General features: G+C 49.4%; 8 protein-coding genes, 1 long non-coding RNA gene and 1 pseudogene across 15 annotated transcripts; 4 read left to right on the top strand and 6 right to left on the bottom strand.

Annotated features, from left to right (window-relative positions):
* The first annotated feature begins 5,128 nt into the window (after nucleotides 1–5,128).
* On the top strand, nucleotides 5,129–38,864 carry Cfap65 (cilia and flagella associated protein 65). 2 transcript variants are annotated; one of them, XM_048459311.2, is made up of 33 exons: nucleotides 5,129–5,218; nucleotides 7,831–7,996; nucleotides 9,733–9,914; nucleotides 12,485–12,587; nucleotides 13,365–13,531; nucleotides 13,653–13,852; nucleotides 14,082–14,227; nucleotides 14,696–14,918; nucleotides 15,296–15,561; nucleotides 16,411–16,611; nucleotides 16,800–17,174; nucleotides 18,757–18,894; nucleotides 20,199–20,444; nucleotides 21,052–21,276; nucleotides 22,154–22,312; nucleotides 22,471–22,621; nucleotides 22,922–23,050; nucleotides 24,220–24,433; nucleotides 24,743–24,871; nucleotides 30,530–30,706; nucleotides 30,943–31,009; nucleotides 31,174–31,284; nucleotides 32,333–32,524; nucleotides 32,630–32,788; nucleotides 33,684–33,827; nucleotides 34,064–34,177; nucleotides 34,353–34,460; nucleotides 35,736–35,780; nucleotides 35,979–36,181; nucleotides 36,709–36,837; nucleotides 37,344–37,835; nucleotides 38,440–38,577; nucleotides 38,689–38,864. In XM_048459311.2, exons 2-33 carry the CDS (start codon nucleotides 7,877–7,879, stop codon nucleotides 38,801–38,803), a joined length of 5,568 nt encoding a protein of 1,855 aa, XP_048315268.1. In that variant the 5' UTR covers nucleotides 5,129–5,218; nucleotides 7,831–7,876; the 3' UTR covers nucleotides 38,804–38,864. The 2 variants fall into 2 exon arrangements, with proteins under 2 accessions (XP_048315268.1, XP_048315269.1); XM_048459312.2 differs by lacking the exon at nucleotides 38,440–38,577.
* A 241-nt stretch (nucleotides 38,865–39,105) lies between these two features.
* On the bottom strand, nucleotides 39,106–47,337 carry LOC146896165 (uncharacterized; annotated as a pseudogene).
* Nucleotides 44,136–50,739, top strand: Cryba2 (crystallin beta A2). Its single transcript, XM_085698102.2, has 5 exons — nucleotides 44,136–47,533; nucleotides 47,721–47,888; nucleotides 48,525–48,666; nucleotides 50,004–50,146; nucleotides 50,532–50,739. Exons 2-5 carry the CDS (start codon nucleotides 47,728–47,730, stop codon nucleotides 50,677–50,679), a joined length of 594 nt encoding a protein of 197 aa, XP_085554228.2. The 5' UTR covers nucleotides 44,136–47,533; nucleotides 47,721–47,727; the 3' UTR covers nucleotides 50,680–50,739.
* A 3,846-nt stretch (nucleotides 50,740–54,585) lies between these two features.
* Nucleotides 54,586–58,490, top strand: Fev (FEV transcription factor, ETS family member). Its single transcript, XM_087904475.1, has 3 exons — nucleotides 54,586–54,858; nucleotides 55,509–55,583; nucleotides 57,362–58,490. Exons 1-3 carry the CDS (start codon nucleotides 54,807–54,809, stop codon nucleotides 57,937–57,939), a joined length of 705 nt encoding a protein of 234 aa, XP_087760601.1. The 5' UTR covers nucleotides 54,586–54,806; the 3' UTR covers nucleotides 57,940–58,490.
* A 20,897-nt stretch (nucleotides 58,491–79,387) lies between these two features.
* Nucleotides 79,388–80,799, bottom strand: Cdk5r2 (cyclin dependent kinase 5 regulatory subunit 2). The gene has a single exon (XM_085698106.2). The coding sequence runs from the start codon at nucleotides 80,643–80,645 to the stop codon at nucleotides 79,539–79,541; it is 1,107 nt and encodes a 368-aa protein (XP_085554232.1). The 5' UTR covers nucleotides 80,646–80,799; the 3' UTR covers nucleotides 79,388–79,538.
* A 10,109-nt stretch (nucleotides 80,800–90,908) lies between these two features.
* LOC125416308 (uncharacterized) lies at nucleotides 90,909–117,239 on the bottom strand. Of its 3 annotated transcripts, none has more exons than XR_015737475.1 (5): nucleotides 116,937–117,239; nucleotides 109,154–109,243; nucleotides 107,067–107,239; nucleotides 106,257–106,351; nucleotides 90,909–91,547 (listed from the first exon to the last, which is right to left on the bottom strand). It is a non-coding gene; the product is annotated as an uncharacterized LOC125416308 (long non-coding RNA). The 3 variants fall into 3 exon arrangements; XR_015737474.1 differs by lacking the exon at nucleotides 90,909–91,547 and adding an exon at nucleotides 95,844–105,103 and having other exon boundaries at nucleotides 116,937–117,238; XR_007236843.3 differs by lacking the exons at nucleotides 90,909–91,547; nucleotides 109,154–109,243 and adding an exon at nucleotides 95,844–105,103 and having other exon boundaries at nucleotides 116,937–117,237.
* Nucleotides 117,240–130,238: 12,999 nt separating this feature from the next.
* Nucleotides 130,239–142,166, bottom strand: Wnt10a (Wnt family member 10A). The gene is made up of 4 exons (XM_048459317.3): nucleotides 141,682–142,166; nucleotides 140,477–140,739; nucleotides 133,334–133,713; nucleotides 130,239–131,286 (listed from the first exon to the last, which is right to left on the bottom strand). The coding sequence occupies exons 1-4, from the start codon at nucleotides 141,792–141,794 to the stop codon at nucleotides 130,789–130,791; spliced, it is 1,254 nt and encodes a 417-aa protein (XP_048315274.1). The 5' UTR covers nucleotides 141,795–142,166; the 3' UTR covers nucleotides 130,239–130,788.
* A 7,117-nt stretch (nucleotides 142,167–149,283) lies between these two features.
* Nucleotides 149,284–162,169, bottom strand: Wnt6 (Wnt family member 6). 2 transcript variants are annotated; one of them, XM_048459323.3, is made up of 4 exons: nucleotides 161,806–162,169; nucleotides 151,870–152,090; nucleotides 151,308–151,642; nucleotides 149,284–150,043 (listed from the first exon to the last, which is right to left on the bottom strand). In XM_048459323.3, the coding sequence occupies exons 1-4, from the start codon at nucleotides 161,883–161,885 to the stop codon at nucleotides 149,582–149,584; spliced, it is 1,098 nt and encodes a 365-aa protein (XP_048315280.1). In that variant the 5' UTR covers nucleotides 161,886–162,169; the 3' UTR covers nucleotides 149,284–149,581. The 2 variants fall into 2 exon arrangements, with proteins under 2 accessions (XP_048315280.1, XP_085554244.1); XM_085698118.2 differs by lacking the exon at nucleotides 161,806–162,169 and adding an exon at nucleotides 155,000–155,128.
* A 20,784-nt stretch (nucleotides 162,170–182,953) lies between these two features.
* Prkag3 (protein kinase AMP-activated non-catalytic subunit gamma 3) lies at nucleotides 182,954–193,763 on the top strand. Of its 2 annotated transcripts, XM_087904455.1 has the most exons (14): nucleotides 182,954–183,506; nucleotides 183,827–183,866; nucleotides 184,301–184,453; nucleotides 184,770–185,149; nucleotides 186,325–186,406; nucleotides 186,537–186,595; nucleotides 186,696–186,741; nucleotides 186,890–186,944; nucleotides 187,364–187,490; nucleotides 187,636–187,801; nucleotides 190,771–190,808; nucleotides 190,929–191,075; nucleotides 191,389–191,621; nucleotides 192,120–192,253. In XM_087904455.1, the coding sequence occupies exons 1-13, from the start codon at nucleotides 183,474–183,476 to the stop codon at nucleotides 191,503–191,505; spliced, it is 1,443 nt and encodes a 480-aa protein (XP_087760581.1). In that variant the 5' UTR covers nucleotides 182,954–183,473; the 3' UTR covers nucleotides 191,506–191,621; nucleotides 192,120–192,253. The 2 variants fall into 2 exon arrangements, with proteins under 2 accessions (XP_087760581.1, XP_085554258.2); XM_085698132.2 differs by lacking the exon at nucleotides 191,389–191,621 and having other exon boundaries at nucleotides 192,120–193,763.
* Nucleotides 193,764–194,187: 424 nt separating this feature from the next.
* Nucleotides 194,188–223,599, bottom strand: Cyp27a1 (cytochrome P450 family 27 subfamily A member 1). Of its 2 annotated transcripts, none has more exons than XM_085698151.2 (9): nucleotides 222,897–223,599; nucleotides 200,599–200,789; nucleotides 196,723–196,922; nucleotides 196,421–196,618; nucleotides 196,132–196,304; nucleotides 195,379–195,545; nucleotides 195,120–195,201; nucleotides 194,826–195,038; nucleotides 194,188–194,565 (listed from the first exon to the last, which is right to left on the bottom strand). In XM_085698151.2, the coding sequence occupies exons 1-9, from the start codon at nucleotides 223,152–223,154 to the stop codon at nucleotides 194,506–194,508; spliced, it is 1,542 nt and encodes a 513-aa protein (XP_085554277.2). In that variant the 5' UTR covers nucleotides 223,155–223,599; the 3' UTR covers nucleotides 194,188–194,505. The 2 variants fall into 2 exon arrangements, with proteins under 2 accessions (XP_085554277.2, XP_048314893.2); XM_048458936.3 differs by having other exon boundaries at nucleotides 194,188–194,540; nucleotides 222,897–223,597.
* Between the last annotated feature and the right edge of the window lie 4,420 nt (nucleotides 223,600–228,019).

The following is a 228,019-nucleotide window of genomic DNA, read 5'->3' as shown; positions in this document are numbered from 1 at the left end:
TATAATCCTGACTGTCCTAAAACTCAGTCTGTAGACCAGGATGGCCTCAAACTCACAGAGATCCACCTGCCTCTGCCTCTACATCCCAAGTGCTGGGATGAAAGGCATGCACCATCACCACATAGATAAAATCACAACTTTATACTGGAAAATTCTGGCAAACACCACTTCAACAAAGAGATCAAGGTTAACAGCACCAAACTGGCATGGTTAAACAAAAATCTAATGAAGGCAGAATCTTGTGGACCAATCACAAGTGAGCTCTTTCCCCATCTTGGCCCAAGAGGACCTTCACGTTCAAAGGAAGTCAACTGTCATGTCTTTATTGCAGCATGAAGTCCCTCAAATCTAAGGTCTCCACTTATTGATCCTCATCATTGGCAGAGGACCTGTCACATTTAACTTCTCCCCTTTCCGCCCACAGGGTCTTCTCCTGGCCCTCCGGTTCCATGCTTACTTGAGGCACCAGCACCACGGACAGCTCCGGTAGTCCTGGCTAACCCCCTTCCTCTTTCCTTCTGCTTCCTAGCTTCGCTTTCCTAACTCCAAGTCCCCAAAGCATAAAAGAAACTGAAGAAGGGTATCCTTAAGAGGATGGTGAGTGTAGTGTTTAGGAAGGAGCCTGGGCTCATCAAACTAAATATGAACTCAATCCCATCACTTACATCTGAGGAACTTCATGTTGAAATAAAGTCCTAGGTGTACAGTTGCTGGTAAGGTAAGAATTTGTGCCCAAGACTGAGTTGAACTAGTATAGTATAGCTTTACTGGCCATTGACTGAACTCCCCACCAAGCTTGGTCTCCCTGTCTTCCTCCCACATGCCCAGACTCTCTTCCATGGCCCAAAAAGTAAAGGGTCAAGACCTGGCACAATGTGGGCTCGAGGACACTGTTCTAGCTAAAGACGATGCTTCTTCTGCAAAATCCAGTGTCTACACCTTGCCGTGTGTTAAGCATTTTGAATACAACTCCCACTTGTTCCAGTTTTACAGGCGAGCAAAGAGAGGCTTTACAATCTGTCTGACGTTGTTCAGCTGTTGAAAGATGGAGCCAGCCACGCAGCGGCGATGCGTGCCTTTATTCCCAGTACTTAGATAACAGAGGCAAGTGCATCTCTGTGTTCAAGGTCAACTTGGTCTACAGAGTGATCTCCTGGACAACCAGGAGAAACCCTGTTTCAAAAACAAACAAACAGGCAAAAACCAACCAAACAAGAAAGCCCCCAAAAATCAAAGAGAAAGATGTAACCAAGACTTGAGCTTAATTTTTTTCTTTTTCTTTTCTTTGGGGGTAGGGATTCATGATAGGGTTTCTCTGTAGATTCGGAGCCTGTCCTGGAACTCGCTCTGTAGACCAGGCTGGCCTTGAACTCACAGAGATCTGCCAGCATCTGCCTGCCAAGTACTGGGATTAAAGGCATGTGCCACCACCACCTGGAGAGTTTAAAGATGAAGGATTAGAGAGATGGCTCAGCATTTAAGAGCACTGGCTGCTCTTTCAGATATTCTGAGTTCAATTCCCAGTAACCACATGGTAACTTATAACCATCTGTAATGAGATCTGGCACCTCTTCTGGCTTGTAGGATACATGCAGATAGAACACTGTACACATATAACTAAATAAATCTTTTTTAAAAAATTAAATATGATGGGATTGATTTTTTTGCCCCTGTTCCCTTACTCTTGGCTATGTAACTTTCTACTCTGTGGCAGTTTAAAGGATAGGTGTGGGGACAAAGCTGTCTAGGAGGCAATGAGGTCTGCCTAGAAAAGCCAGAAACCCCCAAGTTAGTCCTAAACAGATTGAAACTCTTTCTTTTAAATTCTCATATCATATGACAGCTGTAATGGTTAATCCTCATTGTCAGCTTGACTGATTCCTCTAGGAGACACACCTCTGGGCATGTCTATGAGGGTGTTTACAGCGAGATTAACTGAGTAAGAAAGGTTCACTCTGAATGTGGGCGATATCGTCCCATGAGCTGGAGGTCCAGCCTGAATAAAAGGGGGAAAAGAAGAAGGCCAGAGAGTGTAGTGCTAGCACGACTTCTTCTTTGCTTCCTGACGTGTCAAGTTGTGAGGCGTCCCAAACACATGCCCTCCTGCCATGAACTCTGCCCTGCCTTCCCAGCCATGCTGGACTACACCCTCTCAAATATTGAGCCCAAACAAATTCTTCCTCCTTTAAATCCTATCTATTAGGTGTTTTGTCACAACAGTGAGAAATGTAACTAATACCTTAGCCTCCACCCCCCTCGGCTTTGGAAGGGCAGCCCTTTCATCTCTAAGGGCTGAGTGGACTTGTCCATTGGTCAGCAGCGCATCTCCTGGCACTTAGGTACCCGTGTTTGGCTTTGCCTACCTCAGCACAGCAAAACAGCCCAAGTCCTAAAGAAACAGAGGAGGGGGATGCGGAAAGGAGAAAACACACTACAGAGAAGCCGAGGCTGGTAGAGAGGAAAGGTGAGGCCAGGCATGGTGGTACACGCCTTTAATTCCAGCACCCAGGAGGCAGAGGTAGGCGGATCTCTGTGGGTTCAAGGCCAGCCTGGTCTACAAAGTGAATTCCAGGACAGCCAGGACTGTTATATAGAGAAACCTTGTCTCGAAAAAAAAATGAAACTATAAAAAAGAAAGAAAGAAAGAAAGAAAGAAAGAAAGAAAGAAAGAGAAAAGAAAGGGAAAGGAAAGAAGGAGGAAGCAAGGAAGAAAGGAAGGAAGGAAGGAAAAAGAAAGAAAAGAGAAAGAGAGAGAGAGCTTGAAGGTGTGCAGAAAGCTGGGTGGCTTATTTATGGAGATCAGAGGGGTGGGGAGAAAGTGTTCATCCATTGTTTTCACATACTTAATCAATCTTCACACTCTGCTTTGAAAGTTAATCAACAAAGTCTTTGTGTCAAATGCCTAGAACCCTGGAGGCTGATGCAGAGGTAGGCCTGGTCTACAAAACAAGAACCTGTTTCTACAAACGAAAGAGAAAAAAAAAAATTATCCACAACAAATAGATAAGGAAATCGAGGCTCCGAGAGACCATGTGACTTTTTCAAAGCTTTACAACCAGAAAATAATAAAGGTTAATCCCAGGCCTGTCTGATTCCCCAGTCCAGAATCTTCTCTAGTCCCGGGGGAGGTGGTGAGAAGACACTTGGGAAGCAAGCTTAGTATATGAATATTGTGTACGCAGTGAAGTCTAACTTGCTAAATGTGCTTTGTCCCCCAACCTCAGGTTTCAGACAAAGATTTTAAGTCTCCCACACATTCTTTTTCCAACATTTTGGTCCTTATCAGTTTCCTGAATCATCATTCACTTTCATCCACAGCCTTGAAACAAACAGAAGCCATGTCTGCGGGCCTGGGGAGCGCATGACCCCTGGGACCCCACACCTGTTATCTTCCGGAGACTCTGAGCTCCAAGAAGGGGACTTCCAACACAACTCCAGCTTCCGCTTCCCTCCACTCACGCCCAGAGCCTGACCATACCTTTCCAGGTTATTCACCTTGCTGAGCAAAGTCCAGTAGGCGGGGACCTCTCCTTGGGAGTCCCCACACCAGTTGAGGTCACTCTGCAGAGCTCCCAGGAGCCAGTTAAAATTCCACAGAAACAGGGCCTGCTGACAAGAGACTCTGTATCCTTTCTTCATCCCAGCTCAGACTTCACCAAGTTATAAACAGACGGGATTCTGGGAAAAAGTTTCTCATGAGTGAAGACTGAAGGACACATGGCTCGGAAGAAGTCTGACTTCGTCACCAGCTTTTTCTTATTGGGGTCCCTAAGGTCCCCACCAAATCCTGCTTCAAGGGTCAGTGCTCTGGATTTCTTTCTGGCTTAAGTATGAAAAGGCTCCTCTTTTTTTTTTTTTTTAAATCCATAAAGTCCAGCTGAGTCAGGTTGATTAAAAAAGAACTTGAGGAAAAACAAAAAAGAAATCATTATAGGAACTCCAAACAGCATCAAGGTCACCATGTCCAAAGTACAGGCTTTTTATTCTGAGAATCCCGTTAAAGCCAGTAAAACACTCACTGAGTTCCCCATTCCTTAATCCCAAGAAAACTCCAGGTTTCCTCGGACTGGCTCCTGGCCCGCCCTTTCAGCACTCCACTCTCCTCTGGTCATGTGATCTCCCAGCCAACTCAGGTCACTATGCCACTTCAGTCCGGCTTCCACCTTACGTAACTGAAGCCCCATCCTCCAAACTGCAAGTTTATTTTCTGGGTTTGCCCCCAGCTGTCTAGGCTCTCCCTCTATAACTATATCACACCCTTTTCATTCTGAGAAGTGGGTTCATTGTTCAGGCAGTAAAACATGTTTAATTGCCAAAGAATGAACTTTGAGATTCTCAGCTTTGTCTATGGAGTCTTCACCCAGTGAGACCTTTCTCCCAGCGTGCACACCAATGCACAGTCGATCTTCCAAAAATCCCTACTCTAGGTGAGAATGTCTTCATACACTAACTTTTGTCTCTCTTCAAACGAGCTAATTCTCCTTGATCGTGGACCAGAAGATACCCTGGAAAAAAATGCCAAAGACATTCTCTTTCCCAGCAGAAGGAACGCATTTACAAATCACTCCGCAGTAAGAAATAACCAGGGGCTGTTTTCAACCAAACAGTTGTGGTCATAGGAAATGATGCTCCCTATGAGAAACAATGTCTACCCCAAGAGATTAGGAAAGACTCCCATTCAGGTACTGAGTGAGTCCAACAACAACATATGAATATGGATGTCAACTGAAGTAGTGATTGCCAGGACGTCTTGAAAATTAGGAGAATCACTTTTACTTTGTCGGGACTGGAAGATCACAGTAGCTACTGCAGAGGGGAATGTCTGAGGGTCAAGACTGAACATTAGCGAGACTTAACTTGGGCAGCAATAAGTCAGGGTGTAGCTTAGTGATACTCAAAGATTTAATTGATACCCATCACCGAAAAAGAAGAAAAAGGAGAAGGAGAAGGAAAAGAAGGAGAATGGAAAAAAGAAAAAGAAAAGAAAAAAGAAAAAGATGAAAAGGAGGAAGAAAAGCAAAGAAAAAAAGGGAAAATAAAGAAAAGAAATGAAAAGGAAAAAAGTGTGCTCGTTTGCTTTCTCTGAATCTTGACTCTTTTGGGTTGCCGTCGTTGCCCTGGGATACCAGGAGACGCTGTGTCCCTTGCGTCCCGTATCTATGGAGATGTCAGCATGGCGGCAGCGTGAGTTCTGAACGTTGGAGCTCAGCCGAGAAAAGTAAGTGTAAAGGAATGTATGTGTACCGAGACCCCCTTCTCCGGGAAATCTCGGCGGGTCTTTAGAAAACCTTTTCGTCATGGGCGAGATTAATTAGACGCGGGATCAGGGAAACGTGGAGAAACCCTCTAAGTATATTTTGTTTCCTTTGTTTTGCCCAGTTCTTACCAAACTATACTTGGCAACACCCACCCTTCCATCCCCGTTTTTCTGCCTGTCATTTTGAAAAATTTTAAGATCGGAAATTAAGAAAATAAAAGAAGCTGATAATATCTTTTCCCCCACTTTGAAACTAGACATTTGGTTTAAAACAAAAGCAAAAATGCAAAGCAGCAAGATTCCCACAACTGCACCGTCTTTTCACTGCGAAATGTTGGGAATGACCCCATTTGTCTTCAATAGGCTCCGTGCTCACTCCCTGAAGTCCCGGCTGGACCACTTTTCTGGTCCAGATGAATTTCCGTTCATCTTTTCTCTAGCCTTTCAGAGACAGATTGGTGTGATGTTGCGCAGGGACTTTCAGAGAGTTGAGGCAGGAACTGTCTGTTGACTCTCCTGATGCTTGAGAGATCAGGGAATAGAACGACAGAAAAGTAACAACTCTGCTCCCCACACCCAGGGTGCATTTCTTGGATCCTGACTGAATGAACACCCACTTTATAGTTGGAAATAGGAACTTCCTTGTTTTGTCCCATATCTAGCAGAATGCAGGCTGTGTAGTAAGTGTTCAGTAAATGCTCTGTGAATGAATGGATGGGATGAAGGCAGGGACAGAGATTGTTCCCCCAACTGCTGGGGAATCCTCTATGAACATACGAGACAATAGAGACTTTCCCGTGTGTCTGCAGGAAGTGTGTAAACTGTAAAGGTGATCATGAGATTGTTGAATCTGAATACATTATAGCGCGAGGCACTTAACCACCAACTTGAAGAGGGAGATTTTTAGGTTAAATAAGAGGCAAGTCACAGTCAGTCAGTGATACACTCCTTTAATCCCAGAACTCAGGAGTCAGAGGCAGGCAGATCTCTGAGTCTGAGGCCAGCCAGCCTGGTCTACAGAGCAAGTGCCAGGGTTATACAGAGAAACCTTGCCACAAAAAATCAAAAAAGGGAGGGGGGAGCAAGTGATGTGTAATCATAAATCATAAACAGTTTTAAGGATTAAAATACCTGTTCCAACTCTTGCAATCAATACTGCCTTACCCATTAGCTCTCCGTAGATGGCCACCCCAAATTGATACTATTTTAGATATTGAGATTGTTCTTTAAAGAAGTGAAAAGGGTACTGAGCAGTGTAAAATATACAGATACGTTCACAATAAGTACTCCAGCTTTGCTGTCCAGTGTGGTAGCCACTAGCCAACTGTAACTACTGAGCATTTTGAAATTTACATGGTCTGAATTGAGAAACTGAACATAAAATACCCTGGGCTGGAGAGATGGTTCAGTGGTAAGAATTCAGTTCCCAACACACACACATATTAGGTGACTCACAACTGCCTGTAACACCAGATCCAGGAGATGGATACCCATCCCCGACTTCCACCAGTACCCGTATGCACATGACACACACACACACACACACATACACACACACACACACACACACACATACACACACACACACAAAAATAAAAATCTTTTTTTTTTTTTTGAGACAGGGTCTCTTTGTGTAGCCTTGGTTGTCCTAGAACTAGCTTTGTAGACCAGGCTGGTCTCAGACTCACAAAGATCTGCCTGTCTCTGCTTCTCGAGTGCTGGAATTAAGGGTGTGCACCACCACCACCCAGCCAAAAATAAAAATCTTAAAAATAAGATATACTGTTTAGTATGAAAGCCCACTCTTTTAATCTGTGAGGAGGCAGAGGCAGGCAGATCTCTGAGAGCTCAAGTCCAGCCTGGTCTTCAAAGCAATTTTCTAGCCAGTCAGAGCTTAAACTAACTAACTAACTAACTAACTAACTGACCAACTAACCAGCAAGGTGAGTAAACCATGGAGAGCAAGCCAGTAGTGTTCCTCTATTGTTCCTGCTTCAGTTCCTGCCTCCAGATTCCTGCCTTAACTTCCTGCCCTGACTTTCCTGGGAGTTGTAAGATAAAATGAACCCTTTCCTTTCTAAGTTGCTCTTTGGTCATGGTGTCTATCGCAGCAGTAGAAGGCAAGCTAAAACACTGGGTCATGTCACGTGTGGCCATGGAAGAACATGGCCCCGAACCCTTGCGTGTGGTCTCTTTTTTTAAAAAAAATATTTATTCATTTATTATGCATACAATATCTGCCTACATGTGTGCCTGCAGGCCAGAGAGGGCACCAGATCTCATTACAGATGGTTGTGAGCCACCATATGGTTGCTGGGAATTGAACTCAGGACCTTTAGGAAGAGCAGGCAATGCTCTTAACCACTGAGCCATCTCTCCAGCCCCTTGTGTGTGGTCTCTTGAGCGGCACTTCAGGTCACTGAGCAAAGCTCTGGACCTTGTGTTCAGCCTCACTTATGGTGCCACCTGCGAGCTCTGTTCAGAATAAAGATCACACCTGTCCTCCTTCTCGACTCTGGTGAGTCTCCTCCATCAACCCTCTTCTTCACGTTCTTCCTCTGCTGCCCTCCCAGCTCCGGACTCGTATGTGGATCTGGTGGAAATTTCTGGCTTGGCTAGATGCTCATCCAGGCAAACTCCAGCCCAACCATGAGGCCCAGAGACAGCGGAGACTACACTGTGAACGATGGGTCATTCCTGAGTGCTAGCACCCTGGCAAGCAGCAGTGTCACTACCCAGGTGAGCATCTGCTCAGGATGGTGGCTCAAGCATAGCAAGACCTTGTGGGGCATTGTGACAGGACGGCAGGGTGAGTCTCTGAGGGACTGACTATCCCATACATGCTCCGGCACCCACCCTCCCGAGATGGAGCCCTGGGACGACTAGAGTACAGGTGGGCACTCGGTCCTCTGCTGGAGCTCAAGGGCGTTAACTTCTGAGCTCTCTCTCCAGTCCTGCTGAGCATTTACTGATGTTGATAACCTGAGGTTTCTTTCACTGTCCTTGACTATGTATTGTATTAGTAGTGCGTGCATGTGTTTTTGGGTTTTTTGTTTGTTTGTTTTTTGGTGTGTGTGTATGTGTGTGTGTGTGTGTGTGTGTGTGTGTGTGTGTGTGTGTGTGTGTACTTGTCTATGTGGGCTTGTGTGGAAGCCAGAAGTTACTATCAGGTGTCATCCCCTCTCACTCTCCACCTTACATTTTGAGAAGTTCTCTCACTGAACCTGGGGCCTGTCAGTTTGGCTAGATGGTCTAGCCAGCCCCTGAGATCTGCCTGTCTCCAAATCCCCAGCCCTCACCCCTCCCCAGTACTAGGGATAAAAGCACATGCCACTGCAATCAACTTTTACATGCGTGCTGGGGATCTGAACCCAGTTCCTCGTGTTTGCCCAGTAAGCAAACTCAGTTCCCCAGTTTGTCCCTTGAGCCTGAGCCCCCTGATTGAGCACTAGAGCGGCTCCTTACTTCTGGTCGAATCCTGTCTGATGCACTAATTGATTTTGATAAGGGATTGCTCTTCCTCTCCTGTGCCTCCTTCCTCCATAGGCAATCAGGGAAAGGAAGTATATTCGCCATCTCATGTTCTTAGTAATCTCCAGAGAGAAGGGATTTGTACGTCTTGTTCACCATCCTAGCCCAAGCACCTCGCACAGTGCCTGGCAATCAAATATTTGCTAAATGAATGACTCCATCTTGTGTTATGCAACAACAAATAAATAATAACTGGTCAAAGATAAAAAGGCAGTAAGTGAGTTGAGTGTTCATGGCAATGACCGTGGCAGGAAGAGGTATCCAGTTTACCCGTCCTCCACTTTACTGCCTAAGGGGTTCAGCCCCACTCTCTCCTCAGCTAGATAAGTGATAGGGATCAATGAAAAAAGTGATGTGTTAGGTTTTTTTTCTGTTACAGTCAGGGAAACACTGGCACACTGAGTCTTAAGCAGCACTTAAGCTGTCCCAGAAGGTCTTGGTGGGAGTTGGTCACAGGCCACTTGGCTCCTTTCTCTGCTCCGGTAGCCAGTTGGAGGTCTGGTGATGGAGCTGTGGAATGTCCTGCCTTCTGGGGAAGTGCCTGGGGTGGACGATTCAGGCTAGGAAAGGCTTCTGGGAAGCAGGGCAGGTTAAGAAAGAGAAGAAAGTGAAGGCCCCTGAGGAAGAGGTGCCTGAGGATGCCCAAGGGACAGGACCCAGCAGCCAAGACCTCCCTCTGCAAACCTGATGGAGTAGTTAGACAGGGCAGCTCAGGTAAGGCCTCATGCTGGGACTTCTGTGACTAAACAGTTGCAGTAACTTTGGATGTGATGAGGCTGAACTCCATTTTCTCCCTAGTCCACACCCCAGAGTAAGGGATGACATCATCCCTTAGGTGCTAAAGGCGGGATGGAAATGGGGCATCTTCGTCTGTTTTCTGAGTCTTAGCCTCCTATTCCCACTGATTGGCTTTGCCTCTTCTCCTTTTCTTGCTGCCTGGACAGCTCACAAGTCCCCTGGCCAGGAAAATATTCATCAAGAAACAAAATGACGTGAAGAAGAGGGTGGTGTGGGGCATCGAGGTGGCCGAGGAGCTGCAGTGGAAAGGCTGGGAGCTGGGCAAGGAGACCACGAGGAACCTGGTTCTGAAAAATCTCTCTTTGAAAATACAGAAGATAAAGTACAGGTACCAGAATGAGGGACCCAGAACCTGAACCCTCAAGCCCCCAAAATGGGTTTTCTTTAAAAAGAAAACAAAACAACCTCTAAAAACTCACTAGTTCTGAAGAATGTCCAAGACACATGCAGTGTGAAGGATCCCGGAAACAATGCCTAGCGGGAGCCCACATTATGGGACCTCCCTTCCCCCAGGAACCATCCTGCCTCCTGTTGTAATACTTTCTTGCTGTTGCCAGACGGGTTTGCCATGCATGTTGGCATCCTTAAATGATACAGCTTAGTTTGCCTTATGAACTTTAAATCAAAGTGTACGTTATGCTTTTGAAACCCTTCTTTTAAAACCTTGATTTGCCTTTCTGTGCACACCTCCAGGTCATGAAGCTATTCCCCTGGAGTATTTTTCTAAAGAGACTTTCTAATTGTTCTTTTACCTATAAGGAATTGCTTTTTGTGAATGGTTTGATGATATATTTCCTCGACTGAGTGTCCGATTTTCTCAGCACCATTTATGGAAGCCGATGCACCTTCAATGGCCTCCTTGCCACTGACATATACTGACTGTTGATGTGTTGATGTATAGCTGGGGTCTGCTCTATGTGCCTGATCTACTAGTGTAATCCTGGGCTTAATTGTTGCAGCCTGAATTAATTAGTTGAATTTACAGTAAACTTGATATCTGGCCGTGTAAATCCTCCACCTTCTCTAGATTGACTGTTGTTCTTATCCCTTTGAATGTTCTTAAAAACTTAAAATCAGCTCAGCACACACGCACACCTATATTTTATGTGTAATAATGGGATTTGACTGATTATAAAAATCAATGTGGGGGGCTGGAGAGATGGCTCAGAGGTTAAGAGCATTGCCTGCTCTTCCAAAGGTCCTGAGTTCAATTCCTAGCAACCACATGGTGGCTCACAACCATCTGTAATGAGGTCTGGTGCCCTCTTCTGGCCTACAGACAGAATATTGTATACATAATAAATAAATAAATATTTTTTAAAAAATCAATTTAGGGTATTACATGCTACAGTACTGAGTCCTCTTACATCTGGTTCTCGCGTTCTGGGATTATAAGCTTGTGTCGCTATGCCCAGCTATATGTGATGTGCTTAAAGTTGTTTTTATTTTTTGTTTGTTGATAGTTTTTTGAAGAATATCGATTTCTTGTTTGCTTTGAGCTAGGTTCTTACTATATATCCGTGCCTGACAACGAACTCCCTACATAGACCAGGCTGGCCTAGAACTCGTGGCAGTCCTCCCTTACAAAGATGAAGCACCAGCCGGCTAGGCTTTCTAACATTTTTAAAAGTTGTTTTTAAGATTTATTTTTATTTATGTGCATATATGTTTATGTCTGCATGTGTGTGCATGCATATGTGTATGGGTGACCCTGAGGCCAGAAGAGGGTGTTGAATCTGCTAGAACTGAAGTTAGATGCAGTTGTGAGCTACCATGTAGGTATTGGAAATCAAATTTGGGTCCTGTGAAGGAGCAGCAAGTGATCTTAACCGCTGAGCCATCTCTCCAACACCTAACATTTTTTAATTGGGATATCGTTTGTTTTGTCTTTTCCATATTTTTTATATATCAGTTATATCAACTGACTTTCTGTATTATTTCTGGATAATTTCAATATTATTATGCTTTTTTACTAATATTTTGTTTCTGAAATTAGTCTGTAGTTTTCTTTCTGCCTCTGTCAGGTTTTAGTAATAACATACGGTTGTTTCAGAGACTACATTGGGACTGTTTCTATATTATCTGAAAACAGTTAAAACTGAAACTGTTGGGCTGAAGAGATGAATCAGTCATTAGGAGCACTGGCTACCCTGAGAGGTTCTGAGTTCAATTCCCAGCAACCACATGGTGGCTCACAACCATCTATAGCTGGATCTAGATATCCTCTTCTGACCTGTAGGCATACATGCAGACAGAGCAATCATACATCAGAAACAAAAGAAAACTGGAATTGTCTTTCCTCTAATGCTAGGTGGGACTTGCTATGAATCCTTCTGCTCTGGTACTTTCTTTACAGGAACATTATGCCTGCCCCATGGTTGGTTTTGTAAGTTGCATTTTCCTTGCATGTGTTTGTCTCACCTACACTCACCCGACCAGGCGCAGTTGTTATCAACATCACGTTCTTTCTCACCTCACACTCTGAGAGTCTGCTGCTCCCGTACTACCCTGCTGGGTCCCTGTTAAGTCAGGACAGCCTATCCATACCGCTCTCCATGACTGTCATCTTCAGCAGGGACGCAGGTCTCGATATGAAGGCCTTAGGAGTAGTAGGAGCAGGGAGCCCGCTCTGGGGACACATACCCGCAGGGTCAGGAGTTCAAGGCTCCATGTAGTGAGTTTGAGGCCAGTCTGTGCTACACAAGAGCCTGTCTCAAAAAATAAAAGGAGTCTCCAGAGCGAGTTCCAGGACAGGCTCCAAAGCTACATAGAAACCCTGTCTTGAAAAACCAAAAATAAATAAATAAAATTAAAAGGAAGAGGAAGAGCTTAGGTCCCCTTGCAACCCGGCCCCCTATTGAGCTTCCTCGATCTTCCAACTCTGACTCTTCTCTGCAGGCCTCCCAAGACCAAGTTCTTCTTCACCATCATCCCTCAGCCCATCTTCCTGAGCCCAGGCATAACCCTCCCTCTCCCCATCATCTTCCGACCTCTGGAAGAGGTGAGGCCTGCCAGAGCAGCAGTGCAGTGTGGGAAGGGGCGAGAGACCTCAGGTGGGAGTGCTGTCCGAGCAGCAGGGATTTCCTCACACACCTGTACATCCCGCATCTGGGAAACAGAGGCAGGTGGTTTTCTCTGGGTGTAAGGCCATCCTGGTCTACATAACAAGTTCCAGCCAGTCAAAATGAGATCCTGTCTCAGAGAAAAAAAATCAACCAATCAACCAAACAAACAAACAAAATATACATCTTAGGAAGACTCCTAAAGGGTCTCAGATCTTGATCTCATTCAATAGAAGGGTGTTCCCCGTTGGGTGTGGGGTCATAAAGGCTGTAATCACCACCAGCAAGCTCTAGATTCCTTAGCCTCTTGATCCTGCAAAAACTTCCTCAGAATTTTTTTGTGAAACTTTTGTCTTTGAGGATCACTACATTGAGTGATAGTCTCACTATGTGGCCCAGATTACCCTGAAACCTCTAGGCTCACGTGATCCTCCTGTGGCCACGCCAAACAGTCACAATTACAGGGGTATGCCATTGTATCTGGCTTTTTGGGATTCCTTGATTCCCGCAAAAGTGAACCCTTTCTCTCAGAGGCCAAGGCAACACAAGAGTTCAGGAAGTTCTGACACGGCGGGCTACAGCCCAGTCCACTTGCCAGGGATTACTGAAGGAATGGCTTAGCGAGGGTGGGATGGATGATCCCGAGTTTTACCTGGGTACCACACACTCGCTCACTCAATGCTGACTGCCTCTGCCTCCTGCCTCCTGCCCTGCAGAAGGAATACACGGACCAGCTGTGGCTTGAGAAAGAAGAAGGGGTGTTCTGTGTGTCTCTGAAGGCCACCTTGCCCTGCTACAAGCTAGTCTGCCCAACATCTCTGCAACTGCCCATATGTGCTATTGGGGACACAGTCGAGACTTGGTTCTGTCTGAACAATGTGGGGTGAGGAGGAAGGACTCAGGGAAACAGCAGCCTCTGGGAGGAGAGCTGTAGGGAGCAGAGGAGACAAGCTTATGCCCGAGGGGGCAGAACCCCAGGACCTGACCTACCCCCTCACCCTTAGGGACCTGCCCACCTTCTTCACCTGGGAAGTCCCAAACCCATTCCAGATACTTCCCAGCACGGGGTTATTGGAGCCAGGCCTGAGTTGTAGAATCAAAGTGACCTTTGAGCCCCTCATAGCTGTCATCCATGAAGTCGAGGCACTGTGCTGGTATGGAAAGGGCACCAAGCAGAAGAACAGCATACAGATCCAGGCTGCAGGTAAGCCTGCCTTCCCAACTGTCCCCAGAGACACACAGCCCTCTCTGGGTTTTAGACCTCAGTGTGCCCCCACAAGTCCCCTCTAGCCTCTTGTCGCTCTGCCTGCCCTAGGCTTAGCCCTCTATCAAGTCACAGACAGTCCCTCCCGGTGGTGGGCTGGGGACTGTCCAGCTGGGGCTATAGAGGCCCCGAGGGGCTCCCCTCAAGCACCCCCCCATCTCTGCCCCAGCTAAATGTGCACAGCTGCTGGTGAGCATAAAGCACAAGCAGTCGAACGACCAGGATACCGAGGGCTTCCAGAAGGTGCTGCACTTCGGCTCTGTCTCCGTGGGCTGCACCGTGGAGCGGCAGATCAGGCTGTACAATCCCTCCGTGGTGTGCACTGGGAAGGGGTGGGCAAGCGGGAATGGGCAGGACTCAGGGACCCCGAGCCTTGGTATGCGTGTGACCTCTCCTCTCTCCTCTCTCCCTCAAGCCCAAAGCCTTGCACAGTTGTGTCTATTGATACAAACACAGGACACACACGTGCATGTCAACAGTCATCAGCCGGTGTTCCTCTCTCTCCTGTCAGCTGAGGCTGGGTTCAGGTGTCCTGACCCCTAAGGCTAGCCCTTATACTACCTTTGGGAGAAGAAAAAGATCCCCTCCCCCGCCACTTTGGGCAGCCTTGTGATGGGACACAGAGCTTGGCCCCTTTCTCCTGGTGTTACCTGATGCTCACACAGGCCAGACTGGATACCTGCTGTCCCTGTCCCTCGTGTGACTTCCTCCGTGTGACACACAGACTGCCCTGCCCAAACTTGTGACTAGAACCTTTCCTCCCCGCAACCCCTGACCCTACAGGTTAATGCCCCCTTCAAGATTGAAATGTCTGAAGACATGCTGACCAAAGACCATGCCTTCTCATGCTCCGTGGGCCAAGGTATCGTGCCCCCAGGAGAGAAGAAATGCCTGTCAGTGTTCTTCCACCCCAAAACCTCGGACAGCAGAGCCATAGACTACTTCTCCATTGTGCCTTCTGGTTGTGCCTCCCAAACTCTGCTCCAAGTCATTGGTCTCTGTAAAGGTAATGGCCATCCCAGGCAGCTGTACTCCCCCAGAACATGAGCTTCCCACGAGGGGTGTCAAGGGAGTCATTCCGTTGAGCTCTTTGTCTGCTCCAGAGAGACCTTTGCTTCCTGGTCCCTCTGCCTAGGTGTCTGCTGTCCCCTGGTGGCCATGTGGGGAAGCTTTATGGCTACCTGGTGATGCCATCTTTCCACACAGTGATGACAGAACTCAGGATTTTTCAGGGGCCCTGGGCCGTCTCCAGCCTGGCCGTCTGGCTCTAGGGAGCACCTCATCCCAGTAGTGGGACCGTTTACGAGAGCTCTGTTGAGGCTGTCACCCCAGCCCCCACAAGGCGACAGGGTCCTCTCACAAGGCCCGATCTCCTCCGCCTAGGTCCTGATGTATCTCTGCAGCACTACTGCATCAACTTCAGCTGGGTCCAGCTCGGGGAGCGCTCAGAGCAGACCCTGTGGATCGAGAACCAGTCAGACTGCTTGGCTCACTTCCAGTTTGACATTGACTGCCAGGAGAGTGTCTTCAGCATCAGGCCTGCCTTTGGAACCCTGGCAGGCAAGACCCGAATGACCCTGCACTGTGCCTACCAGCCCACACACCCTATCATCTGCTTCCGGAGGGTGGCCTGTCTCATCCACCATCAGGTGAGTGACGGGGAAGGGACCAGGATAGGGACAAGGGGGAGGCCAAAAAACGAAGGCAGCCCCCTCTTTTCAGAACATCTAAGGCTCTCTGCCGGGGCCATCTCCTCATTGAGACTCTCTGCCACAGCTTAGAGGCAGAGCATGGCCAGGGTGCGCAAAAGCTCACTAACCCAGGTGGGAACGTCCAACTTGCCTTAGGTTCCACTGGCTCTGTCGTTGCTGTCGACAGCTGGGAAGGGGAGCTTTGGACATCACCCTACACAGCGTGTGTGGGGTGGAGACTACAGCTAGAACCCAAAGCCAGCCCCTTGGGCATGTGATGTGCACAACCTGGACATGATGACAGCATTGAGACTGAGCCCATTCTCTTCAGCTGGGCCCTGGGCTGCACCCCACTACCTGGGGAGGGAGTTCTCTGCCCAAATCCCACAAATGCCGCACGAGCTCTGGGAGGCCTTGGAGTGAAAGCGTAGAACAGACCTGTTTTGTTTTGGTTTTTTTTGCCACCCCCATCATGGGCAGAGCTAAATGCTAGTCTGGTGGGCTCTTGATTGACACTGGCACACAGGGAGAATGCCCAGGAACCATGGGAAGTGGGGGGAAGGGCAAACAACAATCGAGCATCCTTTCTCCAGGATGGGATGCTCCTCTTGACTTGCTCTGGAGTCCCACTGTCTCCTCAACCAGCAGGCAGCTCTCAGGATGCTCTCCTGACCAACCGCCCTTCAGCCTCTGCTCCCGCCTTTCCTGTGTCTGCCCCCCCCCCACGTCCCCTTGCCTCACCACCTACCCCATGTTGTGTCTCACATGGACAAACGTCACCATGTGATGTGGACTTTGGTGTCATAGGATCCACTGTTTCTGGACCTGGTTGGGACCTGCCATTCAGACAACACCAAGCCAGCCATCCTGAGGCCTCAGCACCTCACCTGGTACCGAACACACCTGGCTCGGGGCTTGACGCTTTACCCTCCTGATATCCTGGCTGCCATGCTAAAAGAGAAAAAGCTGGAACGGGATGAGGATGGGGCCCTCATGCTGCCCCCTGAGGTATGTGGGGTGCAGACATTCCAGTCCCCGGGGAGGCGGGCTGCCCTCTCCAGGTCCCTGGTCCCTTCCCTATGTCCCACACCATTGTAGCTGGGGATGACTGGCATGGAGAGCCTGCAGTCTTTCTGGAAAGGGGGGAACAGCAGGAAGTCAGCAGCAAGAGGAATGATATTTGAACCCTGTCCCAGTCTCTCCCTGTGCAGGACCTGGAGGACTTGCCAGCCCCGAAGTACCCCCAAATTCCCCCCATGATGGAGTACTTTTTTGACGGCACCAGGGACCTGGCTGTCTTTCCCCCGGCTGTCAGTCTAGAGCCTTTTGATGTGGACTTTGGGGCCTGTCCTGGGCCTAAGGCCCCCAACCCTATCCCCTTGTGCCTGAGGAACCATACCAAGGGCAAGATCACTGTGGTCTGGACTCGCAGATCTGACTGCCCTTTTTGGGTGACCCCAGAAACTAGTGATGTGCCCCCACTCAAGTCCATAGCCCTGCGCCTGCACTTCCAGCCAGCCTCCCCCAACTGCCTCTACGCTGTGGAGCTGGAAGCCTTTGCTGTTTATAAGGTATGTGCACACAGATGAGCAAGTGGGGGGAACTAGGACCTCCTTGGAGCCTGAAGGGCGGAGTCTAGTCACAAGGATGACAGGGGGCCACAGGTACCATCCTCCCCAGGCAGGCTTCTCTTGTTCTTCCTTGGCTGGACAGTGCCCTCTACTGGTTCGATCCTTCCGGGCTTATGGCCTGACTCCGCCCTCCTGATTCCCACTTTTGCATTGTCTTCCTCCCTCCCCTCCCCCCGGGAAGAACTCAGCTAGGCTCAAGCACTTTGGAAAAGCTTAGTTAGTACCTAGACAGGAAATCCCTGGGGGGTCTTAGGGTTTCTAGTCCCTGGAGGAAGTATTCCAAAGGAAATTACTGTTTTTTTCATTCTTTCTGCCTCAGCCTCAAAACATGGTTGTGGCACTTTATTTTCTTTTTGTAGAGAAGATCTTGTCTAGTACAGGCTGGCATTGAATTTGCTGTATAACCAAGGATGACCTTGAACCCCTGGCCTTCTTGCTCCCATTTTCTGAGTACTGAAATTGCAGATATGAAACACCACATTCAGTCAATTGGGTGCTGGGGACCAAGCCCAAGGCTTGATGCATGATAGGCAAACACTCTGCCAACTAAACTATACCCTCAGTCCCTTTTCTTTTCTTTCCTTCCTTCCTTCCTTCCTTCCTCCCTTCCTTCCTTTCTTCCTCCTTCCCTTCCTTTCTTCCTCCCTCCCTCCCTTCTTCCTTCCCTTCCTTCCTTCCTTCCTTCCTTCTTTCTTCCTTCCTTCTTCCTTCCTTCCTTCCTTCCTTCCTTCCTTCCTTCCTTCCTTCCTTCCTTCCTTCCTTCCTTTATGAGACAGGGTCTCACTGTGTAGCCTCAGCTTGCCTGGAACTCCCTATGCAGACCAAGACCTGGTCCACTATGTACACCTGACCCTCAAAGCAGAGCCTTTAACTTCCCATTCTCATATATTAGCAGAGGGATGGCAGTCAGGTAGAAACAGCATGCTAACTTGTAGCTGGCCAATGCTGAGCATTCAGGTTCGAGGTTCCAGACTTCTGCTGTTCCGTAAGATAGAAAAGTCAGACATGACCAGTGAACACCTGAAATATGGTGGTCCAAGTAGAGATTACTGTGAGTATCAAATGTGCCCAGATTTCATAGATTTAATATGTAAATACCTTAGTAAAAGCTTTTATAATGATTGCATGACAACGTAATTGGAGTTTGGAGCTGTTAAGTTAAATAAAATATATTATTAAAATCAATTTCACATGTTGTTTTTTTTTAACATGGCCACCAAAACATTCAAAATTGCCCTTTTAGCCAGAATCTGTGGCTCATGTTATATTTCTATTGACCAGCACTGTTCTGGGCTCGTCCTAAAGAATGAATGCTATTTCCCATCTCAGCCTGCTTCCCTCCCACAGAGTGTACAGAGAGCCAGTTAGAGGCTCCAGCAGAAGGGGTGGGGCATGGCTGTCCTCCACAGCCTCCCTCCATCCTCCTCTCTCGTGCCCAATCCAGGATGCCTGCAGCACAGGGCAGGGAGGGCAAGGTGAGTCAGACTGAGGTCTGAATTTCCTCATGGCCTGGCCCCTGCAGGTCCTTCAGAGCTACAACAATATTGAGGAGGACTGCACAGTGGCCCCGTCCTGGTGTCTGAAGGCCCGAGCTCGGGGACACAGCTACGACGCTGCCTTAGAGCACCACATCCCCCAGTATTCCCTGGATGCACCCAAGGTGAGCACAGCCCCAACAACAGGGGGAGCAGGATGAGGGACCCCAGCCTGCTTCCCTTTCTAATGGCCTCAGTAATACATGTCTGTCCATGTCTGCCCATGTCTGTCCTGGCCATCTGAGGGATCTAGGCCAATGAATAGCTTGCTCTTGGACCTTGGTCTCAACATAAGAACAGTTTAGCGATTGGGCACCAGCTCTTCTCCACTCCATCTGGAACTTTCACCTGGTCCTCCACGCTTTCCAACTCCTCATTTGTCCTGCTCACTGGGCACCCACTGGCTCCCAAGCCCTACAGTAGACTGGACCCTTGGGGTAAACCAGTCTAAACCAGTCCAAAGCATGAGCACCATCACTCTTCTGAGAGTTGGAATTGCTAGACCGCATCCCAGATAGACCTTGGGGGCATTATCTGCCCTGGGAGGTGTGAACGACACAGGACTGGGGCCAAGTATCCAGAGCCCAGTTCTGCTGCCCCTTCCCAGGTTCTAGCTCTGTGTCAATTTCTCACTAGTTATTTTGTTTCTGGGAAGGGAACCACTTTAAAACAACGGCATGAGACCATTCTGCTTTCTCCATCAGTCATACTTCTGCTTGCCAATCCCAAACCTCCTTAACATCCATTTCGAGGCCACCCCTCCCTAAAACAAAGCTCTCCTTGATGCTCGAGGCTGTCTTCTCTGAGGCCTTTGGTCCCTGGCCAGCTGCTCACGGTGTGATTTGATGCCTTCCCACAGTGTAGCGGCAGCCCGCATGGCTTCTCTATTGACTCACGTGAACTCGCTGGCACAGTGGGATAGGAACTGGAACCAGGAATTATGGGCCTTGTGTTGTGTAGTCTGTTTAGCTTTCAGCCTACTTCTGGCCATATCCAAGCTGGCTAAGAAGTGGTTAGGAGCTGGGACTATTGGGGTTGATCCCTCTCTGACACCGGAGTGAGAATCATCTGGAAAGAGTACTCCGATCTTCTGAATGAGGATGGATGAAAGTAATTCTCCAAAGTTTAACTGGAAATCACAGTTAAAAGCAATTCCTCCTCTGACCTTGAAGACAGGTCTTACAGACCTGACTTTCCCTGGGACCTGGGACCACTATATCCCTGTGGAGGTCTTTGGAGGACACGAGTATTCTTTGGTGGCAGGCTGTAGCCTCCCTTAATTCCCAGGAATTCTTTGCTGGTTGGGCTGTGTGTAGAGATCTTAGGTTTCCTAGGAGACAGCATCATCCAAACCTGAGTGTCCCTGGATGTGTATCGAGGGGTGGAGACCTGAGGAAAGGTCCCTTTCCCTCTTCTCCCCAACTCCCAGATGTTCCCAGCAGTGTCTTCTGGGGAGCCTTCCTACAGAAGTCTGCTTTTGGTCAACAAAGGTCCCATGCTGTTGACCTTCAGCCTGGCTCCCAAAAGCAGCTCAGACATTACCCTGAGGCCCTCCTCGGGCCTTGTGGCTCCTGGGGCCCACCAGGTCTTCCTTATCAGCACGTACCCCAAGGGCACCTCGTGGAAGCAGCACATTTTCTACCTGCAATTCAACTTTTACCCCCAGTATCTCAAGGTAGGAGGTAGGGATGGGGAGGCTGGGTCCTTAGGCCATAATATTTTTAGGGTCCCTACCAAAGTAGTTTGTGGGTGGGGTTGAGGAACATTTCTCTACTAAAGAGGAATAGTAGGGAGGGAGCCCTGGGCTTCATCCGTGACAACTCTGCTGCTTCTTGGTGCGTTGGGGCCATGGAATCTGAGGTGGATGGGGAGCTGCAGAAACCCCAGACTTATACTGCAGGTAGTGGAATGCTGTTTGTAGCCAGCCAGTCCAGGGACAAAGCTGAAAAGCAGACCCATATCCGATCCCGTGAAAGCTAATACATCTTCTCTTGGTCCCTGAGAGTTCGATGTTTGTGTTTTAAAGACAGTATATCACTATATAGGCCAGACTGGTCTTGGACTCAAGGCAATCCTCCTACCTCACCTAGAGCTGGGATTTCAGGAGTGATTCAGCACCCCTCGCTCTCTTGAACATAGAGAATCTGCTATATTCAAGCTGGAAGGCAGCTTTGTCTGTCTCCGCCCAAGGGTTAAAATCTGCACAGCTATGCCTAAACCAACAAGTCAAAAAGTCATGGCACTATCCTTCCTTCCTAACTTCCTTCCTTCCCCTGGCTCAGGAAGTGAGCATACAGAGCAGAGAGGAGCCCCTGCAGCTGAAGCTGGACACCCGCAAAAGCATCTTCTTCAAGCCTACCTGGGTGGGCTGTTCCTCCACCAGCGACTTCACCTTTCACAACCCCTCACGACTGCCGCTGGAGTTCGAATGGAGAGTCTCTCAGCAGCACCAGAAGATGCTGGCGGTCCAGCCCTCCAAGGGCATCATCAGTCCTAATGAGAGCCTTGTGAGTGCCTGGACCCCAGTGCCAAGGGTAGATGAGAGGGTACCTGTTACCCTTACCGTTGCCATCTCTTGTGGTTCTCATGACTTGTAACGTATACCTACCTAAGCAATCTGCAGTCGCTTCCCCTACCCTGAGGTGTAGTAGGTTTTAATAACACCTTCCTCGCCCCCATCTTACAGGAAATTGAGACTCAAGGGAAGAGTATTTAATTAAGATCCAGATTAGGAGTGCGGAGTTGGGACTGAATGTCGCATTAGTGATGCCAGGGTCCCAGCATGTCTAAACTTCATCGTTCATGGTATCCAAGCAGTAAGATTCCTGACAGGTGATTTGGATCAGCTGTATGATAGCTGGGTATGGTCCAAATGGGTGACTCTCTCAACAAGGGGTGAAAAAGGAGACACCCAGAGATTCCAGATCAGTAAAAAAGGGGAACCCAAATTGTCACCAAAAACAACAAACTTTGTCCCTAGTCTGAGGTAGGTCGGACTCAGAGCAGTAACTACCAATACTTGATACCCATAAACACCCAGGAACAGGAAACGGGAGCCTAAGAGACTCCACAGATGTAGAAACTCACTTGAGCTCCTGCCCCAGCCCCGGTCACCAGGTATCTGACCCTGGTCCAGCTATTCCACTTTTCTGAGGCTCCAGTTTCTATCAAAATGAGTCTTCCCTGTCATGGAGATGTAGGATTGAGGGGCTTTCGGAGATGAGAGAATGTGTGTGCCAAGTACTCAGCACTCGGCTCGGATAACTGGGCAGATGGGACGTGGTGTCAAGCTTTGGTAATGGAACCTCCCGCAGCCAAGAGGCCGCCCGGGAGGGGGCGTCCTGGACACATGCATGCAAGAGTGAATCACCTCTGTGATCCCAGACGCTGACATGGATCTTCAGCCCTTTGGAGGAGACCAAGTACCTGTTCCGAGTGGGGATGTGGGTCTGGGAAGCCAGACAGTCCCAAAGGACCAATCCCCGAGCCACCACACACTACTGGATTCGGCTGGTGGGCATGGGCGTTACCGGATGCCTCTCTGTGAGTGAGACCCTGGTTGGGGTGGAGCCAGGGCCCGGGTGGGAAGGAAAGTCCCAGGTGCCCAGCCTTAAGAAGGGTGTGGATCTGTCTTTCCTTGGGGAATACTCTGAAGGCTTGGGCTTGGGGAGCCCCCGGCAGCTGACTGGCTGTGATCTCAGGCAAAGCCAAAGGAGCTGGACTTTGGGAACGTGCTGGTGAACAGCCGGGAGGTCAAGTCTTTGGTGCTTCTGAACGACGGCAACTGCACCCTCTATTACCGCCTGGTCATGGAGCAGCACAGGCCCAAGGGCCTCAACAATGACCCTTGTGGTACTGAGACCTGGGCTGGTCTGGGGTCAGAGAGGAGTGTGTCTGTGTGTCTGTGAGTTCTTAAGACAGATGACCCACATATGGAGTGGGTCGGGCAAGACAGCTGAAACCCTGGCATGTCTACTGTGTAACTGTGGCGGGTGCCAATGACATCGAGATGCATAGTTCTTTTCACCCCAGCCTGCTCTGCTCTCAGGGAGTGTTGTGGTGACCCCGGGAGGGTATCTGGAGAGGAGCATAGGAGGTCGGGACACCTCAGTCCAGTTGCCCACTGATGACCCCAGCACCTTCTCCCAACAGCTCTAGAACTCAACCGGTCGGAGGGGACCATGCCGCCTCATTCCCAGGACACCATCTACCTGACTGCCTGTCCTAAGAACCGTTCCCAGTATTCCTGGACCATTAGTTACTGTCTCCTGTCCCACAGAGGTACCCGGGTACTCAACAGAGATTCGGGTCGGGAAGGGGAGAAGGGAGGAGGTAAACTGTGAGATGTGGAGTTGGAAGCAGGCTGAGTTGAAGACGCACTGGCATGGTGAGTGGGGGCAGGATGGACTGTGCCTTCAGGATCTGATGTGCACACTGTGTCTGTCTGTGTGATATCTATACATGTGTCCCTGGGCTGTGCTGACACGAGAGCTAGCAAATGTGCTGTCTTCTGTGGAGACCACAGGCAAATAAATCCTCAGTCAAGCTTCGGCTCTCCCTCCATGAGATGGAGTTGCCGTCATCCCCTGTGCCGGCTGGAAGTTCCCGGAACAGGCACCAGAAGAAGATGTCCTCGGTGGGATGGGATTCTGACTCTCCCACACTTTCTGGCAGTGTGGTACTTCCTAAATATGCCTCAGTTTCCCCACTAATAAAAGAGAGATGATCATAGGCCACAAAAGAGAAAGAAGTGATAGCATGTCACTATATTGATGGACATTGGAAGCACAGTGCTAAGTGAAAGAAGCCAGTTAGAAAAACACCAAGCACTGAATAATTCCATGTTTGAAGCATCCAGAATAGATAAAATACACCGACAGAGTAGTGATCGTTGGTTGGGGGGGAGGGGGAGGTGGGGAAGTGTTGACTAGTTGGTATTGAGTTTTTCAAGAGGGACAGTAGAAACTTTCTAAAACTTGGTGGTGGTGGTTGTGTGCCTGTGAATCTATAAAACCTACTAAATTGTATATCTTTTTTGGGTTTTTTTTTTTGAGACAGGGTTTCTCTGTAGCTTTAGAACCTGTCCTGGAACTAGTTCTTGTAGACCAGGCTGACCTCAAACTCACAAAGATCTGCCTGCCTCTGCCTCCCCGCCTCCTAAGTGCTGGGATTAAAGGCGTGTGCCACCACCACCTAGTTTGAATTGTATATCTTAAAGGGTAGTTTTGCAATCTATGAATCAGGCTTTATTGCAATGAATTTGGAACTAAATAGTGGTACACGTTAAATGCCAGGATGTGTGTTAAAGTAAAGTGGTGCCCAGCACATAGGAAGTCTAGACAAGGGCTGGCTGCCATTAGAAATGTGGTCAAGACTGCTTCTGGCCAGGGCTCTATGCCTACTGCCAGGGGAGCTAAATCCTCTGCTCTCCCCCACACTTGTGCCCCCAGATAGCGTGGCTGGGGAAGCACAGGAGCTGTGCCATGTCTCCCTGGTAGCTGTGTATCCTTTACTTTCCATCCTGGACATCTGCTCCATGGGCAGTGCTGAGGGCATCACCCGGAAGCACCTGTGGCACCTCTTCTCCCTGGACACACTCAATAGTTTCTTGGCACGTGACCCAACCCTCACAGAGCTCACCTACAGGGTCCCTACCCGGCACAGGTAAGCTAGGCTTGAGGTCGGGCAGGAAAGACGAGATGTTCACGGACCATCGACCACCAACACTCGAACACCAGGCCTTTCCCGGGAAGCTGAGTGGTGGGGGGAGAGGTGGAAGAGGGATTTGGGGGAGCCGATTCTTACCTATTCCTAGGGGCCTGGAAGGGCAAGGGTTGACTTGAGGACTAAGGAGCTACCTCACTGACCCCGAATTCCAGACTGCTCACTTTGTACCTGGGGGTGGACACCCAAAGTTAGAGCCCTGGCTTGTCTCCATCTCCTTGCACTGAGCCATTTCTCTGCCGCACACAGCTTGAGCCATACGCCCCCCGTCTTCACTCCTCTGAAGCTGGACTTCAATTTCGGAGCAGCACCGCTAGATGCCCCACCATCAGTGGTACTCCTGGTACTGAAGAACAGCGGACTGGTGTCCCTGGACTGGTATGGCTGGGCGGAAGGGGGCTGCCACAAGGGTCCGAGGACAGAACTCTAGAGACCAGGAGCAGGGAATAGCCCCTGACTTTCTGGGGCTTCCTGGGAATCCTGGGGTGTGCCAGTGACTCTCCCACTGACAGGGTAAGGGGGGGGGGCTGGAGGAGAATGCCATTACCCACAGCACTTGGGGGACAGCACTGGCTACAACTAGGTTCTTGGCCGTGTGAAATTCCTGGAAAGTGGGCACAGCTGTATTGGTAACTGAATGACTGCTACAGGCTAGACACTGGGTTTTTCCAGCCTTCAATCCTGGATCTTTAAGTGGTCCTGTGAGAAAGAGGTCTCCAGATTAGTTCAAAAGACAGGGACTGAAGGTCAGTGGACTAAGACCTCAGTCAAAGACACCTGGCTACTAGAGGCAGACCCAGGTTCAAATCAGATGTGCCAACTCCAGAGCGCCTGCCCACACCAGTTAGTCAGCAAGAAGACTTCAAGTTCCTTCTCATAAATCAGGACTGTCTGGGCACCCGGCTGCCTGCCAGACCCTTCTGCTGCCACTGGAGGGCATGGCTGAGCAAAGTGGAAGCCGGCCACGAAACAGAGTCACCTGGCAGGTCACAGGAAGCCAGGCTTAACGACCTGAGCCTGCCAAGCTTGCCCATTCCCCTGTCCTTCTGCCTTCTCTTCAGAGCCCAGAACTCATGCCCAGCTAGCTTGCTGTTTCCATGCCAGGCTTGTTCATGTGTCCAGCAGGGATATGCTTAGATTTCTTAGTAAATGTCTGTTTTCAGGGCTTTAGTTCTGGTTGAGTAATAAGTGTAAAAGAAAGTCTTTGGATCAGGCTGAGAGAGATAGGACCCAGCCTGAGGGTGCTGGGAAGGTGAGTGAGTGACCATGGGAACAGGGGCATCTGGTCGGAACCTGCCGGCCTGAGCAGAGGGTGAAGGAAGGGGTGCTGTGCTGATAGGCATATAATGCTTACCCCTAAACTCTGACTGCCTATGCATGCCTTCATGGTGTTGAGATGGGGAAGTTGGCTCATTAGGTGGCAGCTGACGGGGAAAGGCAGGATTGTCAGTAACTAGAAAGTGTAACGGGGGTACTGGTCTGGCTGGGGAAGCCCATAGCCTGCCTTGAGCTTTAGATTGATACTGGCTGGGCCGCTAAGCAGGCCAAGAGCCAGTGTCTATAGGACTCCAGACGTTGACTTGTATCCTGGGATATTTTGGTAGACGTGGGCATGCATGTGCAGGAGCAACCCAGCTCACGGTCTGTGTGGAGAAGGTCTGGGAGGTTGGCAAGCAGGGCAGGAAAGGCCCTGGTATAGAACTGACTAGACTGGGTCCTCTCAGCAGGAGCTGTAAAGTAGTGGAAGCCAGCCAGGCTTCTTCCAGAGCTCAAGTGGTCCGGCTCTCCTGTGCATTCTGTGCTGTGGTTCATTTATTTATTTAAACAGTGTTCAGTATGCCTGCCAGCCAGAAGAGGGCGCCAGAACTCATCACAGGTGGTTGTGAGCCACCATGCGGTTGCTGGAAATCGAACTCAGGATCTCTGGAAGCGCTCTTAACTGCTGAGCCATCTCTCCAGCCCCCTCCACTCAATTTCCTAGAAGATGATTTTTGCAAACTCTAGCATTTCTCTGCTGAGCTCATAAAGAATAGATGGAGGCTTTTATTCCTCCCAGGACCTGCAGTACAAGGAGAGTGTGGAGTTGGTCTGGAGATGGTGGTAGGCAGGATAAAGAGAGTCCCCGAGTCAGGGAGGAGGATCAGAGAGCCATGAAGCTGCTTCCTCCCATCAATCCTTTTCGTCCTGATGCTTCTGCTGTGTTTGGTTCTGGGATATGGTTGCAAAGTACCTTGCATTTGAGTGGACAGCCTCAAAGATGCTAAACACGCTGCTTAACATCACTTGCTCACTAGTGTGCTTTTCATTTCGTTGGCTAAATTTGTCCCCTGTGCTTTTTAAAGCTAAGCTTTAGGTCGCTTCTGAGAATAGAAATATGGACCAGGCCAGTTCCTGCGCTCTCGGTGACACAGGAAGCGGGGCAGGACAGTCTTCCAAGATGGGGTGGTGTGCTGGGAAGGAGGGAGCTGTGACACCCACAGGGTCGTGACTCACATTTGGCAGGGTGGCAGTGAGATCAGAAAGACTTTCAGGAGGACTGAGTGTGTGGTAGCTCAGTAGGGTGGTGCTTGCCTAGTTTATACAGAGCCCTGGGTTCAACCCCTAGCATGCTGAGGAGGACAGGGGTGTTGAAGAAATTGAGAAAAGGAGGACCTTAAATGCAGCTGGAGTTACAGGCAGGGACAGGACATGAAGGGCCTGGAATCTTCTTCCAGAGAGTTTGAACTTGTTAAAAGACCAATGAGACGGGAGCTGCCGAGGGGGACAATGGCCTGATTAATGTTCTGTGGCCTGTCACTCTGATCTCCAGGGGATGACGGATTAGTAGGGTGTCGCTGTACTCCAGATTGTGGCAGGAAGCATGCATGCTAGAGCAAATCAGGGTGCAGGCGGTGGTGGCACATGCCTCTGTTCCCAGTACTCGGGAGGCCGATGCAGGCGGATCTCTGTGCGTTCAAGGCCGGGTGGTCTACAGAGCAAGTTCCAGAACAGCCAAGGCTACACAGAAAAATCCCATCTTGAAACCACACACACACACACACACACACACACACACACACACACACAATAAGTCAGGGAAGAGGCAGTGAAATCATTTCATCAGGAGACCAGCTGAGTGACCGTGTGTCAAGGAGATGCAGACACTTCCCAGAGGATCTTGAAATGATCAGAGTTCCTACTCTGCCGCTGGCAATGTCCCCCATACAAAACGACAGAAGCAGCGGACCAACCCATACAGCAGATGGGAGAAAAGTCAGAGCCCTCCCCCTCACGCTCATGCTCATGCTGGGGTGGCCCAGGCTTGCGGGTGCACTCCGCTCCCAGTGTTTGCACTCCACATAGATGGTGGATTCTTTGCAGAGTGGTTCTTTAGGGTTTTGTATAGTGAAGGCCAGCATTGAATCAGCCACATCCCCTCTAGAACGTGAGCTGTGAAGGAAGAACGGATGTAGTAGAGTTCAGATAGCTCTAGTACATTCTTTTTATCATTTATAAAATATTCTACAATATAAAGGGACTTAGGCCACCCCTGTATTGAAAGATTTTGTTCCCAATAAAAGGAACCAAAAATATTTTTACCTTTTTGACACCATAAAGAAAGTTTCATATATGGGGGTGTGTGTGTGTGTGTGTGTGTGTGTGTGTGTGTGTGTGTGTGTGTCTGCAGAGAAGGCTCAGCGGGTCCAAAGCTTGCTGCACAAGCACGAGGTCCTGAGCTTGGAATCCCCGAATCCATGTAAGGCCAGCCACAGGAGCACACGTCTGTGGCAGGATGGGAAGTGGGGGTGGAACCATCATCCCAGGAGCTTGTGGGCAGCTAATCTGACATCCACAGTGGTAAACAAAGCGTGTCTCAAACAGGATGGGAGACAAGGACTGATATCCAGAGTTTCCCTCTGACCAAATGCATGCTATGTCATATATGCTTCTACACTCACACACATGTACATTTATGACATACACACACACACAAAATACTTTTTAGATGTTCGGTATGTGTTGGTATATTTTAATGTCTGCATTTTAATCATACATGTGGATTCCTGAAAGTACGGCTTCTGGGTCAAAAGGGCACAAATGTGTTTGATCTTAGTAGATGCTGCCAGGTTATTTCCTAAAGCCAGCAGAATTTCCCTCTCGCTCCACCTATGTCTGAGGATGTCTGCTCCTTCTGAACTTTGCCAGCGCTGCCTGCAACTGTTTTCCAGTTTTCCCATGTGAGAGGAACTGGACAGACCCCCTGCGAGTTTGGAGTGTAGGTCCCTGACTCCTGTGAGGCTTACTGGCTCTTCTGCCTTCTATTTCTGGGCGCCCTCTGTTCAGGCCCTGGCCCAGTTTGCTCCTGGGCCCAATTCCCTACCCTTCCATTTCTCGGGCAGAGTTGTATCAGGCGGTGGCCTTGGGACCCTTCGTCACTAGCTTTTCCAGCTGATTGCATGACAATATCTACTTTGTTACAGTGTGGGGCCTTGGGATGGGTGGTTCTCCTCACACTGCTGTGTGCTTCAAGATCCCCAACCCTCTGGGAACCTGTTCTCTAGCCTCAACACCCTCCTCTTCAGGGCCCCTGGGTGGCACTGTCAGCGTTCTGAGGAGTTACAAATGCCCCCTTCCTGAGATGCAGACGGAAGCTGCTTGTTAGTTTCCCAGCCGCCCAGACCCAAAATAATTGCACAATAACTGTATTAATTAAAACACTGCTTGACCAATCACTTAGGTGTATTGCTATGTAGCTCTTATGTCTTAAATTAATCCATTTCTATTATTTTATATTTTACCACGAGGCTCATGGTTTACTGGAACCACATCTTTCTCCTCTGGCAGCTACATGGCATCTCTGTGACTCCACCAACTCTCTCCCTCTATCTCTCTATATATTCTGCACTGCTGTAGGCTGAAGCAGCTTCTTTATTAACCAATGGCAATAAAACATATTCATAGTTTACAGAGGGGAATCCCACATCACTGAGACCTTATGGAAGAAGGTCAGTGGCCCGCCCTAAGTGGCTCGCGTGTACAAGTGACACCCTTGGCTCCTGGTTTCCAAAAGGAGAGCCCCAGTCTTCACTTTCCTTTACTTGCTTTGGGTCTGCTTCTGTCTCTAGTTAGCTTTTGTTTGATTAAAGATGGTGTCTTATTCACTGTTCCATTGTTGTGATGAAACACCATGTCCAAAACAAATATTATAAAAATAAGTATTTAATTGGGTGCTTGCTTACAGTTTTAGAGAGTTAGTTCATGCCGATCATGGCAGGGAGCAGACAGGCATGGAACTAGAGAAGTAACTAAGAGCTCACACCATGACCTGCAGGCAGCAGGTTTGTGAAACCTTCCAAGCCCATCCCTCCAACATGGCCACACCTCCTCCAACGTGGCCACACCTCCTCCAGCGTGACCACACCTCCTCCAACATGGCCACACCTCCTCCAGCATGACCACACCTCCTCCAAGATGGCCACACCTCCTCCAACGTGGCCACACCTCCTCCAGCGTGACCACACCTCCTCCAACATGAACACACCTCCTCCAATGTGGACACACCTTCTCCAACGTGGACACACCTCCTCCAGCGTGACCACACCTCCTCCAACATGAGCACACCTCCTCCAATGTGGACATACCTCCAGCAACAAGACCATACCTCTTAATCCTTCCCAAACAGTTCCCCTAACAGGGGATCAAGCATTCAAACACATGAGAAGCCATTCTTCATCAAACACCACACCAGTTCTCATTCTTTAACCCCGGTTAGTCTGGAGCTCACCATGCAGCCTGAATTGACCTTGACTTTCAGGAGTCCTTCTGCCCATTCACCCAAGTGCTAGTGTTACAAGTGTGGGCCATCATGTTGGCTATTGCTAGGTCTGGGGACATTTGTGAAAGGAGAATCCACCTAGCTACACTTATTCACCAGAACTTGGGCCAACTTCTGAAGTGGGGTGTGAAATGCAGGAGGAATGTGGTACAAGCCCCTCTGCCTGTCTCTCTGACTGGCCCCCTTTACATGGCTTCACTCCTCTCCTTTGCCTTCTCCAGGGCCTTCCTCTTTCCAAGTGACCAGCAGCTGGACCTGGATCTGTGGGTAGAGCAAGCAGAGCTTAGCTGCTCTGAGCTCCACCAAATGCGCGCAGAAGATAACTGTCTCTTCTCCATCAACCCCAAGGCTGGGACCCTGAGCCCTGGGCAGGAGCAGATGGTGGAGTTCAAATACAGGTGCTCCTGCACCCCATGCCCCGTCCCTCCTTCCAGGAGATCCCTAGCTCTGACTTTTCTCTGTGTGACTCCAGGGGACCCTAGACAATCCCCCTGGGAAGCCCTCTCCTGCAGGGGAGGTCTGTGTCATCCCTGCCTCCTCCCAGCTCAGAGGTGGTGGTCTGGCTCAAAGCTACACTGTTTTCCCACTTAAAGAGGACTCAGAATTCACTGTCCACCGTGTCTCCTCCTTCCAGCCACTTGTTCATCGGCACCGATCGCCTCCCTGTGCTCTTCAAGGTGTCCCATGGCCGGGAGATCCTGGTGAGACCGCACATCTCATCCCGCTGGGGACCGGCTGCCGGGGCTCTTTGGGCATCCAAGAGAGGAGCAGGGAGTGGTGCCCCTGGAGACCCGGGGCCTGCATCTCTGCTGGGTGTGCCAGTTCTTGCAGGGCAGCATGCCATCCATGGGCTCTTTGTTTCCAGGTGCACTTCATAGGTGTGACAGTAAGGCTGGAGCAGAAGTACGTGCACTTCACCTCCACCAGCCACCAGTTCATCCCTGTCCCCATTGGGGACACCCTGCCCCCTCGCCAGGTCAGTGGTCAGTGGTCTGTGTCAAACCTGTCGCCAAGAGGTATAAGTATTGTTCTCTGTGCGTCTCTCAGTCCATACAGGATGGCAGACACTGCCCCACATGGGATGACTGGGGAGATCTAAGGCCAGAATCTTCTGGTGTTTAAGCCCTTTGCCAGGCTCCATTCCCACGCAAAAGTATTGTTCTCCTGTTAACAAGAGGGTCTTCCAACTTCTTTGATCATGGACCATGCTAGTATATTTTATACCATTTGTGTTTCAGTCCAGTGTTTCCCTCCACATACACAATGTTACTGCAAATCTGTTCTTATCTACAAAGTACACAAATAATATCTCCTGTATTTCTTTCTGTCCTGTTCTAAGTGCGAGCTATGTTCCCTCAGTTCATTCAGACCTGTTTGCTAAGAGGTCTCAGCTACAGTTTGGAAATCACTGCTCTCAGAAGCCCCTCTTTCCAGAGAGTTAAGGGTCAGAAAGTGAATTCAGAAGTTGCCAGCATTTTTCTTTTGTGCGTATGTGTGTACATGTTTGTGTGTGTGTGTCCATGTTTGTGTGTCTGTGTGTGTCTAAGTCAGAGCTCTTTTTTCAAAATCATTCTCTACCAGCCAAGCTAGCTCCAGGAAGAGAGTGATTGAGGAGAATGTCTATGTTAACCTCTAGCCTCCACATGTATATGCAAACATGTGTACATGCACCCACGGTGGTGTCTGGTGTAAGTGTCCCTTCTATCGGGATTTGAGGAAATGCGCACAGAGCCCACGCACCATCTAAGGATTTCTGGCTAGTCCACACTTACACCAGGCTCTTGTATAAGCTTGGCAAGTGTAAACTGAGGGCAAATGAAGTAAGTTGCTGATAACAAACAGAATTGCTGATATCCTAAAACGTTACAGACTGAATATTCAAGTATCGGAGGGGGAAATGACTGGGGGTGGGACTCTGAGACTTATCGTGAATAGAAGCTGCCCTCCCCGCATGGACAGAGTCCTAGGCTATCTGCTCTGCAGTCTTGAGCAGGTTCACTACCTTCCCACTCCTGCCCTTGCAGATTTATGAGCTGTATAATGGTGGCTCGGTACCTGTGACATACGAGGTCCAGGTCAGCGTTCTGTCACAAGTTCAAGAGAAAAACTTTGACCATCCTATTTTCTGCTGCCTGAACCCCAGAGGGGAGATCCAGCCAGGTACTACTGCTCGGATTCTGTGGATCTTCTCACCCATCGAGGCCAAGACCTACACAGTGAGCGGTGGCCTGGAGAGTACTGGGAAGGGTTGGTGTCGGAGCTGTGGCTTCCTCGCCGTACCTGATTTCACCGGGTCCTTCCCCGCCTCTGTAACTTCCCAGGTGGATGTACCCATACACATCCTTGGATGGAACTCAGCTGTCATCCGCTTCCAAGGAGTAGGATACGACCCCCACATCATGGGTGACACAGCTCCTTTCCACAACATCTCCTCATGGGACAACAGCTCCGTATACTCTAGACTGATGGTTCCTGGGCAGGTGGGAGGAAGGAAGCTTGAAGGGTCTTAGAGTCCAGGGTGGCCAGCATCAAGGGCTGGGAAGGCAAGAGAGAAAGGAGATAGGTTAGGGAGGGATAGAGGGTGAGGCTCCAGCCTCAGAGAGCACCAGTTGTGCAAGGGGCTTACCCTGCCAGCCAATGTCTGGTACCCTTGGTATACAAGACGTAGTATGTGTGTGTGACGTGTAGTATGGCATGCTTGGGACACTCCACCTTCTTCAGCACCCTTGGTCCCAGCCTTGTTTGTAAGCATAGGGCTAAGGATTATTATGAGTTATACAGAAATCTTCCTATTCTAGATACTGTCTTCATATAGAACAGTCCCTCTCTTGGGCTCAGGTAGATTTTGCTCAAGATATTAGTGGTCACTAATACTACCATTAGTCCACATGCTTCTTATTGTTGGGAAGCCTGGCACATTCACCTAGTTGCCCATTTATTCAGTTACCTATATATGTACTTTTTCATCTCCCATCGAACCTCGCACCACTTACAAATCTATGTATCCTTCTATACAGCCATGTATCTATGGATCCACCCATCTAATCACTACACATCTGCCCACTTTTCCATTAAGAGCCCCACTAGACCCCTAATTCAGGATGAACACTGGAAACCTTGGGAACACAGCAGGCTTCAGGGTGAGGCTTTTGGGAGTTATCCTAGCTGTGCCTGTGTGAGGAATCTGGGAAGCTGTCTGTGCCCCCGAACCTTCCCAGCTCACCCGACTCCAGAAAACAACTGTGCCTACAGCAGAGATGTGTGGGGAACTCCTAACGCCATAATTGCCCAGCTGGAAATGCATAGGAACTGGTAGTGTTCCTACGGTTTCTTCCGCATGCCCCCAGACTGACGCTGTGCTGTGCTCACCGACAGAACGTCTTCCTGTCCCAGTCTCACATCTCCCTGGGAAACATCCCCGTGCAGACCAAGTGCAGCCGCCTGCTCTTCCTCAACAACATCTCCAAAAGTGAGACAATTGTCTTCACCTGGCAGCCAAGGGCCCTAGACTTCGGAGAGGTGAGAGTCCTTTGCTCCCACCATCAGAACTTGTGGCCAGGTTCCAGACCCGTTCTGCATTGCCCCACCTCACCTCATCCCGTCCCGTTTCACCCCTGCTCTCCTACTCCATTCCATCCTGTCGTATTCCATCGCATGTCATCTCGTCCCATTCTGTCTCATCCCACCCCACCTTGTAAGAGCTCTACTCTGCCATCCTTCCGCCCAAACCCCCAAGACTGTCCCTAAACCAACAGGTGTCTGTGAGCCCCATGGAAGGAGAGGTGGCTCCTGAAGAGGCGACCCCAATCCTGGTGACCCTGAAGGCCTCAGTCCACGCCAGCTTCTACAGCATGGACCTGATATGCAAGGTGGGTGGGATGAGAAACACGTGGGGGCTGAGACACAGCTCCCAAATATGGGATAGAGGAGGGTTCCGAGTTCTCTAAACCCTCAGGGAAAGGCAGGAGCCAGCGTACCAAGCTAAGCTCTAGCAGAGAGCCTACAGATCAGATCTAGACCTCTCTCGCCTTGTGCTGGGCCCAGGTCTACCGGCAGGAGCTCATGTGTCAGTACCACAAGGACTTACAGGAGTGGAACAAGGAGAAGGCTCGGCAGGAGGTGGAGTTCACCATCACAGATATGAAAGCGAAGGTGAGGAGAACTGAGCGGGCCTCACCTTCCCCGATCCCACCAGCCTTCCCAGAAGAGATGGAGGTGATGGGCTGAGGTAGCCGCCCTCCGTGGGAAACTGGCCAATCTGCCCGCTAGACTTGCTAGACTCGGCACAGTAGCTCCACAGCTCTCCAGATCCACCAGGGTGAGGAAGGCTGGGTGGCAACCCCTGGCTTCACGAAGAAGGATTTCACGAGAGCCTGTTGTGTGCTGAGTGCCGAGAACACAAAGAAAGTGACACAGGGCTCACCTTCTGACAAAGGACATTGTGGCAGGCTCTGGAAAGAGCCTTAGGTTTGATTCTTGGTTTTAACCTTTGCTAATTGGGTGGCCCTGGTTAGACCCCTTAACCTCTTAGTCCCTTGACTATAAAATGAAAATAACATGAATTAGGGCTTTGCTTCAAGATATTCCACAGGTGAAAGCCAGGCAAGGCAAGACTGGCCCTGAGCTGTTTAGAGTGGAGTGACTGAGTGATGGGAATTCTTTGTAGCATTTGGTCCCCTTTTTCTGTACAAAATATGAGGATTTGACCATTCAATTTTTTTTTAAACAGGGAGCTCAGCTCTTCCTGTCACCGTCTCTTAAGTCCTGAGGTTACAGGCATGAGACACCACACTCAGTCAACAACAAATGTCTTAAACTGTCTTCTAATGCTAGTGACGTATCCACTGTGGAGCTACTGCTACAAGTGTGACTGTGCACAGTGTGCCAATAGTTGAGCACATATCAGCGACCGTTTCCAAAACACAGGCTGCTCTATCTCTGCACGGAGACCAATAGTAAACATAAAACATCCTGCCTCCTCCTAACTTCACCCCCTGCCTCCACTCACATTTTTATCCTCCTGTCTCTCTGTGACCACCACACAGAACTCTCAGGAAGGTTCTGCTGCCCTGAAGCCTGGGCCCCTCTGAATACAGATCATACAGGCAAGCACGACCGCTTTCCAATCGTCTTCAGAATGTAGGGCATTTCCTTGTCTCTCTGAGTCTCAAAGACGCAGGGGCCCAAGGATGAGCACCTTCAGGATCGGCCGCCTGCCATCTAATCAGTCTCCTTCTCCATTCTTCACTTGACTACACGGATTTTCCTTGTGTGTTCCTCGGCGGCACTTACCTAGGGAAGGTTCTAGAAAAGGGGTATCACGGGGAGGTTGGTAAAACCGAGAGGGAAGCAAGGTCTGGTTAAACAGAGGGATGGAAGTGGGCATGGCTGGAGCTGTCAAATCCTAAACTGGGGTCTCCCTTACAGAGGAGAGCACATTGTACAGCCTGTGAACCTGTGAAGAAGTACAAGGTGAGCCAAAAAGCTCCCACCTGGGCACTCTTGGGTAGCTGAAAAGGTCCTTGCTCATCCCCAAAGATACCCTCAAGCCCCGGGTCAGCCTACTAGAAGGGAGGGAGGCCAGTTCACCACCCTAGGGAGCGAGGCCAAAGGGCTCATTGGCACCCGGCCTAGAGCTCCCCTATCACCTATGCCTCCTTCTTCCTAAAGACCCTGCCTCCCATCACAAACCAACCATCTCTCAGCCAACCTGCCAGCTGGAACCTGAAGATAACAAAGGAGGAGACACCGTGGCCGTGCCCTCAACCACCTGTGCCAGGCCTGCTCTGTCTGGGCCTCACTGCGAGGGCCCACGCCATTGACTACTACCTGGCCAACTTCTTCTCCGAGTTTCCCTGTCACTTCCTGTACCGGTGAACTCTTGGGGAAGCGTGGGCCATCTTTCTGTAGTCTGAATCCTCTCCCCCACTGTAGGACAGCAAAAGCCCACACTCAGCGTTTAGGAAGGGCTGAAGCCAGAACTGGGGCAATGAGAATCATCATTACTGTTTCTCTCTTTCTGTCTCTCCCCCCCCACCCTTAGTTTTCTGAGATAGAGTTTCTCTGTGTAACAGCCCCGGCTGTCCTGGAGCTCACTTTGTAGACCAGGCTGGCCTCGATGCTTAGGTCCCTTTGAAGAGGATAGTAAAGAGGCCCCTGGGGAATCCACCAAGATGTCCCACCCTCCCCTTTTGCCGACTTGAAGCCTTTGGGTCCTGCTCTAACCTAAGGGTTGGGTGTGGCTCTCTGAGTACAGCAATCACATTTTGTTAAGACTGGGTGTGTGCCCACCATGTTTGTGTCCTCATGACTGGGGCAGCTACCGTCATGACTTGCGCTCCCCCCACTATAGCCTAGTAGCTTTCCAATTCCACTCAGAATATCCTGGTCTACCCCCCAGGGAGCTGCCAAAGAAGAAATTATTCAAAGAAGAATCAAAAGTTTTTGAGGAAGAAGTCCCGGATGCGGGGGATCCTGCCTGGAGGCAGAAGAAGCAGCTTCTGGTTGACTGTCTCACCGCCATCATCAGGTACCCGCTGCTCTGTGCACCTTCATCCTCCTCCTCCCATCCCTCCGGCTGCACTGGACAAAGCTTCAGAAGCTCCAGTGCTCCGCTCTCTGAGGAAAAGAGAATTCTTTTGCAAGATACCCCCTGCTGGAGGGCCCTTGGTACAGAATCACTGTACTAGAACTGGCTAGACAGACCTTCAGGGTAGAGTCCTGATTCTCCGCTTTTCAGTGGCTGGTCTGATGTTATCTAAAGCCAGTTCCCTATGGCCTCAGGCGCCCTGCCCTTTTCTGTGTCTTTCTGACTTTCTGGCTCTGCCTGCGCTACATCCTGTTCACCTCTAAGACTCTACAGGGCTCGAGGTTGCCATGTTCCAAGGGCTCTCCTTCCAGACCTGGCACTTGATAGCAAAATCAGTAGCCAGAACTGTCCCTTGGGAAGCAAGGAAGGCAACGCTGTCCTAGCTGAAAGCCCTTCCACTATATTCCATCTCTTCTTCTTCTTCTTTTTTTTTTTTTCCTGCCCAGAGGCCTGCTGGAAGACAAGAATTTCCATGAGGCTGTGGACCAAAGTCTGGTGGAGCAAGTTCCTTACTTCTGCCAGTTCTGGAACGAGCAGTCAGCCAGGTGCCTGGCCAACAAGAGCAGCTTGTTCTTGATGCCAATCCTGTCCCTGCCCTCCAGCTGCTATGAGAACGAGAAAGGGAAAGAGCAGGGGGAGGACAAATGCAGCTCAGGGAAGGATGCAGAAGAGGAAGAGGATGAAGATGAGGAGGAGGAAGAGGAGGAGGAGGAGTCAGAAGAAGAGGAAGAGGAAGAGGAGGAGCAAGAAGAGGAAGAACTGAGCAAGGAGGAAATGGAAGAGGAGACAGACAAAGGGGTAAAGCTGACCTGGTCAGAGATCAAGGCCACTGCACAGCCCACCGGGTCCCAGCAGTCCCTGCAGTGGCACTGGCAGCAGGATCTGAAAATGATGATAAAGGAGGAGCAAGAAAATGATGAGAAAGAAGCCATTGGAAGGTGAGCAGCCGGGGCCAGACGAGATCTGGGGCGTACCTTCCAGTGAGGCTGGCCTCGACTTGCATGTGACTCTCTTCCTGAGTCCCAGTGACAACCTCTTGGCATAGTGTAAAATTTCGGTGTGGGACTTTCAAAAGAGCAGAGCCTAGCTTTATGTAGTGTGCGGTACCTGACTGATAGCGTTTTCCAGCACAGCACTCCCAGGAGTGGGGTGGTAGTCTTCAGAGTCTCTCAATGGACAGGTAGGACCAGAGAAAAAGCTTTACTTTTCTGTTACCATGTTCTCCTGGGGCTTCTGGGGGGGGCAGTTTATTCTGTCCCTTTGGGATTCCTTGACCACACACAGCCACTTCTGCATCCTCTTATGACTACTGTCCTCCAAACCTGGCTCTGCGGTGACAACGGCCAGGTTTGAATATTAGCCACACACCTAGCATCTGTGACATTGTAACAGGATGCCCCACAGTGTTAGGGCTGGGGGTAGGACTTTCGATGGAAATCTGGGCAGAGCCCACTGCAGGCTGCACTTGCACACAGCTAAGTGGAGAAGCGGCTTGCAGATCTGTAACCTTGCTAACAAGAGCAACACCCTCCCTCCTCTCAGGCTACCAGCCTTCCTCAACCTGCAGGAGGCGATACTAGAGAACATGATCCAGAACATACTGGTGGAGGCAAGCCGTGGAGAGGTGGTGCTCACTTCGAGGCCCCGCATCATTGCCCTGCCACCAGTCAGCTTTCACAGGTCGAAGCCTGGGGTTATACTCATTACTTGAAGGGGAGCAAGACAGGAGAGGCACTCAGATGTGGTTGGAAGCCCCACCCCCATTCCTACTCTTGGCTTTCTGTTTTGCAGGCCAGACATCCTGTTGCCCATGCAACAAGGAGAAGTACTTTGCTCTGAGATGCAGCAACCTACCGCTGACTGTTTGCTGGGGTCAGCATCCAGTCCCTCTTACATTCCTGCCTAAATTCCCCCTGGTCCATGCTAGTATTATTGTCCTGCTAGTAAAACATTTAGTGCCCCCCTTATCTACTTGGATTTTATTTCCCTCTGCCTGAAGAAAGAAGTATATTGAGATGTGTGGAAGGTGAGAGCTGCCAGTGTGGACGGCAGAGACCCAGCGTACCTTTAGAAACCTGAGGATGAGTTTCCCATGGACTGGCAAGAGGGGTGCTGGACTTAGTCTGGCCAGTGCAGGGCGCTTCAGGAGGGGCGCAGTTGGCTTTGCTACAGTGTATCCTGGAAGAACCTAGTGCTAGGCCTGGTGGGCTAAGCAGGTGGCCATGGAGGCGGGATGGTCAATTCTTTCCACATCTGTTCCCCAGCACCTCCAGAGCCTGTCTGGTTCCCTGAATTCTGCTAAGAGGTTAAGAAACCGAGCCGTGGTGGCGCACACCTTTAATCTCAGCACTCCAGAGACAGAGGCAGGCGGGTCTCTGTGAGTTCGAGGCCAGCTTGGTCTATAGAGCCAGTCCCAGAACAGTCAGAGCTACACAAAGAAACCCTGTCTCTAAAGACCAAACCAACACCAAAACAAACAAACAAACAAAAGTTTAAGGAGGATACTGAGGTACGAAATAGTGGGCCAGAATTTGGATCTGGACACATTTGGAAGTCACGGTTCGAGGGACTAGAGACTCCACTCAGTGACCTCCATTACCAATCCTCAGACCCAGAGATGTTCTGTCTTCACTAGGACGTCCGCCTCTTTTTTTTTCCACCTAAGCCCCGCTGGGCAGCCTCTGTCCTCTGCTCCTCCCTGAGCTCAGAGCCAGGTGGGTGGAAAAGTGACATCTGGTGTTGTTCCAGAGGCACTCAGGTCCCCGGCACCCTCCCTTACACGCCGCCGCCCCCCCTCCACGCGCCCGGCCGGTGGTGCCGCTGCCGCCGCCAAGGCCTCTCTGCAGAAGCTTGGTCTCTGATCCTGGGCGGGGGGAGGGGGACGCTCCGCCTCCATGAGTCAATATTTGCCCCGAGCAAACGGGCGCCCGGACAGGTGTGCGTGCGTGCGTGTGTGTGTGTGTGTGTGGTGTGTGTGTAGGGGCGGGGACTGAACTGGCAGTAGTATAAGAGTGCTCTGAACCCTGGCTAGGGCACAAGCTCCGGGGCGTGTGCTGGGGACGAAGCCAAGCTTGGCTGGTTTGGGCGGAGGGGCAGAAAAGCTGTGGACGGTGGCCCGGGAGGGAGGGGCGAGCCAGGTGTGCACCTGTGGCGTCCGCCGCTGCAGCCGACGTGTCAGCCACAGCGGTGCGCAGGTGAGAGCGGGCGGCTAGCGGAGCGGTGGCGCTGCGCTCGAGGAAGATCACCGACGAGTCGTCGCCGAGGACCGCCGCCAGGCCCCGGGTCCTCCGCTCCGGCCCCGCGACGAGCCCCTCGCACAAACCGGACCTGAGCGTTTTGTTCGTTCGGCTCGCGTGAGGCAGGAGCGGCTTCTCAGCATCAGCCCCGGGGCCGGCCATATCGCCACGCAAGCACCTGCCAGCCGCCACCACCGCCACCATATGGGTCGCAGAGACTGTGCACCGTACCCGGGGGACATCCGGCTCCCATCAGGCTCCGCCTGCCATGCCCGCAGACTCTGAGCTGCCAGGGACAGCTCGCTGCCGGGTAATGCGGGCTGAGCCGGCTTCAGCGGGGTGTCCAGAATGGGCTGAAGTCCAGAATAGATCCCCTTCTGAAGGTGGAAACTGCTGTGGCAGGGCGAACTCCGTGGCCTTGGGCAAGTGTTTCCCAGGCCTCTTGGTTCTCGCGTTTGAGAAAAAAAAAATGAGGCAGCTTTGTTCCTCATAAGAGTGAGGGTCTCCGCCAACCTCTTTATCTTAGTTTCTGGGCTCCTACGCATTCTACTGAGTCCCTTTAACCTGGCCCTCTAAGAGTCGGTGCCCCAGCTGTGAGGTTGTAGAAAACCTGGGTGTGGTGAGCCAAGGCTTCTGTGCAGACTCAAACCTACCCCTCCATCTCTCTTTCATGCTCCCGCTGCCACCCCAAAATTTCACTTCTACCACCTCCCCGTCTACCTGTCAGTCCAATCATATCTGAGATCAGCAGACACCAAAGAGGACAAACACAGGATCTTCAGACACAGGACGGAACTCACCACCTTTCTCAAACCCCATAATCTTGTATTCTCTGCAGCCCAGTCAGACAGGCTGTAGCGCTCAGCTCAGCCAGAGTTCCGTCATGGATCATTAGCCACAACCCAGATCTGGGATGGGCCACCCCCTTTTCAGTTACTTAAAATGCCTGCAATGGCCTGCAAGAAGGGGATTGTCTTACACTCTGGCAGAGGAGCCCAAACTGAGAGTTCTACACAAGGCCTGGAGGAGAGGCTAGGCCAGAGAGGAGTAATTTCATTCCTCCATTCCTGCTTCTGAGGATGGGTGACAAAACCCAGCAGCAGGCTGAAGGCAGAAAAAGGCTCCTTGTACAGCAACAAAGGCCCCTGGCTGGTTTTCTATTAGGGTCAAGAAGCAATGGTGGAGAGTGGTGCCCGCACACCAAGACAGATGCCAGGAAGATGGAAAATAGGGTTATAATTCAGAAGTTTCTGGAAGCGTCGTCTTATCCCATCCACTACCCCTTTCCCTAGCCCTGAGAGGCCCCCACAGGATCTGCAGAGTTTGCTCCTAAGAAATGGTTTTAAAACCACTCTGATGAGGATGTGTTCTTGGCTGGGCTAGCCCCAAGGCCAGGCTGTATCCACATAGCCCCCTGTGATCCCCACCCTGGCCTCTTTGACCAGGGTCTTCCCTCCTTGCCCTCAGTGGTACTGAGTGATTCACCCTCAGCAGTCTGGATCACCTTTCCTGTGTCTTTGATAGCACCCCCCTCCCCATTATAGCATGGAACTAGCACTCCTTAGGGGGTTCCAGGTCTTGAGTCTGCACACAGAGGTCTGTCCTTGGAATGGTCTCCAGAACATATAAAAACAGCCCTAGGAAGCAGGGTGACAAAGAGAGACCAGGCAGTGGCCTGAGGATCTGGCCTGGGGATGGACATTAATTCCTGGCCCTTGCTAAAGCTTCCTTCCCACATCCCCACCCCCTACCCATTTCTAAGATTCACTTTTCCAGGCCATCGTGGGGCATCTGGCCTCTCTTCTGGGTCCCTCCCTGTCAGATCGAGGTGGAGTCTGACAGGCCTGCAGGTGCTGGGATAGAAGGGGGGTACCCAGCAGCTGGTGTGCGGGCTGCCCCTCCCCCTTCCTGCTTCAAGCCAGAGCCTGCTTCCTGTCTTCCCTGTCAGCACTCCGGGCTGGGGGAGGGAACAGGTAGGGGGAAGAGGAAAGGGACAGAGCAGTTGAAGCGCTGCCCTGGGGGAGGGGGTGATGGGGAGACTGGGAAACAGCAGGGGAGACGTGGCCAAGGGGACGATGGAGGAAGAAGAGACCCCAGGACAGGGCAAAGACAAAGAGTGTAGCGCAGAGCCGAGCGCTCAGTAGGGAAAGGAGCGCTTGAGAACTTTCAGACAGCGGAGGCTAGAGCTAGCGGGAAACCAGGGTCAGAGGCCGAGAGAAACCAGACACGTGCAGGCAGGCGTTCGTGCTGCGCACGCACACACGCGGGGGTGGGGGAGGTGGGGGGGTGGTGAAAGAACAGAAGATGGAGACCAGAGAGGAGTGGGATAAGAGAGAGGTCAAGTGGATGGATAAAAACCAGAGGTGTGGTGGAGGGAGAAGGAAGAGGGTGGCCTGTGGGAATGACCCCAGGGGAGGACACAGAGGTGGGCCGCAAACGGTAACTGCCAGGACTGGTAGGATGAACACCGCCTCATTAAAAGCCAGAAGTTGGAAAGGTACGAGGCTCACGCACGCAGTCCCTGAGCAGTGACGGGCGTGACTCCATCTTTCCCTGTCAGGTCACTGCGGAGCAACTGCCCTGCCCCCACCCACTCTGGTGCATCTGGCTCGGCCTTGGAACTTCTGGGCTCGGAGGCCTCTCAGGGTCCGTGTGAGAAGGGAGACTTAGGAGTGGGGGCTCACATCCAGGTGCTAATCCCTCTCCAGCCAGGTTAGCACCGGAGCTTTGGTGACCTTCTTGGAGATTAATCCCCATGGAGACGAGTCTCGCCCCCTCACTCTGGCTGGGCCGGGTGGGTAACTGGTGAGGCAGGTGGGGCAAGCCAGGGGCGGGATGGGAAGAGAAAAGAGCCTTCCTCAGACATGGCAGGATCAAGGTTGGCATGGCTGAGAGGACCCCTCCAGCAGCCAGCTTAATTTACAGGTAAAGCAAGGGGTGGGGTTGGAGGAGGGCTGGCCAAGAAAGCCAGAGGAAACCGAGGTCAGGTCTTCAGCTCCCTGTTCCCTTCCACCCTTGTTCCCTTGCCAGCATAGGCCTGAGCAATAACAGGGGAACCTGGAACACCTCCCTGACCTGTCAAACTTGAGTGAGCAGAGTGGCTTCTGGGAGAAGGAAAGTGAAAGAGAGGCCTCTTGTTGAGTGTTCTGCTGGCTTCCCTAGAACCAGGATCAGGTAGGGAAAGGTGCTTGCCGCCTTTACCCCTCCCAACCCAACCCCACCCCATCCCAGAGGAAGTGGGGAGAACCCCGAGACCAAGACCTTCATAACCTGGAAACACACCAACAGCAGCGACTACCAGTTGTTGAGTATAGACTGCAGGGTGGCTCTGTGTTTTCCATACATTTAAATCCCCCCCCCCCGCAGTAGTCAAGACAATGATTCCCATTTTGCGGAGGAGAAAATGGACTTTGAAACGGAAGAGCTGGGGTTTGATCTCAGGGAACAGCATGGCTCCAGGGCCCATCTAGCCTTCAGTGCCTTCAGTGCCTTCAGTGCCGTCAGTGTTTAGTGTTCACAGCTAAACAGTGAAGAAGATGCACGGGTGAAGAGGGGCACGGGTGCATGTCAAAGCGCGCGTGTGAGGGTGTGTTCCGGTGTCAGCCCTCCCCCATGCTTGGCACATGATATTCTAATTGACAGAACAGCTGTCTATTGAGTCCCAGGACAGGGCAATTCACACATCAAGTTGGTGGGATCGTTCCCATGTACCTGTTACTGAGGATGACTCTACTGACACCTGACTGTGAACCTGTGTGCGTGTGCCCTCTCCCTGCCTCCAGCCCATCCTAGAAGAGTCTCGTGGCCTCCTGTGGAAGTGGGTGAGTAGGGTGGAGGTGAGCTCTCCAGTCCTACTGAGGACAGATAAGACAGAGTGGGATAATGTGGGTGGGGCTCCCATCTGTCTGGTGAACTGGGTTTGTCTCACACTGACTTATCTCTGTCTCCTGGGAGACAAGGCTTGTACTGCCCCAGGGAAGGAACTCCTCTGCCTGTTCCAGACCTGAAGTGGGGCGGGGACCAGAGGAACCAGGCTGCCAAGGAAAGGCTGGGACTCAGGTGGATGAGGGCACCACTCACAGAATTTGCATTTTTCAGTCCCCAAGGCCCTGGATAATTTCCCTGTGAAATTAAGGGAAGGGGTGGGATCAGGCCACCTTGAGGAGAGGACATTAGCCACCAGTATCTCTAAACTGTCTAGCAGTACTGAAAAATAGGGCTCTTCATGGATTCAGACTCCACACACAGGCAGTGCCCCTTCCCTAGGCGTTTTCTGGACCTTTACTGAGAACTCAGGATTGGGTCTGGGCATTTATCTGCAGAGTCCACAAGTCCCCACATGGGATGGAGGATTTGGGTGGAGGGTTAGATCCTTGTGGAAACAAGCAAGTTCAAGCCTGAAGGTTCTCTGTGAATCTAAGGGTCAACATGGAATGGGTCGGGGTAGACAATCACAGTGGAGATGTGGATAAGGTCTTAGGACTTCTGGAGTGTGTGTGTCAACGGCCCCTATATGAGATGATCGCCTCAGTAGGCTCAGAGTGGAGATTTGGGGGCATAGATCTGAGGTTGCTGGGTTGTTTGTTTGTTTTCCCGACTGTTCCCTGGAGGTCAGATCTGTGGCTGTGGAGGAGGTAAAAGGGATAGCACTGAGCTGGCAAACAAAGCCACCTGGGCATCCATCCTTCAGGAAGCTCTAAGCTCAACTGACCTGGGAAAACAAACAGGAACAGCTGCCGGGGGTAGGAGGGGGCATGAGGGAGAGACCAGGGGCTGGAACTGGACCAGCCTGGTGGAAAAGGGAGGACAATGGAAGGAGTCTACAGCATGGAGACGGTTTGGTTCTGCCGCACCAGGGAGTGGGGGCTGCCTGAGAACCTCTAGGCCTCCATCCTTTTTAGAGGCACCTACCCATTCTTACTCGCTTGGGGGACACGGGACCTCAGTTGCTGTAGGCAGTGCGAGCAGGTGTGGTGGTGACAGACACGCCATTTAGCTAACTGCAGAGAGAACTAAAAGCCGTGGATGTGTGGTAAGACCGCATTTTCCTGATGAGGAAACCCAGGTGCAAGCAGAGTTGGGGAGGCTGGCTGCTGTCAGGAGAACTTCCAACTGGAAAGGGTAGGCTTCTCATATAGACCACCACCCCCAAAACCAGGATCTCACCTTCCCTCTATCTTTTTCCAAATCCTGAGGACTACTAACCAACATATGGACTGGAAGCTACCCGCACCCCAGGCCAGAGGTAACACACGAGCCCACAGTCACCAACAGCACAGTAGCCTACAGTCACCACCACAGCAATCACACACACACACACACACACACACACACACACATATGCACACGCACACACCCCTGGCTGCTTTTTTTGTCAGTGCAGACTCTGCCCCCTGGTGGCCACCTCTGGAATTGTCCAATGGAAGTAAAAAGATCTTTTATTATCTATCATTTTTTTTCAAGCCTTACTTCTTGATGCAGCTAGGACTTGTGAAACAGAGAAGAAGCAAGAATAGTAAACATCCAGGAGTAACTGATGCCATATATGGAGTCTGAACTTTTCCCCATAGTCTGGGGAAAAATTACAGGTCTGTTATGTGTGTCTAGCCCTCTCTAAGGAAGAGTCAAGCAGCCAAACAGTAATTCTGGCTCCACCCTCAAGCAAACCTAGTCAGATTTGTCCCATTTTACCCCCATGTTCTCCTGGCTTGGAGTGTAACCTCAACTCAAGTTCATGCATGTCAATCCCAACAGTAACTTCTTACTAGTGAACGGAGAGGCCAAAGGGAGGTGCTGCCTACCCCCTCCCCCTCCACACACACACAGAAGCCCAGAACTCCAGAAATGGAATTAGTAGGATGGGTAAACCATCACCCACTCCACTGGAGACTTCCTTGTACGTGCCTTCCCCGTAGACATTTGGCTCACAATTGGTCACCTTGTTAATTCACTCCATTTTAATTGGATTCCTGCTCAGTATCCAGCACCATGCTAGGCTGGAAGATGACAACTGGGAACAAGGCAGACATAGTTCCTCCCCGTTTGTGTCAGGCTTACAGTCAGTCTAGTGAAGGAGGCACTGGTGCCTCTGTGAACCGAGGAGGGCATCTTTAGACGGACTCACGCTAGATAGGAAATAGATGATGGGTGACTAGCATCGCCCACAAAGTGGCAGAGGGACTAGCCACGTCGAGAGCATGTGGTTAAAACACCCCAGGAACTGCAATGGGCAAATGTAAAGACTGGGCTGGGAATGGGCTTAGCACATTAGGTGAACTTCCAGAAGTTGGGGTAGGATGCAACAGAGAAGAAAGCCTGGATTTTCTTAACTCTGAAACTGGCCAATTAGGAGTTTGCACAAAGTTCCACACCAGACTGAGTTTCAATATCCACGTTTGTGTGTGCAAGTTGAACCCACCAGGCTGCTGTTGAGTATACAAGGAAGGAACTCGGCAAATAGTAACAAATTAGTTCACCCCCACCACGGACTTTCCTGCTGGGATAGCCTCTCACCACCAAGGAGTACTTGTTAAAGCAACTGTCTAGTTGACAGCTAACAGTGAGGCCCTTTCCTTCCTGCAACCACCTCTTTGGGTCTCTAAGCCTTTTCTCCTTTTCCCCGCCCCCAACCCCTTCCCAGCCGGCGGATTCTAGGGCTCTGGCGGCCTCGGCACTCTCTCGGGAAGGTTGAAATGCTCCTTCTACCTCGGACAGTCAGCCCCTCCCTTGGCACTGGTATTTCCAAAACCCAGGCAAACCTAAGCACTCCCAGATGCTTTTCTGAGTTTAGTGCCACCTGGCGGCGAGGCCTGGTCTCGACCTCGGGACGGGAGAAGACCAGTTGGTAAACCCCGCTCCGGAAGAAAAGGACAGCAATGGACAGATCTCCCAGCGAAAGGAGGCCTGGGGGCTTGACGCTAGAGAAGGGTCTTCTTCTTCTCCGGCCTAGCGACGCCCAAAACAGAAATCTTCTCTTAGGGAATTTTAACATTAGAAAGAACAGTGCTGTGCCAGGCTCACGTGGTCTTAGAAAAGGCTAAACCCTAAGCTTAGCCTTCATGCCTGAGGGTCTGTGCCAGGATGTGCGTGTTCTGCCCCCAGGCTTGGAGACTCTGCCAGGCTTAAGCCTCACTGAAAGAAAGCGCAGAGTCAGCCTGGGTTCCTGCGGACACGCGATGTGCGTCTCAGCACTTTCCGTTGTCATTCACGCGGGCTGGGACCAGATCGGTGGCTCCGCTGCCTATGCAGACCAGAGCTGACCAAAGCTGGCCAGCTGACTCAGCTTGCCCACCGCGCCCGGATCCCACAGGGAGAGGCAGCCAGACGGAGGTATAAAGCGGCGCACATCAGGCTCGCGCGCAACTTCTCCATTTTCCGTGCCTGCGGTGCTCAACCCTCCGGTGAGTACCTGGTGCAGGGGGAAAGGGGGGGGAGAAACGAGGGAAAAGCCCTGCCCTGGGCAGCTTGTTTCTAGAGCCAGGAGAGATCCAGTCCCGGGGACCCGAACTGCCTATCAAGGATGGGCAGGCTTAGGCTAGGTACAGGACTTGAGAGAGCTTAGCCGGTGATCCCGCTCTTCCTAAACAGCAGCGGCATGAGCAGCGCCCCTGTGCCGGGCGCAGTGCCCGCCTGTCTCACGCTCTGGGATGAGGAGGACTTTCAGGGTCGTCGCTGCCGTCTTCTGAGCGACTGTGCAAACGTCTGTGAGCGTGGAGCCCTGCGCAGGGTGCGCTCGGTCAAGGTGGAAAACGGCGCGTGAGTGATTCTGCTGCATCTGTTGAGCTAACTTAGAGGGTGTCCGGCTTCTCTCATTCCCACCCCAGCCAAAGTCAGAGCCTGGGACTTCATCCTACACTCCACTATGCCCTTAGACAGACTCATCAACAAGACAAACCTTTGTTCTCTCCAAAACTCACAACCCTCCCCAAGACAAAGACAAGAAACGAACTATGGGGCTCCGCCCTGAAACTCCAACGGTTTTCTTTGTGCGAAGTCAGGTAGCCTTGTGCAGACAGATCCTTTCTGCTGGCCCTCATCTTAGTATCCAAGAAGCCAGCTTGGGGGCCTGGAGAGAGCTGAGGTTCCTTTGCGGGCCGGAGACTCAGTTGCATCCCTAGGAAGGCACATAAATCCCTGCAGACAGTCCTTGGTCTGGTGATCTTTGTAACCCAAAACATTTCTTCTATCCTGTGGGCCATGAATGGGAGGCCTAGGCCCTTCCAAACCTAGAAAGCACTCGGTTTGGGGGTTTCATTCTCCAGAAGGACTCGGTGTGTCTGGGAAATGCTCTAGAGTTTGGGTCCCTGGGTTTTCGCTTTAACCACAGCAAGAAAGTGGTGACCCAGAGGGAAACTGCAAAGATACCTCCCAGTTCCCCTTCTCCTTTTTCAGATGGGTGGCCTTCGAGTACCCCGATTTCCAGGGGCAGCAGTTCATTCTAGAGAAGGGAGATTATCCTTGTTGGAGCGCCTGGAGCGGCAGCAGCAGCCACCACAGCAACCAACTGCTGTCTTTCAGGCCGGTGCTCTGTGCGGTGAGCAAGGCCCACTTCCTCTCCTCTCCTCTCACCTAGCTTCAGGCTCCAGCAAATGCGTAGGGCCTTGAAAAACCTATTCCACCCCGAATAGTGTATGTGAATAAAATCTTAACGGGAGGGTGGGGGGGGTGGTGGTAATGGCATTTCTCCAGAACCAAAACCAAAACGTCTGAAAATTGGGATTATGGAGACACAGGTGTGGATCAGCACCATGGACAGCATCAGAGAGCCGCTAGTTGTGAGCATGCCTGGGCCCTTAGGCTTTCAGTCCCCCACAGGTGTAAGGGAACCTGTCAGCACACAGTCCCGGGAGACTGAGGTGGCTGCTGTCAGCCCCATACACAGTCTTAGAAATGAGGTTCAGAGGCATAATATGACTTTACAGGATCAAACGTGTTAACATGCTGATGACACTCGAATTCAGTCCAGAGATCGGACTAGAACAGGCTCAGTGTCAAGATGTCTCTGAGTGTTGGAGGGGTGTGTGTGTGTGTGTGTGTGTGTGTGTGTGTGTGTGTGTGTGCGTGCGTGCGTGCGTGCACGTGCGTGCGTGCGTGTGTGTGTGTGTGTGTAATAATGAGCCAAACGTCCAAAAGAGGACTCTCTCTCCTGCTCACTTAGGTGAGTTCTGGGACTGGCGGTGAAGGTCAGAGGACCCAGTCCAGTCTTTCAAGAGGCTGTGAGTGACGATAACTGTGTAGGAGGAAGACCTCTGTGCTAGGCCAGATACAACCAACACCATGTCCACCTGTATGTTCTGACTGTTCCATCCAGTACCCCTTAGCTGGGTCCCGATCTGAGCGAGGCAGTGATGGGGAGCTGAGCAAGGAATTGAGTCAATGAGACAGTTAATGAAATATTCTGGTTAATGGGCCAGATTTTTTTCTCAGAGCCTGTAACTTCCTTCTGAAAAGGAGGGACACAGGGGGACAGTGGTACATGCCTATAATTCCGGCTACTTTGGAGGCTGAAGCAGAAGGATCACAAATTGAAGGCCGACCTAGTATACTCAACAGGGCTTGATCCCTATTACCACAAATATAACAGAGATGATGACAGCAAAAGGCCCTGTCACAGAAGACCTTTTAGCATTGAGCTCAAAGAATCTCTGGGAATTGTCTGGTCTTCGCACATAACTCAAAGTCTTGGTAGGGCCCAGGTGGAGCCCCTGAGCATCCCAGCTGGCCAGACCCACTAGGAGCTGATGGGGTGAACTCCTGAAATGCCTAAGAGGCTGCATGTTATGTGACAAGCAGGAACTGGGTGACTAGGGTTAAGGTTATATCCATGAACAGGGCCTGACATCTCTGTCACCCCCTATTTCTGTGCCTCAGAACCATGGCGACAGCCGCGTGACACTGTTTGAAGGGGAAAACTTCCAGGGCTGCAAGTTTGAACTCAGCGATGACTACCCATCACTGCCTTCCATGGGCTGGACCAGCAAAGATGTGGGTTCCATCAAAGTCAGCTCTGGAGCGTGAGTCCTGGGGCTGAACAGGGGAGGTAGGAAGAGTGGGAAGTCCATGAGAACAAAAGAGAAGATGGGAAGATGATGGAGGAGGCCTACAGAGATGTGGGGGAGGAGGGGAGAGGACCGGAAAGAGTAGCAAAAGGTAATACAGACCAGATCCAGGGGAGTGTGTGGGAATGTGGGGGGTTGAAAACTTGGGTAAAGAGGAAATGAAGGATGGGTGTAGGAGACAGGCTAAAACAGATCACAAGAAGACCCAGAGCAAAAGGCAGGGCTGAACTGTGGCTTTGGAGCTGGCTGGTGGCAGCTGGGATGGGACTGTTGAGGGGACCACACAGGTGGGAGCAATGCAGAACCTACTCACTACCTACTGTTTTCTTCACTCTCCTAGGTGGGTGGCCTACCAGTACCCAGGTTACCGAGGCTACCAGTACGTCTTAGAGCGGGACCGGCACAGTGGGGAGTTCCGTACCTACAGCGACTTTGGCACGCAGGCCCATACTGGACAGCTGCAGTCCATTCGAAGAGTCCAGCACTAGGCTCTACCCTCTCCGTCATTATCACCCCTAAGATTCTAATAATAAAAGTTCTTGACTCTACCTCCCCTCTTGCCTCTTTCCTTCTCTCTCTCTCTCTCTCTCTCTCTCTCTCTCTGTGTGTGTGTGTGTGTGTGTGTGAGAGAGAGAGAGAGAGAGAGAGAGAGAGGACTTTATACATTTGTGCAAATAAGAAGTAATCTCTCCTCCTCCTCCTCCTCCTCCTCCTCCTCCTCCTCCTCCTCCTCTTCTTCTTCTTCTTCTTCTTCTTCTTCTTCTTCTTCTTTTTAGACAAGATTTATTTGTGTAGCCTTGACTGTCCTGGAACTCTTTCTGTAGTACAGTCTACAGGTTGCCTTAAACTCAGAGATCCTATGGGCCTCTGTCTCTCAGATTTAAAGTGTGTGTCACCACTGCCCAGCAGGCAGGTAATCTCCATTCTTATATTTTTGAGGATTGTTTCTTCCAATAAGGCCCCAGAACCTTTACCCATCAAGTATGACCTAACTGCAAGGAGTATGGGTATGCTCTCGGGGAGCTAGAGGGAAACAGTCAGCAAGAGTTGTGGGATCCAATCAGATGCAGCCAGTTCCAGATCTTGACTTGGGGGGGGGCACACCCATGTAGGTCAAAGCATTGAAAGCCCAGATGGTACCTTTGCCATTCTCCAGATGGATCAACAATCCCATCATGAATTAGGGTCCAAAACTGAATTTCGACTACCACACACTCCTTGGGTCAGCAACCACCATGCAGGGCAAAATATCCTGGACCATATACAAAAGCTCTTCTTGATCCTGTACCCCCAACCCCAGGCCATCTTCAGTCTGCATCTTCACCCTGGTTTCCAGACAGCCAGGGTAACCTGCCAGTGTCTTTCAAAGGTCCCCTTTCTTTTGTTCCCAGGAGAAGCATTCATGGGAAGCCCCACCGACCACTATGCCCTTCTACAGGAGCTGCTTTATCCCTTTGAACCCAGGCCCAAGACTATAACATGTACCTCCCATGATATTAGACTTTTCTATCTACCCCAACATGGAAGCTATTGATTGATGCTTTGTGTATGTCCAGGGGTGGTTGTGAGGATTTAATAACAGCCCCCTAAGAATATGTGTTGGGCTGTGAAAAGCACTGAAGCAGTGGATGTAGGACCCTCCCCCCCCCGCCCTGTCATGGGTCTCAGAAGCAAGGGTCCGAGCTCTCAGTTCTGAATGGCCTCTAGAGTCCATGGCTCCTGTTGCATTTGACCCTCCAAATATCCTCCATTCTTCATCTATCTCATTAACAAAGAAACTGGGGTTAAAGAGAGCGCATGCCCAATCAGTGACTAAGCCAGGGTTTGAAAACAGGGCCCCAGGTGCCAAATTCAGGTTCAATGAATGCTAAGTTGAGCTGAGGCTAAAACTTCAGGTTTCTTCAGAGCCTGAAACATGTGGATTCCTGACTGGCCATCTCTTTGCAGGACAGTAGTATTAAGGAAACTAAATGCATACAACTTGGTCCTTACACACTTACCATGTGCTGTCTCATGAAAAGCTCACGATTTGCAGATGGTGCTTACACCATCAGTTTGAAGACGAAGTTCAATACTTCCTCGGCACCACACAATTAGGTCATAGGCAAGATTGCTGAACCAGAGCTGTTCCAAACCCCAGGACATCTTGGCTTTAGGCCCCATCTTCTCACTACCTGTTTCCAGAAATAGGCAATGTGTGAGAAAGGGAGAGAGTGCTCCCTGGTACCTTCTCTGGGACAAACAATTGGGCATCCTCCTCCTAGGAGTATCTGTGGTCACCTCTAGGACCTGGCAGAGGGACCCTGGATAGGTTGCTGCTGGTCTCAGGTTTGTTTGATCCAACTTTTGCCGGCATGGATCTTTTTAGGTTTTTCTGGATCCAGAAGTCACATTCTGAGTCCCACATCTATCAACCCCTGGCAGCTTATAAGGAGAGGCTGAAGTTGGCATAACTGAGGGTTTTAATCTCTGGTTCTCCCATTCCGGACAGGCTGGTGGTCTGCAGACTCAGGAGGAACCACGATACACAGCTTGGCAAGGAGACAATGGAGGGGAAGCTACCAAGGAATCTCACCCCTTCAGCACCTGAGTGCTCTGTCAGTCTGAGCACAAAGTCTGAGCTGTTGATGCTTGCCCAGCATACAGCTGTTGTGTAGGACACACACACACACACACACACACACACACACATATCTTCGCCCTTCTGCCTCAGCCTCCTGCTGATAGTATTAAGTGGGTAAACCTCCATGCCCTCCAGCTCTTCCTGTTCTTACCTTCTTGCTGTTGCCTTGTGTCAGTAGTTGTTGGAAGGAGCAATAAGAGGGCACAGGAGCAGGACTGAGAACTTGGCAGTACCTTAAGGCCCTTTCCTGCGGTGTCCTAAGCTTGTTTCCCCAAAACATCCCAACCCCTGCCTTTGCTTGACTAGATTCCATATCTGCATCCTGAAGTCTCCATCCCTGTCTTGATAGGATGCTGTTGACTGTCCCATCTTTCTTCCTCCTCATCTGCGTACCTTTGCCTAGCAAAGATGAACTCTCCCATGATTGACAGCAAGTGAGAGTGGACAGGGTCCCTGCAGAAGCCAAGTAGGATTTTTGCAGCAGGTCTTCATACAGGCACCCTGGGAACAAGAACCCTGCAGGAGGCTTGTCCTTTTCCAGCTCTCCTAGCTCCTGTGTTTAAGCAAGAGAGAGGAGGACACAGAAAAATTGCTGTCAGCAATTCTGACAGCAGCTACCCCCTGCCATATGTGTCAAGTATCACATACCCAAGTGTCACAGGGTTGTAGAAAAAGCATTGCTGACCCAGGGTACCAACTTCAGTCTCAGGGCTAGGAAGTCTCACAGGTACCCAGACACCCTGCTCTACCTGGAAGCCACATTAGGAAAGGCACAAGTACAGACCCTATTGGGATCCTTGTAACCCTGCAGCGTGGTTCATCCATAACCAGAATGGGAGTGTTTGTGAGAGTGGGAAAGGGAGGGAGAGAAACAGTCGTAGTGAGAACTGGGAAGAGGAATAGGAATCTACAGGGGGAAAATCAGCTTACATCTATTCTGTCTCGGGCTAGACAGAGAGGCTCCAACAGGCAACTGAACAGATGAAAAGAGGAGGAAGAGAGGAGGAAGAGAGGAGAAAAGAGGAGAAAAGGGGAGAAAAACAACAGTCATACGGCAGCAAGGAGACCTAAAAAGGAGGTGAGGAGAATAAGGAAACGACCAACTCAGAAGTTGCTAGGGGAAATGCCCCAGTGTCCTGCCTGAGGCTTGGGGCCAGGCGAAGACAGGAAACCAATGAAAGCGTAGGGGAGACCGAGAAGGAGATCGGGTCTCTAGGGACCAACAGAGAGTAGGAGAAAGGAGGGAGAAGGCACCGGGGTGGGCAAAGATAAAGGGAGCCACGGCAGCACGGCCGGGAGCGTAGCGACAGGCAAGAGGGAGGGAAGCGGAAATTTAAAAGTGAAGATGCAGATAACGCAGCCTGGAGACGGGGACCCGGGTAGGGGGGGGGGGAGAAAGGGGGTGGAGAGTAAGCAGTGAGGGAGGGGAGGGAGAGGTTGGAAAGAAGGCTCTGGGGAGAGGGCCTGGGAGGCTATGGTCCGAATTGGGGCCAGCATTCCCGCCCAACGATGTTTGCCCAAGAGTCGGGGTGACAGAAAAGAAGCGCACTCCAGGCCCCCATCTGAGCTCGAAGCCGGGGGCCCATCCCCCGCGTGTCTCCCGGGCTGCGGAGCGCAGGGGGCTGCCGGGTGCGCTTGGCTGAGGCGCTGCGCGTCGGAGACTTTATTGCGATGGGAAGATAAGAGGGGCGGGGGCGGGGTCTGTGGGGCCGAGGCGGCCGCACTTTAATTAAAACGGAAATTGCGGCCCCTGCCCGTGCGGGGCCGGAGGGTTGCAAGCCGCCCTGTAGCTAGGAGCACCGCTCCAGGACCCCCTCCCTTCTCGCCACACCCTGGCTGCCCGCTCCCGCCAGGCCTTGCCGGACCCGCTGGCGTCTACTCTTTCCTGTCACCCACAGTCGCCTCGGGCGGGGATCGGCACCCCAAGCGCAAAGCTGACGTGCCCCCCCCTACCGGTCCCCCCCATCTCCCACCGCCCAGTCCCCGGCAGCGATGAGACAGAGCGGCGCCTCCCAGCCCCTGCTGATCAACATGTACCTGCCAGGTACCAGGGACCAGCCGGGGGCTGGAGGCACCAAGACCCTGGGCGGGAAGTCTAGGTTGGGGCAAGGGCCAAGTTCGATGGGTCAAAGGAAGGGAATGATTCCAGAGAGTCGCTTTGTGGGTGTGTGAAAGGGACAGTCTGGGGCATTCAAGGTAGACAGCGAGCTCCGGGGTTTCATTGTGGGTCTAGATAGGACTCGCAGATTCCGGATTCTAGGAGGCTGAAAGCAGGGGTCTTTGGCGTGGTGGTCTCCGGGCTCCAGCTTTGCCCGAAAGCTGTTATCCGCTGGGCGTCGCCTCTGCGCTCACAAGGGTCCTCACCTTCGTCCTCCGAGCATTCACACCGGCCGAGCCTTCCAAGCGCCCCCTTCCTCTTTACGAGGGGCTCTGCTAGCTCAGACTCGGCTGGTGCGATCCCCTCTGGGTTTTATAACGCTCCAGCCGGCCCCTTCGGAAAGCGGATTTCCTTTTTCCTGGACGCGTTTCCTGACTTGGGCGCTATGGAGGGGCTCTGCGCCGCACGCGTCGCAGCCTAGCTTGGGAAGGAGGAGCTGGGTGGCCCGAACCCCAGAACACTGCAGCCCCGGGCCCTTTCGGTCAAATCCGCAACTTCCGCCTAGGTCTGCTTGACTGTTTTCTTCTGCGCCGCAGATCCCGTCGGAGATGGTCTTTTTAAGGAAGGGAAGAGCCCGAGCTGGGGGCCACTGAGCCCCGCGGTGCAGAAAGGTGAGCTGAATGATACACTGGGCTGATGGAGACACCATAGTAAATGGGGGGGGGGGCAGGGCTATGAACCCAATAGGACGGGTACCCCTGCCACTAGACAGAGGGTCAGAGAGGTGTGCATCCACATTATGGAAAATTATAAGGCCGTGGGTAGTTCGTGCAGAGGCCCTGGGAAAACACTGATTTGATCTTTGACTCGTGCATTTTTTGAGTCCTTGCTCTAGGTCTACAAGACAGGTCAGACGAAGGAAGGGGATGATCTTGGCTCCCAGATCCTTTTTGGTCAAGGGTGGGTGGTTTTTCAAGCTTTCAAGCGGTTGCCGTGGTGCTTAGCATCTTTTGGGGGAGGGCTCTTTTGGAGCAAAGTCGGAACACTTCCTGTCGGGGGTGAGTGTGGGGTCAATAACTACTTCCTAGCCATCCTAGGCTAGCAGAGGCCTAAGCCGCTAGCAGGCACTCCCTACTATCCCTGCCGAACTTTCTGACTTCGCCAGCCACGCCAGTCTTGGCGTTGTGTTTGATACCCAGGTTCGCTGCAGCAGACACAAGGCCTGTCAGTTAATCCTCTGGCTAGCATTTCTACTCTTTCCTGTAGCTCCTGCCCCAGCCAGTGACTTAATCTCACAAGAAGCCTCAAAAGATGAGACTGGCAGCTGCTTTTCTTTTCCCGAAGGAAGAGGATGTAACACCCAGCAGGGATGGGGGCCCAAGTCTCTGTTGTTCCTACTTGGTGCTGGGTGCACCTATTAGGCCAAAGCTTCCCATACTCTACTCTAAAACCAAACTCTGACTTCCGGGGAACCAGCCAGCTCTTCACCAGTCTGGTCTAGAGGAATTGGGGTTGAAACTCTGGAAGAAAGACCCTTTTTGGAGGGGTTCCCACCGAGTGACACGGAAGGGGGAGGAGAGACCCACCAGGCTCCACCTGAGGCAAATCCGTTTTATTCTAAAAAGGACTGGGGACAGTTTGCTAAGATTTTTGTCGCTTAAGACTTCAAAGCCGGAGAGTGTGCGTTCTGGGTCACTCACCACCACTGCCAGCAACCCTGAGATTTGTAGGAAGACCAGCCAGCATCCCGCATGATGCTTTTGCAATCCTACCTCTTTCCTCGGAGCTGCCCCCTTCCTTCTTCCCCAGCATCCCTGGGGTTAGGGCACCTGAAGGTGATGAGGATGGGGTCTCTCCAAGAATCAGCCTCTCTTCTCAGTACACAGGGCCTCTGTTCTTGTCTGTCGTGGTGTTACTTCAAGTCAGTCCTGTTTTACTGTATACCTTTGGGTGGTAGGGGCTGTCTGGTGCTCCTACGGGTAGTGGCACACTGCCCTTTGGGGCCTGAATCTCCGGACAGGACCTCACCTGGTTGAGCAGTTTAGCCTGCTGCACCGGGCTGTCTTGCACCTCTGTGCAGTCACAGTTCTAAATAAGGGAGAGTGGCCCAGAGGGGTGAGGGTCTGATGTCTGCCCCTTACCTAGGAAAGCCTAAAGCTATGCTTCACCACGGCTTCTCCACGGAGGAGACAATGAATGCCTCTCTTCACCCAACCAACCACAGAGCAATGTACCCTAGCTCTTCCGAAATGAAAGACGTTTCTATTGTGCTCGGCTGGTCTTCACGGGTTGACCAGCTGTCTCCTGCTGCTCACAGGGGTGCTGTCTGAAGTGCCCTTGTCTTCTTCAGCGGGGATTGGCGGTGGTTTGTGTTGTTTTCTTGCTTCACCTCTCTCCCCCCTGGTTTCAGCCTGCCCCGTCCGTGGCTGACCGCTCCCCTTCCCCACAGGCAGCGGGCAGATCCAGTTGTGGCAGTTTCTGCTGGAGCTACTGGCAGACCGCGCGAACGCCGGCTGCATCGCGTGGGAGGGCGGCCATGGCGAGTTCAAGCTCACCGACCCCGACGAGGTGGCCCGGCGCTGGGGCGAGCGCAAGAGCAAGCCCAACATGAACTACGACAAGCTAAGCCGCGCACTGCGCTACTACTACGATAAAAACATCATGAGCAAGGTGCACGGCAAGCGCTATGCCTATCGCTTTGACTTCCAGGGCCTGGCACAGGCTTGCCAGCCACCGCCCGCGCACGCCCACGCCGCCGCCGCCGCCGCAGCAGCTGCTGCCGCCGCCCAGGACGGCGCACTCTACAAGCTCCCTGCCGGCCTGGCCCCGCTGCCGTTCCCCGGCCTCTCCAAACTCAACCTTATGGCAGCCTCGGCCGGCGTCGCGCCCGCTGGCTTCTCCTACTGGCCCGGCCCGAACGCCACCGCCGCAGCCACCGCACTCTACCCCACCCCGGGCTTGCAGCCTCCACCCGGGCCATTCGGCGCGGTGGCAGCCGCCTCGCACTTAGGGGGTCATTATCACTAGACGGGGCGGCCTGGTGAGCCAGGGCCTCCCCCAGACGTCCAGTGGCCAGTCCCACCCTCATCCTGGGAGGAACCCCGAAGCTTTCCCCGACGTTCCTTCAACACAGATTTCATTGAAGCAGCCGCGCCCAGCCCAGGGAAGAAAAGGCTGGAAGCTTCTGAGGTCTTCCTAGAACACTAGGCTTCCAGCCCCCCATTATCTCCACCCACCCCAGGAAGAGCGATTTGCCCCCACTTTAATTTTTCTCTTTCAAGTCTCCAGATTCTAAAACTTCCGTGGTGCCCCTTCTCTTCTCACCTGCACCCCTGACTTTCTCTCTACGACTCCTATTTTTCTAGTTTCTTTCCTAATTTTTTTTTTCTCTCTCAGACTACCTGCTCCAAACTCCAAAACCTCGAGGCTTCTCATTCTCCTTCCCGGGATCTGAGAAGGCTTGGTAAACATCCCCAGCCCAACACTTGGGCTTCCTTCTCTTCCACCCCCACACTCTGGCTCAAAGACCCAGTGTGTACCTAACCTTTTCAGCCCCATTAAAGCTCCCAAGCTCTCTACTGCCTCTTTTCTGTTCATTGCTGTACCAGGGCCCTTTTCGGGGAGGCCAAAGAGGTAAAGGCTCAGTGTAGGCAGAGCAAAAGACCTCCAAAGAGTGACAGTAAGCAGGCCTGGGTGTCGGTGGCCGGAGGCCAGGGGTGAGGAAGAGCCGGTGGGTGGGATCCTAAGAGGGTGGTCTCTCACCCTCGCCCCATCCCATCCCAACTTTTACCCCTACGGCCACCCCCTCCTCCACCTTCCTCCATCTCACCCATCTTTCTGCTATCCCCTCACCTCATTTCAACAGGCAACCCATATCCTCTTCCTTCACTCTATAACAACCTTCCATCGGTCATTCCATTTTGTCCTAATTTAGTACCCTTCCCCGCCTCCACTCCCTACTCCGTCCAATTCTCTTAATACCTCTCTCACTTTTCTTCACAAAGATCCTGCTGCTCCCAGTAGCTTTGGCTCCCACCCTTCGCCTTAGATGTCTCTACTCTTAAAAAGGAGTTCTTCCCCTCTGGCTTGGCGACTCTTTTCCCGTTAGTGGTGCGCGCCCTCTGCTGGTCCGAGAGACGGTAGGCCGGGCTACTGCTAAATCTAGGAATATTCGGTGACCCATCTTCCCTACCAAGGACAAGAGGACCAGGTTGCCTCCACATTTCCTTTAGCTTTCAGCGTGAGGAGCAAAAGGAAGAATCCAGACCCTTCATCCTGAATCCAGCCTTGGGAAGTCTGGGAAATTGGTCTGGTGGCCCCACTCACTATGCAGAGGTCCTTGTGACTCTCTTATTTCTGTTCTCTCCTTTTCCAAACCTATTGTCTGGGAAGTGACTTTAGATGTTCTCCTCAGAAGAAAATAGCCCTAACCAGACTTCTAAGCCAAGATCCCTGTCCTCTCTTCCCCGTGGCCCAGGTATTACTTTCCACAAGGATAGCTGTATCTCTCCAGAACAAAGGGTGTTCCTCATTTGAATGGGAATGCCTCGGGCCGGTATCAGGCATGCGCACAGGCAGGCAGGCAGGGAGGCAGGCAGGAGATTTAAGAGGTGGAAGACTGGGCAGTTGGAGTGTGGGGTGAGTATGAGTGAGCATTCCTTCCCAGATGGACCATCCAGGCCCACTTCAGAAGGGAGCCATTAACCACTATGCTTCCCCCTCCATTTCCAAATAGCACATACTTACCCTAGGGGATCCAGTCAGGCTTGGCAGTACATGCCTGAGAGCCCAACACTGAGGACTAAGAAGCAGAAGGGGGCAGAGTTTGAGGTCAGTTTGGGCTTAAAGCAAGACCCTGTCTCAAGAAGCAAAACAATAAAAAACCTTGAAAAAAAACACACAAAAGGTCTCCATTAAATACCAGTTGAATAAAAAGTGTAAGGTGTGAGTCTGGGAGAGAAATCATCTGTATCATCATGCATAGGCCACTATGTTTGTTTGTTTGTTTGCTTTTGTTTTTGTTTTTTGAGACAGGGTTTCTCTGTAGCTTTGGGCCTGTCCTGGAACTAGTTCTTGTAGACCAGGCTGGCCTCGAACTCACAGAGATTCACCTGCCTCAGCCTCCCAAGTTCTGGGATTAAAGATGTGTGCCACCACCGCCCTGCTCCAGAGGCCACTCTATGCCTCTGTCTAAGGGTCTTCCCTTTTATTGTTTTTTGTTGTGGTGTTTGTTCATTTGTTTTGTTTTTCAGGACAGGGTTTCTCTGTGTATCCTGAGCTGTCTTAGAACTGACTCTGTAAGGCTGGAGAGGTGGCTCAGAGGTTAAGAGCATTGCCTGCTCTTCCAAAGATCCTGAGTTCAATTCCCAGCAACCACATGGTGGCTCACAACCATGTGAAATGAGGTCTGGTGCCCTCTTCTGGCCTTTAGGCACACATGTAGACAGAATTATGTACACATAATAAATAAATATTTAAAAAAAGAAAAGAACTGGCTCTGTAGACCAGGCTGGATCACAGAGATTCATCTGCCTCTGCCTCCCAAGTGCTGGAATTAAAGATGTGTGTCATTACCTCCTGGTTCTCTTAGCCATTTTAAAAGAGATTCATTCCTTTTACTTTATGTGCTTAAGTGCTTTACCTCCATGTGTGCATATGCACCAAACTAGTGCCTGGTGCCTGCCAAAGTCAGAAGAGGGTGCTGGGTTTCCCCATAGCTAGAGTTTCAAGTGGTTATGAATTACCATATGGGTGCTGGGAACTGAACACTGGTCCTCTTCAAGAGCAACAGGTGCCCTTAGCTGCTGAGCCACCTCTCCAACTCCTACCTATGGCATTTGAAATCTCAGGATACTCTGTTCTTGCCACTAACATTCCAGCAGGTACACTCCATGTCCTGTCCTATGGAGCTCCCGAGAAAGAGAATGGACTCATAATTCAGAAAGTGCGTGAGCCAGGGGAGGGCTGGCCTGCTAGGGCCTCAAGACTTGCAGGGGCACTTGGAGGACCAGTATGCTTACAGCCCCGTTTGCAGGGATGGAGCCCACCAGAGGAGACCAAGGCAGGGTCAAAATAGCTGAGCTGCCAAGAATTTCCTGGCAAGAGTTGAGAGCTCCTGTCTCTAGAGCTTTATGTGAAGCGACAGGAGACAGAATACAAGCCATGGCAAGGCTGGCGCTAGCAGGGGCTTTGTATGAAATAGTGTTATCATGGGAAACACGGTGAAATGTAGAAAAACTGGGATTTGGGCATTGATGAGGATGTGGCATTTAGGGTGAAGGAAGGTATCCCATCTTCTGGAGCAGCGACCCCACCACACCCCAGGAATGAAATGCTCAGTGTAAGCATTTTGGGAGCAAGACCAAAGGGAGCCACACAGTGTAGTAGACAAGGAAGTGAAGAGGAAAAATCTTGGAGAGACAACAGTAACACCACTATAGTCTGGGAGCTCAATTGGGGGAAGAGTGTGAGAGCTGTCCTCACTTATCCAGAGAACGGTCCTGGGGGAGAGGACCTGCATGAGGAAGATTGAGGGCAGTGCTGAGCGTGTGCTGGGTGTGTGCTGGGCGTGTGCTGAGCATGTGCTGGGTGTGTGCTGAGTGTGTACTTGGTGTGTGCTTGACATGTGCTAGAGTGTTGCTGGGTGTGTGCTGGGCATGCATTGGGTGTGTGCTGGGTGTGTGCTGGGCGTGTGCTGGGCGTGTGCTGGGTGTGTGCTGGGTGTGTGCTGGGTGTGTGCTGGGCATGTGCTGGGCATGTGCTGGGCGTGTGCTGGGCGTGTGCTGAGCGTGTGCTGAGCGTGTGCTGAACGTGTGCTTGGTGTTTGCTTGACATGTGCTAGAGCGTGTGCTGGGTGTGTGCTGGGCATGCACTGGGCGTGTGCTGGGTGTATGCTGGGCATGCGCTTGACATGTGGCTGGACATGCACTGGGTGTGCACTGGGCATGTGCTTGACATGTGCTGGGCGTGTGCTGGGCATATACTGGGCATGTGCTGAGCGTGTGCTTGTTTGCTGGGCGTGTACTGGGCATGTGTTGGGCGTGTACTGGGCATGCACTGGGCGTGTACTGGGCATGCGCTGGGCGTGTGCTGGGTGTGTGCTGGGAGTGTGCTGAGCACATGCTCAGAAGCTGAAGTAAGACCAATGGTACTTTGGGCTAAGAATCCCAGGCATGGCACATGTCAGATCTTGATGGGTGGGTTCCTACAACTAGTCCCTAACCTTGAGCTCCTTGAGGTTCCATGAGCAGATGAAGACGGGATTTCAGTCCCTGTGGAAGAGCTGGGAGATGTTCATAGTTGGTCATACTTAGGAAATCCCAGTCTTTCTTTTTTTCTTTTTCTTTTTTTTTGTGTTTTGTTTTATTTTTAGAGACAGAGTCTCTCTATGTAACATCCTGGCCATCTTGGAACTCACTCTGTAGACCAGGCTGGCCTTGAACTCACAGAGATCCACCAGTCTCTGCCTTCCGAGTCTTAGGATTAAAGGTCACACCACCTGGCCCGAAATCCCATTCTTATGCCCACCTAACTCTATTATTTTCTGTTCCTATAACTAGTCTGGGGGCTGATACAGGAGTGGGAGCAGACAACCCATGTTACCGTCATGGCTCATCAATGAATCTGCTATGTGATCTTCAGGTAAACGCATTTCTTTTCTGGATTTCCATTCTTGTGAAAACTGTGAGCTAAACCATGGATTGGCAAACTATTCTGTGGAATCCTAGGGGTCACATTGATTCTCTGTCCGAAGCATTTGTTCAGACGATCATAATGTCCGAGCTAGCCTTGGGACCTTAGAAGTGAGCACCATAATGTCCGAGCTAGCCTCAGGACCTTAGAAGTGAGCACCATAATGTCCGAGCTAGCCTCGGGACCTTAGAAGTGAGCACCATAATGTCCGAGCTAGCCTCGGGACCTTAGAAGTGAGCACCATAATGTCCGAGCTAGCCTCAGGACCTTAGAAGTGAGCACCATAATGTCCGAGCTAGCCTCAGGACCTTAGAAGTGAGCACCATAATGTCTGAGCTAGCCTCAGGACCACAGAAGTGAGCACCATAATGTCCGAGCTAGCCTCAGGACCACAGAAGTGAGCACCATAATGTCCGAGCTAGCCTCAGGACCACAGAAGTGAGCACCATAATGTCCGAGCTAGCTCAGGACCACAGAAGTGACCACCATTTCTCTAGCTCAGCTCAGCTCCAGCTGCTCGCTTGCTGCTGTGAACCGGCCGAGTCTTGGGGCCACTGTTCTCCTCCAGCCCCAAGGAAGACGTCTTGTGGTACTGGAAGTTTAATCCAGAGCTTCTAGAATGCTACCAGTTTCAGTCCCAAGAAGATATACCCTAAACCACATCCAACTTCCTGGTCCAGGAGAACAATAATAAACCAAGCCCCACTTTGTTAAATGACCTGGCCAAAGCCGAGGGGCTTCTCTGGCGCTTGTGCTATCTGGTTCCCCTGCCAGACCAATGCTCCTTCCTCTGATGACTTCTCCCTTAATCCTGGACACCCTACATGGCCTGGCTTTCGTGACTCGCATCTTCTCTGATGCCCTGTGTGATTTGAAGATGGAGTCAGAGCCCTGACAACACACGCGTGAAGCGCTCCTTGCTGGTTGAGACCTGAGTGACCTGCGCCACCTAGAGGACTTCGGCTGACATGGCGCTTGCCGATGAGATATGAATAAATTCTTCCTTCCTGGGATGCTCGTTCCTCAGAGTTCCTCAGAGCCTTCTGCGCGTCTGGTTTCATTTTTTTTCCCCACTGTGTCTTTAAGATTCATCCGATCCTCTCTAGCTTGTTTGTTTGAACTGCTCAGGATTCAGTCTGCTGACAACAGAAATACGCCTCGTTCCTCACTGAACCTGGCTGGGTGCCAGGCTCTGTTTGGTGCAAATGTTTTACAAGCAGTCTGCTCTCTGATTTGATGGCACCTCACCAAGTCACCTCAGGCTTCCAGGTGGGGAAACCGAGGCTTGGAGGAGTGAAGAGAATGGCCCGACTTGTGTCCCCAGCGCCGAGCTCCTCACGGTTCTCCAAGCTCCTCTCAAGATGGTCCTGTCTGGATTGTTTCTCCAAGTGAGTGTGACCTGCACTGCCCTTCGTGGGTGTAACTAACTGTCCCGCCACAGCCTGAGGCATTTGGTCAGAAAGGACACACCAGCAGCTCCTTCCCTGAGCATCCCTCCTTAGCCTTCCGACGGACAGGGAAGAATAGCTAGCCATTGGGTGGCTCGTTGCGTCCGCTCCTCTTCATTTCCACGCACCGCCCTCTGAGCTTGCAATGGATCACTAGGCTCTGGGACGAGGTGGGGTCTGACTCTGATTATGATGGCATGTTTTATCATGATGGCGTGTTTTGTTATGTTGGCGTGTTTGTTTTGTTTTGGTCAACATGGCTTCTCCTTGACTTTCCTCCATCCCAGGACGGTGCATCTCATATTTAGAGAAAAGCGGCTCAATGCTTTATTGATTGTGACCTTTTCTTTCGATGAGCATTTTCTCTGGCTAGAGCCAATTTTCCTGTCTTGCTATTCCTGTAATTAAAGAGTGGTGTAATAGTGCAGTGGAGAGCAAGGGCTGTGCGCTAGGCCTGCTTAGTTTGAGTGATGGTTCTCTCACAGCTTTGACTTTCAGCAACATATGCCTGTGTGTCTCAGTGACCTCATCTGTAAAGTGGGTATGAAGACAACAGTACTTACCTCATAGGTTACTATAAAGATTAAATGACCATGTAAGTACATCAGTATATCTATTAATGTTCTCCATTATTTATGCACACAAATATTGATGTGGGAAGTCCTTCTGTCTATGTGCTGCTTTTGTTGATTAATGAATAGAGAAGCTGCCTTGGCCTGTGATAGGGCAGAATAGAGCTAGGTGGGGGCTGGGGGACGACACTAAACTGAATGCTGGGAGAAAGAAGGCGGAGTCACAAGTCACCATGTAGTCACCTCTTGGGACAGATGCACTGGAACCTTGCCAGTAGGCCATGAGCCTCGTGGTAAAATATAGAATAATAGAAATGGGATGTAAGAGTGAGCTAGAGATATGCATAAGCTAATAGGCCAAACAGAGTTGCAAATAATATAGTTTCTGTGTGGTTATTTTGGGTCTGGGTAGCTGGGACCCGAGTGGGCATTCTCCCCCAACAACACAAGGGTCAGTGAGATGGCTCAGCAGGCAAAGGCACCCATTGCCAAGCCTGACCTGAATTCGGAGTAAACTCAGGAGAGCCACATGGTAGAAGGAGGGAACTGACTGTCTCAAGTTCTGTTCTCACCATCACACATGCATGATGGCAAGCATATGTCACTCACATATGTACATGCACACAAAATAAGTCAATAAGACTGTAATTAAAGCTAATGCTTGCCTCCTACCCTTCTAGTCTCAGCCAGATGTCCGGGGAGGAAACTCGAGCAGCCGCACTTACCTCCCTATGGCAGTCTAGACCTGGTAACTTGTCTCAGGATAAGAAAGGGCAATGTAGCATCCAAGGTCAGCAGCATCCAAGGTCAGTCTCACACTAGGGAGGGCTCTCCTAGCTAAGGAAAAGTGTTTCATACACTTAAGACCTAGAAGTGAGAACAAGGCCCGTACTGAAAACCTGTGTTCCAGGCATCGTTTAAGATGTTTCATTCTTTTCGCCATCAGAGCACTCTAGGGCTGGTTCTAGCACTGGTCTTAGTCTGTAGACAAAGAAAACCAAGGCCCAAAATGAGAGAGAACTCACTTGGAATCCCAGAGCCTTCCGGTGGTGGGGATGAGATTCAGTTACCCTAGCCCAGTGTTTACTCCATTCCTGGACCCTTGGTTATCATCACATTCACGGGGGAGTGAAGACTCAGAGCTTCTGAGAAGTCCAGGAAGCAACAAGGCCAAAATGCCCACCCGCCCATCCCCAGTGGAACCCTGAACAGGTTCCTGATGCCAGCATTCACCAAAAGTTCAGGACGAATGGTAAACAAGGGAGGCATTTTTGAAATCTTGTGACCATTGCGTTTCTCTCTGGTGGTATGGTCTAGTAGAAGTAGCCTCTATGGGTGCTACTCCAAACCTCCACACCCGTTCTTTGGGGAGTTAAGGCTGCTTATTTTTCTGAGCCTGAGTGACCTTGTTATAAAATAGAGGTGCTCCTGAATACTGAGGACAACCCGTGCCTGAACAGTTCCGTTCAGAGTACTGCTCCAAGCATGTGCCGATCATTGCAGAGCAGAGACCAGCTCTGAAAGTTAGGCCATTCCCTACTGTCTAATCCTCTAGTTCTACATCCTAGTTTCCCCATGAATCAGCTCGCTCGCTCTCTCTCTCTCTCTCTCTCTCTCTCTCTCTCTCTCTCTCTCCACTGTTTCTTTTTTAAATGTTTATTTTTATTCTATGTGTATGGGTGCTTTGTCTGCATACATGTCTACACACCACTTGTGTGCTCCATGCCTACAGGGTCACAAACAGTTGTATCATGGAGGCTGGGGATTGAACCCCATTCCTCTTGAAGAACAGCCAGTGCTCTTTAAAGGTCGAGTCACCTCTCCAGCACCCTCTGCTTTCTTGAGGCTGGAGGCAGAGGAAGTAGCTAAAAGAGGGTGGGAGGCCAGGTCCAGAGCACCAGGTTCCTCTTTCTGGGTGATCAGGATGCCAAGTTGCTTAGCAACACAGCAGTAATTGTCAAGGAGACTCTAGGCAGTGTTATCTTATTTTTTCTCACACTGCAGCATGGAGTGATCTGGCTGGTGCGGGATGGAGAGAGAATTGGAGAGAGTGTAAAAGGGTCTCAGGCTTGGATGGTAAGGTCTGAGATGCATCCTCATTCACCCCACTATTTCCCTGTGGTTTTCTGTGGTTGACATAGTCCCAGGGTCTGTCCTACGTACACCCTCTGTTCAATAACCACATTTTTGACTCTGGGTCTAGACCACCCTATGTGACTTACAACACATAAAGCACGTCCATGCACATGATTTCAAATGACATTTGCAACAGCACATTTTTATTTTTGTTGTATTGCATTTTACTTAGCTTGTGTATATGTGCATGTGTTCATATGTGAGTCTATGTGTGTGAGGACAGTCACATATGCATCCTACTGTATGTGGTGGTCAGAGGACACCCTCTGGTATCAGTTGTTACCTTCTGCGGTATTTGACACTGGTCTTTCTCCTTTGTTTTTAAATATGTATTCATTCTATTCATGTGTATGAGTGCTTTACTTTCATGTATGTATGAGCACCATGTCCTGAATACTGAGTGCCCGTGGATATATGAGGAGGGCATCAGATCCCCTGGAACTGGGTTTACAAATAGTTATGAAGCACTGTGTGGAAGCTGGGAATTGAACCCAGGTCCTCTGCACAGGCAACAAGTATTCTCAACCACCAAGCCATCTCTGCAGCATCTGACAGAGCTTCTAGTCCACTCCTATGTTCCTGCGGTTAGCTGGCCCTCAAGCTTCTAGAGATGATCATGTTCCCACTTCCCATCCCACTGCAGGAGCACTGGGACTGTAAGCACATACACCGCCATGTTCAGCTTTTCCTGGGCTCTGAGTCTGACCTTAGGTTTGAACACCCACACAGCAAACACTTCACTTACTAAGGCATCGCCCCAGCCCACAGCAGCCCTTTGGATATGATATAGCCCATGGAGTCTACACCTGCAGATTCTACTAATCAGGGATCAGAAATATTTGAGCGGGTGGGGAGGTGACTCAGTAGATAAAGTACTTGGCTGCATAAGCAAAAGGACCTGAGTTTGACCCCCCAGTATCCATGCACAAACAAAACAAAGCAAGTGTGGCACACACCTACAACCCTGGTGGGACAGGGAGACCAGTGGATCCTGGATGGAGGCTTGCTGGACGGCCAGTCTAGCCAAAATACAAGTTCCAGGTTTAGTGGTAGAACCTGTCTTAAAACTTGAAAAGAAGGAGGAGGAAAAGGAGAAGGAGGAGGAGGAGGAGGAGGAGGAGGAGGAGGAAAAGAAGGGAAGGGAAGGGAAGGGAAGGGAAGGGAAGGGAAGGGAAGGGAAGGGAAGGGAAGGGAAGGGAAGGGAAGGGTTCCAGGAAGATATCCCAGTGTCAACCTCTGGCCGCCACATGCACCTGCATGGGCAAGCAATCATACCTGCACACGCACGTACACATGTAAACATCACTTACACACAAAACTTGGGAAAATTATATCTGGACTGAGCATGCAAACTTTTTCCTTGTCAGTATTCCCTCCAAAATTAAGCACAGAAGCTTCTTACACAGTATTTACGCTGTATTAGGCACTGTAAGCAATCTAGAGATACTCTAAAGCCTACGAGGGAATGTGCACAGGTTCTGTGCACACACCACAGCATTTTACATGAGACTCAAGTATCTATATGCTTTGTTACGGAAGAAAGGCCATCCTTGGACACCTCCCTCTCAATACTGAACGATGCATCTTTTCCATAGATGATTGACAGTTTAGGTGTGGGGGAACCCCAGGGTCCCAAAGTGAGAAAATAGTAGAGCCGAGATTTCCTGCAAATTTCAGATTATCCCTACCACTCCTTAGCACAGACAATCATTTAAGCAATAGTACACAGGTGTGGATGCAGCCTTTAGGGTCTCAATTTTGCATCTTTTCACCCCTGCTCATAAAGTAGGTCAGTAGGCCAGGCCTTGGCGGACTCCTTTAATCCCAGAACTCAGGCGGGAGAGGTAGGAGGACTTCTATGAATTTGAGACCAGGCTGGTCTACCCAAGTTCCAGGCTAGCCAGGGCTACATAATGAGACCCTGTCCTTAAAAAAGTAGTTGGAAGTGGGGCTTGGCTCTCCATCCTTTTGTTCTCAAGCAACCTAGTGGATTCCGGATTCCCGGAGTGAGGAGACTCAGGAGAGGACCAGCCTGTGGCCCAGAGGCCTAGACTCAGAAATGTTGCTGTGCTGGCCTGACAGGAGTCCCTGCCCTACACAGCAGCAGCTGAAGCAAGTCCCCCGGTTGGCATTCCAGAGAGAGACACGCAGGTCCCAGTGGGCTTCAAGCTTGGCAGCAAGAAGTAAACACATGTTGCCCAGGTCACAGGAAAGCTCGTGGGAGGCCCAGTCTCCAGGGTCCCCGCTGCCTCAAGGGCCAGCAGAGTTGATGAGAGCGTCCTGGGGCACCGTTCTGAACTCTGTCTCTGTCCCTTAGGCCCCTGTCAATATTTATTAATAGCTCAACTGCTATAGCAATAGTTCCCACTTCAGCAACAACCATATTCCTATCACGGGCATTTGATTGAAACAGGAATTATGAGAGCCTGGTTTCTGCTTGGTGGGTTTAAACTAAAAATAAACAAACCTGAAATCCAAAAGTGTCAGGTATGGTCTGGGAGCAGCAGCCAGCGACAGAGGCTCAGCCTCTGCTTCTCGCCTTGCTCTGAATGTCACATTCTGCTATCTTTAAATATCTTGGGAGATAAAGGAATTGCGAGGACATCCTTCCAGCCCCTCTGATGTCGCCAGTGTGTACATCTCCAGGATGGTACTGTCAATTATGGTTCAGTTGGTGCTCGGCACAAAATGAGTAGCTTCCGTGATCACACTGATTACATTTCACCAACTTCTAAAACGTGACCCGAGATGATGTACCATCCACAAACCTGAATACTCAAATTTAAAGACAAATAAGAAGGCAGTTGTTGAAAGACACGAAACATTGTCCAAGGTGGGGGTAACGTGCTGAGTATAGTGACAGACACACGGTTTTGACCCCAGCACTTACAAGGCTGAGGCAGAAGAATAGGAGTTAGTTAGCCTGGGCTATAAAGCAAATTCTAGGCTACCTTGGAGCACATAGAAAGACTGTCTCAAAAAAAAAAAAAAAACCCCACAAACAAACAAACAGAAAACCCACAACAGGTCAGTAGTTAAGAGCATATGTTGCTAATGCTAAGGACCTTGATTCAGTTCCCAGCATCCACATGGCTACACACAGCCACCTGTAACTCCAGTTCCAGGGGATCTAAGCCTTCTTCTGGCTTCCGGAACCTCAGGCTCTGCATGAACATGCATGAACATGGACATGGTGCACATATGTGCCTGCACACATATACATAAAATTAAATAATTTTTTTTTTTTAGACAAGGTTTCTCTGTGTAGTCCTGGCTGCCTGGAACTCACTCTGTAGACCAGGCTGACCTCAAACTCAGATCCGCCTGCTTCTGCCTCTCAAGTGCTGGGACTAAAGGCGTGTGCCGTCACACCTGGTCGCTTGTTGTTTGTTCTGTTTTTTAATAAATATTTCTAAATGTCTCATTATAAAAAATATAAACAAAAAGTTTAGGGCAAAGAAAGATGTTTTCACGTCTTTTGACTTTGTTCTCACGGCTACCCCTGAGCACTGTATGGTCAATGCAGTCAGCGGGCAAAAGACAAGCCTGCAGAGATGGCTTAGCAGTGAGGAGCTTGCATCGCTCTTGTTCATGGTGAAGTAAACATCATTTGTGTGTGTAGTTGAGAGGGTTTTTTTTTATTAGTTCTTTGAAAATTTCATGAAATGTTTTGGCCACATTTACTGCTTCCCCAACTATTCCCAGATCCAGCCCTCTTGACTACCTATCCTTTTTAAAAGAAGTCCTTCAGGACCAATTTGTGCTGCCCAAATATTCTTGGCTGTGTGGCCTTCTGATAGAAGGTAGTCAACTTACCAGAGGCTATACTCTTAGAGAAAATTGTCTCCCCCTTTCCTACTAGCTAACAGCTGCCAGTAGCTCCAAGGCTAGGAGTGGGATTGTGTACCCATCTCCCATCTGCATCCTGTATTGATTTTGCAAAGGACCCAGCATTAATGTTTAGTACCCAAGCCTTCCTGTAACTCTAGCTTCCAGAAACAATATGAAACCTCTGTCACTTGTAAGTGCATATACACATGTACTTACACTCACATGCACACGCGCGCGCACACATACACACACACACACACACACACACACACACACTTAAAATAAATTTTCAAAAAAAAAAAGAAACCCAAAACGACCCCTTGTATTCAGGACAGTACTAGTGCACACATTGAATCCCATTACTCAGGAGGCAGAGGCAGACAGATCTCTGTGAGTTCAAGGCCTGCCCTATCTACAGGGCAAGTTCCAGGATAGGCAGGGCTACATAGTGAAACCCTGTCTTGCAAAACCTGAATAAAATAAAATAAAAAATGGCCTCATTTGTAGACAGTGGGCTGTCTGCCTAGAAATTTGAAGAAACTAAATTGGAAAACAAAACTAATGAAATTTCAGTAGGATACAAGATTAACATTAAATCTATGCTTTTCCTATAAGTTTGTATGAAGAAGAAAAAGAATTAGGAATCAGATTTATGATGGTAATAAAAATTATGCTTCTAAATCAACCTGATGGCCAGCATGGAAAACATCTACATGAAGTTGTAAATCTTCACCAAGGCACAGGAAAAAAAAAAACTCACAGGAAATGGAAACCCGTGTGTGTTTCTAGGCAGGATGACGAATACTGTAAAATTCTCAGATCTTCCCAAATTGATCTGTGAAAGCGATAAAATCCCAATGCAACTCTCAAAGAAATTGTATAGAACTTGACATGATTGGTTTCAAGGCTCTTTTACTAAGAGAATAATAAAAGCCAGGGAGATAGCTCAGGGGTGGGGCCTGAGGACAGGGGTTCTATCCCTGGGACCCAAAAGGTAGGAGGAGAGAATGGTTTCCCAAAGTTGTCTTCTGGTCTCCACATGTGCACCGGGACACTCATGCTCCCCCAGGCAAATAAATGTAAGAAGAACAGTAAGTATAATGCAGAACTAATTTGTCTTTTATTTTTCAGTGCCGGGGTCAAATCCAGGGCTTTGTACCTGTGAGGCAACCAGTAGCCGAGCAGGACACAGCCGAGCTTTGAAAGGGATATTTGTGTGAGAAGTTAATAAGTGATAAGAGTTGGTCATGGTGGCCAATCCCAGAATCCAGGAAACTGAGGAGGAGGCCAGCCTGGATAACATAGATAACTCTGTTTCAAATTAATCACAGTAGTAACAATAATTATAGTAATAAAACCATAAAGGCACTTATTAGGGAAAAAGACTTCAAAATTGGACAAAACATGCTCTCAATTTGAGAAAAAAGTTATACTTCAACTTCTCGCCATATAAACAATAAATTCCCTGGGGCTGGAGAGAAGACTCAGTGGTGGTTATGAGCACTGTCTGCTCTTCTAAAGGTCCTGAGTTCAGTTTCCAGAAACCACATGGTGGCTCACAGCCATCTATAATGAGATCTGGTGCCCTCTTCTGGCTTGCAGATGAACGTGAAGAGAGGGCACACAGATACATAAAATACATAAATAAATAAGTCTTTAAAAATTAAATTCCAGGAGCTGAGGAGACAGCAATTGTTGCTCTTGCAGAGGACCTGGATTCAGTGCTCAGTATCCACATGGTTCTTCAAACCGCCTGTAATTCCAATTTCAGGGGATTTGGTGCCCTCTTCTGGTCTTTGTGGGACCCAGCACACTCATAGTGAGTATTCATAACTGCCAACAAAACACTTATACACATAGAATAAAATATTTTAATAAAAATTCAGCATAATAAATCAATTAATAAAAAAATACATTATAAATGTACCAGAAAGAATTCTTAAAGTTAAATGCAAAATAATCAATGCTCAGTTGGGCAGTGGTGGCACAGGCCTTTAACCTCAGCACTTGGGAGGCCAGCCTGGTATACAGAATGAGTTCCATGGTTACACAGAGAAATCTTGTCCTGAAAAAAAAAAGTTCAGATATAGCATAAGAATAGGAGAAAAATCTGAATATCAAGGAATGGGTCCACAGTTGTATTCTGTTGTTTTTTTTTTTTTTAAGATTTATTTGTTTACTATGTATACAGTGTTCTGCCTGCATGTATGCCTGCAGGCCAGAAGAGGGCACCAGATCTCATTACAGATGGTTGTGAGCCACCATGTGGTTGCTGGGAATTGAACTCAGAACCTCTGGAACAACAGCCAGTGCTCTTAACCACTGAGCCATCTCTCCGGCATCCACAGTTATATTCTAAAGATGTATTTAGTCACATATTTACTGACAATGGAAGACAAACATAAAGACTGTCACTTTTTTTGTTTGCTTGGTTGTTTGAGATAGCGTTTCTCTATGTAGTCCTGGCTGTCCTGGAGCTCACTCTGTAGACCAGGCTGGTCTTGAACTCAGAGATCTGCCTGCTTCTGCCTCCCAAGCCCTGGGATTAAAGGCGTGCGCCACCACTACCCAGCAACTGTAATCCTTTTAAAGCTCATTTATAATTGCTCTAAGGAAGTAAATGAGAAGAGATGCTACAAGCTGGTGTTTACCACAGCAAGCCGGATGAAAGCTGCACATATCAGCTTTCGTTTGTTTAGAGACTAATAGGTGCTATGTCTCTGTCTGTTTGTTTGTTAGCTTGTTTTTTGCTTTTGTTTTTTAGATAGGATCTCACTGCATAGACCTGGCTGACCTGGAACTCACTATGTGGCATTCTGCCTCTGGAATGTTGACATTGAAAGCGTACGTCACCAAGCCCAGCCTACGTGCAAGTTTTCATTTTAATATTTACTATTACATATTAGTTATTGTTTTTTAACTGCAAAGAATACTAATATCATTTATTTTTGTTTGAATTGCATTATTTTATGCGTATGGGTGTTATGCCTGCAGGTATGTCTATGTGCATGCAGTGCCAGAAGCCAGAAGAGGGCATCAGATCTCCTGGGACTGGAGTTACAAGGCTTGTGAGCTGCCATGTAGGTGCTGAGGATCCAACTCCAGTCCTTTGGATGAGCAACCAGTGGTTTTTAACTCATGAGCTATTGGTACAGTCCTATTTATTTGTGGATGTTTGAGGCATGGTTTTGCTACAGCCTAGGCCCACCTTAAACTCATGATCCTTCTGTCCCAGCTTCAAGAAATCACAGTTGTGTAAGCCATGTCCACCTAACTCATTCTTTTTAACTGAATAGTGTAAACTTCATGAGATGTCAAAATCTACTTAGCTCTGACTAAGTACTGGTGGATATTTAAATCAAATCCAACTTTTCTCTTTCCAAGCCATAATAAAGTTTAAAAAAATCACTGTCTTATCTCTGCATCTCTTCAAGTATTTCTCTAGCACCAATTCTACAGGTTGGAACTTCTGGGTGTGAAGTCTGGATATTTACAATATTACTAGATATTCTTAAATTACCTCCTTATCTAAAGCTGTATGGCATTTTTTCTTTAACTTTTTGACCACATTCAGATGTACTTTGAGGGTAAAGAATGAGAAAGGATTGACTTCTTTCTCCCCTTCATCTTATTGATCACCCAGTTGTAAACAAATCATTCACTGACTCTCCTAGTTTCTCCCAATGAATTCTTTTTTTAAAAAAATATTTATTTATTTATTATGTATACATAATTCTGTGTCTGTGTGTATGCCTGCAGGCCAGAAGAGGGCTCCAGACCTCATTACAGATGGTTGTGAGGGAATTGAACTCAGGACCTTTGGAAGAGCAGGCAATGCTCTTAACCACTGAACCATCTCTCCAGCCTCTCCCAATGAATTCTAAATGTTGCTTTCGCCCTGCACTGGATCCCCAGCATGACATAATTTATCTTTGGACTATCTTTTTTCCTCTACTCTATTGTCTGTTCGTGTGCCAATACCTTATACTTTAGTAATCTCTCTGTACTCTCTTCCTCCCAGTGCCGTGTACTTTAGTAAGCCCTCTGTACTCTCTTCCTCCCGGTCCCTGATAGGCTGTCCTTGAACTGGTGGTGTTTCTGCTGTGGCCTCCAAGGTGCTGGGATCACAGGCACGCCATGGCTGATTTCATTCCCTCTTCTTAGGGTTTCCTTGATAACGTGTGGTTTCTCTGGGATAATATGTGAATGAGTTTGATTATTTTTTTAATATTTATTTATTATGTATACAATATTCCTGAAGGCCAGAAGAGGGCACCAGACCTCATTACAGATGGTTGTGAGCCACCACCATGTGGTTGCTGGGAATTGAACTCAGGACCTTTGGAAGAGCAGGCAATGCTCTTAACTGCTGAGCCATCTCTCCAGTCCCGAGTTTGATTATTTTTGAGTTGAGGGTCTCACTATGTTATGCAGGCTGAGCTGGTCCTCTAGGCTCAGAGAATCTTCCAACCTCGGCCTCCCAAATAACTGTAAACCTCCATACTGTTCTACCCTTCTCCCCCCGCCCCTTGGTGGAATATCAAGCAAGAAGTGTGCTTTGTAAGGAGAATTTATTTCTGTGTTTATATTTTCATCATTACTCTTCCTGACTTTTAGGTTGCCATACATAAAATATATAGAAAGACTAGTTTTAAAGTTTGTGGTCCTTAAGCTAAACATTAACCACAGACCACTAAGAGGCCTGAAGAAATGGCAATGGCACTTTAAGAGAAGTCAATAATTATTATGGGCAATATCTCCAAGCAGAAAGAGATCTTAAGGGCAGCAGACTGCCCAGGAGACAAGCTTGGGGTGGGGAGTGGAAAAGATGAGGCAGTGGTTAAGTGCTGTTCTAGAGGCCACTCACAGCAATTATCGACAGTTACATATAACGGAGTGAAGAACACTACTCAAAGCTAGGTATGGTGGTACCTGCCTGTAACTCAGGAGGCAAAGACAATCAGGAGTGCCTCAAGTTCAGGGCTAGCCTGGTCTACACAGAGTTCCCGGGTAGTCCTGGCTGCATAGTAAGACCCCAAACGGTAGGAAGAGAGAACGCCATTTTAAAAGGGGTGCTTAAAGAAGGGACCACTTTAAGGATCCCTATCCATCGCTTCTAGCTAGCCCTGATATTCTGTTGGTCTGACTGGGATGGGAACATTGTTTTGGGAAACTTCCTGGCAGAACTTTTCCAGAAGTACACATCTGAATGCCTGAGGCAGAGTACCAGCGTGCAGAGGCCATGGGATACCCTCCTGGATACTGCCAGGCACTCTGGTTGCTGGGCACCCTGGCTGGCAGGCAAAGGGGTTTCCATGACAACCACCCTCCCATATCTGAACGTTTATTTATTTATTTATATTTTTACATTTCTCTTCTTCCAATAAGTACTAAGGTATTCTGGGGACAGGCAAGCATGACTCTCAGGACAGAATGCCCTTTGCTTCAGCAAGGGCGGCACGGAAGGGGAGAGCACACGTATGTATATAATATAATTGAAGGAGCCTTCACCACTATAAATGCATTCATGTCTGCTTGAAGTAAAATATACGCCTTTGGCTGTGTACTGATGTATACGTGGTGCAAAGCGGTGCGTCTCTTGTTAGCCACCTATTTCATTTCTCAAGGCTCGCCACTCTTCCCAGGCCGCGTGCCTTGGTCCTTTGCAAGAGGAAGTGCTGAGTCATGGCTCCAGTTGGGTTTCCGTCTCCAAACCTCCATTTCCATTAGTCTGAGCTCTCCAGAGAGTTTTAGATCCTCTTCACCAACCTGGATGCGCCCCCCTCCCCCCAACTTCAATCTCTGGCAAGAAAGATAAGGCTCTTTGCTCTTCTCCTCCCTCATTTACAGTTCGCCTTTAGGCTTCTCAGAGACTACTGTGGGCGCTTCTTCCTATTGCCCTCCACCCAGAGAAAACAGGACTCTGAGCAAATGTAACCCGGAAGGCTCATTATTCCTTGCAGTCCAGCTGATCAACTCCCAGAACCCCACCCCCAGTTCTAATCGGATTATGGCAGTATCTCTGGCTTTGGGACCTAGCAAATTGACACTCCTCACTGACGATTTTTTTTTTCGCCTTCTCATCTGAGTTCTTCAGTGCTAGACCATAGGTTCCAAGAGGCACATGAGGGCGTGTATGTGTGAGCGCACGCGCGTGGTGCCGTTGCGAGTAGAAAGAACTCATGTATATGAGTTCGGGGCAGTATCTTAAGCCTCCCAAGGGCAAGATTTTTAAGGCTCTCCATCAGCTTTCGGGTCTCTTCCTCATCTCGTTTAGGCTACTCTAACTCTGAAATTCCAATCAAGTAGCTAGTCTCAGTAATTAGTTCCAAATTAGGAAAAGCAGGATGCTTTCCCTACCCAAAGGTAGGAGAGTGGAAAGGTGGCCCCGCCCGCTCAGTCTGGTTACCATAGCGACAGCCGCGAAGTGACCCTAGTGATCCTCCTTCCCTCCTCCCAAATCCGGAGAGATGACGGCACCGCGTTGACTGCGCCAAATTCCAACCAATAGGCGTCTGCTCCCGCCTTCTCTTCCGCTAGCTCCCCCCTCTCTTCTCCCCCCCCCCCCCCGCCCGCCCCGAGAACTCGATTCACAAATCTGGACCGAGGATTTCCGCCTCCAGGCCGGGTACTTGGGCTATGGGTACAGGCCAGGTGAAAGCCAAGTCCGGTCCTCTGAGGAGGGCAAGGGGGAGGCAACATTCCTGGGTTCTTGGGACAGACTTCTGTAACTTGCCGCCAGAATAGCTTACACCCCACTCTTAAATTATTCAGAAGATCTAGCTGAGGCTGAGTCCCTCTCTCTTGCGCATAGTGCAAGCCCCCACCCTGCACGAACGCACTCTTCAGCACCACGGACAGCGAGCCCGAGGCCCTTTTTTTTTTTTTTTTTTTTTTTTTTTCCGGTGGCCCCTCCCGGAACTCTTTATGGATCTCCAAGGCCTCAGTGGCGATCGCGTTCGTTCGCAACCGCAAACGTTCTGCCAGAAATCAGTCCTCCTAAAGCGGACGCAACACTGAATGTGCTGTTTCGCTGTGTAACTAAGAAGGCAATCGAGGAGACTAAGCAGGGATTTGTAGCCAAATGGCTTATTTCCTCCTTTCTTTCCATTCGGAATGGCTTTCGTCTTCCTTTTTGTTTCTGCCTATATGTGCACTGTTCTGGGGGTCAAGGGTCAAGGTCTGAGTCTCCAGCAAGGATGGGTCTCCAAAGACTACTCTGGCTAGGCGTGTGTCCAAAGCAGCCTCAGTGCAATTCCGTAGTGATTGGTTACATAGGGTTGGTATTCAGTTCCCAAATGAGAGAGGGAGGTACAGGCTTAGTCAGGCCTGCCTAGACTCCTGATCTAATATATGGTAGGAAGAATGAGGGAGGAAAAAATCAGTTATCGTGGCCAGCCACTTCTGTCTCAGGGGTCACCTCATAGAAGGGGAATGACTTCTGCTGTCCTTACCATTTGGTTTGTCCGTAAGTAGCCTGAGCATTAATAAGGAGCTACAGCAGACAAGATGGAGGTCAGGATGGGGAGGTGGATTCAGCCTCAACCCTTGGCTTAATACGTTTCACTCTAAAATGAAAGCCAGTGGGGGCATGTAGCAGGTTGCAGTTTTCAGGGACTTGACTTTCCCCTCTAGACCCCCATTTCTCACGCTCTTATCCTGCCCCTGAGTTTCACCCCTACTCCCGTTCATTTCCACCCTCCATGGACCCAAAGAAAGGCCGGCGCAAAACCATCTGTAGGCGCTTCCAGCGCTTTATAGTTCTCTCCAGGACAAACGGACAGACAGATAGTGCGGCCCGCGCCGTCGGCCCGCATCATTGGCACCTTGGACACGGCCCCAGGCCCAACCCAGTTCCTGGTACTCTCCCAGGAGGATTCCGGTCCCGCCCAGCTCAGCACCTCGGACAATTCCCGGCCCAGCCCCCTCCCCACCCACCCTCCCTCCTAAAACAGCGAAATAAATTAAAGTGTGGGGAGGGGATATAACAAGAAATCTAAGGTTAAGGAAGAGGGCGCCCCTCCCCCAGGGTAAGAAGAGGTTTCTTTCTCTTTCTATCCATCCACAGAGAAGACACCACCGCTGCAAGCGAGGTACTCTACCAGGTTAGATCTTGCCCTCAAATCTCAGCCTCCTGAGTGAAGGCATCAGCCTTTCCCCCCTTAACTCCCAGCATGCAACACGTTGGAAAGGTGGGGAGAGACTGTGGGGGTGAGGGAAAAGACCACCCTGATCTTTGCCTGGGCACCTGGGACTGCAGATTCTTGTCTCATTTCAGTCCATCCAAATAAAAAACTAAGGGTCTTTTTGATCTGGGGAGAGGAGTGCAGAATCTGGGGGCGGGGGTTGGGGGGATGCAGGATGACTCAAGTAGAGAGGCAAGACAAACAGGGGAGAAGGTGGTGACACATGACAGGAGGAAGGAATAAGAACAAGAAGGATACATGGCAACACAGGTGCAGGAGAAGCAAGGGCAGGCAACAGGGTACCATCGGGCTCGGGGGTAAGGTGGGGAAGGGGAAAGCCCAGGGAAATCAATGAAAAGGCAGGGAGAAGGAGGCAGCAGAGAGAAGGAAGGATGAAGTAACAGAAAGGTGAGGAACTGGCAAAACCCAGGGTGATGAACTTAGAGATGGCCACAGCAGGGAAGAGAGGAAGACCCGGGCAGAAATGGAAAGATGGAGGCGCAGACAGACTAAAAGGGTGAACGAAGTTGGGGGTGCCCTTCCCGCGATCATCCCCCACGCCCACCCCACGCCCAGCAAATCCAGACACCGCGGCCTCTGGCGTCCTAGCCTCCACCTTCCCCTGCGGGGCAGGGGTGGCTCCTCCTCGGCCCAGCCTGGGCATAGAGCGGCGATAATAGCGGCGGAGGCTTGATGGTCCCGGGGGTTCCGGGTGTGTGTGAGGGGCTGGGGCGGGGGGCGGGCGCGGCCCCTGGGAATCCCTAGCGGTCCAAGTTCATAGTCCAATGCTTGGTTCCGGCCGCGCAGCTGTCCCTGGCGGTCGAGGAAGAGGTGGTGGACGCGCCTCCGCTCGGTGGACCCCCGGTGCCTGCCGCGGCCTCGCCCTCGTTCTTGAGGTCTTGAAAGACTTGCGTGAAGAAGTGGGGGTCGGCGTTGAGCCTTAGCATCTGCGGGCTGAGCCGCTGGATGAGACGCAGGCAGCGCTGCCAGAAGCGCTCCTTGTCGGGCTCCACGAGGAAGGGCTTGAGCGGATAAGAGATCTCGTTGCCCATATAGGAGTAGGCGAGGTAGAGGCAGGTGAGGAAGGCGGCCTGCAGTTCGGCGGCCGACGCCAGCTCGTCCCCGCGCAGCGACTCGCGGCACAGCAGGTATACGAACACCAGGTTGGCGGGCGTAATGAAGGCCTGGTCTTGCCAGCCCTGCAGCAGCAGCGAGCGGTCCACGCCGCGGAACCAGCCCACCAGCTCGCCGGGGCTCAGCTCCTTGAGGCGGTAGCAGCGTCGGCACACGAAATCGCCGAGGCAGCGCAGCAGCTCGCCCGTGGACGCCTGCACGATGACCCGCCGCGGCGAGCCTCCGGGCGCCGGCGGAGCCGCCTGCGGGGCTGGAGGTGGCGGCGGCGGCGGCTTTCCCCCGCCTGAGCCTGGTGGCGGGGCGGCCGCGCTGCCCCCCGACGGGGGCTCGCAGGTGGCAGCGGCCGCGGGCACCGTAGGCACAGGCACGGCCAGGGGCTTGGCGGTTCCGCCACCGTCGGGGGCGTCGCGGCCCTTGCGGAGAAGGTTCTCGCGGTTGCGCTGCTGGACCAAAGGGTCGGGACCAGTGGACGCTGGCTTGGGCGTCACCTTTTTGCTGCCTTTCTTCTTCTTGGCCGAGGCTGCCACCAGGCGCTTCCAGGTGAGCGCCGAGATGAGCACGGACGGCCTTTTGAGCCGGCTCTCGCCTTTGCCACCCTTGCCCGCCGGTGGCGCGCCGTAGCCCCCCAGCGCCTCGTCCCCCGCGGGCGGCGCCTTCTTTTTCTCCTCCGGCAGCCCTCCCGGCCTCCGGCCCTTGGCCGAGGAAGCAGGGGAAAGCGACAGCACCGTGCCCATCCTGCAGAGCGGGGCCGGCGCCCGGGCCCCGGCGGGAACCGCGGGCGGCGCCGCTGCTGCTGCAGCCCCGGGGGACCCGGCGGTGGGGGGCCTAGCCCCGGCCCCGGCGCGCGGACGGGCGGGGGAAGGAGCCGCTCTGCTGCGCCGCGGCGGCTGCTCTGAGCCGAAGCTGCGCCAGCTGCAGAGTCAGCCCCACCCCTTGGGCCCCTTCTTTCGCCACGCCGCGCCCGCCTCACGCAGCCAATCCTCACTCAAGATGTTTTTGATCGGCAGTTTTTCTGACCAATGGAATACCGCATGTTAATCTAAAGTCCCGCCTTACCCACCACCCGGAGTCTTCGGTCCCTTACCTTTACCCAAAAGGGGAAAGGGGAAAATGAGGAAAGAGGAAAGGGGAGGGGGGGGTGTGATTCTGGGGTCTCTTTCTCTGCCTGAGCGGTGCGGGGGCGGCGGGGGGATTGAAATGAGATGGAAATAGCTGTTTCCATCTCTTCCTCCAGGTCCTAAGACCGTGGGTCTGAATGTGTTTTGATACACTGGGTCCAAGCCGCAGTACAGAAGCCATGGGAACAGCCTTCCATTTGCCCACCTTTGAGTTTGTTTATTAGGCAATATGGCTGTGAGTGCCCTCGTCGAGACACCCCAGCCGTACCTGCTGGCTTCTCCAATCTGGACGTCCAGTTACTTTCCTCTTCGTCGCCTCCCCATCCCCCAGCACATCCCTGCTCTGTGAGAGAATGCTAGTGGATGGGACTTTGAGCAATCCCACCCTTCCTCCTTTGCAAGAGAAGTCTTTGATTGGGGGGGGGGGGAGGCGGGAGCAGGGAGTCTCAAGATAAGTCCCTAATGCTTCTGTATGATTCCCTGCATCTGCTCCTGACCCCTGGATAGCTCCTTTTTGATTGGTTGTCCCACCAACATATTGATCTCACCCTGGGGTGGGTGATAGATGGTTGAACTCTAGGGACCTCTGGAAACTGGATCAGTTGATGACCGCAGGCTAGGACAGCAAATGGGGCCTTCTGTGTGGTAATAGGCCCAGGAGGGTTGGCTCAACTTCCAGCCAAGACCTGGGTCCAAGTTGAGGTGGATTTAATCATTAAACAGCGTTGTTCTGCTCAGGTCCCAGCTGAGCCCATTCCCAGATGCTAGCTAGCTGCTAGACCGGGTCCTGCCGATTTCTCCGGATCCTCCCATCCTCTCCACAGTGCCCATAGGCTTTTGTCCTAGACTTTGGACTCTTTCAGCCTTATCTGCAGGTTGTGAGCACCCCTTGTGGACCTGTTCAGTGTACCTTGTAGGACCCTTCTCTCCCAGCCATGCTGTGGATTCCACGCCAGGAGTCTCCCAGTTTCTTAGGTGTATCTTGGATACTGGCATGGGGATGGGTTTGGTGAACAAAGAAGTGCCTGCCTGTCGATTTCTCAGAATTGTTCTTGAATTTCTCTCTCTAAGGCGCATCAGGCCTGCCTCCATTTCCAGTAGGCCAGCACAGCACCAGAGACTCATTGCTGTCGGGATCAATGTGTATCCGCGGTCCTCTCTCTGTGCGTGTTTCCTTATAGAGAGGCTGTTGCAGAGTCCCCTTGGCTTCAGCTTTTCCCTGAAAAAGTGGTTCTCACAACCACTGCTCAGCACGCCACCGCCCCCCCAGAAGCTGAGGCTGGCTTCCTCAAATCTCCCTTCACTACAACCATGGTCACATACAGACTTGGCTTCTTCCTTCTTTCCTTCCTTCCTTCCTTCCTTCCTTCCTTCCTTCCTTTCTCTATTGTTCACTGTGGAGGAGGTCCACATGCTTGTCACAGCACGTTTGGAGGTCAAAAGACAACTTTGGGGAGTCAGTTTTTGCCTCCCACTGTACAGATTGTGGGGACCAAACTCAGACCCTTAGGCTTGGCTGTAGTGATTTTGCCCGGCTCAGCCATCTCACCAGTCCCAATGCGCTCTTTCTCAGTGGGGTCTTTCTGTGCCCTGGAATCTGATCTTTATTCTCTTGTGGCCTTCGTTGCTCTGCCCAACCTCTCATTCTCTCCATAGCTATGGGGAAATGTTCCCTCTTTGTGGCTCCTATAACGGGCCCCCCTTACTCCTGCAAGGCCTTCTGAGTCAGCCTTTATTTGACACCCAAGGAACAGTTGGCTCACTTAGTATTTAAGGACAGGCCCCACTGAGACTGAGCTGTGCTGGCTGAAACATAGCATGTGGATCTGAACGGCACGTGGGTCCTAGCTCCCAGCAGTCTCTCATTGACACGGGGACTGTTGCTGGTACCATTTAGGACAAGGGCTCTGCACCACGGATGTCACATGTTGGTATCCCTACTCCAGGTCCAGCTGTGGCCGTCTGTTATCCTGTTTGTCAGAATCAAGAACTCTTTCTTGTTTCAGGGTCACCAGATCATGTGCTTCTGAGACTCTCATATCCCTTACCCCATCTGAAACTCTCTTTCTGGCTTGCAGGCACTCCTCTTTCCTGCCCTGACTATCCTCCAGGGTCGCTGAGCACGTGATATGGTCCATAACACTCTCTCAGGATACCATATTGCCATCTATCAAGCTCTTGAACTCCCATCTCCTGCAGGAAGCTTTTCTGAACTGATTGAAAGAGTAAGCTAGAGGCAATAAGGCGTGAAAGAGAAGCACATTACACAGGGTGGAGGTCCAGCGGGAGAAAGATAGTGGAACCAGAGAGACTTCATAGAGGAGGGAGATTTTAGAGAAGGTCAATGACTTTCTTGCCACATCTGTAACTGTTGTCCTGGTTGGATTATGCTTAGAGCCTATGTAGGATTCATTAATTGTGTTAGTTTCTGGATGTTGTTTCTCATCTGACCATTTCCTGTATGGCCTCTGGAACCATGCTGAGAGCAGGCTCCCTGGTTGGCTCTAACACTCTTCAGATGCCAAGGCTATGGCAGCGGGTCCAGACCAGACCAGGAGTTACGAGGTCCAGGACTTATTGATGAAGGTCCCCACCAATTTACCTTAGAAAAGCCCCTCACTCCCCTCCCTGGGCAGGTGAGCTAGGAATGTCTCCAAGCCATGCAATGCAAACTCCTTATCCATTTAGCTAACCTTCCCTTCTCCCTCTCTCAGGATTTAGTCTAAAAGACAGGAGCTGGGAGGTACAGCCCAGAGCGTGCTATTTACATGACCTTGGAGAAGTCATTCTGTCTCTCTGAGCCTCTGATTCTTCATGATAAAATTCGGGGATTCGGCATGTTTTACTTTTATTATCAGATAAGAAATCGCTATTAGAAGAATAAGATAGTATTTTAGGAATCGCACAGAAAGAGTTCCGACAGCTTCTTCAATCCTACAGCTCTGATTCCGAATCAAATGCAGCCTAAGAATCTGCTTGTCTCTCTAGCTCCAGCTTCCCCCTAATCTGTTTCTGTCTGCTGGGCTCAGGCTTTGTGTGCACAGCATCCATGTGAGGCCTGTGTGTCTGCAGTTCAGCCTGGGAGACAAGGCAAGAGGAGCTGGAGCTATTAGCAATGCAAATTATCCCTCTGTCCCTAGGAGCTCTACCGGAGACCCTGGAAGGGAGGCTAGCACAGGAAAGGAGGCCCAAGCCGCGGGAGATTCAGGGTCTCCCCAGTAAACATCAAACCCGGAGATCCCAGACCCCACGTGTTGTGCCCACACATCTTTGAAGGTCTCTTACAAGGAGGCTTGCACAGGTTCTTAAAACAGGCAGGGTGGAGATGCAGCCTAGGCATCTGAATGCTTGGAGCCTGCTGCCCCCAGCTCCCATAAGATCCTTCAGCTCCACTCAGGCTCTCTGATCCTGAGGTGTGCTGAGAGAAGGTGAACCAGCCTAGTCCTCCCTCCTCCTGCCCTCCCTCTCTCCCTCCCTCTCTTAAGGGCTTACCTCAGGAGACCTGAGTTGTCAAGGTTCAAAGCCGTAGGGAGGTGAACCCCTCCTAAACTAACAAAGCAGAGTGAGAGGGGGCATGCCTGGGGAGGACAGGAAATGACAGGAGAGGGGTGCTAGCTGCCAGGAGCTCCCCATTCTCACCTCTGTCCTTCATAGAAGGCTGGTAGAAGGACTTGATTAAGGAGCCCACACAAAGGTCTCTTAACATGGGGAATAGAATTGAGAACATGGAAAAGGAATGCAGTGCTCTGGGGTAGAGAAAGGACCAATGCTGAGCTAGTGGAGGATGCAGAGAGGGAACAGAAAAGAGTGCAGGTAAGTGTAAGCTCCATTGCCCTGCCATGAACTCCGGTCTTTCCGTGATGGAAGAGGGAGTCACGTCCTCCTCCTTATTACCTACGCTGGCCTCTCTCATTCTCATCCCCATTGCTAACCCCCACCGCCTGGTTCCTGTCTTGACCTTCCCTCGGCTTCCTAGTCTTCAAAGCTCTACCCAGCAATTTTCTCTTAGTTCACCTCCTGCCTCCAACCAAGCCCCTTCTTAGCCTTCCCTCCTTTGCCTTGCACCCCAAGCATCCCCCCCCCCACTCAATCTCCTCGCTGCTCCCAGGATAGCACTACAGATGCATGAGCAGATCAAGAAGGGCGGGGGTGGTGGCTGTTGCTCGGCTGAGAGGCTGAGATATTCTTAGCCTGTCTGGGGGCTGGAGCTGGAATCGGCGTTTCCATCTCAACCAGGCAGGTGGCTGCTAGAAGCTGCCTCTGCGGCTGGATCTTCCTCCAGGGCAGCGCCCCTTACCTTCCCCCTATTCCACTCACCGAGAGCAGCCCCTCAGAGAAGCCTACCTTCCCATCCCTGTGTCCTCAGCCAGGAGGCTCCCAGCGAGATGCACAAGTCCCACTTCTAAGGACTCTTAGGGGGAAATGAGGGACCTTGAGAATGGTCCAGATGCATCCCAGAGCCGCACACAGATTTCTTAGTGCTCTCAAGTCCACTTCTGCTCCACAACAGTCCCTGGAGGGAGTTTGGTCTCTTTCTTACCTTGGTTTACAGGTATCCCTCCTGACATGGACTGACCTCTGGGGTCCAGGGTACTTATGATACCGAATAAGAGACACACTGGTCAGACTTCTCCTTTAGGAAAGTGAGCAGCGAAGAAGAAACCTAACTGATTCCTTCACAAATAGCTCAGAAATTGTCCTCTTAAAGGAGGCAGAGACTCCTATGAGTTTCAGACTCACTTGGGTCTGCGTTCTAATCCAGCCCTCCACTTAGGCGCTACAACCTCCAGAAATTGTCTTAATTCCTTTGAGATTTATAAAATATCATCAAGGGCTATTGTAAATTTTCATCCTTTTTGTTTGATTTTTTTTTTTTTTTTTTTTTTTTTTTTAGACAGGGTCTCACTTTGCAGCCCTGGCTGGCCTGGAACTTAAAAGTACATAGACCAAGTGGGCCTCAAACTCACAGAGAGCCACCTGCCTCTGCCTCCTGCGCGCTTGGGTTAGAAGTGTGCCCCCACACACCCAGCCATGCTATCTTGTAAAGCTCTACAATGCATGTGAATTACATGTGCTTGGTGTTCAAAAGTGTTATATATGTTATATGACCTCTATTTCATAGACCAGAAAAAGTCTGCCTAGCTCACATATGAGCACGTGTTTCTTCACTGTCATTTTTCTCTTATTTCCTTCTCTGTTAAAATGGTAGAGAGGACTGCACTATTGTTCTTATTTTTTGTTTGTTTCTGAAGCCAGATTATATGGCTGTAATTTCCTCTTAGCTAGTGCACTGACCGGCACCACATCTCAGACTTTTCTTGAGAGGTTGTTTGATTTGACTTGTGGGGTCATCGACTGTTGACAATTTGTCTGACCCTAGTAGCCTCGTCTGGTCCCACTGCGGCCCTTTAGCCCTATGAACCAGCTCTGTGCCGGGTACCACACTCGCCCTGTCTTCTATTTAGAAGTTGTTCTTCACATCCTACAGCCTCTCCAAAGATCTCCACACGCAGTCGAGAACCTGTTCTGCTTTCCAAGGGCTTGGAGCAAGATGTTCTGCAAACTTAAGAAAATTCGTGTGGATAGCAGACTACTTGAAACACTTGAGTCTATAAAGTATTGGGTACGTAACACAAACACACACACAAATAGGGTCCAGGCTACGGAAGAGGTACAACACGGACCACGGAGATTGAAAACATGGCAATAAATAGCCATGCACTGACCAGCACCCTGGGATCATTTGCAGAGGCCAGGCTTTAAAGACCGGCTAATCCTGCCCATCCCCCTCTTCCCTCAACTTTATAGCTAATCTAACTCCTGCGTGCCCTACATTCTCATATGCAGGAGTTCCAGCAGACTTTTAAGGAATCTCTAGTTCCCCCACTTGATGCTGGGCCCCCTTCAGGCCATAGTTTTCTTGTCTAATCTTAAGCAGGATGGGGATTTCTAAAAGTCAAGTCAGAGCTGAGCAACCCCCTGCCCACAGTAACAAAGGGCCTACTCCCTGAAGAAGGCATCAGTGAGTAGCTCACGTGGAGGGCCCTAATGGGCCTGCTAATTGCTTCAATACCTTGTCTGCATAAAAGTCATCTGTATTTGCCTCTTAATTTGTTCAGCATTAAAGGCAAGTGGGGAATGGGCTTTGAAGTAAGTTGTTAGTTTCCACTTTCCTCTTCCAAGTTCCAAAATAGGAAAATTCTTTCCCCACTTCCACCCAAGATAAGGTCTTATCATAAGCCCAAGATAATAGGGTTACTACCACTGTGACCAAAAGCAACTCGGGAGGAAAGGATTTATTTGGCTAACACTTCTACATTACAGTTCATTATCAAAGGAAGTCAGGACAGGAACTCAAACAAGGCAGGAACCTGCACCACAGAGGGGTGCTGCTTACTGGTTTGGTCCCCATGGCTTGCTCAGCTGGGTTTCTTATAGAACCCAGGACTCCCAGCCCACAGTTGGCACCACCCACATTGGCCTGGGCCCTCCCCCATCAAAGACTGATTAAGAAAGTGCCGTACAGGCTCAACTACTGCCTTATCTTATGGAGGCGTTTCCTCAGTTGAGGTTCCCGCCTCGCCGATGACACAAGTCTACCTGAAGTTGAGATAAAGCTAGCCAACTCGCTACCTCACTTTGCTAAGGACGATTTATTACTTATTTATTATTATTTTGAGATATGAGGATCAATTCCAGGATCTGGAAACACTCTACAACTGAGTTCATGACCCCGACTCGCAAGACAATCTTTCATGCTGACCTCCTTTGCTTGAAAGCACTCCTAACTTTATAAACTGGATATTTTCATTTACTTGTTTGCTTGCTTGCTTGCTTGCTTTCAAAAGAGGGTTCCTCTGTGTAGCTCTGGCTATCCTGGAACTCACTCTGTAGACCAGGCTGGCCTCGAACTCTGTCTCTGGGATCAAAGGCATGCACCACCACCTGGCTGAATTAAGGTTTTTAACGATACTGCCCAACAAAACGCCCTGAGGGAGGTGTGCAAAAATACGACTTTTCAGCTCCTCCTCCAGACTAGAGAAACATCATTTATCTAGGCTAGATCAAATATGGAAGCACTGAAGGAAAAGGCCGGGAGAGAGATGACTGTATTCCACCCATCTCTCTGGAGGGTACCATTACCGCCCCTGCTGACCATCAGGGTCAGCATATCCTAGCCTAAGATATGTGCCTTCAGGAAGTCACTTCTTCCAGATTCTCAACCCATGTGATTTACTGGAGATTAAACCCACCGAAACCCCAAAGGTTGAGTCCCGTCAAGTACCAAGCCACCTCCTATGCCCATCTTAATGGTTCCGGGTCCTGTCCAGTATCATATCTGTTTGGAATCTTCACTGGGTCCCAGTGACCCTTCCTCACACTAAAAGCTTTGGCACAGAAAAGCCATGTACAATATCCATCTTCCTTCTGGGCCATTGCCAAGTTGCACGCCAGAGGTGTCAGCTTCCCGTTCAAGTAAGTAATTTGATGCTTCCCCCGGCATAACACTTCTGAATCCCATGTACCTGCCAGCCAGCACCGGTTGTGGTCACAGAGAACCATTTGTTGTCCTTAGGGCTATTAGCACAGAGCCTCTGGGGGCAGGCTATGGGGGGTGGACTTGGGCTTGAAGCCACCCCAGAGTCCTCACCCAAGATTGCTCATCTGGTTTGCATCTGGGAAGTATCTGAGGGTTTCCATCAACACACAGCTACCTAGTTTCAACATGGGCCATATCTGTTTTTGTTTTATTTTAAACCTCACTCCACAGTTATTTACTTTGATGTGGTTTGTGGACTAGCCTACCATAGGTCAATAATTTCCTATCCAATCTCTGGAAGTCTATGGGTGGTTAGTTATGGTTGTAGTTTGAATCTTGGTTTTGTTGTTGAGAGGTTTTTATTTTTGTTTGTTTTTTTGTTTTTTCTTTTCTTTTTTTTTCTTTTTTTCTTTCTTTCTTTTTTTTTTTTTTTGAGACAGGCTTTCTCTGTGTAACAGTCCTGGTTGTCCTGGAACTTACTCTGTAGACCAGGCTACTTTGAACTCAGAGATCCACCTGGCTCTGCCTCCCAAGTGCTAGGTTTAAAGATGTGTGCCACGACCGCCAGGGTTAGATTGTATCTTAAATGTTCTCCTAAATCTGATGAGTTAAAAGCTTGGTTCACAGAATAGTGGTGTTAGAAAGTGGTGGAAGCATTAATTAGCAGGAACTAGTGAGATATCTTAACTCCCTGGAGACATTCTCGAAGACCATAAGGGACTACAGTCTTTCCATTTCTTTTGCTTTTCCACAGGGTGAGGTGATTGATTTTGCTGCAGCCATGATGTGTCACCACACATGAAACAAAACAAACAACCCAAAACCAGGCCAAACCTATCATGTATGAAAGCCTTAAAACTCTGATCCAAATAAATATTTTATAGTTTATCAGTTGACTATCTCAAGTCTTTGTTGCATTAACAGCAATTTGGTTAACACAAGCATCCATTCATATTTTTTTCCATTTTTCTACTCAGTCAATAAAATTTGAGTTTTAAGAAATGTTCATTTAGTAAATTAAAATTGGTTTATAAACTGATCCTATTGGTATGAAGGAGCTCTTTCTCTCTCTGTCTCTGTCTTTCTGTCTGTCTGTATCTCTCTCTCTGTGTATGTGTATATTGTCTTAGTAGATATCCTAAGCAAGAGCTCTACCACTAAACTATATCCTGAGTCCCCAATTTGTTATTATTTTTCCATGCATGTGCATGTGTGTAGTATATGTGCAAGGGTGTGTGTGTGTGTGTGTGTGTGTGTGTGTGTGTATGGTGTGTGCCTGTGGAAGCCAGAAGTCAATGTCAGGTGTTAGACTTCTGGCCAGAGAGCTCTGAGGATCTGTCTAGCTCCATGTGGTTTCCTCAGCACTTGGATTACAGGTGTGTACTATTTCCACACTCAGCCTTTTTAAGCTGGGGATCTGAGCAGCTACCTGCACTTGCATGGCAAGCACTTTACGACTGACCTTCAGTATTACTTCCTGTGAGGCTTCTGTACCTTTTCCAGGTTCTGGAAATAGCACATCATCTTCCCTCGACCCTACTTCTTCGGTCTCTACTTCCACACTGCTCTCTCCCTGCTATTTTTCATTTTCTGTTTTTTTTCTCCTTGGAACACTCTTTGAGTTGGGGCTTGGGTCTACTTTGCTGTCTTTTTCAAGTTTCGGTAAAAAGTCACAGTGCATGCATGTGTACGTGTACGCGTGTGGGCATGGGTGCACACGCACATTAGACCCGAACTCAACCTTGGGTGTCTGTCGTTCATAGGAGCTGCCCACCTTGTTCTGTGAGATGCAGCCTCTCAAGCTTGGCTGGCTGGTCAGAGTGCCCAATGGATAACCCCGTCTCCAGCTTCCCGGCATGGGATTGCAGCATGCCCAGGTTTAATGGCTACCAGCACTCCTGGGTGGTCCCCGGGAAAACACGGAGAGGGGAAAAGGAGAACCGGAACTACCACCGGAGAGGGAAAAGGAGAGACCACGTGTTCATTCTCTGGGGGGGTAGTTTAAATAGCCTGTGGGAGTGGTCTTGACCTTCCCTGGGAAGGGGTCACCATTTGGAGGGCTTTCTTGGAGGTGGAGTTTGGACTGAGGCCACTCCCAGAGGAGGGAGCTTGAAAGGGAGCTTTCCACCCAGCATTTCTAAATGGATGCTGGAGTGGGGCTGAGGTAAAGCCCCCCAATCAAACATTCCAGACTCATTGAATAAAGGGGTGCCAGGGAGCTGAGGTGATGCTTTTAACCAAACATTCCAAACTCTTTTTGGATAAAGAAGCCCTGTGAGCATGGGGCAATGTGGGAGAGGGGAGAGCTGGGAGTTAGTGAGCTCACGCTTAGTGAGAGGTGTGGCTAGAGCGGCATTTGGTTTATTGTCATCCTGGAGACCCCAGGCAGCTGTTCCTTGAGGGAGATGAGAAGGCAGGTGCTATGGGAGCTCCTTCAGCCAATAGCCTTTAAGATACCAGTCTACTTGGGCACGGTCTCTTGTACTATAAACGCAGTTGTAAAGCCTGTGCTCCCTCTCTTGCTGCTAGACTCTGTTCCTGTTCCTTGTTCATGCAGAGGACTGTGATCTAGTGATCTGTAAGTCTCCCCTAAATAAATAACCCTTTATTATCCATAATTCTATATTAGTGTGGGATTATTTTTGTGACTTCTGCCATCAGGCAGGTGGCTAGGAGAAAAATATATTGTGATTATGGGCCCTATGAATGGGGCTAGCCATGGGAAGGGTCATTAACTGATGGAAAGAATGGGACAGAGAAGTGCCCTGGTTGTACAGGAGAGACTCGGGTGAGTAAGTGAGATATGAGAGCAGATATGCCCTTTAAAACCAGATTTTGGTTGGTGGGTGTCCTTTTGAGCCAGGAGAGTTGGTTCCAATGGTGAAGTCCCAGGAGCTGGTGCAGGTGTTGGCGTTGTCTGGAGGGCCCTTTGTAAGCTGGTCTTGGCCCAAACAGCACAAGTGATCTGTAAAATATGCCTGAAAATAAGCGGAATTAAAATAGGCTCTGGAGACTGTTAGTTTTTACCAGACCAGATTTCTTGATAAAGCAGCAGAACTTTTTAAGAACCTGTAGGTATCTTTAAAACAACTGGAACAGGAACATTTTAGAAGACAATTAGAGGGAATTGGGAACTCTGGATCTCTTTAGGAACCTGTGTCAGCTGACCAACTTAAAAATCCTGCCAAGTCTTAGGGCTCAATGCCTACCACAATGCGTCCACCGTGATAAGACTCTTGAGTCAAAAACAGAGGGGCGTGAGAAATGTGTGGGCAGATTATCTCCATCCCACACATTCTCACCTCAGCAAGGACTGCCTCGCTGTTTGTGGGGTCGGGGGCCTGGCACAGACCCTGATTTCCACAGACACCCCGACAACCTGCGTAAATGTAACGGACCCTGGGCCTAGCGGCATGTACTTGAAAAAGGGGAACTAGCTAAGATGAAGCCGATCTTAGCCTGGCAGAGAGCATGGGCCAGAAGGGCATTTTCCAACAGGTAGCCTTGGGCCAGTGGGGAAAACAGCTCCCTCCACTTTGGACCTCCATATGCTAAGTATTTTCTGACTGACAAACCTCTCTGCAAGCAATAATCCAAATCAAACCAGATCAGACCGAATTAGAAGATATCCAGGTTTAATGGATGCCAGCACTCCCAGGTGGTCCCCGGAAAAACACAGAGAGGGGAAAAGGAGAACAGAAACAATGGTGAGTGAAAAGGGGAGACCACCATGCCTGACTTTTTAAATATGGGTTCTGGGGACAGAACTTGGGTTCTCATAGTTGCCTGGCTAGCACTGTGATAAAGAAACTATCTCCACAACCCTAAAAGTCATCACCTGAATATTTATTTTCATTTTATTTATATACATGTGAGAGTGTATGCCGTGTGAAGGCACCTGGAGACCAGAAGGCAGCATCTGATCCCCTGGAGCTGAAGTTACAGGTGGTCATGAACCATCTGACATGACTTGGGTCCTCTGGAAGCACTCTTAACTGCTATACCATATTTCCAAGCCCAAATTTACCATCACAGTGCTGGTCACCCCCACCCCCACTGGCCTTCTATGGACTGATTCCCTCCTCAGCATTTCTATATTAAGGCCTGATTCCCAAAGTGACGGTCCTTGGACACTGAGACTCTGGAAGAGAGTTAGATGAGACTGGGCATCCTCATGCTGGAATTAGTGTCCTCATCAGAGGAGAGCCCAGAGTCCCCACCACCATTACACTGTGGGAACACAAGGAGCTGGTCAGAAAAAGAGTCTCACTAGAACCGGACCATGCCTCCAGCTCCCCAGCAGGTAGCTTTGCCTGCTGGCCCCTCTACCAAAGTTTTTGTGACAGGGTCTCTCACTGAACCTGAAACTCGCCGATTGGGTGGACGATGCTCCCAGCATTGTCATGAACACATCTGTGAACTCTTAGCTCTTACACTGGTCTGTTTAATCAGTATAAAAACCTTTGCTAGGACTGGAAACCCCAGTGAGTTACATGTGGCCAAGGCTCCGGCGACTGCGTTTTCTGTTGTCTTCTTCCCAGGGCAGAGCCACTCTCTGGATACCTCATTAGGAGCTGGACATCTGTCTCCTCCTAGGTTTGGGGACACCGGCCACATCATCACCACTGCTCAGAGCCCCAGCTCATCCTCAAAATCTCTGCAGCTTTTCCTTGACAGGCCTCCGCCAAGAGCCAGCCTAGAGCCAACATCTGGAGCGTGAACTTTCCCCAAAGTGAGGCAAAGAGATGGTAAAGAACAGGAGATCTGAGGCCCCACTCTTCCCTAAGGAGCAATTGGAAGCTATTGGGGGAGTAAGAGTCATTTTCATCAGCGGTGTGACCTCTGATAAGTTGCCCATGCTCCAGTAAATATCCCCCGCCCACGGGTGAGGTCTTGCTGGAAAGGAGGGAGGTTCTGAGCGATTGGGAGGGAAATTGGGGTGAAGATCATGAAAATACACTATATATATATGTGTGTGTATTATATATATATATATATACATATATATATATGAAATTGTCAAAAAATAAAAACAATTTCAAAAGGTTATTTTTCCCTGGTTTTATGATGTTTGGTATTTATCCACTTTTTAAAATTTATCATTTATTACCATCGCTTTTCTCATACTACATATTAACTCTCCTGCCTAATTTTACACTCAACAATTTTATGATCTTTCTTCCAAAAATATTTTTACTTATGCTTTGACAACTTTGTACACATATTTAATGTGTCTTGATTACATCCACCCCCCCCAACTCTTCTCTCCCACTCTCCCCAGCCTCCCCTAACACCTGCCCCTCCCACATTCATGGCCTCTTTTTCTTCCTTATATAACTCACTGAGTCCAATTAGTACTGCCTGCAATAGCATGGACAACCCACTCGTAGCCATACGCCCGAAGGTAAAGTGGCTTCTTCCTGCACCAACCACCAAGTGCCCAGTTAGGGGTGCAGCCCTATGACACCCTCTCTCATCCGTGCCAGAACTGATGGCTGGCGTTCTCTCGTGCAGACCCCTGCAGCTGCTGTGAGTTCGTGGGTAAGATGGCCATGTCAGGCCCAGAAGATGGCATTTCACAGTGCTCCTCCCTATCCTAGGCTCCCACACTTACTTTTTTCTTTTTTTCATGGCGTTCCCTGAGTCATGTGGAGGTAAGGGGTGGGGGTTGATACAGATGTTCCATTTAGGGCCGAGCTCTCTCTAGTTACTTCTTCTCAGCACTTTGCCCAAGTATGAGTCTATTGTTTGACATCCAGCGCAAAAAGAACTCTCTGACTAAGGCTGAGGGGTAACTAATCTCTAAATATTTAAAGGCAGTTGGACAATGCGTCAGTTTAGCAAAACGATAGTAGCCAGTTTCCCCCACTAGATCCTCGATGTCTTCCCCAGCCATGGGCTCTACCAGGTGAATTCCTGGCTGTGGAGCAGGCCTCAGATCCAACCAGAAAGCAGTTGGTTACCCCCCTAAGAGTCACATCACTACCACCCCACAGACACATCTTTCCCGGAAGGTCAGTTATTGTAGCGTGGATGGTCCATGACTGGATGAGTCCATTGACCTCTTCTCTCCCCACAGCCTGCACTATGAAAGCTAACCAGCAGTGAAAAGCTTCCGGGTCAGTTTCTACTTGATTTCTCTGCCCTGCAACCAAACTATCTTGTATCTTCAACAACAGGAACTTACCATCTAGTGATGGTGGACAACCAAAAGCAATGTCAATAGCCTCTGTTGTCTTAGGGATCCTCTGTGGCCTTTCTGATCAATATCTCATAGGAAGATAGATCATACCTGGCACTGACATTTTCATTTAATAACCAATGTCTTCTAGAAGAAGCATTGTCTACCCATTCAGATAGTTCAACTCCTTTAAAAATTATATATTTAAATTAATTTACAAAATAATGGGTTTCCGTAAAGCTTTTAATACATACTTAACTTAATTATCTTACCCCAAACTCCTGCTAATCTCTGTTTAAAGAGGTCCTTGAGATTGCACAGCATTCAAGTTCCTCAAAACTCTTGTGCTCGTAAGACAGAGGCAGCAGCTGAAGAAATGGTTCCGTGGTTGAGAGCACTTACTGCTCTTGCAGAAGGACCTGAGTGAGGCTTCTCTTCGCAGTAGACAATGATGAACACAGAGAGCCATAACTGGCCAAAGTACGGAGAATAGAGACAGGGGTATGCTCGGTCTTAAATGGGACACCTGTAGCTCATCCCTGACTCCCAAGGCTCAGGGATCATTTCAGAAGAGGGGGGCTAGAAAGAGTATAAGAGCCAGAGGTGTTGGGGATTACAGATAGTGTCCCCCAAGCCCACACAGATGAACTCACACTGATGTGACAGTATACACAAGTGCCGTGTAAGCTCAGTCCTCAATCAAATCCCAGCATGGAGAAGGGACACAAACATGAAGTGTCACCCTTAGCCGAGGAACTATTGGCAATTGGAAGCTGCTGGGAGACAGAGAGTCAGTTTTCTTGAGGAATGTAGTTCCTGTCAGTTGACCACAATGCAGGATGGACATACATCCAAGAACATGCAGGCAGCACAAATTGAACTTGATGGGAGACAATGGATGAAATGAATTAGGTGGATAGGGAAGGGAGGGTACCTCTAAGGGAAACTGAGGAAGAGTGAATATAATCAAAAACATTATACAAATTCTCAAAGAACTAATGAGAAATGATCTAATGTAGTGATCTCTGTATCTAATTGATTATGTGATCTAACTAAATCTGGGATACCAAAACTCATCAAATACAACTGGGCATTGGTGGTGCACGCCTTTAATCCCAGCACTCGTGAGGCAGAGACAGGTGGATCTCTGTGAGTTCGAGGACAGCCTGGTCTACAAGAACTGGTTCCAGGACAGGCTCCAAACCTACAGAGAAACCCTGTCTTGAAAAACCAAAACAAAAAAAGCAAACAACAATAATAAAAATTTTAATCTTTAGGGCTGGAAAACTTCCGTTATGTATGCATGCCACGTTTTCCGTATCTATTCCTCTGCTAGTGGGTTCCATGATTTAGTTACTGTTTCTAGTGCTTCAGCAAACGTTTCTGTGCAAGAGTCTCTGTGATCTGTGGGCACATGTCCTTTAAGTGAATACAAAGAACTTAATTAGGGGTGCTGGAGAGATGGCTCAGCGGTTAAGAGCATTGCCTGCTCTTCCGAAGGTCCTGAGTTCAATTCCCGGCAACCACATGGTGGTTCACAACTATCTGTAATGAGGTCTGGTGCCCTCTTCTGACCTGAAGGCATACACACAGACAGAATATTGTATACATAATAAATAAATAAATGTTTTTTAAAAAAAGAAACTAGGTGGTTTATCATAACAGAGGTTTACTTCCCATGGTTCCAGAGACCCTGACAGACTCAATGTCTTCCTCACAGATGGTCATCTTCCCTCTTATCTTCACATGGAGGCAGGGAAGGTGATTTCTAAGATATCTTTCATATAGGCTCTAGTTTTATTCATGAGGGCCCTACCCTCATGACGTCATGATTTCCCAGAGACACTGCCTCTTTATACAACTGCCTTGGTGGTCAGCATTGTAATGTGTAGACAGCAAGGAGGGACATAAACACTGAATACATTTCAAAGACTTTCTCATGCTAACCACATGGCAACCACCAAAAATCAGGAAATTAATGTTGACGCATTACTTCTCAGAAACTTGCAAAATATCTTCAGATTTTTCCAGTTTCGCCAATTGCCCATTAATGCCCCTTTCCATGTCTGGGGAAACAAGATGAAATCCACATTGCATTTAGTCGTGTGTCTCTCCCCTGTTGATTTTAACCTTACTGTCTGATAACCTGCTCTCGGCTAGCTCTTCAGTTAAAAACATGCTTCTTCCCCCGCTTTGAGACTGCATTCCATTCCTCATAAAATGTTTGAATTAATTTATTTATTTATGTCATTGAATTTATGGATCTGTTTTATACAGCGTGTTATAGTCTGTTACTATCTTTATTTCCATGTTCAGATTGTCCCAGATTTAGCCAATGGGAGCGCCTTCGAGCTAGCTCCTGTGTTCCTTCGATAGAATACATAAAATTCTTTGAATCTTTGAACACTTTTATTCTTACACGGTAAGATATTCTAGGCTTATCTTATAATTTCCCTGTTTCAGATCCGGAACCAGCCATTTCTCTGAAGAAACCTGGCTTCTGCTAGGGAGGGAAAAGAAGAAGAAGGAGGAGGAGGAGGAGGAGGAAGAAGAAGAAGAAGAAGAAGAAGAAGAAGAAGAAGAAGAAGAAGAAGAAGAAGAAGAAGAAGAAGAGAGTTAGAAACAAATATTTGGCTGTTATATGTGTCCATGGCCATAGGAGGGCTGTCACTTTTAGCCCCTTTAAGTGACAAAGCTATGAAATACCAAAATGTCTTCTCTCTCTCTCTCTCTCTCTCTCTCACACACACACACACACACACACACACACACACACACACGTATACACGTACCCCTCTATATCTGCCTGGACACATTGGAAACTTTACATTCTGACTAACCCGCTGGGACTCTATCTCTGGTTATCCCTCTGTTCCTTTTCTCTGCTGTGACTTCTTCGTCCAGCAGTAAGAACCCGGCCCCCATTTCCCTCGGCCTGTTTGCTCACGACATCAATTCCTTCCAACGATTCCTGTCTTGTGTTGTCCCTACCGTCCTTCCTCCCCAGCCTTTCCACTTGGGTTCTGGTGTTGCGGATTCTTTGAAAGTGATGGCAAAGCCTTTTCCAGTTTTTAGTAGACTTAACTCTGAGGAGCCAGAGTGCCAACCACTGGCCATTAGAGCCGCCTGAAACTAGTGGCTTCTGCGTTGGACAAGAAGAAGAGTGAATGTAGACTTATTAAAGAAAGGGGAGAGTGAAGTCCCCAGAGTGGGAAGGGCTATGGCGAAGCGGTATTGGCATGCTGCTCTGTCTTGTTGTCCTTTATGGGTCTTATGATGGGAAGCGGATGGAGACTGAGTAATATCTCCTGGAACTGGACATATTTATTTGTGTGTTTTTGTTTTTTGAGACAGGATTTCTCTGTGTAGCTCTGGCTATCCTGTCTAGATCAGGTTGGCCTTGAATTCAGAGGTATCCCTGCCTCTGCCTCCCTAGTGCTGGGATTAAAGGTGTGTGCTACCACTGACTAGGATAAATGGTGATTTTTTTTTTTTTTAGTTTATTGAGGCTGAGCCAGGAAAGAGTCCATGTGTTCTATGTGTGCACCATAGGCCCAACACAATTACTCCTCCATTCAAGGGAGCAGTCATGTATGTGCACTATGTGGCTAGCTCTTGATCCACCATGATCAACCATGGCCCCTGCCCTTACTTCCTAAAGGACACTCTCCTGTCTCACTGACATCCTGAGCTGGGTCATGCACAATGGGAAAGCTCTCCTGTGCTCTCAAAGAGTTAAATACTTTTTGCCATAGACAGCTCCTTCCTCTGTACATGCTGGTAACCATGTTCCCGGGCCTTGGCATCCTGAACAGTACCATGTCCAGCTGATGCTCTCCACACCCCACACAGATTCCTACACCCTGGCCAGGCTACCTTGCTATGCAGATGCTATCCTTGCCCGCACTCGGGCTCAGACACCATGCACAGCTGTCCACACATTAATTATTATAACCATAGTGAAACTTTGTTAGATTTCTCCATGATAATTAGGACCAAGACAAAAATGCTGCTATCGTTATTTCTAATAAACATTACGCTGAGATCAGAGCTAAAAATAAAAGACATTGAGATGGAATAGAGGAAATAAAATGTGTTTACTATTCAGAGTTTACAGGATTTTGTTTAAGAAAAGTAAAAAAAAAAGATTGCAGAAAAATCAATAACGAATGCAGCAAAATCACTAGATACAAGGTCAATATTTTTTAAATTGTGTTTATAAATATACTACAGTAAAACACTTTAACATTTTAATGATATCATTAGCATCAAAATATGCATTACCAGAGAGGTCTGATACTCAGGAAACTGAGGCAGAAGGCAAGAGAATCAAAAGCTCAAGGCCAACCCCAGTAACTTAGCGGGATTCATTCTTAAGGTTTGTAAACAAAGAAAGGAGCTGCATCAACTGGTGCTGCACCCTAGAGTGCTTCCCTAGCAAGTGTGAGCTACTAGATAAACCTAGATGCTAACTAGAAAACCTGGTGCACCTGGCACATAGATGCACACATGCACACACACACAAGGGAGTGAGGGGGTGATGGTTAACAATCTCAATCATTTAAAATTGTTTGTATATGTTAAATAAATATATTGTTGATTTAAAAAGAAATAAATCTATATATTGCTGCGGGAAGGTTTACAGCTTGTAACTACCCATCTACTGGGGTGTGGCCTTTAAAAACAATCTGTCAGTTATTCTAGGCCTTAGCCAAAGTTGATTGCTTCAACGTTACAAACGTGACTTTGGGTGACTGCCCAGGTAGCCAGTTGTCTCTGTGATTTGTTGCATGTTTTGGAAGTTGTTTGATTGCACTTCCTAATTACTCAGGTAACATTATTTCCCTTCTCAGATCTTCGATGCGGTTGAAGACTAGATAATAGTAGTTACTTTCCTCTCATGACTTGGCTAAGTGATTTATTATACAAGACTTAAGCTAGCTAGAATAGGATATTTGTTCTTATTGTATATAATTTTGTATTAGGTTTAGAACTCTTTTATTTAAACAAAAGGGGGGAGGTGCTGCGGGAAGGTTTACAATTAGGAACTACCTGTCTACTGGGGTGTGGCCTCATAGACTATTTACCCAGATGTGGAAGCCCTCTTCTCTCATCCCCCTGGTTACCACTTGGCTAGTCAGATTGTTTGGATCTCATCTCCATCTGCCATTCAAGCAGAGAATCCTGGTTTTGTAAGTTTTCCCCCTAAATAAATAACGGTCTATCTCTCAATTCTGAGCCAGTGTGAGATTTCTTTTAAGCGCCCGATTTCTCCGTCCATCAATATATAGGGAAATGCTGCCCCCCCCAGCAAAAAAAAATCAAAGTAGTCTAAGTAAAAGGAGGGTGAAGTAAACCACATTAGTAGACAATTAGACGTGAGTGCTAATTTTCCCCAAATTTATCAGTTGATTAAATAATATGCTGAATAAAATCTCAGGGGCTGTTTCAAGAGAGATAGGCTAATTCTAAAATTTCCCTGGAAATCAGAACCAAACTGCAAAGATGACATTGAAGGGCAGGAAGCTGGATTTAGCAATGCATGGCTGCAAGCTCGACTCTAAGGAAGCCAGGCCACGTTACAGAGCTACAGAGCGACCCTGCGCCCACCAAAAATAAAGGGGAGGGAGGGAAGGAGGGCAGGAGGGAAGAGAGAGGAAAGAAGAGAGGGAGGGAGGAAGGGAGGGAGGGAGGGAGGGAGGAGAGAGGGAGGGAGGGAGGAGAGAGGGAGGGAGGGAGGGAGGAGAGAGGGAAAAAGAGAAAAAGAGAGAGGGCGACAGATGGTTAATCTACCAAATATCAAGACTTATTAATCAGTAAAACATTGATATTGTGATATTAGTTCAAGGGACAGTAGTGTAATAGAGAATAGAGAGTCCAGAAATGATCCCCAAATTTGTGGGTGTTTAGTTCATCCCCTGGTATGTGGCAAATATCCCCAGCACTTGGGGGACTGAGGCAGGATGGTGGTAAGTTCAAAGCCAGCTTAGTCTGCATAGTGAGTCCTATCTCAGATGACTCAAGGAGCCAGGGAGATGGCTCAGCTAGTCAAGGCACTTGCTGCCACGCCTGATGACCCGAGTTTTGTCACACAGTGGATAAAGAGAACTCCTACAAGGTGACCTCTGACTTGCAGATGCACAAGCCACAGCATCTCCCCCAGATAAATAAATATATGGAACAAAACCCTTAAAAATAGGCTGTTCCAGTGCTCTGGGGATTAGTGTTTAATTTCGTTTGTTTTCGCAATGAGTGCTGCTGGAGTAATTATAAATTTAATGTCTACCTCATACCACAGGCAAAAATCTATTATAGATGGGTCAGAGAGTAAAACATCCCTCCCAACACTGAATCCAGGGCCTCCCACTTGCTAAGCAATGTGTTCCATCACTGACTTCCACCCTCAAAATAGAGTAAAACTTCTCTAAGGTAACAAAGGAAGATGGATATTCTTATGCCTTGAAAGAGACAAAGACCTCCTGAACAGAATACAAAAATCACTAAGACTATGTGCTTTGTAAGTCGAACTATGCACACTGTAACAACTTCCATTGGTCACAAGTTCCATCTGAGGGCTGGGGATACAGTCAAATGGAAGAGTGTCTGCCTACTCTGTGAGGCCCCAGGTTTAATCCTCAGTACTGGCTGGGGGTGGGGGGATAATCATTCCAGACATCCTATTTTAGAATTATAAAAAGAATGCATAGGATCTGGAGAGACCGCTCAGTCAGGAAAACGCTATACAGCATGGACCTGAGTTCGGATCCCCAGCATCCAAGTAAAGATTGGGTGTGGTGGTGCATCTATAATCCTAGCACTGGGGAGGTGGAGACAGGAGGATCCCTGGAACTTGCTGTTCAACCAATCAGTGAGCTCCAGATTCAATGAATGAGACACAGCCTCAAAAATAAGGTAGTGGGGGGCTGGAGAGATGGCTCAGAGGTTAAGAGCATTGCCTGCTCTTCCAAAGGTCCTGAGTTCAATTCCCAGCAACCACATGGTGGCTCACAACCATCTGGAATGAAGTCTGGTGCTTTCTTCTGGCCTTCAGTCATACACGCAGACAGAATATTATATACATAATAAATAAATATTAAAAAAAGGTAGTGGGCCAGAGATGACTCAGCAGTTTAGAGCACTTGCTCTTGCAGAGGACCCAGGTTCAATTGGTAGCACCCTCATGGTGGCTCAGAACCATCCATAACTCCAGTTCCAGGGGACCCAGTTTCCTCTTCTGAAGAGGAATACACATGGTGCATATACACTCAGGTAAAACATTCATACACATAAAATAAAATAAAACTTAAAAATAGGCTGAGAAACAATAGAACGGTACATCCAGCATCACTTTTGGCCTTCACACACTTGCAAGCATGTGCGCATGGACCTGCATGCATATAAGTGAGCACATATATGTGCATCCACCACCCACACACCAAAAACAAACAAACAAACAAAAATGAAAGAAGAAGAAAGAAAGGAAGCAAGGAAGAAAGAAAGAAGAGAAAAGATAAAAAGAAAAGAAAGAATAATAAATCAGAAAGGGTTGGGCAGCGGTGGCACACACCTTTAATCCCAGCACTCAGGAGGCAGAAGCAGGTGGATTTCTGTAAGGATTTTGTTATTGTTGTTAATTTATTTATTCTTAATTTATATACCTTGATATTTCGCCTGAATTTCTGCGTGAGGATGTCAGATCTTGGAGTTACAGATAGCTGTGAGCTGCCATGTGGGTGCTAGGAATTGAACCCAAATCTTCTGGAAGAGCAGTCAGTGCCCTTAACCGCTGAGCCATCTCTCTAGCCCAATCTCTCTGAGTTTAAGGTCAGCCTGGTCTACAAAGTGTGTTCCAGGACAGTCAGAGCTATATAGTGAGACTTTGTCTCAAAAAATAAGATGAAAAACCCAACCCGACTTTTACAATGAGGTAAAAGACTTGATGAAATTCAGTACTTTTACAAATGAAGACATCTAAATGACCCTCAAGCTTTTGAAAAGGCACTAAGTTTCACTAAGCATTAAGAGAAAAAAATCTAAATTAAAACCACGATGTGGCGCCACTGTTATCCATGAAAATGGCGAGGATAAAAATGGAGTAAGCAGTGCTAGGGAGAGGGTGAGCAGTGAGACTGCGCATGTGCTGCTGGTGAGGGCGTGGCTGGCGCTGTGAAGTCTCTCCACACGCTCTCTAAAGCTACACATGTGCGCAGCCTGTGAGCCGGCAGTCAGACTGCACCTGTGCGGCCGGTGAGGGCGTGACTGGCGCTGCAGACACTCTCGACGGCTCCCTAAAGCTGCACATGCATTTCCGCGCCCAAGTTTATAACCTACAGAAGTGCGTGTTTATTCACAAGACACACGTCACAATGCACTTAGCTAGAAGCACTAAGTATCTCCCCATGAAAAATTATACTGATGCCAATTATCCTAGTGATCTATTGCTGCATAAGATAAAAATGAGTCCCAACAGAGAGCTATATAGCCCTTGCTTTGTTTTGGATTTTTTTCTGTGTTGAATAATATTCCATGTTAAAAAGGTAGTGTTTTGTGCTCATCTGACCCTCCCTTGATGAACATTTACTTTCCAGTATTTTACTATGATGAACAATGGTGAGATGCATAGCAGTCATTCCACACAAGTGCACACACTACAGATGATGTCTAGAAGTGGAATTGCTGGCTCACAGTGATAGGCAATGTGTCTTCTGTAGAGGTTGTATCAATCTGTATTCCATTCCCTAATGTGCTTCATTCTTCTCTGATACTTTAAACAGACCAGAAAAACTGTGGGGGGGTCTTGGTGGTTTCTGCATCAGGAAGCAAAGAGGAAGGTCTGGAGAGACTGCTCAGTGGTTAAGAGCACATAACATTGTTGCAGAGGACCCGTGTCAGGCAGCTGGCAACGGCCTGTAACTCCAGCTCCAAGGAATCTGATGTCCTCTTCTGGCCTCTAGTGACACCACACTCAAACGCACAACCCTTCCTCACACACATGTCAATAAAAACTTACAAAAATAAACATATGTTATATATGTTTATATATAAACATACACATACGTATTTTTGAGAAAGGGTCTGGTCTCATGTAGCTCTGACTATCCTGGAACTCACTAGGTAGACCAGACTGGCCTTGAACTCACAGAGATCCTCCTGCCTCTCAGGGATTAAAGGCGTGCACTGTCCAACAGTTTTATGAACTTAAAAGAATAAAGGCAAACAGATCAGTCGTCTATTAACTGATCATAAGAATTGGTTCCAGCATGAGCCTTTTGCTAGTCCTGAATCCCTGCAGAACCCTACCTGACCCTTACTGTTGTCAGAGGCCGCTGTCTGTACAGCCTTGGTTTCAGAACTTAATTACCTCTGCAACTGGTTGTCCTGTCTGTAGACAATTCCTCTCTGAGCGTCTTCTCTCCCCATCCCCACCTGCCGTCTCCTAGCCCTTCCCGGGACTCAAATGAAATGTCCCCTTCCCCATTTCACAGTACCATGACACTCCCATGGAGAATTCTCAATCGTAGCTCCAGTTGCTAGGAACATAATCGCTCACTGTGTCGGTTAAACTTCATTGTCGGCTTGATGGGCTATGACACAAAGAGGCACACCTCTGTGCCAGCCTGTGAAGGTGTTTCCAAAAATAACTAACCGAGTGAGAAAGACCCTCCCTCACAGTGGGCGACACTTCCCAAGGGGTGGCCGTGGCCCTTGGATAGAATGAGGTCTGAAGAGAAAGCGGTGTCACCTGCAGACCTTGGCTTCTTGCTGTTGTGTCTGCTGCCCCCCGCCACCGTACTCTGCTGAAGTCATTGTCCAGCTTCTCACGAAGCCCAGTAACAAGCAGGGATCCTCCAGGCCTTCGGCATCAAATTGGGACTGCTGTGTCTTCTGGCTCGCGGACTAGGCAGATAGCCCTTCCCAGGCTCTCCAGGGTGTAGAAGGCTAACTTTGGACTACTCAGTCCTATCCTGAAAACCATTCCAAGAAAGTGCACTTTTTTCATGTATATCCATTCTGTCTGTTCTGTTCCCCTGGAGAACCCTGCCTCATCCACCCACACGCTTCTTCTCCCACAGTGAACTTCAGGATAGATGCCTCCTCCTCTTTGGGCCATTGCCTCTGCACACTGTGCCTGGCACATCACCTTCACAGGAAGCTTGCTGAAGGGTGTGGGAAGAGCGCAGTTGTGTAGTGCCTGCTGGGAAACTCGGCTCCCTTCTCCCTTTCCCAGAAGGCCAAAAATATGACACTTTCGGATGTTGACTCCTTTCCATATTTGTGGGATTTCTTCTCCCAGAATCTTCTCTGGTAAAAGCGATGTCCTCAGTGCTTACAACGGTGCCTGGGAGGTGTTCCCTAAACACACGCCAAAATAAGGGAGTGTCTGACCAAAAGGTCTTCTACAACAGAGCTGCAAATTACTTCTGCCTGCTAGATGTGGTCAGAGGATAGCATGTCTTTCTAAAAGCCTCAAGCTTCGGGCTCTCAAATGACAATTCTATGTATTTTATTTACTTCTGGGCGGGGTGGGAGTGGGCAGATCTGGGCTTGTCCACGAAGGATCGCCTAAATTAGGTTAATCCAGAAAGGAAAACCTACCCTAAATGTGAGCTGTACCGACCGTGGGCTGGAGTCCCGGACAGAACAGAAAGCGATACATAGGAAGCCGAGCAGCAGCATTCGCTGCCCTCTGTCTGCTTCCTGGCTGTGAAGGTTGCAACGCCATCAGCTTGCTGTCCACACTCCTGCCCCTGTGACTACAGCGCCATGACGATCGTGACGGACTGTACCCTCTAGCTGTGAGCCAAACAAGCCCCTTCTCCGTGAAGCTGCTTTTGTCACACGCTTTTCACATCAGGGAGAAATTTAGCAATGCAGAGGCTGAGGCAGAGCAAGATTGGCGAGTTCGAGTTAGGGCGAGTCAGTGCTACACAGTGAGATGATCGTCAAAGGCAGAAAACAAGCACCCCTCCCCCCAAGTTATACTAATAAGGCAACAACGGAAGAAAAGAGAAGGAAAAGGTGGACAGAGACCAAACAGAACACTAGAAATACAGCACAATGATGATCAGACTACCATATTTGCAAAGTCACATTAAATGTAATTAACTCATTAAATAGTAGAGATTATCAGTTTGCATTCAAGACACAACTATATGTTTTCTAAAAGAAACATGTTTGACACGTAAAGAAACGGGCCCAGTAAGATCACTCAGTGGTTACAGACATTTGCCATTAAGCCTGATGACCTGAGTTCAATCCCCAGGACCCACATGGTGAAAAGAGAGACCAGGCGCCCCAAAAGGTTGTTCTTTGGCACAAGCACATGTACACAACACACACACACACACACACACACACACACACACACACACACACACACACACGTAATTTAAGGAGAAGAAATTTGATAAGAAAAGACAAAAGAAACAATTTGAAAGTAAAAGGATGCCATGCTAAAATGAAAAGGAAACGTGTTTATATAAAATATCAGACAAAACAGACTCACTGCGGGCCAGGGGGCGGGTGGCAAGAACAGCACAGGTCATTGTAGGGTCCACCAAATGGACCTGACGGCACAACTGTATGTGCATCCAACACCGGCTGTAAAACACATGATCCCAAAAGTGACAGAACTGCCATGAAAAATAGACACATCCCTATCCAGATACCGCAACAGGCGGGAAACCACAGAGCTACAGGAGATACCACCAGCTGACTTGACCTCACGGACATTTACAGAACCCACAAAAACTGCAGCATCCATGTTCTTCCTGAGAGCACACGGACTCATTACCAAAGCAGGCCATGTTTTGAGCATAAAACAATCTAAATTATTGCTAAAAATATCCAAGTCATACAATGCATAGTCCCTAATCACACTGAAATCACATTAGACACCATTAGCAAAAAGTTCTCTAGAAAACTCCCAAATATTTGCAAGTTAATTAGCAATAGTGTATTTATAAATAGCTAGTGAGTGAAACAAAAACTTGAAAGAGAAATTAGAAAGTATTCTGAATTGGGTGAAAATGGAAACATGAACGAGGCATTTGGCACACAGCACAGCCACGGCACTCGTGGGGCATATGAGGCAGGAGGATTGTGAGTATAAAGCCAGCCAGGGCTATAAAGTGAGACACTATCTCAAAATAAGCAAATAAAGAAATAAATAAAATATAAAAGAAAACATGACTCATTCACATATGTGAGTCATTGCTAGATGCACGGTACAGAGCCAATTTTTGCTGTCGTTGCTCATTTGTTTGTCTGTTTTTGAGATAGGGTTTCATGTAGCCCAGGCTATCCTTTAACTTACTATGTAGCCAAGGATAACTCTGAACATCATATCCCGTTGCTTTTGTTTCCTGAGTGCTGGTATAGGTTTGTGCCACCACAGCTGGTTTTTGAACGGTGCCGGGAATTGATACCAGAGCTTCGTGAATGCTAGGCAATCACTCTACTGAGCCAGCGACATCTCGGCTCCAGCACCTGTAAAATTTTAAAAGGTGTCAAATCAATACTAGCTTCCAGCAGAAGATAAGAAACCAAGTAAAACTGGAAAGAAAAGAAAACTAAATGAGGAATAGAAGGAAAAATCAATAAGCTTTAAACATAGAAATGTGACAGTTATGTTGACACTGGCTTTTAATCCCAGTACTCGGGAGGTTGAGGTAGGTGGACCTTTGTGAACTCAAGGTCAGCATGGTCTATATAGTGAGTTCCAGGACAGCCAGAGCTACATATCAACACCCTGTCTTGAAAATAAATAAAAGTAATAATAATAATAATAATAATAAAAATAGAAAAGCTCAAACTTCAATATAGATGCAACAGACTTAAAACAGATTCAAGCAATTCTAAATTCAATAGGGAAAAAATTAAAATAATAGTTAAAAATCAATGAACTGAAAGTTGTTTCTTTTTCTTTTGAGAAATGTCAGCAAACTGGTAAGCTTTTAGCAAAATATCCTGGTTTGCTGTCTATTCCTGCGATAAAGCACTATGGCCAGAAGTAACTCGGGAAGGAAAGACTGATTGATTTACAAGTCTGGATTCCAGGGCATCGGGAAGGGAAGTTAAGGCAGGAACTGAAGCGGAGACCCTGGAGGAGTTCTGCTTGCTGACTTGCTCCCCGTGACTTGTTTAGTTTGCTTTTCTATGCTCCCCAGAATCACCTGCCCAGGGGTGACGCCATCCACAATGACTAGGCCTTCCCATATCAATCAATCCCATAATAGAACACTCCTAATGAGTACAAAGTTTCTGGTGGTAACAGCATTCTCAAATTGTAGCAATGGCTGCAAAATTGAATGCTCTAAATTGAACTGCATGTATACTTTAAATAAATTTTATAGTATGGGAATTATATATATGTCAATAAAGTTGTTATTTAAATAGCAGTAAATTCCAAACTTAAAAAATAAAAAGCTGTATGATGGTGGTGCATGCCTTTAATCCCAGCACTCGGAGGCAGAGGAGAGGTAGACAGATCTGTGTGAGTTTGAGGCCGGCCTGGTCTACAGAGTGAGTTCAGGACAGTCAGACACACACAGAAAAACCCTATCTCGAAAAACCAAAAAAAAAAAAGTTCCAAAATGATAAGGATTTTGAATTTTGCCTATTTTTTCTTTCTTACTTCACATGTATTTATTCGTGTGTGTGTGTGTGTGTGTGTGTGTGTGTGTGAGAGAGAGAGACAGAGACAGAGAGACAGAGAGACAGAGACAGAGAGAGAGACAGAGAGACAGAGAAAGAATCAATTCCCACCATGTGGGTCCTGGGGACCTGTCAACAGTTATCAGGCTTGGTGGCAAATGTCCTCACCCCAAATCTTACCCGTCCTGACTGCTCTATACCAGTCTGTGGTTGTAACTCCAACACCGAATCAAGGTCTGGTAAATAGTGGTGAGTACAAACAAAATAGCGATTGAAGGAACGCGTGCAAAAGCCCCGCGTCAGGAAAGAGCCTGCTTCTTCAGTTCAGCAGAGAAAAGAAAGCGCAGCGTGTGGACTGGGATGACTCTGGGAGTCTGCACCCAATTGTTTGAGTCTCCAGAGAAAACAGCGCGGAGCCACAGAAGGGCTTTAAGGGAAGGTGGATCGGATTTGCATTTGAAAAGAACACTGACAGCAGGAGAAAGAGGCAAAGACTGGGGCTTAAAAAGTTGGACTCCGCCACAAAGAAAAGTTAGTGACCTCGGGGAAAAATCAGTCCAGGTGGAGCGTGAGACTGACGACTGGAGGGGGGTGGGAGGCAAGTGTCACCCACAAAACTACACTACTCTCAGCAAGGCCTCTCCTTCCGCCCTATGTCTCCAGGGAAACAGCCCCAAAATATACTTGGCTTAAAAAGTAACAAAGACATGTTCCTATGAATATTCACGCACAGCCGGCTCTGCTCACCGGTCCATTCAGAGTCTGTTCAAGAACTGCTCGCCCCGACAGTGGAGGATTCATGACTGCCGTTCTCAGCTCCCACCAGATGCCTTCTTCCTGCAGTAGAGGAGGCAGGAGGACAAAGAGAGGCCGCGAGAGACCTAAACGCCGCTTGTTCCAGGCCTTACCCTGCCTCCCTTTGGAACCATTTAACCTAGAACCCAACATGGCGACCAGCAGACAGCGGGAAGTTCTAGAATAACGTGCTTGCCACTGGTGCGACTAAATGTTTGAACTAAGAACTGAAAAGACTGGCTTCTAGCTGAGGTAAATTTTCCGGCCACAGGCAAAACCACAAGCAAGCAATGTAACTTCACTGGGCGTCCATTGTCTCAAGAACGAGGAGACGGGTGCCTGCCCTGGCCTAGGAGAGATGCCAGGAGACGGCAGTTATACAAGGAGAGATCTAGGTTTTCTGAGATCAGAACTCAGAATTTCAATAAACCCCAAAGAAAAGGAATATGACTGGGCAGTAGTGGCATACACCTGTAGCCCCAGTTCTCTGGAAGCAGAGGCAGGAGGATCTCTGAGTTCGAGGCCAGCCTGGTCTACATGGCAAGTATTAGGACAGCCAGGGCTACACAGAGAAACCGTCTTGGGAAAATAAGAAAAAAAAAAGACTATAAACACAAATACAAAAGCAGATATAAATGTGAACGTTTACTTATAATGGGAGAAAAACTACATCCAAATCCCAAAACCTGAAAGTTAATATATACCAAAAATTCACACAATCTTTGTTTAAAACAGGATCTGGCTATGCCACTCAGGCTAGCCTCTGACTCCCAGGCTCAAGTCAGTGAGCCTACTGACGTAGCCTTTCAAGCACCCGGGACAATTGCACCCCACTGTACTGGCTAAGCTATGCATTATTCAATGGATTCTTTTTAATATTTATTAGTGTGTGTGTGTGTGTGTGTGTGTGTGTGTGTGTGTGTGTCCGTGGGAGTGTGTGCAGACACCCATGGAAGCCAGAAGAGGGCACTGGATTCCCTGAAGCTGGAAGTTGCAAGCAGACGTGAGTTGCCCAGTGTGGATGCTGGGAACCAAACTCGGGTTCTTTAGAAGAGCAAGAAGAGCTCTTAATCTTCGAGTCATCTTTCTAGGTCCCATCTTTAATGACTCTTTAACAACCACAATTTTACATTATTTCCTATGGAGAAAATAGAAAGCTCATTCAATCTTTCCTCTTACATGATTGATCAAAATGTGTTATTGATGCAGTGCAATATCTGATGCAGTGCAATATCCCCTTATCCTCAGCAGATATTCATATATATATATATATATACAAATACATATATATATTGATATACATGATATATATTGTTGTAAGAGGAGGACCAGGCTACATCCCGCCTGGCTCCCAGCCGCCCGGCTAGCTCAGTCGGTAGAGCATGAGACTCTTAATCTCAGGGTCGTGGGTCCATGCCCTACTTTGGGCGCCAGATAAAGTGTGAAACAATCCCACACCAGCTTGGATTTAAAGGGTTATTTATTTGAGGGGAAAAAACTTACAGAACACCATCATACATGACAGTCAGGAAAGGAGTCTAGTCTCTGGAGCAAGAGAGCGAGCAGAGGGCTGCCGCTGCTTTATAAAGAGAAAGAGACCACAACTCAGTGGGCTGGTATCTCAACGGCTATTGGCTGAAAGAGCGGAAGGAGCTCCCACAGCAATATATCACATAATATATAATATAGTATATATCACATGATATATATAACTTCTTTATTGACTCTTTGGGAGTTTCACATCATGGACCCCAATTTATTTTGCCTCCTGATCCCCATCTTCCCCCTCATTCCTGCCACACACCCCATAAGGAAACAAATCAGAACAAGCAAGCGAACAAAAACAAAATACAAAACAAAACAAAAACAAAACACAGAACAACAACAAAATCTCTTTGCTTTTCCTTCCTTCCTGCTTCCCTAACACCTCTTGGTTAGTCCTGGTGGCAGTGGAGGCTTCAGTGTGCCATAGAACATGCTTCTTTTCCTATTAGTTTTTCTCAAATGTCTACTGCAATGAGTCTCTGGTCTGGTTCAAGGCCCCCGGTTTCTGGTCCACCATCATCACTGGGTCCTCACCCAGAACCCAATGGGTTATCCTGTAGCTATCACAAGTCGTGGAGATCTTGCGGTTATCGCCCCAGGAGATATTCTGCAACCCCAATAGTTCCTGAAACTGCACATAATGCCAATCCTGTGTATGTATGCTATGCTTTTCCTATATATAAATATCTTTATAAGTACTATTTTTTAAATCAATCACAATGAGGCAGATTATAGAGGACACTGGGGTAGCAGCTAAGCAGTTAGGGCCCTGGTGAGACAATGTTAAATTGCTGCTAAAAACGTTGGCAATGAGCTTTTATTACAAGCATTCTATTTTTCCTTTTAAAAAGCTAAGATGGAAGTTGGGACAATACGAGGCTCTAGTTGATAGTTTTATGCCTTTTCCTGGTGTTTCAGCTCTCTTGGGCGAAGGACTGCTGTCCAAGCCACCAGGCAGACTGTCTTCACGCCAACACTAGCAACGTTGAACACTCCACTGGTACCTTGAGGAAGCTGCATGGCAATCAGTGCTGCTTGCTGTAGGTAAACAGCTTCAGCTCTAGAAGACACTATCCTGCTTGTGACTGCCTCAGCTTGCAGCAGACTTTTTACAATCCCAAGCCTTGCTAAACTCTGAGTGACTCTACAGCCATTTCTACTCAGGCCAGGAGAGAGCATTTGCCCTGGGGGTCTAACGAAAGAATGACAGCTGGTACAAGTGCGTACAGAAGGGATTTCCTTTGGAAATCATGAGCCACACTAAATCCCCCTCCTCTGTTTCTATTAGATAGCAGCCACAATGAGAAGGAAAGTAACTGCCAGGCCTCTAGCTGCATAAGCAGGCCCTTAGGCTAACTCTGTGAGTAACTAGGTAGACATCTCCCTGCGCTGCCCCCCTACACCATGCCGAAACATGAGGCCCACTAGAAGGCTTCTCTTTGGTGTCCTTTCCTTGCCTATCTTTGATCTCTATAGTTAATAAAAGAAGCTGAGCTTGTACCACGGAGAGGACAACAGAAGTGGCAGCGGAGAGGTGTTAGTGGCCACAGCAGCAACAGCGGCAGGGGCTGTGGGAAGGTAGCCGAAGAGTTCTAGATCGTGATCGGGCCAGAAATTGTGGGAAACAGGTGTTGGAGAGGTGTGAAGGGCTGAAAAGAACTTAAGGACAAGAAGTTACAGGCCCTGGTCACCAGGGAGCTGCCAAGTTCTAAGGATCAAGGGTCTCCAACACCCCAGTTCCAAAGATGCAACACTTGTTGCTGTAGGGAGTAAGGGTGGCAGCGTCTGAGGCTTGTACAAGAACAGCAGCCACTGCCTTCGACTGCTGGCTGCTCCCGACCGCTGACTCCCATTGCTACCGACGTTAACAGTTTACAATGGCTGCCAAATGTCAGGGCTTAAAAGCCAGAACATTAAGCCTTCAAGATGTGCATGGCTGGAGCCGTACATTTCTGAATTCTAATTCTGTAGCATAGAGCCTCTAGCTCTCAGGGCTTAGAGCTTTTTGGAGTCCAGCCCCTGGACCTTGAGTGCTTAAAGACCAGGGATTGTCAGCACCGGAATAATGTTTACCTACCAGCCCACAAGTTATTCGTGTGTTTCTTTTCTCCTCCTCTTCTTCTAAGGCAGGTTTCATGTAGCCCATGGTGGCCTTAAATTCACTATGTATCCGGCCTTTAACTTCCTGCTTCCATCTCCCAAGTACTGGACTTATAAAAATGCACCACCACGCATTTCTTGCTTTTTTTTTCAAATATTTATTTATTATCTATACTATATTCTGTCTGTGTGTATGCCTGCAGGCCAGAAGAGGGCACCAGACCTCATTACAGATGGTTGTGAGCCACCATGTGGTTGCCAGGAATTGAACTCAGGACCTTTGGAAGAGCAGGCAATGCTCTTAACCGCTGAGCCATCTCTCCAGCCCCCACCACCACCACCACCACCACCACGCATTTCTAACTATAATGTCTATCTCAGTAGAGTGAAAGGACCAACAGTTGGGAACCTCCTTCAGCCAATAGCCTTTGAGAGGCTGGGCCAGGTTGAGGCGTGGCTTTGGGTACCAAAAGGCCATTCGTCCCTCTTCCCATGCGCCACACCTAGATGTTGGACCCCCGTCCCTGTAGTGAGGAGCTGTAGGCAGGCCTGCTTTTCGTCCTGCCCGGCTCCCGCACAGCTAGCTTAGCCCTGGAAATAACAACACACAAATTGTATTCATTTAAACACTGCCTGGCCCATTATCTCTAGAGAGTTAGTTACTGGCTAACTCTCACATCTTGATTAACCCATCTCTAACAATCTGTATAGCACCACGAGGTGGTGGCTTACCGGAAAAGATTCAGCATGTCTGACCTGGTGGCTGGCTCCATGGCGTCTGCCTCACTGCCCTCTTCCCAGCATTCTGTTCTGTTTACTCCGCCTACCTAATTTTCTGTCCTAACAAAGGGCCAAGGCAGTCCCTGTATTGACCAATGAAAATAACACAATAGACAGATAACCCTCCTCCATCACGTCCCTGTTCCGCGAGTTTCCTTTTTTAATAGATAAAAACCTTAGTATACTCTATTTGGAGTTAGCTTGGGGTTATCTGACTTGCGTTCCCCTCCTCCCCAATTTGATGTGTTCTGCATCAACAAGATACAAACAATTTATAATACAACTAATAAAAGTTATGTATAACTATAGGTTTCCCTCTGGTGAGATACTGGCATGAACATCATGGAATAACCAACTACTGTTTGGTTGAATTTGAGGCTCCTTTCACAAGGGGAAGATTTATGCTTGGTACTACAAATCTAGTTCAACCTATGGCTACGGAGTCATAGACCCAAGGAGGAAACCTACTGCTGTTGTTCTGTGAAGTAGACATGCTGTCAAACTACCTTCTAAATATTTGTCTACAGCCATACGTCTTAGTTAAAGTTATCATTTTTGTGATAAAACACCATGACCAAAGCATGGGGAGGACAGGGTTTATCAGGCTCACACTTCCCCATCATTGTTCATCACTGTCGGAAGTCAGGACAAGGCGGGAACCTAGAGGCAGGAGCTGATGCAGAGGCCTTGGAGGGGTGCTGCTTACAGGCTTGTTCCCTATGACTTGCTAAGTCTGCTTTATTATAGAACGCAGGACCACCAGCTAGGATGTGTGTCCTCCCACAATGGATGGGCCCTCCCCCATCAGTCAGTAATTAAGAAAATGCCTTGGGCTGGAGAGATGGGTTGGAGGTTAAAAGCACTGGCTGTTCTTCCACAGGTCCTGAGTTCAATCCCCAGCAACCACATGGTGGTTCACAACCATCTGTAATGAGACCTGGCACTGTCTCCTGGAAAGTGTATATATAATAAATAAATAAATAAATAAGTTAAAAAAAGAAAATGCCTTACAGGTTTGCCTGTAGCCTGATCTTCGGGAGGCTGTTTCTCCTTTCTGATAGCTCTAGCTTGTGTCAGGTTGATTCAAAGCTGTCAAGCACATCATAGGTTAGTACTGCTTACAGCCTTGGTCACAAAGCTTCTTTCTACATCGTGCAGTTAATGCCGAGATTCGTAACTGGTCAAATAGCTGAGACTAAGATTAGGCTGTGGTCAGTCCTAAAGGAGACCTCTACATACACCCCACCTCCACCTGCAAAGGCTTAGAGCACACTACAGAGGAGGGGGATGGGGGGAATGTCGCACCCAAAGCATGGAGGAGTGCTGTGATGAACCAGCCTGCCTCCATCTTAGACCTGAAAGCCACCTCACAGTAAAGACAAGCTGAACCTATTCCTGCTTATGACTAAATCTGTTTCTCAAGGATTGGGCTATGTCCCACCTGTAACCTTAACAACAAATGGTTCTGTACTGCCTATTCCAGGAAATGGCAATCAAGTCTTTGTTTCAAAAACTTGTTATGACCACCTTGCAACCATGCCTTTGTTTCGAGGTTTCTATGTCTACCTTGTTATGTTCTGCTCCTGTAACCCCGCCTGTTTGCTTGCCAAATCTCTCATTTGGAAACCCCCTTACCCCTGAGCCCCTTATCTTTGGGGCTAGAGAGACAGCTCCGTAGTTAAGAACGCTCGCTGCTCTTCCAGAGGACCCAGGTTCAATTCCCACATGGCAGATCACAGCTACCTGTAACTTCAGTTCTAGGGGAGCCAACACCCTCATACAAACATATATGCAGACAAAACACCAATGCATGTGAAAAAATAAATAAATAAAAAATTTAAAAACAACCCCCCAAAAAATTCCTTATCTTCCCCATGTTCAATGCTGACTCCATGAAAGCCACCTTAGAGGAAGGCAGCCTAAGTATACAAAAAAAAAAAAAGTCCAAGTATACAATTTTTTTTTTTTTAAAAAAAAAAAAGCTTGCTTTAATTAACTCAGTCAATATGATTCGGGTTGGTGGTCTTTCTCCCTGCATCTTTGGGATTAATAGTAGTCACTGGTAAGCTGACCACGAACCAGTACAAAGCCCATACCATGCACATAAAGGTCACCCTAATTAAGCTTATTAGGTTATTTTTTCTTTAATATATAAAAGTGTGAGAGAAATTTGTGGCAAGTTTCAGGAGGGAGATAAGAGGGAAATGGGGTGTGTGCGATAAAAATACATTATATACAAGAGTTTTAGCATTTTTATTGGTGTGATTGAAAACAAAACAAAACAAAAAAGACAAAAGCATCTTGGGGAAGAAAGGGTTTATTTCATCTTACAGCTTGTAGCCCAGTGGCTGTCAGCCTGTGGGGTCATGACACCCTTGGGTCAAACAACCCTTTCAACAAAGTTTGCATATCAGATGTCCTGCATAGCAGGCATTTACATTAATGATTCATAACAGTAGCAAAATCAGTTATGGAGTAGCAACAAAAATAATTCCATGGTTGGGAGTCACCACAGCATGAGAAACTGTATTAAAGGGTCGCAGCATTAGGAAGACTGAGAACCACTGGTGTCATCCATTGTCAGGGAAAATGGAGGAGGTAGGAACTGAAGCAGAGGCCATGGAGGGGTGCTGCTTTGATTTGTTCTGTGGCTGCTCAGCCCTTCTTACAGCACATAGGGCCACCAAGCCCACAATGAGCTGGGCCCTCTCACATCAATCAACAATCAAGAAAATGCACCATAGGCCAATCTGGCAGAGGCATTTTCTCAATTGAGGTTCCCGCCTCCAAAATTATTCTAGCTTGTGTCAAGTTAACATAAAAACCAGCCAGTACATGTATAAGGCTGTCAAAGAATTTTTTAAAATTTTAAAACAATAAATTATTTCAGCAATTTCCTAAATTTTGGACCACAACTCCTATGATAACCAAAACACTAAAGAAAAGATGGGGATTTACAAACATGCTAGCTTGGATTATTATTTCAGGATAGTCGTTGATTTGGGGAAAATCTTTTTCAGGCTTCTTGTCTCTAAGAGTTATGATATCAAGAAATTCATATTATTTTGTGTAGTAACTAATCTTTTATATTATGCAATTCTTCTGATGCCAGGCGTCCTGGGTCCAAATGACCTCAGGCATATTCAAATCGGGTTTATAATTCCGAGCAGAGTGGATTAGAGGCTGTCCCTCCGGAAATGCATACTAGCTACGTAAATACACCTCACTAAACTCCTCCGAAACGCCCATAGAACACTCCAAGGTCCCCGGATCCCGAATTCAGCGGTCACAATAGCTCTGAACTACTTACATTTTACTGTCTACAAATAAGACCGTTTGAGCGTAGTTAAGGCTCCTTCCACGATCCCTGAAGCCTGGGTGACACAGAGGGTGCAGAAGGCCACTCACCTGCCCTCTCCCCCACTCCTCCACCCAGGCTCTACACAAGGCAAAAGGCGCGGGTGGGAGGCCCACGGGAGCTGCAGGAGCCCAACCCCACGCCGCGGTCTTCGCTGGCCCACCTCCACTCGAGCAAGCGACCCAGACCTACGGCCAGATCCCGCCAGCTTTCAAGAGCGAGCTCCGCAGGGCCCACCTCCCACTTCCGCACCGGGAACCGGGGCTCTCGCTAGATCTCGCGAGAGCGAGTCTACTCGCCCGCCGGAGTCAACCCGAGTCACCGCCCAGCCGTGCTGCTTGGGCTGGATCCTGGGGTCGTAGCTTCTACCCGGGCCGTTTTTTATTAGCACGAGCAAGGTTACTAAAGCCGTTGGTCTAGTTCAGAGAACAACTTGCCCCAAAGAATCGCATTCGGAGGCGAGGGACGAGGTGTTGACCTGAAAACTCAGGTTACTGTTGCGCTTTAAGTGCATCACACTGGTAGTAGCCCCTAGAGAAATACATTATGTATTTTATTTACTTACTTACATACTTGCTACTCTTGTTACGCAACTGAGCAAATTAAGACTCCCAAGAGTTGAAGGAACCTGCTGAGGCCTGCAGACTGCGGCCGGACCTCATTTCTGTAGTACAGCAGTGGTCAACAGGTCTCTCCACCTCTTAGATTTCTAGGGAATGCCGTTGACCAGATTTGGGTCTCCACCGCCTCAGGACCTCATGAAAATCCAGAAACTTTTTGCTCAACCTTCCTTTTTTTTTTTTTTAACTTTATTTCATGTGCTTTGGTATTATGTCTCTTGAATCTGCTGCGAGCTGCCATGTGAGCTGCCATGTGGGTGCTGGGAATTGAACCCGGGTCCTCGGGAGGAGCAGTCAGTGCTCTTAACCACTGAGCTATCTCAGCAGCCCCCTTTGCTCAACCTTTCTGAGATGTGTTCTTCTGCTGGTACGTGCAATAATAATAATTTATCATAGAACTATTGGGTACGATGAACACTCCATGTTTATTTCATAGTAAGCTTTCAAAAAACGGCAACTATAGCTATTAATTCTTTTTCCTTCCCTTAACGTGTTGTATTTGGTGTGGGAAGTGCTAAAACCACAAGTGAATGAATGGAGGAAGAAATAAAAAAAAAAAATTCGGGCCAGACACCAGCTGGTCGTCACCTCCAACCCACTCAGCTCTTACTTCTCAGATATGGTGTCACTTCAGAGGCCTTCCTTGAATAGAGACATGGCTGTCTGTCTGTCTTCTTTTCCCCAAACGATTATATATTAGTGTCACTAAAATAACATACAGAAAAGTATGCAAATCTTAAGGGTGTCTAAGTTTTCTCAAAATGAACACAGTATGTATAGCAATACCAGTTTCCAGAGCCTGGTCACACCCGCTTCTAGTCATGCCTCCCCCTGCCAGGGTCACCACCGTCCTGCCTTCTATTAGAAGTTTATTAGTCTATTAGAAATTTGTTCTGCCTGCCTTGGTAGGATTTAACTGGAATCCTTTAGTGTGCACTCTCCTGTAACTGCCCAGATCTCCCTGTGTGTCCTGCCTGCAGTAGGAAGTAGTCCAGGGGAGCCCCCTTTCATGTGGATAAGACTGCTGCCAGCCAGGTCCTACCCACTTCAATATCTGCCTCTCTGAGACTGCCCTGTGTTCTATGCTCCCCTCCTCCTACCTGGAGTCCTTTTCTCCACTGGAGGTGAGAAAACCTTTAAAGAACTTTTTCTCACCTCATCCCCTGGGGATGGTACTAAGGATAGCATGGCCATCCCCGGTCTCATGGGATTCTAAGCAAGGTTCTTCCATCTGCTTTGTCTAGTGCTTGCTGCCCCATCCTGTCCCCAGCAAGGCCTCATTCTTCTGTTGAGCTCTCAGGGGTGGCAGTGGGGGCTGCAGTTCCCGCCTATAGTCTGATGTTTGCCACCATCTCCCAGCCCACAGTACAAGACTGCTTAATATTAACCAAGACCCTAAATATGGACGTCCAAAAGATTCCCGACCATGCACTTAAAGGACTTGACTCAAGAATCTGGAAGTTCCACCAGGAGGAGGCGATGTTGCCTGACGTCCCCCTCACACACACCCTCCCCCCAAAAAGCTTTGTCAGGAAGGCCCCTTACACAGATGCCATTAAACCCATGTGACTCTGATAGAAACAGGGCTCCCATAAATGAAAACATTTATCTAAATCATGTTCTTCATAAACGTCGAGACCTTAGGAGTCCCACATACTACAGACCTGGATTCTGACTATAACCACAGGAGACTAGCACAGGTCTTTCGGTATAACTGATCCTCCAAGCAGTCTTAACCTGAATACGGCAGCTTCTGCCTGTAATTCTGGTTCTCACAACACTGGGACAGGAAGACTGAGTTTGTGACCATCCTGGAATTCTTTTCTAAAAAGAATTCTGGGAGCTACAGAGATGGCTCAGCGGTTAAGAGCATTGCCTGTTCTTCCAAAGGTCCTGAGTTCAGTTCCCGGCAACTACATGGTGGCTCACAACCATCTGTAATGAGGTCTGGTGCCCTCTTCTGGCCTGCAGACAGAATATTGTATACATAATGATAATGATAATGATAATGATAATAATAATAATAATAATAATATAAACCTTTAAAAAAATTAAAAAAGAATGCTGGAAGAAATTATTCGGTATGAATGGTGGCTTATATAGGTTAAGAGCATTAACCACTCTTGCAGAGGACCCAGGTTCAATTCCCAGCACCCACACCATGGCTTACAATGTCTACAATTCCAGTTCCAGGGGATCTTGTGCTCTCTTCTGGCCTATACTGGCATCAGGCACTCAAGTGGTATACAGACATAGACATAGGCAAAACACCCATCTGCATAAAGTGTTAAAGTTAAAAAAGAAAATTTCAGGAGAGGGATTGGTGAGTTGTAACAGTGGGTAAAAGTTACTGCTGCACAATACAAGCCTGACACCTGTGTTTGGTGCCCAGATAAGAGGGCTGGAGAGATGGCTGTTCTTCCTAAAGGTCTAGAGCTCAATTCTCAGCAACCACATGGTCATGCTCACAAAAATCTATGGTGGGATCTGATGCCCTCTTCTGGCATAAAGCTGTATATGCAGATAAATAAGTAAATAAATAAATGTTGAAAAAAATCAACTCCACAAAGTTGTTCTCTGACCTACACTCAGAGAGAGAAAAAATAAATAAAAATTATTATTAAAAATTCTGAGAGATGGGTGACTTTATAGTCCAGAAAAGGTCCAGAAAAGTTATTTTGTTCCAGGTCGTGAGGGTAGTGAGAAATAAAATGAATCCAACCTCACCACCTTATAGATAGGCACAAATCCTAGAATCAGCCCAGACCCAAACAGTGGACAAGGGGCTGGAGAGATGGCTCAGTGGTTAAGAGCACCGGCTGCTCTTCCAGAGGTCCTGAGTTCAGTTCCCAGCAACCATATGGTGGCTCACAACCATCTGTAGTGAGAACTGGCGCCCTCTTCTGGCGAGTGGGCATGCAGGCAGATTGTTGTATACATAATAAGTAAATAAATAAATTTTTAAAAAAAACAGTGGACAATACGTTGGCATGAAGCTCGGTCACCATGGGTCTTCACAAAGTGATTCACTGAGCCATCAAACTTCATAATTCTCCTTAGAAGTAGCAGTAGCCTGTGTCAGGGCTGAGGGAACTCTTGGAGGCGCAGCCCTCAGAGCACAGTGGCTACAGCCCCCTACCCTGTGGTCGCTGATGAAGGGCAGTCCTCAGAGCAAAGCGACTACAGCCCCCTACCCTGTCTCCTCCTGAGACCGGATTTGGTTGAAGTTTCAGATACCTGATATTTTTCAACTCCTACTTACTTCTCGAGATTGATTTTTTTGTTTTTGTTTTTTAAGATGGAGTCTCAGGCTAGCCCAGGATCACCTTTAGCTTCTGATCTTCCTACCTCTGCCTTCCAAATCCTGCCTGGCATTACAGACATGCACCACGATACACAGCTTTATGTGGGGCTAAGGATCAAGCCAGGGGCTTCGCTGTGCCAGGCAAACACTCTACCAACTGGATTACAACTCTAGCCCCCAAGCCTGATTCGAGGCTTCCTGTCAATTCGGGGAGTTACTCAATACCATTCAGGAAACTCTTCTTCCTTGTCAGTGATCAGAGTCCATTTCTGTTGTCTGCAATAAAGAGGCAGACATATATCTATTATATGTCTATAATATAGATATAATAAATATATATAAATAAATATAAATAATATATATAAATATAATAGATATAATAAATATCTATTGAAAACATCAATGAGAGGAAATGACATGAGCATTATAGAAGGGAAAAATAGAAAGTTCTAATGGGCATGGACCGAAGAGGGAGAACAGACGGAGGCAGTCGTGATGTGTGAGAGTATGGAGAGCATTGACCTTGGGAGCAGGACACCACTGGTATAAATATGGAAAGGAAAAAGGAGAAGGGTGCAGGTGGACAGCAATTTTGAGACAGGATAGGTAGGAAGATGATGTTACAAGGAGAAATAAGCCATTTACAGAGAACTGGCTTGAAGGAGATAGGCATTCATTTATTCATCAGATATTAAGTGTATGCTATATACCAGGAACTGACAGGCATTAAAAAAAAAGCAGTAGAGAAAAAATGACTCAGTTCTTTGATGAACAGATATACATGTAAATAATGAATTTGCATTAGTAAAGTTTGCTTTGGAGTGCTATACACCCACCACAAAACATTTGGCTGGAGGCAGAATTTCAAGAAAAGAAAGAAAGAAAGAGAGAGAGAGAGAGAGAGAGAGAGAGAGAGAGAGAGAAAGAGAGAGAGAGAAAAAAAAGAGAGAGAGAGAGAGAGAGAGAAGAAACAAAGAGAAATCTTAGGAAGGTTAGAGCTGGGCCAAAGACAGGGATTAGCAGTCATTTCCACAGATGCTGATTTATTCATTCACTTATTCAAACATCTATTATGTACTCAATTCCATTCCTCAGATTAGAAACACAGAACCTACACACAGAGAGAGACAGAGACAGAGACAGAGAGAGACAGAAAGAGAGAGAGAGAGAGAGAGAGAGAGAGAGAGAGCAGTTTGGGCTTTTGTGGAGTTTTTGACATAGAGGGAAGAGGCAGGCCAGGAAACAGTGAACTGTGGTTAACTTGATGTGAAATGTCATCAAAACAAAGGCCTCTATGAATCCAGGGATTTTTCAATACAAAGATCTGGAGGAATGGATGCCACTTACGAAAAGAGAAGGATTAAGGAATTTCCCTAAAGCTCCAAAAGGGAGTGGAATTGTTTTCAGCCTTTGCCCCCTTTCTTTTTGAATCATTTCATTCAACAGTCATGATGTAGGTGGGAGCAGGAGATTTGCAGTATCTGTGTGTGGGCAAAGGGGACCATTTGATGACAGAGGCACTTGAAGTCCAGCATGGAAGAAGATAATGTCTGCAAGGCGAGTGGATGAAGTGGCGGTGGCAAGAAGAGAGAAAGGAACGCCAAAGGGAAAAAAGAGAAAATGAAGACAAATTGTGTTTTGTGAGTGGATTTAAGGTGAAGCCATTTTTTTTCTACATTGATATGTCAGTCCATGATGACTGCTACATTGTATTGGTGGATAGATGATAGGTTAGCGGGCAAGAGATGGTTGATTGTACACTAAAACATATTTTCCTAACACTGTCCACAGAGATGTCTGGAGGTAGTAATACCCTGAGAATAATAAGTTTATCTAGAATGCAAATATCAGTTTCTACACTTTATCTTCTATAGAGAGAAATGAAAGATGTTTATTAAAACGACTGGTGTCAGGGCTGGGGCAGAGAAAATACCAGGCCATAAAACAAGGAAGTGCTCAATGATTTTACTGACACGGAAACCAACTTGGCAGCTGAACCAAATAAATCTAGGGAATTTTAAGCATCAGAATAAATAATGGGGCAGTAAGGGAAAGATTTAACATCTGCAGTATTGTTACCAAAGACACATAACCCACATCTAATCATGATGAAACAACAGAGAAATCCACACGGAGGAACGCTCTACAATGCAACAGGTCTGTAATCTTCTAAATTGTCCCGGTCATGGAAGTAAAACTTTGTAATTGTGTCAGGTGGAAGGACACCGGGAAGGTAAAATTTAGTGATGAATGATTCTGGACTAGATCCTTTTGTTACAAAGAGATAGCATTGGCCCTGATGTCTAATAAGGGCTGGGAGTTGGGCAGTATTGATGCAGCAACGCTAATTTCCTGATTGGGAGCATCACATTGGGTTAGAAGGAGAAAGTGTATTTGTAAAATACATACATATTTAAAGCCCTAGTGATGTTAGGATTGCATGTGGGCAATTTCTCCACATGGTTCAGCAGAGGAGAGCATTCTCCACAACCTTTCTGATGCTTCTTTATCTTTCCAATGGTTCCACGTAGCTCAGTAGTACAGCACCTGCCTAGCATCTGTGATGTTCTGCATTCGATCCCCAGTATGTGGCCAGTGTAGGCAGGTGGAAAGGAGCAGTCATGGAGGGAGAGAAGAATGAGAGAAAGGCCAGGCGGGATGATGTCCAAAACCAGCTGATGCTCATCGGTGCAGACTGAGGAGGATGAAGAACAAGAAGAAAGTATTAGACTTTCGGCCGGTTGTCTGTATTGTTCATTGTGGCAGTATCTTCATACATGTCTTGCAATGGAAAATGACAATTCTACCATCACACCCACAGATGAAACCAGGTGCAGACACAAGGACTACCTTAGTTAGGGTTTGATTGCTATGAAAAGACAACATGACCATTACAACTCTTTTATTTACTTCTAATTTATTTATTTTTATTTACTTGGTGGTTTGCCTGAATGTATGTCTGTGTGACAATGTCGGGTCCCCTAAAACTGCAGTTGCCATGTGAATGCTGGGAATTGAACCCAAATCGTCTGGAAGAGCAGTCAGTACACTTAATCGCCGAGCCATCTCTCCAACCCAGATCATGGCAACTCTTAATGGAAAACATTTCATTGGGGTTGGCTTACAGTTCAGAGGTTTAGCCCGCTATCATCATGACACAGTGCTAGGGAGGTAGCTGAGAGTTCTACATTCAGATCTGCATACAGCAAGAAAAGAAAGGCACTAGAACCGCTTGAACTTTGGAAACCTCAAAACCCACCCCCAGTGGCACACTTCCTCTAACAAGGCCACTGCTCCAATCATGCCCCTCCCTATGCCTAGGGGGAGCATTTCATTCAAATCACCACAAGGACCCCTCTAACAACTTGGTGGTTTCGGTTTCTCTGAGATCAGACACCTATTCCCATTACAAACTCTTAGGATTGATTTTTTTCTTTTTAACTTTTTGCTGGGGATGATGGCGCACACCTTTAATCCCAGAAATAGGAAGGCAGAGGCAGGTGGGTCTTTGAGTTCAAGGTCAGCCTGGTCGACAGATTGAGGCCCAAGATAGCCAGGGATACACAGAGAAACCCTATCTAAAACACACACACACACACAAAAATAGATTATTTTAAATTTCATGTGTGTAAATACTTGATTGCATGTATGTATGTTTACCATGTGCATGTCTGGGGCCCACAGAGGCCAACACAGAGTGTCAGATGCCCTGGAATGGGAGTTACAGATGTTTGCGTGGGTTCTAGGAACTGAACCCAGGTCCTCTGCAAGAGCAGCCAGTGTTCTCTAGAGTCACCTCTCCAGGCCCACAAACTTTGGGATTTTTAAAAGAAAATCCCAATAACATAATCATAATAGTTTTTTGTTTGTGTGTTGGTTGATCGGTTGGTTGGTTGTTTTTCAAGATAGGGTTTATCTGTGCAACAGCCCTGGCTGTCCTGAAACTCACCCTGTAGACCAGGCTGGCCTTGAACTTCTGCCTCCACTGCCACCAGGTTGGACACACTAGTTCTTATCAGAAGTTCTGGTCTCCCAATACCTAGTTTTACAAGGACTCTTTTCAAAATCTGGTATATTATGATAACACGATGTGAGACTGGAGATCTCGGTTGTTAGGGGCAAGTTCTTCTCTTTCAGGGGATCTGGGTTGGGGTCCCAGCACCCCTGCTGGGCAGGTTTCAACTGCCTGTAACTCCAGCTTCTAGGAACTGATGCCCTTCCTGTCTCTGTGGGTCACTGCACACACAGATAATTCATTTTTTTAAGTTTTAAACCCCCCCCTTATTTTTTAAACAAGATCTCTCTATGTAGTGTTGACTGACCTAGGCTGCATAGCTATTTAAACCAGTCAGGCTTGAACTCATAGAGATCTCCCTGCCTCTGCCTCTAGAGTATCTTACCACCTTTTGAAAACTATAATGCGATTCTGACTTTTGAATCAAAGCACTCAGTATATGGAACATTTGATCAAGGAAAATAGGCTCATTTAACACAAATGAAAAATGCACACAAGAGTGAACAAATTTTAAACCACTTATAGTCCCTCATCCAAAATAATTCAGCTCTTGGATGCCTGTTGGATTTTCTTACAAGAGCAACCTTGTCCCGTGCTATTTTTTTGTTAATGTATCCTTTCCCAGTATAGAGCAAATACTAAATCACTAAATGGCAGACACTATTCTTCAACCACCCCATTTTAAAGGACACGGCAAGGAATTCCACTGAGTAAATGTATTTGTGTAACCATGTTCCTGATTTAGGACTTTTACGTTAAGCCCGGAGTGATCGTGGGGCATAGAACGACAGATCTCAGAACCTGAAGTCAGAGCTTGTGACCTTGTGAGGTCCCGAGAAGCTAGGTCACTAGACTGGGTTTTAGGCACACGTGCACGCAGAACAGAGGATCAGCAAAAACCGGTCGTGTCAGGCAGGAAGCTAAAGGCCAGTAGAGTACGATTTTGGAGGTAAGCGAACCAGAGGGTGGAGTTTTCCCCGCAAGCAAAGGACGTGGAATGAGTGGAACTCAAGACCCACAGATCAGGAGCGAAACCCTGGATCTTCTGCCGCAGAGGCACACGGCACAGGCCCTGGTGCGTCGCCACTCAGCACCAACAGAGGGCGCCGTGTGCTCAGTAGTTTGTGGTGGGCGGTTCCCAGCTGCCCGCCAGATGTGAGGAGCTGGACTGCGGGAGGCGCGAAGCTTTACTCGAGCCCTTGCAGACTAACCCGCAGGGAAGATCATGAAGGAACGGCAGGGGACAGGGTGGTGGCAATACTCTCCAATGTCGATCCTCTGCAGATTTCCTGATTGCTTTCCTTCCCCGGACAGAAAAGGGGAACCCTCTTGCCCAAAGGGGGCGCCGTTTTGTGAATTCCACAAAACATTAGTTACTTGCTGGAGGCTGCCCTGTGGTTGGCTCAGCAACACCAAGCTGAGTCCATCGGTCAGGGCGTGGAGCCAGAAGAGACCCACACGGCAGCCTGCGGTGGAAAAAAGAATAGGCCTTAAGGGCCTTGAACTTTTTAAGTACACACAGCCTTGGACCCCAGACGTTGCAACAGAGAGAGAGAGAGAGAGAGAGAGAGAGAGAGAGAGAGAGAGAGAGAGAGAGAGAGAGAGAGAGAGAGAGAAGCTTGAAACTCTAGATGAGGACCTGGGGGGTCAAGGACACCCCCGGGATCCCACCTTCTTTATTTGCCTAATGTTCCAAACCCCTGGCCTCTCCTAGGTAATCCTGCTGGGCAAAGCTGCAATTGGCAGCGGACAGGGTCAGGCAGAAGCCTAGGCGGGTGGCGCAGGGACCGGCGAGGGGCTTAATTTCAGGGCCGTGGATAGCAGTACAGGCTTCAACGCTACTGGGAATGGAGTGGGACAAGCCTCTTAGTTCCACGGATTCGACATAGAATAGCCAAAAGGGGTTTTAGTTGGTTATTGGAAGTCCCTTTCTTAGAAATAGAGGCTGTAAACCCCAACAAGTGTGCGGGAGAGAGGGACACCTCAGAAGAACTGGAGTAGGGGAGAGGACAGATTCCAAACCCTCCCGCCCCAACCTCAGAAACCCTACTTCATCTTGCCCGAGACTCCTCCCTTGTTCTGACCATCCTCTGCTCCCCTTTCTGCCGCCCCCGTCATCCCCCTTCTCGTGTCCCCAGGGCGCTCCCACCCTGGGGAAGAATGTGCCCTCCTAGCTCACCCTTGCCATGGTAACGGCACACCCCCACCCCCGCGCACCACAGCAGCGGGGCCTGGCCCCGCGGGCGGCGAGAAAGGAGGGGGGGTACCTCCCAGGCCCGGGGACACACCTCGGCTGCCCTGGTTGCCATAGCAACCGGGGACATTGCGAAGTGCGCAGTCTCGAAACAGCAAAGGGTTCTCTCCGGTACCCCTTACTCTTCTAATTCACCAGCAAATGACTCTGGATTGGATCAAAGAGGGATCCTGGGGTGTCCCAGGTTCCGTCCTCAGATGCACAGAAGGAAAAGGCAGCCCAAAGGTCCTAGGGAACCTGGCACCTGAAAAGGGATCTCCGTGTCGCCAACCTATCCCCCTCCCCCAACACAAACCCAAGGCGGGTGCTGGCAGCAGGAAGCTGGGGAAGGACCGGGAGGTACGCAGGCCCCACAGTGGAGCTGTGATTACAGGGACCTGTCCCTCCCGCCCCCGGCTCCCACTCTCATTAAGTCATTTTTTCCCCTGTTGGAAAGTCCCCGTGCCTTGAGCGCAAGGGATGGGGCGACCGCAAGCAGCTGCCGGCAACCACATGAGAGGGGGGTGGGGAGGGAGGGGGGGTGCTGAGGCTGGGGCCTGGCCACTCTCCAGAGTGGAAGGCCCCCTGCCAGAGGCTAGTTGGGGGCGCATTAATTCAGAAGATAGAGAGGGAGGGAGCTCCGGAATGACGGGTGGCCTTGACCTTGCTTCTCACCCAGGGACTCCGCAGCAGGCAAGCTGGTCTTTGAATGCCCTTCCCCTTTAGGTCCCCTTGGGCAACTGAAAAGCCAGATGTTTGGGTTCTCATCACATCCCAGCGAGCTGTTTCTTCCCCACCGACCGTTAACCCCAGCACTGTCCCCTTCAGTCCACCAGACTGAACTAACACAGCATTTGCTGTGAGTTCCCTACCTCCCTCTTCGGGGGATGATAGACCCCCACTTAGTACCTCCCTTGAAATAATCTATTGTTTCCTCAGGTCAAAGGTCAAAGGTGTAGGGGCACAAGGGAGGTCTTTTCTTCCTTGGAATGATCCCTGGTCACCTCCGGTGAGTCCCAGGTTCTCAGGTCCACCTTCTCCCTAAATTTAAGTTTGTTTCAGCCCATTTCCACTTATTTCCCCCCAGCTATCATTCCCACGGCACCCTTCAGCCAGTGTCCGTAAGCCCAGCACCCATCTTCCCTCCATCACCTTTACACCTCCCCTTGAGGGACCCTTATGGAGTCCCTTGGGGCACTCTGCTATTATGAGACCCAGCCTTGGTACCGGGACTCAGCTTCTGATCCAGCCCAGTGAGACTGAGTGGTAACTTAGCGGGAAAATAGTATTGTCCCTTTCCCGACTTCACAGGTCACACTAGCACACTTCAGACTCTGCCACTGGAACCTCCCTTCTAGTTCAGTGTCCGGCCCCTGCCCGGTTCAGCCCTCCTCTCCGCTCTGCAGTGTGCTAATTCCGCCTTATTCCCAAACTCCATCCTATAATGATCACTTCCAGTCTCCTTCCGCAACCTCTGAAAGGCCGAGGGCGAGGTCAAGACTAATGCTGTAGTGGATGCTACTGGGCCTGACACTCTCCCTCCATCCTCCAATTTCCCCAGCACACGTCTCTTCCTCCTTAGGCTGGGAGGGAAGAAGGGGAACCCAGCCCCTACAGTTCTCTCCAGGATGAACAAGAAGAAAGGAATGAGGCAGGTGTGTCTGTCTGCCTGCTCCTGCCTACCCCTCCACCCCGAGAGACACTCATGCACCCGCCTGTGGGGCTGTTTTTGGTGGGGGGATGGGTTGAGAACCCCCCCCTCTCCACAGAGGCAGCAAAACTGGGTGCTTGGGAGGTCCTGATGTCAGTAGGCATGCCTAGGAGCTGCTGAAATGCACAGTTAGAGGTCAGGGAGCCAGGAGCTACCTAGTGGGTCCAGTCTCCCATCTGGAGGGCCAAAAGGGGAATGTTCCAGAATCACCCCCTCAAGGGATAAGGACAAGGACATATGGGGGTGTCTGTGTAAACTGGCCTTTTGCACGGGACTCCCCCCCCCCTGCTTGGTTTGTCAAGATGGATGCCATTGGATGATAAATTGGGGTACCCAGCAAGGCCACTAACGGAACAGTGGGCCTAGATACGATAGATAAACTGTGCTCTTCCTGAGATCCGTAGGGTCTGTTCTAGAACGTCTTCAGACTTGAGTCTAAGTGAATACAAGCATGAAGCCAAATTCCAGCTCAGGAGTGTTCTGAAATCAAGGAGGAGTTTTAACCTCTGCTACGTGACCCCTTGAGTTGTGGCTCAATGGGGGGGCTCAGGAAGGCTGCCTACCCTCCCCCAGCTTTCCTGCCTGGACTACAGAGCCCGGCCCCAGACGAGTCTGTCACCCTCCCCCACCATCCTATTCCCAGCCGCACCTCCCGGCCCCACCTGCTCCCTGGGGCACTAGGCTAGGCTGAGCTGGGTCTTGCCCAGGATTACTCTTCCCAGAGTGCCGCCTGTCTCTGCTGCCGGTTGCTGCTGGGCACAGCCACTCGTTCTGGCTTGTGGCAAAGGGCTCGGGTACAAAGTGGGCGGTTAGCGTTCTGGCACGGAGGGCTCTGAATCCCTGAATCCCATTCCTTCTAGACGCCCCGACTGCTGTCATCCAGTCCAGGCTTTGGCTAGGTATTAGTCCCGGTAACCTGTAACCAGCTTTCTGGCTATCAGATTATCTCCATTTCAGCCAGATCCCCATAAGAGAATCAAAGTACACTGCTTAAGACCTCTTGCTTCTTCTCTGCAGATTCTCCTTAAATAAAGCCCGGTTCCTATCCCAGCTGCCCCAATCTCCAGTCTCTCCTATTACCTCTTGATTTCTACCCTCCAAACACAGAGGCTGCTCCGCTGCTCCTCCGACAGGTGGAGGTCTCTCTCCCCTCAGAGCTTTGGGTCCCTGTCCCTGTCCCCGTCTGCCAAGCCCTTCCCCGTCTCTGCACGACTCTTTCTCACCTTGCAGGTCTCAGCTTGTGTATATCACAACTCAGAAATCTCCTTGGCTGCTAGTTTTGGCGGAAAGGGCCTCATTCCCCACAAATCAACGTATACCCAGTGCCATGCTGAATTTTCCCCATAGCCCACAACACTGCCTGAAATAACCTTGTTTGTGTGTTTACTGGTTTATTGTCCACCTCCCTTAGTAAGCCTGTAAACTCCAGAAGGCTTCTCTTTCCCCCAGAGAGCGCCACAAAGAGTGCAAAATAAATATCTGTTAAATGAATGATAGGGGCAGAAGCCTTCACAGGAGGGTGTCTGGGGCCTTTATAGAATCACTTCAGCCTGATTTTGCGCGTTTCTTCATTTTAGTTTTCTCCCCCTGCCCGGTACGCGTCAGCTTCAGTGGAGAAGGGGAGAAAAGACGACAGGAGATAGGTTTGTCAGGCTGGGCTGCTTTGGTGACATATCCTAGGGTGTGGGCCAGTCTCCAACATCACCCCCAGCTGTCTGAGCTAGGAGCTGAAAGAGGAGAACCCACAGAGTGGGTGTCAGTCAGGTCCGGGCCGTTTGGTGATTGCAGATCCTGAGAGCGGGAAGAGCCAACCACCTCTCTCAGGAGCCAAAGATGCTGCTGCCTGGCCCAGATCGCTAGCAACAGAAGCCAGGCACCAGGTGGAGAAACTTTCCTGAGACCCAGAGGAGCCTGGGTCGGCTCACTTGCAGACGCTGACCCATTCGGTGATTCGGCATTCTTCGCAGACCACGAAACAGCACCAGTGGAAACGGCAGTGGCAGCGCTCACTGCGCGTCTGGCGCAGGATGTTGTGGCCGCGGCCACAGCACATGCTGCCGCAGCCGTCGGGGCCCGAGCTGCTCTTATTGCACAGGCGGCCCACAGTGCCCGCCGAGTCCAGACGCGGCTCGCGCTCGCAGAAGTCGGGCGATTTCTCAAAGTAGACCAGGTCGGAGTGGCTGGCCCTTCGGCGCAGCCCTGAGGTGCCTGGAGCTGGCGAGGGTGCCCCCGCGGGGCCGGCCTCCAGCTGGCCACCGTTGCGGTTGTGCGGCCGGATGAGCGTGGCGCGGTGAAAGCGGTTGCGCAGCAGCGCCCCCACTGCTCGAAACTCAGGCGTCACCTGCCAGCATGTCTTTAGCTGGCAGCTGCCTGAGGTGCCGTGGCACTTGCATTTTCGCCGCATGTTCTCCATCACCGCCTACAGAGAGAGACACCTAGAGGAATAAGACTAGCTAGCACCCCGTGTCCCAACCCGCCCCCGGCCACAGGGGCTGAAAACCGGCTCCCATTGTACAGAAGCAAATACTGAGGTCTGAATCTGGAGCTCAGAACTTCTTCAGGCTCTCCTGCACCCCTCCCACCCACCTCCCATCTGGCTAGGCTCTGGGGGAATTCCCTTCTTCGAGCTCCTTCCTTCCTCGCCAGCCTTTCTAGCAACTGCAAGGGGGCCCTTGGGCCTGGGGGTTCTTGCTTCCTGAGCCCTGGGGATCCTAAATCTTCAGGGAAATTCCCTCTGCTTTCCCTGGAGCAAGGAGGTGCCTGCTCACCTACTCCCAACTCCAAAGCCTTTGGCCTTCCTCCAGGTGGTGAGGAGGAAAGGCCCCCTCCCACTGCCACCCAGCCCCCAGCTGTGCCCTGCTGCTCTTTGCAGGGAACCAGGTGAGGGGAGAAGAGGGCAGCTAAGGAGACATCCTCCTGCCATTATTCCAACTTCTTCATACTGAGTGAGAACAGGTGCCAAAGCATTCCCGGACTGCAGAACAGAACCCAGACAATTGTCAAATTGTCAGCCCTGTGGAAGCAGACTAATTCCCAGGTCTGGAAGGGAAGCCTACTTGCCACTCACTCGGCGCTCAACTTGTTCTACAATCTTCTCCCAAAGTACCCCTTATAGACACCCCCACTGGAAGTTGCCCATATTCCCACAACCCCCTTTGCAAGGACTTTTAAGGAATGCAAGGAAGGATCTGGGGTCTTCAAAACTGTTCACGAAGGCCGTAAGCGAGGGAGCCGATTGCTTTGGGTATTGCAGGGCTGCATAGCCCACAAGTGTAGCCTGTGGTGTCAGCACCACGTGGGAACCCCACACACACACCCCGCCCCACCCCCAAGCTTCCTTAGGCCAACAGCTCCAGAACATCTGCTTCCCACAGGCTGCAGCCATTAATTAGCCACTTTAACAAGGACAAGGAGGAGGCCCTGTTGGTCTGGGGCTGGGGTGGTGTCAGGAGCTTGGGAAAGGAGCCCCATGCACAGGGTAAGGCTGGGTGGGAGCTGGATGGGACCTGAGGGTAAGCGTGTCTCAGTTCACCTTCACCCAGGGTCAAGATGGAAATGGCTGAATCCACTGGAGGGAGTGGAAGGAACTGGAGCGGGCTCAGAGGCCAGGGAAAAAAGAGTATAGGGAGAGGAAGCCAGGAACTGGGCTGACCTGAAGGGTAAAGAGGAGGAAGGGGATGGAACTGCCAGGAAGGGAAAAGCACAGAGACAGGAGATTGACTGGGATGGAGCCCACCTGCTACCACGTCCCACCTCAGGCAAGTTTCTTACTTAGTCATTCTGTGCCTCGGTTTCCACGCCTGAGCCCACGGTTATTAAGAATGTTGACTTCATGGGTTAAGTAGTAGGCAGGCTGATGGCTCAGGACAAATTCCATATTCGCATAAATAAGGTTTGATCAATTCGATCTACTATGCTTTTCCTCCCTTCTGTATGTGTGTGTGTGTGTGTGTGTTATTATGGGTGGTGTCACTTTTACCCGAAGGAACGTTAAGGCAGTATGAGAATTCCAGAAAAAGGAGAAAGAAGGTGGAAGCTGTCCTTGAAGTCCTCAGTAGGCGAGAGTCCCCTGCTGGCGGACTGAACAGAACGCTCCAGACTCCCAGCGCAGTGAGGCATTTAGAGCTGGGGTACATGATGGGTGATCTTTAACGTTCTGCCTCTACAGGGGAGGAGCCTGTGGCAGTCCAAGTCCCGAATGCCTGCCTACTCCTGTCTCTGTTGGTCAGCAGAGAAAATGGGAGGAGCAAGTTGTTCTGCACCGGACTGTTTCAACCCTCTGTTTGCTAGGGCCCCTGCCACGCTCCAGCGCACAGTAGAAGGGGTCCCCATGGCATTTTGCTGGCTGAATTAAGAGAGGCCTGTGAGGTTACTGAACTGGGGAAATAGTGTGATTCCTAGAAGGGGGAACTACCCCGAGCGGATGCGGAGCCCGCTTAGCTTAGGAACATGACTGTGAATCTCACCTGCCTGCCGACACGGTTGTTGTGGAGTCTCATGCGTGCATGGATGTCTCTGTGAGGCTCCCGGGAGTCCAGAAAGTCCTTGGAGAAGCGTTCTCCAAAGCCCACATCCGGGCTGCAGCCACCCCACTCCCAGGAGTCCTGCAGGCCAGGGCTGGCAGGGGGCAGAGCAGGGTGTTCTGGGACCCCGTGGCTCAGGCCCTTACCGCGCTGCAGAGCGTCCAGCTGCAGACGGTGCAGCTTCCGACGGAAGGCTTCTTCGTCCCCACGCCTGGAGGCGTCGCAACCACAAGCCTGTAGTTTACCCAGGGCGCACGCGTTTGACACTGCGTGCACCACCCCAGCAGCTGCTATGGCGTAGGCGAAAGCACTCTCTCGAAAACCTGTGGCAAGGGTTTGGAGAGATGTCTCAGCGGTTAAAAGCACTGGCTGCTCTTCTAAAGAACCTTGTTCAATTCCCAGCACCCATGTGCAGTTCGCAACAGTTCCTCAGGGATCTGACACCTTCACACAGACATACACGCAAGCAAAATACCAATGGACCTAAGATAAAAATAAATCATTAAGGAAAAAGAAAACCTGAGACAAGAGACCAAGAAAACATAGTAGAAGTAGAAGGGATATAGTTGGGTGTCGATGACTTGCTAGCCATGAGATTCAAAGTGGGTATAAGAGGAATGGGGGGAAGGGATTGCACTCCCTTCTCGTTTTCATTAACACCTCCTTAGCAAGCTTGGAATTTGTGTGTCTAGATCTTTTCTCCAGGGCAGAAAGTGCCTGGCAAACACATTCTTTTTCAGATCAGGCACTTAATCTATTACCTTTCACGGTGATATCTGCAATTTTAAAATAGCCTGGAGAAAGAAGGTGAAGTTTAACCCAAATAATAAATTACAAGTGATGGAATTCCAGCCCCCAGGAGATGCCAGTGGGCAGCAGGCTAAGGTCATCTCCCCTACCCCAGATTGTGGACTGCGGTGGTGTGCTCACTTTAGGTTCAGCTTGGAACCCTCTCCCTGCTGATGGTTTTTATCCTGGTACAGAAGACCTGACGGAAAGAAGTGAGTTCCCTCTCATATCCCAGTCACCCTGCCTACATTCTGTCTTAGGTCTGCAGGTAACATCTGAAGCTGGTGCAAGTGACCCTAGTGTTCTAAGTGGCATCTGGCATCTAGCAGGCAGGGTTGCAAACTGAGTGGGAAGACAGATTCTGCTTCTCATTAGAGGCTTAGGAGGCAAAAGAACTCTCTCTGATTGAGACACTCACAGGGCCCTGGGATGTGCTAACCTGGCCTGGTGCCTGTTTGTACTGTTTTCCTTTGGGGTGCCCCAGCCTGAGCCACCTCCTGAGAGAGCCCTGGGCCTGTACTAGGAGAGGTCTACTCCAAGGGGTAGGTCCAGCTCTCAGACCTACAGGCTACTTCTTGCTTATTCTCCACTGAGAAAACACTAGCTAGAAGCAGCTTTTAATACAAGCCTGTGACTCGTCTCTGGGCCCTGGAGAGAGCAGGCAATGAGAGAAGCCAGAAGAACTGTCTTTTTCACAAGGCGAAGAATCCATATGTGCCATAGATGCCTCTGGAAGAAACCCAGAATGTGGCCTTGAAGGATACCAGAGGTTCAGAAGAAACAGACAGGAACCTCCCACTCCATCATCAAAGACTGGGAGGACAAAGTCTCCGGTCTCCCAGAGGCCTTATAAGCTCCAGAGAGAGCTATGTGGGACTATATATAACCCCTAGCCCATTCCTGCCCTAAGCCTCACTCTTTGTATGCAAAGCTCTTTGTGCTCAGACAAATGAAAATAAAGATGTCATGGGTTTTTAGCAGCTAGGATCTGACTTCTGCGGTCCTAGTGCCGAGGTTTCAAATCTTGGATCTTCTACTGACTAGTTGTTAATAACTATAAGTCCTGGGTCAAAAGACTTAATCTCTTTGTGCCTCAGTTTCCCTCTCTGCAAACAAGTGTTATCATTATCTTGCTAGTTGTTTCTCCAAGAATTGAACAAGTTATTAAACTTTAAGTACTTGGAATGGTGTCCACTCATAACAAATACTACATAAACACTGCCGTTATTGAGAGAGTTTTCTTGCTGTCTGATCTCATTCAGTTCTGCTACATTCTTTACATCACTGTCTTTTGTTTCACCCTGATCAAAGACAGAGCCTAGCACCTCATGACCCATGTCTAGAACAAATCATTTGGATTAGTGCAAGTCTATGAAGCAGATTCTACCTCTCCATCTTCTCTTTCTAGCTCACGACATCCTGGTCACATTTTTTGTGTTTTGTAAGGAGTACAGCTAGGACCAAACAGGAAGGGATGAAGATTGATCTGCAGCCTTCAAAGGGCTTCCAGGAACTTGGCACAGGCTTCAGGGGAGCAGAAACTGCTGTGAACTGGTGGAGCCTAAGGGTAGACCCAAAACTCCAGGACATGCACCCTGCATTTATCCCCTGCCTTTTATCTCCAGAGCTCTAAGCAAGCCTCTTATTGCTGGGAGAGTCATCAACCTGTCTACTTTAGGACACATGGCAATACTCAGACCTCCAGAGGCAGCCTAGACCGCAACATCGACCCCCAAAACACACACCACCAAACACACACACACACACACACACACACACACACACACACACACACACTATGCAAACTGGGAAATCCCAAGGCTGCAGAGGTTATGGAGCCAAGCAAGCCCCCACTTAGCTCTTTTCACCTTCCAGGGCTGCCAATTTTCTACGGAGGGACATGGGCTCCAACTAAGTCTTCCTGCTGAGAAAGAAACCCAGATATCCTGATTTCCAGGCCTATGACTCTGTACAGACTTGGCATCAAGTCCAGAAGGGTATTCAGGGGCAACTACATCTTTAAGGTTTTGGTGACGACAGGCATGGAAGAATCCAGAAAAATATAACCCACAACCTTAGGGAACTCTAAACCCCATGCAACTTAAGATGACTCCCCACTACGTGCTTTTGACAGCTGTCACAGCCACGTGTGGAGGTGACCAGGGCATGTGTGGCCACTCTGTGCTCTAAGCACCCTTGCTCAGAGAAGTCCTACCCACTGGGTCTGCCCCAGCTCCCATTCAGGGCCCCAGTTTCGGTCTTGGCCCCAACTGTCTGGGCAGATGCAGGCACTGTGCCATCTGGCCAGCTGGAGGGGGAAAAGGGTGGGGCCATGGCCAGCTGGGCTGCCCCGGAGCGGGGGGGGGGGGGGGCTTGTTAAGATGCACAATTAGCCGCCCTGCCTTTGATCTGGGACAGAGACTGCCAGCATCTAAGTGGAGTCAGCTGCTACTATAGGCCGCAGCCAACGGCCAGAAAGGGGGCCCGGGGAGTAGGTTTGGAGGACAGGGTAGTATGAAGGGAAGATGATTTAGGGGCCAGTGGGAACAAGGAAGAGCCAGAAAAGCTTAAGCTCTGCCCATTCAAGTCAAAGAGGGAGGAAGAAAGAACAAAGGTCTGGTCCCCATTCGCTCCTTGCAAACCATCTAAGCATGGCTCCCAAGCCTGGGGTGGCGGCGGGGGAGGGGGGTGTCCTGTGCTGTGCATGTGGGAACACTTAAGCATGATACAGAGTGGGTGTGTTTACTCAAACATAGGTGTGTGTGTTTACTTCTTGGAGTACTTGGAGTACACTCGGTTGCTCCAGCTCACCTCTGGGGTTTGGTGGGCATTGATCTAGTCGTTCAAATGCATATGGGAGAGGGTTGGGCAGGAGCTCTAAGGTCAGGTGAACTGCACGGAGTCCTGGCTCTCCTGCTCATTTATAAACTGGATGTCGAATAGCAAATCACCCAGCCTCTCTTCGCTTCATTTGTAAAGCTAATAATAGGACCTACCAAGTGGGGCCCATTTGAGGACCCTAAACCATGGATACTGTGTTTTAGTACAATGCCCAAAATATACTAAGTGCTTAATACATGTTTGCTAATTTATTAGAATGTCATCAAAATACTAGGACTTTAGATGACCCTGAGATATGATAATCTGTGCCTCAGTTTCCCTATCTGAGTGCCACTACATTCCCCAGACCCTAGATGCCTGCTCTTAAAACTATACTCTCTGAAACAATGTCTTGGGATGTTGCACTGCAGGCTCTGGCTACTTACACTACTGGTTTTTCCTGGGCTGGGACCCTGGCTTGCCGCAGGATGCAGGATGTCAGGCCCCTTCTTTCCATTCATCACCAATGAGGCTGGATCTTAGGCCCAGGAGCACCTAACCATGGCAGCTTTGTGAACCTACCACACTCTCCTTTAGTCCCCCTGAACCTCCTACAACCAAACCTCCTGGTCCTCCCCTCCTGGGGGACTGATGGAGGAGTCCTCTGTTCATCCCCTAACAGATGTGATGTCCAGCACCCAGGCACTCATCAACCTGTCTGCGTTATAGATGCGGAGGGTACCAGTGCCCTGGTCATTGTTGCCTTAGGGCTGGGCAAAGAAGTTAGCATGATTTTAAGGCCCTCTCACAATGTCCCCCCTCCACACACACTCTGTCAAGCCCCTTGGAGACTCCTGTTCCTGTCCCCGCCCCCACCCCCCATCTGCAGACTATGGAAAGCCTATTTATATTCCTGGGTTTGTCCCCTTTCTACCTTTTACCTTCCTCCCTTCCTCAGACCCATCTGCTGGAGGCGTGACATTGTCATAGAAAAACCTAAGGAACCCCACACACACACACACACACATTCACCCTCAGCAGTCCTTGAAATGAAGTGTAGAGGAATATGTTTTAAAAGAACCTTCTTAGCAGCCTAGATCGGAGGGGTCAGCCCTTATAGTAAAGTGGTGTGTGTGTGTGTGTGTGTGTGTGTGTGTGTGTGTGTGTGTGTGTGTAGCTCAAGCCAGGTCGACGGGCTCCACAATGATCACGACGAGATAGAGGAAGAAACTAGATAGCCAGGGCTAGCCTCCACCAAGAGTTCCCTGATGGGATTCAAATTTAGCGAGTCCCGGAGAAGAGGACCTAGAAATGGACTATAAAATGAGCCCAAAGAAGGGTGGACTTAGTTGGATAGGAGGGCAGGCTCGGTGGCAGTGACGAGACAAAGGGGGTTGGGAGGATGGCAATTGTCTTTCCAAAAGCCCAGAGCCGTCCCCACTAAGGAGGGAGAGGTAGAAATGAGGTGTTGCAACGGATGGGGGGCGGAGGGGAGGCAGAATCCACTGAGGTAGGGCGGGGTTCCTAGGCCTAGGAAAGGAACCCTGCCCCGCTGGCTGACGGAGTCCTGGAGCCGCAGTCCCGCCCCCTCTCAGCACTAGGTGCCGCCCCGCCCTGGCTAGCCCTGGCAAGTCTCCCTCTCCACCCCTAACCTCTCTCCCCACCGTCCCCCCAGCTCACCTCCTGCTTATTAAACTGCAGGTGAACCCAGAGCACCTGGCCCTGCGCCAAACCCGCGTGGCTCCAAACTCTTCCCCTAACCTTCAAAGACCCCAGGTCCTTCACTAGGTGTCAGCGGTCTGATTGGGACACCTGGATTCAGGCTAGCGAGATCAACAGGACTAATGGGGGACACTGAGGCCGAGGAGAGGACTGAAGAGCTAGCCCTGGCTTGTCTCTCTGGTGGTGGCAGGGGAAAGACCCTCAAAGCCTGCAGGAGCCACCACTGTGCAGAAGTTGAAGCAGGAGCCCAGTAAGAAATGCATCTGTGGGGAGAGTAGAGACCTAGCAACCCCCGGGTGGCAGAGGGTAGTTCCAAAGCAGTGAGTACCGGCCTGGCCCAGCCGGAGCCTGGAAGATGCTGAGGCCTGTCTGCCACTTAGTGTCAGCGAGCGCGGGCGGTGAGGAGTGGGTGGTGGGGTGGGTGACGTCGTGCAGTGGGAGTGGAGCAGGCCTGCGGGCAGGGGATCACTTGCAGCAGCCCCCCAGCTGACAGGAAGGGATAATCTGACTGTGCGGGGCTAGAGGGACAGCGCGGGGCAAGGTGTGTGTGTGTGGGGGGGGGTGTTCACCGAGAACAGCGCAGAGCAGTCTGCTGCGGCCCGCGGGGATTAGTTCGCGGCTGCATGCCGCCACACGCGTCGGGCTGGGCTTGGCCGGGTAGAAACAGCGCCCGAGGCGCGCGGGGGAGGCAGGAGGGAGCGCGCAGGGGCGGGGCAGCGGCCTGGGGCTGAGCGGGGGGGTGGGGGGGACGAGGTGGCCCCTAACTTGGGGGCCCAAGGGGTGCAAACATGGGTTCTACTGAAAGTGGGGGGAATCCTGATTAGGTTCTTTCTGCAGTTGGGGCACATTAAAACCTGGGTCTCGCAGAAGCCCGAGGCACTAAGGTTACGCCCCTCCTCCTCCACAACCAACAAGAATCGCTCAAACCCTAAGGCGCCTGGGCTACCAGGTCCCCCTCATTGCCCTGACAAGTAGCTGAGAGAAGAAACTGTATCCAGTTAGACAAACCCAAGCTGCAATCTGGCCACAGAGACCTGATTCAAGGCCTCAGCTAGGTCAGTGGGAGCTGAAGGAAGTGACCAAACTCCCTGCCTCAAACAGCTTAGCCCTTCTAGGGAGTGTCTACGTGGGCCTGGGTTATCCAGAATTGAGGACAGGGAACTGATAGTGCTGTGGCTCCTTAGAGCACTGGGGTTAACAAGGCTGTTGGGACTGCCGGGCAGGGGCCACAGCAGACACACAGCAATGCTTTGATTCCGGGAGGGCTTTGGAGGGGACAATGAGAATGACACCCAGACTGGTCATGGGTCATCCATAGCAGGCAGAGCTTCTGCAGGAGTGAAGGCCACTCACCGGAAGTTCTCTCTCTTTCTCTCCACTTCTCCCCTCACAGGCTCTCCAACCTCACCCTGACCATAGCTTACCCAGTCTAGCATAAATTGAGGAAGGGGTACGGATATTTTCTGAGTCTGAAGCTTGAGGCACGTAACAGAGGGGGATAAACCAACAGTCTAGCGATCAGGTATGGCGCCTGCCTCCCTCAGTTAGAGAGGTTTCTGACCCCTGTTTCTGCCCACCCTCACCTCCCACCGGCGCCCGCTCCGGATACTTTTCTGAGACCAGAAAGCAAACATGGCTTGCAGATACAGGGTTCTAAGGAGGTGCCACCTTGAGAGTTCATTAGAGATAGCTAGCAGGTTCTGGGGTACAGGTCCTGAGGGGGAAGGGCAAGAGTTTGGACCGAGGAGCAGCTACCTCTGCTGAAGATGGGGCTCTCGTAGGGGACTTTGTTCCGAGTCTCCAGGCTAGAACAGTTCCAGCGCTGGTCCCGGAACTGATGCTGGCACTCGTGGATGGCGATCTGGATGCCCTGGATGGCTGAAGCAGCCACGTCAGGGTGACGCACACACACCTCCATCTGCCGCCGGCTCAGACCGGGCAGTGTCAGGCACACTGTGTTGGCGTTGAGCACAGGCTCTGGGGGTAGGCGGAGGCCCAGGATGTCGTTGGGTGCTGACCTGCAGGCATATGGGGTGGGGTGGATAAGCGTTTTGTGGGAGACTGTGAGGGCCTGTTTAATAACACACATTCTGTCCCATAGGCCATAATCACTCTACCCCAACTCCTGGTTCTTAAGTTTGGACCCAGGAATCCATGCCTCTCCCCATCCACTCCAACACGATCCACCCAGCTGCACACCCACGAAGGTAAATATATGCACTCAGTATTTTAGAAGTTCCTCCCCAGGTACAGATGCCTCAAAGGGTACCCCAAAGCCATGCTTCAGCAACTGGCATGTTTCCGACATGCTTCTGCACACATTATGGAGGAAGCAGAAAACCAGGGCACTTACCACTTACACACTTAATCAGACAGTTACACACACACACACACACACACACACACACAAATTCACATATATGCTTGCCCTAATGTACATTGGGCCATAAACTCCCATTGTCACACATATATTTATGCAAACTGCTGGTTACCCAACCCAGCTTACTGGAACACACACACACACACCACTGCCTTTCAGCGTCAGTCTCTTACTTGACCCCCATCTGAGATGGGGAAACCCCCTTCAACTCCTTTCTGGCTCCTGTCTGGGATGATTCGCAAGGTGGAAGGAGGCAATTTGAACTTATTCTTGGCGTGGGGGTGCATTGCCCCCAGGGTGAAAAGAACTCCTAGCTGGCACTTATTCCCAAATACCCACTTCCCGACCTAGCTACCATCACCCACCTGGGCACTGCCCTATCCTGGACTGCCCATATCCCGTCGCCAGTTCAACCTTTTCCTCTGAGGTAACTCACTAACTTTGATTGGACACCAGCACTTTTCCGTGACCCTGTCTCCCCGCACAGCACACTCCAGGGTCCCTTCCCCAGCCAGAGCACTGGGAACGGCCCCGGGGGTCCTAGCTCTCCAAGAGGGCGGAGCATGAGGTGAGAGCTCACCTGGGCACAGCAGCAGCCAGCAGCAGTAGGAAGAACAGGAGCGCACACAGCTCAGGCCGCGGCTGAGGCCGGGATGGGAGCCGCAGCCAGGGGCGAGGGTGGGCGCTGCCCATGGCGCGCGGGCCTTGACAGGCCGGGAGTGGGGGGCTCACAGCCCGGTGGGACTGGCGAACCAGGGTCGCCTGCGCATGATCGGCAGGGGTGGGGTGGCTGCGACACACAGCTCCTACTCAGGTCACGGCTCCCGCAGCAGACGGCGCCCGCCTCCCCGCTCCATGGGGCAGCGCCCCCGGGCACCGCCCTCGGGGGGGTGGATGGGGAGCGGGCGAACCGGGCACCTCCTGGCACTGGGGTCCAGGGAATTTCCCGAGGCCCCCTTGCGACAACTCCTGGTGCCTCTAGAGGGTAAGGGGGGTGGAGGTGCAGCGGGCTGGGGACTCGAGGCCGAGGTGCTGGGGAGCCCCCCCCCCCCCAGCGCCGCGCTGCGAGCCTGCGCTTCTGAGGGTGTGCAAGGCGGGCGCGGTGGGGGCGGTACCGTCTGGCCCAGCCCCACCGCCTGGAGAGTGAGTGACTGTCCTGGCTCGGGGAGCTCTGCCCCCCCTCCATGTAGTGTCTAAGGGTTCTACCCCAAGTGATGTCACGACAGGGAATGGAGTGCTCGTGTCCCTGAGGCCACTGAGTCCGCGGTGTGTGTGGGGTGGAGAGGGGGAACGCCTGCAGAGGGTGAAGGAAGGAGAGGTACGGGCGTCTTGGTTCTTGGCACCCTGCACCCGGGTGCTGGTCTGTGTGTTAACCTGTAGTGTATGTGCCTCACTGAAGCTGAAACACAGCTGTAGGGGAGTGTCTCACCCCACCCCAGCACACACCTGCGGGACTGGAGGGGGAGGCCGGCCCCTCGGTTTTGCCTTCTCTACTTCCAGAGGGACTTCCCCCAGCTTGCCTAGAGAGACAGGTGTGCGTGTGGAGGTCCCGGGAAGGGGTTTGACCACCTCTGGCTTTCCCCCATGACTTTTCAAAGTCGCTCCTGGAGTCACCCTCTTTCCCTTTATGAAATGAGCGCCCACTTCATCTAGTCGGTGAGCTATGGAAGGCAAAAAGGTCCAGACTCTAGTAAATGCTTGTTGGGACCTAGGTGCCTTGGGATGGCCCTAGCTGGGAGCAAGGACTAGAGAACCCTGTAATTCAAAAGTGGGCAGTCAGAACATTTTATCCAGTCCCCCACCCTTTTTAATGTCACAAGAAAATACAGAGGCCCAGAGAGGGCAATGACTGATGTAAGGTCAAACAGCAAATTAGTCAAAGATCTAAGGTGGATTTAGTTCTTCTGACTTCCTCCGCCGGCATGGCCCTCCACTGAAAGCAGCTTGCTGATGCCCAGGGATGTTTCAGACGTGCCTGGTCCTGGTCCTGGTCCTGAGCCTACAGGCCCTATCTCTAGTACTCCAGTGTCCCTTCCTTCTCTCACACCACTGGTAGAAAACTGGTCACGTATATTGGGCATACTGGTCATGTGTCTGTGACCAGGGAAAGGGCCGGAAGACCAGGGGCCCTAGCTTCTGGTTCTGACTCTAACCTGGGTCTGGACAGTGCATCTCACTCTTGCTGCATCTTTGACATGGCCCTCTGTGAAATGGGCACAAGTCTCCTATTCTACACAATCACATCCTGTGGCCCCCTCTCTCTGAAAAGAACCCCCGTTGCCCTCCCCCCCCCCCCCCCGCCTTAAGAAGAGAATTGTCATTGCCTCAGGGCTCAGAGACAAAGGGGGCCCATTCCAGGAATTGACCGTCCTCGGAGAATTGGAGGGGAGGTGACTTTCTTGCCCCCAGACTGTCAGGTGGTGGGGGAGGCCTGAACAGCAGCAGGCTGATGACACTCCCCCCCCATCTACGCCGGACACTCCCCCCCCATCTACGCCGGCAGTCATTGCAGCTGTCAGGAATTAAGAGCTTGGGGCTGCTGGGGGTTGGGGTGGGACAATGAGGGAGCAGTCTGGCTGGACAGCGGGAAAAACAGCGGGGGGCAGGAAGCAGCCTGTGTCACCAGAGCCTTGTCTGACCCTAGACACCCCCTGCCCCCCCCCAACTCTCTCCCACCCCCACCGTGGTGCTGCGGGAACAAATCCCAATCACCTGGCACTGCAGTCGGGTCTGACTCAACACAGGACAGAGGCACAACCCCAGGGTGGGCATCTGAGACTGAAGAATCAAGTTCCCATTGGCTGTTGGGGAACCTGAGGCCCAGAATAGATTTGGAATAGACCCCACCCGACCCAGGCAATGAGGCCATAGTCAAGGTGCGGATCTCCTTCCTCCCCGTCTAGTGCTCATCTTAGTGTTTCTAATGTTTCCCACACTTGAAGCAGCAGATATGGGGTAGGCTATTGTGGGAATATTGATTCTAGGCCCCAAGGTACTGAATCAGCTCTTCCCAGGCACAAGGCCTGGTGACCTGCATTCAGAACCATCTCCCAGTGTTTAGAGGAAACCATCTTGGAACAATACTGTGGGCCTGGCAGGGTAGCTGGCAGTTTCTCCTTTTGACCTCTGTCTGGGGAGAGAGAAGGGTCTCTGTGGCAGGACCCAAGAAACACAGAAGTAAAAGGGGAGAAAGAACCCCCCCCCGAAATTCTAGAAGGCAAATACTGATGCCTGTAGCCTATGCCCCCATCATGGGTCTGACCTGAGGTCATGAGGCCTAGCAATATGTGACAGACTTTGGCCTATGTGCAGATGAAGCCCAAGAGAAGTGTATATCTGGGGTCCCAACCTGGATGACCCATGCCACCCATGGCCAAGCCTCTACCAGCACCAGCAGCCCCTGGTCCCTTCCCCAGACCTGACCTGCAACCTGGCCCTCAGCCCAGCCCCAGCCCCCGCAGCCGCCTGCCAAAGACCACAATTACAGGGGCCACTGGGGGCGGGGGTGGGGAGTTTGGAGGATGAAAGGGGCTGGAGAATGGTTCCAGCTGTGGCAGCTCTGGGGGAGGTCTCCTGGAGGGAGGGCTGGGGGAGGCACAGGGTGAGAACAGGTGGGACCCTCACAGCCCCAGCCTAGCCCAGTCTAGTCCTGTTCCTTCTTGATGCTCAGCTGGAGCAGTTGGTCTTGGTGAAGAAGAGAAGGAAGATCTCTAGATGGATAAGGACCCTCCATCCCGTTGTCCCTGCCTTCAGCAAGGTAAGGGGAAGTGACTCACTGCTTCCAGGGCTCCAGATTCCTCCTGTGGCTCCCAAAGGGAAAGAGAGGTGAGTTGGGAGTTCTTGGCCTCAGAGGCACCCTAGGCCTTCCACTCAGCCTTTTAACCCATCTGCCTAGGTTCTGCCTTTTCCTGATGCGGTCACACACACATCTGGGGTTCTTCAGTGCTCTTTCCCTTAGCTCAAGTTCCACATGCTCCCCCCCCCACAAAGCCAGCAGGGGACCTTGCCTGTGCCTGGGGCTGAGCAGCTGGGTGAACTAGGGGAGTGGATGTCAGGGGGGCACTTGTGAGGTCTGTCTCGCAGGGGTCCTCGGGCAGCAGTGCAAGAGCACAGTGCCATCTCTGTGCTTGCAGAGAGCTAGGCTCGTGACCTCCGGCCATGCCTCCTGCTCGGCACTGCACTCCTTAAGTTAGGGATCTCCCAGACCCTTGGGAAACTTGGTCTTAGAAGATGGATTGCTACTATGTGACCAGCAACTTCAAGACTGCAGTAGAACTGGGTGTAGTGGCGCGCGCCTTTAATCCCAACGCTTGGGAGGCAGAGGCAGGCAGATCTCTGAGTTTGAGGCCAGCCTGGTCTACAGAGCTAGTTTCAGGACAGCCAGGGCTACACAGAGAAATGCTGTCTAGAATCACCCCTCCCCGCAAAAAAAAAAAAAATAGACTGTTGTCTGCTCTGTACTCTAACCATGTCTCACCATGAGCCAAGATGCTCCCAGAGAGAGCCCAATTTTGTGAGAGTCACTGAGACATGGACAGGGTAGCCTCTTAGTTGCTTAGCTGGCTGGACCAGGGTCTTTAAAAGAAGAAGAAGAAAAAAAAAGACGTCTTACCTTCTTTTCAACCTGCTTGGAGTAGCGTTGGCTCAATGTCATTTGCCTCAGTCTGCTTTTTTGGTATCACAGCGGAAAATACTCAACATCTACGTTATCCGTCATCTCAGAACACCCTACGAGAACCAGGCAGTCATAGAGACATAGATTGGCGCCCCAGTCCTAGGTCTGGTCAACTAGAGGTCCCAGACAGCATGACCTAAACTGTTCGTGGGTCTCTTGGCTTCCTTTTAGTACCACTGGGGCTTCCTGCTGCTGTTGAATTCCCCAGACGTCCTTCTCCTCCTGCAGATCTCAGTCAATAGAGAAGTTGAACTCTGAGGCCCTCTAGTGGTCTATTTGAGAAGTACAAGAGATTGGTTTAAAAAAAACTGCTGGGCTGAACGCTGGGCATTGTTAGCGCCTGGGTGACTTTCATAGCCTGCACCAGGCTTTGGGTCTGATCTAGGGAAAGGAAAGGAAGGGGGTGGAGGAGGGCGGGAGAGATAAGGGAAAGGAAGACAGGAAAAAGAAGGGAAGGAGAGAGTGGCACAGCATCAGCACCCTCTGGGACTCTAAACTCCACCCCTTGGAGCTTTCCTCTCCCCTGTGTGCCCCTTAATGCCATTTCTACTCTCCCTCTTGAAAAGTTAGAGTATTCTTTGGTCAGGTATTCTGAGTTCAAATTCTCCGTGAGATTGTCCTGAAGCTTCGATTGCAGGGGCATCCTGGGAGTAGATGGATGTTCTGGAAACCACCATTAGTGTCTGCCCAGAAGGTCCCTTCCCCTGTTTCATTTGAAGAACTCTGTGCCCCCATCCCCTGTGGTCTTAGAAGTCTGACAATTTGTCAAAGTAGCATATATTTCCCTGGGGAGTGTTACTGGTTCAAGCTAAACTAGTCAGTGTCTTTCGTGGGACTACAACTGAAAAGACTTTTAGAAATAGATTTTTTTTGTGGGGGTGCATGCATACTTTGCCTGTATGTATGTTTTAGCATGTGTGTTTTAGTATGTTTTAGCACCATGTGGATGTCTGGTGCCCGCAAAGTCAAAGATGATGTTTGGTCCTTTGGAGCTGGAGTTAAGGACGATTGTGAGCCTCCAGGAAGATACTGGGAGCTGAACCTGGGTCCTCTGATAGAACAAGTGCTCTTAAACACCGAGCAGTTTTTTCAGCCCCAAGATCCCCTCCCTTTAAAAGAAAAGTCATCATTCCTAAGCATGGAGGCCCAAAGCTGTCATAGAGAGGAAATGTACAAGGAGAGAGAATGAAGATGGGAGACGTGGTGAGCTGAAACAACAGACAGAGTGGGCAGGGAGGGACTGAGGAATAAGAGAGACATGGGGTGGAGGAGAGACAGAGAGCTGTAATGATACCTTTGAAGTTTGTGCACTCGGCCCAGCTGTGGCTGAATTCAGACTAACTTCTGTAATTCCTTTGGGCCTAGTCTGAAGACTGGATGTCTTCATTTGTAGTCAGAGCTGCCCAGCTCCTGCAAATCAACAGCTCTCTATTTGGGCTCTCACAATAGCTGCCCTTCGTGAAACAAATCTGACACAATTCACCAAATGCCATGCTAAGTGTTCTCCATATCTCAAGAAAAAGAAATCCTCCCGACGTTCTCTGAGAGTGTGAGATGTGTCAAGATGGCTACAAATTCCTTGTCTTTGCTCCCACTGCTCTGCAGTCCATTTCCCCTCTGTGAATCTGAGCTGACTCTGTGATCTGTTCCAGCCAAGAGAGAGCGACGGTAATATTATATGTAACTCCGATGGTTGGACTCTCAAAAGACAAAATCTGCCTGGGGGTTTGACACGTTCTCTTTTCTTGAAGTCTTCCTATCTTCAGGCCACCATGCTGGAAGAAAGCCCACGCCAGCCACAGAGAGGAGAGATCACTGGAGAACTGGAGTCCTTAGGCATGGAAACAAACCCTCAAGAGCCCGCTAGGCCAGCACATCTTCCAGCAGAATGACCCCAGGCACTCTGCATGTATTCTGCCCTCTGAACCAAACTAGGGAGTTGAGTTCTGACACACAGCTGTCCAAAAAGAATACTTCGAGGCTGTTGTTACTTAGCAAGGGATAAGTGAACGAGAGTGAGGCCACACGGGTAGAGAAACAGGCCACATTGGCCTGCTCTTCACTAGCTTCAAACTCAGTCATCTGAGCCAGGAAGGGTAGGAGTCGTCCTCCAATTGCAGCATTTGCAATGGGGGACTATTCCACAATTGGGCTGTTCACCCTGTTCTCTTGGGTTGCAGATGAGGACACAAGCCTCAACTCTAGAGAAGCCAGAACTAGTCATGTGACCCAGAACTAGTCATGTGACCCAGAACTAGTCATGTGACCTTTTTAACTCCTCACCATCAGCATCCTGAGGGGAATCAGCTTTTAAAAAATCATATGGTTGGGTGCCAAACAAGCCCCCGGGACAAACTTGTTTCCTCTGAGTCTGATTAGAAACACTATGCTGGGTGTATATATGGGTGCCAAGAGACAAACTTGGGTGCTGTCTTTTGAAATTATTATTACATTTACTTACTTTTTATTCATATAGATAGAGAGAGAGAGAGAGAGACAGACAGACAGACAGACAGACAGAGTCTGTTTTCTCCGCCTATTGTGTTGCTCTGGGAACCAAATTCAGGTCATTATGGGAGCATGCACTTCTATCTATTGTGTCTTCTGGTAGCCCCCTCCCTTTTTGAGACAGTCTTTCACTTGGGAAATCACCAACAAGTAGGCCAGGCTGGCAAGCTAGCCCCAGTGAGCTTCCTGTCTCCCCCTCCCCAGGGCTAGGATTAAAAGTACATGGCAATGTTGGGTTTGTTTTTGGTTTTTTGCTTGTTTGTTTTGTTTTGAGACAGAGTTTCTCTGTAGACCAGACTGGCCTCGAACTCAGAGTTCCACTTGCCTCTGAAGAGGTGGGATTTAAGGCATGTGCCACCAGCTCCTGGCCATGTTGGACTTTTGAATGTAAGTTCTGGGGATGGCACTCAGGGTCAGCCCTTGTGCTTGCAAAGCAAGCGCTGTACCTGACTGAGTGATCTACAGGCGCTGTACCTGACTGAGGGCTGCTGGGACGGCTGGTTTTGTCAGTGACAAAGGCAGTTGCTCCTGCAAACAGTTCCACTGTGTTTTAGTTCATAAAGACTTTTAATCTCATGACCCCAAAAGTCTACCCTTGATTTCCTCAGGAGTCACAGAAATAGGCATAGTGCCCTAAAAATTAACACAAAGGCCTGACAACTGAGCACACTTCTAGAAGCTTCTGGGCCCTTTATGTCCCTTTAAAATGGAATCACTTGTCCTCAAGATTCAGGTGCCTGGTGTGGATAAAAATTAGCAAAAGGGTGTCAAAGGAGAGAGACAGGGCTTCTGGGAGTCGTCCCTCACCCTCCCCTGCCTTCGTGACAGGGGGGATTAGAGATTCAGGCCAAAATGCTAGTTTACCAGGACCACCTCCCTTCCATATCCTGACCCTCTAGGGCTACCTTCCCTCAAGCTGTGGGTCCTGTCCATTGGTTTAAATGTCTTTATTTATACTAAACTTGCCCAGCCAACCCAGTAATTCTGAGGAGTACCGTCTCCAGAGGCCAGAGTCTGGCTTTTTTATTTCCATCTGGGAGGCCAAAGGGAGGGAGAGTTTGCACAGTCTCCAGCAAAAAACAGCACAGGACCCTTCAGGGGAATGCTGGAGGGCCAGAGTCCTCAAGCCTTCGTAGGCACGTGTAAACCTCAGGCTCCCAGCCCCAGCAAGTCTCTCAAGGCCTAGATATGTATTTTTCCTAGGGAGCAGTTGAGACCAGACAGCGCCCCCTGCTGGAATCCAATGGTCCCGCAGATTGCCAAGAAGGCTGCACGCAGTTAAGAGGCAGGCGGCGGGTCAGAGGCACAGGCTGAGCTCCTTGCGCACGCGGCAGCGGTGGCACTGCACCACGCAGCACCAGTGGAAGCGGCACAGGCAGTTCTCCTCGAGCTGTACGCTCTCCTGGCGGTGTCCGCGACCGCAGCACAACAGGTCGCAGCCGCTGAGGTCCGGGGCACTGCTGTTGCAGGCGCGGCCGCGCGTGCCCGGCGAGCCGGTGCGCCGATTGGGGGCACAGAAGTCGGGCGAGTCGGCGGCGTAGAGGAGGTCAGCTCGGCCTGGAGGCTTGAGCGTGCGGACTGCGGGCAGCAGGGCTTTGCCGTCGTTGGTGCCCATGACACGCGAGGCGCCGTGGAAGCGTTCCAGCAACCTTGCGCCCACCTCGCGGAACGGAGGCAGCTTCTGCCAGCAGGTGCGCAGAGCGCACGAACCCGACAGCCCGTGGCACTTGCATTCGGTGCGCGTGTGGCTCCGCACCGCCTGCGGGAGCAGAGGGGCGGGGCGATAGGCGGGGCAGAGAGAGGCAGGGAACCAACAGAAAGCAAAGGAATCAGAGGGTGGCAAGGAAAAAAGAGGCGGGGGGAAGGGGGGGGGGAGAAAGGGAGAAAGGGAGGGAGGGAGGAAGGAAGGAAGACAGGTAGGCACAAGGTTAAAAGGAGAAAATTCAGAAAACGACCGCTTAGATAGGAGGAAGAATGACAAAGATGAAGGAGTAAGAGAGTAGGAAATGGGAATAGTAGAGCAGAGTTCCAGGGTCCGAAGCCAGGGAGCAGGAGAGAATAGAATGGACGCAGTGGTGAGATTCTCCATTCTTCCTGGAGTGGGGAGAAGTGGCAGCTGTCGCAGCCTAGCCCTCCTGCCAACCCAGCCTCCTCATTCCTGCCCCTCGCGGCCCCAGGCAGAGCTGAGCAGACACAGCCAGCCGCCTGGGCGTCTGTCTCTGTCACCCCTCCCCAACCCTCTCAACAGGTATGTGGGCCTGTCCGGACATTTCTCTCCTAGGCCCCCTCCTCCCAGTTTGCCTGATGCCTTGGGCTGAGCCCTAAAGGACACAGAATGTGTGGAGGGATGTTCCTCAACTACTCAGGAACTGAGCTGTAGAATGTAGGAGGCTCCACCTGAATGCAGTAAGGAGAACAGGGGCCCATACTCTCTCTCTCCTCCCTTGCTTGCTGGTCTGAAGCTGGGTCTGGGTCGTCCTGGCGTCTGCTGATTTCCCACTGGACCCCTGCTCCTTCAGCCCTTTCCAAATCAGTTCTAGGCTCCATTCTAACCCTCGCTTTTCTCTGGTACCTCTACCACCAGACCCCAGACCTTTCGTGGCTTCTAGTCTTAATTTCATTCTAGCCTCTCAGAACTCTGCTCCTGCCCTGACGTCCAAGTCATGTTTCAGAGGGATGCACCCCACCTTGGGTCTCTACTGGCCCTCAGTACTATTCTAGACGTACTATCTCCCAACTCTGCTCACTTTTCTTCTCAGCACTCCTATCCCCAGCCCTCTAGACTGTACATCTCACCTGCCATGTGTATCCGTGTCCCTGCCCAGGTCCCAGTCTTTCCAAGCTCTCCCTGTCTTGCTCAGTCCCACACACCATCGACACCCTCCTACAATTCACACCTTTACTCGTGCCCATGCTACCACAAATATGCTGCCCCCCACACTCTGCCACGCCCACTGGCGCTCTCTTGCACACCCACACTTCCACACTCAGGCATGATAGCTACAGCTCCTGCCCATACGCACCAGCCTGCCTGCCTCATTGTTGTGCAGTTGCACCAGTGCACGGATGTCTCCACGTCCCCGCTTGTGCTGTGCATCCATAAAGAGTCTTGACTTCTCATCCCCGAAGTCCACATCATCTCCACAGCCTCCCCATTCCCAGGCTGCGCTGGCTTCTGAGGAACCTGCTGGTCCTGGAGGTCCAGGGGTGCCCAGCAGGCCAGAGGGCCTAGGTGGTGCTCGCCCACGGGGTGCCTGGCAACCACACTGCAGGAGCTCTCCCATGGAACAGGCCTGCGTGACCGCGTGGCTGGCGCCGGCTGCAGTAATAGCAAACACGAAGGCTGTCTCTCGAATGTCTGCGAAGGGAGGACGGAGCCGAGGTCAGTGAGTGCCCAGTATCATAGATGGGAATAGGAACCCCCTCCTCAGCCTGTCCTGGGCCATCTGGGAGACAGGTGTGGAGGGGCAAGATGGACAGAATGCCTATGGGTAAAACGGAGATAGGGTTCAAGCAGCTTCCCCAAACCTGCCCCTCCCCTCCCAAGGAGAAAGCGCCTCCCTCCGGGGCCTCTCCCACACTAACCCTGCTGCAAGACGCGCCCAAAGGCCTTGCTGTGACTGGAACAGTTCCAGCGTCGGAAACGGAACTGGAACTGACATTCTCGGACCCCCAGCCTTGCGCCCCGGGCAAGTTCTGCCACCACTTCCGGCTCTGCCTGGCACAGCTCAGCCTGCCGTCCTGCCAGCCGCCTGGCCTTCCTGCAGATGCTGGTAGGATCCATGACCAGGGGGCTACCCACAGCCCTGGGGAGCAGAAGAGCAGGTCAGGAGGATACTTCCCAAACACAAAAGATCTGGGGTAGAGTTGGGGTGAGTGAAGAAGAGGGAGCTAGCCCCACTCAGCCCACAGCCTGGTGCAGCAGTCTCTCAGTCCTACCCCTGAGATTGATATTGCCTCCCCCATTCCCTTTCCAAGTCTATGTCCCCTCCCTACCAAAGTATAGATTGAAAATTGCTTCACAGCAAGGATTCAGTCTATCTCTCCCTGTGCATCTTCATTAATAAACCCTTAAAGGAACTTCGTTCAAGGTGAAGGTAGCTTTCACCAAGGAGGCCAAGGTTAAAATTCAATAGGCCTAGCCCAAAGGGGAAACAAGGAAGCAATTAGTAGGAAAAAAGATCAAGAAAACTATTTTTTAAAAAAAACCCTGCACGTTTAATAAAAGAAAGTATTCTAAATAAAAGTAATAAAAGTAAATCGTATCAAGGAAGGATATGGCCTTAGTGGGCTGTAACCAGGACAGTCCCAATACAAAGCAGGGGCCATCTGAAGGACAAAACAGCCACGGGGTACTAGAGCCTCCATGAAGTACTAAAGTGTATCGGGAACAGAGCCTCTGAAAAAAGCCACACACCCTCTTAGTTCAACTTTTTCTGTAAAATGAGAAAATTTTGTTTAGATGGCTGAGGTGGACCCTCCTATCCTGCTCCCCTCCCCCGGCCCGTTTTTTCTGAGCCAGACAGCTGGCGGAAGGGGCTGGGAACTTCGCTGCTCAGCATTGTTGGCGGATAGGTGATGATGACCCTTCTCTTGCTCCAGGGTAGCTGGCTTTCCCAGAGAGAGGTGGCGCCAAGCCAAGCCCTGTGTGCTAGAGCGATATAACCAACTGCGGGGCGGGGCAGAGGGGGGTGATGTTTGGTTTGGTGGGTAAAGACCTGATGGAAGGTTCTGCACACTGTCAGCAGCCTCTTTGCCCTGCCCACCTTCATTCCACCTGAGGAGAGAGCTGCCACTCGCCGTCCAAGGGTTGTCAGCCAGGAATTCACACCTGGGGGGAAACCGCTTGAATCTGAGGGCTCCTATTTGAACACAGCTAAGAGCTGGGCTTGAAGGGATATGTGGGCAGAGCTAGGGAGGCTAATTGGAGACCATTTAAAAAACCCTTCTGCAGAGAGCAAGGAAAGAAAGATTGGGGGGTGGGGTTCACACTGGAGGCAGTGGGTATAAAACATAGAGGAAAACGCTGGCAATAGAGGGTGACAGGTCGGGGTGGCCACTTTCTCAGCTTTGCTTCCGTGCACATCCACCCCACTGTCCCCGGTTACTCCACAAGTACAGGCTGCCCAGGCATGTCCTGAGATGTGATGGTCTTAAATAGCAGCCGGAGGAATGTAGGTCTTAAGGTAAAACTCTCAGCACTGAAGATGAGGTGCTGGAAGAGATGTTTGCAGAAAGATGTGAAAGCCCCATCTCTCTCTCTCTCTCTCTCTCTCTCTCTCTCTCTCTCTCACACACACACACACACACACACACACACACACACACACACACTTGGGAGAGAGGGGATTAGGAATACTATTATCCTTATCCAAATACTTCAAGATCAAGCATCTCTTCTGGGCACAAACATGCAGCAGAGATTCCCTTATATTGAGCTTGGGACCGGCCCAGCACCAGCCATAACCCTCTCTCTCAGCCCCAGAGAAGGGACAGATGGAGTAATGAGCAGTGAGCCAAGGTTACAGCCCAAGCTGGCTCCCCATTGCCCAATGACCTTGGAGAATTGATCAATCTCGATTTGCTCATCCACCTGCCTAAAGACCCTACCCCCAACTCTTGGCCCATTGATACTTTGTCCATTCCATGTTTGTATCCCCTCTTTACTAATGTCTAGACTGAAAATTGCACTACAAAAAGAATCCAGTCTTATCTTTGTGTGTACATCTTCATTAATAAATCTGTCCACTTATCCACCTCATTAAAAAAGGATTTGGATTTGAGTGGCTTCCAGCAAGGTTGTTCAGGTAGGGAGATAAGGTTATGAGCTCCCTCCTTGTTGGGACAGTCTTTTTTTTTCTTTCTTCTTTATCTCCCCTGGAAGCTTTTTGGGTACCTGATCTATATCCCTGCAATGTTTATTCAGAAGATTTGCATGTCTCGAATTCTACATTATAGACGAATAGATACAGCTATATATTGGCAATGAATGCTTATCATATATTCCGGAATGAATGAGCCATAAGCCCCCGCCCCTCGAGTCTAGGTCCCATTGATGTGGTGTCATTTCATGACTCCTAGTGTAGCCTCAAACTTTTTCTTTCCCCCTGAGATGAGAGGAGCGAGCCTCCCCGCAGCTGTTCAGCTCCCCTCTGCTACCTGCACACTCTAACTCCTCCTGACTGCCTGAGGCCCTGAAAACTCACAGTCCCTGTCTCCAGGGCCCCTACTGCTAAGTTCCCCCCCCAGCCTCACCCCCACCCCACCCCTGCCCTCGGTACACTCCCTACTTTCCCAAGGTTGAATGGAATTATCTTCTCAAGGTCATTCTGCCCCATCCCTCCCCCGCTCCCGCCTCCACCCTTAGCAAAGCAAGAAAGAGTTTGGGACTTGCAAGGAAGTACTGCTAAACCCTCTTGGCCTTGTTCGCTTCCCAGGGGCTAGAGATAGGAAAGGAATCATAGGGCTATGCAGGGCAGGGCCCCCAGGAGGTGGGGCTGGCCCTTCACAGGGTTGAGGGACTGGCTGGCTTCCTGGGAACTCGTCTTGTTTACCAGCTGGTCAGGAGGAAGGATGGGCAGTGATAACACCAGAATCCCAAGAGACCAGCTTGTTCCCTGCCCTCCCATCCTCACTCCCACTCCTGTCCTAAAGGCATAGGAAGTGAAACTCCAGAAAAGACACACAGGGTAGTGAACAAACTACCCAGCCCTACCTCTAACCCCAGCTTTTGTCAGTTCTGGGTGGGCTGAGCCATTCCAGGCCAGTCCATTTCATCCATGGGCTTCAGAAGAAATGGTGGACTGATGATGCAAGAAGCCCTCCAGTCTCAGTGGTAATGTCTGACTCCACCCTAGAGCGGCCCCGCCTCCTCTCTGGTCCCTCTCATTTACTTTGTTGCCAGTCCTTTATTTCCTTACATAATGAACTCTGCTTTGGGGGAGTCTGGATCAGTGGTGACCTGGAGGTCAGCCCAGAGAAGATACCATGTTTACAGCAATTTGTATATTTTACATCCTGAAATGCATGGTGGTAAGGAATACTACATACTCTCTGGGATATAATCTTATTGCCACATCTGGGCCCAGAGAACATGGCTTGCTCCAAAAGAACTCAGTATACAGACAAGAAGGGACAAGCCTACCAGGCCACTGTAACTGTCCTGGCCTGCACTGAGAATTCTCCCTCAAGGACTACAGCTGATGAATCGTGGTCCACTAAGATGTCCTCAGAGCCCAGAGATTCCTACCAGCGATATCTGTAGACCTGTGTGGCCCAGAGACCTCGATATTCTGGTTCAGCTTATTCGCTTTACTCTTCTGCCTCTGGATTTGGAGAATAAAAGGAAATGGCAAAGACCAGCTCATTCACCTCGGCCACTTCATGGTCACACAGGTGAGCAAGAGGAGCAGGGGTGATAGCTGCTGGCCACTTCCTGGAGAGACTCCTCAGTCAAAACAGAGGCCAGGCAGTGGTGCTGCAGGCCTTTAGTCCCAGCACTCAGGAGGCAGAGGCAGGTAAATCCCTGTGAGTTCAAGGCCAGCCTGGTCTACAAGAGCTAGTTCCAGCTAGTTCCAGGACAGCTAGAACTGTTACACAGGGAAACCCTGTCTCGAAAAACAAAAACAAAAACAAAAACAAACAACAACAACAAAAAAAAACAAGAAAAAAATCGAAACAGAGCCAGGCATGGTGGCATACACCTTTAATCCCAGCACTTGGGCGGCAGAGGCAGGTTGGTCAGTCTGATCTACATAGCAAGTTTTTGGCCAAGAACTTGGGCTATAAAATCTCCACAACAACAAACATCCACCAACGGGAGTTGGTCTGGTGGCAGCTCCTCAGGAAGTCGGGGTAGGAGGATTGCAAGCTCAAGGACCATCTGGAAAACTCAGTAAGACCCTATCTCAAAACAAAAGGTTTGGTCGTAGAACCCTTGCCTGGCATGCTTGAGGCTGTGGGCTCAGCCTCCAGTGCTGAGGAAACAAAATGAGACTACCCAAAGCAGGTGTGGAGATGGCTGCCTGAGCCATGAGAAGACCCCAGGTGGCCTCTCACAGTTGGACCACACCATTCATTGCTGCTCTCAGGGCCTGTCTCCATCCCAGGCCACACTTCCTCCACAATGTAAGCCATCAGGATGTTCTTACCCAGCATCTCTCCCATCTCACCTCAGAGGTCCAGCTCTCAGGAGCAGCAGCCTGCGTCCTGGCTGTCCCTCATTTGAGTGCGCCTTGCTTGTGATTGCTTGTCTTGTCTCCTCGGTCTCATTAAAGACAGGAACCTCACAAGTGGGCATGGTGTCCTCACCTCAGTGGGACGCACTTTGGGGATCCAGGCATGAGCTGGATCTAAGCTTTGTCATTTGCTTGTGTGATGTGGTGTGAGTCCCTGGCGTGCGAAACACACTTAATATTTGTTAGATGATGATAAAAGTTAAACACCAGTTTCTCAACTGGAAAATGGAAATCGTAATCCCTCCCCCCATGTATACTGGCCTGGACAGAGAGTGGATCCCATCAAATGCTTGTATTCTCAGGCCTGCTCAATGCAGGGCAAGTGGTAGGGATGTAGGTGATATGTGTGGAGTCCCAAGAATGTTCTTTCTGCAACATTCTGTCTTTCCTGTCCAGTGTGGATCTAGGTTTCTTTCTCCATTCAGCCTACCCAAGAACCAGGGCGCCCATAATCCATCCTGTTGACCAAGTGGCTCACTGAGGCCAAGGGGACCACAGGCTTCCAAGGAGTGCCTAACCTGGGAAAATCTCAAGCAAGCATGCCAGTCTCTCTGTCCCGCCCCCAACTCCTAACCCCCAAGATCCAACATCCGACCCCACCTCCTAGGAGCCAGCAGAGGGAGCTCTGAGCCCTGGGGCTGTGGGTGGGGGTGTGTGGAGGTGGGGGAGGTGGGTGGTGGAAAGGGGGCAGAAAAATGTTGCCTGACGGCTGCTGAGGCTGCCGGGCCTGTGCCCGCCCGCCTGTCCTGTCCTGCTCCGTCTAACTCCTAACTCGGTAATTACTGCTCCCCTCCCCCAGTCCCTACCCCCATCCCAACCACCACATCAAAGCCAGTGATGCCCCAGCTCCATTAACCCCTGCCTCCCCACTGCCCACCTGTGGCCCCCACTCGCTACTCGCCCCTTCCCCACGCAGACACATTTGGTTCCCTGTGTCCTTCCTCACACTTTTCTCTCTCTCTCTCTCTCTCTCTCTCTCTCTCTCACTCGTCTAAGGGTGGGATGGGGGAGGGAGCAAAGGGGCCCGTGAAAGCCTTGTCCCTCATCTTGATTCCCACCCCCACCACACACCAGAAGAGGACACTGAGAAAGAGGCAGGGCTCAGAGCCCCAATCTCAGCTACCAACAGGCACGCTTAGCACTGGGCAAGTCCCCTCCTGTCCCTGGACCTTCTACCCTCACCACTGACCATAACAGACTAGGTTACTTCTCGGTCCTTTCTAGATCGCATTCGAGATTAAACCGAGGGCTCCGGGCGGGTACAACCAGCCAAAGAAGCCTCCTCCTGGCCACATTTCTCAACATGCCGGCTAGGGGGCGCTCTCACCAGCCTGCAGAGAGTAGGCAAACGGTTCCCTGAGGCCTCCTGTTGGCTGGCCAGGGCTGGCTGCTGCCCTGCTCCGGTCCCTCCACAGCTGCACTTCCCCATCAAAGTACACATTCTGGAATCCCCCTTGCAGGGCCCTGGTGATGGGGCCTCCCACTGACCTCCAGCCACCAACTCCTGGCTTCGGATACGAATGGGGCAGGAGGGAGCCTCACACCCCCAGCCCCCACTACACCCCAGGAAATGTCACAGTGCCAGGACTCTGGTGGGCCCAGGGCATGCTCTGGCCGGGATCAAGCCAGCGTCCTTTCGCCCCTGCCCTTTTCTGCTCTTAGCCTCATTGTCTCCCCAGAAGGGAAGCTGCCAAGGCTGAGGCCTGGAAAAGGGACTGGATGGTTACCCCACCCCCAAGCCATCCCTACTCTGGAACTTGGATGCCAGTAAGCCTCAGCATTGGCCAGGAGGGGTCAGGGGCTCCAGATATGACCAGGACGAGTATGGACACACAAAGGTATAGCAGAGAGCATCCAGAAAGCCCGAGTGTCAGGAAGAGGTCTGGTCCTTTCCCCGCCACCCTGTGGGGTCAGCAGCAAGCCTGTCCTTGAGTTTTAGCTTAACTGGATGACGGGGCATAGACTACTTCTTCCTGGTAGAACAGGGTGTGTGTGTGTGGGGGGGGATAATTGGTTTTGCTCACAGAAAACAGAAAATAGGGAGGAAAGAGGAAGAGCGAAAAAGGGAGATTGACTTGGCTCTTATATGAGCATGAGCTGTTTTCTACACCCACGGACTGAAGGTAGAAATAAAGATGGCTCAGACCTTGTGAAGAGGGGAGCAGAGGAGGAGGGGGCCCTGGTGATCCAGGAGCCAGAGCCTCTTTCCTGTCCTTACTCTCAGGACAGAGTTCTTGGTGGGAGGGAGGGCAGAACACAGGTTGGATGGCCTGGAGGCAGGAACTGAGCAGGATGACCTCAGGAGGGCCTGGCCAGTGTCCTGGGATCTGGGATTCTGGGATTCACAAAGATTTGGTTACACTGGAGAGAAACACAGAGGCCGGCGGCGGCAGAGTTTGGAAGGCATGCGCCGCTACATAGCAAGACCCTGTCTCAAAACTAAACAAGAAAAATTAAAAATAGAAATCTTGCCTTGCCTTGGGAGGAGGTGGAGGGAAGAGAAAGGTGGAGCCGGAAGGCCTGGTCCCTGAACTGATTGATCCAAGGCCTGGGGCGCTCTCCTCCAGGCCCCTCTTTTTGGGGGGTGGGGTTTGGTTGTTCTCTTTTGTTGTTTTTGATACAGGGTTTCTCTGTGTAATAGCCCTAGCTGTCCTGGAACTCGCTCTGTAGACCACCTGCCTCTGCCTCCAAGTGCTGGGATTAAAATCGTGTGTCACCACCGCCACCCAGCTCAGGGCCCTCTTTTAGTGCCCTAGGCAGTCAGTGTCTTCCCAGTCTCTCTCCTGACCACAGCTCGACTCTGGAAATGGCTACTGTAGACCACACTGCTTTTCTGGTCACCCATGGAGTTTCTAGCGATCATTCTCTGAGAAGGAAGAGGGCAGCACAGGAGACCCTAGACACCGGTTCTGAAGTACCTAGCTCTAGTGAGACTGGGGAGCTAGGGTGGGAAGGGGCCAAGAACCTCAGGCTAACACCAAGCAAGACCTACCCACTGGCTCAGGCCTGGTCTGGGAAGGCTATGAGGGGGAAGAACAAGAGCAGGAGTCAAAGACCATGGAAGTCAACCTGGGCTCAGACCAAAGGAATAGACAGGGAAGGGGCCAAGGCAAGTGGGAGGCTCAGGTTCTTGCTGAGGCACAGCTGAGAGAGAGAAGCATGCGCTGGCCACCTTATCACGTTGGCCCTCACTCTTCACTCAGCTCCCCACTGCAGCTGTGGCCATGAAGGCCCCTGTGTTCTCCCACACCTGCCCTCCTCACCTCCTCCCCCACTCCCTGCTTCCCAGCTTCAGGGTCAATCTCCAGAGGGCCCAGGTCCCTCTCTCTCAACTTGGCTCCCACCCAGCAGTCCTTCCTAAACAAAGGAACCCTCACAGATACAAACCCAGAAAACACTCCATAAACCTGTGTCCAGCACCTATGCTATCTTGGGCTTCTAGAACTCTCGAGACAAAGGAACAGGACAAAAAGACCCCTAGAAAAGACAATTACCAGTAAAGTGCAGTAACTTCACATTTGCCCAATGCTCAGAGCATGGTAGGGGCACACGGATAGCAGTGGGGTGGAGGCCACTGGCCCCTCAGAATGACAGCTTTGTGGAGGAAGTGGTATTTTAATTGTTAGAAAGAACAATTTAGACCAATGGGGAAGGAAGAATGAGATGGCAGGGACAGCCCTGCCCTACATCTTGAGAAAGAGTAAAATCAAGAAAAGTGTCTAAGAGGGCAGAGAGAAGGAGCCCTTTACCAAGTATTACTTTTGACTCTTTATTCTGAATTTAATGGAACCCCACTTTTCATCCCCAGGGGGGCCTATGGGATGAAAAGATAAATTGGGAAGAAAGCTCCTAATGTCAGATCATTCTATAGATCTTCCCACCCGGTCCTCTCGGCAATCCTAGCAGGTAGGGAGACTATTCTTTAAAAACAGAGTTTGTAGGGTAGGATGGGGAAGTGATCCGCTTAAAACCACAGATTTAATGGCTGAGATTAGATCCGTCTGTCAAAACTGCTAAGGACTGCATTGCAACTAAACTAAAGACGTATGTTCCCTAACCCGAACCTGGGTCATGTATTTGCCGTCTCACTGACACCCACGAGCATGTCTCTCCCGCGTCGCGGAAGGATAGCGGCCAACAGCTTCCTGTGTGGGCACACTACTCAATCTCAGTCGGAGAGAGGGATGGGCCTGCCCCACCCCTGGGTCCAAAGCCGCCAAGGCGGGTGAGGGAGGGTGAGAGGGTAGGAGTTCAGCCAATGAGGCGGCGATATGCAAATATAGAAGTTCTTGCTTTCTTGGGATTGGCTAATCTATCAGCACTCCTGCCCAAATCCCTCCTCTCTGAACACAGAGCTATTCCGGGCGGGTGTTTGTGGTTCTAAAAACTAAGAGGAAAAAAGTCTTGAGGATTTGGATCTGAGTTGTCCCGGCGGGGCCCCCCGCTTCTCCTCCCCTATCCTACCCCTCAAGGCTCAAACCTCTGGAAACGTTCTCATTCTAGGTGTCTGCTCTGGCTAAATCCAATCCCCAGAGTCCAGTCTGAGAATTTGCCCCATCTCTCGACTGACTGGCTCTTACTCGCTTCACCAGGAAACTCCCCGGTTCCCACATCTCCGCTACACATTTTTTAAAAAAATCGTTACTTCCCACGTCTGGAAGGGCCGGCTTCCAGGATCTCCTTCCTGTCTTTCTTACTTGCTAGGGGGGGAAAGCAGTAAAGAAAGGCAGAGTCCTGACTCAGTTTCCCCATTTACATTCCTTTTTCCTCCACACCACCCATGCTGAAAGAGCCAGCAATGGTGAGGCCATAGGTAACGAACGGAAAGAGGCAGCTGTTTGACCTTCTGCCTTACAGCTTCCCACCTTGTTCCCATCTTTCCCCCAAATCCAGCTGCAGAACCCTCCTGGCTTTTTCTCCCATCCTCACCTAATCTCTCACTATGGATCTCATGACGTCCAGCAGCTTTCCCTGACCTACCTGCCAATTCCTTGGGATATGAATTGGATACATTTCTTTGGGGGAAGGGAGAACACAGGGGGAAGAAATACAATAGAATTTACAGGGATAGGAAGTGTCAAAGTGGCACTTCAGAAGTCTCCGGCAGAGACCAGAAAGGAACTGTCTGCGAGGGTCCTGGTGCAACCGCCCGGTGGCTGGGATCTCTGAGCGGGTAGAGCCTGAAGGCAGCAGGATCGTGGTACTGAGTCCCAAGACTGACTCGGGGTCCCCACCCTCTGGCGTTTGGAATTGCGTGGGGGGGACAGTCCCACTCAGCACTCACCACCACAGTCCACCGACGTGTGCGGGGCACAGGAGCAGCAGCAGCAGCAGCCCGAGGCGTGAGGGCACCGGTGGCAGCATCGTGAGCGCTCTACCGCAGTCTGGCACGGGTGAGGGGGGCGAGGCTGCGGGGTGAGCCGGGGCTCGCAGGCGCCGTGCTTTAGGGCAAGCGCAGCGACCGAGGCGGCTGCCGAGAGACGAGGACTCCGCCGGCGGCGGCGGTGGCGGTGGCGGCAGGGGGGGCCATCCCCGGCGAGGAGGGCGCGGCGGAGGCTGAGAGCGGACCGAGCAGCCTGTGTCTCCTGCAGAGCTCGCTGGAGAGAAGAAATCAGAGCCGGGGGCGGGGGTGGGAGGGGAGCGGGGCCGAAGCGTGGGCGGGGGAGGGGGACAGGGGGGCCACGGGGGTGGCAGTTGCGACAGCCAGGCGGCAGGACTCCTGGGAAGGAGCCGTGCGCCCCGGGGCGGCGGGCGCAGAGCGCAGCGAAGGGCGGGAGCAGGGTGCTGGGGCGGGGCCCGTGCGCGCTCCTGGGTGCGAGACCCGCCCGCCTGCCCCTCTTCTCGCCTCTGCGAGGTTGTCCCCTGCCATCCCTGGGCCCGATGCACTGAGTGGCGGGAGGAATAGTAGAGAAGGGTAATGGGGGAGGAGTTGTGGGGGGGGAAGAAGAGGAACTGGAAAAGGGGGACTGGCTGGGAGAAGTTTGACAGGTTTGTTGACTGTAAAGAGAGAAAACTTCCCAGGAATGAGGGAGTTTGGGGGGGAGGGAACAGTGCGCAGGGAGATACAGATGGGGGCCAGGGAGGAAGTCGGCCCGGGACGCGGGATGCTCCGTAGAGGCTGTCCAACTCTACTGCCGGCCCAACACACTTTGGAGGCGTTACTTTCTTGCGGGTAGCCAACTCCGTGTTACTTGTCCCTTCTGCAGCCGCTGTCCCAGCAAGGGAGCCAGCCCGAGGCCTGGGTTCTAGATCCCCAGCCATGCGTCCAGTCGGTGTTGGGGGCGGAACGTGTGGGGGAGATAAGACTGCAAGTGGAGCCTCTCCAGGGCCTGCGCTCCAGCGTTCTCTACTCATAAGTGAGATGGAGGACCGAGTTTGCAGACTTCCTAGAGAAGAGGGGTCAGCTCTTGCTGTAGCGGGGTCTCGCTAGTCCTCGGGTCCCTGCCTCGAGTTTCTCCCCCAACTTAGCCCGGGCAGAAGGGGTGGGAGAGCCAGCTGCAGGTGAGGTGGTTTATCTGATTCTCTAATGCCACAAAAATGTCTTTGATGCCCCTGACCCCCTCCCCACGCGGAAGAGATCAAAGGCCTCGTGGGGAGGAGGGACAGCTCCATTCATCAAGCCAAGCGGCTGGCAGCGGGGCGGCAGCCTCTGCTCCTCTGGCCTGGGGCAGAGGCCCCCCGACGTGCCCCAGGAGTGCCGAGGGACAGGTGGTGCGGACATTCCGAAGCAGGAGCCAATTTCTCTGCCACCACTATCTAGAGGGCCCATCAACCTTAAACAGGGACCTTAAGCCCACGTGGCGGACATTTCACACCAGAGGGAAACGTTCCTTGTCGTTTGGGGTGGGGAGGAATTTAGAAGTGGAAACTGAGAACACTGCCAATATAGACAAACACCACTGGTGAGCGAAGAGAAGGCAAGGTCCTGAGCGGGGCAAATGTGTGAAGATGAGACTTGGGGCCAGAAAGAAGGCATGAGAAGACCACACAGATGACTCCATCAGAAGGGGGAGCGGATTACGGAAGAAAGGTGAATGACAGACAGAAGAAAAGAGAAGAGGAGAAACCTTATCCTAGACACAAAAATAAGGCCTTGGACTGTCTGGGGACCCCCAAAGCAGGGCCCTGGTGTCAAAGGTGTACCAGTGAAGCCCTTGTCCTGGGTACAGAGGTTTGAAGAGTGTGGGAGCACTCTGGGGAAGGAAGGAAGGAGGGAGGAAGGGGACCAATGGACCAACTGCGTTCCTCCCCTTCTAGCGCACCGCACTCCAGCACGCAGCAGTTTTGTTCACCACTTGTATTAGGCAGTACCAAGGCTGAGCATAGCACATTCAAGGATATACCAGACTGGGTGAATACTGAAGCTAGCTGGTGCCAACCTGGTGCCAAGAGGTTTGGGGGGGGGAGTCCCTGGAGGCTGCAGGTGGCCAATGACCAGCTCCCCGAGAGCCAGCGCCTCTGTTCCAAGTCCCTTATCCCCACCCTGCTACTGTTATTGCAGATTATGAAATACTCTCCCTGTCCTGCATTCTTCTCCAAGGCAAGAATTTTAATGTATTTGTCTTTGTCATCAGGGGACCTCGGCTCTGGGATCGCCCTGAGGAGGGAGCGCCCCAAATCTAGTCTTTGCTGATTCCAGACCCCAGGCTCTCTCAGTTATCCCACATCCCCCCCACCATGCCCTAACCCTACCCCTTGCCTCCCCCTCCTAAGACACTGTCTCTCTGTGGGGTGGATAAAAATGATGTTATTGAAACAACAGAATTGGGAGCAGTGGCCGGGAGCAGGGATCAGCTCAGGAAACTGGGGCGTTTGCCAAGAAGCCTGCTCCCCCGCAGGCGGCCCTTCTGCCCCCACCCCCCACCTTTCCTCTAAACACACACAGTTGGCCCCACCCCTCTGCAATGTGCTCCAGCCAGATCTTGCAGCAGAATCTTTAGCCATCCCTGGACTCTCCAAGCCTTTGTCCATCCTCCCCACTCCCCCACCCCCAGCTCCACTCCAGAATCGGTTGGCAAGTATTGCTTGCAGAAGCATCAGGGCAGAGAATGCTGAGGCCTGAGACTGTGACAAGACCACCCTTCTGGAGACCTTACTCCAGAGCTTTGGTCCCAAGGGGGAACCAGGGCTCTGGGGAGCACCCTGCCTTACCTCTCCCTGAACCCAGATGCTCTTTCCGTCCTTTGGCTGGAGTCTGGACAGACTGGAATCATTTTTGTCTTTGTGCCCCCTCAAACCTTCAGAGACCTGAGTTTGGACAGGTTCGGGAGGTTTCAAGTCACTTTTACCTCAGGAGACTTTCCAAAGAGCAGAGTTGAAGACTGAGACACAAACAGTTATAAACCTGTATGCACACGTGGTGCACACTCACACATACATCAGGTGGACACAGGTAAGCAGACACCCCACAGAAACCACACCCTTGCCTCCCCTCCCACAGTTCTAGGTAATTTTCAAGGGTATAGGTGGAGAGAGTTGATGGGCTGACTGGGGCTGAGAGTCACGCCAGCCTCCCTGGCAATCACAGCCGTGTACACACGCCTCTGCATATATGCCTGTATAGAGAAACATGGCAGGAGGTCACAACGGAAAAGGCAGCAGTGTAGCAATGGGCAGCCTGAGTTTGGAGATGTCGTCCGGCCGGAGCATCAGGAGCCTCCAGCCCCTCCTCCATCACTCCGCCTTAGCGCTGTGAACCTGTAAATTCCATTTCTAGGTTCTGGTGCAAAGACCCTGAAGGGGAGACATGGGTGTCTGACTGTGGGGTTGAAGAGGAAGGAGGGGCAGAGGTGGGGACTGTGGAGGGAGAGCGAGGCTGGAGACAGATAACATCGCACTGCTGCAGGCAAAAGCAGAGCCCTCCGTCTGCACTGGATTCTCTCTCCCTGCCTTTAGTGTCTTCAGGTCTCCGCCATGTACAGAATTTGGTCTCTAAATCATTCTGCTGTGATTTTTTTTTTCTTTTCTCAGGATGACTGAAGCTGCAGGAGCCCAGGAATTTAGGCCTGTGAACCTTCCCCTCTGAATAACCTTCATTCTTTCCTCATTCCCTCCTCCTTCCCTACACGTCTAGCAGTGGGATCTAATTCTCAGTTTCAGGAAGGACCTTGAGAATTCCCACAAGCCCTGGGTCTCTGAGACCCAGAAGAACAGAGGCAGGAAAGGCCAATCTTTAGAGAGATGGAGGGAAGGAAAAAGGAAGAGAAGGAAGAGAATCATTTCTGCTCCTCTGGGTATCCCAGACAGCTCTATTCAACTTCGATACCTGTGCAATATATCCCGAGAGTATGCCCATCCTTTGCCTTATCAATACCTGCCTCTCGGGCCCAGATCCCAAGGAGATTCCAGCTGAGCCATTGTCTCCACAGACATTGACTTCCACCGCGGAGCCCGCCTGCCTCACCTCTTCCCAGCTCTATCCTTTCTCTCAAGTCCAGTCCAATAAGAGTGAGGAATAACCTGCCCAGAAGAATCTTGAAATAAGGGGCAGGGGCTGAGCACAGAGGGCTTGCTTCCCACCAAGGCTGTGTTGGGAGGATGCCAGAGAACATTGGCTTCCACTTAGTTCAACCCCAGCAGACCAACGGGAGGAGTTAGCTCAGGAACCTCTGCAGTCATCTTGCCCCAGGCTGTCGCCTGCAAGGGTTGTCCTTTGTTGTTTTGTCCTTGTTTTTATGATAGTGGATCTGATTCTCGAACTCAGGGCCTCAACCCTTCCAGGAAAGCGTATTATCTTTGAGTTTCATCCCACGGTCTAACTCCTGTGGTTTGGACTGGGGTGGGAGTGGGTGGCAGCCTAGTCAGAGCTCCAGAGGCCGGGTCCTCAGAGTCAGCTCTGTCCTGTGTACGACTGACTGCTGGGTCTCTCAGTCTGGCAGCAGGAAGCACCATGTGCTGGGCAACCAACTAGATAGTAGAGAGTCAATCATTCTGACTAATCGAAAGGAAGAAAGAAAGGAAGGAAGGAAGGAAGGAAGGAAGGAAGGAAGGAAGGAAGGAAGGAAGGAGAAGGAAGGAAGGAAGGAAGGAAGGAAGGAAGAAAGAAAGAAAGAAAGAAAGAAAGAAAGAAAGAAAGAAAGAAAGAAAGAAAGAAAGACCCTTGACAGCATCTGGGAGGATGGAAGGACCTAGGAACATTCTTGGGGAGCATTGAGCCACTCAGAAAACGAAGCAGTTTCTGTAAAGAGGAACACTCTAAGATCTAAGAAGATAATCAGGAGACACAGGAGGGATGGGCATTTTAAACAGAGGGAACAGCCATTGTGAAAGTCCTGCTAGGGTTATGGGGGGTGGACAGGTGGGGTCAGGGAGCATGGGGGTGGACAGGTGGGGTCAGGGAGCATGGGGGTGGACAGGTGGGGTCAGGGAGCATGGGGGTGGGCAGGTGGGGTCAGGGAGCATGGGGTGAACAGGTGGGGTCAGGGAGAATGGGGGTGGACAGGTGGGGTCAGGGAGCATGTGACAAAATAAGTCTGGGAGGCGATTAGGCTCAGGGATTTGGGGTGATCGGATGAAGAAAAGCTCTCTAGCCATGAGAGTGATTTTTTGTTTATTTGGTTTTTGTGGGTGTTGTTTTGTTTTGTTTTTGAGACGGGGGGGGGATTTCTCTGTAGCTTTGGAGCTTGTCCTGGGACTCACTCTGCACACCAGGCTGGCCTCAAACTTGCAGAGATCCGCCTGCCTCTGCCTCCCAAGTGCTGGGTTTACAGGTGTGCATCCCTAACACCTAACACAGAAATTTTTTTTAATTATTATTTCAAAAGCCATGAAGTGCTACAAGCCAAATTCATTGCCAACAGGAAGAAAAAGAGATAGAAGGAGAGCTTCCTAGTACAAGAGACCTAATACATACAAAACACAAAAGATGCAAAGTTGTACTGCAGTGTTTAGGTGACAGACAACTTAGAAATGCTCGCTCAACTTACCATGAGGCTATAGGTAAACCCTCTATCAACTGAGTCTATCCCTCGTGGACAATGTATTCAATATATCTAACCCATTGAGCCTGACCCCTCACGAACACGCTTAGAACCCTTAAGCTATTCACTTGTTTTGTAATAAAGCACTATTTCATATAATATATACTGTACTAAAATGAAGAGTGGAAAGGGTGAATGGGGTACAGCCCACACAGATGATACTTTATAGACATGAAGGACTGAAAAATAATCCTGCAAAACACAACATCCAAAACACACAAGCAGCACGGAGTACAGGAAGGATCGTCTCGTGTTCCCTCCTGGTTGGGCTGCCCAGAAGCTCAGGAGAGCATCCTACTTCCTATGACTAGTCCGAGAAATGAGATCCAGAGAGTGGTGTCTAGTGGATGCATAGAACTTTCATGCGCTCATGAAGGCAAACATTGGTAAGCAGGGTGAGCCAAGAGCAGTTTGTCAGTCACTATTTACCACTGTAAAAGTTTGGGGTAGTTGCTCTGAGGCTGAGAGAAGGAGGCAGTTGTGTCTCTAGGAACCCATGGAGAAGGATTGCTAGCAAAAGTCTGTGTCTTTTCACAGAAGTTTGTTTCATTGGTGTGCAATTAATTGTACACTTGTTTTATGTTCTTTTCTGTATTCGCTATTTTTGCTGGAGAACAAAGGTGTGTGTGTGTGTGTGTGTGTTTATATAGACACATGATCAGATTTTATTTTTACAGATAAGAAAGCCACAAAGATAGAAATTCATTCTCTTACTTTCTTTGCAGTGCTGAGGTTTGAACACAGGGCCCCATGGTACACCACATACCCGGCCTAGAAATATCCTTCGATCTTCAATATGGGCAACCTTTGAGTGCTACGTGGTCCTTGAACCAAGTATATAAAAGCCTCATGGAACTGCAGGAAACAGGGTTGACCTTTTGGAAGGCCTGTCTATATGCTATAGAGAAACATCAGGATGCCTCAGAGTTTTAACCCCTAACAGTATAGTGTCATTTATTCTGCTAAGAGTGTTCACAGGGGATCAGCACTGGGTAAGGCTGTGTCAGGGAGTTTGGGTTGTGAATTCGAGATACTTCCAAAGTAAACATTCACGAAGCTCTGTCAGGCAGGCAGTTAGATATACGGGCCTGTAGCAGAGGGATGTAGGGTGCAATTAGTTAGATATATGGGCTGAGTCATTGTGATGTAGGGTACAATTACCCTGCATTTCCAGAGGACAGTAGGGGGCTGAGAGTAGCCTTGAGGAAGAATGGTCAGTCATAACTAAATGAGGGATGAGGATGCAGAGGAGACAGAGGAGGGGCTGTAGACAGAGGCAAAGAGCAGGGGAGTTTCACTGAAGTCAAGGTAAGGGCCGCCTCAGGAGAGAGATAGTGGGCATACTTAACAACCCCTCTGAGAGACCAGTAATAGAAATGTCTTCTAGAAAGCAGGAAGAAAAACACCAAGTGAGCTAAACCCCAGGTCAATTTTGCTGATGCCCAAACATCATCGCGCCACGTCCTTGCCGTGAAACTTTCATTGGCACTGGTTGGCCTACCAAATACAACCTGCGCTTTTCTTGGCATCCTCCTGTCCCAGCCCAAGAAAAATCCTGGCTGTCCAAGTCGCTCTTGGTCAAACCCTAAACTCTAGACCACCCACTCCCTTCTATATTCTTTGACATCAAGTCTCAGGCAGCCCCGTTCAACTCCAACTTCCCCCAAGATCTTTGAGACCTGTTGCAAGCCCTCCATTTCCCAGCCTTGTGGGAAATGCGGCATTTAGGTTGGGGTTGTGTATGCTTTCTCCTCTTTTCTCTCCCCTTTGCGTTAGAGGATTTGAGCTGAATCTCTCACTTGAGGGTGACACTTCCTAACTTTGGACTGCTGTTGGGTTACTAGAAAGGAGACAGTATCCTTCAGTGGGGGACAACCAGGGCAGTTTATTGGATAGTGGTGTATCCTCACCCAACCAGGTCTTTTAAGCTTAGACAAGAATTGGAGAGTCCATCAGATTCCTAGGCTGGGCCCTCTCCAGGCCCCGGTTAGCTCCACACCCTGGTTAACGCCAAGAGCCTCCTCACGAAGTCCTAGGACAGGGCCACAGCGCCATCTCCTGGCCAGTGGGATACTTTCTCAGGAAAGAATGAAAGCTCATCCACAGGACAGAAAAAAGGTGAACCCAGGATGAACCCCAATTTGTAAGGTTAGGGGCTCCAAAACTAAAGCCTTGAAGAGGCGTGAAGAAAGCCCTTGTGTGTTGGGGTGAAGCTGTACATCTGGCCTTGCTTTCTGTAGATTGTGCCAATAGTGATCAGACACCTCATAGGACTTCTGAATGGCAATCAAAAGAAGTTACTCAAAAGGCGGGGGAGGGGGGGAATCTGTATGCGAAACTCTAAATACATTTTGAATGTTTGAATAGTCTCAAGTAGCCATGTTTACAAACAAGTATGGCTTGACCACTTGATAGAATATTACACAGGCGCCAGCCACAGAGAAATCCTGTCTCAAACCTCACACACCCACCCCCTCAAAAAATTACACAGGCTTTAAAATGTGAAGTCTGCTTGTTGTATTGGAACCGGAAATGTCCACTGTAAGATTATGCCAAGTGGCGAAAAGAGCCCCAAATGTAATGCCTTTTTAACAAAGTCTCATTTGGCCCAGACTGAGCAGTCAAGGATGCCCTTGAGTTTCTAGCCCACCTCCTCTACCTCCCCAGTGCTGAGATTATAGGTGTGCATCACCATTGCAGGCTTCTACAATGATGGGGATTGAACCCAGGGCCTTCTGCATGCTAGACAAGGACTCTACCAACAGAGCCACATCCCAACCTTGCTAATTTTGTTATTAAAACACCAGCTATTTAATTGGGAGAAAACAAATAAGTGGGGAATTAATTAGGAAAATGTTGCGAACTCACCAGGCTAAGTGTCCTTCAAGGGCAGTCATGGGCAGAGGCTTGCGGAATTTCTCGAAGCATTTCTCCCTTAGCACAGGCCTGGCCCAGAGTGTGTGCTTCATAAGTGCCTGTGGAGCCCCTAGGTGAACATGGCACTGGGCCCCGATACACCTGCCACATGCTATTATTTGCCATTCTTCCCTGTCCTTCAGCCCGTGACCTCTAGTTATTCGTTCTGACTGTGTGAGGGCACAGCCCACGCAGGAAGGCTATCACTGAGTCCCCACAGACCAACCTTATGCTTCCCTCTGACGCCTTCTCCATTCCAAGTCAGCACCGCATGGCCAGAGGTTGGTCTGCCAGGTAAGTCTCACATTTTGGATTCATATGGAGATTCACTGAGTAGAAAGTGACTCCATCTTGGGAGTCTAAAAGGGATCAGTAACAGGATGGGTTCTGCTGACCCATCAGTGTTGAGATGACTTTGAAGTGCAAGAGATTTGCTTAGAGTTACTTCTGTAAACGATGAGAAGGAATAGGGCTGGGAGCGCAAAGCCTCAACCAGTCCCCAACCCAGGAGCCCAGAGTACCTGAGGGATTTTGTAGTGTCCCTTTGCCAAGTTGAAATGGTCATGGCTTTGCAGTCTTTGTCATTGTCTATGTGGGCAGCCCCAGCAAGGGTAGAGACATTTTCTGCCACCGAGGCTTTGGTTCTGGAGGACCAGATGACTGGAGACCTACATCTGCCGACTGCACTCCTGGTAGCTACTGAGAAAGCCCTTCCTGAAGAGGAACATGGGCAGTTCAACCCTGGGTTTACATGGATCAGGGGTTGGGCAAAGAGGAAATTAGAGCCATGATCACCATCAGGAGTGAGATGCTCGTTCCAACTTGTGATGTTACTCCAACCCCCTCCCCAATACCCACTTACTCCCCAATCTGTCTACCCCACACTGTCATGCCCTAGACAAGCCACCTAATTCAATCGGATTCTCATGGAGACACCACTACTGATGACCTGCCCAGAGTGAACCCCAAGATACCCAGCATGCTCAAGAATGCCCTCCTCCTGACTCTCTCTCCCCGAGCTTCCTGTGTGCCCGTATTCCATGTTTGCCCCTCCCTTTGTCACAAGTCCCAGTTGCTGCACTCACATGCCCATTGTTTGCTTCTTTTGCTTCCCTGGCACACCAAGTGTTTCCATTGCTCAGACCCTGCCTCCACTGTTACAGCTTACCTACCACTTGGGGGTCATTTTGCTTTCAATTTCAGAAGGCAAGCAAGATCTTCTCAGTTGAATTTACAGATAGCCAGATGTGGTGGCCTCCAAAGGGAATGGCACTATCAGGAGGTGTGGCTTTGTTGGAATGGGTGTGGCTTTGTTAGAGGAAGTGTGTCACTGAAGAGGTGGGCTTTGAGGTCTCATATATGCTCAAGTTATCGCCCAGTGTCTCAGACCACTTCCTGTTGCCTGCAAACCAAGATGTAGGACACTCAGCTACCTCTTCAGCACCATGTCTGCCGCATGTCCCCATGTCCCACCATGATGATAATGAACTGAAGTGTAAGTGAACCATCACAAGTAAATGCTTTCCTTTATAATAGTTGCTGTGGTCATGGTGTCTCTTCATAGCAATAGAAACCGCTAACTAAGACACCAGAGTATGATAAAATTCAGAAAAATCATTTATTAGTTCTGAAAATCTAGGCAAAGAACTAGCTGGCCTGTGCCTCCCATGAGGATCTTAAGGTTCAGGGTCAACTCCCCCAAGCTGTGTAAGGATTAGATAGCATCCTGAAGGCACAGAGAAAGGCCAGTACCAAAAGATACTAGGGTCAGGCATGGTGGCACACGCCTTTAATTCCAGCTTTCAAAAGGCAGACCCAGGTGGTCTGTTAGTTCAAGGCCAGCCTGGTTTACACAGTGAGTTCCAGGACAGTCAGAGCTATGTAGAGAGACCCTGTCTCTAAAAGAAAAAAAAAGGTACTAGGTATCTTCTCCAAAATTATTTATTTTGTTTGTTGTATTATTTTATTTTATGAGACAGGGTCTCCTACAACCCCAGCCTGGCCTCAAAGTTGCTATGTAGGTGAGGCTGGTCTTAAATTCCTGATCCTTCTTCCTCCCCTTCCCAAGAGCCACGGTTACAGGTTTGCACTCCACACTCAGACAAGAAAATGGTTGTTATTATTATTATTATTTTAAGTTTGTCTCTATTTATGCCTATGTGTATATGGCACCTGAGCGCAGCTGCCTGCAGAGGCTGAAGGAAGGCACTGGATCCCCGGGAGCTGGAGTTGCAGGTGGTTACTAGCTGCCTGACGTGAGTGCTGAGACCCAAATGTAGTTCCTCTGGAAGAGCATCAAGCTCTCTTTCTCCTGACTGCAGAGCATCTGTCTATGGCCCATATTTTTTTCAAGTGAAGAATTTAGGGTGAGGATCAAATATTCCTGCACTAAATGAGGATAATTCCCAAAGAACCAGAGGTATCTATGGCTCCATCACCTTGGAACTTTAAGTTAAAGTGAGTCACTCTAAAGGATGGGTGCTAGGTCATAACAGTGTACCTGGAACACAGGTACAGCAGAAACATTGAGAGTCAAGTGGTGATGGCATCTGTGGGAACAGGACCTGTGCCCAGAGGTTAAACTCGCCCCTGCTTTGAGGGGGGAAGGGCAGCAATCCAGGAGCATAAACAGGACCCAGTGTCCCTGAGCACAACAAAGGACAACCCAAGCTGGACTCACCCTTAACTAGGGCCCTATGCGACTGGTACTCCTGAGAGGCTGGAGGACCCAATCTGGCACCTTGTCGGTCTTTGCCTTTTTTTTTTTAAAATCACAACAATGTTGCGCTCCAGAAAGGTCAAAGTTCTGGCCTTGTAAATTGAGCGCTAATTTTGTATTCCAAGTCTGACCCTTTTCCCACAGGACCCGGAAGAGTGAACCTGGCTGAGTCCTAATCCAGTGTAAATCCCGCAATTCTTGTGTGGTGAATCCCAGAGGCCAGCAGAGGGCGCCATATCCTAAACAAATTTGAAGCATTCTCCCTCATCGCTTCAGCGCTGGAGTCAGCAAAGCTACTTGGGGTCAGTGGAGGGGCTGACTGGACCCCAGAGGCTGTGGTTAGAGTCGGAAGGGACAGAGTGAGCCAGGGGTCCAGAGCCGTTCTGGGGAAAGTTGTTTCTCTTTTTCTCTAGATCAGTGATTCTCGACCTTCCTAACGCTGTGACCCTTTAATACACTTCCTCATATTGTGGTGAACCCCAATCATAAAACTGCTTTGTTGCTACTTCATAACTGTAATTTAGCTACCGTTAAGAATCATAATGTGCTGGGTGGTGGTGGCACGCGCCTTTAATCCCAGCATTTGGAACAGAGGATCTCTGTGAATTTGAGGCCAGCCTGGTCTACAGAGCTTCCGGGACAGTTAGGGCTGTTACACAGAGAAAGTCTGCCTCAAAATACCGAGACAAAGCAACAACAACAAAAATCATAATGTAAAGGGTTTTTGGAGATAAAAGGTTTTCTGTGGGGTCGCGACCCACAGGTTGAGAAACACTGCTCTAAAATTAGCATCTACCCTCAACCTTTAAGAGTAACGTTCCATGTTGACACCACGCTCCCTTGAGGCCCTCCACCTCCACACTGGAAAGGAGACTGCTTTTTTTTTTTTTTTCTTTCTCCATCTTACCACTTCAAAGCATTTTTAAAATGCTCTCTGGGGAAAAGAAACACAGCCTCTTTAGAGCCTGCTGAGTTCCGCAGAGGACTCAAAGGCACCCTTTCTGCCTCCAAATTCAAAGTGAATTTGTGATTTCAAAATGTTCAAACAAAATTAGTTGGTGGGTATTCCTAGTGATGGTAACTACGCAAAAATGAGAATGCTCATAAACAGGAAGATTATGATTCCTCTTACAGCACCTGTCGAAACATGGGTGCTACGTGAACCAACAAAGCCTGTGCGTGAGAGCAACGGGAACTCATCTAGAATCATCTTAGACATGGTGGCGGTGGCTCCTCCTCCTCCTCCTCCTCCCCCTCCTCTTCCTATTCCATTTCCTCCTCCTCCTCCTCTTCCTTTTTCTCCTCCTCTCTTCTTCCTCCTCCTCCTCCTCCTCTTCCTCTTCTATTTCCTCCTCCTCCTCCTCCTCTTCCTCCTCCTCTTCCTTTTTCTCCTCCTCTCTTCTTCCTCCTCCTCCTCCTCTTCCTCCTCCTCTTCCTTTTTCTCCTCCTCTCTTCTTCCTCCTCCTCCTCCTCTTCCTCTTCTATTTCCTCCTCCTCCTTCTCCTCTTCCTCCTCCTCTTCCTTTTTCTCCTCCTCTCTTCTTCCTCCTCCTTCTTCTCCTCCTTCTCTTCTTCTTCCTCCTCCTTTTCCTCTTCCTCCTCCTCCTTTTCTTCTCCCTTGAGACAGGGTTTCTCTGCAGACCACTCTGTCTTCAACCTCAGAGGTCCACCTTTGCCTTTCAAGTGCTGAATTCAAGTGTGTGCCACCATACCCAGCCTGAGTTCTCTTTTCAAAAACTTTGCTATGTTTTGTTTTAAGATAGGCCCCTACTCGTTACATAGCTCAGGATAACTTTGAACTTATGATCCTCCTGCCTGCATCTCCCAAGGGTTGAAATTTCAGGCCTTTGCTACTACACCTAGACAGGGCCTTTTCGGTTTTAAGCCTGTCTTCGTTCTTCAGAATTTTCTAGTGATGTGCATGTGTTACTTTTGAAATGTCAACGCTTTGGGGGGGGGCGGATATTACTACTTCCATTTTAAGAATGTGGGGAATCAAAGCTCAGTGAATGTCCGCTGTGATTGGCTGCGGGTCACGTGACCGGCACAGGCTTGTTTGCCTCCAGCAGAGCAAGGACTCTGTTGAGACCCTAAAACAAGGAAGCTACACTCTACCCAAAATTGTGTGTGGGGGGGGTTGTTTTGGTTTGGGTTTTTTCTGTTTGTTTGTTTGCTTGCTTCTGGTGCTAGGAGCTGAACCTAGAGCCTGATGCACAGGAGAGAAACCACCGAGCCATAACTTCAGCCTTACCCCAGAGTTCGCGGTTGTTCGGGGTGAGCGAGGACTGCTCATGACAGCCACGCAGCAGCTCTGGAGGTGAGAACTTGAACCTGGCCTAGAGGTGACGTTTATTTTTATAACCTGATTTTATTTCTTTTTTGCAGAACCGAGGGCTGAGCCTTGGGGGCACTCGCAGGGAAGGTGGAGAGACCCCGAATTAATTCTCAGAAGTCAGGCTACATTAGAATAATTTCAGCCACATGCCATGGTGAACTCAATTGAATTTGCTTTAACTAATTTGGAAATTGGTTGGATCCCTGGGGCACTGGGAGGAGGGCCGGCTTTTATTTAATTTAAACCAGGAACTCTGGTATGTTTTCCTTTTATCTTAGCCATTTCCCCAAATACACAGGTGGCAATAGAGTTCTGGGGTCCTTGTCCCACATCCTGCAACCGCCACAGAGGAAGAGACCTGCTTTGCCTGCTATTTATTCCACAAGGAAACATCCCACAGCCCAGCTGTTGGTCCCTGGGAAATCCTTATCTGGCCCAGAGTCTCAGGGTGTGTGTTGTGGGGTCAGGGAATACCTAGTTAAAATGATTGTCAAGTTCAGTTTCACTGTCCAGCCTGGATTCGCCAGTAACATCCTCCAATAACCAGGCTCAGCTCTGCTGTTCAGCACAGAAGAGGCTCCCCCCTTCCCCTGTTTCTTTTATGCACAGCGACTTTGCTTCAGGGTCCATCATTCTCACCATCATCTGTTTTCTGTCTGGATGCAGTTAATGCTCTCTCATAACCCCAGCCCTGGGGAGGTAGAGGCAGGAGGATCCCTGGGGCTCTCTGGTGACACAGCCTAGCTGTGTCCGTGAGCCTCTGCTCAAGGAAATACCCTGCCTTGAAAGTCAGGCTATATGGGTCCTCAGGTAGAGCACCCAAGGTTGTCCTCTGGCCCGCACATGTGTACATATGCACACACACGTGCACACACACGCACACACACACAGGCACACACACGGCAAGAGACTAGAAGATGAGAGCCAATGGGAAAACTGGGGGGGGTGTCCCTGAAAGGAGAGCTCCCCACCAGGCTTATGTGGGATCTGAGAGCAGAGGTGGTCTGGGGACACAGATCTTTAGGAGCCTTCCAGAATGTTCCAGGCTCAACCTGCTAGGTGAACAGCAGAATGATTCTAGTACCAACAGCAATGCAAGAAAGATACCAACAGCAATGCAAGAAAGATATCAAGTTTGCAAATCTCGAGAAATTCCCTGCGACTTAGCATACATAGCAAAGGGGCAAGGAAAATATCAAATGTGCTCAAGAGGAGGCCAGATACGGAGAGAGGAAAAGAGACCAACAGAAATGAGCATCAACCTGTGTGGCTTACCAAACTGAGGACCGCGTGGGTGATGGGTGCAGCTGTGGATTCCTGAACACTCAGATGATGACTGAGGACCAAACGCTATCCTATGTCAGATCTCAGCCTTATGTAAGTACTTGAGGACTTTGGTACACTCTCAGGGGCAGGTGATGGTTCCTTCAGTAATGTGCTTGTCATGCAAGCACGGGGGCCTGAGTTCAGATCCCCACACCCAAGTAACAGCAGGTGTGTGTGCCCATGATACCAGCACTAGGGTAGGAAGGGTTGGGGGAAAGGCAAATCCCTGACACTCACAGGGTCCCCAAAAGTAAGGTGAAGGGCTAGAGAGATGGCTCCGTGGTTGACAAGCACTAGGTGATTTTCCAGGGGCCTGGAGTTCTGTTTCAGCTCCCATGTTGGATAGCTCACACCAGTCCGGTAACTCTAATTTTTGGGGATCTGATGACCTCTTCTGACTTCCACAAGCATCCACTTACTTTCACACACCCACGCAGTCAGTCACACAGATACATATGATTAAAACAAACTGAAATGAATGTTTAAAACGTTAGAAATTCAGGAGATAAAATTTTAAAAGGAGATGGAGAACTATTAAGAAAGAGGCTGATACCAACCTCTGCGTCCACGTGCATGTACACACTCAGAGAAAGAGAGAGACAGAGACACAGAGACAGAGAGCATTCTTTGAAGCACTGAAGGGAGACCTGAAAGTTTGCCCAAAGAGAGGCAAAGACAGTCAGGATACTAACAACTATCCACAGTATCCCTCCAGAAAAAGATCTAGAGGAAGCCCGTGAGGTCCCCTGGATTGTACTAATGAGACACTGGTTCTGTCCAGGTCTGTGGGACTCTAGTACCCGTGCTGTTCTCCAGCCATAGACAGGGTGGACAGAACTTTTGGGCTCTGTGTCTGGTGACATAACAGAGCCCACTTTCTCAGTGTCTGGACCACTTAGGCCCAGGTTACCCCATTTACAACTTATCAGTGGTAGATTTCACCTAGGGCACTCCCCTCAACCTCTTCAAAGTGCTTTCATCCCTTTGGCATAAAAAAAGGAACACTTTAAACAGGATCTCAGACCTCATGTGCCAGACAAATCTGCTCCGCAGTGACAGCGGCCAAATTCACCCAAGGGTCAAGGTACACAGCCCTTATTATATATCCAGTGTGCAAGAGAGCCAAGAAGTAGGGTTACAGGAAACATAACTCCACGGCCAGAGATGAAAACCAATCACCAAGGAAGTCTATAGCCGAGGGCAGTGCCTTCTGCTGATTCACTTTGCCCAAGGGGATGGGTGGGGTGGGGCTGGCAGTGAGAACAGGTGTGGAAGCAGTGGTCATGAAGCAGGTGCAGAGAAGGGGGCAGGGCCCGGGCAGGGTCGAGGCAGGGCAGGAAAGGGTAGAACCCTGTTAAATGGAAACCCACAGGAGTTTCAGAGTCATACAGCTCTGTCCTCACTAGAGGTCAGCTCAACTTTGGTGACTGTGGGAGATGAGAATCCGAGCTCTCCCTGCCTTCTTGGAACTGGAAGTCTGGGGATGTGGGGAGCGGATGGCGTGGTGCTGAGCGTCCAGTACCTGCCAGGCCTGAGCTTGGCACAAGTCTTCTCGCATGTCACTTATGGTTACTGGAATCCAGAAACGGCAAATGTTAGTCTTGTCTCCATCACTTGATATTTTTATCAAGTTACTTAGCCTGTTTTTGCCTCTGTTTCCTTATTTACCAAACAGAAGTAATAAAACGATTCAACCTCTCGGAGCTGCAAGGGGCCACATGTTCAGCTGCCTATGAGGCATTTTGCAGTGTCTGGGAGATGCTGAGCATTGCATAGGTATTATGTCAGCACATGGGAGCTGCTAAGCCCAGCCCACTTCAACAGTGTACACGTGCTAGCCAGAGAAAGGCTTGGCAGTTGGAGCAAAGGTTCGACTTCCCGGTGGCGCCAACAAGGCTATTTGTTTCTAACATAACTGTCCAGAACTAAGAAATCCCGATAAAGACAGGGTTTGGGGTTATGCTATGATCTGTGTCCCTTGGAGTCCACGTGCTGGAAAGGCCTCCCCTATATGACATGCTGAGATGGGATCTTTGACGGGTGATGAGGGCAGAGTCTCCCTTTGGGAGTGGATCAGTGCTGCATTTGTGAGTGTAGGCTTGTTGTCTTGAGAGCGGTTTTCCATTTGAGCGAGTTCAGCTTGCTCTTATACTAAGGCATTGTTCCCTGGCCTTTCTGCCTCCTGCCAGGAAGCCCATGATGGCTGAAGGTTCTTGATCTTGGATTTCTTCTACCTCCAGATCCGTGATAAATAAATTTCATTGTAAATTACCCAGTCTGGAATGTCCAGTAAGGGCGACACAAAGTAGATGGAGACAGGTAAGTAGATCTAGATGAGGGTGGAGGAGGTTCTGCCATTTTCAACCTACACCTTCCACCATGGTGATCTAATGGTGAAGCCGGTGCCAACTGTCATAGAATAAACGCCGTCAGGAGCCTGTGGGGTGTTTCCACTTTCCAAGGGCACTCTTATAAACTTGCAGGTGATAAAGTTGCTGAAATCTCATTGGCCAGATTTAGTCACATGGCCACAAAATCTGAGAAGGAAGCTGGGAAATGTAATTGTGGGATCTTACTGACAGAGGAAAAAAGAGAGAAGCATCCATGGGTTTGCCTACCCCACAGGAAGAAAATATTCATATCGTCTGAGAGCAGTGAGTTGGTTCCAACTGGACACCAGTTCTCTGAGGCGTGAGTATCCATCCCATTACCAGGTGACCCTGTTCTTATATCCCACAGCATAACCTGTCCTTCATATTGCCCATTAATGACAGCAGAAGAGAAACAGGATAAATGTAATTAAAGCATCCTAGAATAGGAGAGGATGACCAATACACAGAGGCCGCTGGATATTAACAACCTCTAAGTCCAGGCAACACGCCTGATCACTGACTGCTGTCTCTTCTCTGGACCTCAGCTTCCCATACAGGGCAGCTTTGCCCATGAGAAGCAACCCTTACCCAGTATCCACTGCAGCTGTGTGTGGGTGGCATACCTTTCTCACAGAATCCCAGTTTCCCCAGCTGTCTTCCAGCTACTGGAGACATGCAGGGTAGATGCTAACTGGAGAGAAGGGTCAAGTGAGGCCTTGACGGTCAGGTCTGTGGATTCTTTGCCAAATTGACACCCTCAAAACTCCTGGAAGGCTTATTTGGCTCCAAATTTGAGAAACCACAGCCAATGGTACCGTGTAAGCATTGTTCACATGCCAGGATTCTCTCGACTTGGAGTTCTTGCCTACTCTCTCTCAAACTGGTATGGCTCTCTGAGAAAACTTGTTCGACTCTAAAAGGAATTCACCTTTCCTTGGCACATTTGTTGTTGGTTTCTTTTTCTTTTTCTTTTCTTTTGACAGGATTTCTCTGTGCAACTCACTGTTCTGGAACTCTCTTTGTAGACCTGGCTGACCTTGAACTCAGAGACCTTCCTATCTCTGCCTTCCAAGTGCTGGGATTGAAGGCAGGCACCACCACCACCCCGCTGGTTTGTTTGTTTGTTTGTTTGTTTGTTTGTTTGGTGTGTGTGTGTGTGTGTGTGTGTGTGTGTGTGTGTGTGTGTGTTTGACAGGGTCTCATATATCACAGGCTGTCTTGCACTCCCTATGTAGCTAAGGATGCCCTTACATTTCTGACCCGCTGCCTCCACTTCCTGAGTGCTGAGATTATATGCACCACGAAGCTGATGGTATGAGGACCTGGGGATCAAACCATGGCTTCAGGCAGGCTGGGCAAGCACTCTGAGGTTCATTCCCAGTCATCTTCTTCTCTTCTATTCATTCCCATATCTCTTCTCATTCCTCTTCATTTTCTTTCCTTTTCCTTTCTTTGTATGCTGTCAGCATGGAATTCAGGTTCTCACACATTTGAGATCATTGAACTCCAATTCTAGTTCAGAAATCTCCTATTCCGTGTGTGCCCTCTGACCATTTCCACTGTCTTGGAACCACTTGGGCAAGGACTGGAGTCCCAGCCCCACCCTTGTTGCCTCTTCCAACCCCCTCCACTGATAACCCGAGTGTCTCTCTCATAGGGCTTTGATAGTAACAGCAGCAGTTTACGCTGTTGTGTTTACACTGACTGCGTGAGACATCCGCTCTGTGGACCATCCCCAATGGCAAGTGATACAGTGGAGCTGAAAAAGCCACCCCCAACTCCCCCAACATAGCCTCTTGTCCCCTGCACAGACTCAGAGCAGGTTCAAATCACACCACTGCTTTCTCCTATGAGGCTCCAGTCTCCGTGTTCCACACAGGACCTTCTCCTCTGGAAAGTCTTCCCTAACTGCATGATGCGCAGCGATCTGGGGCATTGTGTACCGTGGCAGGTGTCGTTCGCTTCCTCCTTGGTGCAGAGCTGCCCTTCCTTGTGCAAACATCTTTCAGCTCGTTTGATTGCTGGCCCCTGGGTGGCCAAAATATGTTGGCTGGATGTGATGAAAAGTCCCTCTGGGGATCAGCCAGACCCAATTAAGGTCTATGCTGGCTGTTTGCTTGCCAAATGACCTTGGAAAGCATTGCCTGTTTCCTTAGAGTTCGTTTTCGTGCCTGGATGATGGAACGAAAACATTCCGTAATAGACTGCCAGATGGACCTACTGTCTAGTTTTCTTGTCTTTTCGAGGTAGAGTTGAATTTTTACTGGAATGGCTGCCCATAATAATGACTGAGATCCTCAACTCCCTGCCCCTTGAAGCCAAACATGACCTTATGGCTAAATTTGGTCATTTAGCCATATGTGGAAGCGAGGGAGTAACTTCCACTTTAGGGCTTAGAAGATGCGTGAATTCTTTTCTTTTCCCCCTTTCCCTTCTTCTGACTGGAATGCTAGTGCAAGGGTAAGGTAGAAGCTGGGATGGCCATCTTGTATTCAAGATAGAAGATGCTCTAAAGGAATTCAAAGCCACCCTATCAGATCTAGACTGCCTAGAGACTATTATTGTTTGAAGTACTCTCTCTCTCTCTCTTTCTCTCTCACTCTTGTGTCTGTGTGTCTCTGTGTGTGTGTGTGTGTGTGTGAGAGAGAGAGAGAGAGAGAGAGAGAGTGAGAGAGTGAGAGAGAGAGGGGTAGTGTACGCATATATTTTCAGAAGCCAGAGGAAGATGTTGGGTGTCCTGTTTTATCAGTCACTGCCTTAATCCTTCCCGGGACAGGGTCTCTTACTAAACCTGAAACTAGTCTGGAGACTAGAAAGCCCCAGGGATCCTTCTATTTCCACAGCTTCACAGAAAGTAACCACATCTAACTATGTGAGTTCAAGAGATTTGAACTAAGGTCCTCATGCTTGCAAGGCAAAGTTCTTACTCATTGAGCCCCCTCTCAATCTCCTGAGGCATTCATTGTTTGTTTGTTTGTTTGCTTTGGAGGCAGGGTCTCACTAGGTAGCCCTGGCTGTCCTGGAACTCACAGAGATCCACCTGCCTCTGTCTTCTCTGCTCTTCTGAGGCATTCTTCAATCAGGTCTTTGTTATGACAACCAACTATCTATCCGAATTTTGTGTTTGGAAGTGATGCTCCTTAAAAACCTAAAGCAAATGCCAGTTTAGAGACTGACTAGCAGCTAGCAAGGGAAATACCGCACACTGGCAAGCTGTGGACCATTGTCACATTTCCAACACATGGCAGGGAGTGTCTGCCGTCTGCAATGCCTAGGCACGTGCTGATGGCCTTCTGTTCTTTGAGCTGGCCCCGTTTGCTGTGCCTCAGAAGTTCCACTATCTAGCAACAGACCCAGGCTCCAGAAACCCTCACACACCATCAAAGACTCCTCTCTGCACAGTTCTGCCCCCCCCCCTCCAGGCAGCTGCAGGTGCTTTGAAGGAGGAAAGGAAACCCGTTCACTAAATCCAGCAGGAAATCCAATAGTCTATTCCTGAGTGTCCATTCTAGGACCAGGGGGTCCGGATGGAAGAGACTGGAATGACAAGGGGAGGGGAGGGACAGGGAAAGGGAAGTCAGAGCAGCTGGGTCAGCGGTCCCCATTTGGAACTCTGACTCAGGCCCTAGGAATGCCCAGGAAGAGGGTGAGCCGCCACCGCCACGCCACCGCCACCGGAGAGAGGCTGGGTTCCCCACTGGCGCAGGGCTAATGCTCAGCCAGTACTCAAGGTGGGTTAGGAGCTGGTCTCCAGCACACTCTCTTATCTCCCAACCACAGGTCGACTCAGGTGTTGTTCCCTCTGCACACAGATATGAGAGCCCTTGCTCTCAATCCCATTCCGCACCTTTGAGATGACCAGAAGAGTGCCGACGTGCCTGACCAGCCCTCTCCATCACTTTCATCTTTCACCCCAGAAAGGATCCGGCTGGCGGGACTCCAAGGGGAATATCTAGATATACCCTGGCTGCTCTATCAGGACCACCCACAGCCCCCTCACCTACTTCCAGCCTCGAGGAAATCCTTCTTAACTCATCCCACCCTCGGCTAAGGAAGTTTGCATGGGGGAGAAAGTGAAGACGGTCATAACTTTCCTCCTTTGAACTCTCAGTTCGAAGATAAGAGTTCCGCCTCCGCAGCGCCCCCAAGCCGCGGTGAGGAAACAACTGCGGTTGAGCGCTCCCTCCCAAGACCTGACAATCAGAGAGAACCCGATCCCTGAGGGCCCGCTGCCAGGGGCCAGCCCAGAATAGTGCCACCCGGCCGCCGCCTGTCGCGCACTCGCTAGCGGACTAGAGCTGGCCGCATGGAGCCTGAGCTGAAACACACACTGCCTGGGGTACCGGGGTCCCAGGGGGCCGGCGCTGGGATGTAGAAAGACAACAAGCATGTGGTCGTGTCTGCGTGTGTTTGACCCGCGCGCTTGTCGTGTGTGTGCACTGTACTCTGTGGGTGTGAGCGGGCCGGATCTGTGTATGTATGTATTTTGCGTGTACGTGCCTGTGTGGAATTCTGTGGGTGTCAGGAGTGTGCAAGTGTGTATGTTGTACATATCTGTATACACGTGGTGTGAGGGTGGGGGTGCTTCTTAAAGGGGAAAACCCAGGGACTTTAGAACAGGAAGCTTTTTCACAACAACTCAGGCACTTTATTCCATAGACCCTGACCTGGAGCCACAGTGGGGGTCCAGAGAGTCAAGGTGGGTGGAGCATTGCTGCCTGTGGGACCAGTCTCTTCTCAATAGCTCCCTTGTCTCCCACATTTCTGAACCCCAACCCCTAACTCCTAGCTTGGTTTTTGTCAAGAGAGGATCCTTCCCTTCTCTGCCTTCTCCCTCCTCCTTTCCCCAGTGTGTGCCCCCCATTTTCCCTTTCCTCTATGATGAAGATCTGAACCCCAATGCTAACCTTATCACTTCCCAGCTGTGTTGATTTTTGGCAAATTGCTTAACCTCTCTGAGTTTCTGATCCCTTACTGCTAAATAGGAATACTATTCCTATTTACAGTATCTGCCTCGGAAGATTTCTATGACTAGAAAAGGAAAAATATGTCCGGGGAGGGGTATTTGAAAGCTCATGACTTGTTTTGTTGTAGCACCTCCTACTAATCAAACAGGTCCTTTCATCCTCCCAGAGATGAACTTCTTAGAACGAGGAGAAAACTCATGGTTATCACCAGCCGTGGCCACCAGCCCAGAAAGAACCCGTGCACCGCGGGGTGTCAAGGCCTCCAGGTGGACCAGGCAGGAGGCTATGGAGGAAGCAGAGCCACCAGGTTTGGGAGAAGGTGAGGCCAAGGTCAGCTACGGGGACGGGGACAGCAGGAATTCCAGAGTGGGACCTGACCTGAGATCTCTCCATCACATGGAGCTAGACAGATCTCACCTTGTGGCCTCGGTCGGTCTCCCTATACAAGAGGCAATAACTGCCGCCAAGGCAGGGCCCCAGTGCAGCCGCCTTGGAAAGACGGGAGAGAGCTGCTGTCTGCTAGGTCGCCGAGGCTCCACAACATCCGGGTGCCCCCGGGCTGCTGATCGCTGAAGGTACCGGGAGCGTGCTTTGGAAGATGCAGTTGCTATCGGCCCTGCCTTCTTCCCCAACAGGTGCGTGGTCGGGACCAGCTGCTGAGTCCACCAGGCAGGAAGCCACATTCCCCAAGGCCACGCCCTTGGCTCAAGCTGTTCCCTTGGCTGAAGTGGAGACCTCCCCTGCAGGGTGGGACCTCCTCTTGCCCGACTGTGCAGCCTCGGCAGTGGGTTCCAACACGACTGACCCAGAGGCCTGGGACTGCGAGCTGGAAGGTCCGGAGGAGGACAGGCCTCGGTCCTGCCCGTCCCCACAGGCCCCGCTTCTCAGCTTGAGTTGGGATGACGAGCTCCAGAAGCCCGGGGCCCAAGTCTACATGCACTTCATGCAGGAACACACCTGCTATGATGCCATGGCCACCAGCTCCAAGCTGGTCATCTTTGACACCACGCTGGAGGTAAGACCCTGACTTGGCCCTAGGTAAACTTGGGGCTCAGCCTGCGGCCTCTGTGGCTGCCATTCATAACCTCCTGGATGGATCAAGCCATAGTCCCTTCAAGTCCCTTTCCAGAACTCCTTAGAGTCATAGAAAGGGTAGGGAGAGAGCATGCTCTGGGAGGACTCCCCTGGGAGGACTGCCATCACACTCCGTCACCTTGAATATGCCAAACCTGGGGTTGGTCGCTTTACCTCCGTCATCTCTAAAATTGGGGACCAGAGGTTTGCTCCTCCCTGTTTCAAAGGAGTCTTAGGACAACCTGGGACAAAGAAAGAACACTTTGTTAACTGTGAAGTACGTGTTAGACATCACAGTGTCACTCGGAACCAAGCGGAGGGTACTCTGGCAACAGGAAAGAACAGCTACTGTCCTGGTAGCTGTCCTGCCACTGGCTAAACTGACTCCATTGTTATCACTGTTACTGCAGAGCAAATGATGCGTACACGCTCGAGGTGGGGTGTATGTGTTGTCTGCAGAACCCAGTCTGGTTCCAGTGCTTCACAGAGGAATATATTTTATTTTAATAGCTTTGCTTAATCTTGATGTGTGCTAAAGAGTTAGATGCAGTGGGCCACATTTGTAAGCCCAGCACTGAGGGTACTGAGACAGGAGGGTCTCAGGTTCCCGGCCAGCCTGAAAACCAAACAACAGCATAACAGAAACATAGAACAAAAGGACAGGAGAGAAGAGGGAAAAGAGTTAAGGAAACGGAAGAGACTGGGCGGAAGAAACCGGATGAACCTAAGTATGCTCGGCGCATAGAGGTAGTTTTGCTTAGAACAGGGTCAAAATAAGATAACATCCAATTTAGTGAGGAAATTGTTGTAGCTCTGTATATGTTATGTGAATACCTAGTGCTTGGATGAGCAAAAACGATACCATGTCTGTATGCATACGACTCCATGCGGAAACCCTGCTGTGTCTAGTGAGGGTCCCTCGGTGCCTCTGGGCACAATCAGCCTTATCTGTGTGGTGAACATGATGGCAGTGGTCTGGTCATGAGAAAGAGGCAGACTCATGTGGAGACGAACCAGAATGAAGACCCCACGGGAGGACCCAGGTAGGGACAGCAGGCGGGGAGGATGAGGGACTGTCAGTCCTCACCCCGCCTTTTGTTCCTTCCTGCCCCTCAGATTAAAAAGGCTTTCTTTGCCATGGTGGCCAACGGTGTGAGGGCAGCCCCTCTGTGGGACAGCAAGAAGCAGAGCTTTGTAGGTGAGGAGAGGTGGTTGGGGAATGGCGGGCGGGACCTCCCCTGGTGGAAGAACACCAGCAGGGTGGTGTCCTCAATGAGCCTTGCACCTGGGCCTGACCTTGCCCAACTGGTCACCCGTCAACCCTGCAGGCATGCTCACCATCACAGACTTCATCCTGGTGTTGCACCGCTACTACCGATCCCCCCTGGTGAGTTCTGGGGTGTCAGGTGGGCTGGGCTGGGGTATCTTCAGGAGGCCTGATGCTCCAGGGCTCATGCCTGACCCTAAAGTCCCACCCATGCCTTTAGGTCCAGATCTACGAGATTGAAGAACATAAGATTGAGACCTGGAGGGGTAAGATGGAGAAGATGGTGGGGCTAAAGTTAGGGTCAAGGCCGGGGACAGAGGTGGGATTTCCTGCAGGGCACAGGTCAACGAAGCTGTTAGGAGACAGGGTGAGGTAACTGGGAACTCCTGTGGCCTAACTTGGGTTTTTCTTTAGAGATCTACCTACAAGGCTGTTTCAAGCCTCTAGTCTCCATCTCTCCCAACGACAGGTAAACATCTCGTCTGTTCACCTGAGCACCACCCCTTCTCTGTCTGTCTCAAAGGTTCTTGTTGTGACATTTATTGCCTGCTTGAGTGTGTGTGTGTGTGTGTGTGTGTGTGTGTGTGTGTGTGTGTGTGTGATCATGGTTCGCATGTGGAGGTGAGGAGGCATTTTATAGCAGTTGGTTCTCTTCTTCCACTGTCTGGGATGCAGGGACTGAGCTCAGGTCATCAGGCCCAGCAACAAGGGCTTTAGGGGTTGCCTCAGCCTCCTAAATCCTGCCCGTGGGCTATCCCACTCAGTTCTGTATTCGTTCATACTTCTGGGAAGCAGAGGGATGAAGGGACCCTGGTACCCTGTTTGGGGGCCTCGGATGGAGAGTCTTTCCCACGTTGCTCCTAGTCTCATTGCTTCCGTTCTTTAAAGTCTATTTGAAGCTGTCTATACCCTCATCAAGAACCGAATCCACCGCCTGCCTGTCCTGGACCCAGTCTCCGGCACTGTGCTGTACATCCTCACACACAAGCGGATACTCAAATTCCTGCACATATTTGTGAGCCTGGGGTGGTGGGAGCAAGCGGGGAGCCACGGGAGACACTGAAGGTCAAGTGCCCTAGCCCAGGCAAAGGGAGGGAGGAGCTGGAGCCCCTGGGAGCTGCTTGATCTGCTGAGATCACCACCGGGTCTCATCCCAACAGGGCGCCCTGTTGCCACGGCCCTCCTTCCTCTGCCGCACTATCCAAGATCTGGGTATCGGCACATTCCGAGATTTGGCTGTAGTTCTGGAAACAGCTCCGATCCTGACCGCACTGGACATCTTTGTGGACCGGCGTGTGTCTGCACTGCCTGTGGTCAATGAATCTGGTACTACAACCAGGGCAAAAGGGTCTAGTTAGAGTGGGCAAGGAAGGGCCTGACCAGGATGGAGCCAGAATCTTCAGGTCGTCTGCTATAGTGCCCAAGATGGAGTGGGATTAGAAGTCTCTGCTTGCTTTGAACTTTTGGTTAGTTATTTAGCCTTTCCGAGCCTCAGTTTCCCCAACTGTGAAAGGGAATATTTTTCTGGGCAGTGATGTTGTTTTGAGATAGAATCTCACCCTGTAGCCCAGAAACGTCTATGTAGCCCACACTGACTTCAAACTCTTGGCAGTTCCTCTGCATCTGCCTCCTAATGCTGAGACTTGGGGATGCACCCCTGTGCCCCATGTGAGGGGACTCTTTGGTCCTTTTTGCCTTTGAAGGAGGATTGGTAAGATTACCTGCAATAAGATGATTATGGTTGTAGAAAGCAGCAGATCCTTTTGTGTTTTGTATTAGTTCACCCTAAAACTGACCGTGAGATCTTATGCCCCCAGCCAGGCCTCAATGTCCTGTTCTAGAAAGGTCTATGGCCACAGGTATTTCAAGAGTTTCTCTTTAGTTAGACTATGGCCACCGGTATTTCAGAGTTGGGGCTGGGGAAATGATTCAGTGGATAAAGTGCTTCATGAATAAGTATAAAGGCCAGAATTCAAGCTCCTTGGCACTCATAAAAGTGGGGATGGTTGGAAACCTGCCTGCAAACCCCGGTCACAGGAGGTGGCAGCAGGGGACTCCTGGGACTGAAAGCTGGCTAGCTAGCTAGCTGAGTTCTTGAATATCAGGTTCAGTGAGAGATCTTGCCTGAATAAACAAAGTAGAAGACAATAGAGTAGAAGGCCAGGAAGACCACTGGCCTCTACACATGCATGATCATACACACATACACACACATGTGAGAATACCCACTCACACACATGAGCACACATACACATGCTCACACATGTGAGAACACACATGCAAACACACATGAGAACACTCACACACATGAACACATACACATGCCACATATATGAGAACACACACAGACACGCACCCATATGAGCACATATAACACACACATAGCACACATGTGGGTGCACATACACACATCCATCCCTATACATGTGATAACACAGATACAACATACTCAAAAAGAGGTAATTCAAAGTTATATTCACAGAATGAAGTTGAATATTGTGAAGGGCTTTTACCTTAGTCTCAAATATGAACATTTTCAGAGGAAATAAGATGATAAAGAACATATTGCCATGATCAGCTCATTCTTCTGAAGTAAGGAAGTAAATTACAGACATTGGATCATGTCACCCTTATGCACTCCAGTCTGTCTCTTACAAGAAGTGTGTTTTATGCTACCCAACCGTGAATAACCGGGCAGCTGAGATGGCTCAGCCAGTAAAAGCCTGATGATCCGTGTTAAATCCCCAGAACACACACCAAGGTGGAAGGTGAGAACCAGCTCCTGAAAATTGTTCTCTGCCCTCCACGTTCATGCTGTGGCACATGCACATGCGATCATAATAGATAGCGTGTAAAGGTCTTCATTCTGTTTATTTATTTAGGTGTGGGGGGGGTGCCCATGTGCCACTGTCATATGAGGGCATGGTGACAACTTTCAGGAATCAGTCTTCTCCTCCCACTGTGTGAGCTCCGGGGAACGAATTCAAGTTGTCAGGATTGCAACAAGTTCCTCCAACCACTCAGCTATCTCACTGGCCCTTAAAGTATTTTTTTAAATATTTATTTATTTATCATGTATACAACATTCTGTCTGTGTGTATGCCTGCAGGCCAGAAGAGGGCACCAGACCCCATTACAGATGGTTGTGAGCCATCATATGGTTGCTGGGAATTGAACTCAGGACCTTTGGAAGAGCAGGCAATGCTCTTAACCTCTGAGCCATCTCTCTAGCCCCCTTAAAGTATTTTTTTTTAAAGACAAAAGGTTTTTTGCTTTTGTTTTATATATTTTGGCTTTTCGAGACAGCGTTTCTCTGTAGCTTTGGAGCCTGTCCTGGAACTAGCTCTCGTACACCAGGCTGGCCTTGTACTCACAGAGATCTGCCCGCCTCTGCCTCCCCAGTGCTGGGATTAAAGGCGTGTGCCACCTCCACCCGGCTTGATAAAAGTTATTTTTAAAAGATGAATAATTTATTGTGACCCAATTTCCAATACTTATTCTCATTTTCCCATTTCTCCCAAGAATGACTTAAAAAGAAAAACTAATTAACTTGTTCAAGCCAAGTCCAGCTGAAGTTCACATTTCCTGTTTCTTCATTGTCCCTGGAGTTTGTTTAAATCTAATACTGTTCCCTTTCCGCACATTTTCATGGCACAAATGCCAAGGTTATAGAAATGGTTCCACAGGTAAAGACACTTGCAGCCAAGCCTGGCGACCTGAGTTCAATCCCCAGGACCCACCCATAGCAGGAGAGAACGGACACCTGAAGACTGTCCTCTGACCTCCACATATGTGTGATGTGGCACTCCAATGTATACACAAACACACACGCACACACACATGCATGTACACACACACACGCACACACACATGCATGTACACACACACACACACACACACACAAATGTAGTTTAAAAGGTTTTTTTTTAAAAAAGAAAAGGTTAAAAAAAAAAATCCCGTGACCAGATTTGTCCCCTTGGCTCCTGGAGGTGGCTGTGCTCCTGTACCTTTTTCCTGTGAACCAGAAGCTGAACCTAAATGACTAACACCTGTACACTATGAGGCTGGCATATTTCACAGGCGATGCTTTGTTCTTCCTGCAGCTCACAGGAGCCTAATATCAGATGTCTCAGCGGTGCAAAGTACATAGGGGCAGTACGATGCCTCACGACTAAGCCAGCAGCCTGGGGGACTATCAAGGGACTAATTTCAAAAGTCGTCCCCATGTCCCCTGAAGAGCACCGGAAATCTGAGCTGTGTTTTTCCCTGTCTTTCTGCCCCATCCCCCGCTGCAGGTCAGGTCGTGGGCCTCTACTCCCGCTTCGATGTCATCGTAAGTGTCTGAGGGGCCTGGGGGTGCTACAGGGAGGCTGTAGTGTGAGCGTCAGTGGGAAGTATCCCCCGGGCCGCAGCCTAGCTAATGAGATCATCTATTACTCTCCTCCTGCCCCAGCACCTGGCTGCCCAGCAAACCTACAACCACCTGGACATGAGTGTAGGAGAAGCTTTGAGGCAGAGGACGCTGTGCCTGGAAGGGGTTCTCTCCTGCCAGCCCCACGAGAGCCTGGGTGAAGTCATTGACAGGATCGCACGGGAACAGGTACCTTGCACCCCTCCTGGCACGCTGTCCGCACAGATGGCCTAGCTCTTCTTTGTATAGCTCTCACCATCCCTGTATCCTGGGCACTTGGCCTGCCTTCCCTTTCATGACCAACTTTTGGCATCTGCATTGGTAGGTGTCTGGTCCTGTTCATAGGGCCCTGATGCCAAGATCCACAGCCAGCTGAGTGGTCAAAGCCATGGCCAGCTGTTCCCAGGAGATGTTCTTTGCTCCTTGAGCTGTGTTAAGCTTTCCCCTTCTTAGCTGCTGTAGCCAAGGGCTCTGCCCCTCCCTGAATACTGTGGACCCGCAGGTGCACAGGCTGGTGTTGGTGGATGAGACCCAGCATCTTCTGGGCGTGGTCTCCCTCTCTGACATACTTCAAGCGCTGGTGCTCAGCCCCGCTGGCATCGATGCCCTCAGTGCCTGAGAGTACCTGAGCCCTCACTCCCAAGCCATCTTCCTCACCCGAAAGTCAATGAAAGGATCTAGGGGAACTTGGCCTTCATCTTCTCCCACCCACTTGCTGGTTCTGCTCTGGTACAGGTAGGCTCTGCCATGAGCTTTAGTCTTTCAGAACTCCTAGATATCAAGTTAGGTACCTTAAGGATGGCAGAGGTGCCAGTCACGATCGAGCAGCCCCCACAGAAACTGTCAACAAAGGCTTTACAGACCACTACTTTGTCCCATTTCCAGCTGAGGTCCTGCTGGAAGGGATGGATGGAGGTGGGGGAAGGCATAGCTGCCTGCTCCCTAGTCTATTCCTGCTGAGAATCTCTTGAGAATAAAGCAAGCTAACAAACAAACTTTTGTTGAATGCATTTCTATCATCGGCAGGGACTAACATGGGAGGAAGTTTCCAACTGTTGTTCATCTCAGTGAATTTGTCAGATCGCAGACTGTCCCGGCACCATGTTTGGCTGGGGGCGGGGGCATTGTCAAAGGATGAGGCAGAAATTCCACCCAGTTGGCAGTAGGGTGAGATCCTGTTGGGAGGGCACCTCCTCTTCCTGATTTGGTCACCATCTCCTCTTTTTCTCACAGGCTCTCCAGCCTTCCCTAATTGTCCTTGCTATATCTACACGCCCAGAAGCCTTTGAGCATGCCCAGTACACCAGGATGATGAAATTGAGAACAATTGAGTCAAGCCTGAAAGTCCTGAACCAGAGGCACTGCCATCAGCCTAGGACAATCTGTGCACCCGGTCCCTTCTTATGCCTTTCCTGCCATTTGGATCAGGGCTGAGCTCAATGTGGCAGTGAGCATGCTACCTATGAATTTAGCTGGGAGCCCGGAATGCTTGGTTCTGGATACACGTCCTCACTCCTAGGAGCCGTGGTTGTTCTTTCCCCCACGGAAGCCACCACTGTGCCACCACCATGCTACTCTCCTGGCACTTCCAAGCTGCTGGCAGCCAACACTGAGTAGCCCTTGATTCTAGAGTTGCTTGCCGGGGCTGTAGGCATTCGTCATGGTACCCAGCAGGTACAGCTGCAGTGGGACTGTCACGGTGCCCTTTCTGGGTGCCCACAACGTGTCTACCATCGGGGTCTACAGAAGCATGTGGCATTGTCAGTGCCCCTGGCACGATTGTACTGTGAGCTCCTCAGCTCTCCCCACTGAGCAATGTCTGCACCCCTTAGTGTCCCCTAACCCCCGATAGATTCAGATCCTTGAGGATGAGCAATCAAGAAAAAAGAAACAAAAGAGCAAGCCACAGCCTTGGATGCCACAGGTTTACTCAAACACTGCAGCCATTGAAATGAATTTATGCAAACTCCTTGCGTCTCCTGAGTTCAAAGACTTGAAAGAAAGTCTGCAGTTGGCAAAAGCTGCAAGTGGCCTTTCTTTAGTGAACTGAATGCTATTCTTCTGATATCTTTTAATCTTTTATTTATAACAAAATGATAAGGAAAACATTTATTCATTATTCACATAGTACGTGGAACCCAGTCTACAAACGGGAATCTGCAGGAAACATAACTGATCCTGTAATACCGGATGTCATTTCTACAATGATATCAGTTCACCAGGTAGAAAGAAATTAATCTCAGTCAATTCTGGGCCTCATCGTCTGCTATTACCCTCCCCTGTGATGGCCTGGGCCCTCAGACCCCGTAGTCCAACACAGAAAGAGTGGATTCGTATTTCTACAACCTTTTAAGATTCTTTCTCCTTTACTTATTTTATTGTGTGTGCATGCGGGCCTGTGTCCCGCAGTGGCGTGCGACTGTGTGTGCATGAGGGTGAGTGTCCCACGGTGCAGAGCAGTGGACAACCCTCAGGCATGAGGTTGTTTGAGACAGGGCTTCTCTGTCATGCTTCTGGGGCTCTCCTGTTTCTACCTCCCATCGCCTGGGACTGCAGTGCTAGGATTCCTGATTCCGGACTCCACTATTCCTGCCTTGTCAAGCTTTACGTAAGTTTTTGGTCTTCAAACGTGTGTGCCAAGTGTTTTACCCACTGAGCCACTGAGCTATCTCCCCAGCTCGCTTATTTTTCTTTCCTCCTCCTCCTCCCCCATCCCTCCTCCTCCTTCTTTTGAAATTTCTTTTGAGAAAGGGTTTCACTCTATATCCCTGGCTGGCCCAGAACTCACCGTGTAGATAAAAATGACGTCGAACTCATAGAGATCCGCCTGCCTCTGCCTCCCAAGTGGTGGGATTAAAGTCATGTGCCACCACCACCCAGCTGGATAGTCCCATTTTTAATTTTTCTTGGGTGCGTGGGGGAATCTTCATACTGTTGCCCATCAGTTGACCTTGCCTTTAGTACCTCAAGTACAGACTATGAGCACTGACCTCCAAACCCCGATCCCCAATCACATTACACAGACACTCCACTCTGTTGCTCAGGTGTTAAGCTCCTGGGCTCAACTGACTCTCCTGCCTCAGCCTCCAGGGCAGCTGGGGCTATAGGCATTCATCGTGCCCTCCGGTGGTAGCTTTTACTGTCTACAGCTAAAGTGGCACCGTCACGGGGTGTCCGTAACAGGTCTGCCACTGAGGTCTATGGAAGCAGGGTGCCCACCATGATTCTAAGGTGCACCCCCACACACACAAAAAGAGGGTGAGATGCTGAGTGATCAAAAAGAACAACAGCGAGCCCCCCCCAAATTTGAACTACATTTTATTTCAAATTGCACCCAAGGATTGCTGTGCGGTATGAGGTGCTTTACTGTCTCGAACACGTGCTGCTCAGTAGAGATCGTGCCAGACATTTGGGGTCTATGGGAGGGGCACGGAGCTCCCCTGTCAATCAGGCATCCTCACATGTGACATGAGACAGGCCAGGGACTGCTGTGCCAGGGCTTCTGGTCAAGCCCCATGGAGGCAGGAGCCCAGCTCAGGATTGTCTCCTTAGAAAGCGCAGGTTCACCTTCCTGTTGGGAACCAGGACAATGCGGGCCAAAGACTTCACTTCCGTCATATCAGGAGCCAGAGCCACCGTATACTGTTGTATCAGCTGGCAGGGAGAGAGGGCAGGGCCACTGGAGCAGGGAGAGAGGGCAGGGCCACTGGAGCAGGGAGAGAGGGCAGGGCCACTGGAGCAGGGAGAGAGGGCAGGGCCACTGGAGCAGGGAGAGAGGGCAGGGCCACTGGAGCAGGGAGAGAGGGCAGGGCCACTGGAATCTTGATCTCCAATTCCTGTTCCCTCTGTGGGCTTCTACCCTGGACCTCCCTGCCCCTCCACTCCCTCAATCCCTACACCTTACCTGAGCCACACAACCCTCCCCACATCCCTGCTCACCCTTGAGAGCAACAATTGCATTTCCAGTTCTGCAATCCTTCGGCCCAGGCAGGACCGAACCCCATAGCCAAAGGGCACGGAGCCGAACGGATGTTGGACCTTGGAGTTTTCAGTTCCTTTATTCCTCAGCCACCGGTCAGGCTGGAAGCTCTCAGGCTCAGAAAAGGTACTGGGATCCCGGGATGCCACATAGTGGCACAACACAAACTGGGTCTACGGAGGAAGAATGGCAGTGTGAGCATCAGCAAGGGTAATGGGCGCTCCTGGGCAACAGGGTACTCCAGGCCAACTCACATTCTTGGGGAAAAGGAAGCCACCGATTTCAATGTCCTTTTCCGTGATGATACGGGAGTTTGAGGGGACCACAGGGTAGAGGCTGTAGAGAAAAGAAAGTCTAGGCTCTGCTTCTAGATTGGGTGAAGGGTGTCCCACTTATCCCCAGCTTTCTGGTGCTCAGACTCTCTTCCCATATCACCCTTGTCCCTAGCCACTTCCCATCACTGCGTGATTATAATCCCCGTATAGACCCTAGGCACGTGGAATCATGTCCTACCGCAGGGTCTCCTTAATGACAGCTTTGAGCAGGGGCATGTGAACAAAGTCCTTGTGCTTGGGCACCGTCCCAAAGGGCACCACACCCACCACTTCCTTGTGCAAGGCCTCCTGGATCTCTGGGTTCTTGGAAAGGTGATACAGGGCCCATGTCAGTGTGTTGGATGTCTAGGAGACAGGATGGGAGAGGAAGATGAAGGAAGGGAACAATTTCTAGGTGAGAGGCTAGCTGAGCCGGGAGTGGGGGGTGGGCGGGAGGGTCTGTGAGTGGCTATAAGAAAGCTGCCTTGCCACCAGGATGGCAAGAAAAAGAGATGAGGGTTCCTGGGGATCTCTATGCTAAGTAAGAATCCACAGGTTGAATAAAGACCAATAAGGAGGAAGGTTACACGTCAGCTACAGAGGGGATGATAAGAAGGAGAGATTATGCAACCCAAAATGCTAGAAATGAGTCCCCTGGGTACAGAGGGTGCTTATGGACAAGTCTCCAATTCTCCATCTAAACTGCAGCAAGAGAATCGGAATCCTGTGGGAGGGAATCTCCCAGCTGTCATAGACAGATGGCAGACAGACAGACAGACAGACATAGACTCAGACACAGAGACACAGAGAGAGACACAAAGAAAAAGACCCAGAGGCCCAAACACTGATGGAATTCCCCTTACAAAAAGGCCAGCGTGTCGGGAGATGGGGTGGGACCAGTACAGGATAAAATCAGGGAGTCCCTGGTTTCCCTGTCAGCCTTCCTAAGTACCGTGTCCACGCCAGCCAGGAGCAGCTCAGGAAAGGTGCCGATAGCCTCCTGAGGACTGAGCAATTCACTGGACAGCAGGAAGTGCAGGTAGCCGGATACCTGGATGCCATCTGGCCCAGCTGCCTGTAGCTGGGCTTCTACCTCCTTAACTTTCTGATCAATCAGCTTCTTCCCTTCAGGGGCCATGGAGAACAGAGAGTGAGTTTAAACCACCCTAAAGGCAGGGAGTGTGAAGGAAGTTCTGGGAGAAGCCAGCTTCCTTCCCTGGCCCCAGATTAGGACAGCTCACCAAAGGAAAAAATGTTATCCCAGCCAGTCACGTATCGCTTCCAAAAGGGCAAAAAAGGACGAGTCCACTTGGGAAGGAAAGTGACATAGACTGAGTTCTGGAACATGAGCCCAACAGATCTGATGAAGGTGGCAGTGTCCTCGGGGATGGTGGGCTCCAGGCAGCCGACCCTTTTCTCAAACAGGACGTAGCAGATGGCTGAGAAGTACAGAGGCTGTCACAGCAGGCAGAGCTAGAGGCCTGAGAATCCAAGGTTCTCATTAACCCCTATTCCTGCTCCCAGCCTCTCCCAGCAAAGGTACCTTCCAAGGCCAAGTTGTAGAGGAGGTGAGCAACGTCTGGCACCTGGTCCCCGGAGGCACTCTCTGCCCGCACCTGGTCCAGTCGGGTTATAAAGTCACCAATCACCTCATTGAAAGCATCTGTGTAGAGTGCAGCCTCGGCGGGCTTCAGCAGCCGCTGGTTCAAAGCCTGACGAAGGTGGTACCACTGCTCTCCTTGTCTGGGGTGTACCGAGAACAGCACAGGTAAGCATGGGATTTGAATAAATGCTATCTCCCACCCACCCCCAAGGAATCTCAGACTCATGGAATTTAGAATGAGGCCATCACGGAATATAATTGACATGATCTCAGAAGCACAAAACTGCCAAGCATGGCTGCATACCCCTGTGATCCCAGCATTTGGAAGATGAAGCTGGGAGGATCAGGAGTTTGAGAGAACCCTTTACTTAAAAAAAAAAAAAGTTTTTGTGTGCTGCCTGGACTTCATGAGACCCTGTTCAGGGTGAGTGGATTTTTAAGAAGGAAGACAGCATGGACCACAAAACCTCAGAGCCCCACCACGGCACTGTGTGAACGGAACCAGACGACCTAGGGTCAAGTCAAGGCTGGCAGTACATACCCGAATTCCCTATGTATAGGCTGAGCTATCCTAAATTGGAGACCAGCCTGGACTACAGAATAATATCCTATCTCCAAACAAAAACAAACGAACAAAAATCGCAGGTTTACTGATGACTGACTGACTGGGTGACCTCAGAAAAGAGGCTGAACAGCCGTGTGCTTGGGTTGTACCTCCTGTCCGCGAAGGATGACCCAAAGCCTGCCATAACAGTGTTGTTCGAGTACCCAGATGAGTGCTTGTCACATGGTGTTTACTAAGTATCTTTGAACTATGGAACTCTGGAATCTTCTGTATGTAAAATGATAAAAGCTACACCCAGGCCTTCTGTGAGGAGGCTGAGGGATAAAATAGGAGCAAGTTGGGGTTCCCCTGCTACTAGGGTTCTAAGCATCCATGCTCTTCTTGGTTCAGGGCATGGGGACAGGAGACCCACAAAATCTAAGTCTTTGTTCTATACACAGTAGGTACTTAGTTGTCTACCCTGGTTTTCAGGGAGGCCCAATTGGGTAGCAGACACGCTCCAAAGACAAGTTTAAGGGCAGTTCCACAGAAACTCTTCCCTACGCAAACCAGAACAACTCCATTTCCTTAAAGCACGACGTGACCCCGTGCCGCAAGGAAGTGAGGAGCCCTCTGCCTCAGCTGTGCGTGTTTGCACACTTCTGGCAAAGTGAGAGTGAGGACCCCCAGCTGTGCGTGTTTGCACACTTCCGGCAAAGTGAGTGTGAAGACTGAGCTAACAGCACTGACGGCTTAGGAGAGCAGAACGGAACTGAAGGGGACACTTAGCAATTCACTAGGGAGAACTGGAAATTGCATTTTATAACAACAATTACTATTAATTAGCCAGGCATAATGGTACATACTTGTGATCCCAGCACTCAAGTGGCTGAGGCAGGAGAATCAAGATGTCCGAGGTCAGCTGAATAATGAGTTTAAAACTAGCCCGGACTACATGAGATCTTGTCTCAAACAAAGAAGCAAACAAACAAAAAACAATATTACTATCAAAATTTTAAACAATTAGGTTTGAAAAAGGAAAAAAAAATGGTTTGGAGAGATGGCTCAGAGGTTCAGAGCACTGGCTGTTCTTCCAGAGGTTTACTTCCCAGCACCCACATGTTGACTCACAACCACCTGTAACTCCAGTTCCAGGGGATCCACTGGCATCTGCAAGCAATGCATGACCATGGTACACAGATGCACATGAAGGCAAAATACCCATACACACAGAATTTTTTAAAATCTTAAAAATATAAAGAAATTTAAATTTTTGAAATAAGCCTCAACCCTACCTCCCAGAAAGGCCGCTCCTAAAATAAACTAAGAGTGTTGGTGAAAAAGAAATGACAATCAAAGCAGACCCCTGGGGTTGCTGAGGCTCTTTCAAGCTCAACATGCAGACCCTTAACAAAGGCCCAGTCAGAAGCAATTCCCTGGGGAATTTTTAAAAGAAGATTCTATGGAGCTGGAGAGATGGCTCAGAGGTTAAGAGCACTGACTGCTCTTCCAAAGGTCCTGAGTTCAATTCCTAGCAACCACATGGTGGCTCACAACCATCTGTAATGAGGTCTGGTGCCCCCTTCTGGCCTACAGACAGAATATTGTATACATAATAAATAAATAAATATTAAAAAAAAAAGATTCTAAAGACAGATGTGCTAAAACAAGGCAGGAAAAACAAGGAGCATAGCTTTGAAAAATAACTTTTATTTGTTGATTATTTGGTGTTTGTTTATTTGTTTGAGACAAGGTCTCATGTAGCCCAGGCTGCCCTCAAATTCATGATCCTCCTGCCTCCACTTCCTCAGTACTGGGATTGGAGCCATGAGCTACACACCTAGCACAAAGTCGCCTTTAAATGACTACAGTGACACACATAGAAAACTGGCTTTGGGGTAAGAGACAAGACTAGATTCCCCAAAGGGTCCCACATCATGTTCAACTGAGTTGTCAGGGCAGATCCAGGTGGCCTCTCTCTAGTCCACAGGTCAGGGAGGCTAAAGAGACATCATTTTCTAGTTTCAGGATTTGGAACAAAGATCCCAAGAATTATTATCTTACTTAGGAAACTGTTCACCTGGGAAGGAGACAGAAACAAGAAAGGAAACCCCAGAGACTAAACCTGTAGACATCAGAGGTAGCTACAGTGAGCCTATGACCAGGTCATTTTCTTTCTGAAGTATCGAGGCATATATAATCCAGAATCTAGTTTACTATTGGCTAGGGGTATCACCTCTGACATGTGATGTAAAACCTCTCTTGGCTTCGTTCCTTTGTCTGTAAAGTGTAAAGTAACACTATCCACTCCTGGGCTTGTTGAAATGGTAAAACGAGACCCTGGCTGTACAGAGGCGAGCCTGGTGTCTGGCACTGTCAAAATACATAGGCACAGCCAATGTGGGAGCTTTACTAAAGCATGATGGGAAAAGCCACTTACTATATTTGGAGTTCCACTGACACAGCTAAGAGACATCTGAACATACCTAATTACAACCAGTAATAGGTGTATCAATCGACAATTCCATCGCCTACCTCTATGAGCTCCTAAGTAAATAACACTCCATCCTTCAAGTGTCTCTGCTAGAATAACCATAACCTTTCTAGGCACAACTGAAATCTCTGTCTATCTACATGTATGTGGAATGCATCCATGAAGTGACAGCCCATGATCTGTGTGGAATACAATACACTCTGAGACATATTTCACGAAATTAAATGGAGCTCTCCCAACTAAATGATAATAATACTTTCTCAACTACATATTGATGCATGTTCAGCTATAATGCAAAAAAATGGATCCAAAGCCACGCCTAGCGGCTAAATGGATCCAGCCTGTCATCTCAAGATATTCCTGACAATTTCCTGATAGAGACCCTGCTTCAAAACTTAGAAATTACATAGGGTCTGGGATGTAGCTCAGTGGTTGAACAAGTGTCTAGCAGGTGGGGCCTCAGGTCCAATCCCTACTACCACAAATAGATCTATAAAGGCTGGTGTTTTTAGTTCAAACACCCTCTAGCACAGATCTGAAACACAAAAACAAGAAAAAGGAAATTATTTGCTTGTCCAAAATAGCACAATGTATTGGGAGAACAGGCAGTGACTGATCCCTGGATTTCAACCCGCCCCAAGGACTGCTTTCCAGGCAAGCGGCAGGCTCAGGGGATGCAGGAAAGCCCTGCTCTGCCCTGCATCTGACTGGCTACCTGAGCCTACTCTCCTCCTGGTCCTCTGTGGCCAGGCCCCAGCCCCTTTAAGCCCCGGCTCACGTGACGAAGATCCCGTATTTGAGGCCCTTGTGGTCCCGGTGATCCCTCCACTGCTCCATGTGGTCTCGGACGGGGTACTTTCCCTCCTGGCGCATCACTTGTTCCACGAGCGGGGCACTGGCCAGATTCACAAGGGTATGAGACCCAAGGGCGGATGTCCACATCGGACCATACTTGACCGTGTTCAGCGCCTGTGGGTGTTAACCAAAGTGGAATAATTGGAGTCCAGTCGGAATGACATTTCTGGAAGGAGAAATGGAGTGGGAGAGGGTCTGACGGCCACATCGGAACCAGTGGTCGGTACAAACGTGCCCTGTACACAAGGAAAGGCACAGTGGTGGCCAGAGGTTCTGCAGACAGAGACAGGAAAAAGTGGCCTTACAAAGAATAAGACTATTGATGCCATTGTTGCCTGTAAGGGGCGGGAGGATCTGAGGCCTATGGAGGAATATGGATATGTGGGAAACTGAGGGTGGGGGCTGGTGCAGATTATGTGCAAACAGCTGTTTTAGGGAAACTGAGTAAGCTTAAAGTTCCTTCTTAGTATTTAACTCTACTGTAGCAACGAAGTACAATGACAAATTATGTATGAAAACGGCATAATAAAGCCCATCACTCTGCATAGCAATGCAGACAGTAAGATTAATAGGGCCAGGGCGATGGCTCAGTGGATAAGGTGCTTGCCAACAAACCGTGACCTGAGTTTGAAGGTCAGTACCCACATAGTAGGAGAGAACTAATTTCTGCATGTTATCCTCTGACTTACACACACACACACACACACACACACACATACCACACCATGTACACACATATATGCACATATACAACAAATACAGTAAAAAAAACTTTAAATATTTAGATAAATAGAAAAATGCTTAAAGATAAAGAAATAAATCTACTGTAGCTTCCAGTTTCGTTGAGCTGAAAACAAATGTTATTACCAAGAGAAAGGTAAAAAAGCACAATTAGGAATTCTAAGAAAAGCATAACTTGAGATGAGAAATTCAGGGTCAAATATGAAGTAGGCTGTATTTTGTTGGTTGGTTGTTTGGTTTTGTTTTTTGTTCTTTTGTTTTTTGGTAACAACAACAAAAGTAATGAGTGGTTATCTAATTCCTAAATCTTTTCTAAGGACAGGGGTGCAGCTCAAGGCGGAGATGGTGCCTAACATGCACAAGTCCCTAGCTGGATCCTGCACACAGATGGCTGCATTCTTAGACTTTCTAAGGCACTTGCTAACTGGTACTCGGGATCTGGGAAACTGGCATTGCTAAGAGCTAGGAGCATCCAGTGGCACAAAGTTTGCTGATCTTGAACAAAGCCCTGGCTGTTACAATGTATTGATAGTTACTGAAAAAGGGAGAGAAAAGAAGATGGGGCGGGGAGGGCTCCTCAAAGGAACCGACAGATGTGAAGCAGAATTTATTAGCTGAGTTACACTCACTGAAGGAGAATAAAACCCTGGGATTTCCATGTCACTTCCTTTTCCCCAATTGTTGCTGGAGACAAGAGAGCTGAGTCAGCTCTGCTACAGAACTCACTACAGCTCAGATTTACAGGGAAGAGACTTACCTCTGAGGTTCCAGAAGGAAACACTACCTGACCTGTAAAAATGTCAATCTTCCTGGTTCTCTCCGGATCACTACAATATAACTGTTCCCAATCCCGTTGTCCAGAACCCACCCTGAGTTAACAAGGCTGCCCACTGCTCAGAAGCCAGTCTTGACAAGACCCCCCACATCCATCTGTTCACACGTCCACCGCCCAGGGACACGGCCACCGTGGTGTGATAGGGTCCTGAACCGGTCAACCACAGTGACTACTCCTATTTCCCCTTAGGAGAGTCAGAATGCACACGGCTGGCGGGTGGGAGTCTCAGATGGCTTGTCCCTAATTTGGAGGACAATTATTGATATTTATAGAAATCACTATAACTTCACAAGTGGAGTACAAGCTAGTCACCGAATGGAATATGGTATCAACTGAAAAAGCACAAAGTGGCCCCGCTGTACTAACACAAAAAGATACCCAGAGTAGAGAGTCGGAAAAGAATGTACAGCTGCTACCTAAGGAAACAGGGCTGGGACTGGGGAGATGGCTCAAAGCTTAAAGCCCTTGCAAGAGGACCAGAGTTTGGGTTCCCACACACCACATAATGCCAGATGGGTGTGGTAGCCCCCCTGTAGTTCTGGCCTTCAGAGGTGAACAAGGGCGATCTCTGAAGCAAGCTGAAGGAGTGGAGAGTTCTTGCCTAGCTGAGGCACAGAGTAGAGGACAAGGACACAGACCACTAAAAGTGGAGTTAGATGTGTGGCACTTGGGAGGCAGAGGCAAGAAGATTACAGGTTCAAGACCAGCCTGGCCCACATAACAAAAAAGAAAAAAAAAAACTTGATGTAACGTTTTTATTACAGTGTGAACAGTCGTAGAGAGTTCACATTTCTGCAGTGACAAATGGTGCTTTGCAGAGACATTTACTTTCTTCTTTATACTGTGACTTGTTTTTCAAATTTCCTACCACATTCTTGAAGTCAGGAAAAAAAATTTTTTTTAAAGATTTATTTATTTATTGTGTACACAGTGTTCAGTCTCCATGTATGCCTGCAGGCCAGAAGAGGGCACCAGATCTCATTACAGATGGTTGTGAGCCACCATGTGGTTGCTGGGAATTGAACTCAGGACCTCTGGAAGAGCAGTCAATGCTCTTAACCTCTGAGCCATCTCTCCAGCCCCCAGGAAAAAAATATTTTAAAAAGATTTAGTATGGGGACTGAAGAGATGGCTCAGTGGGAAGAGCCATCTCTTCAGAGGACCCAGGATGGATTCTTAGCACCCACATGGTTTCTCCCAATTGCCTGTAAGTTCAGTTACAGGGGAGCTATACCCTCTCTTCCAGCCTCCACTGGCACCAGACATGCATGTAGGCAAGACACACATACACATAAAATAATAACCGTTTTGAAGAAAAGAAAGACTAGATAAATAGCCACTGAGTTGGCCACGAGTGCCTTCCCCACAACCCATAGCTTCTGAGGTTTCCTGACTATCGGGGACAGGGGTTTCAGTTTCTTCCTTTTTCCTTTAGACTTCTCTCCTTCAGCTTACTTGGTGGCACTTAACAAGGAGCTCCTTATGTAAGGACTTATTTTAGAAAGACATCAGGATACTTGCTGAGAGACGTGTGCTGCCCTGTGTGCCGAACATTAGGAGGTAACCTGAGCCAGCCGGCCGGTTCCAGGGCTCTCACAGAGTGCCGCCTCAGAGTCACTTTGCTGAGCTAACGTGGCATCAGGATGAATGAGAGAGCCAGCCCTCACTTGGTGGAACTCCAGAGATGGAGAGTGAGGAATTCAACAGCATTCACCTGTGGAATGGGGCGCTCCCGTCCCATCCTGGACACAGGTGTACAACAGCCGTAAACACTGCGGAGAACACCTGAGCACAGCCCACATCCCAGTGTGCCAGACAGACTGCTGAGACGTGGATTATATATGTTACAAAAGTACTTCCTAATTATTTTGTAGATGTCTTTTTATTGTTGTTTTGTTTTGTTTTTGTAGATGTCTTTTTATTGTTGTTTTGTTTTGTTTAAAAAAAAAAACTGAACCGGCAGCAGTGGTGCACACCTTTAATCCCAGCACTAGGAAGGCAGAAGCAGGAGGATCTCTGGAGCTCGAGGCCAGCCTGGTCTACAGGGCAGCCAGGGCTGTTAACACAGAGAAACCCTCCCTTGAAAAAACCAAAAAAAAGGGTCTGTCCTCTGACCTATACATGTGCACAATGTCACACATAGGCCTTTACTCATACACACACACCAAATCAAAGTTACAATATTATGTCATTTTATGCCCAGTAGGAACGATAGCTTGAAAACTTCAACAAACAAAATAAATGAACAGGAAATGAGCTCTGATAAAGAACAAATTGGAACCTCCACACATTGCTAGGAGACAAAACAAAGAGATACTTGCTGTGAAAAAGTTTGACATGGAATCATGTGTGACCCAGCAGTTCCAGCCCTATGTATACAAGAAATGAAAACACGTCTGCACAGACTTGTCCACAATGTTTACAGAAACTTAACAGCAAATGGTAGGCCAGCCCAGACAACCACCAATAGATAGAGAAACAGATAACCAAGCTATAGACACACAATAGGGTATTGCTCAGTCATAAAACAAAGTACTGACTCAAGCCATAACTTGGATAAATCTTTTTTGTTTTGTTTTGCTTTGTTTTTTGAGACAGGATTTCTCTGTGTAGATCTGGCTGTCCTGGCACTAACTCTGTAGACCAGGCTGGACTGGAACTCACAGAGATAGATCTGTCTACCTCTACCTCTGCTTCTGCCTGTGCTGGGATTAAAGGCATGCACCACCACTGCCTGGTTTAATTTGAACAAATCTTAAAAACATACGATAAGAAAAGAAGACAGATACAAAACAAAAGGTCACATGTGATTCATCCTCTCCCGTCCCCATTAGAACTCTTTTACCCAAACACTGAGTGCATAAAAATGGTGGTCAGGGACTGGAGAGATGGCTCAGAGGTTAAGAGCACTGACTGCTCTTCCAGAGGTCCTGAGTTCAAGTCCCAGCAGCCACATTGTGGCTCACAACCATCTATGAGATCTGGTCCCTCTTCTACAGGTGTACACACAGGCAGAACACTGTTTATGTAATAAATAAAGTCTTTTTTAAAAACGCCTGCAATCCCAGCATTCCAGAGGCTAAGACAGGAGGATTGCAAAATTGAGATCAACCTAGGCTACATACAGAGCCTCTTTCAAGAAAATAAGTCTTCTTCTGAATTTGAAAATTTCTATTGCTGTATTACTCTATTTCACCACTAAAAGCAAAAGATCACACATATGTGTGTGTTTACATGTGTCACTTTCATGTACATATTAAATGTATCTACATACATGACAAAATCTTCTAATGGCTTATTTTCAGATAAGTTTATAGTTGAGAGAACATATAAACCAACAGTGTTGAATTAAATCAAATGCCTTGTGTTCACATAAAAAAATAATTTTTCAATAAACAAGTTAGCCTAAATTGGTTGCTAAACTAAAAATGAAAATGTCTTCAGAGTCGTTAGCGTACTTCCGTGTCCCAGCTGGAAGGTCATGTTTACCTCTGCTAGATGTTTTACAGTGTCGGGGCCTGACCCAAAGTCATAAAAGTATAATTCCAGCCTAGAACAAAATGATCTCTGCTGCAACTCTTTGATAAACAAGACTAATACTGTTGGCAGAAGGAAAGCACACACCAAAGTTGGCAGCACAAAATACATGGTAGACATGCAACTTTCTTGTGCTGGTTATTTTAGATCACAGAGGTCTACCTGTGACCTAAGAATAAATAGGCAAGTGAATGCTTAGTACTCTGTTTCCTGCTCCGACAGGAATAGATGGCCCAGATGTCTGAGTTCTACATCCAGAACGGATTCAAGGCACTGCCTGAGATGATCAAGACTCACAGGATACTCCAGTCAGGACTTGATTATAACTCTAAATTTTCTTTAGGTCCCCATAAGATCATCAGCGCCCCCAACCAGCAGGAAGTAGCCTGAAATACTACGCCCACATTCCCAACAAATGGACTATGGGTATTTTCCTTTGTTAAAAAAAAAAAAGAGGGAAATGGTGCAGGAGAATTATCTGTATTCTGTCAATCATGTATTTTAATAAAACGCTGATTGGCCAGGCAGGAAGTATAGGCGGGTCAACCAGACAGGAAGTAGAGGCAGGCAATGAGAATAGAAAAAGGCTAGGGAGGTTCCTCTGGCATTCCTGCGCAGACCACCAAAGAGGCAACATGTAAGCTGACAGCTAAAAAAGGTACCAAGCCATATGGCTAACATAGATCAGAATAATGGGTTAAGATAAGTCATAAGAACTAATAAGTAGCCTGACCTAATGGGCCAATCAGCTTTATAACTTATAGAGATCTCTGTGTGATTGATTTTCTTTGGAACTTGCCGGCTGTGGGGTACCGGGCGGGATAGAAACCCCAACAAGCCGGCCCTCATGTTACATATGGCGCCCAACGTGGGGCCTATTGGCTGAAGCAGCGGAAGATACTCCCGCAGCATGTAGCAAGTTAACTTCTTCGGCAAGAAAATAGCACCTCTCAGTTCGGTTTTCGTAACGAATCTAGACATTAAGCAATTACATAAACATATAAGCTTCTCACACACCTTAAGGTCCTAAAATTACATTAAAGTAGGTAACAGGTATAAAACATCTGAGGAACTTCTAATTTTAAAACTGGAAGAAAAAAAAGATTGGTGGTGGTGGTGCACACCTTTAATCCCAGCACTCGGGGAGGCAGAAGCAGGTGGACCTCTGTGAGTTCAAGGCCAGCCTGGTCTACTGAGTGAGTTCCAGGACAGCCAGGCTACACAAGGAAACCCTGTTTCCAAAGGAACAACAAAACAAAACAAAACAAAAAAAACAGAAAAAAAGTTATAGAGATTTGTTGCAAAAGGAGCGGTGGGCTGTGTTTCGGCTGGGATCCCAGCTCCCTGGCTAGTTTACCCGAAATAATTACATGGAAACTGTATTCTTTTAAACACTGCCTGGCCCATTATCTCCAGCCTCTTAATGGCTAACTCTCACATTTTGATTAACCCATTTCTGTTAATGTGTGTAGCACCACGAGGTGGTGGCTTACCAGGAAGATTCTAACCTAAGTCCATCTTGGGCCGGAGCTTCAAGGTGACTGCCTGACTCTGCTTCTTTCTCCCAGCATTCTGTTCAGTCTACTCTGCCTATCTAAGCTGCTATCCTATCAAAAGCCAAGGCAGTTTCTTTATTAACCAATGAAACTAACACATAGACAGATGACCCTCCCACATCAGAGATTCAAGTATTTTTGGCTTCTTAAGTTTTATAGAAATGATCATGTGTTTGGATCCTTGTTTTTCTGGGAATTGGTAACATGGAAAATTCCAGTCCTGGTTGGTATCTTCCTGAGTTTTCACTAAAAAGGTACTAAGACTCCACCAAGCTAATTACCATAGATAATTTTATATGCAAAGAATAAAACTGAGACGTATTTTGATTAGAATGTAAGGTATGAAAATATTCTCTCAGTAAGGAAAAGAGTAATCTTGTCTAAATTTTGAGATGATGAGGGTATTGGTGAGTGAGCCTAAAGCTTCAGGCATGCTGGCTGGCTAAGTGCCCAGGTCACTGGGTTATAGTCCCAGCCCTGACACTGTTTTCTTCTTTCTACTTAAGATACCCTTTAGGTTGGACATGGTGGCACACGTCTATGTTCCCAGCACTTGAGGCAGAGACAGGTGGAATCTCTGTGAGTTTGGAGCCAGCCCAGTCTGCATAGTAGGTTCCAAGTTAGCCAGGGCTACATCATGAGACCCTACCCCAAAAATAAAAAAGAAAAAGAAAGAGATATAAAGATACTCTGGTGTGGGACAATTCTATATTCTGTCAATTATATTTTAAATAAAGGCTGATTGGCCGGTAGCCAGGCAGGAAGTATAGGCGGGAAAACCAGGCAGGAAGTAAAGGTGGGGCAATGAGAACAGGAGAGTTCTGGGAAGGAGGAAGCCTATTCCTCCGCAGTCCTGTCCAGACACCGAAGAGGCAGGATGTGACTTGCCCCACCGAAAAAGGTACCATGCCATGTGGCTAACATAGATAAGAACAATGGGTTAATATAAGTTATAAGAGCTAATATGAAGCCTGAGCTAATGGGCCAATCGGTTTATAACTTATATAGATTCTCTGTGTGATTTTCTTTGGGGCCAAACGGCTGTGGGAACTGGGCAGGACAGAAACCCCCACAAGCAGGCCCCCATGTTACAATACTCTTTTAGCCAAGAGAGAAAGAAAGAGAGAGAGAGAGAAGAAGAAGAAGAAGAAGAAGAAGAAGAAGAAGAAGAAGAAGGAGAAGGAGAAGGAGAAGGAGAGGGAGAGGGAGAGGGAGAGGGAGAGGGAGAGGGAGAGGGAGAGGGAGAGGGAGAGGGAGAGGGAGAGGGAGAAGGAGAAGGAGAAGGAGAAGGAGAAGGAGAAGGAGAAGAAGAAGAAGAAGAGAAGGAGGAAGGATGGGAAGGGATGGGGAAGGATAGAGAGGAGAGGGGTGGGGAGGAAAGAGGAGACAATTGTTGATTTTTTCAAATTCTCTAGAAAAAGAAAATGATTGTTTATGGGGATGCCACGCAGCCTAGGCCACACAGGGCCTGGTAAGCCAGGTACAAGCTTCATTTCTGTTTTTTTTTTTTTTGTTTTTTCTTTAGACAGAATCTCACTGGAGAGCCCTGGCTGATCTGGAATATGCTACATAGCCTACATCTCCCAAGTTCTGGGGCTAAGGTTTAGGCTGGTTTTATGCAGTGGTGGGTATTGAACCCAGTAGGGCCTCATGAATGGCCAGCAAGCACTCTACCAGCTGAGCCACATGCTAGCCTCCAGAGGCTTGAAAATATTTTTATTAATTATTTAAGATGTTTTGAGAGCTGGAGAAATGGCTCTGTGGTTAAGAGAACTGGTCATTTTTCCGGAGGGGACCTAATTTCAATCCCTAGGACCTACATGGTGTCTCACAATCATTTGTAACTCCAGTCTGGGGGATCTCACACCTTCTTCTGATCTTTGTGGGCACCAGGTACACACATGGTACGTAAACATACATGTAGGCAAAACACTCAAATACATAAAATAAAAAGAAGTAAATCTTTGGAAAAAAAAGTGTTATACAACATATTTTGATAGTATTCATCCCCCACTCCTCCCTGGAACTCTTCCCAGATCAACCCCTTATCTCTCACTACCCAACTGCATATGTTCTTCTCTCCAATGAAGGGGCTGGAGAGACGGCTCAGCAGTTAAAAGCACCAGCTGCTCCTCCAGAGGACCCAGGTTCTATTCCCAGAATAGAACCATTCCACAAAATGGTTCACCACTGTCTGTAACTCACGTTCCAATGGATCAGACACCCTCTTCTAGCCTCTGAGGGTGCTGCATGCATGTAGTGTACATTCATACACACAGGCCAAATACCCATACACATAATAAAATAAAAATAAATAAAAACTAGCTCTTCAAGTCCAGTTTGTGTTGCCCTTATACTTCTGATGTATTATAGACTTACCAGAGGTCACACTCTTAAAGAAAACCGATTCTCTCCCCTAGATGCTATCCACTGTCAATAGGTCCTCAATTATAAACTCCTTCCCACTCTCGGCTGGAACGCTGGCTCCATGGCAGTGTTTTCTTTGTCTGTTCATTTGTTTGTTAACCAGTCTTATTAAGTAGCTCCGGCTAGCCAGGTGGTGGTGGTACAAGCCTTTAAACCCAGAACTTGGGAGGAAGAGGCAGGTGGATCTCTGAGTTCAAGGCCAGCCTGGTCTACAGAGTGAGTTTCAGAATAGCCAGGACTATACAGAGATATTCTGTCTTGAGAAACCAAAGCCAACAACAACAACAACAACAACAACAAAACAAACCAAAACAAAAAGATGCCAGGGGAAGGGAAGCTGACATCTTGATTAGAAAGCTAGAAGATACACTGTAGAGTCACTGTCAAATGGCCTAGTCAATGGGCAATGGCCCACTTCAGCTGTGGACCTGCCTGACATCATCACCCCAATGCTCCATCTGAGAAAGAATTACTCACCCAATGTTGTGGCTCACATCTGTAATCCCAGCACTCAGGTGGCTGAGGCAGGAAAACCAGGAGCTGGAGGCCAACTTGGGCTACACAGCAAGCCAGAGAGAGAAGGCAGGAGGGGGCAAATGTACACTGTATAGTAGACGGTGGTGTACTCAGGAGGCAGAGGTAAGCAGAGCTCTGAGTTTGAGGACAGCTGGGTCTACAGAGTAAGTTCTAAGATAGTCAGGGCTACACAGAGAAACCCTGTCTTGAATCCTCCCCCCCACCCCACCCCCAAAAATATACACTGTGTTTAGTGGGTGAATCTATGGTGACAGCCCTAGGGAAAACCTACAACAATGGACCTTATCAAATCTTATCGAATCTGATTCCTGGAAGCGTAGGCGGTGACTAGCAGCATGATGACATCATGAGAAAGTCTCAGCCCCTTCTGGGATGCACACTGCAACTGTCACAGTTACCCAAGGCTCAAGCTTCCTATTTGTGATATAAACAGATACCTAAGGCAAAAGTCGGCTTGGGGTCAACACGAGCAGAACGAGTAAGTCGATCAGAGCCGGACACCATTGTTCAGGGTGCAGGAATCCATGCTTGGTTCTATCCTAGGCCACAGAGACAAGAGACTGCAGTGCCCAAGGCAAGGAGGCACAGCAACAATCTGTGATAGATGCTCAACTCCTTTCCACGCCATGCCTACACTTTGGGAACCAAAACTATGAGAATCTGTAAATAGTAAAGACAAGTGTGAACGGCTAGCTCTGCTTGCTGATTAGGACCAACCACAGAAGATGACCATGATGTCCAGGGAAGTGGCAAACCCTAAAATGGTCCTCATGCGGTCCATACGGCAGAGAGTGGGCAATGGGTTAAGATGGTAGAAGGGATGTAGGGAAGAAGTCACTGAGCCATTTTGAGACAAACACAGGACACATGTAGATGTGGAGAGATAAAAGAAGAATATATAACTACTGAGGAGACCAAATACTGAACAGTGGGAGAAGAGCAACACCCCTGTTTTAGAGGCTGCTGGGAGTCAGACCTGGTAGATCAGGGAGGGGTCATAGAAGAGACTATGATCTCTCTTTCAGTGCCTGTACATACTGCATCTAATCTGGGTTTCTGTCATGTCTTAGTTAGAGTTTCAATAGCTGTGAAGAGACACCATGGGCATAGCAACCCTTATAAAGGAAAACATTTAATTGAGGTGGCAGCTTACAGTTTAGAGGTTCAGTTCATTATCATCATGGTAGGGAGCATAGCTGCATGCAGGCAGACATGGTGCTGGCTGCATCTTGATCAGAAGACAACAGGAAGTAGACTGTCTCACTGGGCAGTATCTTGAGCATATCTGAGACCTCAAAGCTCACCCTTACAGTGACACACTTTCTCCAACAAGGCTATACCTACTCCAGCAAAGCCACACCTCCTAATAGTGCCACTCCCTATGAATTTATGGGGGCCAATTACATTCAAACTACCACATAACCACCAATTTCTTACTTGACAAATGGCCAATGAGAAATCTGTATTCTAGAACTCATAGGAATGTCCCAACAGTCAGACTTCAGAAAGGCTTTGCCTACATGAAAGACAACAGGACACGATCGATTTTCTGATTCGATTTTTCTCCTGTTGACCTCTTTAGCTGTTTTTTTTTCTTCACAGCTTGTTTTTGAGACAGGGTCTCTCTATGTAGTCCTGGCTGTCCTGGAATTCTCTATGTATTCCAGGCTGGTGTCAAACACACAGACATCTGCCTGCCTCTAACTCCCAAGTGCTGGGATTAAAGGTAGTCATCACCATACACGACTTGTCAAAGCTTCTTTGAAAGTTGGCAGCCAGTTAGGGCCAGTTGAACAGTTACATGGGATTGGCAACAACTGTAGTTTATTCTAGAAGAAAAGTGCTCAAATATATCTTCTAAACAGGCTTGACCAACCTTCACAGGATCATGGTCGTGTATGATCATGATCATAGTCAGATGTTGCCTAAAACAAACAGAGCAGATTTGGCAAAACCCTTATTAGTAAAATTAACCAAGTCTTCTGAGAAGAGTGACCTGTTTCAGGACTTTTTTTTAGCCGCTCTGGTTAAAAGGCCATGGGCAGATTATAAGGGAATGACCTCCAACCTGCCAGCTTTGTAAATATCTATGCTAACAACACCTTGAACCTCAGGTTATGAATTTTTAATGAACTCTGTGACCCTTCAGGAAGAGGACAGAATCAGAAGCCTGGCTGGAGCTACCTCAGGCAACTTTTTGATTGGTCCTATTTCACTAGGTTCTGAAGTGTCCTGAGACTTCTTGCCCTATTCCTCTTAGAAGGCAGGTTCAAAGCCAGGCACAGGGAAGCAGAAGTAGGCGGATCTCTGTGAGTTCAAGGCCAGCCTGGTCTACAGAGTGAGTTCCAGGACAGGTTGGACTACACAGGGAAGCCCTGCCTCTGAAAACAAAAGGATGGTTGTAGAGGCCGAATTATACAGGCCCATATTTTTTTAAAAAAAAAATTTATTTATTACATATGCAGTATTCTTTCTGTGTGTATGCCTGAATGCCAGAAGAGGGCACCAGACCTCATTACAGATGGTTGTGAGCCACCATGTGGTTGCTGGGAATTGAACTCAGGACCTTTGAAAGAGCAGGCAATGCTCTTAACCGCTGAGCCATCTCTCCAGCCCTACAGGTGTATATTTTTACATGGTCAGGCGGTTAAAGAATTTTGAGTTACCTACAAGGTGCAATCTGTACCTGCCACACAAAAAGAAGGTGGTTGCCTGGCTTTTGATTGTTAAAAACAACCTGATGCCATCCTAAACAAGTGGTCAGGATATGCTAATGTCACTTTGCTCCTTTTATTGTAAATTAGGAGGCCGCCTGGAAGAGAGGTGTTTTTTAATCTATGTGACAACGTGGGCACGGACAAAACGTGACTTAAGTTATTTTTTTGTTATGTTAAAAAAGTTTGAGTTACCTCCCCCCTCTTGGTTTACCTTAACATAAAAGCTGTTTAAACAACAAGCGCGGGTGGTTTTTTTCAGGATGTAAATTATCTCTAAAACTCCCTCCCAAACCTGTTGGAGGAGAATGTGCCTCCTTTATTCCCACACCTCCGCTCTGGCACGAGAAATGTTTTATGTCCCCAGCAGATGATGACAATGGGGGGGGGGAGGAGAAAGAGGAAAGAAAGGAAGCAAGCAGGTGCAGAATAGAATGTCCTGAAAGGAAGGGACTTCTCAGACTGGAGGGGACCCTGCAACTCACACTGAGCTGTGATTGCCTGTGTTTGGGGGGTTGAGTGGGCGGGGCAAGGATGTAGGGGGACAGCATCTTGGACTTACTCTTGTTTTTTTTTTTTTTTTACACTACAACAAACTATCTAAACTTAAAAGTATCTCTTTGTGGTTTTACTGACTGAATCAGACAGGGCTTGGCTGACTTACACAGAAGAACTTAGCATGTCTATCCTTGTCACTTGTTGGTGCAGTGGATCCCAGAGATGATGGCAGGTAGCCTATATATTCAGAGCGGAAAGCCGAAGATCCTAGAGGCTGTGTTAAATTATAAGTGCGGTGCCTAGAAGGCACTGATCTGATCCCCAGTGAAGAAACGAACGGTGCCTGCTGAAGAACATTGTTTCTGTCAAGGGTGACAACTGCATGAGCCAATGAGTCTACTAAAAAAAAAAGGGGGGGGCGGGGCATGTTAAATGACTAACCGACATGGTATGTGGTTAGCCTAGTGAATCGTTTCTGGGCTGGAGAGCGTGGAGTGAGCATGCATGAGGCTCTGGGGCTTGATCCCCCAGCACTGCACGAAGGACGGAGGGAGGGGAAAAGAAAGGAAGGAGATAGGAAAAGATCACTCAACTCCAAAAGAATATTTAAAAAATTTAAAAAAGTACAGCTGCATTTTAACATTTCCTAGCTAGGGTCCTGTTTGGTTTAGTGATGGGTCCCTTAAGAAGCTCAGCAAAGCACAAACACTGCTCACACCAGCCAACAGCCCTAACAACCAAAGTATGCTCACCAAGGCCAACGCCTGTTTTGCCATGTCAACTAGCCAGGCCTTAAGAGCTGACAGTCACCAGCTCGATAAACAAGAGTAAACAGGCACAGACTGCTCTTTTGCCTAATCTGGTTGGCAAATGTCAGAAAGATGGCTCACTCTGGGTCACAGGCTTGGGAGTGCAGATGGGACAGCCTGTCTCATTGCTGTCAGAATGCCACCAGGACTTAACCCCAACCCCTCACAGACGCAGAATCCACATCTCCAAGTAGCTGGAGGTGCTAACTAATTAACAGCATTCCAGCCTGCCCTTGTTCTGGATCTGGGTTTGGATGAACCTCCCACCACATCAAACCAAGCCGGTGGCGCTACCCGGACACGGGATAAGAGGCAAGGTGTGCAGTTTACTTATGAAGATATTCATGGTGGAAACTAAACCAGGGAACATGCAGACCAAGCGCCACTATAATCCCAGCACGGAGGCTGAGGCAGGGATCGCCTGAGCTCGGGAGTTAAGGATCAGCCTGGGCAACACCATGAGACCCAGTCTCAGAAAGAGAGCGCTGGAGGTGAGCATGGTGATGCACGTTGGTAATCCCAGTACTTCAGCCAGAGTAAGGCAGGGGGATTTTGAGTTCAAGGCCAGCCTTGGTTACATAGTGGATCTGAGGCCAGGCTAACTGGACTACCAATACCCTGCCTGGAAAACAAAACAGGACCGAAAACAACAGCATTTGTATTCACTACAACTGTTACATAGTTGCACTGTATGGCTACGTATGATTTATTATCCAGTGGATGGACATTTCACATGTTTCTATAATTCACATGATATTTATTTCTTTATCATCACTACTGCATGCTAGGCAGGAGACCGATCACAGAGTTGTGCCACAAGGCCTACAAAAAGACATTTTTGTGCAAGTGTGCTGTGAATGCTTTGCTGTCTAAAGAACGTCCATTCTTAAGCCAGAAGACAGAGTTGTCATAGACTCCAGAGACTCGGGCCAGACGTCCTGACAAGAAATTCCCCTGATTTTGCAGTCCAGAGAAACAATGAGATACGAACAGGAGCAGAACAGGACCAGAGCGTGACTCAAGGCTTTGCAGGTCGGCGCACTCAGGAGGAAGCTGTGAGCGCGGCTTAGCCCCGCCCTCAACTCCCACAGCTGCCCAGCCTGGAGCCTGATAGAAAGCTTGGCAGAACAACACAGACAGCATTGTTGGGAAGTCCCAGCATTCTAGAGCAAAAGTGAGGACAAGGAGTGGATGACCCACCCGAGGCAGAGGCTGAACCTGGGGACATCAGACCCCAGCGCTCAGAACTTAGGGAATGGAGGTAGATAGACACAGGCCAGCCCTTCATTTTACAACCCTGTCTTTCAGCCACGTAAACAGTTCACAAAATGACACGAGGAGGGCCACGGGGAGTACCTCAAACAAGAGATACAGACTAGATGACATCTTGTCATGCCCAGGATCAGTATTTTTAGAAGGTAAAAATTTAATAGAGGGGCTGGAGCGGTAGCTCAGCAGTTAAGAGCTCTGACTGCTCTTCCAGAGGACCTGGGTTCTATTCCCAGCACCCACAACAATCTGGAACGCCAGTCCCAGAGGATCCACTGACAGCTTCTGACCCCCTGGACACATGATGCCCAGACATATATTCATACATTTTATTTTATATAAATAAAATAAAAATAAATCCTCAAAATATTTTAATAGAAACTGATTGCATATTTGGGGCTGGAGATATAAATCAGTAGTTAAGAGCACTTATTCCATGAGCAGAAGACTGGGGTTCAAGGCCCAGCACCCACATTGTAGTGTACATAAACTCAGAGGCACTGATACATACACATTAAATAAACTTGTTGTTGTTGTTCAAGACAGGGTTTCTCCATAGCTTTGGAGCCTGTCCTAGAACTAGCTCTTGTAGACCAGGCTGACCTTGAACTCACAGAAATCAGAAATCTGCCTGCCTCTGCTGCTTCCCCAGTGCTGGGATTAAAGATATGCGCCTGGCCTAAAATAAACATTTTTTGAAGGAAATTTTAATGCAAATTTAACATATGTTCACTTGCATTTTTTCCAAGATGCTTGGTATTATTTTTTTATTAGAAAGAAAAAAATTGCAGGCCTAAGGCTGTAGTTTGGTGGTACAAAGACAAAGAGGCTTCCAGTTTTTATTTTATTTTATGTATACCATATGTGGTACAGGCATGTGGGCGGGAGCTAGAGGAAGCCACAGGGTTCCCTGCTCTAGACTCTCCACTTTATTTCCCTGAAGCAGGCTTTCTCACCAAGTCTGATGTTCCCCCATTCCAGCTAGGCTTACTGGCTAGTGAGCTCCTTGGATCCACCTATCTCTTCCCAACCCAGTTCTGGAGTAACTTAAATTAAATTAAATGCTCAGCTTCTTCTTCCTCTCTCTCTCTCTCTCTCTCTCTCTCTCACACACACACACACACACACACACACACACACACACACACACACACACACGAGTGTTTGAGCTTAGAATTCAGATCTTCATGCCTGTTCAGCCAGTCCTCTTACCCACTAAGCCATCTTCCCAGCCCCGGGTGTTTTTTCTTTCTTTCTTTTTGGCAGAACCCAGGGCTTTGAGCACACTGCTATCCTCAGCTACTCGGGTGGCTGCTACATGCCATTGCTTGCCCTGTTTCTCTGAGGTCCCTTGTTTTCTGACATCCAAGACTGCAGCAAGAACTGTGCTCAACCGGCCGCCCCTAACGCCCAGCCAGCTTCTCCTTTGTGTGACAACCTCCTGGTTTGGGCAAGAGAGACCCCAAGTCTGGCTTTAGGGATGAGGCTTCCCAGGGTAAAGCAGCCTGTGCCTGCCCAGGAAAGAGCAATTAAGTTACACCTAGGCTTTCAACCAACTTCCGCCACACAGTAGAACCAAGACACTTAAAGGAAAACAAAATGGTTACTTTTATGAATCTTGGTATAGACAGGTTTTATTCGCCAAAGGCTAATGAGCTGGAAGCCTGGGCCCCAATGTCACTGTGTTAAAAAGTTATGTAGAGGCTGAGCTGTTGGCTGTGCCTTTTTTTTTTTTTTTTTTTTTTTTTTTGGTTTTTCAAAGACAGGGTTTCTCGGTGGCTTTGGAGCCTGTCCTGAACTATCTCTTGTAGACCAGGCTGGCCTTGAACTCCCAGAGATCCACCTGCCTCTACCTCTCGAGTGCTGGGATTAAAGGCGTGTGCCACCAAAGCCCGGCATAAAGCACTTTCTGTATAAGTGTGAGGGCCAGGGCTTGCCCCTCACCCAGATCTCACAAAAATGCCAAGCAGGTATCGGGTGGAGACAGAGCATCCTAGGACAAGCTGGCTAGAGACACTGGCCTCAGAAGCTTTAGCACAAAACAGATGCAGACAGAAGCGTCGACCAAGGTGGAGCAGTGTTGCTGTGATGGTTTTAGAGCTGGGTAAGGCTCAGAGGCTGAAAGAGTTTAGAGGACCAGGCTAGAAAATGTCTGTACGACTGTAAATGGAGCATCCTAGGCAGCTGTGGTGTTAGTTCGGGAGATAAGGAGCTATGTCTTCTTAGAGACTAGCTAAGCAGTCATGAGCAGAATTTTTTAAAGAATGCACACAGTAAAGGATATGCGGACAAGGTCACAGGGGCAAAGGGAGAGGAAGCTGCATAAAGCAGCAAAGAATCTAGCTGGATGGCATTCACGCCCCAGGGTTTGGAGAAGGCCAAATTTAAGGTGATAACCTGGGGTATTTGAAAGAAATTTCTAAGCAATATACAGAAGGAATTATTTGGGTAAACCCCACGCAATAAGATCCAGGAGCAGTGGCAATGACCTAATGATAGAATTTATCATTAAGACTGTTTGCAGGTGGGATGGGAGTGGGGGAGGTGGAGGGAGCAGGAGGAGGGGAAGGAGTGGGAAATGGATTTGGCATGAAAAATGAGAAAAGATACCTTTTTGGTTTTAGTTGGTTTTTTTGCTTTTCCTTTTTTTTTTTTTTTTAAGAGCTCATACAGCTCAAACAATGTGTGTGTGGGGGGGACTGTTTGTCAGGGCTGCAGAAGGTCCAGGTTTTTTTTCCCAGTTCTTCTGGTTGGGGGGGGGGGTACAGTGAAAATGTGGAAACGGAAGCTAAACGCAAAGAGTGAAAGGAGATGTGGCAAGGGGCAGCTGAAGTATTGCTTGCTGAGATTAGCACTCAAGAGCAGAGGTGCTAGGTGCCAAGGCACCCAGAGAGAGAGGCCCGAGGCACCCCACAAATTATTCAGGCTGTCCCACTCACTTCAGATCCAGAGGTCTGGGGTAGAATGCGGCAGGGTGGCCCTGGAGGCTGCTTTGCACGGCCACCCCCCTAGACCTCAGCTCGTCCTTTCCCAGGGCAGCCACCCAGTCACTGCTAATGGGCTCGTGGATAGCTGGTGCCCCTGGTGCACCAGAGGGCAAACCAAAATCCCAGCAGAGTGTAAGGGGCCTTGTGTTCGATTCACACAGAACACAGTAGCTATGGGACCACAGTGGTTCAGAGAGATTAAAGACAAAAGGAGGAAGGAGAAGGAGGGAAAGGAGGAGGGCGAGAAGGATGGAAAGGAGGAAGGAGAGGAGGATGGAAAGGAGGAGGGAGAGGAGGATGGAAAGGAGGAGGGAGAGGAGGATGGAAAGGAGGAGGGAGAGGAGGATGGAAAGGAGGAGGGAGAGGAGGATGGAAAGGAGGAGGGCGAGGAGGATGGAAAGGAGGAGGGAGAGGAAGATGGAAAGGAGGAGGGAGAGGAGGATGGAAAGGAGGAGGGCGAGGAGGATGAAAAGGAGGAGGGCGAGGAGGATGGAAAGGAGGAGGGAGAGGAGGATGGAAAGGAGGAGGGAGAGGAGGATGGAAAGGAGGAGGGAGAGGAGGAGAAAGGAGGAGGTGCGAGGAGGAAAAAGGAGCCTTCTGAGACCTGGTCCAGCGGGTTAGAGCCCTTGCTGCAAAGCCTGATGACCTGAGTTCGATCCTCGGAACTCACATAGTAGGACAGAGTCATAAATTGTCCCTCAGACATGTGTCATGTCAGGCTAATGGAGACATGTGTACACACACATAAATAAATGAACAAACAAATAAATTTTTTTAAAAAAAAACTTGTAACTTAAAGCAATAAAACAGAAACCAAGCCTAGGAAGGCAGACGGGAGTTTGCCAGAGGGGCATAGCCACCACAGAGTCCTCCTTCAAAGGCCAAGGAGAGCCATACCTAGGACTGCAGAAAGGTAGGGTGAGGTACCATCTTGTGGGAAGCACGGCAAGCAAGGCTGCTGGAGACCAGAGGGGCATCCCGACCCAACACGCAGAGCATGCAGGGTTTGGGGCTTTAGGGCACATCTACACTGATGAGTTTCAGTTTTACAGGACTCCATGACTTCTCTCTGGCCATTGTTTCCCCTTCTCTCACTCTCTCCATTGTCTTGGATACAGGTCACTTTGTACCTTTACTGGGGAAAAGCAGAAAGGGGTTTGTCTTGAGTAGCAGATCGAACCCTAAAATTTTTTTGTTGTTGTTGTTTTTCAAGACAGGATTTCTCTGTAGCTTTGGAGCCTGTCCTGGAACTAGCTCTTGTAGGCTAGGCTGGTCTTGAACTCACAGAGATCCTCCTGCCTCTGCCTCCCAAGTGCTGGGATTAAAGGCGTGTGCCACCACTGCCCGGCCAGACTCTAAACTTTTGACTTGGTGCTCAAACAAGACTTTTGGGACTACTGGCACAAATCAATGCATTTTGCCTTGTGATCATTGAAATTGGGGGTAGTGTGGTATGGAATGCTATGGTTTGAATATGGTCTTCCTCAAAGATGTGTGTGTGTTGAAGGCATGATCCCCAAGGTGACAGCACCGAAAGGCTCTGGGACCTCTAAGAGGTGAGGCCTAAAGGAAGGAGTTTGGGTTATAACTACCCTAGACTCCCGAGGGTGAATTCATTCCTACAAAAACAGGTTGTTATAAAAAAGCAAGGCTGGCTTTGAAAATCAGTATGGTGATTTCTCAGAAACTGGAAAACAATCTACCTCAAGACCCAGTAATACCACTTTTGGGTATATATCCAAAGGATGCTCAATCATACCACAAGGGCATGTGCTCAACTATGTTCATAGCAGCATTGTTTGTCATAGCTAGAACCTGGAAACAACCTAAATGCCCCTCGACCAAAGAATGGATAAAGAAAATGTGGTACATTTACATAATGGTGTACAGCAGAAAAAAAAATAATGACATCTTGAAATTTGTGGGCAAATGGATGAATCTAGAAAACACCATATTGAGTGAGGTAACCCAGACCCAGAAAGACAAACGTTATACGTAGTCACTCATAAGTGGCTTTTAGACATAAAGCAAAGAAAAACCAGCCTACAATTCACAACCCCAGAAAACCTAGACAACAAAGAGGACCCTGAGACAGACATGGATCTACATAGGAAGGAGAAAAAGACAAGATCTCCTGAGTAAACTGGGAACATGGGGGTCATGGGAGAGGGTAGAAGGGGAAGGGGAAGAAGAGAGGGGAGTGGAGAAAAATATATAGCTCATAAAAACAATTTAACAAAGGAAATAAAAGGAAGGTGTCAGAGGAAAAAAAAAAGAAAAAGAAAAGCAAGGCTGGTCCCTTCCCAGACTCTCGCCTCCTTTCTTACTGTATGACCTCTCTCGTGTACATCACAAGCAAGCGCCAGTCATGTGATGTCACTCACCATGATACATACAGTAACAAGACTTCATCAGAGGCTAGCTAAACAAAGCCACATATTTGGACTTTCAGTTTCCAAAGTTGTGAACAAAATACACTTTTTTCTTTACAACTTGCTCATTCTTCAGCATTGTGTTAGAGTTCAACAAAACAGATGAAGACTCGGGAGCGCACCCAAAGGACACACAACTATTGGAGTTTTCCATCTCAGCAGAGACAGTTTGAAGAGGAGCCAATTCTAACAGACACAAAGCAAGTTGTAGAAACACAGCCTTCCTCGGTAGTGCTGTCACTGGGTTTTACGGCTGTACAACACTCCTGTTGTCACACCAGCCACAAGCACATGCAGCAAAGATTGATATATTTCTCATGGGACAGCTCAGATTCATACGATCACTGTTTATAGAGTTTTCCTAAAACTGCAGCCCTCAGCCGGGTGGTGGTGGCACATACCTTTAATCCCAGCACTCAGGAAACAGAGACAGTTGGGTCTCTGTGAGTTCAAGGCCAGCCTGGTCTACCAAGTGAGTTCCAGGACAGGCTCCAAAGCTATAGAGAAATCCTGTCTTGAAAACAAAACAAACAAATAAAAACTGCAGCCCTCTGGACTCTTTTAAAAGACCATTCATGGGGCGAGAGGGAAGGCACAGCAGGTCAGTTCCGTTGCTGCTCTTCCACAGGACCTGAGACTCAATCCCAGTAATTATAAACTAGCTACCTGTAACCCCAATTCCAAGGGATCCTCTTCTGCCGACAGACAGATACACTCAAAACACATACACAGTAATAAAAATAAATCTTAAAGTAAATCTTTATATGTATGTATGTATATATATATAATATATGTGTGTATATGTGTGTGTGTGTGTGTGTGTGTGTGTGTGTGTGTGTGTGTGTGTGTGAGATTTGTCCTGGCTGGTCTTGTGTGTCAACTTGACACGAGCTAGAGTCAGTCATCAGAGAGCAAGGAGCCTCAGTTGAAGAAATGCCTCCATGAGACCCAGCTGTAAGGCATTTTCTCAATTAGCAGGAAGGGAGGACCCAACCCATGGTAGGTGGGGCCATTCCCAAGAAAGCAGGTTGAGCAAGCCAGGAAGAGCGAGGCAGTAAGCAGCATATTCATGGCCTTGGTATCAGCTCCTGCTTCTGGGATCCTGCCCTGGTTGAGTTCCTGTTCTGACTTTCCTTGGTGATGAACAACAACGTGGAAGTGTGAGCCAAATAAACCCTTCCCTCCCCAGCTTGTGTTTTGATCATGGTTTCATTGCAGCAGTAGAAACCTTAACCAAGACAGGCATGAGGGTGCACATACATAATTCCAGCTCTCCGGAGGCTGAGGCAGAAGAGTTATAGCCAACCTAGGTTATATAAGGAAACACTAACTTAACAAAACAAAAACGAATAAAGCTCCATTTATTCAAGGTGTTGCTCCCTCGGTCTTCTGTAAAGCCAGCTGGAATTACTTCTTGTGCAAATCCCTCTGAGAAAGCTTCAGTCCCCAGCCCAGAGGCATTCCCCAGACGTCTCAATTTCTAGCAGCTGAAATCAATCGAGAACTTTGCAGCCCTTTTGTTTCTTGGTTTAGGGGTGTGCAGGAAATGGTTTATTCTCATCTCCCACCCCCCATCCCACCCCACCCCCGGCCTCCTTCCCTCCCCTCTCCCCTGGATTATTGTAGACTGGCAGGCCTTGAATTTTTAGCGATTTAGAGCCATTCTCGCCCAACACAACCCCTTCCTCTCCCAACTTGTGTCTGTCACACCGCTAGTGACACTCATTGCCTGTTTTAGCTCAAAAGGTTCTGTCTGCACCTTGCACATCCTTACAGTGCAGGAACCTCAGACTCTGGCGACCTAAGTTCCCACTTCTCTCCCACATCCAGCTTCTCTATCCCGGTGCCCAGCCCCAGGTGGCTCTGCCTGCCAGGTTACCTGGAGTTCGTGCAAATGCAGGATATAGCCTCTGAAGAATAGCTGGAAAAAAAAGCGTAGCGGTCCGGGTCCGGGAAGCTCCTCCAGACTGCGCAGCCGCCGCGGGTCCTGACCTCCTCCAGGACCCTCCACAGTCTCTGCCCTGAGAGCTGCGGGGATTGCAGCCTTGGCTCTGGCCCCCTGTGGACAGAGGCCACGGCCCACCACACGCGTGCCCAGGAGCGCCCACCTCAGTCTTGTGCAGCTCAACGCAGCCATGGGTCGTGCCTGTGAAGTCAAGAGTTTGGATCCAGAGACTGGGTACCCCAACCAGATGCAGAACCCCAGGCTCTTGGGACCGGCGGCTTTAAAGGCAGAGGTGACCCGGGAGCCGGTCGATAGAAGGTCAGTCAGTTCTTTTCATGACCGTTTCCAATCAGGAACTATCGAACGCACAAGTGCCAGAAGTTGACAGTGTTACCCAGCGAGAAGCCCGGAGCTCTCTGGCATTAGCAGCTTCCTCCTCCACGGATTCCTAGGAACTTGATTGACTATTAACTGTGAGCTGGAGCACAGAGATCAACTTCCAAAACCCTCAGGCCCCATCCAGCAAGACCTGCCTTTGCTTGGCCCGCAAAGGACCATCTCTGATGCCCCTCACTTGTCCAGATGGCCCTGTAACGCACTGCCATTCCCCGGAGGCTGAGGCTGTGTGTGGAGCTGAGCGAGCTAAGGCGGGCCAGCTGCCAAGGTCATGTGAGCCCGGGAGGAGGAAAACAGAAAATTGCGGTTATTAGTGGTGTTTTAAAAACACAGTGCCCCTATCGCCACTACCATCATACACACCTTCTTACCTGGACTCTGCTAAGGCAGGATTTTCCAACCTTCAGGTTGAGAAAAGATTTAGGGATTTGATTTTATTTTCATTTCCTCGTTTTTTGTTTTTGTTTTGTTTTGTTTTGTTTGTTTGTTTGTTTTGGTTTTTGTTTTTTAAGACACAGTCTTATCGTGCAGGCCAGACTGGGTTCATTTTCCACTCTCCTGCCCCAACCTCCAGAGTGTTGGGAGTAAAGATATTTTATAAACCAAGTGTGGTGGAACACCCTTTTAATCCCAGCACTCAAGAGGGCAGAAGCAGGTGGATTTCTGTGAGTTCCAGGCCAACCTTGTTTACATAGTGAGTTCCAAATCAGACAGAACTACATAGTGAGACTCTGTCTCAAATAAAACAAAACTAATAGTAATGATAATAATGAAATTTTTAAAAGGAGGAGGGGCTGGATAGATGGTTGCTCCTTCAGACGATCTGGGTGGCTCACAACCTTCCAAAACCTTTGGCTGGCACCAGGCATCCAAGTTGTGCATTGCAGAAAAAAACACCCACATATAATAAATGTAAATGACTTCTTAAAATTTTATTTAAAAAAGACTGTCCACCATGTGGCCTGTTTCAGCATTATTTTAATGGAGTGAAAAGAATAAAATGGGACAGAAAACTTGCTAAAAGAGGAAGTAAGAGTATTTCCTGAATACTGTGTGTATTTTCTCGGTGTAGCTCCAGCTGTCCTGGAACTCACTCTGTAGACCAGGCTGACTTCAAACTCAGAGAGTCACCTGCCTCTATCTCCGAGGGGTGGGATTAAAAGCGTGTGCTACCACAACTGGCTACAAGTGTAGTTTTCAAAAAAAAAAAATTAAAGACACAAGGCTATAATTGTGGCTCAGCATTTAAGCACACTTGTTGCTTTTGTAGAGAACTCGGATTCGATTCCCATCACCCACGTGGTTCACAGCCATCCTTAATTACAGTTCCAGTGACCAACTGCCCTCTCCCAACTTCCAAGGGGTCCAGACATGAACACAGTACACATACATACGTGCAGGCAAAAGAAACCCACATAAAATAAAATGAATAGTCTCGTTTCATTTTTTTAATGAAAAGCATGTCATGCAAATGCAAAATAAACATGGGGATTGGGGATATGCTTCAGTGGAAGAACACTCGCCTGGTATGATAAAGTCCTACACTTATCCCTGGCATCCTCAGCTACACAGCTACTTCGAGACCAGCACACACTAGATGAGACCCTGTCCCAACGCAAATAAAAAGTAAATACAGGATCAGAGACGGTTTTATCAGCAACTGTAGAAGTCAGAAGGATGGTAAAGTTGATCCCAACAGCTTGTGAAGGATCTTTTTTTTTTTTTGTAGCCACCCAGAAGAAGGAAACAGAATATTGATTATTTCAAACAATTGGATTGACAGCTAACGTGGGTAGGTGTGGAGTTCTTATTTACTCTAGTGTCTATCTTTTTAACTCATTGCAGAGGGCTGACCCTTAGGAAATGCCAAGGCGGTAAGTACAACTAGACAATAAAAGAGATTCATTGCCTAAAGCAAGTAAGGAAAACACTGGAGATGATCCTCAAGACAGTATTCTCTCCAAGAAAATAAAAGGGCTTTTTATTAGGGTAAATTATGCATCTTTATACAGGAAAGGCTCATTACATGTTGAAGTGGGCACATCCTTGAGCATGCCCAGTTCACTTCCCTCACTCTCTCTTACCTGCTGTTTCCTGCTTTGTCCCTCTTTTCCCAAATAGTTCCTTCTTTTATGTATTACACACACACGCACACACACACACGCACACACACATGCATACACACACTTTGTATGCATGTGTGTTCATGTGTGTACATGCCCATTCATGGATGGGTATGAAGAGGTCAGAGGGGAATTGTATTAGTTCTTTTACTATGATGAAACATCATAACCAAGTTTTTGTCGTTGTTGTTTGTTTTGTTTTTTGTTTTTCGAGACAGGATTTCTCAATGTAGTCCTGACTGTCCTGGAACTTACTCTGCAGACCAAGCTGGCCTTGAACTCAGAAATCCACCTGCCTCTGCCTCTGCCTCTGCTGGGATTAAAGATGTGTGACATCACCGCCCAGCCATAGCCAAGTTTTATAAACTCTTATAGAAGAGCTGAGTTGGGCTTATAGCTCCAGGAAGTTAGAGTCCAGGATGGTAGCATGAAGCCAGGGTGACAGGCAGCCACAACAGCAGGTGAGAGATTGTATCCAGGGCCACAAACAGGAGGCACAGCGCACACTGGGATAGGAGTCTTTTGAAACATCAAAGTTCACCCTCAGTGACGTACTTCCCCCACCAAGGCCATACCTCTTAATCCTTCTCAAACAGTTCCACCAACTGGGGACCAGACATTCAAACATGTGAGCCTGTGGGGGCAATCTAATTCAAACCACCACAGCAACTTGGTGTGTCTTTTCTCTTCAAACGCCATCCACCTTGATTTTTGAGATAAGACATCTTCCTGGGACCTGGGGCTCACCAATTAAGCTAGGCAAGCTGGCTAGCGAGCACAGGGGATCTTCCTGTCTCTGCCTCCCCAGGGTACACACTACTATGCCCAGCCTTCTGCTTAAGTGCAAAGGGATCAAACTCAAAGTCCCCATGGTTGTGCAACAAGCATTTATTTTCGTTTCATTTATTTGAGACAGGATTTCACAGTGTAGACCTGGCTGTCCTGGAACTCACTCTTTAGACCAGGCTGTCCTCGAACTCACAGAGATCTGCCTGCCCGCCTCTACCCCCAAGTGCTGGAATTAAAGGCACGCACCACCACCACCACCACCACCACCATCACTAGGCTATGCAACAAGACTTTTATTAACTGAGCCATCTCCCTAGTCCCCATTAGCTCTAAATTCAACAAATGAGAGATACTATATAAAGTTTTTTCTGTATCTGAAGCATTTGGCTTGATGTAACATAAGTCTAGCTCCACTCATTTACTGACCTAATTATAACCATCTTTAGACTATCTGAGTAAAACTTCATTGTGTATATGTTCTACATTTTCTTTACCCATCTGGGCTGGGTCCATGGTTTGATTTGGTGAATACTGCTGCAGTTAACATAGAAGTTGTGCTGGTTAGTTTTATGTCAACCTGACGCGAGCTAAAGTCATCTGGGTGGAAGGAGCCCTAACTGAGAAGAGGCCTCCAGAAGAGTGGGTGTGGCAAACCCGTAGGACATTTTCTTAATTAGTGATTGAAGGAGAAGGGTCTAGGTCTTTTATGGGTAGTGCCACCCTTGAGCTAATAGTCCTGGGGGCTATGAAAAAGCAGGCTGAGCAAGCCAGTGGGAGTAAACCAGTAGGCAGCACCCGTCCGTGGCCTCTGCATCAGCTCCTGTCTCCAGGTTCTTGTCCTGTGTCAGAGCCCGTATGCCCCAACATAGAAAGTATTTTTCCCTCCTGGACCAGTACGGAGGCGCGAGAAATAACGAGACACAGTTCACACAGTCATCTCGGAAGGGCATCTCAGGCTTCATCCATCCTGAAGATCTACTTGTGTTTATTCCACAAAACACCTTTTATCCCCCATGTAAACCAAAGTGGATACTCATTAATATTCTCTTTCCGGGGTGTGGGGGGGGGACTACCGAAACACCTGCAACTTAAGTCACCAGAGTTGGAATTAACACCTCTCCTCAGGCGATCTACATTTTAATAAAGGAAAAGGAGCCGTACATCCTGGCCTTTAGGATTACAGCTGCCTTGGAAATTAAGCATGGTCAGTGAGCCTGGCTGCAAATATCTTGTCTGAAATATGGGCCCACAGTCCTGACTGAGTTCCTGCCCTCACTGCTTTTGATATGAGCGATTATATGAAACGTTGAGTGAAATAAACCCTGTCTTCCCCAAGCTGCTTTTGGTCATGGTTTTCTTCATAGCAGTAAAAACGCTAAGACAGATGCCTTTAACCCCAGCACTCGGGAAACAGAAGCAGGCAGATCTCCAAATTAATTCTCCAGGGAATTAGAGTTGCAGACTATAGTGAACTGCCACATGGATGCTGGGAGCTGAAGCTAGGTCTCCTGCAAGAGCAGCAGGCCTCCTAACCTGCGCAGTCATCTCTCCAGCCTGTTCATTTCTGTACAGCAGAGCACATCATTTCCTGCAGCTGTCCAGTTGACTGTTGCCTCCCCAGTGCTGGAATTAAAGGCGTGCGCCACCACCGCCCAGTCAGAGATCATTTATTAATTGGAGAAGAAGTTAAATTCTTACTCAGGCAGGAAAACAAAAGCACATGACCTTACAGGTGTAAATTTTTTCGGG

Source organism: Myodes glareolus, chromosome 1 (assembly GCF_982192425.1).
Source record: "Myodes glareolus chromosome 1, mMyoGla1.1, whole genome shotgun sequence".
In the NCBI taxonomy this organism is placed as follows: Eukaryota; Metazoa; Chordata; class Mammalia; order Rodentia; family Cricetidae; genus Myodes; species Myodes glareolus.
This window is presented reverse-complemented; position numbering and strand designations above follow the sequence as displayed.

Coding starts and splice junctions, on each gene's coding strand:
- Cfap65 (XM_048459311.2), top strand. CDS start 7,877: ATGCTCATCCAGGCAAACTCCAGCCCAACCATGAGGCCCAGAGACAGC. Junction 12,588..13,364: donor TCTTCCGACCTCTGGAAGAG/GTGAGGCCTGCC, acceptor CCTGCCCTGCAG/AAGGAATACACGGACCAGCT. Junction 37,836..38,439: donor GAGAAAGAAGCCATTGGAAG/GTGAGCAGCCGG, acceptor CCCTCCTCTCAG/GCTACCAGCCTTCCTCAACC.
- Cryba2 (XM_085698102.2), top strand. CDS start 47,728: ATGAGCAGCGCCCCTGTGCCGGGCGCAGTGCCCGCCTGTCTCACGCTC. Junction 47,889..48,524: donor GTCAAGGTGGAAAACGGCGC/GTGAGTGATTCT, acceptor CTCCTTTTTCAG/ATGGGTGGCCTTCGAGTACC. Junction 50,147..50,531: donor ATCAAAGTCAGCTCTGGAGC/GTGAGTCCTGGG, acceptor TCACTCTCCTAG/GTGGGTGGCCTACCAGTACC.
- Fev (XM_087904475.1), top strand. CDS start 54,807: ATGAGACAGAGCGGCGCCTCCCAGCCCCTGCTGATCAACATGTACCTG. Junction 54,859..55,508: donor GATCAACATGTACCTGCCAG/GTACCAGGGACC, acceptor TCTGCGCCGCAG/ATCCCGTCGGAGATGGTCTT. Junction 55,584..57,361: donor GAGCCCCGCGGTGCAGAAAG/GTGAGCTGAATG, acceptor CCTTCCCCACAG/GCAGCGGGCAGATCCAGTTG.
- Cdk5r2 (XM_085698106.2), bottom strand. CDS start 80,645: ATGGGCACGGTGCTGTCGCTTTCCCCTGCTTCCTCGGCCAAGGGCCGG.
- Wnt10a (XM_048459317.3), bottom strand. CDS start 141,794: ATGGGCAGCGCCCACCCTCGCCCCTGGCTGCGGCTCCCATCCCGGCCT. Junction 140,740..141,681: donor CTGGCTGCTGCTGTGCCCAG/GTGAGCTCTCAC, acceptor ATATGCCTGCAG/GTCAGCACCCAACGACATCC. Junction 133,714..140,476: donor GAGCCCCATCTTCAGCAGAG/GTAGCTGCTCCT, acceptor CCCTTGCCACAG/GTTTTCGAGAGAGTGCTTTC.
- Wnt6 (XM_048459323.3), bottom strand. CDS start 161,885: ATGCTGCCACCGGTGCCCTCACGCCTCGGGCTGCTGCTGCTGCTGCTC. Junction 152,091..161,805: donor CACGTCGGTGGACTGTGGTG/GTGAGTGCTGAG, acceptor TCTGCTCCCCAG/GGCTGTGGGTAGCCCCCTGG. Junction 151,643..151,869: donor TGGGCGCGTCTTGCAGCAGG/GTTAGTGTGGGA, acceptor CTCCCTTCGCAG/ACATTCGAGAGACAGCCTTC.
- Prkag3 (XM_085698132.2), top strand. CDS start 183,474: ATGGAGCCTGAGCTGAAACACACACTGCCTGGG. Junction 183,507..183,826: donor TGAAACACACACTGCCTGGG/GTACCGGGGTCC, acceptor TTTATTCCATAG/ACCCTGACCTGGAGCCACAG. Junction 187,491..187,635: donor TCAAATTCCTGCACATATTT/GTGAGCCTGGGG, acceptor TCATCCCAACAG/GGCGCCCTGTTGCCACGGCC.
- Cyp27a1 (XM_048458936.3), bottom strand. CDS start 223,154: ATGGCTGCGTTGAGCTGCACAAGACTGAGGTGGGCGCTCCTGGGCACG. Junction 196,619..196,722: donor CTACAACTTGGCCTTGGAAG/GTACCTTTGCTG, acceptor TGTACTTCTCAG/CCATCTGCTACGTCCTGTTT. Junction 194,541..194,825: donor TGCAATTGTTGCTCTCAAGG/GTGAGCAGGGAT, acceptor TCTCCCTGCCAG/CTGATACAACAGTATACGGT.